The sequence below is a fragment of the Anomalospiza imberbis genome, chromosome 14, assembly GCF_031753505.1.
Source record: "Anomalospiza imberbis isolate Cuckoo-Finch-1a 21T00152 chromosome 14, ASM3175350v1, whole genome shotgun sequence".
Lineage (NCBI taxonomy): Eukaryota > Metazoa > Chordata > Aves > Passeriformes > Viduidae > Anomalospiza > Anomalospiza imberbis.
The window spans coordinates 783,353-1,020,227 of NC_089694.1; the positions used below are offsets into that span (position 1 = coordinate 783,353).

General features: G+C 54.4%; 12 protein-coding genes and 1 long non-coding RNA gene across 18 annotated transcripts; 6 read left to right on the forward strand and 7 right to left on the reverse strand.

Moving 5' to 3' along the window:
- Positions 1 to 295: 295 nt before the first annotated feature.
- Positions 296 to 12,131, forward strand: F9 (coagulation factor IX). The gene is made up of 8 exons (XM_068204539.1): positions 296 to 367; positions 2,747 to 2,910; positions 3,215 to 3,239; positions 5,113 to 5,226; positions 6,853 to 6,981; positions 8,988 to 9,226; positions 9,726 to 9,849; positions 11,576 to 12,131. Exons 1-8 carry the CDS (start codon positions 301 to 303, stop codon positions 12,121 to 12,123), a joined length of 1,410 nt encoding a protein of 469 aa, XP_068060640.1. The 5' UTR covers positions 296 to 300; the 3' UTR covers positions 12,124 to 12,131.
- A 2,096-nt stretch (positions 12,132 to 14,227) lies between these two features.
- MCF2 (MCF.2 cell line derived transforming sequence) lies at positions 14,228 to 70,426 on the reverse strand. Its single transcript, XM_068204538.1, has 30 exons — positions 70,255 to 70,426; positions 60,589 to 60,657; positions 59,928 to 60,042; positions 53,888 to 53,978; positions 46,116 to 46,235; positions 44,667 to 44,783; positions 43,840 to 43,989; positions 40,476 to 40,600; positions 39,890 to 40,004; positions 39,410 to 39,529; positions 38,112 to 38,303; positions 36,668 to 36,859; positions 36,364 to 36,535; positions 33,629 to 33,717; positions 32,978 to 33,066; positions 32,674 to 32,740; positions 30,837 to 30,952; positions 30,661 to 30,730; positions 30,227 to 30,319; positions 29,785 to 29,877; positions 28,704 to 28,829; positions 27,721 to 27,942; positions 24,429 to 24,521; positions 24,064 to 24,142; positions 23,084 to 23,147; positions 22,547 to 22,653; positions 22,363 to 22,472; positions 21,983 to 22,095; positions 20,422 to 20,522; positions 14,228 to 16,092 (listed from the first exon to the last, which is right to left on the reverse strand). Exons 1-30 carry the CDS (start codon positions 70,364 to 70,366, stop codon positions 16,052 to 16,054), a joined length of 3,363 nt encoding a protein of 1,120 aa, XP_068060639.1. The 5' UTR covers positions 70,367 to 70,426; the 3' UTR covers positions 14,228 to 16,051.
- Positions 70,427 to 75,711: 5,285 nt separating this feature from the next.
- On the reverse strand, positions 75,712 to 130,901 carry ATP11C (ATPase phospholipid transporting 11C). Of its 4 annotated transcripts, none has more exons than XM_068204515.1 (30): positions 130,716 to 130,901; positions 111,717 to 111,836; positions 109,931 to 110,020; positions 106,412 to 106,492; positions 105,349 to 105,456; positions 104,659 to 104,787; positions 102,143 to 102,246; positions 101,517 to 101,567; positions 100,616 to 100,680; positions 99,973 to 100,054; positions 99,453 to 99,603; positions 98,463 to 98,660; positions 97,416 to 97,577; positions 97,155 to 97,312; positions 96,219 to 96,290; positions 95,294 to 95,367; positions 94,538 to 94,641; positions 93,822 to 94,003; positions 93,010 to 93,273; positions 92,497 to 92,671; positions 91,752 to 91,854; positions 90,362 to 90,507; positions 89,935 to 89,994; positions 88,777 to 88,904; positions 86,327 to 86,462; positions 84,446 to 84,511; positions 83,575 to 83,678; positions 81,972 to 82,125; positions 78,949 to 79,044; positions 75,712 to 77,797 (listed from the first exon to the last, which is right to left on the reverse strand). In XM_068204515.1, exons 1-29 carry the CDS (start codon positions 130,740 to 130,742, stop codon positions 78,952 to 78,954), a joined length of 3,387 nt encoding a protein of 1,128 aa, XP_068060616.1. In that variant the 5' UTR covers positions 130,743 to 130,901; the 3' UTR covers positions 75,712 to 77,797; positions 78,949 to 78,951. The 4 variants fall into 4 exon arrangements, with proteins under 4 accessions (XP_068060616.1, XP_068060617.1, XP_068060615.1 ...); XM_068204516.1 differs by lacking the exon at positions 78,949 to 79,044 and adding an exon at positions 79,910 to 80,000; XM_068204517.1 differs by lacking the exon at positions 75,712 to 77,797 and adding an exon at positions 79,910 to 80,000 and having other exon boundaries at positions 78,970 to 79,044.
- Positions 130,902 to 133,798: 2,897 nt separating this feature from the next.
- On the reverse strand, positions 133,799 to 139,380 carry LOC137482293 (uncharacterized). Its single transcript, XR_011003985.1, has 3 exons — positions 139,015 to 139,380; positions 134,225 to 134,279; positions 133,799 to 133,867 (listed from the first exon to the last, which is right to left on the reverse strand). It is a non-coding gene; the product is annotated as an uncharacterized lncRNA (long non-coding RNA).
- A 2,858-nt stretch (positions 139,381 to 142,238) lies between these two features.
- ARL13A (ADP ribosylation factor like GTPase 13A) lies at positions 142,239 to 145,824 on the reverse strand. Its single transcript, XM_068204497.1, has 6 exons — positions 145,766 to 145,824; positions 144,693 to 144,763; positions 144,211 to 144,460; positions 143,802 to 143,907; positions 142,643 to 142,744; positions 142,239 to 142,321 (listed from the first exon to the last, which is right to left on the reverse strand). The coding sequence occupies exons 1-5, from the start codon at positions 145,822 to 145,824 to the stop codon at positions 142,733 to 142,735; spliced, it is 498 nt and encodes a 165-aa protein (XP_068060598.1). The 3' UTR covers positions 142,239 to 142,321; positions 142,643 to 142,732.
- Positions 145,825 to 153,743: 7,919 nt separating this feature from the next.
- On the forward strand, positions 153,744 to 159,429 carry XKRX (XK related X-linked). Its single transcript, XM_068204529.1, has 3 exons — positions 153,744 to 154,098; positions 156,371 to 156,630; positions 158,107 to 159,429. Exons 1-3 carry the CDS (start codon positions 153,806 to 153,808, stop codon positions 158,850 to 158,852), a joined length of 1,299 nt encoding a protein of 432 aa, XP_068060630.1. The 5' UTR covers positions 153,744 to 153,805; the 3' UTR covers positions 158,853 to 159,429.
- A 1,029-nt stretch (positions 159,430 to 160,458) lies between these two features.
- Positions 160,459 to 165,258, forward strand: NOX1 (NADPH oxidase 1). 2 transcript variants are annotated; one of them, XM_068204526.1, is made up of 13 exons: positions 160,459 to 160,559; positions 161,572 to 161,667; positions 162,055 to 162,165; positions 162,245 to 162,329; positions 162,406 to 162,548; positions 162,626 to 162,807; positions 162,994 to 163,132; positions 163,228 to 163,320; positions 163,486 to 163,712; positions 163,792 to 163,954; positions 164,041 to 164,187; positions 164,397 to 164,521; positions 164,701 to 165,258. In XM_068204526.1, exons 1-13 carry the CDS (start codon positions 160,515 to 160,517, stop codon positions 164,825 to 164,827), a joined length of 1,683 nt encoding a protein of 560 aa, XP_068060627.1. In that variant the 5' UTR covers positions 160,459 to 160,514; the 3' UTR covers positions 164,828 to 165,258. The 2 variants fall into 2 exon arrangements, with proteins under 2 accessions (XP_068060627.1, XP_068060628.1); XM_068204527.1 differs by lacking the exon at positions 162,055 to 162,165.
- Positions 165,259 to 165,770: 512 nt separating this feature from the next.
- On the reverse strand, positions 165,771 to 173,051 carry CSTF2 (cleavage stimulation factor subunit 2). The gene is given in 16 exon segments (XM_068204525.1): positions 165,771 to 165,984; positions 166,110 to 166,235; positions 166,379 to 166,447; positions 166,450 to 166,503; positions 166,894 to 167,171; positions 167,468 to 167,619; positions 167,985 to 168,126; positions 168,737 to 168,796; positions 169,895 to 169,957; positions 170,267 to 170,390; positions 170,508 to 170,663; positions 170,764 to 170,883; positions 170,991 to 171,127; positions 171,621 to 171,790; positions 172,670 to 172,748; positions 172,893 to 173,051. Coding segments are annotated over 15 exon segments (1,785 nt in total). The 5' UTR covers positions 172,951 to 173,051; the 3' UTR covers positions 165,771 to 165,984; positions 166,110 to 166,112.
- Positions 173,052 to 173,107: 56 nt separating this feature from the next.
- On the forward strand, positions 173,108 to 177,321 carry TRMT12 (tRNA methyltransferase 12 homolog). Its single transcript, XM_068204530.1, has 7 exons — positions 173,108 to 173,311; positions 173,454 to 173,601; positions 173,678 to 173,867; positions 175,226 to 175,376; positions 175,448 to 175,557; positions 176,180 to 176,337; positions 176,405 to 177,321. The coding sequence occupies exons 1-7, from the start codon at positions 173,253 to 173,255 to the stop codon at positions 176,849 to 176,851; spliced, it is 1,263 nt and encodes a 420-aa protein (XP_068060631.1). The 5' UTR covers positions 173,108 to 173,252; the 3' UTR covers positions 176,852 to 177,321.
- Positions 177,322 to 178,955: 1,634 nt separating this feature from the next.
- SYTL4 (synaptotagmin like 4) lies at positions 178,956 to 185,358 on the forward strand. Its single transcript, XM_068204540.1, has 16 exons — positions 178,956 to 179,133; positions 179,273 to 179,488; positions 180,012 to 180,121; positions 180,279 to 180,393; positions 180,555 to 180,662; positions 180,914 to 181,028; positions 181,136 to 181,226; positions 181,394 to 181,497; positions 181,607 to 181,693; positions 182,037 to 182,215; positions 182,404 to 182,506; positions 183,335 to 183,496; positions 183,915 to 184,020; positions 184,433 to 184,532; positions 184,776 to 184,984; positions 185,094 to 185,358. Exons 1-16 carry the CDS (start codon positions 179,024 to 179,026, stop codon positions 185,234 to 185,236), a joined length of 2,058 nt encoding a protein of 685 aa, XP_068060641.1. The 5' UTR covers positions 178,956 to 179,023; the 3' UTR covers positions 185,237 to 185,358.
- A 145-nt stretch (positions 185,359 to 185,503) lies between these two features.
- On the reverse strand, positions 185,504 to 191,160 carry SRPX2 (sushi repeat containing protein X-linked 2). Its single transcript, XM_068204542.1, has 10 exons — positions 191,056 to 191,160; positions 189,236 to 189,319; positions 188,958 to 189,149; positions 188,657 to 188,833; positions 188,221 to 188,347; positions 187,999 to 188,120; positions 187,280 to 187,459; positions 187,018 to 187,151; positions 186,823 to 186,944; positions 185,504 to 186,505 (listed from the first exon to the last, which is right to left on the reverse strand). Exons 1-10 carry the CDS (start codon positions 191,123 to 191,125, stop codon positions 186,325 to 186,327), a joined length of 1,389 nt encoding a protein of 462 aa, XP_068060643.1. The 5' UTR covers positions 191,126 to 191,160; the 3' UTR covers positions 185,504 to 186,324.
- Positions 191,161 to 194,246: 3,086 nt separating this feature from the next.
- TSPAN6 (tetraspanin 6) lies at positions 194,247 to 200,142 on the forward strand. 2 transcript variants are annotated; one of them, XM_068204543.1, is made up of 8 exons: positions 194,247 to 194,361; positions 194,455 to 194,643; positions 194,879 to 194,953; positions 195,509 to 195,607; positions 196,499 to 196,654; positions 197,318 to 197,401; positions 199,136 to 199,235; positions 199,435 to 200,142. In XM_068204543.1, exons 1-7 carry the CDS (start codon positions 194,275 to 194,277, stop codon positions 199,202 to 199,204), a joined length of 759 nt encoding a protein of 252 aa, XP_068060644.1. In that variant the 5' UTR covers positions 194,247 to 194,274; the 3' UTR covers positions 199,205 to 199,235; positions 199,435 to 200,142. The 2 variants fall into 2 exon arrangements, with proteins under 2 accessions (XP_068060644.1, XP_068060645.1); XM_068204544.1 differs by lacking the exon at positions 194,879 to 194,953.
- A 2,562-nt stretch (positions 200,143 to 202,704) lies between these two features.
- TNMD (tenomodulin) lies at positions 202,705 to 210,967 on the reverse strand. Its single transcript, XM_068205380.1, has 7 exons — positions 210,920 to 210,967; positions 210,659 to 210,793; positions 207,357 to 207,497; positions 206,477 to 206,578; positions 204,547 to 204,700; positions 203,166 to 203,338; positions 202,705 to 202,915 (listed from the first exon to the last, which is right to left on the reverse strand). The coding sequence occupies exons 1-7, from the start codon at positions 210,965 to 210,967 to the stop codon at positions 202,706 to 202,708; spliced, it is 963 nt and encodes a 320-aa protein (XP_068061481.1). The 3' UTR covers position 202,705.
- Between the last annotated feature and the right edge of the window lie 25,908 nt (positions 210,968 to 236,875).

Here is a 236,875-nt window from a genome sequence, read left to right on the forward strand (position 1 = left end):
TGCTGTGGCCTCAGAGCAGCGAGTGGAGCTGCAGCCTGGGAGACACCAGCACGTCCAGCAGGGCACAGCCCTGCCAGCCCCTGCCAGCCTGTGGGCACCCCCAGTGCCACGGAACACACTGGGATCCCCTGCCCCATGGTGGCACAGCACCCAGCTGGCTCTGCTGGGCTCTGGGACATCGGGGACCTTAAATTCAAGGGCTGCCCAGAGGCAGTAAACAAGCACCTGCACTTTGAACTCTCGACTGAGCTCGGCCACCCGGACAAGCTGTCAGCGAGAGGTTTGGCCAGGGGAGAGAAGATGGCAAATGTCCCCCTCATACTCTCCATATGTCTTCTGGGAGCTTGTCTTGCTGCTGAAAATACAGGTGAGTTCATTTAAAAGCGAGCAAGCCCTTCACTTTTGGTACAGGGTGTTACAGATGCCAGTCTGTAGTGCGGCAGCTTGTGCAGTGCTGTGAGACAGCAGCTCAGAGGCACTGCTGCATTTCACAGCTCCTCTTTAAAGCCCTGGCTCTTTGCTGGGGGAATGAAATAACAGCTTCTATGCTGATTTCATACAGCATGTGGCACAGGGATTAATTTTCAGAATGGATTTTTTCTTAGGTTTTTTGCACCTTTAAGCTTTCAGAGCTGGATTCAGCCATTTTAGGAGGCACACACAGCAGGGGAAAAGGGGAGAGCGCTGCCAGTGGAGTGACAGTCACACCTCTTTGTGTGCCATCACTTTGTCCTGGAGAACAAACAAGTGCTCACATCCCTAAAACACTCACTGGATTTGCCACTGCGAGGATTGTTTAAATGCAAAGCCAGTGTGGTTTTAACAAAGACTGTAGGATGCAGCCAAAGCTGGAGACAAGACAGAGCACTTGATGGATGTGGGCAATCACACACAGTAATGCAGGCTCTTGCTTGATTTATCTGTAGCAGCAACAGTTCCAGCAGAGGCTGGTTCACGTCCAGTGTGAGCTCCTGTTTCCTGCAAGGCTGCCCTTCCTTCTTTCATTAAAACGTTGCTGGAAACGGGTTTAAAAAAAGCTCTTTCCAAAATACTTGCTCAGCAATGAAAAGTGAGCAGAACGTCGTATTTTTGCCACCACACCCCCAGGTGTACCCCCTATAAAATACAGTGGACAGGACAGGTGTGCCCTGCCAGCACCTGCCTGGAGACCTGTGTCACTGTCTCAACCTGTGGTTCAGAAGCTGGTAAATGAGTGTATTCTCAGGGTGAGGATGGTTTCCAGCCCTGTGAGTGCCACTCCTGTCACCCCACAGGGCCTGCAGCCTTCAGTCCCAATCGAGTTTTGTTTGTAAAAGCAGCAGGTGGGACCCATAAGGAATGGAGAAAGCCTAGAGGGACGTGAAGGGAGGTGAAGCTGCCCTCATTAAATGAGTTCTCTCCATTAAACGGGTTCGTTGTGGCAGGTGCCGCACATCCTGCCGGGAGGAGCTCAGGGAGACTTTTCAGCCTCCTGTAGAGGCACTGCCAGTGGAGGGGCTCCTTACCCGTGAGTAAGGAGCCAACCTGGTGCCAACCAGACCAACCTGCCTGGGGCTCCTGAGAGCTCCACCAGCCCATCTCCTGCATGCTCCGCAGGGCTGGGCTCTGCTCTGGATCGGGAGCATGAGAAGGGACGAGTGGCTGGTGCTTGTCCCTCGGTCTCCTCTCTCCCTGCCTGGCCAAGCTCGTGGTGTCCCTGAGCCTCAGTGGGGCCCGACCCCTTCCTGCACAGAGCCCCAGAGGAGGGTCCGTGTCCCGGGTGGCCACCACGCTCCGAGAGCTGCTCTGCCATCCGGTGACAAAAAGGGACACGCTGAGCGTGCTGCGGGAGGGTGGAGAGGGAGGAGAGGCTGGGCAAGCAAAGCAGGGACATCCCCTGGGTGAGCAAAGTGGTTTAGGGAGGTGAAGAAGAACCCTCAGCAGAGCTGGGTCAGGAGCAAACCCTGCCACAGGACAGCCACTGCTGCTGTCCCTGCTGCTGGGACACACAGCCCTGCCAGGCAACACCCATGGTAGCCCATGATGGGGCTGCCCCCGACCAGGCAGCCACCACGGCGAGGCTGCTGGCCACTGTGGCCATCCCACCTGGCCCGGGGTCCCTGCAGTGCCAGCAGCTCTTGCTGGTGACCCTGCCCAGGAGCGTGGCCACTGTGGAAGGTAGATACAAAGAGCCCACTGAGGAGGTGGCCCAGGGGGTGAGGAAGGCTCGTGTCACCCCTCCTGCCTGCAGGAGATGCTGGACCCAGGGCTGTGGATGAGGATGAGGAGCAGGGAGAGGAGGACCCTTGCTCCCATGGGCCATAGCTCTGCAGGGGCAAGTGGCCCTTCGGAGCCAGCACAGGCAGACAGAACAAGAGCACTTCTGGGGCTAAACAAGACCTCACCAAGCAGCAGCATGAAAAAACCTATTATTTTCCCCTCTCAAACAGCTTATTCCAGTCTGTGCATCTGTGATGGAGATTCTCACACCAGCTGCTTTAGGGTATTTTAAGCATCAAACTCCAGCTCTCCCAGGCACCCTCCTGCCATCAGTCATTTCTGCCTTTTGACTCTTTTGACATCTGGCTCTGCAGATTTGATCCTTTGGATTGGGCTGAAGTGGGGCAAGAAAGAAAGCTCAGGTCCACAGTGACAGTCCTGAACTGTCTCTGGCCGTGGGGCAATGGGACACCTGGAAAGGGCTTGTTTTCCTGGGGGGACAGAGTCCTGCCAGGCTGGCCCAGCCCTGTTCCTGTCCCCGTTTCAGTGTTCATTGGGAGCAAAGAGGCGAGCTCGGTGCTGCAGAGGCAAAGGCGAGCCAACTCCAACAGGCTGGAGGAGGTCATTCCTGGGAACCTCGAGAGGGAGTGCATAGAAGAAAAGTGCAGCTACGAGGAAGCCCGAGAAGTGTTTGAAAATGAAGAGAAAACGGTGAGTGTCACGCTGGCACAGTGGCAGCACCGTGCTCCCTCCAGCCGGGGCACGGAGGGGCAGCAGGGGGGAACAGCAGGAGAAACCTACAGGGCCATCTGCCGTGGCTGGTTCTCCTTGGTGCTCCATCAGCTGGGCTGGGGAGCTGCTTTAAAAGCTTTGTCAGTCCCCACCGGTGTTATGGAGGTGGTGGTTTCCCTGCAAGTCTTTTCCTTCAGCTTTGGAGCCATCCAGGTACTGCTTCAGTCAGACAACACCCAGAAATGAGAAAACAAAGGAAACTTTTTCTTTTTTCCCTTTGCAGATGCAGTTTTGGCAAACATACGTTGGTAAGAGTGGCTTTCTTCATGTTCTAATGCTTCATATTCCTCTCTCAGTGCATAAAGACCCGATGTTACTGTAACAAATGTGTTTCAGCATCCAGAAACTGAAAGGGCAGAGCCAGTCAGAGCCTTGCCCCCCAAATCCTGCAGCGCCCAGCCTGGGTCTGTCCCATCGGTATAGAAATGGCAAGCCAAAAAAAAAAAAAAAAAAAAAAAAAAAAAGGGATGTCTTAGCATTTTATTTGTTCAAGCAGGGTTTTTCTGAACAAATTTCAAAAACCTCATGGAACAAAACTAGTTCAGGCAGACTGCTGGATCTCATTGAGCCCAGGTCACGCTCTGCGCTTCAGTTTCAGCTGTGCCACAGAGTAAAATACCACAGCAATAATTAACACCCCTTCAGCAAACAGCAAATGCTCTGTTCTCAAGCAGAGATCTCCAGATAAGGCACAGCCTTGTGAAGGCACAGCGTGAATCCCTAGAAATGCTGTATTAAAGTGGAGACTCAACACGATCATAGCAAACAGCTGTTTGCAATTCACACCCTTACTTCACTGTTTTCTTTCCACATCTACTTCTTCCTTTTCAGCCTCCATCCCCAACGACTCCTTGGTCCCTTAACAGGAAGATTTCAATGCCCACTACACCATCCGAAACTAATTTTAAGGACATTTCAATAAATGAACTCTTTGGTAGATTGGCCAAGTGCCCAGAACATCTCACTAAAAAGCTTTAAATAATTCAGATTACTCAGTCCAGACTATAAAATAAAAACATTACATTTGCATTGTAGGACTGTCCTCTGAAAAAACAACCAACGAAACTCAACGCTGCATTTGTTTCCCTGCCACTGTAACAAATTAGCTCATCAAAAATAAGGAATGCCATCTATTCCTCTGTCACCCGGGTGCCTGGTTTGCTGCTCAGAGTGTGAGCTGCTGTTCCCAGCGTGCAGCCCACAGGAGCTCAGCCTTGCACAGCCCCGAGCCCCAGCTGCCCTCGCAGGCAGCAGCAGCTGCAGTCCTCACCCTGCCTGCAGGCCTGCCACCAGGACTCAGACAAGCCCAAACCGTTTTGCTGCCGTTTGCATTTTGCATTCCAGCCCTTTCCTGAAAGCCCTGTGCACTGCCAGCCTGTCCTGCCACTTCACAAAGCCAGCAAGGCTTGCCTTTCTCCAAGCCTGGCACAAGCACTTCAAAGGGCATCCCCACCATTTAACATCACTGATCTGCTTCTCCAGAGCTGTAGATCACCAGTTTTGCAATAGTGAGTATTTTATTAAAGCCTCAGGTTCTCACAGGAGACAGCTGTGAAAATAAAAGCCCTGGCACATGAGGAAACACCTAGAGCAGGTAAGAGCAGTGCAGAGCTGAGGAAGAAAGAGCAACATGAAGGTTCTCAATCCTAACACACAGGCAGGTCTCCACACCCCAGTGGACAGACACAAACTTTCCCAGAACGGCTTTAGTGTTAAAACAGCCCAGATTAGGAAACTCAAAGCACCCTTGAAGTAGCAAACCTTCTAAATTTGTCTAATTTGGCCAAGCCATGAGGTCCTGCTGAGATGTTGCAGGAGGGCGACTGCAGAGGGGCTCTGCTGAGCTGGGCAGAGCTAACCCCAGGGGACAGGGGGACGCGGGACAGGGGGACAGGGGACACAGCTCCAGTGGAGCCCGGCTGCATGACCTCGGTGCTGCCCCGGTGAGTGGCACGCCGGGCTGCCAGGAACTGGCCCGTGCCCCGTGCCAGGGCAGGAGCTGCCAGGAGCTGGCCCGTGCCCCGTGCCAGGGCAGGAGCTGTGCTGTCTCACAGCTGCACTCCAGGCTGTGCTGTGTGTGGGGGAGCCCCGTGATTTTAACTCTGCTGTCTTCTCTCCAAGATGGGGATCAGTGCAACCCCAACCCATGCAAGAATGGAGCCGTTTGCAAGGATGAAATCAATTCCTACGTGTGCTGGTGCCCGGCTGGCTACGAAGGCAAGAACTGTGAGATAGGTACGTGCCAGGGCTGCTCCAGGGGCAGTGCTGCTCTGCTGGAAAGCCCTGGGATCAGTGGGGTCAGTGGCATCCTCTGGGGCTGTGTGGGGCACAGCTTGCTTTGCTGTAAGGCAGGAAGGTGTAAATTCAGCCTGCTGGCACTGGGGATGGCAGGGGGACGTGCCTGGGGACGCTGCAGTGGCTCTCTCTGGTCCTGCCCAGCCCCAGCTCCAGCTCTCTGAGCACCTGCTCTTGGGGAGGGCTCAGTGGAGACTCAGGCTCAAGGTCTTCTGTTCAGCTGTGGCTGCCAGGGCAAATGTTGACACAGAGCCCTTCCTGTATGTCCCAGCAGAAGCCTCTGGGACTGCTCAATCAGGGACAGCCGGCTCGCCTGCCGAAAGCTGAGTTTCCCACAGACCCCCCGTGCAACCCCCATTCTCCCACTCCACTTTCTCATGCCAGGCTGAGCAGCAGGTGCTGGGCAGGGCAGGACTATCCTGACCTCCTCTCAATGGCACTCTGCTTAATTCATAATTATAATTATCAGCAGCAACCTTGATTCTGGAGGCAAATTAAAGGCAAATATTTTCCTGATGGGCTGAGGAGTTCATGAAAACCAAACAGCTGATAATTTAAGCAAGAGGGATATTCAGCTCTTATAATGTAATCAGGGGCTGTGCAACTCGCAAAATGTGCTAGACTCACTGCACTAATAAAAGATTCTCTTTCTAGTTGTATTTCTGCTCTGGCAAGAGAAGAGTGTACGTTAAAAAGAGCATTTCAAAGTTGCATCAAATTTAAATAGTCTCATTGCAGATTTCTTGGGGAAGTGAGAAGCAAAAATAGAGCTGGAAGTGAGGCGTGAAGAAGAGCTCTGTAAAAATAGTAAATGATGGCATTAAAATGGCTACAGGAAGGGAGGTGTCCTTGAGGAAGTAGGAGTGGAGTTAATCTGCCGTGAAGTTATTTGAAAACTCACTGAGAGTTGCAAGGGGCCCTGCAGATTTGTGGTTCCCCACCTGCAAGGTGTTGCCCCCGCAGAGGAGTGAGGGCTGGGGAGGAGAAGGCAGGTGCAGGGCCTGGGAACCTCGCTCTGCCTCAGGCTGGGTCCCATCACACCTCCTGCAGAAAGGGCTGCCCCAGGCCAGCCCGGGACAGGACGGGCACGGCAGGAGGAGCACAAGGCTCGCCTTGAAGTGTGGAGCCCAGCAACAACCCCAGCGCAAAGCCCAGCCTGGGTGCAGGGCTTGCTCCAGTCTGATACAGGCTGCTCTCCCCAGTGCCAAAAGCACGGAAGTGGGGAAATCACATGGCTGGTATTTGTTACCAAATATTTGTTACCAAATATTTGCAGGAGTCCTTTAGGGTCAGGCTGCCGCATTTCAGCCAGCAGGCAGCTGTGCCGGGGCTCTGGGGGGCTCTATAAGCTCCTCCACCTGCCTGCTCAAAGAAGTGCCCACTGCTCCTGCACTATGAGCAGGGATGGGATTGCCCCGCTTCCCCATCTCCTTGCAAACCCCCATCTGTTTCCCAGAGCCTGGATCAGCCACGGGGGTCACTGAGCCCAAACCCCCGTGTCCCCACAAATCTCTGACCAGCTGTGTTTCAAAAGAGCTCTCACAGTTCCATTTTAATTTCTTTCAGACTTCACGTGTGCTATTAAAAATGGAGGCTGCAAGCACTTTTGCAGTCATCAGCCCCCACAGAAGGTTGTGTGCTCCTGTGCTGCTGGCTATAAACTGCATGAAGATGGAAAGTCCTGTGAACCTACAGGTTAATTTTTAAATTATTTTTAAGAGATTTGGGTTAAAGTTTTCAAGGCCTTGTCCTGGATTTAGTTGCGTGAATTTCATAGATGCAAAATCCTGTTGGAAACCTTGTTACTTGTTTTCCTACTTAGCAAAGGTAGAGCCCGACCCTGCACTTTCCCCAGGGGAGATGTGGGGTCTGGCTGGAAGGGTTCAATCATTCTTTAAAACATCAATATTTTAGCCTGGGTGAGTGGAGATGGAGGGTACTTGTCCAGGAATTTGTTCAAAGGCAAATGCTGTTTCAGATGGCTGCTCAGACAGGCTCCAGCCATCTCGCAGTTCTAGCTAAAGATCAGAAATTTTCTGAAGGCAGAGGGTGATGTCCAGCTACTCCAGCACCCAGCCAGGGCTCACTCCCGTGTTCTCCCAGTACGAGCTAATACTTACTGGTTCTGCACTGAGGATGCTCTGAACTTCTCAGAACTAAAGAAGAATTTGCTTACTGTAAATTCTCCTGCTGGTCTATTTCATGGCTGGTCATGACCCAGTGTTTTATAATCCGAGTTGGGTGGGTACAGGTGAAGCTTTGTGCTGGTGCTGTCCTCCCAGCAGTGTAGATCTGCAGAGACCCTCAATGAGAACTGGACTCTGGCTTAGCTGTTGTGTTGGGTGGGGTGGAAGGAAAATGCAGTTCTTGAGGCTGCAGCTTCACAAAGCACTAAAGAATAGCTGGTTCTCCTTGTGCTCCCCAGCTTTATCCTGCTCCTAGACCACTACAATACCTGTAACTACACTGACCCATGCAGACCCAGCCCACCACAACACAAATTAACTGGGTGTGAACATCTCAGAAGCACATCTGGCAGAGAAGAGAGTGAGCAGATAAATATTTTGTCATCTGAAGTCAGTTTAACATTTGCTGCTATCACATTTCCAACACCTGACTGCAGCGGGGTTGCACACCCACCTACACCTGCAGGTACCTGCACAGGGGAGCTGTGTCAGCTGCAGCAGGGAACACTGATCTCCTGACTGTGCTGGCTGTCAGCAGGCAGCTTGGGAAGTATCCTAGGTCAGGAATCCTGTCAACAGAGGATCTCATCAAGAGCTCAGGCCTGTGTTTCCCAACTTGCTGCATCACTTTCACTGGGCCAGAACTTGCTGTTGGCAAGAAGAATGTCCTTCAGGTTAGGTGATTGTCCTTCCTGTAAAAGCTTACTTTTGTTGGCTCTGAAAACTTCATTTCATAGGCTAAGCTTGCAGGTACCACTTTCCATCACTCAACACTCATTTGAGTCCTGTCCCTAAAGTGACCTGTTTAAAAATAAAGGATGAAGTCTCAGTAGGCCACACTCACATCTGATTTTACACTAGTGTTTGTTTGCTCAGTGCTTCTGAGAGCTTTTCAGATGAAAGACAATGCCTGGTGCTATTTACTATTTTGACTGCCACTACCAGCAGGAATTCTGCACACACTGCGTGGGAGAGGATTGGGAAGAGCTCGTCTGAAACGAGTCTACAGATGAGTTCTTCATTAACAGAGAAAATACACAACTCTAGGAAGAGCTTATTAATGTTTTCCTCACCTTGGTGCCAAGCAGGATTATCTGTACAATTGGCAGCTGTTATTTCCTGCCCTCTCCCAGCTGGCTGTTTATTGTTCTGGAGTCACTGCTGTGGAAATGCCCAGCACAGGACTCCCAGGTATGCAGCACACATCCTGCCAAGAGCAGGCTCAGCTGCCCCAGCCCATCAGGCACAGGTGCTCAACACAAGCTTTTTTCACTTTTAAAGCTGTTCGATGACATTTCCAAAGCCCAGAAACAATCTCTGCTTTCGCTACTTTTCCATACCGTTCGCACTGCGGCTCCAGGGCACAGGCATGTGTGCACAGGGTACACGTGGCCAGCCCTCAGCCCTGAGCTGGTCCCAAACTGTGCTGAGGTGAGGCAGCATCTCCCTCCTCGCCTCCCCTTAGGTCGCTGTAAGTGACACAGCCAGTCACAGCTGTGACTGTTCCTCTCCCAGTGCCATATCCCTGCGGGAGGATCACGGCTCCTGAGGCCAAGAGGAAGCTCACCCGGTCCATGAACACCTTTGAGCACTGGAACATCACGGGTGATGACTCTGACGATGGCCCTGGGGAGGTGCAGGACAACGCCACGGAAAGCAGCACTGCTGCCAGCACCAGGATCACACCTGTGCTCAGGACAGGCACGCGCGTTGTCGGCGGCTCCGACAGCATGAAGGGAGAGGTGCCCTGGCAGGTACCAGCTCTTTCTGCAAACCTTCTGTAACCCCACCAGTCCCTTTCTGAGTACACATCATCTTACTTTTGAGCACCCAAAGCCTGTCTCTGAGGTCAGACTGGCAATAGTCTCAAGCCTAGCAGGAGCTTCTTTCCATTCACAGTTTTATGCCACACAACAAAACCTGCCTGCATGGGGCTGTCCTCTGGCAAAGAGAGCCAGAAGTCAGAATCACAGCAGCTTTACCTGGTAGGGCACAACGGGTTGCGCCACAGCAGCAGATTGCCCAGTAGTCCATGAATGTACCAAAAGTAAGCTGAAGGGAGTTTTGTGAGGAGCAATGCAACTCATTTTTTTGGCTCCAGCAGTTTCAGCAGATCATAGAATCATCTAACAGTTTGTGTTGGAAGGAACCTTAAAGATCACCTAGTTCCAACCACGTGCTGTGACCAGGGCCACCTTCCACTGGTCCAGGCTTACACAAGCCCCAGAGTGTGATTTGCCCCTGCTCCCACAGGTTCTGCTGGTGAACAGCGAAGGCTTGGGCTTCTGCGGCGCATCCATCATCAACGAGAAGTGGGTGGTGACAGCAGCACACTGCCTGAAGCCGGGCTACACCCACAACCTCACTGCTGTGGCAGGTGAGCACCTGGGCAGGAGGGGAGGGACGCGGCACTGGGCTTGCGGTGGCTGGACAAGGCGTGGCACAGGACAGCGACCGCGGTGACGGGCAGCGGCAGACACGAGCTGCTGCGGGGCACGGAGGCTCCAGCTGAAGCTGTGACACTCCATCAGCCTGGTCCCTGCAGGTCCCACCACCTCTGGCAGGAGCAGTGAGCCGGCTCTGCCTTGGTCCCAAAGGCACAGAGCTGCCGGACCGCAGTGTAAACACACATCAGCCTGGCCATGGGTGAGCTCGCCTGAGCCAGAGGCTCATCCAGGCAGCTTTAAAGCCCGGTGGAAGAAGCATTCCCCTCCCCTGAGCTTCTTTGATTCTCCACTTTCATCCCTGAATCACATTTTCGGGTCCCCAGCCATAGCAAGCATCTCTAACGTAAGAAAAGCAAGCCACCTGAAAGTCTCCCCCACATTTGTCTTGCGTTCACACTGTACAAACAGCCTGGGAGGGAGCTGTCATTCCCTCTCTGCCCGCAAAAGGCCTCGCCGAGCCCGCAGGACCCGCTCACCTGAGGCTGGCTCCGCAGCAGCGCGGGCACGGCGGGGCCGGTGCCACAGGAGCCGCTCAGCGCCGATGGTGCCTCCTGGAGAGCCCGGCAGGGCGAGCAGGAGCCCTGCAGCACGGCCCGAACGCGCCGGGGGCTGCGGGACAGCGCTGGGGAAAAGCTGGTCTGGTCCTGCTCGGGAAAAGCCGGCCTGGACCTGCTCAGCCCGCGCCCCGGGGGCTGTGGCCAGGGCGGCCCCAGCTGCTGCCCCTTCACCCACCTGGGCGCACGGAGCGCCCGCCCTTCCCCCTCCCCAGCTGTCCACAAGGCGGGGAGGTCACAGGTCAGAGGTCACAGGTCACAGGTCAGAGGTAACAGGTAACAGGTCACGGGTCACAGGTCACAGGTCACAGGTAAGAGGTCACAGGTAACAGGTCAGAGGTCACAGGTAACAGGTCAGAGGTCACAGGTAACAGGTAAGAGGTCACAGGTCAGAGGTCACAGGTCAGAGGTCACAGGTAACAGGTCAGAGGTCACGGGTCACAGGTCACAGGTCACAGGTCACGGGTCACAGGTCACAGGTAACAGGTAACAGGTCACAGGTCAGAGGTCACAGGTCAGAGGTCACGGGTCACGTGTCACAGGTCACAGGCTGCGGCTCCTCGATCGCAGCAGCTGCAGCTGCTGAGCCTCGGGCGGGCACAGGGGCACCTGTGAGCATCGGAGGGCATCGTGCCTTCCCGCGCCACATCCTGCCCCGTGGCTCTGTGGGTTCACAAAGGGCAGATTGAGGTTCATTTTCGCTGATACATTATTCATTTTAGACCAGTATTTTTCATCAGCGAGTTCTGCCCCTTTTGCTGCAAGGGTGACATCCCCTTACCTCTCTCTGAGGGTGCCAAACCCCCAGAACAGCCACTTTGCTTCTAACTCTGGCAAAAGCATCTGCATCTTTGGTGCCTGACTGGACGGCGTGTGCCCGGTGTCACACCTGGGCTGTGCCGGGGGGCTGAGACGTGAGGGAACGCGCAGCTGCCTCTGGCAAGGAGCCAGCCGCCTGGCCAGAACGGTCTGGGAGCCACCTGAGGGCTCAGCCCTTTGCGGCCTCCAGGCTGGGCTGGGCCGGCGCCGGGCTGGCAGCACCAGGGCGCGGTCGCCGGGGCTGCCGCGGGGGGACCCAGCCCGGTGCCGCCGGTGTCCGCAGGTGAACACGACGTCAGGAGCGACGACCACACGGAGCAGCTGCGCAAGGTGGTGACGCTGCTGCCCCACCCCACGTACAACGCCTCCATCAACGAGTACCACAACGACATCGCCCTCCTGGAGCTGGACCGGCCGCTCACCTTCAACAGCTACGTCACCCCCATCTGCCTGGGCAGCCGCGAGTTCACCAACGCGCTGCTGAGGCAGGGCGTGGGCACGGTCAGCGGCTGGGGCAAGGTGCTGTTCCGCGGCCGCAAGGCCACCACCCTGCAGGTCCTCAAGGTGCCCTTTGTGGACCGGCCCACCTGCCTCAAGAGCACCTCCACCACCATCCTGCAGAACATGTTCTGTGCAGGCTTCCCGTCCGGGGGCAGGGACACCTGCGAGGGGGACAGCGGGGGGCCCTACACCACGGAGATCGAGGGCACCTGGTTTCTCACGGGGATCACCAGCTGGGGAGAGGAGTGTGCCCTGCCAGGCAAATACGGCATCTACACCAGGGTCTCCAAGTACGTGAAGTGGATCAAGCAAACCACGAGGCTCCCCTGACCCCAGGGAGCACCGTGCCACGCTGGGGAGGCTGCACCAGGCTGGAGGACGGACTGGGGACATGGAGAGGGACCACGGCAATCTCCGTGGTTCTGAGAGATTGTTGCATTTCAATAAACATTTCTAAATTAAATAACCTTTGCTCTTGGAAGGCAGAAGTTGAGAGAATGCAATGCAAATGTGGTAATAAGGAAATAAAAAGCCCTTTTAATGACCCACGGCTACATTTCTGAATGCACTGGCACTGCTGTGGTGGTGTAAGTCCCCAAATCCCAAATGCAGAGGTTGGTGATCAGCAGGGGAATGGTTCACACATGTCCCAGGACCAGCGTGCCACCAGCATTGCCCACAGCTGGCACACAGCAGTGTGGGCAAGGGAAGCCCAGCAGGCACTGGTGCCCCAGCAGCATCCCAGGAGCAGGAGCCCGCGAGGGAGGTGAACATGCACAGCAGTGCACCCACAGTGCCCCCAAACAGATGTTTTCACGTGGAGGGGAGGCTGGGGATGGCCTGACCCTGCTGGGATGGGTGCAGGGCACACTGGGGACATTCTGACCCTACTGGGATGGAGGCAGGGGACACTGGGGACACCCTGACCCTGCTGGGATGGGTGCAGGGCACACTGGGGACATTCTGACCCTACTGGGATGGAGGCAGGGGACACTGGGGACACTCTGACCCTGCTGGGATGGGTGCAGGGCACACTGGGGACATTCTGACCCTGCTGGGATGGGTGCAGGGCACACTGGGGACACCCTGACCCTGCTGGGATGGATGTAGGACACACTGAGGACACTCTGACTCTGCTGGGATGGATGTGGGACACACTGAGGACACTCTGACCCTGCTGGGATGGATGTAGGACACACTGAGACACCCTGACCCTGCTGGGATGGATGTAGGGCACACTGGGACACTGACCCTGCTGGGATGGATGTAGGGTACACTGAGGACACTCTGACTCTGCTGGGATGGATGTAGGGCACACTGAGGACATTCTGACCCTGCTGGGATGGATGTAGGGCACACTGAGGACACCCTGAGCCTACTGGGATGGATGTAGGGCACACTGAGGACACTCTGACCCTGCTGGGATGGATGTAGGACACACTGAGGACACTCTGACCCTGCTGGGATGGATGTAGGGTACACTGAGGACACTCTGACCCTGCTGGGATGGATGTAGGACACACTGAGGACATTCTGACCCTGCTGGGATGGATGTAGGGTACACTGAGGACACTGACCCTGCTGGGATGGATGTAGGGCACACTGAGGACACCCTGACCCTGCTGGGATGGATGTAGGGCACACTGAGGACACCCTGACCCTGCTGGGATGGATGTAGGGCACACTGAGGACACTCTGACCCTGCTGGGATGGATGTAGGACACACTGAGGACATTCTGACCCTGCTGGGATGGATGTAGGGTACACTGAGGACACTCTGACCCTGCTGGGATGGATGTAGGACACACTGAGGACACTCTGACCCTGCTGGGATGGATGTAGGGCACACTGGGACACTCTGACCCTGCTGGGATGGATGTAGGGTACACTGGGACACTGACCCTGCTGGGATGGATGTAGGGCACACGGAGGACACCCTGACCCTGCTGGGATGGATGTAGGGCACACTGAGGACACCCTGACCCTGCTGGGATGGATGTAGGGTACACTGGGACACTGACCCTGCTGGGATGGATGTAGGGCACACTGAGGACACCATGACCCTGCTGGGATGGATGTAGGGCACACTGAGGACACCCTGACCCTGCTGGGATGGATGTAGGGCACACTGAGGACACCCTGACCCTGCTGGGATGGATGTAGGGCACACTGAGACACCCTGAGCCAGGGCAGAGTGTCAGCAGCTGCTCATTCAGACTTCAGTGTAAGTGCCAAGGTGCCCATCGCTTTCATTGCCACTGCATCCAGCAAGAAACTAATTGGATCATCTGCCACTGCTTACCTTGAAATCAAAATGCATCTAAGAAGGTTTTAAGTTGTTCCAAGGAAATGAAATAAAACCAACTCTGTGAGCACTTTTTTTTCTCTAGAATTATAGCAGATGTGTCTTTGAACAGAATTGCATATTCTCAGATGGATTTATTTAACAATTTTTTAATCTTTAAATATAGATTTAACACATTTTTACAGGTACATATACAATATAGTTCATTTAAACTTGCAGTCAGAGAAAATTCTCTACAGTAATTTATACATATACATGAAGAGCCTAGTTCAACAGTATACTCAGGGGAACATACCATGAGTGCAAAGTTTCAAACGTTAAAAACCTCAGACTGTACATTCAGATTTGCAGAACTTATCAACCTCATAAATTAATAAAAGCTTAGATTTAAAACTATGGAGGACAAAAAAGATTAAAATCATTCAATATGCAATGTGTGCTATGTTTCAGACAAATATTTACAGTAGTACCTCAAAATGTGTATTGTTACCACAAGACTTGTTACCACTATAAAGAGCCCCAGCAGTAACTTTAGCCTTTCCCACCTAATTAGTGCATTGTGATTGATTTGAAAGTAGAGGAAAAGAACCTTCAGGGGTTTAACAGCTGTGCACTGTGATTCCAGTGGCCCGAGGACACCGGGGCTGCTGGCTCTTGGTGCTGCTCAGGTCAGGCTCAGCTGCTCCCGGCTCTGAGGGTGCACAGGGGTCACCCCAGTCCTGGAGAGCCAGGGTGGAGAAACGGCCTCTGGGGCTGGGGAACCCCGGCCAGCAGCCCAGCAATTCCCCTCCACAACAAACCCAGCGTGTCTGAACTCGGGACTGTGTCCAAGGACCGGCTCTCAAATAAAAGTCAGATCATAGAGGTCCCCCTTTAGTCCATGGTATGAACATTTCACTGGGCTGGGGCAGAGCAAACTCACTACTGCATGCACACCATTAACCCTGCTCTCCACACACCCAGGTGCTCTTTGCACACATCTGCTTAAAAGTTCAAACCACCTGTACCTACCTATGCTCTACAAAAGCAAAACTAGACAAAGAAACACAAAATTAAACTATGAGTCTTCAACGTTCTTTTTCCCTTCTCAAAAATTCAATAGATACATTATTGTTAAAGATGCTGAAAAAGTCTTATCACAAGAACATCCTTAGTGCAAACATGGACATTTAGCTTGGATTTATGGCACGAGTTCCAAAAGTACATACATTAATGTAAACTTCAACACTTGCTAGATACAGGTCTCAGCCCTGGGACGCTTTGGGACCCTAAGTGATTGGTGACAACCCTGAGGTGTCAGTTTGACCTGATCCAGACCTCACTGAAATCAGGGAGGCTGACTGCAATGGGCTGGAGTCAGACCCTAAGTGCAAAAAGAGGATCTTTAGTGTTATTGCTTCCTCACATGTGAGTCAGCCAGATGATGCTCTTACAGAACATTACATTCACGTAGCTGAAGCAGATATTTAAGAAAAACCCACCCATGAAATCAATTAAGCAGGACATACAGCTTCTTTGTTTGTTTTTTTTTTTCTTTTTGGTTTACCAAAACTCAACTCTTGTTTGCAACTTCAACAGTTGTCAGCTAATAAGTAGGCAAAACCTACTTCAACCTGTAGAGGAAATTTCAAGCATCTAAACGAAGTGTCAGGAAACTGTGGTGTACTTCTCTGATGAAACATAATGTATGTCATGGAAAAACAGCAGGAAAAATCAACAAAATACCAGAATTTCCACAGGCGAAAAGAAACAAAGGGCAGAGAATGGCTTCCTTTATGAGCATGAGAAGCTGCTTAGGACCCCGGTCCCACTCAGCGCGGATGAAGCTGTGGAGGTCTGTGAATGTGATGAATAGTACAGGACAACTCCAACTACTGTGCTAGTTCTCTGTAACACTTAGTTGAAAGCTTCCAAAGAGCATCGAAATTAGGATGCTGCTAGTTCACCCTTAATTCAAGGGGAACTAAACTTTCTCGTGTTACACAGGGCAGCATCTATAAAGTAATGGAGAATGATGTTAATATTAAAGCATTTCATTCCAAGAAATACATTGTTCCCTGTAATCATGTAACATGTGTATAGCAGAAAAAAAATAAATGCACTCCTGCATTTCTCCCTAAAAGCTGGACTCCCACAGGCTTCAGTGAGAGCCTGGACTAAGGCAGGGCCACAGGGTTTGACTCGTTTCCATCATCTATCACTTCATTACCACAGCAAGGCCAGCTGATAGCTTCTCTAGGCTCCTTTTGTCAGGCTGGAGATGGTTTTCTGGCATCACTAAAGAGCTGTTCTGTGAAGCTGGATGGCACCACGGGGCATAGGAGAGACCCTGTTTTGTGTTTCAACGGCCAAAAAGAAATCAGCATTGCCTCTAAGGGACCCTGTATGGACACACAAGCCTGTGCTGCAGCCATTAAAGTGCATGAGGGGCAGGGCAGAGAGCTGTGCTGCAGTGCCAGCTGCAGGGCACGGGGACCAGGGCCTGGGCAAAGCCTGCACCTTTCAGCCAACATGCCCACAGCAGCCTGCCAAAGCTCGAGCCACGCAAACACCCTGGCCAGGCAGACCCAGGGATGGTCCAGCAGGGCACAGGACAACGCCAGTGACTGTCCAAGGGGCACAGGACAATCCCAGTGACTGTCCAAGGGGCACAGGACAATCCCAGTGCCCTGTCCAGGGGGCACAGGACAACGCCAGTGACTGTCCAAGGGGCACAGGACAACACCAGTGACTGTCCAAGGGGCACAGGACAATCCCAGTGCCCTGTCCAGGGGGCACAGGACAATCCCAGTGACTGTCCAAGGGGCACAGGACAATCCCAGTGCCCTGTCCAGGGGGCACAGGACAATCCCAGTGACTGTCCAAGGGGCACAGGACAACACCAGTGACTGTCCAAGGGGCACAGGACAACACCAGTGACTGTCCAAGGGGCACAGGACAATCCCAGTGCCCTGTCCAGGGGGCACAGGACAACGCCAGTGACTGTCCAAGGGGCACAGGACAATCCCAGTGACTGTCCAGGGGGCACAGGACAATCCCAGTGCCCTGTCCAGGGGGCACAGGACAATGCCAGTGCCCTGTCCAGGGGGCACAGGACAATGCCAGTGCCCTGTCCAGGGGGCACAGGACAATCCCAGTGACTGTCCAGGGGGCACAGGACATGCAAGCTCAGTCCTTCAGGGACTGCCGGGGGGGAAACCTCTGCTCACCTTTATGGCGCAGAGAGGGGGCACAGGGGATCCCCCTAAGGCTTGGAAGAGAGGATTTGGCAAGCAGGATGTTAAATAAACTAGGAGAAGGTCTGGCATGTAGAACAGGAGCCTGTGCCCACCTTAAATCACCAGAATGGCTTGGGTAGGAAGAGACCTCAAAGAAATCTGGTTGCAAGCCCTGCCATGGGTGATGCAGTGCACCTGAGAGGTGGGATCCCTTCTCCTCACTGGCACAGACCTGCCAGCGCTGCACAGTGCAATCCCTGGCACACTGGCCACCAAGGAACATGCAGAAATGTTTTGTCTCCTGCTCCAGTGCAGAAGAGGAGCTGGGATTGTAATTCTGGAGCCCCAGCCTTCCCTGGAATGAAGAGATAATCTTGCATCTCCATGTTAATTCATGGAAAAGCCAAGTCAGTTAATCAGGCAATGCCTGACCACTTGCAAGGCAGCTGAAACTACCAACGCATGGGTGAGCCTCAGCAGTAGTTACATTCTGAGTATTGCCCTTTCTGAGCAGTTCTCACCAAATATTTTTCATTTTGAGCTCTGCATGTTACAAAACTGCTCCTTCATCATGCACATTAAAAAAATCCACCGTGGGTTTCCACAGCAGAGAGAATAAATCTGTCTGGAAGAAAGCAGCAAGGACTAATCTCAGAACTTACAGCTAGAGGCACACCAGAAGGAAAATTAATTTTCAAAATGATCTCCCAGCCAGCCACCTTCCTCCCAGAGAACTTCATGGCTTATATCCAGGCCAAGATTTACAAGAGGACCGTGGATTTGCAAAGCTGGAATGGCTGGGAAGTGAAGCATTCACCAAATACCCCTCTGCTAACTTAAAAAGGAGAGCAAAAAGTTTCCTGTAACTTCATTATGATCTGTATTGGCTCAACACTGGAATAATTAGCAGGAGGGGAGAGGAACAGCTTGTAGCCATGCAGGTAGCAGCCATCCTGTGGTGGGCCACAGGATAAATCTGAGGAGAAATGTGAAAGTAAGGGAACCATTTATTCTATCCAGCTAAAGGCTTTGCCCTGAAAAAAATCCCAAAGCCCAGATTTGTATGAATTCTGCTACGAAATTTTGTGACTGGACATAGAGTTTTAATTAGGGCAACCTGGAGCTGAGCAGTAAGACGGGCACTGCCCCCACAAAATGCCAGAACTGCCTCTCCCCCAGCACTGAAGTGACTCCAACACTCTCCGAGCTCTCGGGGATCCCACAAACAACATGTTAGTCAAGTTTACACTGCTAACATGCAAACCAGCACTTCAGCACAAGCAGCTCACAGTCCGTGAGGGATCCGAGGCTCCCTCCTGCCCCTGCTTGGCTCCACCAGCTTGGCTGCCTCATTCTCCCTCTGCTATGCTGGAGCAAGAGCTCCATCTTCTGAAGAAGCAGGAGAGAGCCCAGTCCAGGCCACTGCCAAGGAGTCAGTGGTCACCTGCAGGGTGAAGTGACCAGCCCCAGGGTAAAGGCAATTGCTGAGTGCAGAAGTACTGTGTGAAAATCAATTTTTTCAGACTGCAAGTTGCTTATGGCTGTAAGGATACACTGCTGAAAAGCTCTAGGAATAGCTCTAGGAAACAGCAAGAGAACATCCTACATCATCCCCCAGTGTTTCCTGGAGTGTGTGTAAGATTAGAATCATGCCTTGGGACTGCAGGCAGCATCAGAAACAGCAAAGAGAACAGTTACCTTCGCAGGGAAAACAGAGCCCCAGTGCTCTCAGAGCCTGGCACATGGCTCTGGAGTACCTGGGCAGTGGTGTGGGACTCACAGGAGGCATTTTCTGTGGCTTCACCCCGTGCAATTCCCCTCAGTTTGTACTCAGCAACTTTGTAAGCCAGTCCAGAGCTGACAGTCTCTAGGGTTTTGGGGATATGACCACTGACAATGCAACCCAGGCTTCAAAGTTTCCCAGCACCTTTTTTTGAGATGCAGTCAGAGCTGTAAAACCCTTCTGCCCAGGACCTGGTGAGATGGGGTCGCTATACATGGAGAGAAGGTCAAGGGAGCCGTAACTGCATCTTGAGAACAGGGTGCCAGTAAACTCTGAACATTGCTCAGCAAACTATCCCTCACAGAAAATCAGCAAACCTTCAACCTGTGAGATTTGACTGCCCTGCAACAAAGGGGATAAAAAAACACCTTCCTGTATAGGAAGGACTTCACTGAAATATGCCAAAAACCACCACGAGCTGACTGGAATTTTAAGCCTTTCAGATGGCTTCCTTCACATTCATTAAAAAAAAATAGATTCTGACAGAAAGAAGTACTTTAAGAGAAATCTCCTTGCAAGATTTGCTTCATACAGTCATAGCTAGTATTTTTTTTTTTTTAATGGACTAAGTCAGTGTGGGCTTCCTGAGCTGTTCCATCTCCAACCCTGGTCTCCCATTTGCAGAGGACAGCATGGTGATGAGGCAACATATGGAGCAGTGACACTGTGGACACAGCAAGGGCAACAGGCTGCTCTTAAGGCATTTTCTTGTGTCATGTCTTATGCTTCCCTATCTATTTCTATGTACAGTTACAGCTAGAAAATGAGAACTCTGGGTTTGGAGACTCCAAGCCTTTGGCTGAAACCTGGTCACCTGTTTATAATAAACTTTATCTAAGGATGGATTAACCAGCAGGCAGCAGTGAGGGCAGGAGTGAGGCAGCAGGGAGGAAGTATTGCCTTTAGAGTGCTGGGGTCAGGCCACGATGTCTTTTGCAGCAGGAGGAGGTTCTGAACCTCCTCTTCACACGGGGTTTGAGCTACAGCATGGAGGAGGCAAAACAGTCTCGGGAATCCCTGGTCAGACTCCGTCTCTTCTCCCCGGTCTTCTACCCAGTGCTCTTGCAATGAAATCTACGTTTTTAAATGCTTGGTTTTAATTTACTAGTGCCTAAAGTCTCAGAAACGTCTTAACGTGTTAAACAAACAAACAAAAAAAGCTTAATTTGCTACTTTTGCAGGCTTTTTGGAATAGCTGCTTGCTTTCCTATTTTTCCAGCAGAGGCATATGCAGCCAGGTTTAGTACATCAAGTGTAATGCCAATGGCTTAAAAGACCTGATTGAGATATGAAATATTGCTGCTAGGTGTGCTATCAAATACCTGCGACTTTGGCATTCCGAAATCTGCAGTCACCGACTACAATCTGCAGACTGTGGACAGGAATCCAGCCTTCTTTTCTTCTGTTTAGGTTTTTCACCAACCTTTGAATGACAACAGCATTAGGAACAGAAGCCAACCAACCCAGAAGCAGTTTGGTGAGGGCACGCTCTACACAGCTGGGGGTTCAAGCAACAATTTGTTCCAACCAGGGAAGCATTTTAACAGGACCTGGCTGTGCATTTAAAGCATCATTCCCACCTACATTTAGGAGCCTAATTTAAAAGCCCACACCTCTGTAGACACTGGAGAAGAACGGGACTCCCTCTCAAGTCATGCTGCCCGAGACCTCCAGAGATGCCAGCTGAGGAAGACTGGCTACTGAAGGAGTCAAGGGCAATTATTTTTCTCACTCCTCTGCCATTTAGACTGGGAGGATGATTTTAGTCAGGGTACTATAAGTAAATTCAAGCCAAGATTTAGGTAGCTGGAAATGCTCATGCTCCTAAGTGACAACCCTCTGTCTCACTCATGCAGTGGAATTTGTGCTAACAAAAAGCTTGGTGTGAGAAATCTTTGACTGGCACTGGCAGAAGCCCCCAGGAGTGGTGAACTTTCAGCAAACCTGAGATGCTTTGCATCTGCTTTTGCTAACAACAAACTGAATTTTTCAAAATGCAGTGGGACTAGATGATCCCTGCAGATCCTTTGCAATTGAAATATTCTATTTTATCCTGTTCTGATTTCCCCTGAAGCGCAAGGGCTGTGGCTGTCAGACAGGAATCCTGCACGGGGCATTGACATCTGTGCATTTACAGGCTGGTGCCTGCACAAATCTGACCCAGGTTCCTGCCAACATCACCCTTCCCACACCCCAAACAAGGCTTTGGCACACTGGGCTCCCTCCTACTGAGACCCTGGGCTGGCTGGTGAGCGCTGCTCAGGATCATCCTGGAAAGGGAAGAGCCAGAAACCTCGGCCAACTTGCTGTGAGTCTCAGGAGGGGCACGCTGCCCCTCCAGACAAGGACACCAGTGGTCCAGCAGGCCAGGGGTGTTCCCAGGGGATGCTCCCAGCCCCCAGGAGAGGAGCAGCTGTGAGGTGTTCTCTTGTGAGCCACAGCTTTACACACAACAGGAACAGAGCCTGCAGCCATCCCCCAGTGCAGGGAACACTCCTACAGCTGTCTGAGGGAGGAAAGCACCTTACGCTTACTCACTGTGGCTGGTAATAATCCCAGAGGAGCAAAGCCTGCAGCTGAGCTGGGATGGACAAAGGGAAGCACCATCTGAAGTGGGGAGAGCTTGGCAAGAGGGGCTGTGAAGGCGTTGGTAAAACCCAGCTCAGGCAGAGACCCATGGCAAGGGAAGTCCTGGCTTGTTTCCCCAGGCCAAGCTAGTGTGGATGGCATCTAGTCTTGGCAAGAGAATGAATTCTCCAGCTTTCTGGAATGGTCTGAAGCTCAGTCAGGAGCTGCAAGGAGTGTATCACCAGGCAAGCGACATTTCAAGGGACTGCCCTGCAGGCTCTTAGAGATAAGGCAAAGTAATCCTAAAATACCTACCACTGTCCCTCACCATCTTCATGCAAGAGCTGAATTTCATCCCCATTTTTCACCAGCAGGTCCTCTGATCCTCTCCTCTTGCAGTCTGCAAGGGCTCTGTATTTTCCTGGAGACTGTGGTAGAGAGAAAAACTCATCTTATTTAGCTGCATTTTGCATCATGCAGCTGTGATGTCTGACTGCTGCAGGGTATGCGACAGAGCCCTACCAGCTACCTGAATTAAAATTATTTCAAGAAACTGTGGCTGAGACATCTCCTCATTCCCCAGACTGAGACATGGAAGCTCAGAGGCATGGACAAGACACATCCACGATGCAGTGAGGAGCACAAGGCAGGCTGGGCGAGCATCCCAGCCCTGAGGCTATCACATCCCCACCTACCAGCTGGTTCTCCTCCTCCTCGGTGTCCGAGCAGTTGGAGAGGTACTGCTGCCCCGACCACTCCTCCAGCCCCTCGCAGATCTCCAGGGACTGTGACATTCCTGGCCAGCCTGCAAGACAGCGAGGGGCTCAGGCTGGGGCCCTGCAGCCAGAGAGGCCCCAGAGGGAGGGGAAGGGGCCATACTTCTGTGGGGCTGTTTCTGGGGGGACACCAGCCCACCGTCCAGCATCACCGGGCTGGTGCGCTCCGAGTCGTTCTCTTCCGAGCTGATGGAGGCTCTCTGCTGCTTCCTGAGGGGTTCAAAAGTAACAGAATCAGTCTTAGCTTCACTTCACACATGAGCACCTACTCCATGAGGTTTTGTTAAACAGGGTCAGGAAACAGCACTGCTACCTCTTAGTGTATGTCTCTGTGAAGATTAAGGACTTAGTGCCCAGTTCTCAATCTTTTTGGGAGGGGAAAGGAGGTTGCTGCTCTGCCCTGAATTAGAGCCCTGTCTTTGCTCTGCTCCATCTGCAGAGGAGCTGCAGCTCAGGCTCAGCTGCCAGGCTCAAGGGTGTCCCTGCAGACCCCGTCCCCAGGCCACGGCCACCAAAGGGTGAGAGCAGCACACCCCAGCTGTCCCCTGCCCAGAGCCAGGGACGGGGCCGGCCAGAGCCAGCAGCACCCAGCCCTGGGTGCCCACTGATGGGAATGACCCAGCCCCAGGCTGGCACTCACCTGTCCCCCAGCTGGGAGGAGAGCGGGAGCTGCTCCGAGCACGAGCCAGGCTGCTGCTTCTCCCCTGCTGCGAGGGCAAACACAGCTTAACATCCACTTCTGTACTAGCAACTGCCACACTTGAAGCATTACTTTAAAAATTAGGCCTTTTGTACGACCCTACTGTATCGTAAATGCAGGTGAACCCCGTGGGAAGAATGCTGATGTGTGACTCCAGCTCAGGAGGCTGAATGATTTCTTTATTAGAACTATGCTATAATGCCTTAATATACTATTTATAAGAGATACTAAAACTACAAACCTACTTTCTCTAACTGCCATATCTAACTCCTCACAACTCGTGCCCCTCTCTGAGAGTGCAGCCACAGGTGGGTTGGATTGGCCATCGGCTCCAACAATCCTCACCAGAACCCAACCAAGAAATCACCCCAGGTGAACAATTCTCCAAGCACATTCCACATGGGAAAAACAAGGAGCAGGAATAGAAATTGTTTTCTCTTTCTTCTCTCTGTGCTCTTCTATGAAAAATCCTGAGAGAGAGAAGAATGTGCCTGCCACACTACTGGTTTCTGTCCAGAGAAAACCAGACCTATGGGCTCCTGCAAAGCACAGACTTAATTCTGATTAAGGTGGTGTGTTAGCACAAATGCAACACTGAGTGTGCTCCTGATATGCTTCAAATTATGCATCTGTTTTGTATCTCACTGAATTAAACCTATGAAAACAAATGTGAAATAATGCCCAAGGTAATGACAAACAAAAAAACATACTGCTGTGATTCATTTTCACATGAGCACCCAGTTTTTACTGCTCCAAGGTATGCTATTTCTCTGCAATGTAAGGCCTCACTCCAGCATTTTGCCACCAGGCTTCTAAAAATTAATTCTCCCGTGAGAATTAGTGGACTTGAAAATCAGCAATGTGCCAATAGAAAGCTTCTGCTGCAGAGTGAAAGCCACAGAGAAATTGATCAAATGTACCTTTTATAAGCTCTTGCTGCTTGAACAAAATTTTTCTTATTTCATTCAACCATGCCATCTTCAGATCTACTGTTTGGGCCTGGAAGAAGAGAAAATTGTCTGAATTTTGAATTAAGAGTCATCCATTATAATGTAGGAATAAAATCTTACTTTTCTATGCTGTAATTATCGGAAATCCCCCTTTTTCCCAAAGCTACTACTAAATTTTAAACACTCTTGATCTTTTGAAATTGAGGATTCCCATTACACCCAGGCAAGGCACAGTGGAAATTGTAGAGCTATCACTACAAGCATGAAAATCAATGAGACATTTTCTTCTCACAGCTCCCAGGACATGCAAATACCCAGATTTCTGAGGTACAAACCTGCACCACATACACCTCTTCTCTCCCACTGTACCAGATCTCAAATTTCCGATGATCTCCCTTCACATTCTCAGTTATCCCAACTGCATTCATCTGCAAATCCACACGAAAAAACAATTACACACAGTACAAGCTCCCCCTTCCCTAGGAATGCAGACTTCTGACAGCAAGTTAAACCTGTCTGCCCTGAATTTAACATGTTTCATCAATTTCAATTTATGTAGCAACTGAAAGTCATTATCTGTCTGCTTCCTCCTGACTCTCTATCAGCTGCATTTTGGATTCACCTTCCAAAACGAGTCAATGGACCTTTGGGAACTTTTCATTTGGGAACCAGTGGAACCAACTGAAGCATCATGTCAGCTGCCTCTTTCAGCACAGAATTTCTCAGATTTGGCATATGAAGGTTTATAAATACGTGACATGTTATAACGCATGTTATTTATCCACATGCATTATTTCTTTCCAAAAGAAGGTTAATTTTTGGGATGCAGCCTGAGCTGCCCCAAGCCTGGCTTCCAGGACACGTGCAGGCTTGCAGCTGAGTGCTGCTTTACTCATAATCCCCAACCACTTCTGATGGTTTGGATGAAAACACCAAAGGCCCAAATCCTTCAGGACCTGAACAATGTGGCCCACCTGAACCAAGCTCAAACCATGACTGGAAACTCTTCAGCAACAGGAGACCTCTGACCTCCCTCCTGAGCAGGCCTGGAAGCTGAAAACTGCTCTAACACCTGATACCACATGAACCATCCTCCCCCTTAAAGCAGGGTTTGCTGGCAGTTATTCACTGATTAAAGGATGGTCAAAAATAGCTCAAGCTCCACTTGCATGTTTTGGAACAGATGTAATAATAAAGGTATCATCTATCATAAATTATTCACGCAGACTGGATCAGACAAATCCACTATAAACACAAACAAAACCTTAGAAATAACATCTGTTCAACACTGCTGTTCCTCCTTGACAATATGTGTGTGCCCAGAGCTTTTGGTCTGGAAGACTTGGATGATTTACAGCATAGGTGCCATGGACAAATGTTCTGTTCCAGCAGTTTCACATGGTGGTGCCCCTCTCCAGGGACATGAACAGCCCCAGGGAGCGGGAACCAAGTTGCTCCTGACATCACAGAAACATTTAGGCTGGAAAAGACCCCTGAGGCCATCGAGTCCAACCACTGACCCCTGTCCCCAAGTGCCACATCCACAGGGCTTTAAATCCCTCCAGGGATGGAGGGGCACTGCCTGGGGCAGCTGTGCCACTGCCTGCCCACTCCTCATATCCAAGCTGAATGCTCCTGGCAAAGCTTGAGGCCATTTCCCCTTCAGAAAGCAGGATGAGGCTCCATTCTGGTTTCAGAAAAACTTGACAATTATGAAAGCTGTTGGAAGGGCAGCCTAGAGAGCACCTCATCCACCACTGCAGTTCCCAGTTCTGTGCACCTTGTTTGCCTTGGCAATTTACAGAGGCTCCTACAAAACTGCCCAGGCATCAAGCTATTAGAAATTTTGGATGATCTGCTATGATGATGCAAAGAACAAGTGCCAGGAAGAGACAGATTTAAGGTCTGTTCATTCAGGTTAGTGGATTCTAAAATTCCATTTCCTCCCCCTGCCCAGGATTTACTGTCAGCTGCTGGATCACTGCAGTGCAGACCAAGCTGGGTTAGTGCAAAGCTCTGGGCTGGTGCTCATCTGCATCAGCTTCCCCCTGGCACCAGGCACATTCACCTGGCATTGCAGTAACCTGCATCCTCTGGGTCACTGAAGCTCAGCTGAAGAGCTATTTACCACTGCTCATTTCACAGGATGCAGAATGTGATCCTGAGGCTTTCTCTGGTTTGTTTCATGGATGATCTGTCACACAGCATCTACCCAACAGCTCGTTTCAACCCTGAATCCCCAAAGAACGCTGCTGCAAAGAAAAACCATCTCCTGACACGTAGGGACATGGTTTACTGGTGGATTTGGCAGTGCTGGTTTAACACTTGGACTCGGTGATCTCAGAGGTCTTTTCCAGTATCACCGTCTGTGATTACAAATCAAATGAATGTCAAGCTCCAGAAACAGGATTTTGCCCTCAGCACAGCAGTTCTCAAAACATGTACAGGTGTAATCCTGTCACATCCATGGATTCTCTAACTCCAGCCTCTGCATGCCAACACAAACAGCAATCCTCTGGAGGCAAAGGAACACTGGACACATTGCCTGGACTCCTGAGCACAGCATTTTCTCCTCTGAGCTGCATTTCCCCTGCCACCTCTTCAGTCCCTTCAGAAGCATGTGTGGTAAAACAAGCCCTGCAGGGGAAACGAGCTCTCCAGAAAGAAAATTGATGCTGTGTGGGGAAAACTCTGGGTAGCAAACATTCAGCCTGAGCCTTGCTTCCATGACATCCTCTGTGACGTGCACCAGCTGAACAGACTCCTCTGCTGTTACCTGCTTTTCTGGCCGCTTGTGGCAAACCCCTCCCCAGACCCCACTGGGACCAGGGACCTGCTCTGCCCCCAGTTCTGTTTTTTCCAATCTAATATATATATACATATATATACACACCCCTATGGATTTTAATTTCTCAAGAAAAACAAGGCAGAGCCCTGAGAAAGAAATGCTGATATTAGAACTGCTCATCACACCCAGTATGCCAGGAGGTCTCTTTCAGAGCAGCACTTTGGGAATTTTATTGATAATGGTTAGCATTTATAGTTGTTTACACCACTCATATTTTGCTGTGGGCTGCCCTCGTCATCTGATAATTTTCCTTTCAGCTGCAGCTGGAGCCTGCCAAAGGAGAAGGGAATGGGGAGGAAGAGCAGTTAACCCTGCATCCTCCTGTGGATGGAAAACAGGGCTCAGGAGCAGCCAGGCAGAGGCTGCCCAGGGCCCCCTGGGGCAGGAGGAGCCCCCCTCTCTACCAGGTGGGCTGGGAAGACACAAACACCCTCCCATGGCCTCACCAGCCCTGAACACGGACTGGAGCAGGGGCCAGGCACATCTGTACCCCTGGCACTGGCACAGCTCCATCTCCCTGGCAGAGTCACAGCCCTGACTCCAGGCCAGGGGCTCTCCCAGCTGCTGCCTCCGCTCTGGGGGTCCTCAGAGTTCCTTCAGCCATGAGCCTTCCATGGATATGGCACATCTCTGTGAGACAGCACAGCCCTCAGCAGCAGCAAACAAGCCCCCATGTCAGAGAAGAAACTCCCCTCTGGCTCTGCAGAGTTACTGCTCTGCGATGCACATGGCTGTGTAGAACACCCTAATGCTCACAAACAAAACTAAAAACTCCTTACTTTCAGAAAGTGCTTAAAGCTGTACGATGAGGTTTTGTCGTATCCATCCCCGTGCTCCTCTCGCTTCTTGCAGAAGACCAAGGCTTTCTCATAGAGAAACAGGTGCCTCTGCATGGGCTTGAACCTGGCCAGGTCCTTCATTTTTGTTGGCCCTTTTCGGTGTCCTGCCCAAACACTGAAAGATCCCTGCATCAACACCTTCCCCAGCTCGCTCAGGTCACCCTGGGGAGAGCATGACAAACGAAAAAGAACAAGAAAGAGCTCAATTAAAGTGTGAGGGGACTCTCCAAACAATGCCAGGACACAAGGCCAGCTCTGCTCCAAGGCACGTCCCTCTAAGAATAGGTCTTCCTGGAAGGATCAGAGGATCTTTTGGGAGTGGTGACCTGGTGCCAGGGGGGAGCACAGGCCTCATGCAGGGCTGCAGCTAGTCTAGGAGGTCAGAAACTGGAAGAACTAAAAGGAACAGAAAACCATCCAGCTCCTATGGAAGAGCATGTCAAGGGCTCTCTCTGGCTACTTCAGTGGGACAGGGAAGTGAGATTTGAGCCTGAACTGAGGTATTCTGATGGAATTCTCCAGGAGGCCAGGCCTGGGATCAGCAGCTTCCCTGAAACCCTAGGAAAGACAACCACTCCAATGGAAAAGGTTCAAATTCAGCCTGAGAGTCGTTTGTTAAATGCTGAATGGGAAATGCTACAGAAACAGCCCAGGAGAGTTGTTAGGTCAGCCAAGAGAACACAGAGGGGTACACACTGGAAAAATGCTCTAGAAAACCACAAGGTGGCAAGTGTGGGCACTGTGCAGCTCAGGATAGTCCCAAAGCCCTGAAATCAGATGGAAGGGTGTCCCCTGTGAGGGCTCCCTGATCCCACCCATTGCACATGTTCTGTTCTGGGCCAGCTCTCACACTCTGGACACCACCCCTGCCCAGGGCATCACCCAGCCCTGAGCAAGGGCTCTCCTTGCCCAGAGCTACTCACATCATATCCTGTGATTGAAATCTGATGCATGGAGTCGTTGACTGACTTCAGCAAATCCAACATTGCAACCAGAGCTTCTTGAAGTTCCTGAACTCCATCACAGCTCGTGCTGTACTTTAGCAGCTCCTGAAAATAGAAATAGGAGGGCACGTGTTTGCACTTGAACAAAGCAGATTTTTCCACCTTGCCCGAAGTTTCCAATGCCCAGAAGTGACCTACACTGAGTTTCTTTTTTCATGTCACTGGAAAAAAGGCTCCCTCTAAAGCACAGTCAGTGTGAGGTGTGGAACAGCTCAATGAGGGATGGTCTATTTTTAATGTGCTTCCTTTAGGATGGTGTCAGCATAGAGCAGCATGACATTCTTCTGATTCCTTTGTGTTGTGTTTTCCTGCTTGGTCAGATGTGGCAAATAAGGCTGGGGTTTTTCATTAGTGCCAATATGCCCTCAAATGAGCTTGCAGCTGGTGACTGTCTTCAGACTGGCAGGCACAAGGAACAGAATTTATCAAATCCACAGCCTTCAGGTCAGTAAATGGAGGACAAAATTTTACCACTGAGACAAAATTAGTTTCATTTCAGATCTCCTGTGCCCACCTACAGCTGCCTGTATGCTCATTCAAGAGGCTGGAAGGTGCTTCAGAAGCTACTACCCAAGTGTTACTCCTGCCTTACAAAGTGAGAATAACTGCACTGCCCTGCCTCAGATGAGGGGCACAAGAATAAATGCAATAAAGATTACAGGTGCTATCAACACCCGAGGAGAAGAAGAGATGCAACAATTTATTTCATTCATCAGATCCTCATGATCATCTCTGGTTCGGTTTTCTTACAAGTGCTTCTGTAATTTTGCATCTCTGAACAGATACAAACATTCTTTCCTTAAAAAATGGCCTCTTAAAAGCACCTGCTCCTTTTTCAGCTATGTGAACATTCATCTTCACTGAAAGCCACTTCAGGAGAGGCCAAGACAAGCAATATGTCATCCAAAGCTTGGTGCTGATTTACAGGTAACCTTTAATTGAGAAACAAAACAAATCTCATCTCTCTGCTGATGCCCTTTGGAAGCAGAACATGAAATACCTTCAGGAGTAACTGGTACTTTGTCAGGCGCTGCACTGGTTTGAGCAGATAGGAGTCCAGCCCCAGCTTGTGCTCTAATTTTCTTTGGCATTCCTGGAACACAGAAGACAGACTAAGTCAGTTCTTCACCATCTGTAAGTAGATATTCCAACAGCACAGCCGTGGGGTTTGATGACTGCAAGGGTTTCATGTCAAAGTGTTGAATGGTACCCACAACTAAAGAAATATTATAAAGAAACATTATAACAGCATGCAGGTTAGCAGTGAGTGGATCTGCCTTGTACTCCTGGGGTGTGAGAAACGCCAACACCTCTTTCTGTGAGCATTTTGCATGCACGTTGCACGCAGCACCAAGCAAAAGGCAGAACTGTGGGCTGCTGAGGAGGGTGTTAGGACAAGGCAGTGTCCCGGGGGTCCTGCCTGGGGGGAAGCAGCAGCTCACCTGGAAGAAGGAGCTTTCGGAGCACTGCCTCCACAGGGACTCGGAGCGGGGCTTGTTCTGGCAGTACTTCTCATACATCTGGAAATCCTCCCGCTGCAAGGCAAGCCCAGGGCAAGTCACCCTCAGGGACCCAGTCCTGCCAGGCAGCAACTCGGGCCAGCACCCAGACTGTGGGTGCTTCCACCTCTGCTGCCAGCTTTAATGTCTACAATGACAGTTTGGGTGAAAAAAGCACAGCAGGGATCACAGCTGCGGCCACAACAGCTGCTCTGCCATCTCTGCTGGCCACACACGGCCACTGCTGGCCTGGCTGCTGGTCCTGAGGGCCAGGAGCCTCTCACCCAACCAGCGTAACTGAGGTGTTGCAGAGTGTGACAAGCCAGGAGAAACACTGGCCTTCGAGTCTGCTTGATACGTGAAAATGATTCACCCACCCTGTCTAGGAAACAACATCCCACTCTCTCGGGGGCTCCCAGGCAGTTTTCCAGGCTGTGCAGGAAAATTCTGCAAGAGATGGGAGAAGGGACAAGAAGACAGCAGTGAGCAGGGGGAGGTCTGGGTGTGCCAGCACTCCAAGGGACGATGGCAGGGGGAGAGAGCAGCACCGTACTTGTTGTGGAAGTCATAGATCTCGGGCATGTTTCCAAAGAGAACGTCCTTCCTGTTCCTCAGCACGGGGGGCAGGAGGATGAGCATGGCAGGATTGTCCATCTCAGCTCTGTAGCCCTGCCAGATGAAAAAGGGCTCACACTCAGCTGCCATCTCCTCACAGGCAGGTCAAAAGGGGACATGAACAGACTTTCAACCTGATCTCTCTGTTTCTAAGTGCAGTATCTCTTCTGTTCCCTGGTTTTTGGTCTCTAAAACCCTGTCTCCAGTCCCTGGGCACACAGGGCTGTGGTCCAGAGGGGAATGGCATGGGACAGGGGCTGGCAGCACTGCAGAGATGCTCTCAGTTCTCCAAAGGCAAGTCAGCCTGGCTGCAGGAGAGGAGCCACAGGAGTGTGTGTGTGTGGGGAGAACACCTCTCGTCCCTGCCCAGGGGACACGGGGGACACAGGGTGTGTGTGCAGGGAGTGCAGCTCCACACAGCCTCACCAGAGCCCCTGCAGGAGAGCTCCAAACCAGAGACAGCTTGAGAGCAGATCAAAAACACGTGGGCTTTTTGCTCTTGCACAGGACATGCTGAGCACTAGCGTCTTGCTCTCCTCAATGCTCCAGGAATTCTGGGCTCTGTGGCTCCACCTGCCCCTTGACATCAGGGGCTCCCAAACTGGGGAGGAGCTGTAAGGGACATCACTGAAATACTAACTGTTGGGGGGAACCAGGAAATAAAGTAAAGCTCCCCAAAGTAACAGGCCATCCCTGCACCAGATATGGCAAATTTCCTAACTGCAGTGCAGGGAGCAGAGCTCAGCACCAGCAGAGCAAAGAGGTCCCCAAGAATGCCACTAGCCACAGCCCAGGCTGGCCCTGCTGGCCACCAAGGACTGCACAGAACAGAGGCCCTTCTAACATGGGCAGCACAAATGTGTTCAGGATGCACAGCACATCTCCTTTGGCTTTCCAAACTAATCTCTCACGCTCACTGCGCTTGGAGTCAATATTCCTTACACTAAGCAGGCATTTTGGAGTTGATTAAGGATGCAGTAGATGATAAGCATCTGCAAAATTAGTCACTTTTCTCTAAGGCCAGCAAGCAGGCTTCCCTCTTTAAAGGAAATACTATTTTCAGAAAACTGAAGTCTATCTGTCCATTTTTCTCCATCTAGACTGGATGTGCACAGCAATAAATCTGTGTACCTGCCAACTGCTTCATCACAGAGAGCGTGGTTCAACAAAAAACCCAACCAGTGCAGGGAAGCCACGTGTAAGTACCTGCAGTCCAACAGATTTGTACCCTGCTTGCTCCTGGGAGAGCAATGTGTGTGGGGGGAGCTATTCAACAGCCAGCTTGTTTTGGCCATCAGCAAGTTATTTTGGACTAAGGCAGTAATGTCTAAAACAGTGTGAGAAATCATTATCAGCTTTCTAAAGTAATGTGCTTCATACAGTCATGAACTTCACAGTATTGAGGCAGAATTCTCCCAAGGATAAAACACAAGCTGCTTCCTTTTGTCTCCTAAAGGTAAAGGAAATTAAGGAACAGTCAAAAGAAACAGCTTTTTGTATATTTTACAGGCACTGCTAAGGCTGATTACCAGTGCTTTTGTGTACAAATAGAAGCATTCTCCTTCCCTGCAGGTGAAAAGCTCATCCTGACACCAACTGTTCCTGCAGATGCCTCCAACAAAGACAACCTAAGTAGCAAACTTGAGCATTTATGACTAGATTGGGATCTGACAGTCTGGTGGAAGCCTGCCCTGTCCCATCTTTGCTCAGTCTCACAGAGTGGCAGGTGTCCTTTTGTACAAGTCACCAGGGAACAACCTGGAGAAGTCACTCACCGTCAGGACAGTGAAGAGCTCCTCCACATACACTCTTTCTGTTTCTATAAGCTCATTTATGACATGGCTAAAATGAAAAAAAAAATAAAAAAAAAAGAAGTGTATTATTTTCATGTCTACAAAAAGCCCCACGAGTGATCAGTGCAGTTCAAGGAGCCCAAAACATTTTGTGATCTCATTAATAACCAAGAGGTAAAAGCACAAGAGAGCACACCTGGGTCAGGCTGGAGGAACTCAGGGATGGGGCAAGGACTGGCCAGGAATAAACACCATTTTAGGTGATGTGCATGGGGCGAGTGCTTACCCCTTCAGAATATCCAAGCTGTCATCACTGTCTGATATAAAGTACTGCAGGGAACTCCGCTTCTCCTGGTAGTCGTGCATGACTTCGATCTGGAAGGGAAATGGGATGCACTGGGAGGAGCTGCAGGGGCAGGAGGAGCCCAGCCCCTGGTGCCAGCCAGGAAACTCCCTGGGGAAGGATGAATTGTGCTTCCTTGTAAGAACCCTCGGGCAGTAAACCTTGGAAGGGAATAACATGTAATGGGTAGCCAAATATCCCCAGAAATCCCTCTGCTACATAAAATCTGAAAATACTGGTAACATAACTCATGAGAGGAGAGGCCAGAGAACAGTTTCCACAGGGGAAATCTTCCCCCCGTGGATGGGGATATTTCCTAATACACACCTCTGTTATGTAAGAAATAACTTCAGGGAACAACAAGCAGGAAATAGGTATCTGGATATTGTAAAAATCAATCAACACAGAGCTCAGGTGTTGGACTAATCCAACTAAACCACATGCATACATGAGGGTTTGCTTGAGTTTTTTAAAAAGGGAAAGAAAAAAAGAAAATAAAGAGAGCCTCTCCAAATCCAAAGTACGCTCAATCTTCAGAGGAGTTTCAGTTTTTCCCTGTAAAAAACTAACTCAGCTTTCATGAATAATTTTTACCTTGCGAGAACTTGGAGTTTTTCTGGAAGTTTTCTTCCCAGGGAGAGAGAGATCAAATGAAAATTTCAAACTGGAATTAAAATCTACACCTTGGATAGAAAAAAGCAGAATTACATAATGTACATCTATGGTCAAGGGGATTCTTCAGACAGAAACAAATAAGTCAGGAAGAAAAATGGGAGACAATTTAAGAATAAATAATTAGTTAGCTAGTACTGATAGCAAACTGCAAAATAAAGGGTATTTATCTCAAACAATACTGATTCCACAGAGCACACCCCATGGTCATAAAGGCCATAAAGTACAAATATTTAGAAAAAACAAAATGCTCCCTAAGGGAACACAGTAATCAAAACCTAACAAAGTCTGTGAAGCCTGGGCATATGATAAGACAAAACCAATAATAGTAAATAAACTACAAAAAAGAACATCCCCTGCTAGGACACTGTAAGAAAGTCCTTTTATGAACGTAGGGCAAGATGCTCAGCTGCAATAAACTGTTTCTCCATCTTGCACAGATTCATTGATATAGTCAGTAAATAATTACAAGTCGCAATTTTGCTGCAGAGGTAAACTGGGAGCTTAAACACAAAGCACCAATCTCTCCGGTGAGCTGTATGGCATCATTCAAACAGCTTGTAAGAAGAATGTGGACATGCTGGAGAGAGCACAGAGGGGACCACGGAGAGGCTCGAGGGCAAACCGGTGTGGAGAGCCCGTGTTCAGCTGGGGCGGCGGGGATGCAGCTGCTGCAGTTATCACAGCCAGGCCTTGCAGGTGGAACCAGGGGGCTCGGGATGCTGCAGACAGGCCAGAGGGGTGCATGGCTGGGCCCCATCACACACAGAGAGCCCAAAAGAGGTGAGGTCTTGGCAGCGGTCCCGCTCAGAGACTGCCCTGGCAGGAAGGGCACACGGATTTGGAGCTGGATGGGACACGGGCACCAGCCTCTCCTGCAAGAGGGACTCTGCTCCAGCACTCGGGCCCTGCCACAGCCTGCAGTGCCACTTCTGCACATCCCACGACACCGGAGGGCTCAGGGTGGGACACGTTTACTCTTCCCCCCTCCCCACCCCCAAAAAAATGGTTTAAATTAGAACCACATTTCTCAGACAGGCTTCAAATCCTGGGCAAAGATAAAAGAGGAAGCATCTGTCCTCAGACAGAAACAGAAGGGGGGAGAGGGGCATGGAAGCATAAGGAAGAAAGGAACAGAGGACGAAAGCGATGTGCTCAGCATTGGTTTGGTTTCAAGCCACACCATAAAACCCATCCATCTCAAAGCACTGCCAGCAGAGCTCAGCGTGTGCCTTTGACACTGCCCATCACGCCAGCAGGCCTGCAGCAGTTTGATGTTTGGTATCAAACAGACTTTACTAAAAAGCTCTCTTGTCGTGATCCCTCCAAAGAGGAGCCTTTTGTCTTTCCCACACTTGATCACTGCTTTCAGGAAGACGATTAATGGAGCACACCTGTGCTTTGCAGGTGACCGAGGGCCTCTGCTAGAAAAACTTGTGTCCCATAAAGGCATGAAAAAAGTCCAGCTGAGTGACAGTGATCTCACAACATCCCACAGAGGTGGCCACCCATTTGCCCCACTCTTTAGCTCAATATTTGTCTTTAACCCTTTCCTCTTTCTAGAAAGCTGGAAAAGCTGTGCTAGGTAAAATGGGCAATGCTCTAGTTTGAAGAATCAGAGCTTTTACTGATTGAGGAAAGGGCTTCAGAAGGTAATGTGCTTTGGAGAGGGTGGCATCAGCCTGGGAAGAGGAAATCTGGGATTTATTCGCTGCACTGGCCTGCATCTTGAGCTTCATTTCATTGCATCCAGCTTCATTCCCACCCCTCCACTTGGCTATTTACATTTCTCATTCGCTGAGCTGAAGCTGCTTTTGCTGCTGTATGACACCTGCTATAACTCGCCATAACCAATATTTGCTAATTCATAATAAAAACCCTGTGTTAAAACACAAATGTTTAATTGCTTTTATGCTGCCAGATCACTGAATTGAATATTCTGACATAACTGAGCAAGTCCCTGGTTGAAAATACATGGATGTTACTTTGGAATCTCTTTTAATTCTGCCTGATTCATCCTTGGCAGCCCTGAGTGTAAGTTTTAAAGTTATCATTTAAAGCTAACATGGTGCCACATCCCATTACCAAAACTAAGGCAGAACATTCAGTGACCTCAGTTCAATGAGAATTTGTAACTTTATGGGCATTAATTATTCCACAATTGGGATTTAGGAAATACACCCTGAAGGAATCAAAAGGAGTTAAGCATCCAGCTCATTTCTGTTGATGAGATTTGAGCTCCTCATTTCTCCAAGCTCCTTTGCAAACATCAGTCTAACTTTATGTCAGTTCCAGCTCAAGACAGCCACAGAGAATAGGCAAGCTAATAAATGTATAAACCTCGCCCTTTTATCCCTGTAGTATTAATTCACCAGTTTCCAGCCCAGCAGGATGCCACTAAAGCAGAACTGGAGGTGTGCACTACTTAGAGCTCTTCTTTCACTGAGTGGGAAGGGGAGATAAATAACAAACTACCAACTTCACACAGGTATGGGAGCACAAGCACTGGAGAGTTAATAAATCACCTGATACATATTTAACACTATCCAGTAACTTTCTATCTGCCAGCAAGGCTTCTCAAAACCATCCTAACCTTACTCTTCCTGCCTCGGAGCAAAGCTACCAGCTGAAAACACCATAATTCCACAAAACGTTACCATGCTTAGGAGAGAATAAGGGTGACTTTGCCCGGGGAGGGTTTTCTGGCCGAGGAGCCACCAGCTGGACGGGCCGCACGTGTTTGTCCAGCAGCTTCTTGAAGCAGGACTGCCTGTTCTCAAACATGCTGCGCACGTTCTCCAGCTTCACCTGCACCGACTGGATCTGGCACTGCAGAGAGGGAAGGAAGACTTACGTGACCACCGCTGATCTGCACTGCGACCCAGAGCAGAGGTGACGGCACTGCCACGCGGTCCGACCCTGCTCTTCACTCGTGGGACGAGGAACTGGGGCCTTGCTTACCTTCAACTCGGACGTTAGGACTGACTCAAAATCGTAGTGCAGGGCTTGGGGATCATAGTTTAAGTAGGATGAAGAGCTTTCAAGAAATCTTTCTATGTCCTGGAGAGCTTTCTGAGCGCCTTCTTTAGACTGGCACTTGTCCATCTGCTGGTTGGCGAGCAGGTAGGCACCTTCATCACAGCACTGCAGAGCCTGGGGACAGCACAGCCTGTGAGACCCTCCGGGCACTGACACGAGCTTCTCGCGAGGAGTATCGCTGCTTGGATCTGGATGCAGCCACACAGCACCCCCAGCACTCACTGTGGTTTGGTTAGAAAGCACAAAGGCCACGTTTTTTCTGTAAGGTGACTGCAGTCCTCAGCAGACCCAGCCAAGCTGCTCCTGCTTGTAGCTGGCTAAAATCAGTGGTGTACCTGCCATGGAGGAACTGGTGCACAGCTGACCCCACTGAGAAGCAGGTGTTTATTTCTCCAGCTGGGAAAGCTGAAGTGAGCACTTCGGAGCCTACAGGGAGGGTGACACGTTTCTTGAGGCTCAGTGCAGGCCTGAGCTGGGGCTCACTGGCACTCACACACTGAGGTGTGCACAGGAGTGAGAGGATGCTCCAGCCACAAACAGAGAATTTCCACTTCTGTGAACAGGATGGGAGACATGGAGAGCAGGACCACGCTGTGCTCCAGCACAGCCCCAAGCTAGACCCTTGGCACCAACCAGGCCTGCAAGGAGCCCAGGAGAGGCACCTGTCCTGCAGCTGAGAGGCTGCCAAGGAACTGTCTGTCCCCACAGATCAGCACAATGCTGAAGTGGAGCACACATATAAAAAGGAGCTCCCCAAAACAGGGAAATGGAACAGGGTCAAAATTCACTGTTTCTCTTAATTGGCCTCAAGCACATTGCAACCATGTGCCTTCTGGCCTAATCAGCGTGAATGTTCCTAAATGAATACTTGATGCTGATTAAGATATCAAAGAGTGTTGGAGCCACATGACTCCACTTCCATGGTAGCACACAGCAGCTGTGCCTATCTACCAGTCTGTCACCTTATTTCACACTCAGCTATGTTCATTCTTAACAAATCAATCAGAAAAAAGGGCTGGAGTTTATGTGAGAGCATCACCTCTGTCGCACTGGGCACGGAAACCTCCAAAGTCAATCCATTCATAGCTGTAGCATGAAAGCACCACCAAGAGCAGCAGCTGAGCTCGGTGTTCTGTGGAGATGCCCACCTCTTTCTGCTGCCCTCACAGCACCAGCAGATACCTGTCTGCTGACTTCCCAGCTAAGGGAGGGGTGTGGCACTCCTCCAGCCTCTGGGGAACACCTCCCTACCATTAACTGTGAAGAAAAGCTGCACATTTCAGATGCTTCCAGCGAAGAAGAGAGGCTAACCCCACGGAGAAGCTAACCAACCATCTCCTCAGAGCACTGTGTCCCTGAACTCTACCTGCTGAAGGCGGGTGTGGAGGTCCAAGGTCTTCTGCAGGCGCACCTGCTTCCTCTTGATGTCCTCAGCCAGGAGGTCGGAGTGGTGCCGCAGCTCGTTGCACTGCTGGCAGATCAGGTTGAGGGCGTAGTGATGGTTGGCTGCCAGCTGGTGCCCGTGCAGTATCACCACCTGGGCCTTCCCTATCAGGTCCTGCAGGCAAAGGGAGAGCCCAGGCTGCACACCCACAGAAATGGTGCCAGGGTGCCCACACCCACCAAGGTGCACTCCCACCTCACCAGAGCTCAGGCACTCTTGGACATGGCTGCCATTAGGAGCAGCCAGCACACAGGGCAAAATGGCACCCAGCACCTGGGAAGAAAAACCTTTCTATCCATAAAGAGGATGAAGAAGAAAACAGCATTTCACCAAAGCAGCAACGCTGTGAGTGCCTGCTGGCAGTGCATCACTGCCCCCCTCCAGGAACCACACCCTGAATAAACTGCAGCTGATGTCCAGTTCAGGCCCACTGTGCTCCCAAGCATCAAAGGGAATTGGAGTAGTTAAAGTTCATCTTGATGCCAAGAACACAGGATCTTTTCTGCACACCTTATCAGTGTAATGGTTCTGGTTTCTCCAGGGCTGGCTTTCCTGCTGCACCCTGCCTGGCTTTTTGATCCTCCTCCCTTCTCTCCATAAACATTCCTTCCAAATGGCCAGCAAGCCTCAGACCTTTCTCTAGAACTCTTCTGTGGCCAGACCCCTCAGGATTTCTCTGCTGATCCTGGCCCAGGTGCCCAAGCACATCCCTTTGCAAAGGTCACATCCCTTTGCAAAGGTCACATCCTTAGCTGGGCTCCAGTGAATCATTTCACTCTTTTTTCCCCTACATCTCTTAGTCTTCGCCCATATGTTACGTTCAAGCCACAGAGACATCAGGATACAACTTTTTTCGCAACTCCGTGTGCCTGGTAACAAGTTTCTGCCTATTAGCATAGCTAAAGCACTTGAAATATAAATAATTCTTCTTCCAGCTCATTAAATCCCACGCCTCCCCCATGTTCAGACATTTATCTGTTCCGGATTTTCACGGTGGCTCAGCAATTTATTTTAACTCTGATAATTAAATACCCTGTTTCTGGCTTTCAGAGTGATCACAGCCTTGCTGCTCAGAGCAGAGACATGAAATCGATCCTTTCATGCAGCACTTACCAACAAATTACACCAGAACCAGGTGATTTCAGCAAACACCCCTGCCACAAATACAGAGTGTGGCTCTTGTGTTTCATTAGTGCTTCTTCTGTGCAGGATTATCTCACCTGAGCCATGCCATCGAAATGATCCAAGTCCTTGAGCCTCTGTGTCACCTGGGGGATGCTGTCGCCAGTGTCGGGCAGCTCCGCTTGCTGACCCATTAAAAATTCAATGGCATTCTTGACCTGGACACAAAGAAGAAGACTGCTGCAAAAGGATACAAAGCACAGGCAGGAAATCCTTCTGAGCCCAGAATTAATCACACTTGGGCTAAGATTGCTAAATCCAATAATACAACTAGTGTCCAAGAACTAATTTCCAAATTCAAAGATGCTTCCATCAGCAAAATCCACACGACTGCAGGGCAGAGATTCCTAAATTAGCTCTCAGAGAGGAAGCACAGCCGTCTCCCCAGGCTAGCTAGCCCTGCCACAGTCAAGGAACAGCAGCATAAATTAAACACTCTCAAAATAAAAAGCATAAAATCTTCTCTCCACCAGATCTCCAACTCTCCCTTCTGCCAATGGAAGCACATCTGATCCTACCTCTTGAAAACTTTGCTCAAACTTCCACAGTTGTAAATATTGTTCCATTTTTAACTGGTGCTTTTCCCAGAAGCCATCAAAAGCAGTCTCCATCTCACGCAGCTGACCAAGCAACCTTGGGTACAGAAAAAGGACAAGATTGGAACAATCTGCAAACGAGGGACAAGCAGAGATGGACAAGACCTAGGGATCACTTACACAGGTTCTTCTGGACACAAGGTCTCAGAAGAAGTCAACAGACAGCTACATGTGACTTGAGATAATCTCAGAGAGAGATCTAATGAAATCAGCACTGCAGAGGAGAGCATCTGTGTGAAGCAGCTGCTGCTCTCTCCATTTATCTGGGTAAAACCTGGGAGCCTGGCATGGGAGAACCCTGCATCTGCTGCACAGCCTCCTCATAGCAGTGGGGATAAAGATCAGAGCAAGTCAAAATCATGAGAGAAGTCACCCAGCAATCTGATGGACTAGAGCACAATTCTGGTATCTTTGTCTTTGATAAGTGACCTAAACAACACCTATATAATCCACACCTAAATAATTTGAGTGTTTCCACTAAAGAATCAGGGGAATGAGGTGCACTCACCGATTCACCGTCTCCCAGTCCCCAGGCCTCTCTTGCTGCTGGTCCTGACTGCATTCCCCTGAGTCTGGCTCTTCAAAACTGCTCAAAAGCAGGTTTCCCTCTTTTGTGACTGCTGTAATATCTTCCTGTATAACACAAAACATTTCTCATTCAGGCTACTTACTGGGAGGTAAGGATGAGTAATTTTGTGTTTCTCCTGCCTTAGTTTCCCTGTGAGAAAGAAAGCAGCAATCCCCAACAGACCAAAGGACTCCCAGCAGATGTTTTTGTCCTCTTAACATGGAATTAACCCCTGGAACTGCACGAGGCTGAGCCATGGACGGGTCACCAGGCTGGGTGGAAACTACCAGACATGAACACACCAGGCCACAAAATGATTCAGGAGGCCAGCACTGGCCCAGCTCTCTCCTGATGAGCAGCTGGTGGTGGTGTGAGACATCTGTCCACAAGTTCATGTCTTCAGGCAAGGCTGTCCACAGCTTGAAGGCTGTGCCTCTCCATCAAGGTCAGGAGAGGAGGCTGTAAGAGGAGCATCCCACAGGTGAACAAAGCCAGGACTGAGCTCACACAGCACCACTCACTACAGCCTGCACACACGCAGTCACACCCCCAGTACAACCTCTCTTAGGGAAAATTTAAACCCTTGGGTCCTCATCAGCATCAGCTGAGGTGCTTTGTGCTGGCTGGGCTCAGCCCCAAAGCAAACATGTGCACTGAGTCAACTATTTCCAGGAAAAAGAGGCCACACACAGAAATGAGGAGGGAGAAAACACACGCAGCTGATGAACTGAGGTGGAAGAGGCCCTGAAGGAGTGACCTGTGTATGGTTCCATTGGAGAGCCATGACCTGGAGGAGTAAGAGCCCATCCTAGGAGATGGCCAGGCTTTTATTCCAAGAGAAACAATGGCAAAATCTCTTCAGGGAGAAGATTCAGAAAGCCCAGACTTGCTTCAGTGTCTGCCTGCCCCAGATAGCTCACAGCAACCCAAACACATCATCAGCCTCAGGGCAGCAGCCCAGGAGCAGGACACAGCTGCAGAACTTCCCTCTCCCACACAGGGTCCACTGCCAGTCTGCAGTCTGTCACTAAAACACCCTGAACATGACCACAAGGCAAAACCCCAACTCCTGACACTGCCCCAGGCAGGAGACTCAGCAGAGAAATGATGCAGCATGTTTTACACTGCAGGGGGCTGGTATTGCATCCTCCTACACCTCACTCTCCACAGACCCATGTTCCTTCTTTGATTCAAAGCCATTCATTATCCAGAAAGCAAAGTGGCCTGACTGTCAAGCAGGTGGTAACTTGACTTTTTCTGTCCAGTATATCAGTGGGGTTCATTTCTTAGTTACTCTGTTTAAGTAATTTCTGTCTTTTTTTGTTCATTCACTGGGGTTGTCATGAGAGAGACAAGGATCCCACGTCATGCTGTCACCACAACCTGTGCACAGTTTCTCATCTGCTTTTGTGTCTCATGGTCTTAGAAGGAACAAAATAAAAAAGCCAACAGACCTCATTTCAGACAAAAGCCACTGAATGGTTTTGATATTTGAAATTAATAGATGAGGAGTTAAAAGCAACAGATGGCTTGTACCGAGTACTGCTGTGCTTTCTACACAAATGAAAACACCTGATATGTTTTATTTCTCCACAGAGAGAAGTGGGCACTGCTGGCTGCTTTATCCACTGCTGACCTACACTGTGGAGCTTCTAGCTGCCCCCTACACTGTGGCCACAGTCCTGAGCCCAAAGCTGAAGTCACTGAGTCATGTTGCAATAGATGGAGCTGCTATTTTGTACTACTCTCTTCATTTTCAAAGAAGAGATGGAGGCCCATTGACAGTATCTATAATGATACTTTCCAAACATGCACACACGTATTTATGCCTACACACAGCACAACTTGGATGACATTTTCAGTATTTCTTAGAGGCAGCTTTCTGGGAGCTCGCTGTCACATGAATGACAAATGATTATAAATTAAAATAGATACAATTCTTTGACTTAGGTAAATGAAACCTGTCACAAAGCAAAGCAGCTCGTTCTTCAGCCACACAGAACAGCTATTAACACAGTGATTGCTTCTGAAGGAAGGGTTTGGGGCCTGTGCTGCTCCCTGAGAGGTGCAGGAGCATCAAAGACAACAGGCTGATAAAGCAGCAGCTGCCTGCACTACACCTTCCACTGACTCCTATGATAATATTAATCACAATAGCAAAGAGTTGGAAAAGAAATTTTAAACATTCAAGAAACAAATGTTGTTTAAGACAAAAGCTGAAGGCTCTCATGAAGACAGGGATCACATGGTGGATGCTCTGTAGCATGTGCTCACACAGAACTCTTCACCTTGGATGCTCTCCAGCACAGTTCCTTTAAGTGCCCCCAGGTATGATCCACCAGGCAGAGGCACCCGGGGACAAACCACCCCTCCAGACCTGCTGATGGACTCTGCGTGCAGCTTTCTGCAGCCAAGGGGGCGAGGCAGAGGAGATCCCAGCTGGGGACACGAGCAGGCAGTGACAGAGCCTCCCACGGCCCTGCTGGCAGGCAGACGTGCAACCCACGGGAGGAGCAGGCTGCAGGCAGCGGCTGCGGCAGGCAGGAGGGCACTGGCAGCTCAGACAGGTTGCTGGAGCTGGCAGGGTGACCTGCCCACTGCAAGGCACAGGCAAGGGACACAGGAACAGCCAGGCAAGGGACACAGGAACAGCCAGGCTGGGCTCTGCCTTGTCTGACAGCACACAGGAGGGAGGGAGGGAGGGAGGGAGCAGCGGGCACCAACCAAACTGGGCACCAACCAAACTGGGCACCAACCAAACTGAGCACCAACCAAACTGGGCACCAACCCAACACTGGGCACCAACCAAACTGAGCACCAACCAAACTGGGCACCAACCCAACACTGGGCACCAACCCAACACTGGGCACCAACCAAACTGAGCACCAACCAAACTGGGCACCAACCAAACTGGGCACCAACCAAACTGAGCACCAACCAAACTGAGCACCAACCAAACTGGGCACCAACCAAGCAATGCACACTAACCAAACTGAACACCAACCAAACTGAGCACCAACCCAGCACTGAGCACCAAGCCAGCACTGAACACCAACCAAACTGAGCACCAACCCAGCACTGAGCACCAACCAAACTGAGCACCAACCCAACACTGGGCACCAACCAAACTGGGCACCAATCAAACTGAGCACCAACCCAGCACTGGGCACCAACCAAACTGAGCACCAACCAAACTGAGCACCAACCAAACTGGGCACCGACCAAACTGGGCAGCGACCCAGCAGGCAGTGGAGCCCCGGCAGCCCAGCTGGCGGGCAGGCAGCAGGGCTGTGCTGAGCCATACCTTGAGCTGGCAGTACCTCTCGGTGCGCAGCGCCAGGATGCGCTCGATGGAGTACATGTCCTCCGGCAGCTCCGCCTCCGCCAGCTCCGTGCCAAAGCACTGCAACATCTGGGCAATCTCCTTCACAGTCAGGGCAAAGCTCTCTATGGCCTGCAGGGACACAGGGACTGCAATCAGCCGGGCATTCACCACAGTCCTACGGCTCGTCAGGGGCGCTGGAAGAGCCAGGGCTGAGCTGTGCCAGGGGAGCCCAACAGCTCTGAGAGAGCTGGGGGGGATGTCCAGGCAGACAGAACATCCCACTGGGAATCCAACCTGCCACTCGTCTGGGAGACAACATCCCAGGGAAAACTGAGAGTGTACAGGAAGCACAAAAGCATACAGCAAGGCACAACTGACTCCTGGCAATATGAAAGTTCTTGCAAAAGGAAAGAAACAAACCGAATTGGAAATTTTCTGAAATCTCTGCATTTGGTCAGTATGCAGTAGGCAGTCTCATTACCCCACTTCCCAAACACAGTTCTGATATTAATCACATTAAGCGACCATTATTTAAAAGAAGCCTATTTGGTATCTCCCATTAAGGGAATGCTAATAAAGATTTAAAAAGACAAATCTTTCAGGAGCAGTTTCAAAAGGAGCCTGAGGGAGTCAATCATCCTGCAAACCCATCAAAGCCTAACACCCCTTGGCTCCTTTGCACGTCTGATCTAGGAGGTGCAGCGGCTTTGGGGACCGCTTTCAGCCCCCCAGTGCTCACTGCCTGACAGAAACCATTCCCCAGCGAGCCCCGGCTGGCCGAGAGCCCGAGGCCAGCCCGCACTCACCGTCCTGAAGATGACCCACTCGCTGTGGCAGTACTCCAGGGTGCCCCCGAGCTCCGGGGTCAGCTGCTGCTCATCGATGTAGGTCAGCAGGTCACTGACCGAGCTCAGCATCACCACCTGCACACACACACACACACACAGGGCCCCTGTCAGCTGGGATCACCGCTCCTGCCCCACCCTCATCTCTGGTGCACCTCGAACTTGAGTTTGCTCTGCATCTTGTTCTGGAGCAGGGCTGCCTTCTTACACTTATGGCTTAACACAGCTTTTATCTGGTGTCTCTGACCACTGCTGTAAGCCACCCCTCATCTCCAGGTGCTTTCTTTCCTAAACACAAAGCACGGTGAGATGCTGCAGAACAGGGCTCAAAGCAAAGCGATGTAGGCTTAAGCAAGGCATGACCAGTAAACTGGAAAGAACACAAACATTTTAATAAGTTATGAATTATAACTTACAAATTTCACATAAATATGTACTCATGATTTTTTTTGTGTGTCTTGATCTGCCATGGGATATGTCAGGAATGTTCAAAATTTTGCAAAGAACAGACATTTTAGAGTGAAAAATGTAAAGTTTCTGAAAATCACTCTATTTCAGTGTATAATTAATGCTTCTATAAAAGCATTAATTTGTTCTCTGTGTTTGTAACAGCATCAACCTTAGATTCTATAAATGTACTTTTCTTCTCTTAATTATTCTCATTATGTCCTGTAAGCAAGGTGGTTTAGAAGTCTGGAAATTTTGAGTTGAGAAAATAAACTCATTTCAGTTGCTATTTTAGGAACAACTACCAGCATGATGCTGGTACGGAGTCTACACTTAGATGAATACGGAAAATTCATAGCAAAAGCTCCACTGGATATGTCTTCTGACTTTTCAGACACTAAACAAATTCCTGGCTACTCTTCACATAGAATGGTTTGGGTTGGAAGGATCATGGAGTTTCCAGCCCCACTCCTATGGGCAGGGCCACCTTCCACTGTCCCAGGGTGCTCCACTCCCTGTCCAGCCTGACCTTGGACACTCCAGGGATGGAGCAGCCACAGCTGCTCTGGGCACCCTGTGCCAAGGCCTGCCCACCGTCCCAGGGAAGAATTTCTTCCTAATATCTAATCTATATCTACCCTTTTCTAGTGGGAAGCCATTCCCTGTGTCCTGTCCCTCCAGGCCTTGTCCCCAGTCCCTCTCCAGCTCTCCTGGAGCCCCTTCAGGCCGTGGCAGGGCTCTGAGCTCTCCCTGGAGCCCTCTCCTGTCCAGGTGAGCATTCCCAGCTCTCCCAGCCTGGCTCCAGAGCAGAGGGGCTGAGCCCTGCCAGCCTCCTCCGGTGCTGCGGTGGGCCCTTGCCCTTCTCCTCGTGGGGACAGCAGCAGCGTGGGGCAGTGCCAGCCCCGTCCTGCCACGCTGGGGCAGGCTCTGAGCACAGCCTGAATTCAGGAATCAGGTCCGTACCGGTAACTTGAGCAGGAAATCCTCCTGGCTGAAGCGAAAGCCAATGTCAGTGAAGGTGCGCTGGAAAAACCCCGTGGGACGCAGAACCATCACCAAGTGCAGATTCCCTGGGAAGGACGCCTGCAGGGAAACACACACAGCACTCACCCTGGGCACGGCCAGGTCCTCCAGCAGCTTTCAGTGCACTGAAAAGAGGGGGAATCATTCTGGTTTAGGGTTTATTGCTTCTTTTCAAAACAGGAGGGAGATGCTGGGAGTGGTCTGGAGCGATGGGATGTAACTGCAGCAGGGCTCTCCAGCCCCACTTGCCTTTGGAGCAGGCAGGAGGTCAGCCGTGCTCCTTGGAGGCACACTTATTATAAACTTTAATAACATAGATACTGTTCATCATTATAACTTGGGGAGTGAAATTACAACTTAGCAGGGAACAGAGGGCTGGAACATTGAGAGGAATGACAGATTGTGGAAGCAAAATTTATTGCCAAACTTGCTAATCATCCCATAACTGCATGAAGCACACTCGTCTTGTCCTTGGTAATTACCAGGCAACATTTAATTTGTGGCAAGAATTTGGAATTTCCAGTCTACACTGCTGGAGCCTTTTTTCAAGCATATGGTTGGCAGGTGCATTTTTAAGTACATCTGTGAAAAGGGTTCTTGAGAATGAAAAAGAATTTCTAAGAAAGTAGAAGTTGCATCATTAAATTATGGATAAGCGCATGATGCAAATACTTGAGTTAATTAAGACATGATTTGATCTGAGATCTTGCCAGGCCAGGTCACATTTCTCTCTTCCTTATATCATCCTCCTCCATGAAACGTGATAGTAACCTCTCTGCCAAGGGTGACAATAATGAACATGTTTGGGTACTTTGCACTGCAGGGCACCACATCCGTGCCTTCAAAACAAAAATTACTCCCACAAACATGCATTAGTGTTGTTTAAAACAGGCCTGATTTACACGTGAGGTCTGACATCCCTGAGCTGCACTGTCACTCATTTGCTCTGCTTTCTTGGGCAGGAAGGGGCAGGTGTGGCTTCCACTGCCCACAACTTCCCTTAGAAAGGGACAGTGACTTTTAGGATCACATAAGCCACATAAATCCAATACATCGATCTGCTGTTATTTTAAGTACGAGCAGACAAAAAAAGATTGTGAATGAAATGACAAACTCATACCCTTTGGAAGTCAACAAGAGTGGTGCCAGGACAAAGACTTGGCATTGGAAACAACAGCAAACCATTCAACAACAGACACTGGTGCTGGCTCCAGGCCCTGGGTGCTGTGCTCCTGCTCCAGCACCTGGGCAGTGCATAACACATCCTCTGTGAACTTTAGGCTCCTACCTTGACCCTCTTCCTCTCAAAGGAAGCTCTTGGTATTAGCACCTGTTCAAACACTGGCAGCAGGGCTGAATTTTGATGATCACTTTAAAGAACTACTTTCTAAATGCTGCTTCTTCTCCAGTGGTATGGTAACCACACTTGCAGGTTCAGTTTCTAACATTCAGAAAAATCAGAACCAAAAATCCTCTTAGTGGGATCTCATTCACACTGCAGGAAGGGAACCCTCTCTGCCTCCTAAGGGATGCTGACCAGCAAAATGCCAGCAGACAGGTATTTTTAACACCAAGTTCAGCTGCAGCAGTATTAACAACTCAAAATACCGTAAATCTAACTTTAGCAGAACCAGGCAAGCATTTTCTGCCTCAGTACACAGCCTTTACCTCATCCTTTCTCAGATGGACTCATGTCTTCCACCATTCAATGACTGAACAGAAACAAACACAACAATAATACAGCCAGAATACTTCCACTGACCTACCCACGTGGCATGGTGTGTTTGGGAAAGGATTTCTCTGCTAGCTCCTACCTCCCCCTGCACCCACAAACATGACTTTTACACAGCTGCATGCTCTGCTGTACATCTCCCGAAAAATGCTGCAGGAATGTCTTTGAGAACAACCATCAGAAATTCATCCTCCCTTGGTCTGGCATCATTATTCCCCTCATCCCCTGTCCCCTTTAGCCCTGTTGGCACTCGGAGCTTTGGCCTCTCTTTCTCCTTCGAGTACTTTTCAACAGGCACCCTCTGGGCGCAGAGCAATCTCCCTGGAGGAAGAGCCTGGGCCTCCAAACCCAATTCCCCATGGGAAAACCTGCAGGCTTTGAACGTCTGCCCCTAGGAGCCCCCGGGTAGGAAGGTGCAGGGTAAGGGAGCAGCAGGCAGGAGACAAGCACAGCTGCCTGCCCACAGCCCTGTGCGCAGCAGGGACCCAGTGGGAGGCGCCTGGCTGAGAGCAGGGGTGCCCCTGGACACCTCTGGCTGCAGGATGCCAGCTGTTCCTCAGCAGACACCAGGAGACCACAGCGCTCCCCTCCTTCACCACAGGGACAGCCACACGCCCACCACAGTGTCCCTCCTGCTCCACACACCCACCACTGCATCCCTTCTGCTCCACACACCCACCACTGTGTCCCTCCTGCTCCACACACCCACCACTGTGTCCCTCCTGCTCCATACACCCACCACTGTGTCCCTTCTGCTCCATACACCCACCACTGCGTCCCTTCTGCTCTATAAACCCACCACTGTGTCCCTTCTGCTCCATACACCCACCACTGTGTCCCTTCTGCTCCACACACCCACCACTGTGTCCCTCCTGCTCCATACACCCACCACTGTGTCCCTTCTGCTCCACACACCCACCACTGTGTCCCTTCTGCTCCACACACCCACCACTGTGTCCCTTCTGCTCCATACACCCACCACTGTGTCCCTTCTGCTCTATAAACCCACCACTGTGTCACTTCTGCTCCATACACCCACCACTGCGTCCCTCCTGCTCCACACACCCACCACTGTGTCCCTACTGCTCCTTGGTGTTTCACCTTAAAACAGATGAGTTTCCAGGGCAGATGATTTGATTTCCATTCAGTTTAGAAAGAATTTGGGGGTTTTTCAGCTGATCTTACACATATAGGATCAAGGTCAGCACTTACGAGTAGCTACAAAACAAGAAACACAGCTTTGCAAATGACACCTAATGTATTCCAAGCATGGAAAAAAATGAACCAGACAAGAAATAAGCTTGTAGAAAGACAGACACCAACAAGCCATGTCCTGTGCCCTCTTAGAGACTTAAGGGAAAGGATGAATTATTAGAAAAACTTACATAGACCAGTAATTCCTCATAGCATTCCTGTAGGGATTGTACCTTTTTAATTTTTTGTAGTAGTTTTTCTCAGGGCTGAAGAGTAGATAAGTTTTCTGAAAACTGAACTCTAATGATAATGAATGTACCTGCTGCAAAAAACCCTTTCCCACAATATATTAAAGAAAGCAAAGACAAAAGGATACTTCATCTTGCTTTATGCTTTATCTTATCCGTTTTTAGACTAAAAAGAATCCTGTGCTCCTTATAAACCTGGAGTTATGTAACAAAACACCTGAAGAACCCTCTAAAGCCTCTGCCCTCTGCAGCACACCAGGAAAGGCAGAAAACTACCAGCACAATTCCACTAAATCAGGCAGCTGGCAACACTTCACTACTGTTCACTGTCCCACTGACCACAGTCCTGCTCACAACATCCCTCCCCTTCCCAGGACAGACATGGATGTCTTCATGCCAGTTCAGCAACTTTTTAAATGCACATTTAACTATAACCACACCCAGAGCTCTGATTTAATCAATACAGACAAACTGGGCTAATAAAGCACAAGAAAGGACATGCACTGAAAGCATCACAGTTACTGCCTCGTTACTGAATATCTCATTCTGACACATTTAGTGTTATTTTAACGTTTCTGCCAATTTTAGAAACTCCGTTTTCAGATACTATTCTTCCCTGCAGTTCACTGGGGCATCCATGAGGTTGGTAATCAACAAATGAATTTTTTTTTTTTAATGAAAAAAATAAAAAAGTAGCATCTGCCAGTAAGTTTCTTTCTGAGCACAGCAGACTGAGGCCAGGAGTCCTTATACAGGTGCTGAACTTAATGACTTTCTGCTGCCCCTTAAAAAAGTCAAGAAACGAAATGCCAGGCACTGCTAATCTGAGCCTGTAACTTCCCCCAGAGCCAGAACGAGCCTCCCAAGTGCTCTGCTACCTTTACTTCAGCCGGCTGCACAAAGAAGGCCCCAGAGGTGCTGTCAGCATCACCGGGGCGCAGATGTGTCCAGGGCCCCCTCCCTCCGCGGCTTTGCTTCCCTGCAGGAGCAATGACGGAGCCGCTCCTGCGGGTGGAGCGCGCCGGGAGCAGCGCTGCGGGCAGCGGAGCCGGCCGTGCCCGGCGGTGCCAGCGGAACCGAGTGAGACCCGGCGGTACCGAGTGACACCCAGAGGAACCAGCGGTACCGAGTGAGACCCGGCGGTGCCAGCGGAACCGAGTGAGACCCGGCGGTGCCAGCGGTACCGAGTGAGACCCGGCGGTGCCAGCGGAACCGAGTGAGACCCGGCGGTACCGAGTGACACCCAGAGGAACCAGCGGTACCGAGTGAGACCCGGCGGTGCCAGCGGAACCGAGTGAGACCCGGCGGTGCCAGCGGAACCGAGTGACACCCAGAGGAACCAGCGGTACCGAGTGAGACCCGGCGGTGCCAGCGGTACCGAGACCCAGCGGTGCCAGCGGTACCGAGTGACACCCAGAGGAACCAGCGGTACCGAGTGACACCCAGAGGAACCAGCGGTACCGAGTGAGACCCGGCGGTGCCAGCGGTACCGAGACCCAGCGGTGCCAGCGGTACCGAGTGACACCCAGAGGAACCAGCGGTACCCAGTGACACCCAGTGACACCCAGCGGTACCCAGTGACACCCAGCGGTACCAGCGGTACCCAGTGACACCCAGTGACACCCAGCGGTACCCAGTGACACCCAGCGGTACCAGCGGTACCCAGTGACACCCAGTGACACCCAGCGGTACCCAGTGACACCCAGCGGTACCAGCGGTACCCAGTGACACCCAGTGACACCCAGCGGTACCAGCGGTACCCAGTGACACCCAGTGACACCCAGCGGTACCCAGTGACACCCAGCGGTACCCAGTGACACCCAGCGGTACCAGCGGTACCCAGTGACACCCAGTGACACCCAGCGGTACCCAGTGACACCCAGCGGTACCAGCGGTACCCAGTGACACCCAGCGATACCCAGTGACACCCAGCGGTACCAGCGGTACCCAGTGACACCCGGCGGCACCGGCGGTGCCCAGCCCCCGGCCGCTCCCGCACGGAGGATGCCGCTGAATTGCCCCCGCGCCGCCGCAGCCCGAGCGCTGCGGGCCCTGCTGCCGCTGTCCCCGGCCTCCCCCGGGCCGCAGCGGTGCCGCTGGTCCCGTCGGCCCCGTCCCCGTGCGCCGCAGCACGGCGGGCCCGGAGCCTTACCGCATGCCGGGCGGGCCGCCCGCCCCGCCGCGGGCCCGCCTCCGCCATGGCCCCGGCCCCGGGGCTGCGGGAAGGAACGGGATGGGGGAAGGAAGGGGATGGGGGAAGGAAGGGGATGGGGGAAGAAGGGGTGCGGGGAAGGAAGGGGATGCGGGGAAGGAAGGGGATTTGGGGAAGGAAGGGGATGCGGGGCAGGAAGGGGATGCGGGGCAGGAAGGGGATTTGGGGAAGGAGGGGGATGGGGGAAGGAAGGGGGCGCGGGCCAGGAAGGGGATGCGGGGAAGGAAAAGGATGCGGGGCAGGAAGGGGACGCCGGCGATGCTGCGGACCGCGCCGCTCCGGCTCGCCCCGCTGCCGGGGGCCGGCACGCAGCGGTGCGGTGCGGTGCGGTGCGGTTCGGTTCGGGCAGGCAGCAGCTCCCGGCTGGCAGCCCCGCTCTCCTCCCCAGCGCCGGCTTTGCTTTTAAGGTGGAATGCCAAAAATCATCCTGCAGACGCTCTTTCCTGCGAGGATTGGGCTCCCAGCTCAGAGCTTTCACCCTTCCCTTTCCCCCCCGCCGTTATCTCCAAGGTGCCTTCCCAAGCTGTTCGGGGTTCCGGGGCAAACCAAGGAGAGATGCTCCGGCCAAAACCCGAGGCTTGCCCCGACATCGCTTCCCACAGCACTGCTAGCCTGGTTTACCCAGGCAATTAGAGACATACATAAAGAGTTAAAACAAAAATCTGTACAGTGCGATAGAAAAATTTTCAAGATCAGATGCACAACCGCAGAGCTGCAAATGCATATACATATGCTGGAAAAAATAGGACACACTCTGTGATTGAAATTCAGCTTCATGGCACTCCTTTACTCCAAAATGGTACGAAGATCAGAAAAAGATTTTTTTTTTTTTTTAATTGCACCAGGGTTTATGATCTGTGATTGGGAAAAAATCAAGATTTAAATTTTTGTCCTTACACCTTCTGGACACATAGACAGCCATTTAGGACCTGACTGTTTTTAAGACAATATTCCCAAGTCATAAGATTTAGTGGACACAGGTTTCCTGCATCCCTCTCTGCACAGAGCACCTCCCTTTCCTTGCATGGACAGCCCTGATACTGCAGGCAAAGTCACCTCTCCACATGGACACATGGCACAAACAGGGTGTATGCTCAAATAATTACATTTTCTTATTAAACACAAAATGAATGACACTTTTGTAGAAGCTACAAATTAGGACAGGATTTTTTCCCATTTGACACTTCCAGACTATGCAAAGCAAGTACATCATCCTTAAAGGAAGCTCTTGGTATTAGCACCTGTTCAAACGCTGGCAGCAGGGCTGAATTTTGATGATCACTTTAAAGAACTACTTTCTAAATGCTGCTTCTTCTCCAGTGGTATGGTAACCACACTTGCAGGTTCAGTTTCTAACATTCAGAAAAATCAGAACCAAAAATCCTCTTAGTGGGATCTCATTCACACTGCAGGAAGGGAACCCTCTCTGCCTCCTAAGGGATGCTGACCAGCAAAATGCCAGCAGACAGGTATTTTTAACACCAAGTTCAGCTGCAGCAGTATTAACAACTCAAAATACCGTAAATCTAACTTTAGCAGAACCAGGCAAGCATTTTCTGCCTCAGTACACAGCCTTTACCTCATCCTTTCTCAGATGGACTCATGTCTTCCACCATTCAATGACTGAACAGAAACAAACACAACAGTAATACAGCCAGAATACTTCCACTGACCTACCCACGTGGCATGGTGTGTTTGGGAAAGGATTTCTCTGCTAGCTCCTACCTCCTCCTGCACCCACAAACATGACTTTTACACAGCTGCACGCTCTGCTGTGAATCCAAGCTCTGGTTCCAAGACAATGCAATGCAGAATTGCAAAACCCCTCTTGTGAGCTATGTTCAGACCAGATAGCTGCTATTGCTCTAATGCATGTGTGTACTAGATCATTTAAAACCCTTTAATGCATCCATACACTTTTAAGTTAGATTTTTCCATCCATGCCCACATACAAATCCTTGTGAAGCCTGTTTAAAGAACCTAAACTTTCAGTCGCCAACAATTAGGTAAAATAAACTAATAACCAGTGTCAAAAAAACATACATGGAGCAAAATTTTCCACCCATCAAAAGCATAGAACATGGCACAAAACACATTTGAACCTCTGCAAAAGTGTATAAAACCCAGGAAATTGATCAAACAAGCAAATTAGCACCACAAACAGCTCATTTATGCACTCAAATTAATTACAGGGCCATAAAGCAAACTACTGCCTAGAGAGGAAGCAGGAGCATCACTGCTCTGGTTCCCAGTGTTTTCTGAAGGAGATACACAAAGGCAGGGTGACTTAGTACACTAAAAGCAATCAACACTAAAGAGGACTTACTGCTATTTTTTGGAGAGTCGTTTTGACTGATGTCCATGTGTCCAGTCTTCTATCCAGGATTAGGATAAATTTAGTGTCAGACTCATGCTGACTGCAAGATAAGAAAATACGAATAACCAGATAATGTTCCAAGAAAACTGACTCTGTTCCCCCAAAAAAACCCCAAATCCAAGAACTCAGAATGCAAACCACATTTTAGTATTTCTACAGTTCCTGAAATTCCCTTTGAAAAAAATTCCTGAACACCCAAGCTCTTTCCAGTGGTGCTTAGCAACAGGACAGGGGGCAACAGGCACAAACTGAACCACAGGGAATTCCATCTGCATATGAGGAAAAATGTCTTTCTCCTGAGGGTGACAACACACTGGAACAGGCTGCCAAGACAGATTGTGAAATCTCCTTCTCTGGACATTTAAAAACCCACCTGGGGCTTTTCATATCTCCAGATATTCCAGCACAACCTGCTGCAGGTGAAGCTGCTGTGGCTCAGGGCTTGGACTGGCTGATCTTTAAGATCCCTTCCGACTCAAGCCATTCTCTGTGATGTCCACAGCTCCCTTCCCAGCCTAACCTTCCTGTGAGTCTCACTGTGGCAGCCCAGGCTCAAGCATCACCTATGAATTGTGTGCGAGGTGCTGACAGCAGATTGCTGGAGAGCAGACTGCTCTAGAAACCCAAAGTGGCCTCGAGAAGGAGGCTGCAGAGGAGCTGTGCCCCTGGCCAGCAGGCTCCCCCAGCTGATGCCCCAACACCCCCCTGCCTTCACTGCTCGGGTTAGAGCAGCCCAGCAGTGACTCCTGGCTTGTTTTGGCAGGAGACAGCAGAGGTGGCACAAGGCAGGGCAGAGACAGCAGAGGTGGCACAAGGCAGGGCAGAGACAGCAGAGGTGGCACAAGGCAGGGCAGAGACAGCAGAGGTGGCACAAGGCAGGGCAGAGACAGCAGAGGTGGCACAAGGCAGGACAGAGACAGCAGAGGTGGTGGCACAAGGCAGGACAGAGACAGCAGAGGTGGCACCAAAGCAGGGCAGAGACAGCAGAGGTGGCACAAGGCAGGACAGAGACAGCAGAGGTGGCACCAAAGCAGGGCAGAGACAGCAGAGGTGGCACAAGGCAGGACAGAGACAGCAGAGGTGGCACAAGGCAGGACAGAGACAGCAGAGGTGGTGGCACAAGGCAGGACAGAGACAGCAGAGGTGGTGGCACAAGGCAGGACAGAGACAGCAGAGGTGGTGGCACCAAGGCAGGGCAGGCAGGGCAGTGGCAGCCTGGCAGAGGGGCAGGGGCAGCTGTGGTGGCTCCCCCAGCCCGTCCTGCCGGGGAGGCAGCGACTGCTCCAAGGCGTTTTCCAGCACAGCCCGGCTGACTCGGCAAGCACAGGCTCCCGACGTCCCTTTCCACACCCAAACCGTGGAGCTGCTTTGAAATGCCCAGTCTGACCAAGGCTGCCCTGTCTGTAATTGAAATACTCCTTCCCAGGCTGGCGGGGAGCAGCCCAGCTGGGACAGCACATGCTGCAGCAGCTGAGCTACAGCTGCACTTGTGTTTGCACCCAGCCAGGGGCACGCCAGCGTGTACCCACCTCCTCCTCCGTGAGCGTACTTACAGGATACTCAGGTAAGAGCTGCAATATTTGTTTTGTGGATGCTGCCACAGGATAGCCGTGTCCCACACCACCCTCCCCTCGGTGCTGGGAGAGGCTCCCAGTACACGTGCTGCCTCCCCAGAGGGCTCAGGTGTCTGCCCTGGGCACAGCCCTGTGCAAGCAGCCTCCTGCCAGCATCATCTCTGCTAATTCCTGTGTTTGGCAAGGCAAACACACGGTGGATTACTCAGAAGTATCACACGGCAGACAATACTTGGCAACTCACTACAGAAAAGAAAAAAAAAGACACTTGAAGGCAGTGCAGGAGCTTTCATTCAGTGCACATCTTGCTGCTCTGGTCTGTGGCAGCTACAACTCTGACAAATGCATTTAAGAGGAATTAGCAGTGGTGTTCAGAGGGATAAAATCTAAAATTCCCTCTGACTCATAGCAATAGCTGACTGAAGACATGGAGAGGCACCCAGCTCCCAAGCTATCCTGTGGCACATCTTATGGATCTGTAACTTCACACGCAAAGTGCCCAGGTTTCAGTTGAATTTATTCAGTGGCTTTGAAGCACAGAAGAAAAGAGCAGAGAAAATGAACATCAAATTTTACATATGGGTCATCCACAGAACACATGTAATAAAGTCTGAGGTTGTGAGCATGGTGAGCGTGACTTCTCAGCCAAAACCTTTATTTGCTTAGAATAGTTTAGGCAACATGAGACAATTCTGCAGGCTTCTGTTAGCTCTGTTCACCCCCACCACAAGCTAAGTGACCCAGGAGGGTGGGAGCAGGCCAAAGGATCCTTTGGTATGGGGCAAAATAAAACCCTTTGGTTTTTCAGCACACTCTAAAATTTTAAAAGGTATGTCTCTGGACTGTAAAGAACAATTCCCAACTCCCCTGGTGTTTCCTAAGAGGCTGCAATTGAAAAAAATAAACCATGTTTCCACAGAACTGCTATAATCATAATAAAACCTGAAGAAAACCCCCAGAATCCAAGTAATTTAGAAAAGGCAGCCAGACTGTAGTGCAGAGCCAGTGAAGAAAAGCTGAAGTCATTAACTCAGGACAAGGTTATGCTCACAAAGCAGCCTCTGAGCATGCTAATGTACTTTTATCAGCTCCCTTACAGAAACAAAGAGGAAAGTTCCCAACAGTCTGACAGCCTTGACATCTACTGTGAGAAATTTGTCATTTATTCTAGGCCCGTGGAGAAAGTCTGTGACTATTTGCAACCCAGGCCTTGCAGGTTTATCAGATTTCCAGGCCCGTGATGTACCTTTCAGACTGACAATAAAAATAAATCAGTGCTTTCTACCAAGGCTCTGAGGGCTCTTTGTTTGCATCCAAAGCAGAAAGATGGAGACAGATAACCAGGGCAAGGATTATTTCTCTCTGGGTGTTTCTTGTCGCTTTTTGATGCACCAGACTAAAAATAAAGACCTGGGATGTTTTGCAGGACTTGAAATTGGACCCTGGAGCCTGCAGCTGTGAGATTTAGCACAGGACTGAGAGACTCCTTGCCGCTGGTGGGATCAGAGCACGCCGTCACGACCTGCCCAATACTGAAATCCAGAGATATTTATAGCCACCAGCACCCTCCAGTGTGCCACTACTCTGTGTTATCACCCCAGCTCTGAGCCACTCTGCACCTCACCTCCCAGCCTAAAGGAAACAGGCACAGCTTGTCTAAATACCAAAAAGCTGGAGAGTCAAAGAAAGGACAGAACAGGGCAGAATGGGATGTGATATTTCAGTAGGAAGGGACCCACAGTGATAATCTGTCCAAATGTCTGACCGTTTCAGGCTGACCAAAAGCTAGGAGATGCTGGTAAAGGGCATTGTCCAAATGCCCCCTGAGCACTGACAGCTTGGAGAATCAATGACACCTCCAGGGAAACTGTTCTGGTGTTTTACACCCCCTCAGCAAATGAATGCTTCCCAATGTCTGTTCTAAACCTGCCCTGACAGCTCTGAATCATTCCCGCGTGTCCTCCCCCCGGATCCCAGGGAGAGGAGCTCAGCCCCTTCCTCTGCACGTGCCAGCCTCAGGAAGCTCAGGGGGCACTGGGATCCCCCCTCAGCCTCCTTCTCTCCACACAGGACAAGCCCAGAGGCCTCAGCTGCTCCTCACACACATTCCTTCACGCCCTCTCACTAGACTTGCTCCCTCTGGACAATTCAAGGACCTTCACATCCTTTTTAAATGTGGTACCCAGACCTCCACACAGTATTGAAGGGAATACCACACCAATGCTACACACAGAGGGATTTCTTCAGTTTTCAATTTTTACTTTAATAGCAATTAAGTCAGTTTTTTGTAATAACAATCTTACAGATATCATAACTGACTTCAGTTGATTTTTTTTAAGCTTCTGCTGGAATTGTGGCTTAACTTGGAAGAGATAAATTCTTCAGGCTAGAGAAAAGATCTGTATTTGCTGTAAAGACCACACTGTCACGGCCCTCAATCCAAGCCTGGATAAAGTGCTGCTTTCTCACTCCTCAGGTCTCTTTTCTGCAAATTCCAGGACCTGTCACATTTCCCTGCTCCCAGCACAGCACTGCAGGTGCTGCTCAGCACAGCCAGCCTGAAGGCAGGCAGGCAGGCAGCATTTTGAGTTGGATGTGCACAGAATAGAAAGTGGGCACCTATTACTTATTTTCCCTTCCAGCTGATCCACACAAGTACTTTCTGCAGCTGCCTCCTGCCTGCAGCAGTTCCCAGGAATACTAAAAATGCTCTTGCCTGCAGACTCACCTTCCTCCTGGCTCTGCTATTAATGCACTCACCTGGAGGGCTCAGGAGCAGCTTTCAGCATCCATCTCCTTTATCTAACTATTATTTCCAGCAGAAGAATGCCTCATGAAATTCAGCTTCCCAAAATACTACAAACCATTCAACTTGCCCAAATACTACAAACTGACACCCACGAGGTTTGCTCAGACTGGCACAGGTAGGACACCTGCAGTTCCTTTGCACGGGGTGTGTGGTTCTGATCTGCCCCTGCACATCCACAGGTAAGCAGGTGTTGGTGCACCCTCCCCTAACCCTGGTATTTGAGGAAATGAAATACCTCTGGCAGGCAAATATTTACCTCTTTTAGGGACTTGCTGGGCCAAAGTCTGAGCTCTAATCCCACGATGTGGTGCTGCTGAGGGATGTGTACACAGGGGCACCAGAGCTGGCACAGGTCTGCCACCCTCACCTAGGTGATGCTTTCCTGGTCACCCGAGCCTTTCAGCTCCAAAGTGTTAGGAGCACATGTTTCTAAGGTGATCAGACATTGGGGCAGGCTGTTATGGTGGGAGGAGGAGCAGAGCAGGATGATTAAAGCAGTTTTACTGAAAACATGCTGAACGTGTTTGAATCACCAGCAAGCTTGCAGCTGTCATTAGTTTCTTGATTGAGTTTGACCTATTACAGGGACATCAGGACTGCTCATCATGCTAATGCCAGGGTGTTTACAGTCAGATGGAATAAGAAGCCTTGGAGAAACCAGGCGGAGCTGGGAAGTGCAGATGCACAGACCAGGGCTGCCTGCACGGGATGAACAACACTTGGCAGGGTCCTGTTCCTGCTGGGCCAGTGCTCTGTGGGCCAGGAGCCCTTGAAACCTCAGAATCCATCAAAAAGAGGACAGAGGAACCAGAAGCTCCTTTTTTTCCTTTTTTTTTTTTTTTTTTTTTTTTTTTTTTTTTTTTTTTTTTGAATAGAGGTGCCTAAACACTCCATACTTCTTCCAAAACAGCTGCTAATGGAAAGCTCCCATCTAGCTGCTGTCAGCCTGCTCTCCCTGCAGGAAGAAATTTGCCAAAACAGGCATTATTCAAGAAAATTAAGGATTCCAGGTAACTGAGTCACCAGGCTCAGCAGCAAGAATTAGGAGGGCCATTAATCTAAGTATACAGCCCTGTGTGAGGCACAGGCAGACTGTCAGCAGCTTTACCCTGACACACAGGCAGGTAATGGGAGCTGCTGCTCTCTGCTGAGCCATCAGCTGTCACGGGGACCCCAAAGGCTTTGTTCTGTAATTAGTCTCTTCCTCTGGTTTCATTTCTCTTTTTCCACAGTAATGACTCTCTATTTGTACACGTCAAAATATTATTTTGCAGTGGCATGGTATATTTAAGTGGTGACACATGCCAAAGCTTGAGGAAAGCTTGTTGTTAATTAGAAACTTCATCAGCTAAACGTGTGATACATTCCAGCTGACAGGTCACAGGGATGATGTCCACTCCTTCCTCTGCAGTTCCTGGCACATAAACCACCTCACCTGGACACATCAGGTGTGCACCACAGGCCTTGCGTCCCTGTGGTGCTCTGAGAGCTGAAGAAGCCCCTCAGCCCCACACGTGGCTGTGCCCTGCAGAGCCCTGCCCAACCCAGCCCAGGCAGGACCCCTAGCTCTGCCCACCCCAGAGCAGAGCTAGCAGGAGCCTCCTACCTCGGGACTGACGTCAGGTATGTCAAGACTTTGGACACGCTGTCCTCGGGCACCTCGTTGAAGCCAGCGTTGTCAGGGAGGGTGATAATCCAAGCTTTGTCCTTCCCCCTGCCACCTGCAAAACACACAGGGATGCTCCCTGGCCACGCTTCTGAGGAGGGCCACGGCAAACCCAGGGCCACCAGCCAGGTCAGAGCATTGGCAGAGGGGCTTTCATCCCCAGAACAGCAAAACAAAGCCAAGGCTGCCTCTGAGTCCAAGCACAACACACAGGTGCAGGTGCTAGAAACAAATGTACTGAGTACCAGGCATGTCCTGTGTTTACTGAGTGTACTTTACACGGGACAGCAAAAGAAATCAGAAATACAGGGGCAAACAAACACAGGTCTGGAACCTACAGAAATACATTTCACAGCAAAGTGCTTGTTAAGGCACTGAGTGCTGGGAAGTCAGACCATTTTACAGTGTGGCACGAGACAGAAACCTAATCTGCTCGTTCAAACTGCCTCCATGTTTTATTAACAACATTTCTAGTGGCACTGGATACTACCTGATGGGTAATGGCCTGTGTGAAGTATCACTCTGACAAATAGCAAAGAAGTTTGTCTGGAGTATTTAATTACCACGCGGAGAGAGACCCTGGAGATGTTCTCGTACTCACCAGACAGAAAAGCAAACTCCTTCATCAGATCACCACTGATGTCCTTTGCACAGATGGGTATTGCAGTTTCTGGAGAAAGGGAAAAGCAATCAAAATAAAGCACAAATCCAAAGCAAACACATTTATCAATGTGTTAATCCAAAGGTGGAACCTGAGCTTCCCTAAACTATACATGAAATTGTGTAATAAAGGATATGTGGATCTTAGAGATGTTATTTCTAATGTTTTTAGAGACTATAATAGGGTGAAAGCCACGAGTCAGCAACAAATGTGTTCCACTAAATGCACCAAGGGAGCACTGCCCCTTAGCTTGAGTGCCTGCCCCTCACCAGGCCATATCCAATGTAAATTTTTGTATTTTGGAGTTAGCAATCCTACTCCCTGCTTTACAAAGTCTCCCAGTGCTTCCAGCCTTGGCAGTGCAATGGGCTGAGGTTTCTGCTGGGAACTGCAGCATCCAAGGCTGCTGCACTGGGAGCAAGGCTGGGCTTTCAGACTGTTACAGGCGTTAATTCTGAACAAATAAGCTTCTGAAATCATGCTTTCACCTGGCATGGGGCCACAGACATTGGAGAGGCTGCTGTTCTTATGTTCAGTTATTAGATTTCTTCCTAATTAAATCATGGCAGAGGCTGTTTCAATACCATATTTAGCACCGTGATCATTTCAGAGGCAACGAAGCACATCAGAACAACACACACAGCTTTACCTTGCCCTGGGAGAAGGAAACAAAGACCACACTGACTAAACACAAGAGGAGCTTAAAGCTGGTAGACATTTCTCTGGATTATCTATAAATGGAATGACAGCTAAAAATCAAACATCCGTGTTCCTGCAAATAAATGTTTTGAAGCACATCTATACGGATTAAAGTCCTTGGGCCTTCTGATAATCAAATTTTAAACACTGATTATTTCACAGAGTTGGTCCTAGGGAATAATCTTCTGGCTGTTTTAGATCAGACAGGCTGCATACTTCAGCACACTCCAACATAATCAATATTTATTCTATTTCCCTTTTTTCCAAAAGCTTTCTGGTCACTTCTACTTTATCTGCAGATTTTTCAGGTCCCTGCTGGCTGTTGGGTGCTGCAGCCCAGCAGCCGAGATGTGTGTGGGGGGGTACTCTGCCTCCCACAGCCCCACCAGCCACGGGCTCTCTCTGCCCTTCTAGGCACACACACACTGCTGGTTTTCCCTCCTGTAGATAAAAATGTGGTTTTTGCTTGTTGAGGATTGAGCCTCAGTCCCGCTGGCATCTACAGAAACATTCTTGATTTTAACAGGCCCTAGAATTGGTCGTGGTGAGAAAGAAGTTTGTCTTGCAAAGATATTTCAAATATTTGTCTCTCATTCAACTGCTTCACCCAAGTTGAGGACAAGCAGCAGCAAGAGACTTCTTTATTTGTTGATTTTTTTTTCCACCAGGTCAAGCATTTCATACTGATAAAATTCACATTTAATAACTCAATGAGCTCCAACACATGAACTGGATGACATCAAACACGTGTGTCATTGAAAACACAAGACAAAAGCCCATGCTGCGCACACGTGCTGGCCACAAATCAGCGTGGGGCTGCTGTGTCCACAGCCAGGGTGAAGCCTGGCCCCAAAGCCCACCCTGCCCAGCCCTGGCTTCCCCCAAAATGCAGCAGCAAAGCCAGGCACGGCCTGGCCACGTGCTGGAACACCGCCGTGCCAAGAGCTCAAGAGCAGCCACAGCCACAGGCTGACAGCAAATGTGGGTTTTGTTTGGGTTCTGCAGTGATAGCAGAGGGATGTGCCAGTCCATTGAGGCTGATCAGGAAACGGGCTGCAGAAAGGAAGTTAACCTTTCCATGGTCAAAAAAAAAATCACTTAATTTAAAAGTTTCACGAGACATTTTCTCACTGAGAACCAGCTAACAAGGTGCAGGGAGGTAGGGGGAGTTGGTGCCCATCCTCTGGGATAATCCAACAGGACAGAGGAGCAGGATGCTGCCCCTTGGCAAGGTCAGGGCAACAACAACAGCCTGATTGTGGTGAGATTAGAGCCACTCCTCAGCCAGCTCATCCCTGGCACTCACTCTGTGTTGGCCACTGAACTCAACCTCCTGGGCAAATATTAGGGAAAACCAAGTGCTGGCATCAAACCCACGAGTGTGTTGCTGTGCCTGGGGCACTTGAGTTGGATGCTGCAATAAATCCTGAAGAGAAGCATGACCTTTGTCCTCAAATATTAATCTCTGCAGAAAGAGCAGAGAAAGGCAGTGAGGCACCAAAGACTCTCAAACAAGGCTTCAGCTGATGTTCTGCGGCAAACTGGGGATTTTTTATTTCAGGCTGCTCTTGGGACAGTACAGAAAAGACCCCAGGGCACTGCCCGAGCTGGCTATGAACAGCAAAGCCAGCCTGCACCTCCTTGGCACAGGGAGCAGCAAGTCAGGCTTTCAGGAAACGCCACTCGTTTCTTTCAAAGCCAAAAAGGGGCTTTGTGACCATCAGCTGTTACAAAACCAAGCTTGAACTCCCCACACAGCATCTCAGAGCACCCTACAAACTGCTGTCCTCACACAGCTGGCATGACCCCCAGCTTTAGGGTCTTACTGAAAACCAGCAGCATCTGGATGGTAAATTGTCATGACAGTGTAGTGTCATTTTTATAGAGGTTCTAAAATGGGCATTCCTAAAACGCTGCTGCAGTTATTACATTCCGAGGCCCCTCTGCAGGGGGAGAGTGTTGCCATGACACAGTTTTGGAAGCAAAGCAGGGAAAAGACAAAGGGGGAATTCAGAGCTCTCTGCCCCCTGAGGAAAGCCAGTGTGGCTCAGCAAGGAGCCCTGCTGAACTGGCCTGTCCCCATCTCTGTTTGCACAGAGCAGGACATTCCACAGCCCCCTCCAGAGGGAGGGATGCACCTCGGGATCACTGCACAGGCTGAGGAGTGAGAGCGATGCTCACTGCCCCTGACCAGCCCTTCGGAGGAGACACGGGCAAGGAGGGACTGTCATGCAGGGTGGAGGTGTGCAGTGACACCCAGAGAGGGGACAGCTCCTGTCCCAGCCCAAATCCCTCTTCTGACATTCAGTTAAACCCTGAAGTGCTCTTAGCAACTCTTCTTTTCTTCCCCAAACTTCAGCAGCTGTGTACCACACCTGCCAAGCTGCTCACACTCACCACACTGACCAAACGCTGTCTGCTGCTATGAAATCCACCTGGAGACAGCTCTGCTGTCAGTGAATAGCAGCAGCTTTTCATCTGGGGGCTGCTGCCGTAGTCCAGGAAACAAAACTGAAGAAAATGAAATGAAAAGTGTAACAGATCACATTGAGCTTCTCCATGCACTGCCTGCTCTCAGCTGCTCGTCCCTCTGGACACCCAGCAAAGCAGCATTTATCTGGCACTGAGGGAGCCTTCAAACCAGCACAGCTGTAACCTGTTTCCATGTCTCCTGTGCCCTTCTGGGCTAACTGGGGTCAGCAGCCAGCGTCTCTCTTGGGCTGCCCAGCACAGGACGGCCCAGCAGGGCCTTTGGGGCTGCCGCCAGCTGTGACACACCCTACACGCAGCAGCGCTGGCAGGACACTGCTGCCTGGAGACTTCAGTGGGCTTCTCCCAGCTGCCACAGGGTCCATGCAAGCCTCCCAGACAGCCCATGGAGCACAGGCTGGGGGTGTGCAAGGACTGAGTCATTCCCATCTCTGCTTTGTGCAGGAATGGGAACCGAACTCCCTGGGAGCAGAGTGCCCCAACCATGAACCAGCACAGTGGGGACAGCGGCCCTCCCAGCTTCTCCCTCTGCAAAATTAAATATTCCCTGGGGCAAAGAACAGCAATACAGCCCTGTGTGTGAGGAGAAAGAGCAGTGCAGCACCGCCGTGTCGCCAGCCCAGCCCCGAGTGCCATACCCACTGCACACACCCCAGAGGAGCGGCCCTGCAGCCCAGCCCTCCCCACACGCCCCGTCCACGAAGAGGGACAGAGGGAGTTAACAGCGGGGAAATGCTACCTTACACTGTCTGCAAACTGCCCTGCTGTGAACAGCACGCCTGCCCACCTTCGACACAAAGGCTGTGCCAAGTGACAAAGTGCCTGCCCCTGGCTGCAGAGAACGGGGCAGGAGGATGGAGGCAGCCAGGCACTGCCCCTGCTGCCCACACCCTGCTCCAGGCAGATCCTCGTGGGGCATCTGTCCCACCCGTGTGCTTCCCCAGCAAGCTTACACCTGGAGCAGGATCCTGGTAATAAAGTAAAAGTCTGTGTAAAAATCTCTATGAAATATACAGACTTTTATACAGATTTTTAGCCCTGAAAAAGTTACCCAGCGTAAAGCCCAGAAACCCGCAGGTATCCACGTGCCCAGAGCCAGCTGCTGTGGGTCTGTCCTGCCCAGAACAGGACACACTCACTGCTGGGCACAGGCAGGGCAGGTGTTCACACAGCTTTTGTAGGATCCAGAGCCAGGAGGGGCTGGCAGCCGGACAGGTGGCACGAGGCTGATGGAGACGCCCCACGCCCGGCACGTGTGGCACAGAACAGCACACCGTGCTCCTCGACAAGGCCTGCTCTGTTCACCAAAAGGTGACTTACAGGGCCTGCTCCGGGCAGAGGACACGCAGCCAAGGTCCTGAGGCTGCTTCCTGGACGTGAGAGGAAATTCTGTGGTAGCCGAGAGCAAATCGTGCCCCCAGTGGCTTCAGTGCCCATCTGGGGACAGAACAGGCACCAGTGCCAGCAGGATTTGGTGCTGGCAAAGGGCCATGAGCACGCTTGGTGCCAAGAGCAGGAACGAGCCCTGCAGCCCCCAGCCATCGGGCTGCAGGTGTCCGTGGCTGTGTGAGAGCTGGCACAAAGGGCACTGCTAAAACCCTGCTGCTGCAGGCTGTTGGACTAACCTGGACACCTGGGCAAAGCACGGAATTCCTTGTTTGGAATTCCAGCTTGGCATGGGTGGGCCATTCCCCATGCCAAGTGAGTGACACAAAGGACACATTAAAATGTTTATGGCAGAACGCTTGGACACCTGTGACTGCTGCAAGTCCCTTTGTCCCCGCAGCCCATGGGGACAGCTCGCACCTCTCTGTGGCCAGGGGCTCACGGGAGCTCCTGCACACCCCGAGCCCTGCAGGCACCTGCTGCCTGTCTACAGCCAGCCAAAACCAGGCTTTCATCTCAGGGGAAAGGTTAGCAATTAGGTTTATAAATGCCTCTTTTTCTGGGAGATATGAGGTATTGGTCCTGAGGGAGACGGCCCCTGCAAGGCCTGAAGTCCTGCACACGGCATGAAAGTCCCACCAGCATTAGTCCACCCCTAGGAGTGATAGCTTGGTCACCTCACCAGGTTCAAGGACTCCTTAAATTATCATTTCTCAGACTGGGGGGCATTTTTAAGGAACGGCTCACTCTATTTTCAAGCTCCTTCTTTTCCTTCTCCCCAAGCACCTGCTCCAACACAGCGTAGGAAGCAGCACAGATGGTTCTGTCGTCTGACCCAGGGCTGTGCTTCTCCTGAGAGGCTTTCTGGGGCTTGTGTGCAGCCAGTGCTTCAGTGCAGACACATCCCCACCACCCAGACCCGGGGGTGTGCTCAGTGAGAAACCACACAGCAAAAAAAAGGAAAGCTTCTGAAAAACTAGAATGACCTTTAGAAAGGCTTAGATTTAGACACACTGAGGATAAGAGGAAAAAGGCAAAAAAAGGTGCTGTGAAAGGAAAAGAAGACAAGACACAGAAAACGTTAACTCGGTGTAACTGAGGTTTGAGGACCATCATCCAGGCAGTGTGACTGACCTGGGGTCACTCCTGGGAGCAGCCCAGTCCCCACCTTCCAGCAGGAGCTGAGCCCCGTGCTCGCACAGGGCTGGGACCAGCCCATCCAGGCGGGCACAGAGCCACCGGGTCTGGCTCCACAGCCAAGCTGGCAGCCCCGGGGAGCAGCAGCCCACTGCCAGGCATCCCTCCAGCAGCTGCAGTGGGGAAACCCTGGCTGCGGCAGCAGGAGCACCCAGGGCACAGCTGCAGCCACTGCTGACACTCCAAAGCAGCACAGCTTCATTGCTGCTGACCAGCCACTGCTGCCAGCAGGACAAGGTGCAGCCAGCCAAGGACCCCAGACAAGGTGCAGCATGGAAATGCCATCCCTGGACACAGTTCTGGGAGCTGGAGTGAGCAGAGGGTCTGCAGGAGCCGGGGCTGAGCCATGCTGCCAGCCAGGAGGAGGAGGAGGATGTTCAGGGGAGGTTAAAAGATCCCCTCTGCTGGAGACCATGGAATTCTGGGGAGGGAATCTCTTCCAATTTATATTTAGCAGCTGAGAAACTGGGGAAGCTTTGCTAAGAAAAGGTGAAGCAAAAGCAAATTAAGCAGCAACAAGGCTTAGTTGTTACCTCCTGCTATGCTGTGATGTTTTCATGTCCAATCAGAAAAACCCCATTCTCATATCACACCAAACTAAGCAAAAATTGGGAATGATAAAAGCCAGCTCCACCATACATGAATTCACGTCAATCGCAAGAAATGTAATAGAAGATTCTCAACACCCACTCTTTTGGATTCAACCACAATGTGGGAGTTGAGAAAATCTAGTTTCTTGCATTTCTAACATATAGGAGCTTCAATGTACTTTAGTTTTCTCCTTTTTCCAGTTTCAGTCACTCTTCCCTTACCAAAGAGAGCAGTGCATGTGTTTGCACATCAGCACTAGGGCACATTTGCCAGCTGTGCAGGCAAAGCACATTTAGCATCTGCCACCAGTACACATCTTCCCAGTCCAAACAATCAGCCCCTAAACCAGAGCCCATTCAACACAAAGACTTCCAAAACCCAATAGTGTGACTTTCCCATCATCATTCAGCACCATGCAAACACTGATTTTTTCAAAGAGAAATTCCAGCACAAAGTAACTCCTGGGAGATATTTCAGCAGTAAATCCTGGGGCCCCACTAGCTGCCTGGAGAAGCTGGAATGAAGTTCACTGAGGACACTGGAACATTTTCTTTCACAGCTGATATAGCCAGGAAACTAAACTATGCAGCCAGGTTCCCCCAATGGCATCACCCGGAAACTCTACTGTAAAGCAAGGGAAAATAAACACAATTTCTCCCAAACTGAAAGTGGAAATGCCCGATTCTGGCATTCCCCCACTGAGCAAAAGCACATTTCCAGATCCAGCTAAGCTGTTCCTGCAGCAGGAGCAGGCCTGTGCAATGGAAAGTGAGAGGGGAGGACTGGGCTGGTGCTTGCCGGCTGCGTCACCACCCAGCCCCTGGACAAACACCCCTGGAGCAGCAGGATAACTGTGCTGTGCTGGGCCCCAGGGAGCAGCTCTGCCCAGGACATCCTGACTCACCTCTGCCCTAGAACCAAGTCCAGCATCGCCTGGGAGGAAAAGGGGATTCAGAAAACAAGGCAGCCCCACCCAGCCACTGCCATCAGCACTCCAGCTCCTCTGCCCTGCAAGTCCCACCTGCCAAAACCAAGGCTAACAAAGGCTCCCACAGCAGCACAGCCAGGGGCAAGCCCCAGCTCTGGACCCCACCCCATGCCCTCTGTGTCTCCAAGCACCCTCTGGTTCAGTGACAAAGAGAGCGCTTTGGAGAACTCTCTTTCCCTCACCATGTTTCACACTTCAGGGCTCCCTCCCACACAGCCCTGCTGTCACTTCTGTCCTGGTACATGAATGATAAGCCATTAAACCGGTTGTAGCAAATGTGATGTAGGGAGAGGAAGCACATCCCACCTACTACTGACTGCTCCCAGACTACTACTGCTCTGAGCCACACCGAGGGCCTGTGCCATGCAGGCACAGAGCTCTGGGAGGCTGCTGTGGTTCTGCCATGCTCTGAGGGAGCCCAAGCCATTTTAGAGATGGGAATGGCCATAAAAGGCTTGGGGTTTTTACAGGCTTTTATCTCAGACTAAGGCAAGTACGGGTGGATCACCTCCTACTAGAAACCACCAAGTTTCCAGTACTGCTGCATGTAGAGAAATGGTTAAAACATGGTCCCAGATCTGGCTGAATGCTCAGAAATCAGCAATAAGGGAAAAGAACTTCTGATTTACTTTTAATCTCATGATCTGAAGAACCTTACTCAACTTTGTCTTTGTCAACATTTTATTTTAAGAACCTGTGTGGATGCCAAATCATGGGTCTGGATCCTACAGCTATAATCACACAAGTGTGCCTTTGTGGGGAAATTTTGGCTCTGTATGACCATTACACAAAGGTCATCTGCCAAAAGCTGATGGAGAGAGGGCTCGTGCCCAGAAGAAACCCACTGCCTGCTTTCACCTGGTTCCCAGCACACAGCTCACAGCAAACGTGCACCATCTGTGTCCCCATGCCCGTGTCACCAGCCCCTGCTCCAGCAGCGTGGGTGTTCCATGCTGACAGCAGCACAAGGAGCATTTAATCACAACCACTCAAGCAGCATCCTTTGCTAACTGACCATGACCACCCCTGCTGGCATTTATCTGCTCCATTCTAGGGTGTAGGGAAAGGAACAGGGTCAGGTGGGCAGGGCAGCCAGAGCAGAAGGTGCTGCTGGCACCAGCTCAGAAGGGCATGGACACACACAGCTGCTGGGAAGCAGGTGACACTTTGGTAGAGTCCTCACCTGTGACCCACCCCTGACAAATTCCTCCTGCACCCCCAGCTGTGCCTTGCAGAGATGTCAAGAAAGCTGGCATTACACAGGAAGCTTTTCTGGGTCAGTGTGTCTTTTTGGTGCCCGGCACAGCTGCAAGCACTCCGCCAGCTGCAAACAGCCGAGGAGTGATGGCTTTGCCTGCTTCCAGCTCCTGACAAGGTGGGCAAGCTCTAGTGAGGCTGGAGTCACCCGAGGGGCCACCTCCCTTCCTGGCTGAGGAAAGACCTCACTGCAAAAATACCTGTAACTCCCCTCAGCAAAACAGGAAAACAATGAAAAAGTGAGGGCTCCACACAACTTCTGAGCAGATCACTGTTCATCAAAGGAAACATGGCTGGGGTAGCTATGGCCTGACAAGGGATCAGATTGCATCTGCTTCTCACGTTCAGGGTGTGCAGCCATAGAAGCACAGCCGCTTCAGGACAATGCTACATTCCCGGCACAACCTGCCGTTCAGAGGTGTTAGAGGACCAAGGGACACGGGAGGGGGGACGAGGTGTCTAACAGAGAAGCACGCCTGACACACATCTCCTGCTTGCCTACTTCCGAGCCGGCAACGGGCAGCCAGGGCCAGCAGGATGAGGTACAGCTTCCCAGGGAAGAGGTCTTGAGTTCTGGCCACGGGAACCCGCGCAGGGGCTCGCACAGCCAGCATCCTCCTGCCACCGGCAGCACCCGGGGTGTTCGCCTGGCGCTGCGAGCCGCGCTCTCGGTGACACGTCGGGGAACGCCAGCAGCGGGGAACGCGGCACCCACCGTGCCGTCCGCAGGATAAATAACAGCACAGCAGCTCGGATCCTCAGCAGCTCGATCCGCGAGCGACGGACCCTGCCGAGGCTCCGCGGGCGGCGGGACCCGAGCGCGCAGAACGCGCAGAACGCGCCCGGCACCGGCAGCGGCACCGGCCCCGGCCCCGGGGAGGGACGGGGCACCTGCGGGCACACCTGCCTGCGGTGCCGCTGCCCCCACGGGTGTCCAGGAAAGCCGCTGTCCCCCCCGCCGCCCGGACACCTGCGAGCCCCGCCGGCCCCGCACTCACCGGCGGCGGCCTCCAGCAGCGCGGCGGCGCGGAGCAGGCGGTAGTAGCGCTCCATGTCCCCCGCCGAGGTGCCCCCCGGCGGGGGCCCGCCCGGGGCCGGGGCCAGGGCCATGCCGCGGGCAGCGCTCCCCGCCGGCAGCGCCCGCTCCGCGCCCCGGGCCCGCCGGGCGGGGCCGCCGCCTCCGCCCGCCCCCGGCCCCGCCCCGGTACCGGCCCCGCCCCCGGCCCCGCCCCGGTACCGGCCCCGCCCCGGTCCGGTACCGGCACCGGCACCGGCACCGCCACCGCCGCCGCCGCCCGCCGGCATTGCTTTCCCCTTTTCTCTTGAGCCCCTTCCCCCGCTTTTTCCTTCCCGGTCTTGTTTGTCTCTTTTTCTCTGCCTTTTTTCCCCTCTTCCCCCGTGATTCTTACCCCCCCCCCCTTCCTCTTTTCCCCTTTTTTCCGATTTCTTTAGTTTATTCCCTTCCCCCCCTTTCTCCTCCATTTTCCCCTCTTTTTTCCTTTTTTCTTTACTCCTTTCCCCCTTTTTTCCATTCTCCTTTTTCCTCTTTTGCCCCTTCTTTTTAGTCTTTTTTCCAGTATTTCTTCCTGTTCCCTCTTCTGCTTTTTTCTTCCTTCTCCCCCTTTCCCCCTTTCTTTCCTTTTCCTCCCCTTTTATTTCTTTTTTTGTTCTTTAATTTACCACTATACCCAGTGCCCCCACAGCAAACCACCCTGCAGCTGGATTTACTCCCTGCCTTAGTGCCTATAGCACTTCCGTAGGGGAAAAAAAAAAAGGCATTTCCATCCTCTGCAAGCAGCATTCTAGCAAATTCCTTGAACAATTTATGAGAACTACATTAAACCTTACTACAGCCAGTGGTGGCCAGAGCTCCAGGCACAGCACGGGGCTGACCCATCATTCCCAGTTTTCCTGATGCTGAGGTTCAAATGATGCCAGCTCGGTCTCGACAGGAGCCTGAGCTGCCCAGGAAGGCAGCATGGAGAAGTAGATGTTCCTGTTTTGCCAAAACAACCTTTTAATTATGCTCTTTACTATAATAGCAGCCTTTTTCCAACACTTCAGCAGTCAGGGCCATTAATTAGAGAGCCATGGTCCAACAGCGGTAATATAAAACCCAGCATCTTTCGGTAGGCTTTTCTTACACTGATACAGAATTTTTCAAGGAAAAACAACCCATTCAGTCAGCGCTCCTTGGTCGTGACACAGCAGGTTCTCACTACCGAACAGTTTGGATAGATGATTTTCTGTCTGGTCATAAAGCACTTCTTGTGTGACAGGGAGAGTTCATGTGCAGTTACTCATGAAAAAATCAGTCTGATACACAAGGCCACAAGTCAGGAAAGAGCCTTGCCGCATTCCTGCTGTATTCTTATCACAGGAATGCTGTTTGTCCTAAACTGCCACGGCTCTGGGAGAAATGGACCCATCCAAGCGCTGAAAGTCCCTGTTTTGCTCCACCAGTGCGCAGGGGATGCTCTGCTGGAGCTGGGACTCATCCCCACTGCATGTCACACACCACCTCTGACACGGGATTTTGGGAAAACGAAGCTACCCAGGAGAAGATGCAGCTGTCGCCCCCAAGGTTTTGCAATCAATCCATTTCCTGCTCTCTGAGCGGAGGCTCAGTCACTGAGACAGGATCTGGATCAGGTCTCTGCAGCCAACGCCCCCTGCTCCAGCCCCAGGCGCGCTGGGCTGGCCCCAGGCGCTGGCAGGATCCTGCAGCCCAAAGCTGCAGCTGCTGCAGACAGCTCAGCTGGCACAAGGCAGCCTGGAAAAGCTGGCTTCACTCACACTGCAGGGCAACTGCTCATGGCTCTTCTTGTGGCCACGGAGATTCAGGGTTTGGAACCCTGGCTGCTCCAGAGCCTCCTCTGGGGCATCTCACTACAAATGCCCAGCAAGGCATTCCGCATCGTCCAGCTGCCCACATTTTACACTGCCAGCAGCTCCTTGGCTCCCCCAGAGCCAGCTGTTAGCTCTGCCTGCCCAGGAGGTGATAAACTGAGAGAGAAGCAGCAAGGAGACAGATTAAAAAGGAAACCATGACAGCCAGAAACGTGGCTGGTTTTTTTCAGGGATCTCCTGTCCAGGCCCCATAGCAACGTTCAGCACTCTGAGGGTGGCACATACAAGCTGGTGTGTGAGGGGCAAGAGCCCTTTAAAGCTGTGGAAAATCTTGACAGCACCTGTTTGCAGAGATTTATTTCGTGTGGGTGCAATGCCTCATCTTTTAATCTAATCTTAGGGAGGTGTAGGAAGAATTCCGACTAATTTCATTAATTCCAGATCGTGGCTGAAAAAACCCACTCAAACAAGATTCTAAACCTCTTGAATTTGAAAAAAAAAAAACCATTTTCCGTTTCCCAGATTAAGGCCAGAAGGTTGAGTTGAGATTAGAGCCATTATTTGGATTTGAGAAATCACCCTTTAAAAATACCTGTTCAGTCAAGTGCTGAGAACTGGAAAAACAGAGTGGCTAAACACAGGTTAGAGTCAAAGTGATGTCCAAGGAAACTGCGCACCTCTGGAGTAAGCACAGCCACAGCAACTACTTGTGCAGAACAGTAATTAACCTCAGGCTGGTTTTCATGAACAGGGATTTCAGGAGGATTTCTTGCGCAGACAGCAGCATCGCCCTCACTCCAGGGGTACTGCCCAGTGTGGCTCCTCCCAAGCTGGTCCACGTGGAGCAGAGCCTCCAGAGCCTGGCAGAAATCCTGGCCCCACTGAAGGCAGCCATACCTGCACAGATTTAAGCAGGAGGAGGATTTTATGCCTCCTACTTGAATGTGAAAGTAAGAAAGGGTTCCACTCTGTTCTCCTGCTCTCGCTTCCCCCCTTCGTCAGTCAGACCTGCCTTATTTGTGGGTACAGCTCCTGCTTTTGGAAAGGAACACTCACAGGTGCACACACACACCCTTTCTCCAGGCCACCGTGTGTTTTCCAGCTTAGCAGGTTATCCCCAGACGTGTGAAAATTTAAGCAGCAAAGCCCAATCCCAGCAGCGAGACGGCTGTGGCTGCATGTCCTGCAACAGCTGCAGGGGGACAGGGACACCACGACCCCTCCATGTGCCAAGAGCCCTCACACGCCAACAGCCTGACCTTAAAAATTGCTGTCCTTGTTAAAAATCACCTTACAACATGACATTGCTTCTCCTTTCTGACAAGAAGGGCTACGTGGGTGCTTTAAATGCTAATTTTGGTGCTTTCTGAAACACTCGGAGACCTGCGGTCATCTCCCATCGCTCACATTTACAGCTTTTGTCCTGGGCAGCCAGCTCAGAGTGAAATCCTCTCCAGCCCTTCAGCCATTTCCACTATCACTCACTGCTATGAAGATTCTCAATGCGTGTATCTGGTTTCCAATAGTACGAGCTGCTGGGGAAAGGTTAGAGTTTGTTTTAAATAGCTCAGCCATCTGTCCTGCGGTGCCTGACAGGAGCTCAGGGCATCGAAGCAGCCCAAATAGAATTTTTCAAAGTGTCAGTTTCTCATTACAAACATTTCAGTTTGAAACAGACCCGTGTCCTTAAAAAGAAAGTCAAGTCTATATATTTCTTGTGCATTATACAAACACTGCCAGTCGTGCTTCAGCAGTTTCCGAGTGTTGCAATTTCATCAATGCAAATACTGGGCCTGAACCTCAGCAGCACCAGGCACTTTGCAAACCTCATTTGTGTACTTCGAGGCTTTGAACTAAAAAATACTTATTACAGGCAGCCACCACACAGAACCAAGAACCAAAACAGAGCAGTAAGGAAAACACTTCGTGAATGGACATCAGGCACGGGGACCTACATTTTTATCAGCCAGTTCCTAAATGTCAGCTGAAGCCCTGGGTTCACCTATTCTAGAAAGTTAAATCAATTTATTCACTTAATTCACAGGATTCACTTTCATAATTAAACATTCATTTTGAGGGAAATGAGTTGAGAACACACAGGCCAGCTATGTGCAGCAGCTGATACCCACAACTGCTAATACACTGCAGGAAAAATAAAAATGTATGAGAAGTAAGCAGTATTTCCTTAGGCAAATGCTGCTCCACATCAGACAACCAAGCTGGCACCTACCCCACTGAAAATGCTGATTGTCCCCCTAGTACTGCCCTGGAAAAGCCCACATAATCAATCAATCCTAGGAGTATCCAAGGAGATGAGAGAGACAACAAATATTTATTAATCAGAACAACATACCAAAGTTTATTGATTACTTCAAACAAAAGTTTCTGTAATGAAAAAAGAGCAAGTTGCATTCATAAAAGGTAACATTCACATTCAATTTCCTTGATATAAAGCAACATAAATGTATAAAATTGCATTTAAGTGAAAAAAAGTAAGGTTGCAGTCCTTTTTCTTTGCAAGAAGCTGAAAATGTATCTGCTCATTGCCTGTATATAATTTACATTTTCTATACACTACATGGTTTTTTAAAAAAAAATCATAGCTGGGAAATTGGATAAATGGTGTAGTATTAGGAAAGTTTTTCAACTGTGTGTATACAAATTCAATTTGAAGCTTTTATGCAATTCCAAATCATTTATAATATTCTCATAACGATTAGGATTAGTTTTTGAAAAGTCGCTATGACTACACCAAGCTCCACTGTTATCACATAAGAGTTTTAGAGGAAATCTTAATTACTTTCCTTATCTTTCAGTGTCACTAGTCAGTGATAGAACTTCAACAAATTATGATGAGAAAACCCCAGCCTTTTTTCCTTCAAGTTTCTCCACCGAAAAGCCTGTACTGACCTTTTACTGTACCTGGAGAGCACCGTGAGCCGTCAGGGAACACGAGCACCCACCACAGCATCCCAGTCCTGCTGCCTCACACCTTACAGCCCCTACCAGCACTTCTTCTGCCCCTCTCTAACCTCAAAAGGGGTCTCTTGTTTCCCCTGATTTCACAAGCCACCCACAGCAACCAGAACTCTGGCTTTGCCACCGCTGAGTGACGAGGATCAGCTCTTCTGCAGGACCAGGGCAGCCTGGCTGTCCTGGCACCCAGCACTGCACCAGTGCACTAGCTGAAGATCCAAGCCCAAGAAAAACTGCATTTTTCCCAGAAGAGCTGCTATTCAAGACATTCCACATGAATTCCCCCCCTCCTGTCAGCACACACACCTTGGCTTTGAACACACAGCTATTGCAATGGTTCATTCCAGCTGGAGACAGGACATTTGGAAATGCCAAGAGAAAGATTTGGTTCTCAGTAGTCTCTGTCTCGGGACAGGCAGCAGAAATTATCCTGGTTACGTGACTATTTGAACAGTTCACACACACGTCAGGCTCCACTGTTCCCACTGACACCACCAATGGAGTTCCAGGGGAACAGACCTTGACCCTTGGAGTAGAGCGCGACACAAAACAAACTGAGAAGCAAGGTGTCATGCTTGGGACCATTTGGGCTTGGAATGGTTTTGAATCACAGGAATTAGGCATTTTAGTGCCCATTTTTTAGAGGTTATGTAAACACAAGTCAGCAACCGTGTATTTAAGGAGAATGGTCAGATTTGGCATATAGAGCATATCTTCACTGTATTCATCGTATACTTGATCTGTAGGCACCACATTTCTGCAAGAAAGTTGAGCACGGGACAAGGTCTGCAAGCTGAATTCTAGGTCTGTGAAATGAGCTAGGAAAACAGGGAAAAAACAAAAAAAAAAAAAAGAAAAAGAAGAAAATGAAAGCTTTGCCCATGGGACACATGCTGGCAGTGCAGCTCCTGCCCCGCATGCAGCAAGGAGCTGAGCCGCGCCCGCTGGCACCACTCGTGCTGAGGCCAGTGCAGAGTGTGCAGTACAGTGGTCCTGTCCATCCGTCCCCTCCCATGCTGGGTGATGGCAGAGCAGCCACAGGGGCTGTGCACTCCCCTCTCCCACTCAGGTAAGGCCCATCCAACGTCCTCATGATGCACGAGCGAATTTGCCAGCAGCTGAGCCGCACCAGTTGCAGACGAACCGCAGGGATGGCAGCCAGAGAGCAAGACTTGGTTCTTCCAAAAATTAAAAGTCTGCAGTTCAACAAAATTTGGTGAGGGGAATGTTCTGTGCAGTCCCAAATTGTTCTGTTGTACGTACATGACACAAAACTGAGCGAGCAGGAGCCAAACCCAGCGGCAGTGCAGAGCTTGCAGCTTCTGAAACCAGCCCCGAAGCTTCTCACAGGAGCTCCGCTGGGGGACATCAGCACGAGGGAGGGACTGTCACACCAACCAGCAGGGGCACACAGGCTGCTCTGTCACTGCTCATGACTTAACACAACAAAAGAAGCTGCTCTTTCCACATGTGAAGTATCAGAGAAAAAAAAAATATTGAGTCAGGCATCTCATCTTTGCTGTGCAGAACCTAAAGAGGAAAGTTCCTACCACCATGGTACAGGTAAGATTTAAAAAGAACGTGCCAATTTAAAAAACAAAATGCAAAATGAAATCAGGTTCATGTATTCAATTTTAAACTGTCTTCTTTTTTCTTAGTGCAAATAACTCAAGATGCAGTTTTATACACCTGCAGGTTGACAGGCACAGCCTGGTTCAGCCAAGGACTATGCTGTCCCTCAGGCCTTTGAAGTGTTGGAGCAACTGCACAGTGCAGTAATGTAAGCACAGCCACAGGAGCCTGGGCACTGGGGCTCAGAGTCTGGCATAGCCCAACTTCTGGGATTCCTTTTTCCCCCCACGAAAACTCCCCTCCATCACCAACAGCCACAGAACAACCTTTTCTTCACTCTCCAGCAGGAACAAACCCATCAGCAAACTGTCGTGGGAGGATGCTCTGGCACTTCCCAGCACTGCAGGTCTTCACATGGACACCACTGCTGTGGGCAGACTGCAGCTCCACCTGGAGGAGAGAGTGGCAAAGATTTCTCCCAAATTTCCAGCTGATCCTGCCGTGTGCATCTGGGAACCCATGGCTGGGAGGGGGCAGCATGGCCCCAGCACCAGGAGAGGGGCTCCAGGGCTGCATCCACCTTCTGTGTGAGGGGAGCAGCCTCTTCCCAGTGCCTTCAGTGCGCTGGAGGGGAATGTCACTGGGTTGAAGTCTGTGCTACTTCTTTGGTCAGGCAGAGCAGGAGCTTTGAGCAGCCCTGCTGCTCTCAGGCAGATCTGCAGCGGGCACAGGAAGCCTCGTGTGAAACGGGGCTGGCACTGCACTCTTGCACTTCAATCCATGCTGTTTTGGGTGAACTCCTAAAGATGTTTCTCAGCCTCCAGTGATGTAGGATTTGGCAGAATTGGTTTTTCTGGGAGGGCAGGGAAGCCTCAAGACCAAAGACTAACAGGTACCGTGGGGCCAGTGCCCTGGCTGCTCTCCCAGCACGGCTGCTTACAGTCCTTAGTACTATCACAGGTCACTGCCAGGCTAAACCATGGGTTTCCTACAGCATGGCAACGTGCAGTGTTTGTGTGGAGCACTTTAAGGTATCCTGAGAGGATATCTTTCTGCCAAATTAGTAACAGCATCTTCAGCCTTCACATAACCATTCTCTATACGTTTGTATGACACTAACACAGGCAGATCAAAGGGGCCAGCCTAAAAAAATCAGAAGGAAAACAAATATGTATTGCAACTGTTACATTCCCAAAGCCATAAGCCTTTTCCTGGGTTATTAAAAAAAAATAGGAGAAGAAGAATGATTAGGCCATGATAAAAGTGCCAAATATCATTCACAACTAAGTAATCAGGTGATAAATCAATTTTCACAATTTGCAAAGTGCTGCATGAAGTCTAAAACGGGCATCTGCCCCACTGTCCCCTGCAGCTCCAGTTCTGTGCTAGTCCAGCCACCTCCCACACCAGTCTGCACCAGTATGTGGTGGTGGAGAGCTCCACCTAATGCCAGTGGGGAAGGACTGGCTGCACAGGCTGGGTGCCAGCTGCACTGAGGCCTGGCAAGGCTGGCTGCTGGTCCTGCCATGCCCATAAATCAGATTTCTTTAGCAGCAGGTGTGGGCACAAAGGTGTGAGAGGTCCGTAGATAGTCTGCAGGTTTATGTTTGCAGCAGCCGCCACACATAACATCTCCCCTAAATGCAGAATTGTGAATTCAATTAGGCACTTTTACTTTTTTACTCTGCTATTGGCTTACTACAACGTTTAAAATCAACTCATACAGGGATGCTCTGGGTGTGTGCGCAGACACACAGACACCGAGACATGCCTCTGTCCCATGTGCTGACACACAGATAAGTACATGTTTAGTTTCCATCTGTGCAGATGAATTAAAACATACTTATTTCTATCTGACAGAACAGCATGCACCCTAGAGAAAGGGATTTTGGTACAATTCAGATGCAATACTGGAATCATTTTAACAACTGAGATTTCCATCCTTCACTATATCAGCGTTAGCTCTTATAACCAGTGTTAGCACAATTCAGGCTGCACTCTCAAATTAAATGTTGTGCTAATATTAGACTGAAGTAGCAGTCAGACAAAGATTTGTTTACATTTTGCCAAATATTTGAAAGGATCTGCACAGATATGGGATTCTGAAGAAGCTGGATAGTACAACATCCCCAAATTAAAATGCATCCCAAGCATTGCATCTCCATTCCACAAGGACAGGTGCCCCACACCGATAGCCAAGAGGATTACAAGAACCATGGTTTAATTGATTTGGAGGGGTTACATTTGGTTAATCGATGCCTTCACAACCATCCCAACTCCTCCGGACAGGGTACCTGTTACAACACATTAGACTCATCTGAGAACGTTCTTAAAAGAAGTGGTGTGACAGAAGGTCTGGCCGACAATGAATCAGGTGCTTTCCTGCTGCTCTGCAACAGCGAGGCAAAGAGACTTATAGCACACGAGAGCTCAGCCTGCCTGGGTCACACAGTGCAAGACACACAACCCTTTTACAGCTACACCATTTCATAAAGGATGGGGCAGCACGCTGTGACGAGCACTGGCTGGGGTTTGCAGTGCAAGAGGCATGGGAGGAATTAGAAACCGGCCCTACTCCCCAAAATGTTTGGGGATTTATGCTGCAGGGGCTTTTGAGGGAGGGGGACGACATCCCTGATCTCCACACAACTGGTATTCTTGGAACAGCAAGTAATGGTGGAGATCTGCAGTGAATCCAAACGCTAGGGACATGCAATCAAGGTGCTTTGCTGTGGGTGACCCCACCAGTCCCATGGTCAGCAAGTCCAAGACTACCCCTCGATGCGAGGGCTGTGGCTTAGTCACTCGCACAAAGAACAACAGCAGCACTGACAAACGGGATGGCCTGGGCAGGGTGGGCACTGGGGAAGCTCCTCCTAGGTCAGACTAGCCTGAGCCATTTGACAAGTCATCCAGAGGACTAACAATGTCAATTCCACCGTGTCCCACTCCTATCTGGTCCACTAACACAAAACTACAGCAAGGAAGGAGAGTGTAACCAGCTTTGTCTGTGTCCACCTCACTTGGACATCCTGAGCACGACCAGCTCACCCACCTGAGGTGCAGCAAGAGACCCAAGGGGAAGAGACAGACGAAATATTTAAGCAAAAGATAGAAATTAAGGCAGGAGGTGGGGAAAAGCAAGATTCTGCTGTGTGAGCAAATCTAAAGGTGGGTTTTCAGGAGTTAGGCATTAGAAGGAAGAAAAAAAAGCAGTCGAGCAAGCAACACATTGCGACTCAGAAAGGAAATCACCTTATTCACTCCAAGAAAAGCTGTGATTGCTGGAAGTTTGAGAAAGCATGAAGATAGTGGATGTTCCTGAGGAAGGAAGGCGCTTCGTTACCTAGTTCACAACAGCACAAAAGACAGAAAATTGCAGTACGAGAAAGAGAAAGGCAGAAACCAAGGAAAACACAAATGCGCCTTGCAGTTAAAAAAACAAACAGAACCAAAACAAAGTAAAAACAACCACCACATTACCACACAGAAAATTTAATAAAGGCTGAGCAGAGCTGATGCACTGTGTTATAGGAAACTGGGGGTGAAACCCTGTCCCACAGGGATCAAGGGCAAATGCCCAATAACCTGGCCTAAGTCTGTCCTCCCCTTCCAGAAGGGACCTTTGGCCACCAAGTTGTGGTTCAGGCCCCCATACAAGGTCCCTAATTTTGTTTTTCACTGTATGCTTCCCTTGGGACACTGATCTTTATTTTATTTCAATATTAAAGTCAGGATTCTCAACAAGGGTTCTGATTTGAAATCATCTACCTGGTCCTATATGCCTTTACAAAACAGGCAGCTGACTTTGGTGTCTGATGGCTGACACAGATATCCAGAGCTGGTATCTCCTTCAGGCACTTACAATAAAGCTCTTACTCAAAATGTACATTTAAATATGGCTCAGCCTGTGTTTAGTTTGGGATGCACATCTGAAGAGACTTTTCTAGTTGACACTTTGCTTTGCTAAGTGATTTCACAAGAGCCTTTGTTAAATGAATAAAAAGCACTCTTGAAAGTAAGTATTGCAAGAGGGGATGGATCTTTGGTCAGCAGCTGAAGGCAAAAACAGGTCACCTCCCAGGTGAGTTGAGCTGGGGCTCAGAAACCCCCAGGCCACCCTTCCAGGGCACTGTCCCCAAGGTGTCCTATGTCTGCAGCTGAGAGCAACTCTCTCTCTCCCAGCCTATTCAACAGGGGTGTCTAGTGAGAAACTATTAAATCATACTCAAGTGGAAGAGGTTACATGGATCCTCACAAAACAACCACAGCTCTCTTACCATCACTACTGTTTTCAACTTTAATGATGCCCCATCCCTGGACGTGTCCAAGGCCAGGCAGGATGGGGCCCTGAGCAACCTGATCTAGGGCATGGCATCCCTGCCCATGGCAGGGGCTGGGACTGGGTGATCTTCAGGGAGCCTTCCAACCCAAACCATTCTGGGACTCCTTCAGTGACCAGGGCTGGGGGTTATCTGACTGCACTCCATGAGGGGGGTGACCCCACCCCACGTCCCTTCAGCTGTGCCCTACTGCAGCCCCGGCACACGCAGAGCCCAGGGCAAGAGGCCAGGGCCGGCTGGCAATCCCCACATGCTGGCCCAGGGTAGGACTTGCTGCAGGGCAAGAGAGCTGCTGCAGCGGGGGGAGCATGGCCAGGGGAGCAGGGGCTGCCCTGGGGGCCAGCAGAGACAAGGGGCAGGGGCTCAGCACAGCAAGTCCTGAGCCTGGCAGTGCTGGCCTTCACCACTTGCAGGAGCAATGGAGAACACTTTTAAGAGGTTTCCACTTCTAAAGGGAGTCCTGCTCCCCTGCAGTGAAGGAGAGCTGTTAAGAAACCAGACGCTTCCAGGGAGAGTGACCATCGTGGTCTGAGCCTTTGGTCAGTTATGCAGGATGGGCAAATGTGACAAGACCTGACCCTGCTCCCACTGCACCAGCACCTGAGGACATTCCCCGGGAGCATCCTGCTTTTTTGACACAAAAACAAGCAGGTTTTTTCAGGACAAGATAAAGTGTGTTTGGTGATCAGCTCAGGCTGGACAAGGCTTATGCACTTCTCTAGGAGACACCACATTCCCACCCAGGGAAGGCACCTAAGGAAAGGCACGGGTTGACTCTCTCCCTGCTACAGATCTAGGCAGTATTTTTAGAATAGCTTCTTGATATTTTTGGCATGTGAAAGAGCAAGACAAGACTCTAGAAAGCCTTCCTTGAGATGTGAGTGGTACGTGGTATTGTTAGAGGTTCATCTGGTGCCTAAGGGTAAGAACAGTCTTCCTAAAAATACAGTGTGATACATCATCTTGTTCCTTACCTGATGATTTTTCTCTTTTATATTTTTTAAAACTATTAGAAGGATTTCTGGGGAAAGGCTGATAAAGATCAGGAGAATTATTGCCAGCCATGTGGAAACAGAAGTCAGCATATGAGCAAATACAAAATACATTCTTTGCTGCTTCAAGAAAGGCCTGAAAAAGAAAGGATAGAGATAAATTCCAGTTAATATGGGTTTTCCAAGAAGATCAGAATCAAAGGAGACTTCAGGTAAAGCTATTAGCAGTTATGCCTCTCTTTCAGACACAGATGGATACAGCACAGAAACACACTGTCCACCTTTTTCCTAATCCATCTCCTGCCTCTAGCTGCGGTTTCTGGAAGATTGTCATGATCCATTTTGCATCTTCCACATCTGTTTCTTTTCAGGGTGGGAAGGGGTTTGAATTTAGCCACCATCACTGAAAGATAAATTATTCACCTCATCAAAAACCAGGTCATTTATTTCAACATCAGGCTTTGCTATAGCTTCTGGTTTGGTTTTGGTAGTGGAAATCCATAGTCTCTCAGTCACAACAGGTTATTTGCCCCTTCTTCCTTTCCTTGGTGAGGGAGAGCAACCAACAGCTGCTTGTGAAAAACACCTCATCAATAACTGATGACAAGGATCCCAAAACAGTTTTTGCTTAGTGTTAGATCAAAACTATTGAGCTATGCAAGTTAAACAGCAGAAAGTTTTCAGTAGAAAACTCACACATTTAGCACAGAGACGTGCCTAGATTGCAGATCTGGATCTGTTGGTCAGAAAAGTTAACTGAAGAGCTATAGCTTGTGACCCCCACACAGAATATTTAAATCTGTCCCACATCCTTATTAGCAGGTTGCTGGATCAGGGATCCAGGCAATAGCCCATGGCAAAGCAGAGGTGTAGAACAGAGATGCTGTGCTGTGAATGCCAACTGAACATTTACTGCAGCACAGGATACAAAACTGGGCATGTTTGTAGTGTACTAATGCTCATCTGCTTTTGCAACACACTAAACCTAAAATCCTGGGTGCACTCAAGTCAAGGAGAATTTCTTCTACTAAGATCCACGATTTCAGCACCAGGACCTGGCTTTCTCCTGCTTATTTTCCCTCTCTCCCAGAGGGCCAGGTCCTCGTGCTCTGCATCTGCCTCACCTGCTCCTTCTGTTTCACTGGGCTTCTTCCCACCACAAACTCTTTCTGTCTCTCTCCTCCACATGCACAAACCCTAAAAGGTTTACTCTAGAACCTCCCAATAAAGACAAGAGCCTCAGCAGCAGAAATGACCCTGTGGGTAGAAAAGCAAACACCCCCTGCCAAAGCTGAGCAGCTGCATGATGCCCAGGGTGTTCTCTCTTTCAGGCTCTTCCCTCTGGTGGGCTGAGACCTCCTCAAACACATCTCATCGTGCACCAGCCCTCTTCCAGCACTGGCTTTCGGTGGGTGTTGGATGGAGGCAGCCCTTCCCCACCCAGCAGAGAAAGGAGCAGGGCTGCACACACCTTGCCCCCTGCAAATCTCAGGAGGTGAGATCCCCTAAGGAGGGGATGCTGCCCTGCCAAAGCCTGCACTGGGCATCCCCCAAGAAAGGGCAGGGGAAAGAAAAAGATACTTGCCAAATGACTCCTCCCCAAAAGAATGAGAAAAACACATAGAAAGCTAGGGAGCCCCAAATCACAAAGTGGTTCATCCACGTCCAGAACCGCGTATCTAGCGCTAGCTGTGGGAATAAAGAGAGACAAAAGCAGGCTTTAGATGCAGAGTGCATTGGATGGTGTTTATATGACATTTCAGACTGGTGTCACATTAAGGTTGGAGGTTCTCCAAACAGTCACCTCTGTGCATATGGGCACCATGAAAAACATTTTCAATGTCCACAGTCCGGCACAATGTTAGCAGGGAAGCAGTGACATTCTAGTTGTAACTGACACTTTTAAATTGAATACATTTGATGCAACCCCTGATGCTACAGGAAAGAAACATCTAAAGGTTACAGGGACTGTAATTGCCTCTTGTCACCACCTGCTGTCCTGAACCAAACACAAAAGACCTTTTGTAAGGTCTTATGCAAACAGTTTGTTCTGGAAAGCTCCATGAAACAAAATAGATTTGCTATTGTTATTTGACACGTGCTTTTGTGACCACTTTGGCACTCAGCCATGTCTGAAACAAGGTGGACAAACCCAAATTCTCTATTGCTCCTCTGGTCTTGCTGGAACTGAACATCAAGAGGTGAAAGCATGGGGAAAAGTCAACCATAACCAACTGGAGTCCTCAAAAGAGGGGAAAAATTAGAAAAATAATTTAAATAGAACAAACACTTAAAGGCCACAGACTACACAAAGGAAAGTAAGCAGGTTCTGCCTCTATGGGAGAAGATTTAAGCATGGTGGAAAACACTTAGACACTTCAGCACAGTCACCACATGATTTTACAGTGCCTACACGAGCCTCGGGAAAGGCCTGAACAGGGAAGGGAGATGCTGACCTTGAGAGTGACGGTGAACACCAGCACGGTGAAGACAATCGTCCCAAAGGTCCAGTTTCCAAACACCTGCAAAACACACGGCACTGCCACAGGCGCCCCAGCCCTTCCCGGGGAGGCACAGAACTCTGACAGGGACGGGGGCAAGCAGGGAGCAGAGGGAGGGCTGGGACAGAGCCACGGCTACGGGATACGGACGCTCGGACAGCTCCCGGCACACCACGCCTCGCCACGCCACCCTGAGCCATGCAGTGCCACACAGACGGGTGACCAGAGCTGGGACGGTGACAGGGACAACCTCCTACTAACAGCAACGTCGATGGAGGACACAAGTCATTGCACCACCTGCAGCTCGGGATTTCTTGGCAATTTACTCAGTTTCTGCTTTCTCGCCACACTCATCATCATCATCATCACCTCTGTGCAGTCCCCTCAGCAGAATGCACCAGTGGGTACTGATCCATCTGGTTTGGTTTGTGGGTACTAGTGACTACGCACACAAAGAAAAGCAGATATTGTATATAAATCCAATGATGGCAATGAATGGGAGAGATGCTTACCAAAGGCTGTCAAGTTCTGAATGCATACATTAAAACAGAAAGTGAAATGTAAAAATTGCCAAAAATGCAGAAAAATTAAAAAGTCAATAGGCGTGAAAAACGAGTCAATTAAACATAATGGATACTATGAACAATTGCTGGTAGCAGTTCTTACAGCAGAAGTGTTTACAGAACAGGACATAACCACAGATCTCATTGTAGCACCACACAGACTTGACCTCTGAAGGCATTTGCAGAACACATCAGTGCTTCACGTTTCATTCCAATCCAACCAGAATGGCTACAGATACAGAAGAGCACTGATCTGACAGTACAGGGGCTTGACTGCATAGAGCTGGGGCCATAAATGCTGGCATTGATGCAATGTACGAACATACGTACATAAATTTATCAGCTTTTCTCCAAGTGTTAGCCGCTAAAAAGAGTTTGGTATTTTCAAGGGCCACAAGTGATGGTGTAAAGAAGTTTCCCATCAGCCAAGATCTAATAACATGCTGCACATTCCCTTGGGGAAAGGGTCCTGAAACAGCTCAGGCCACCACCCTGGCAGCTGCCCTGCACTAATGCTTTGCTCTGTACTCAGTTAACCAGCAAAATAAGAAAAAATGAGAAAAAAAGGAAAAATAAAAAACCCTCCATCTTTTTTCCTCCTCTTCCTGTGCAAGTTAACCCCAGCAGCTCCCACAGCAATGCAAGCACTCCTCCCCACAGCAGAGGCATGAGCAAGCAGGCAGCTGGGACAACATCCTGCTGCCCCCAGCAGCTGGGGACTTCTGCTGGCTCCAAAACAGGAGCAAAAGGCTTTGGCTGGAGCAAAAGGCCAGCCCAGCCTTCCCTGGGGCAGAGGGAGACCAGAGGCCGAAATCACACCCCCAAGCAGGCACAGCACACAAGCAGCCCCGCACCACGTCTGCCCTAACAAGCACCATCTCATCAAGGTGGGCTAGTTCAGCTGCTCACCAGCAGCCAAGCACACGCCGAGTTCCAGGCTGTCACTGCTGGGGAGGACGGACACTGCTCCTGCCCTGGGATCACACGAGGAGGGGACGAGCACTGTGCAAAGCTCGCTGCGGTGGAACAGAGCTGTGTGTAAGACTAGTCATTTTACCTAGTGAGTGTAACCAGCTCTGCCCCGTTTCCATGGCGATCTGGAGAATGTTTTATTTCAAGCATTTGCTGCAGGATCACACCATAAGCCAGGCTACAGTGCTGGACAAGACTCGAGACACAGTGCACAGGTTAAGCGCGCAGATATTCCCTGCCAGGCGCATCAGAGGCAGCACACAACACAAACACTCATCTTCCTTTCTTCTGGGGGCGTTACCTTTCCGTTGTCTTCCAACGAAGAGTTTTGAAAAAGAAAATAAACCCCAAAGAAAAACACAAGTCCTTCAAAGGCGCCCAGAAAGGTCCAGTACAGGAAGGGCCTCCACTGCAGCATTGCGTTGTCCGACACCTTCCTGCCGAGAGATGGAGTAACAAGACCATCACCACCACCTTCAGGACGTGCTGCAAAACCCCTCACAGGCACGGGACTGGGGGGGCTTTGGAGCAAGCCCTTGCAGTAGGAGGCAAGGGGGGAAACCACAAAAATACCTTCCAGGACACAAAGAACACTTCTAATATGCAACTGCTGATCATGAGAAATCTCAAGAGGTTCAGCATATGAATTGTTCTGAACCTCTCCTGCAGCCCCCGAGCTGCCCATGGTATCTGACATCATCTGCTAAATTTTAAAAGCAGGGTAAGGCTAAAGAGCAGCTGTATGGCATGCATGAAATCTGTGGTGTGCATGCAACAAAAAGAGGGAAGCACAAAGTCCTTTTAGAGAAGAGCTCTGCAAGTCCTGTTCCCTGGTGTTTTTCTGCACAGGCTGAAAATAACCTCCTGAATTGTATGGTGGGTGTTTTTATCACAGGGGTTGTAGCAGGAGGCTCTTGGCTGAACACAGGCTGAGATCTGGCATGGAGGCAGCAGCAGTAAATGGATGGGCTATGAGCAAAGCTCACACACAGGGCCTGGGGAGCAGAGGGTGGCTCTCAGGGCAGGAGGGAGTTAAAAACAGTTCCCTGCATCATTGTTTTCTCAGATTGCTTTCTGTACAGTCCCCACCTTTTTTGCATTATTCTCCTTAACTCCTAAAGCATTTTCAGCACGATGCACTTTGCAAACCTGTGTAGTGCTGGGCTCCTATGACTGCAGTTTCTGAAATGAGATCCTACCGAAACCTACGCACGACGATGCTGTGGCCACGTTCTAACATGGCACAACCTGGGTCTGAGAAGCAAGGATAAAGCAGACTGGAAGCGTGGGGTATTGCAAGGAGAGAAAACACAAGCAGCTTCCTCCCTGCGAGCTCCGTTTTGCACTCCCATTTCTGCCCTGCAGTGCTGGTGGTAAACAGGCTTTTTCCAGGCTCAGGATCTGCACTGCAGCAGCTCAGCACTTCCTCCAGCAGCAGCGCAGCGGGCGCTCTGCATCCAGCAGCACATGCACAGCCATGAATATTCAAACTAAGGCTGTTTTCCCTCAACACACAGACCCAGAGATCAGAGAGCCCACCAGGGGAAGGCACAGGGGCCTGCTGTTATTGCTCTGTCATACAATATTCAATTACCAAGCTATTTAAAATCCAGATGGTGGCATTTTGCCATAGAGTGAAGGAATATAGAGCCCTAATCAATCATGGCTCTGAGTGTTCACTTCAAAACCACCCAAGCCCCTTCCCAGCCTTACAGCTCTTGTTGCATTCACTGCTTTTTCTATACCTAAGGCAACGTTCACACAGTATTTTAGGCACCTGATAATTCCCTTTGCTGTCTCTGCACAGACATCCCTCTTGGCTCGAGCGCAGCGTGCCACACACGGCTCCTCCACTGCTGAGGAACATCACACCCCAGTGACAGGGCTGGCACGGGCCACTGGCCAAAGCAGCCCTGACCTGGCTTCTTCCACAGGGCTGAGCTGACTGCCAGGCTGGGGAAATAGCAACAGGGATGCACGGAGAGGGGTTTCCTCCAAAAAACATCTTCCTTAGTCTTTGCTGAAGGGCTGCCCCAAGCACATGTGTGGGCAGGGCTGGGAGGAAAAGCATCTCTGTTTCTGTGCAAGATTGGAGCCTCTCCCTGCTGCAACAACCAAGGAGCAAAAACAACAAGCAAAGCAGAGGGAGGCAGTCTAAGCTGTCCTTTCCCTGGGCAACGTGGCAGAAGACTGTGTGGATCGATGAGCAGAGCTCCCTGGGCTCTGATAAGGGGACCTGGCCTGTGGAGGGGAAGCCTGGGGGAACACGTCCATTTATACAAGCTGAGAAACCACCTGCCTGAGCTGGGCTTCAGAAACATTTATCTTTCTGAAAATGAATGGATCTCTTTTCCTCCTGAAAGCTACACCTCCCCTCCCTGCATTACACGCTCCATCACGTGCCTGGCTCAAAGGTAATGTGAACGAATGGTCTGGCCACACTCACAGCTCCTTTCTTCTTCTGGAAGGATTCCACCTACAGTTTACCTTTCACAGAGATACAGCAGTACAGTTTGCTAGACAAGATACTGTCAGAGAGCATAAACAAGCAGCAACAGGCAGTAAAAACAATGCTGCTCAGCTTGAATGCAGGGCCCGCTGAGCCAGGAGGGACAGAAATGGCTTTTTCTGCACTTCGTGGTGATCCCATCCCTGACCCAGGACAGGAACACCTGCTTACACTCCTCCAAGAGAACTGAAGCCATGGCTGAGAGAGCTGCGCAGAGGTGTACCCAGCCCAGCACTACTCACATGTAGAGCTGAGGGTCCGAGGTCAGCGTGTCGATGCTGATGTGCTGCTCCAGGAGGCTGTAAGCCAGGATAGGCAGCGATGTGAAGCAGATGTTGTACATGGTCAGGTAAGCAGCATCATACAGTGGCTTAGAAGAGGAAGAAAGGGTTAAATGAGAGACAGGAAAAGGCCTTTCCACAAATAAATGAAACCATAAATTTCCAGCTCCTGCATACCCAATGGATGCATCCCTTTGTCACCCAGCACAGCTTCCCTGCATGGGAGCTGTGCTCTGTGCAGTGCAAGGGGAACAAGTCACCTGCAGGCTGCATGCCCAGGAACCTGCCCCCACTGACAGGAAGTTCTGTAACTGGCTGGTCCCATCTCCAGCTTATCCTCCAGAAAAACATGACTAAACCGCCCTTATCACAGCTTTCCTCTTGCTGCTCTTGTGCTGCCGTTTCTATTAATACATCTGATGCCTCCTGTGGCTCTCTGAAGACTAGACTGTTTTAGAAGAACTATAGCTTTCTTTTTTTAAAAAAAGGAACTGTTTCTGCCAAAACAAGCAGAGAATTCTCTCTCACCATTTACTCTTCCTGTTACTTTTGAGTCCAAATAGACACAAAAGCCCCTCAAGTTGACACAAAAGCCAAAGCTCTTGTCTCCAAGCACATGAACCCACTCACTACATGGATCTGCCCCTCTGATGCTTACTTGGATTAAACAAAGCTCTGGAAACACTCATTGTGTGCCTTTTTTTAAAAGACAAAAGAATGAACCGTTCTTCCTTCTGAGTGACATTTTTAATGCAGTGAAATGCAGCGGAGGAGACAAGATCAGGAAACCATTCAAAATTTGTTCTTGTAAGAAAAGCAGAAGTAGCAAAATCAGGTGCTGACAAACCAGCTAAACCCTTCTCTCAGTACTTCAGGAAGGTGTCCACCTGTGTTTACAGCTGGTGGATGGAAAGGAAAGAAAGCAGATTGCTTTCTTTTCAGTTATGGTCTCAAAATACTATGTTCCAGATATGGTGCTGAGCCACAAGGTCAGCTCCTACTGTCCTCTAGAGCAAGGTGGTGAAGAGACAGGATGCCAAAAGCCAAATCTCTGCCAGGAGGCCTCATTCTGCCACTTGCTTTTTATCTTGCCTTTATAGACAAATTACTGGGAGTTACCTGCTGTGAGAATCCACAAAAGAACTGGTATAAAAACTGTGGTAAAATGAAGCAGAGGTTCTAGGAAAACAAAAGACAAATGGTCAGCAGGGAGGCACTTGACTTCTCAGTCTAAACCCAAGCAGTTTTTCCTTTTATCAGACATCAGTGTCTGACATTACAACATCAGACAAGGTAGGGCACTTGTTCAATCAAGCACAAAACCAATCCAGTGAGCAGTCAGTATCTGCAGGAGACACTAGAAGAATGCTCACATTCCCCTGGAAGCACTGTTTTCAATGGACAGGCACATGGCAGACACAGCCTGTCCCAGGGAAGGAAAACAGAGCTACAGAATATCCCCCACGTTTTCTTTCCTGTTTATTATTTTATTCTATTGCCAAAGAAATGCACAGGATAAAGAAATCAGCTGCACACTGCCCCTTACCTTATAGAAGAAATACTGTACAAGGTGTGCTATTCTCACATAATATAAATGCCCGTGTGCTAGTAGCAGTTTTCTTAAATGTTTAAACTTTGGCACAGCATAGTCGCTGTTCCTGGAGGCCTGGCGTCCTTCTTTGCCTTTTATTCCTGGAGACAGAAGCATGGCAAGGGGTTAATCCCAAAGGGGCTGGAATCTGGATGCTGCCCACTGGGTTTGCTCACATCACTCAGTGGCTCAAGGCACGACAAAGGCTGAGTTTCCCTCCTGAGTGCCCCAGGAGACCAAACATGAATGCCTTCTGGGTGGTTTTGGCTCCATAAGACTCAGACCTGCCTCTGGAGTTTTTAAGTTATATTTAGGCTGCTCTGTGATTTCCTGTGTAAGAGTGTGGGGAAGGCAAACCTGATGAAAGATAAGGAATTGGTTCCCCGTGGGCTGGCCTGCATCTCACACAGCTCAGTTATTCCCCTGCAGCTGCTCAGCCTCCTGAGACATCCCCACAGAGCTGTTTGTTCACAAAAGCCACATCCAGATGGACTGCACTGGATTCCCTTCATCAGAGGGCACCGGAGCATTTCCAACAGCCCCAAATGAAGAACGTGCCCTTTCTCTTCCACTGACTCTCCCCCAGTGCTATTACCGGAGGCTCCCGTATTTCAGACACCAGTGTGCAGACAGGAGGAGTCTCCAGCCTGCTGCCAGTCGTGTGGACAGTGCAGTTGCAGTGCAGGTGTGCTGCTGCAGGCACAACACACCTGGGCATCAGCCCCAGCACACACGTGTGGGTCCCTGTGCTGAGCAGCTGCCACCAGCTGGCACTGAAGCCTGACACTGTCACTGCACTGCCCCTAATTACCCATCTGTTTGCTGCTCGTGCCCCGTTTCTTCCTGAGCCCCAAGCAATCCTTACCAGCACTACTTTGGGCACAGAGTTTTGGAACATAACCTGCAGTGTATTTCTGACAGAGAATGGTGCTAGCACAGGTGAGCAGTCAGTGATGACCTCATCTCTCTCTTCCACAGTGGGGATGGTAAAACATTGGCACAGGCTGCCCAGAGAGGCTGTGGATGCCCCATTCCTGGGAACATTCAAGGTCAGGCTGCACACAGCTCTGAGGAACTTGATGGAGCTGAAGAGCTCCCTGCCCACTGCAGGGGCTGGAGCCTTTAAAGGCCCCTTCCGACCCACACTATTCCATGACTCTATGATCTCAAGCAGGAATCTGGAGTTAATCTCTGCCTCCAAAGAAAACAAGAACAGACTTCCAACATTTTTCAGTGGGATTGGTTTAGCCACGTGCAATCAGAAGCACCAACTGCACCTCAGCAGTGAGCCCCAGCCAGAGCAGACAGGTCTGGGCTGTGAGATGGGTGTTTCAGGGACTCTTACCTATTCCAACATGTGCTTCCAAAATCATACTGACATCATTTGCACCATCCCCTATCGAGAGGGTTATCGGGCTTCCTTTTGTGTTCTTCACCATTCGCACAATCTAGAAGATTTTTAAAAAAGACAACAGCAGAACCCAAAATTCAGTTAAAAAGTCTCCAGAGACCTTCCCACTGCTCCCCCCAGGACAAGCAATCAGGCTTTTACAGCAGCCTATAACACCTGGAGAGCTGAGGTTAATAAAAGCCCTCTTTACTTGCTTTGCAACCAGAGCAAAAGCCCAGTCCAGCTGTGCAGGGCTGAAGGAAAGTATTTAAAAACAAACCCCAGCAGCAACATCCTGCTCTTCCCTTCTGCCAGACCCTGTTCTCCCAAAGGTGGGTTCTCTCACGCATCTCAGGGTGCAGAAACACAGCTCTTATCAGGCTGGGACATCATCTGCTGGAGTGAGGAAGTCACAGACTCCACTTGACAAATTTGGAAAGGAAAACCAAAAAAAGAGCAAACTGGGAGGTTTTGTTTATTTCTAATTGGCCTGGGTTTATGGGCTCCTGCCAGCATATTAAACCAAGGGTTTGCATTCAGATTTGAAAGAATGGTGTGCTTTCATCATGCCCTGAAGCTCAGATGAGGCTTACACATAGCCTGGAGAATCCTGCTTGATTAGGATGCTGAGGTGAAGCCCCAGCTGACGAGCTCAGCGTGTGTCACACCAGGCAGTGCTCAGGCAGGGAGAGGTAAATACCTGTGCTTTCTGCAGAGGAGCCATCCGGCAGCAGAGGACTGCAGTGCACTTCAAGCAGATCTGCAGGAAGATGCTTTTGTAATTGCTAGAGCCAGAGTCCTGAGAGGGGTTGAGTATCAGCGACAGCGTCGAGCCGTCTATGATCAGTCCATACTCTTGACTCAACGTCCAGCTTCTGGGCACAACAAGAAACACGTTTCAAACTTAACCAGACTACATCAGCCTAGCTGCTTGTATCATCTTAGTGAAAAAAAAAAAGGCTTTGGGTTAATCTTCTTCCCATCCATTTCTCGGGGCTTTGCAATTTTAAAAAGCTTAGACTTAGCACGTGCCTTTCACTAAAGGAACAGTGCAATAAAGTTCAAAGCCAACTAATACCAGAGATGATGAGCAAAGCAAAGGAACCACTCGCAGTGCCTGCAAGTATCCGGTCCCCAGGGCCACAGCACGGTCCTGCTTCTCCCCCAAACCTGCATCTGAAATGTGCAGGGCTGGGTCCTCTGGCTCACTCACCTCTTCAGGCCTCCCCGGTTTTTGGGAATGTCCTGGATCAGCTTTTTGTGGTACTCCAGCAGCAGCTCATGGAGCCGATCCTCCTTCCTTTCGCTCTCGCCCACCGTCCTCGCCGTCAGCTCCAGCAGCTCCGTGCTGGTCTGGAAGAGCCTGCAGGCGTAGCAGGTGGATTTGGCAGTTTCCATCTTGTCTCCTGTCAGCACCCAAACCTTCATGCCAGCTGTGTGCAGGGCTTCGATGGTCTCTGCCAGCTGCTCCTGCAGCCTGCGAGCAGAAGCAAAGCATCACTCCACCTCATCCACACAGCCCTGAGTCTGATTCTGCAGGTAGAAACACCAGCTCAAGGGAAGCTAACTGACTTTTCCCATGCTGGGGAGACCACTGCCACAGGAATAAGGATTACAAGTCAGCAATACCAAAGTTTTATTTGCAGACAAAAAGAGAAATCACTGCTTTATCTCTTGACTCTCAGAGGCGTCACAGTTAGAGTTTAATTCACACTTGCAGTTACTATAACTGAATGTGGAATTGAATTTGTTTTGATGTGCAAATTAATGCTGTGTGCTTAATTCACTCTCCAGAAGTGCAAGTATTTCTGTAGTTTCATTAATAAATCCCAATTCCTACTACACCAGCCTATTTAAGCAACTAGGGCACTGTGAAATGGGTTGTGCCATGGTGTAATTAATTGCCCTGGACACTGCCAGCATCTGCCTAGCTGTTCAGATCTACCACAGCGAGTCCAGGCCACAAGTTCACATCACAGAGAAACCACAGGCACCACAGAGCTGGTGGTGGTGTCACCTCCTTACCTGTCTTCTACAGCAGTAGCCCCAATCAGGTGCATGTCTGCTTCTGTGTCATCAAAAACCTTGGCCATCTTCTCCTCCCTATCCTGCAGAGCCATCTTGGCTTCATTGAGCTGTCTGTCAATTTTGTCATACTCCTTCTCAGTCAGCTCTTTGAAGGCCACACAGAGTGTTCGGTAGCCATCCTGGCAGCAGGAGGGAAAGAAGACAAAGAGGACAAATGCCCTAAATCCAGATTTTTTACAGCTGCTCACTTTATGGTTGGTGCTTTTGTCTACCAGTGCTTCTGGCAGTACTGACCCTGAGGGCAAGGATAACTTGTTGGCTTGTGTCAAAAGAGCAATTTTCTGTGTTTATACAGAGTAATTGTGGTTCTGCTCATTATGGGCAGAAAGAAACCAAGGGAGGGACCAGGGCTGGGAGCATGCAGCCAGCAGGGAGAGCAGGACTGGATGCCACCACAACTGGGACCAGGCTGCTGATGTTGCTTCTATTTTTAACTTGCCTGGGAGATGCGTGGACACAACTGTGATGGAGACCATATAAGTATATCAAATAAAGGTGGAAGCCAACCAAACAGAAAAGGAAAGAAGCCTGGCATCAAAACAATGTGACACTCAAATTTTCAACACTTCTCTCCAAAGCAAGGTCACATCCCTATTTTTGGAATAAGGCTTTCCTGACCCCAGGAGCCAGCCAAACTCCATCCGTGTGCTCACCATAGCATTGCGGTCCACGTGGACTTTTGTTTGTTGGATTTCTTCTTGCTGCACCCTTGGAAAAATAGAGGAGTCTGCTCCCTTACAGAAGAGAAACAACTTTCCTAAAAGCAAATTATAAATAACTTATAGCACTCACAAGCTGCAGAAAGAGTTAACAATGCCAACAGCAAGCAAGTGATGCAGAGGGAGAAGTCTGGGAGGGCTAAAGAGGGAACTGCTAGAAATCCAAGTGCCTACCAAAAATGGCCTTTGACCAGCCTGTAAAACACCTCAGGTTGAGCCTTTGGGTGTCCTTACCGCCCTCTGAGCAACTTTTCTGCAACAGGCTGGGCATTGTATCTGTAAGCCTTGGCAACCTTTCCAGGGAGGGCAAAACCAGCATCCCAAACCTTACAGGACTGACACTTGAGAAGGATGGTGACCTCTGAATTGTTGTCTTTTATTCCCAAGAAACCCCATCCCACCCAGGGGACATTCTCCCATGTCTTCCCTGTACTTGTTCCAGCCTGCAACAAGACAGGCAGGGAGCTCTCCCTCCGTGGGTCACTGTTCTCATTCTCTGATCTGCTCTTGGTCCCAAAGAGCTGCCATGCAGGAATATTAACTCTACAGCAACCAGTCCCAGTACAGAATTTAGTTAGACCAGCCTAGAAAACCTAACAGCTCAGCTTGTCTGGGTGACAGGAGCAAGGAGGATGTGTTTGACAGCTGTGCACACAGGTATGAGAGCCCACAGAAGCACTCTGCCTGTACCTGTGCTGGTTCTCACAATGACACTCATACGGCGCCGGACAGGGTCGAAGTTCAACACGTGGAGAAGCTGGTACCTTCAGAGAAAGAGAAAAAAGCTTTGACTCAGTAAAGGAAAAGTAGAAAAATAACTATTTGAGACAGAAAATCACTAACAATGAGCTGCAGAAATCAATACACCCTGCAAGTGGCATCAGCCACCTGGGAATGAATTTTACAGCTACTGCACAAGAAAATGGAGGGGAAAACCCAGATTCCCGTAGTCCTGTGGTGCTCTGAGCATGGGACTGAGGGTGTGGGTACCCACCAGTGCACTGAGCCCCCAGGCTGGGCAGGGGCTCAGCAGGGAATGGGGCACCACGTGCCACAAGCAGTAACACTGAGTATCCCAGGTAAATAAGAAGTGAAACTGTCTTGTGAAGGCAAGTTTTCAGGGAGTGCTGGGATTGGGTCAGTGACTCACAGATGTTCACCAAGCTGTGAGCACAAGGTAAAATCTAACTATTTTCAGCTCGGGAGGGGAAGGAAAGGTTACAGGGAATGGAGCCGTGTCACGAGTTTAGGCTCACAGTGTCCTGCTGTGAGCCCCAGCCACGGCCCACAAGGTCAGCAGCCACCTCGTGCATCCCAGGAGCCACCTGCACAACCTGGTGCAGATGAAGGATACATACAAAGGACTGCAGGCTCTTGAGGGACCTGAATTTAGACATCAGAAAACCACCCAAGGATTTTTGCAAGCAACTCTTTTCGCCCACACCTTGATGTGCTGTGCTTTGTAAATGGGACAGGAGTTTTAGGGCAGGTCAGCACGGTCTGACTGCCCTCAAGGAACAGCTCTGACCTTGCCAGGCTGACCAAACCCCATTAGGCTGGGTGGGAGTGGTGCAGAAGAGCAGCCCTGTTCCTCAGCAGCCCCAGCAGCACTTACATCTCAGTTTCATTCTTTTGGTTTCGTATTTTCATGAAATTGTTTTCAAGTCCTAGAAAAGTGAAACCATACCTGTCAATAAACAAAAGGACAGAACAGCATTGAAAACACCCATTGGCACATATTACATATAACAATGCTCTCGTTTCACCTTCTGCACTGCAGAGCAGAGCTCGGTGAGCCCGAGCTAAGGAGCATGGCTGGATGTTTGTTTGCTCCATGCAGAGCCTGCTGTGATGTCCTGGCACTGCTCCCATCCCCTGGAGAGCCTGGGCACTGGAGCACACAGACACAGAGAGCCTCTGGACATGGTCCACTGGCTCTCTGGCAGCTTTACAAGCCATGAGCAAGTGTACACAGCTGCAGCAGCCTCCATCTAAACCTAGGGGCTGGCAAGAGCATAGAATCACCGAATGGATTGGGCTGGAGAGATCACTTAGTCCCAAATCCATGGGCAGGGACACCTTTCACTAGACTAGGCTGCTCAAAGCCCCACCCAGCCTGCTCTCGAGCATCTCTGGCAGGATTCCAATGTGGGGTTGACAGAAGTAACCATCCTATTATTTTGCCACTGCATGGCAAGGAATACACATAAAATGTGCATAATGCACGTGGTGACTGGTCTCTGTTTCTAGGAGATTAAAGCACAAGGCCACACGGGCTGCAGCAAAGAAGCCTCTGCCACACCTGGGCACTGCAGCACCTTGGGGCTGCTCTCAGTGCATGCAAGCCATGGCCTCCCAGGGAGCTGCTCAGGGAAGACCCTTTACAGAGCATCCCTTTAACAGAGTTCATTTAAACCCACAGGCTCACAGCACTGCAGCTCAGGTTCAGCTGAAAGACCATGGAAAGGGATCTATCACCTTCAGATCACCTCACCTCCCTCCTCCCCGCCAGAGAGAGGGGATTACAAAGCCAACATCTTCACATTCTTACTTTTCTGCGCCTTTCACCAAAGCGATTTCATCTGGGGAAGAGGAGATATAGGTGTATTTGCGTTCTGGGTGTGCCACCAGCCCATCCACCTGGTCTGCTTCCTTGATCTGAACCGTGTGGCACAGGCACAGGGCTCTCAGGAACAGCTCCTCACGGCTCTGGGCAGGAGGGAGGGAGGGAGGGCTCGTTACCAGCTGCGTGCACACGCAGCCAGGAGCTGGCCACAAAACCCTCACAGCCATCAGCACGCACATCTCCTACCTTTTCAGCTTTGCCGTAGTACTTGAGGGGCCCATCAGTCTGGGAGAAGCCATCCAGCTCTGCAGAGCAGTCCTTGTACTTGTGCCCGTCGATGCAGCACTCGATGAACTCCATGCTGTTCTCGGTCAGCGTGCCCGTTTTGTCCGTGAACACGTACTCCACCTGCAAGCACAGGCAGCTGCCACGGGGGCTGGGCAAGGGGCCCCCAAAAACGGAGCCCGGGGCGTTTCAGTGCCAGTGCTGGAGGGTGCTTGGCTACGCTAACCCGACTGCAAAACAGACGCAGGCGCCCCGCTACATCACCCTGCAGTCCTGCTACTTTGCTCCTTTGTTTTTCAGCCTGTTGCATAGGTGGCAGGAGGCAGCTTCTGAAGACTTAAAATGTGTCTCCAGGCTCTTCACTTCCCCCTCATTCACTTTCTTGGGTCCTTGGCTATAGCCCTAGTGCTTACAGAACTGCTGCTGCAGGTCTGCTGCCTCCTTTGGGGATTTTCATCTTGAAGCTGTATTTCAATCAGCTAATTGCTACTCCAAGTGTATTTTTCCTATTGTTTTTAAAGCAAAATCAAAAGCAGGAGGCACTACGCATGCCCTGCACTCCTCTCTCCTGCTGCAGACCAGAAAGGGAAGCCTGAGCTGTCTGGGTGCCCCAGCGAGGCAGCAGCAGCACAGCTGCACGTGCTCTGAATGCCCAGGGAGACGACTGGGCAGACATTTTTCACTAATCCTCAAAGAGACAGAGGATTTTTAATTTTTAATTGAAGCAGTGAAAGCAAAGCACCCTGACACGCAGAGCACTGCGCCTGATATTCCCCAAAATGGAAACAATTGGCGTGACCCAATTCCTGCTCTTTCATGCACTATTTATAACCTTATCTGGCTGGCGGAGCGAGTGGAATCACATCAAATGGAAAGTGCCACCACAGCTCTGGGTGAAGCTCTGGCCCCAGGGGACCGCCAGGGATTGCCACGGCAAGGGCTCCTTGCAGGGAGGGCATTCTCAGCCACGTTTTCACCCTGACAGATGCACACCCAGCACGTTCTGACCTGCCCGAGCTCTTCGTTCAGGTCCGAGGTGTTCACCAGTGCTCCCTCTTGTATTTCCTCATCATACATCTCCTTGTCCCAGGAGATGAAGAAGGAGCCCAAGAACTTCTGCATCTCCACTGTAACGTACATGGAGACAGGGATAATGAAATTGAAGAGGACCATGAACGACAGGAAGTCTGTGAACATCCGCAGCACCTGCAAAGGAAAGAGAAGGTGCAGCCTGTGGCTGTCAGGACACAGGGGCAGTTTGCAGAAACATCTCAGGTATTCCAGACAGCATCTCAGAAAAGGTTAAATAGGAAAAAACAACATGAAAACGAATACAGCTGAGATACAGGGCTAAATCCCATTTTCCTTTGGCACAGAAAATCCCTGTCTTCTGCAGAGCTACCAGGTACACACCTCACTGCTCCGCAGGGACCAAAACAATGTTTCCTGAGCATATTCCTCTCAAGAATATACTGCTACAGGCTCATGCTGACCCCAGGTAACCAGAAGAAAGGAGCAGGTGGCTTGAGACCAGTCAAGCTGTGGCAAGGGTACAAGTGGTGCAGTGACATCCCTGTGCATAACCCATCAACTCCATAACCCATCCAGTGAAGATCTGTACACACTTACACTCACTCTCTCAGGCTTGACTGCCCACGTCTGGGCAAGTTTAACAAGCTGGTTGACATGGCCTCAATTTAAGTTTACCTATTCAAAGCTGAAAGACATCTTGAGTTCAGGTAAGGACCCAGGTTACATCAGCTGCATTTCTAGATTATATAGTATTTACTTATGCTTTGCTCCTGTTCCACACAAATATCACTGTGCACAAGCATGAGAGAGGCACAAAAACACAAACAGCAGGAGAGACCAAAGGAGACACCAGCACTTTCTGTGTGCAAACAGGACTCCCAGGGCTGGCAGCAGGCACTACCAGATTAAACTAAACAGCCAGAGTGAGTAAAGCTGGAGGAGGTGCTGAAATACAAATCCACTTACCTTGAACGTGTCTCGCTCTTTTTTAGTCTTTTCGTTGTACCAAGGCTCATCATTAAATGGATTACTCTGCCAGACGTATTTCAGAGTCGTGCACACTGTGGCCTTGCCCAATAAGATGCACAAATACACTATCAAGAAAGCGTTGATGGATCTGAAAAACAGGTTTCTTTTTTAAGTTCTTGCAGCTATTTCTACAGAGAAAAATATGTAAATAGGCAGGAACAAGACCTCCTTATTTTAAGAAGGGAATTACAGAACAAGTGCTTCTGACACTGCTGATATTCAGTGTCAGGTTCATATATTTAAACATTTCTTAATTTTGTTTTTAAATAAAAAGCTCCTAAATGATGCTGCTTCTAGCAAGATATGCTTTATCAAATACCCAGATTTTTCTGTGCAATCAGAGAGCATCTGAAACAAAAGGCAGCAGATTAGGGGATTACTTCTGTACGAGCCATCCATTAAAAACAAACCCAAACCCAACAGGTTTTACCGGTTTTTTCTGAACATAAATACTCACTTTTCTACTGCAGACCGTTTCTGAGATTTCCCCTGGTAGTTCAGAGCCATTTTTGTTTCCATGCCAGTATAGACTGCAACTCCTGCAGGGTATCAAAGCAGGGCTCATGAGGGACGGGCAGCCCCGCAGGGAGCCAGCTGGCACTGGGCCATCAGGGGCATCGGTGTTTACATCCCACTCCAGTCCCAGCTGAGGAGGAGGCATTACCCAAGGACTGCTCAACTCCACAAGCCCCTGAGGCTGCCAAGTAGTGTCACTGCTGTGTCCCAGAGCAGGAGCCCATGGATCACGCAGCGTCAGGAGAAGCGCCAGTCTCCCATCAGAGCCCCCACCCTCCACCAGCAGGGCCTGAGACTGTGCTCCCAGCAGAGGATCTGGGGACAACTCCTGCTCATTGTGTCTCAGGCAGAAGGAAAAGCTTGCTCTGGTGTACTGACACACCTGGGCAGCCCTGCAGATAGAACCAGTGCCCCCTCATTTCACCCTGGCCACTTCGCAAGCAGCTTGCATGAAAACTGCAGCTGTGCAGCCCAGGTAGACAGGCTGTAGAGAAGTATGTTCCCTCTCCAGATTTAGCAGTGAGCATCTACATTTGTCATTACTTATCAGAACTATTTAAATAAACAAACAAAAATAACTTCACCATAAATCTTCTTGGTATTTTTGAGGGTAGCACCTTTCAACAACAGGTTTTCAGGACCCAAAGACCTAAACATAAAATAAATTATAACACAACATCACTCAAAGAACATTCAAACTACTTTATAAATTAGAATTAGAAATAGAATAGAAAGATAAACAAAGTTTCCTTACATCTGCTTACATAATCTGTATGTTAAACTGGGGCCCTCCTTGAGTTTCTCTTTATATAACCACATTTCCATTTCATCTTACAAATACTATCCCCAATGCAAGATTCCACTCTTACTGGGGGATTTTCAGTAAGGCTTTTGAGGAATAATTGCAAAATGTTCAGATCCAGTATGTTCCAGTACTCATATAAAAGTGCAGTGTTAAAATCATCAGAAGCCTGTCCATTCCAGCCCAGTCAATCAATCAATGGCACCACCAAAGCTGACAGCCCCACTTGTGTTGTTATTTCTCTCTGAGACCCCCAGTGAGCCTCTGCTGCTCCCAGGGTATGAACAGACCCACCAGAGCACAAAACCCATCCAACACGCTCTGGTGACAGCCAGCTGTTGTGGATGGCTTATGAACATCACCTGCTCATTTTTCCCGTGGAGCACTCTGACTGATGTCTGAGTTTTTGCTTCCCTTCCAATGACAACATTTTGTCACTGCCCGGTAAGTTTGTGCCCCATCAGCAGGGCAGGGCATCACCAGGTGGTCCTGCACTGCCTCCCCAAAAGGGGCTCAAACAAATCACAGGATGGCAGAAGGGACGCCTTCTTTTAGAATGAAGTCTTTGGAATGGTTAAAGAAAAAACAAATTCCCAAATGATGGCAGGACAAGCTCAGATCTGAAATTCTCTGTATCTGCCCAACCCCTCTGAGGAGGGCCAACAGGCAGCTGCAGGACCAACCTGGCTACAGGCTCTTGGTTACTTCCATAGATGATAATTCTTCCAACAAATCTGTGATAAAAATATGAGAAACTTGTGTTACAAACACATTATACTACAAACATAACAAAGAAAAGTCATTGACAGGAAATGGAAGCAAATCCAGAAACGAGTGAATTTGAGAGTTTAATGTTTCAGAGGGGTGGCTGTGCTCAGGACAGGGAGAAGCCACACACTCCCCATGCTCATTACAGACTGCAACACACCCCAGAAAACCTCCCTCAAGGGATCTAACCACAGACCACTTACTCCTGGAAGTCATTCAGCCCAATGCATCTTACTGGGAAGGTAAGAGTGGCCTAAAAATGGGTACATGGACGATTACTGCTGCTGGGCTGACAAAAACCAGCTCATTGTACCACAAAACCTGTTGCACAGGGGAGGCTTTTCTGCAAAGACTGAGCTTTGAAGACTCTGCTATGCTCATACAGAGGAGGCCCAGTAGCTTATCAGTGCCTTGAGACACCTTTTGGCCTCTGCTTTGCTGAGCTGCAGATCCCCCAGGTGACGGTGCTGAGGTGTCTGCAGGGGGACGACACCAGGCAGCTGCAGGACAGGCAGGGGGGAGGCAGGAGGGCCAGACTCACTTGTAGAGGTCAGGCTGCGGCTGCTCGCACTCGATTGTGGCCGTGAGGGTGTCGATGGCTTCATCAGTGCAGAGCACGGTGGTGTCCCGCACGGCGTAGTGGGTCTGCCACAGGAGCACAGGCAGCGTCAGCACACGCCCCAGCAACAGCCCCATCCCCAGGCTTTATACCCCAGCACTCAAAGTGCCACCGTGCACAAGCCTGCCAGCACCAGCAGCTCTCCCAAGCCCTCGCCACGCTCCCACAGAGCAGCCGAAGCATCTCTCAGAGAAAGAGTGAAGTCACTAATGCTCCAGAGAAACCGCAGCAGCAAGCAGCTGCTGGGTGTCTCGCAGTAAGGCATCCACCAAAAGCAGAGCATCCTCGGTTTTTCCCTGGGGACTTGCCCTGGTTGGGTGGAGGGGAGGCTGCAGGTGGCCCCGTGAAGAAGGGGCTCATCACCTGTCCTGGCTCCTGAAGGTAACTAGACACCAGCTCCAGCACCAGGGACCAGGCAGAGCACTGGCAGACTCCGAGCTATTTTTAGCAGCTGCTGCTGCAAAGGCTCATCTCTCATAATTAACTGAAAAGCCCACAAAGGATCTGCTCGCTGCCTTTCAGGCTCTATTTATAGGAGCTACTCAGAGCTCCAAGTCACGGCGGGCTGCACGGCAGGCTGCTTCAATCCATCTTCATAAACAAATTCATTAAAACGCTTCCTCCGCTCCTGACGTGCGCAGCCCTTCCCTGCGCATCCCGCAGTTACACACGCCGCAGCCATGGCATCAGAAATCCCCTCCTCCCTGCTGCTTTGCTGACCTGCCTGGCTCTCCCAGCTGAAAACGCCCGAGCACACTCGTGGATCTCCAGTACAGATCTCAGATTTTGTGAGGCACAAGTCAAGAGTGTTCCTGCACTGCCCAGCCCCAAACCCAGCCCTGGCGTGGGGTTTTGCACTGCTGCCATCAGCAGAGACACCGTGCAATTACTGAGTGATACTTCAAAGCCACCTCCCAGTCCATTCCAGGATCTTTACATCCTTTAGTGCATTTAGAAAACACATGTTCTGTTAGCTAACGTACGGCCAAAGATTTGTGCTTCAAAGACAGAGCCCTGACAAAAATCTCTTTTGTATTTCTATTCCAGTTTCACTCAGGCACCCTTCCCATACCCCAAGCTGACATGCTCCAAATACCAGAAAAATCCCCACCAGGAAGGCAGCAGATAACCCTGCAAGATGAGGGCTGGTGATTACCCAAATGTGCTTCCCTCACCCCCCTTTTGCAGCAAACTCTGGTTCCTAATGCTAGATCTACTGCCTCAAACAGAGCTGGCTTTTCTATTTCCTCTCCCCCTTCAAACTCATCTTCACCTCCTCATGAAACAGGAGACAGCTCCCAGTCACCTACAGGAATCCACAGACCAAGAAAAACCACCACAGTGCTTGAAATAGGAACTCAGCATCATATCTCCAGGCTCACAAGTTAGTAAGAGCCAAGACTCTGCAAAAGCAATGTGAACTCATGCATATAACACACCTGACACAAATAAGCAATAGCCTTTTAACATGGTTAGCTATTTTTAGCCTCAAGCCACTTCAAAGCCCCAACTCCTCCTCACTAGTGGAACCAGCACTGTGCCACCAGCTCCCACACAGGTTATCCAGCACCAGCTAACAACCACCCATCGAGAAGAGCCACAAATCCCAGACAAACACATCAGATCCACAGTGGCATTCCCACTGGCTTCAGAGTGTGCTGGAAAGAATCACGTCATTTTAAAGTATCTTCCAGTCCCACTACTGCAGCTGCTATTATCTGGATATTTACCAAATATACTTACTATATTGTTATAATATTATTGTTATTCTATTATGATATTATGTATTATACAAATATTTATCGATCTCAAGTGCAACCAAACGTCCATGTCTCCTGACGTATATAAGTTCTTTGTTGCTTTCCCTAGTTTAGAGAAAGAAAATAAACTGAAGATATTCATCCTGAGCAAGACTAGTATCAAGTTGCACTGCTTGCTTCAGGGAAAGGGAGAGAAAATCCCAGAAGCGATGCTTTTCTCACGCTGGTGAAAAACTCGCCCAGTGAATCCAGACATGCTGCCTCAAAGAAGTCCCCGATCTCACTGGAAACGCTTGGTTAAGCACCAGGGGTGCCGGCAGGGCCGGGAAAGGAGCCGCAGAGCTGCAGGCACTGCTCCCCTGCCGCAGCAGAGCTCCCGGCGTGGCGGGAGCAGGGAGCACTGACACGCTGCCCGCGATGGCAGAGGCTGCATTGAAAAATGGCAATCCAGCCTGGGGCAGCGCCAGCAGAAACGGCCCTTGGGGACAGAGCAGAGCACACACGATCCCCCAGGGCCCACTGCTGACACTGGAAGCGGGCAGGAGGCAGGAGCTGCTCGAGAGCCACGCAGCCACAGGGAGGGGCTCCCCAGCAGCACCCTCCGGCTCAGCACGGCCCCACCGTGCAGGCGGTGCCATGCCCAGGCGCCCCAGCAGCAGCTCCCACCCAGCCCCTGACCTTGAAATTGGACTCGCCGTCAAGGCTCGCCGTGGTGACGTAACAGGTCCCATCACTGCTGCTGGAGGCCAGAAATATCAAGTCACAGGGGAAGGTCTCATCTGCTTTCACTTCTACTATGTCTCCAACCTAGGAGAAAGGAAACGTCCACATGAAAAGTCCTCAGTTGTTATTAGATGAGGATGATTCAGCTTCTCTCAAAGCCTAAGAGGTAAACTGGGGTCCAAGAGGTGCACACATCCCTGAACATCACTCCACAGCCTGATGGGGCAATCCAGCCCTGCACTGACTCAGAGCACCCACATGGCACATTTAGTGTTTATTTCTCTGCTAAATCTTGATGGAGCAAGAGGCTGTACTTGCCTGAGGTGCGGTGTGATAAATTAACATCAAAGCTAAGTGTACTTTCCTGGTGTCCTTGGGAGAGTAGGAAATAGAAGAGGACTGCCTGTCCTGGAGAAGTGCAAAATGCTGACAGATCTGTCACCTGTCAGCCCTGGTACAGCTTTTGTGAGACAGCTTTTTCAAAAGAAATCAAAGGCAGTTTCACTCCTTAACTGGGAACAGCTCATCTGAAAGTGAGCAAGCTGGGGCAGCTCTAAGCCAGGACACCCCTCCTCCCCTGCCCTTGTCCCCTCAGCACACAGCTGTCTTCCCGAGAACCACGCGCAGGTTCTCGTTAACAGTTACCTTGATTTTTTCACTCTCTTTCCGCACTTGCTTTGCATTTTCAACAACAAAGACGTTGCTTTTGTTCACTTCGTTGTCAGCTCTGTGCCTCAACCAGTCCTCGTACCCCTAAGGCACAGACACAGGCAACACAAACTTGTAACAAAGGGGGTAAACTAATGAAAAAGGAGGAGTGAGGATCAGAGGGACACATTAAAACCATGAATAAGGCACCCTCCTCCATGCCTGACAAAACATCAACCAGAGTAGCTCAGACTGAATCAATTCATTTTAAAAAGCTTCATATGCATATTTGACAGATTCAGAACAGATTGAAATAACACAAAAAAAATCTACATGCGGGGCATGCAACGAGCAGCTAAACTACTGTAACACATTTCTATTATTCTCAGCTCTGGTAAGAACAGACTGATAATATGAATAATACACTCAGCAGCCTGCAACTCTTTCCTATGGTAACGCAGGATGAGACTCTTCCTCTTCAGTCCTTACTGCAAGAACAAGCATTGAGATTTGAAGTAGTCAGATTTTATTCTAGCTCTCCCTTTCCAGCCCCCGTAGATCAAACTTTTTTGTATTGTTCCATCAGGAAATTTAAAATGGCATGTGTGCCTGTGATGGGAGGCAAAAGGTCTCTTAACACTGCAAGAAGATGAGGACCACATGCTTTCAGGACTAGCTGAGTGGCTGAACAGAACCTGTCCTTTCCACCTACCAACACGGAGCAGAGCGTGGGCTGTATTTGGAGCACGTCTCTGCAAGGACTCAGGGAGTGTTTCCAAGAAGAGGAAAAACATTCACGTAACACCAGACCTAGAGCAGAAAGCTTTGCTGACCCTCATGGCCTGCTGTCAGCAGCACAGGGATGCTTTAGTGCCAGAACAGGAGACACCAGCACCCACGCTCAACCTGCAGCCTCTGTGAAAGGCACCTGTGCCCCTCTCACCCTCTAAGAAGGGTGCACCAAACCCACCAGCGCACGTTGGTGGCTTCTGAGCATATTTAAATACATGTTTCTCTGGCTGTCTCAAAGAGCATCTCCTCCCCACGCTGACACCTGTACCTGTTTGATAGCTGTGACAGTGATGACAAAGAAGAGCGGGAGGCCACTGGTCACCGGGCTGGTGGGGGTGTCCACTATCACCTGCAGGGAGAAAAACATTGCTGAGCCCTAGCTTTTAGGCAGCAGGAGAAACCAAAACTTTGGTTCTGGGGGAAAAAGGGGGCCTATCCCACTGAGGGCAGGTCAGAGCCTAGCAGAGGAGGAAGGGAAGGAAGGGCTGGTTATGAAAGGGAGGGCAGTACCAGTCATCTTGAACCACTGACACTGGGAGGCTAAAAATAACACCCACCAGCCCAAATTACCTAGGAAATAGACTGCAGAACAGAACATGAATATTAAAGTAAAACAGAAATCCAGGCTTTGTCTTTAAGCTCTCAAATTTGGAGCTCAGAGCATGATGCAGGCACCATGGCTGCAGAGGGGCCCGGGGGCAGAGAGCCGGATCCTTCTGAGCTCACTGCAGTGCTCGAGCCAGCAGCAAGTAAAGACCAAGCCCCTTGATCACCAGTGAAACCTCCAGGCTGTGGGAAACTGCTGCTCCTTCTGACTGTGCCAGGACGTGGCCCAAAGGGTAAGAATGGCAGGACAGGTTCCTAAGTGGCAGGGAGCACTTTCCACCTTCCAAACCAATACACCACAAACTGGTCGTTTTTCCTGCTGCTCCCGGAGAGATCGGGAGCACGAGCAGCAGATGAGGGCTCTGATGAAAGGGAGAGGGGAGCTCAAGCTCAGCAGAAAGGCTTTGTGTCCCCACAAAGGGACTTTGTCTCTTGTTTGTGCTTCCCCAGCACGCTCACATAACAGCGGCATTTGGATATTGTTTCAGGCTGCCTGTAAAATGCTGTGTTAAGGACAGGACTCCTCTTATCAGCTACATGGACATTTCTGACTATGAAATGCTGCAATATTACCCTGCACTACTGAACCCAGAGAGAAAAGCCAGAAGATTCTGAAGTGGAAGAGACACACCGCAAGAAGCAGCCAGATAAATGGCAGATGAGTTAAGCAGCAGGAGGGTAAGCCAAGGTAAACACCAAAAATATTTCCAGGTAGACAAAGCCCTGGCTCACTGAAGTGGGTGTAAAGTGTTTCCAAGCAGAAAGCCTGGTGGAAACCACACTTTGGAGGAACAGCTCTGAGCCAGGATAGTGCCAAGTGTCACACAGACACTGCACACGTGATGGCCACTCACCAGGGCAGTATCATCAAGCTTAGGCCAGTAAGCCAGAAGTTATCTTGTAAAAACTGGACAGGTTTTGGGAATCCAAGAAGAACTTTGGCTTTCTGCTGAGAAGGCCAAAGTGGAGGACCTCATGCTGCCCAACAGGAGAGTTCCCTGCACTGGACAAGTATGTATTTATATTAAAAAAAGCACAACTTCTGTCCTCACTGATATAGGATAACAGCTACAGGAACATAATATCATATGAAGTGCCTGGAATAATTCAGATATGTATTTAGAGTTTGAAGTCTCTGCAAAAACCCTGTGGCTGGACAAAAGCTGAGGAACACACAAGCAACAAGCCAGGAGAAAGGCAGACTCCTCTGAAACTATTTTTGGACTGGTTTAGGACTTCAACAGCTTAATTTGAATCCACTTAAAAGTGACAAAGTCCTCCTGTTACTTAATACTTTCTTCTTATGAGATTCCTTAGGACCACACTCCAAAAGTTATCTCCACTTTCCTCCTCAAAGAGACTCTTTGCAGATTCCTAAAATAGCTTATTGCCACCAGCTTGGTCTGTCTACAAACACACTTGGGCTGTGCTCACTCCAGGCCAGCCCCTTCTGCCCGGAGATTCCCTGCAGATTCCCATGAGAGCTGCAACAGATGAACCAAAGAAATTTGTATCTGTTTGTGCGCAGCGTGTTTTATGTTTAATGCACATACTTCGTCCTACAAAGAGCTGGATCTGCAGTCAGAGAAGCAGAAGTTTTGATGAAGTGTTTCACAACAGGCAGGGCAGATGCAGCAGGCAATTCCTCGAGCACTGTGACACTTCACTCCTCATGCAGCAGTCAGGGGGACAACCCCATTAACTTACAGAAATGCAAATATAAGCATGAACACTCAAGTTACAGGTGGCATTTCTCAAGGTATAACCCTGGGTATTCAAAATGAATGGAGTGGCCCTGAGTGCTGTTTTAAGGCAAGTGATGTCTCAGAAATGACAAGCACCTGGGGACAGGGGCTGCTCTGTACAGCAGCCAGGGGATCAGTGCTGCCAGGCTCTGCTCACTTGGGTTTGTTTGTTCTCTAATTGACCACAAGGGCTGCTTCCTGATTTCAGAGGTGCTCACAGAATAAAGACAAGAAAGAACAGCCAGGCTCTCCTCTCACCTGCACAGACCCGTGCCTAAAATAGGCAAGCAGCTAGACAAACCCAGTTTTTAGCTATAATCAGGAATATTCCATGTTCTCCACAGCCAGAGGGTCAATAGATAAAATGTAATAGCACGTCACTAAGTGGCCAGCTACACAAAAAGGACATCCTGACTCCAGGGTATCGCTTCAGTTCAAGGCAAATTACAAATTGGGTCTGACAAAATGGAGCAACGCCAGCGAAATGAAGAGATGGAGGCAAGCCAGCTGACGCCAGAGGAAATTGGCCTTTCATGTCACACTGCCAGGAGGAGCCACACGGCTGTGGCTCGGGATCCCTGCTCCTGCAGCAGCCAGAGGGACAGCAAATCAGAACCCCTCACTGCACAGGCACTCATGGTTTAAACAGGAGCCAGGAGACAGCCAGGGCCCCGCGCCACCAAAACCCTGCAGCAGCCACACGACGCCTTGTCCTCTGCTGGGATGGAGCTCTGGTGCCCATTTCCAGCCCCAGAGCTGGCTGTGTGCCGAGCCCCAGGATTTGAAAGTGAGCAAAGGCACTGCAGTGGTTCTCCCAAGCTCCCTTTGCCCCAGCACATTCTGACAGCTTGCTTTTTTCTTGGATGACAGAACAGAAAATGAGTATTCCTCAGGATTTGCCCCTTCACTCAAGACACAAAGCAGATCAGGAAAAGTTTGTGCCTGTAATAAATTCGCTGTTTTGCCCATGCAGAGCAACTTCCTGAAGCTTCAGGTTTCCAAAAATCATCCCATGCATTTTTAAATCTTACTGAGTACATCCTACCTCTCCTGCTTGCTTTGAAACTCATATCTGAGACAAAAATATCATATCACTTGGGATATATAGAGTCATTAAACAGAAGTAGTAATGGTGACAAAAAATTGATCTTAATTGTGTAGCAACAGGTGTATTTTCAGTGGTTGAATGACCTTAACAGTTAGAATTAAGATGGTTTTTCAGTGTTTCAGAAGTCATTCAAACCCCATCTCAGACAGGCCCAGATATTTTAATTATTTTTATGCCTTGGATGGCGTGGCAGAATTATAACACAGCTTCCAACTTCAGAATTTCCAAACTTCTGTAAGCACAAACAGTTTTAAAGCTCGATTCTTGTTCAAGCCGTGTTTAACATCAGTGCCTAAATAAAACTCCCTCCTAGCCACAAAGCTCTTACCTGCACGAGGAAGATGATGAGGAAGTAGAAGTTGGCAATTCTTCGAAACTGCTCGAAAAGGTTCTTCGGGAGGAAGTTCCAGAGCGTGTACTGTGGGGAGAGAGGGGGTCAAACGGACCGAGGCTCGCGGCCGGCAGGGACCAGCGCGACCACGGGAACGAGCTGCACAGGAGGGGAGAGGAGCTCTCCTCCGACGTGGCAGGGGAAGCACAGCGAGGCGCCTGAGCAGCCTGGAGGGCTCCAGGTGCCAGAGCCAAGCCCAGGAGCACAGTGCAGCTGGTGCTGAGATGCCCAATTCCTGCTCCAGCTTCCAGCGCCAGCTCTCTCTGCTGGAGCACTGAGCAGCCGCAAGTGGCACACAGTGAAACAACTCCTAAAAAGGCATTTGTACACAGGTGACTTCATTACCACGTAACCCACAGTGGATACATTTTTTCCAAATTCCCCAAACCATCTTATAGCAACTTTTGTTAAAAAAAAAAGAAAAAAAAAAAAAAAAAAAAAAGAAAGAAAAAAAAAAGTGCCACGGTTGCCTATACAAATTCAGTATTAGGTTGTGCTTCGTTATAATTTTGAGAAGGCTGCTGAATCATTTACTTTGGAAAGCATGTGGAATTTAAGAACAACATGGGAAATAATGGGTCTAATATCTACCTTTCAGTCTGTCTAGAATAAATTAAAAAAAAGCAGTCAAGTCTCAAGACCAACGTCCACTTAGTTATAAAAAAAGACTGGTCAGGTCCCAGGCCTAGCAAATATAAAAGGAAAAAAGAGCAAGGACATAACATTCAAAAATAAATCAAGGAAGCACTAAAATTAGTGCTAAAGCAAATCATTTGTCAGGGAGGGAACTGGGCTGGGGGAAGGTGTCCTCACTGAAGGCCCCTCCTGCGAGCCAGGGAAACATCAGTGGGAATGCTACACAAGTTAAACACGGACAGACTGAAAGCTTTTCCCAAAAATAAACCCAGACACACAAAAACAGATAAGATCCGAGATGCACAAAGAAAGAAAGGAGAGGAAAAACCCCTTTGCAGCTCAAGTACAGCAAAACTGAAGCGTAAGTGTATGCTGAGCATCACAAATCTTGAGCACTGGGATACGTATCCAGCTGTGTTGACAATATGGAATGCCACTTGTTTGATATTTTACACGAATTGCCTTCAAATCTTTTGAAATAGCTTCATGAATGTCATGGAAAAAAGCTAAGCAGAAGGCAGATGGGTGTCATCACAGTTTTCCACCATAAACAAAAGCTGCATTAATACCATATGAATGTTTCCCCCCCTTTCCTCCAAAGGGATAAACAGAGCATGGTTATTTTTGTCCTATCTCAAGAAAGAAAAATCCCATAGAATAAAAAAAAAAAAGAGGGACTCATATTTTTACATCCCTTTACAAAATTAAGCCACTCCCTTTTGCAAATTTGAGTTGCTGCTATCTCATGCTGTATTATACACCTAACCTGTCTTTTCTTCCCCAAGGGGATGCCAGGAAACTTTAAAAAACACACCAAAAAAAAACCCAACCCCACAAAACCAACGTGCCCATGTGCTTTGCTCTCATCCAGCCTACAAGAAAGGAACTTGCCCACACCCCCACTGGCACCGATAGGATGGGAAAAAAATAGGAAGAGAGGCTGGAGCTGTGCGTAAGGGCTGTGCCAGGCTGCAGAGGCACCTTGGCACCCACCCTTGAGGAACTGGGACTCCCCCAGTTCCCAGATCCACAGGCCACCAGGGGAGCAGCAGTGACCAGGCAAGGCCCGGGCGGGCAGGGAGCTCACCTTGGAGGAGACGATCCTGTTGTCGCAGAACTTCTGTGCCACGCACGCCTCGGTGTCCGACACGGGCCGGTGCCCGACCACCACGGTGCGCGTGCCCACCCGCTTCTCCTCGCCAGCACACTGCCAGAGCGGGAGAAACAGCTGTTAGCTTCAAGTGCCTGCATTAACAGATCCCAGATCCCATACTGCCAGAACGGGAGAAACAGCTGTTAGCTCCAAGTGCCTGCATTAACAGATCCCAGATCCCATACTGCCAGAAAGGGAGAAACAGCTGTTAGCTCAAAGTGCCTGCATTAACAGATCCCAGATCCCATACTGCCAGAAAGGGAGAAACAGCTGTTAGCTCAAAGTGCCTGCATTAACAGATCCCAGATCCCATACTGCCAGAGAGGGAGAAACAGCTGTTAGCTCAAAGTGCCTGCATTAACAGATCCCAGCTCCCATACTGCCAGAGCGGGAGAAACAGCTGTTAGCTCAAAGTGCCTGCATTAACAGATCCCATACTGCCAGAGCGGGAGAAACAGCTGTTAGCTCAAAGTGCCTGCATTAACAGATCCCAGATCCCATACTGCCAGAGAGGGAGAAACAGCTGTTAGCTCAAAGTGCCTGCATTAACAGATCCCAGCTCCCATACTGCCAGAGCGGGAGAAACAGCTGTTAGCTCAAAGTGCCTGCATTAACAGATCCCATACTGCCAGAGCGGGAGAAACAGCTGTTAGCTCAAAGTGCCTGCATTAACAGATCCCATACTGCCAGAGCGGGAGAAACAGCTGTTAGCTCAAAGTGCCTGCATTAACAGATCCCATACTGCCAGAGCGGGAGAAACAGCTGTTAGCTCCAAGTGCCTGCATTAACAGATCCCAGCTCCCCAGTGCTGCTCGCTGGAAGGCCAACATTCACCTCTCTGCCCCAGCCAAAGCACAGACAACCACGAGCACACAAGGCCACCGAGCAAAACCAAGGACGTGCTGAGCCTGAAGCACACCTTTGGTCAGCCATCAGCTCAGGACCACAGCCCGCCCCATTGCTGTAAAATGCAGGTAACCCCGTGGGAAGGAATGCTGATGGCCGACTCCAGCTCAGAGGCTGAATGATTCCTTTATTATAACTATGCTATAATACATCAATGTACTATATAAAGGAAGATACTAAAACTACAAACCTACTTTCTCTAACTGCCATATCTAACTCACAACTCATGACCCTGTTCTGGTGAGTGCACAGCCACAGGTGGGTTGGATTGGCCGTCGGCTCAAACAATCCTCACCAGAACCCAACCAAGCAATCACCCCAGGTAAACAATTATCCAAACACATTCCACATGGGAAAAACAAGGAGCAGAAGTAGAAATTGTTTTCTCTTTCTTCTCTCTGTGCTCCTCTATGAAAAATCCTGAGACAGAGAGAAATGTGCTGCCACAGCCCTACACCCCACCAGGACAGGTCACTGCGCTGCTGCCCTGTGCAGGACAGCTGCTGCCTGCATCTGCAGCCTGTGCCAGGTTATTTTTCCTTCTTGGAGGAGAATGTGTCTTTATCAAGCACTTCAAGCCATTAGCAATATAATTTAGCATCTATACATCTCTTCCTAGTCCTGACCTGGAAAATCCTTCAGGTCTGGGTTTATTCATTGCATGGAGGATGACGGAAACTGCACCCCCCTTACACTCACTCTTCTGTCCAACCCTCAAACCCTTGCAAAATGTCTCACCACCACACTGGTACACACAGATTTAGTACTCAGCTCAAAAAACCAAAAGGGTCTGCTTCTGCTATTTAAAAATCTCAGCTAAAATCACGAATGATGAAGCAGACAGTTTCACAGCACAAACTCCAAGATGACACACATGGTGCTGGGAAGCCAGCTGGGCTTGCTGGGGGTTTAATTTAAAGCAGAATGAGATGTCACAAGTGAATGTCAGCCTCACATCATGGGGGCCCGATGACAGCCCCACTGCTCAGCAGCAGGATGAGGGAACTGCAGCGGAATAAGCTCAGCAGGGCTGCTCTGCAGGACAGCACAGCCCCTGCACAAAGCCAAAGACACCTGTGATCAGCAGCACAGGGCTCCAGCAGAGACCCAGCCACCCACGGGAGGTGACAGCCCCTGCAAACCACAGACAGATCCTCCCCATCCAAAGGAGATGATGTTAACACCTACTAAACAGAGTATCTGAATGCACCAAAACTACCCAAACGCCACTATTTCAATGTAACTCTTTAACATTTCCAACTTCTTGTAACTTCTTTTACAACCTTTCCCAACTTGTGACAAAGCCGATGCTTTGTCTTTCTGTGACAACTGTTCTAATATTAAAAGAATATGAAGAATAATGAAGATGATCTTGCTCAATGACACCTTTGAGAGAAAGGAATGACTAGACACATGAAGAAAATTGTTATTTCCCTTCTGTATACCTCTTCCTCCTTGCCTTGGTCTGGTTCATAGCTGGACTGTGACCACTGCAGGTCCCCGCAGCTCTCAGTGCTTGAGGCAGCACTGTGAGCTGTCTCCACCAGCCTCCAGCTCTGGCCTGCCCCCCACACTCAAGTTTCTCAATGGACCAGAAGAATTTATTTTCAAAAACAACAGAACTGTGCAACAATTTAAAAATCAGCTTTTCATTCTGTCCATGTCTGTCCTTTCATATAACAAAGTGTCCTTGCCACAGATGCTCACAGCCAAGGGAGAATACCTGGCTGGCACCAGGAAGCATTTTGTGATGCTGAACTTAAAATCACACAGTGAATTTAAAAAGCCCACTAAGAGCAAGCAAGGGAAGAGGGGTGAGGGGGAAAGAGTAGTGTTAGACCAGGGTAAGATTTCCTTAGAGGTCAGTTTTCGAGTTTTAAAACATGAACAGGGAAGACATTTGCCAGTCTGTGGTTCGAGGGCATTATCAGGCAGCAGAGCTGCCAAAACACCAGCAATATTCTTCATACTCCACTTAGTCATACTAATCCTCAACCCTACAGCTTGCTTGCTTTGAAATGCCATCAGAGCAGGTGTCAAAACTGCCAAATGCCTGTCCCAAGTCAGCTGCCCAGCATGGGCTCAGCCTCTGCAGATGGATGCTCCAGGAGTGCCCAGGATCCAGCTCAGCATCCCTCATCCAAAGGGCTCTTTGCAGGCAGCTTGTCGAGGTGCAAACAAAACCCAGCTAGAGAAAAGGTGCTCTGAAGAAAGACATGCTAAGACAGAAGGCCTGGGACTAACTACTGCTTGGGGAAAGTGTCAAAACCAAAAACTTAAACAGTTAAACCTGGTGGATTGGAGCAGCAACAACTGAATGGATCCTGTTGCACCAGGAGCAGGAGCTGCCCAAAGGAAGCAGCAGCTCTTCCCTTCCTCTGTTTCCCACCCATGTCTGCACACCTTTGATGGAAGAAGTGTTTTCACACCATGCCTATACCTGGGGAGCTGTGCTGAGCGCTCTCACTGCAGCCATCCTCACACCTCCAGTGGCTGATGCTTAGAGCAGGAGGATCCTCACGCCCTACACCATGTCCCTGCACCTCCCAACAGAGCCAGCAGCACCCCCAGCAGCGACCACCTCCACCAGCTCCCAGAGTGGGCAGAGCTGGCACACACTCCCAGGGAATGCCACCATCCTCCCAGCCACACCACCACCACGGTAGCAGCAAACAGCACCTCTTCCAAACTACAAGCTAGAGCCAAGAAAGGTTCCCTGATGCATCGGCTGCATTATGGAGGTGCCAGCCACGGCCCGACCAACCTGTGCCCCAGGAGCAAGAGGCAGAGCCATCCATCCACGCCACAGCAGGACCAGGCAGCCGAGACAGACGTCCCCACGTCTGGTCCCCGTCGTGCCCCTGTCCAGGCTCTGGAGCCAGGCGTGCCTGGTGAGCATCCCTCAGCTCAGGGAGGAAGCGACAGCTTCCCCTGCCCGCTGGCACGGTGCTGGGAAGGAGCAGGGTGAGGGTTTGCCACTCACACGCACTGGCACGGAAACCACAAAGCTCTGCTTAAAGCACTTCTGGAAAAACATTCTCACGGATTTCCTGACTATCCACAGAAAGCATGGAAGCCTCAGAGCAGAGGAGAGCCCAAATCCAGGTGTGGCGTGCTGGCTGACCAAGCCACGCTGAGTTATCAGCACCAGCTCCCAGGAGGGCTTTCACCCTGCAATCCCCTGCTGCTTACCTGCAGCATCAGCCACACAATGAGAGCAATGCCACAGTAACCCCACGGAGCCTCCCAGCCCTCCCTCCACGGTCTCACCAGGCTCCCACCACTCACAGCATTTCACTTCCCGTTCCCTCAACACCCCACGGTGTCACACCTGCCCACAGCCACACCAGAAGCTGGAAGGCTTCACACCACATCTCTCTCCCCCAGCCCCCAGAAGGTGAGCACAAGCCCAGTCTGAGCAGGAGGTGCTGGCTGAGCTCAGCAATTAAAAGCTCTCCCTTTGAGGAGCCCAGCCCAGCCCTGGCTGGGTCGTTAATAGATTGCGACGTCTTAATAACAGCTCTCGACAGAGACTTAGAGGCAGATTTAGGGAATAACTGCCAGGCTTTTGGGAAAACTATAAAATATGCAGATTAGCAAGGAGAGGATTTAGACGACTTTTTCTGACTGCCTTTCACAAAAAATTTTAATTCTGATGGCAAAAAAAAATAGAAAATATTACTTGGATGCAATTCAAGCAGCTGCCTTGTTTCCTGGTGGGGTTCCACACAGCCCTCAGCTCACAGCGCTGGAGCGAGCTGGTGCAGGCAAAAGCCACAGTTTCTCCTGCTGTTTAGAGCCAAGCCTGCCAAAAGGATTATCCAAGAAAATAAACAATGGCATTCCCTTCCTAGGCACTTTCTCACCTCCCTGGGCCCGAGGCATGGTGTTTGTGTGAGCACTGGGAGAAGCAGAGCTGTCCGTAGGGATCAGCAGTGCCAGACTGGGCACGCTGTGGGGACAGTGCCAGGGAAGCCACACCGCCTTGTCCCACCAAGGCTGGAGGATGTGGGGATGCTGGTAGATGACCACAGACCCACCTGCTGTCCCGTGTCCCTGCCAGCCAGAGCTCCCAGCAGCTGGCAGACGTACCAGAGCAGCACCAGGGGGACACTGCACACACCAGGAACCGAGAGGAGGGAGGGAAGGAGGCATTTCTGAGCACAGCCACTATCCTGTCTGCACCACCCCCAAAGATGTAGGTCTCTCCTGCAATGTCTCAAGCTTCAGTTCCAAGCTCCTGTTCCACTCCCGCGGCGCCTAACCGAGCCTACCAGCGAGTCAATCTCAGCAGGGCATCCAAACCAGATTTCTCCTGAAGGAGCTCAGCTGGAAGGCAACAGCCAGAGAGTCAGGCACAAACCGCAGGAGATAAAGAGGTGAGCAAGGCTGTTCTGCCAGGAGATCCCTCCAGCTGGCAGCTGGCTGCCCGTCCTGGCTTTGCCCCGGGGCATGTCCAGGTGCCCAGCTGCACCAGCATGGGACACAGGGCTGCTGCAGCAGCACCGCCTTCCTCTGCCAGGGAGAAACTCGCATCAGTGTGTTCTGGAAAATGCTTTGATGTAACCCAACCTTCCCACACTTGCACCTTTTATAAAGGCCACGTTCTGCCAGAAGCAGCAGTTCTGAAATCAAGGCATTAGGGGGGTTAATGGCTATTTTCTTACATTGCCCAAACTTACAAAGCCCACCTAGGTGCCCACAGAAGGTCACCTGAGGCTTGGCATTCCACTATAAATTTTTCTTTGAGGAGGCAAGAACAGGTATGATTTGAAGGTATCAGGCCAGGAGTAAAAATGCCCATGGATGCAATTGATAACCCAACACATTGATGACTTGAAGCTGCTGGAGCGTTACATAGAGATGGCAGAATTACATTTGCAGCCCACAGCAGTCCCCAAATTCTCTGCCTGAGTTTGGGCAACTGTCCCTTGGTGCCCCTTTCCCCTTCTCCATCCGTGCCCTCCTCCCACAGAAATGTCCCTCCCCAGCACAACCTCCTGCCCGCCGCGGGGACAGGCTCCTCCTCACCTCCTGGGAGTCCATCACAGCACCCAGGTGGCACCGGGTAAAAGTTGCAAACCTGGGTAAAAATTAGCAAGCCTGGGTAAAAATTAATGGAGTTAGACCCAGATCAACAGGAGAGGTGAACCTGTGCTCTGCAGCCACCGCTGACAAGGAGCCACTTCAAGAGGACTATTTCTAGGGCAGCTGCAAACAGAGTGTTTAATTATATCCCCCATATGGAAAGCAAGTGTCTGTGCTACCTTCTGGCCCTGTTTCCAGAAAAAAAAACCCAGCAGCAGAAGTAAAACTAAAAAACCACCAGCATTTGATTTACTACAGTTCCAGAAAGCACCAAAACCAGAACTAACTAGCAAAAAAAACTTCTCCTTTCATGTTTGCTGATAACTTTAAGCCACAACGTAAACACAAATAACTCATAGAAAACAGATCTAAGAAAAACCACAGGCATTTAAAAAAATCATCTGCTAAGCCCAGAGATTATACAGTACAAGTACAAAGCTCAAACATTTGAATGAAATCACAGCTTATATTAAATATATGCAAAAGAAAGATAAAATCACATTACTTGGCTTCAATCTCATGAATAGTTTAAAGTCTAATTGCTCCTGCATTGTTCCATTTATCATAAAAGTTGTAGAGAAGGCGACCTGATTTACAAAAAAAGCTTGCAGAAATAACAGCACCTCCCAAAACAGCCTGTTCTAGCTCCTGTTTCATTTAGCCTCAGAAGAACAAAGGAAAACACAGCCAGTTTTTGAAAGCCTCCATAAATTTACCGTAACCTCCCCAAAACATCCATCAGCCTCGGGAAGCTGCTCAGCACATCAACCTCACTGCCCAACCCATGTACTTTTAATTGAGATTTCTTCTTGCCAATTTTCCTATGACTCCTTGTCCTTAGTGATTTCCATGAGGGTACAAGGGATGCTTTGAGAATACCTCCATAATTCAGCAGCTCAGACTGTTCTTACCCAAACCGACCACATATTTAGGCAGATCTCCTGATTTAGAGAGAGAGCTCCAGCGATCAGGACCAACCCCACCACTCCCCCTGTGCCTGCATGAAAGGGTCAATAACATGCACAGACCTTGGGAAGAACAACCAACAAACAGGGTATCTGAAATACTGAGAGCTCATAGGTCCACGGGAAGGGCTGAAGGCACACACTGCCCGACCTCATTTCCCACTGGATGGGACTTTGCTGCTCGCTCCTAAGCAGGATGGGAAGGCTGGTACCTCAGGAAAACAGCGGGTTGAAATTTAAACCAGTGCCCCTTCTCCTGTGCTGAGGCTGAAGCTCCCTCTGGTATTGCAGCCAGGGACAGAACACGACCACCAAGGAGTGGCCACTGGGCTCAGCCAGCTCCAGCCAAGGTGGGGACCAGCAGGGGCAACCACGAGAGCCCCCAGACCTAAAGAAAGGCAAGAGCAAAAGAGGAGCCTTGGAAAAGGGTCACTACGTGGGGGTTTTCCCTTGGAAAAGGGTCAGCACAGCCAGCACGTGATGGGGCCGACACGCAGACCTCGTCCCTGGGGATGGCACAGCAGACGTGACGAGCTCCAGCACAGCACCACAACCAGAGCACACCATCCTCAGAGCAAAGGCAAGTGCAGCCAAGTGAGGGGCACCAGCCAGAGCCCATCCCCATGTCCCCTCTGTCCCCAGGACCTGCTGCCTCACCACATGGTCTGACAGGGAGATCACCTTCACCAAGGACAGCGGGCTGGGGAACAGCACAGCCCAGCCAGGCTGCACTTCCTGGAAAAGCTGACTTAGCCAACAAAGCCACTGATAAAAACAGGCAGACATGGCTGGGTGGAGAGAACAGGGGAAAAGGCTACTTGAAAGACTCCATAAGGGTGGAGAGAGGAAATGCAGAAGTTTTTTCCCCGTGGTAATAAATTTAAAGGAGAGCCCAGCCCTATCCTGGACTTGAGGAGTGCCATGGACAGGGGTGACAGCTGAAAAGACCTTTTTTGGCACGGGTTTTGTTTTTCCTTCTGGAGGCAGTCTACCCTCAAACCAGGCATCTTCCCAGCAAGCATGCCCCAACGGCTGCAATCACAGGTTCTGCTCAGCAGCACTTTGCACAAAGTCAGGTTCACGAGTGATGCAGAACGCCAAACTCAGACAGGACCAACTGGGGCAGCATTACTTCAGTGCTGCTGTTTGGTGCAAAGTCTGTTGCTCCTGCTCAAGCACAACCACCGACCTTCAGAAGCATCTCAATTCTTCTTTTCCCTGCCCTGCTGGCAGCCAGGGTTATGAAACCATTGCTCATCTTGAAATACAGGCAGCAGATCTTTATTTTTGGCAGTCCAAAAGAAAAGTTCGACCAGCATGCCGCCAGCATATAAAAATCAGGCTCATAGGAACACTTCAGGCTCGAGAACAGTAAAAGGACTTTGAATAAGAGCCAAATGTTTTGCAGAGGTCACAAAGCAAATACAACGAGGTCTTCCTGTCTTCAAAACTCTTCCTCCCTCCTCTCCCCAGCTCAAGCTGTGCACATATGTCTGTTCATCAGCAGCTATTTTAGCAGGGCAGCAAGCTCTCCAGAGCAGTGATTTGGCCTGGCAAAAACTGAAATAAGAGTAAAATGGAAAAATCCTCCCAGTTTGCAACTGTCAGTGCTTGCACCACCCAGCAGAGCTGTAATTTGTCGGTTTTTCTGTTGTTTCCTGGTCCCCTGAAAGCCTAAGCTCTTCAGTTATGGAAACAAAAAACCCCTAAATGCTATGTTATGCATCCCAGCTCGGCCAGACGTTACTCTAACCTCTGCCATCTACAAACATTTTGCCCCTTTTTAAGTTTTCCCAGCGTTTCAGAGCCAGGCTGCCAGCTGACTGGCGAGCAGCCCATTTCCCAGAGCAGTTTCTTCCCTTTCCCCTGGGAAGCAAGCCCGCCTGGCTGAGCACGCTCCAGGGCAGAGGCTGCAGGCTGACCTGCCTGGACCTCACCACAGCACCCCAGAAGCCAGGGCTGGCACCCAGGGCTGCCCAGAGCCGCCCCCAGACCAAGCTTGCCCCCAGGGAAGCTGTCCTATGTCCCAAACAGCCCCCAGGAGGGAGGGGAGGGCAGGTCCAGCCTGCAGGGACCCCCCGAGTCCTGCACCAGCATCCCGGGGTGCCTCAATGCCCACAACGGGTACCCGAGGTGCCAGCACCTCCCATGCTCCTCACTCACACGGGCTCAGGTCAAGTTTTTCAACTCCCAAACCATAAAAACTGTGGTTTTCTAACTCTGCCCCTTGCTGTACTACAGACAAATGTTTCCACAGCAGCAGCAGGAGATGAGAGGGAAAAGAGGTAGAAATCACCTACTTCACCCCTTGCTCCACAGCCAAAATCAGCTCCACGTGACCCAGACCACACTGGGAATATTTTCATCTCTGTGTACTACAGTGACCAACAGATTCATCCTTGGGGCTCGCAGGCACAGTCATACCAGGATACTGGACAGTGAAATCCACCCAGCCAGCACAGAAATCCTCACCATGTGGCCTAGAACTGCTTATCTTCAGGAAATCCTTTGGCTCCTGCTGTGGCCGGGCTGGGGAAGGCAGCAGGGCAGAGGCTGAGAGAGCCTCACACCCAGCACTGCCCAGCACAGCAGCCAGGAGAGCTGCACAGACACAGGGACATGGAGCTGGGCTGTCACTGGACCTCAGCCTCGGAGCTTGGGGGTTCCACCTGAGAGAAACTAAAAATTTAACAAGGTAAAAATCTATTTAGATTTAATTAAAGTGTACCGCTTTAAGCTTATTAGCATAAGTAAAATATGTTATTTAGTCTAGCAACTTTACAACACTAATAAAACTACTGTAGCTAAAGAAAAAAAGAGCCAATTTCTAAGCTAAAAAGATAAGAAATACAAAAGACTTTTCAAACCTTAAAACAGACAGGGTAAAGCGACTTAAAAGTTCTTTTTGTGCTTTTGTTTCGTAAAAAAACCCAGCACTGCAATAAACATACCATCCCTACAAATCTTAGTTGAAATTAATTTTAATTTTTCACCGCAATTCACACCATAGTGCAGCCCAGCACCACCAGCTGGGCTGGTGAGCCCATTCCGTGCTGGAGAGCATCCCTGGCCATGACTTGGCCACCTCCAGCCCATCAGTCTCTTTCCCTAGCCAGGCACCAAGACGAGGGCGTTCCTGCTCGCCCAGTTAGCAGCACCAGCTCCTTCACCCAAGGCCTGCTCTGTCTGCCCGAGTGCTTCCCACCCTGCACTTACTGCACTGGCACTTGTCAGGTGGAAAGTCCCACTTCCACCCAGTCAACTGCCCCAGGAGAAAGCACCCCACGGAAATGATGTGCTCCACAACATTAGCTTGGCTGATAGAGGACAACAGCCCTCTGGGCACCGCAGCTAATTTTACTGCACTCCCTCCCTGAGCAAACAATGCACGAGAAGGTGAGCTGTAAGGAAGGAGGAAAACACAAAAAGAATAAAAACCTTCCCCAACTCAGGCCGAACAAAAGTGGCATGCAAAACACCACCCAAAGCAAACAAAAAAAATTCACTGATACTGCATTTCAAGGCTGGCTTTGCAGCCCCCCGAGTGCAGTCTGAGTCCCTACAGATAGCAGCTGCTCGGCTTTGTATGAGTGCTGGGGAGGAATTACAAAGAAATCCTAATAAAAGATGGAAGGGCTGCTCACAAAAGTGGATTTTTTCGTCCCTGCATTTAATTTCCCAGCAGTGAGATTTATTTTTTTCCCCTCTTAAGCCAATTGAGACTCCAGCAACAGAGCACAGCGTCACTGCAGTCAAGCAGTATTTAATTTGTATTACTGCTGAAGAGATCTTGGATGGCAGTACCAAAGAAGCGTTTCAAACTGTCTGGTCTTGCCTGTTGCACATCTTACTCAGCTTTTCTAGGTCCTCTAGAGCACAAGAAACAGAGGATCCCTCTGGTTTGCAAATCAGTGCATTTGCCACAATACTGCAAACAAATTACATCGAGCAAGTGAGCAATGCCTCTGTTTCCCACTTCAATCATCTCACAGAATCTTGTTAAGGTACACAGCACGCTTTAAGACATGCCAGATGAAGAGATTCTTTGAAAACGCATAGCAAAAAATTACCAAGCCCTCCATAAGCAAGGCTGGGGTCCTTTCACCAACAGATCCTGAAAAATCAGCTGAAAACAAGAGCAAAAAGCCTGCAGCAAAGCATTACTCAGCAAAGGCCACAATGGAGTTTAGCAGGAATCTGGTTCAAGATGGGAAGCAGAAAAGAAAAGCCTGATTTGAGAGCAAAATACCCAGCTAGAACAGCCTTGCAGGGGCTTAACCCTCCTTCTGCTGCAGGAGGAAAACAAAAAGCTCTTTACCAACAACTGGATCATGCAGTAAGCTTTCATTAAGGAGGGCAGGACAAAGCTATCAGGCTGGGTGGCCAGAGGAGATATGCTTTTAGACTCAATGGGCTTCAGCTGGAATTCCATCCCCAACAACACCTCTGAGGTTTGGGGGGAAAAAAACACCTCTGGAGTCAGCAGGAGGCAACAGGTGCCCACAGGATGGGCAGAAGGGGGTGCATAAAGAGCTAAACATTTTAGAGAACATTGGTTCTGATCAGCATCTGTGGCAGCAAGCATCTCTGTGAGAGCACAAAAAACGATGGAGGGCAGGAGAAGCCAAGCCCAGGACAGCTTTCCTCCCACCAGGGAGCCTCAGCTCCTCTCCCCACCCCACTGTCCCCGGCGGGGCTCAGCATCCCAATGCACTTTGCAACCATCAGAATGGTGCCCTGTGCCAGTCACTGCCCAGCAGCTCCCTGGGTTTTGGCCCAGCCTGAGAAAGAGCCCATAAGCAAAAATAAATATATATATTTAATGCATCTCCATATATTGCTTACATGCATATTTAATGTGCATATATTGCATGCATGTATATTTAATGCATATGTATCTACTGAAGTCACTGCAGCCTCTGGGCAGAACAGGCTTTTCCTGACCCAGCAGCTGGGTGAGGGCAGGAAAGAGGAGACCTTTTAAAAGGGGGAACTTTCAGCTTCCCCAGGCTACAAGTTAGTAAATCAAGCTTTAAAGCACTTTGCCACTCGCTGCCATCCCCTGCAGCAGCAGCATGGCCCTCCTCCCACAGCAGGGATAAGGCACACCACGGAACAGCTCCATGCTCAAGTCCTGGAGTCGAGTTTACTGCAAAAAAGCAAAATACCGACTGTCCAAATCAAATGTCAGCCAGCTCAGGCAAGCCTAGTGAGCAAGTCACTGGTGGCACGTTGGATAACTGAAGGCAGCTGAGCAAACTGCAGCGTGCAGGTTACACCAGAGCAGCAGGGGCTGCAGCTGCCCATGGAGCCAGCCTGTGGAAAGGGTGCAGGGAGCCTCAGGGGAGCGGAACCACACAGGATTACTGCACAATCATTTCCGTAAAAATGACAGAAATGGCTTACCATCACCAGCAAGGTGAGCAGCAGCGTCCTTGTTCCCTACTTGCAATGAGCAGGACCCGTGACTGGCACAGTGTCCCCAAGGGCAGGACAGCTCTGGGCAGAGCCCATTTCCCCGTGACCCTCCTGCCATGCCCGCTGCTAACAGCAGCCCGGCAGTGAGCTCCCAGGGCGGCAGTGAGCTCCCAGGGCGGCAGTGAGCACCCAGCAGTGAGCACCCAGGGCGGCAGTGAGCACCCAGGGCGGCAGTGAGCACCCAGGGCGGCAGTGAGCACCCAGGGCGGCAGTGAGCACCCAGGGCGGCAGTGAGCTCCCAGGGCGGCAGTGAGCTCCCAGGGCGGCAGTGAGCTCCCAGGGCGGCAGTGAGCTCCCAGGGCGGCAGTGAGCTCCCAGGGCGGCAGTGAGCACCCAGGGCGGCAGTGAGCTCCCAGGGCGGCAGTGAGCTCCCAGGGCGGCAGTGAGCACCCGGCAGTGAGCTCCCAGGGCGGCAGTGAGCTCCCAGCAGTGAGCACCCAGCAGTGAGCTCCCAGGGCGGCAGTGAGCTCCCAGGGCGGCAGTGAGCTCCCAGGGCGGCAGTGAGCTCCCAGGGCGGCAGTGAGCTCCCAGGGCGGCAGTGAGCTCCCAGGGCGGCAGTGAGCTCCCAGGGCGGCAGTGAGCTCCCAGGGCGGCAGTGAGCTCCCAGGGCGGCAGTGAGCACCCAGGGCGGCAGTGAGCACCCAGGGCGGCAGTGAGCACCCAGCAGCCACAGCCCACCTGCCCCAGCTGCTGGGGCCAGCCCTGCCTGCAGCCCAGCGTCTGCACGGCCCCCGCGAGGCACAGAAAGCTGCAAGCCTCCAGGCAAACAAGGGACAACACTAAAAAACCCCACCACTGAACCTCAATACTGCTTGCTAATTGAGGTAAAAAAAAAAAAAAAAAAAAAAAATCTTGTCTGCTTGCTAGAGGTGAGGGAGCTGGCAGGGGCAGGGCTGCAGTGTGTGCCAGGCTCTCCGGGCTCCCACAGCATCACCTGTGGGGCTCCAAGCCCAGGCCCGGACACAGGTGTGCTGGCTGGGGAGAGCACAGGCAGGGCAAGTCCACAACACCCTGTGTACAGCACGAAACCTGCTTGGGGAAAACCAGCCCATCCCTCCCAGGCCTCAGAAAGCACTGAAATATTTCCAGCAGGAGCAGCGAGAAGCAGATTTCAGTCTAGATGCAGAGGTAAGGCATTTTCCAAGATAACCTCAGGATAGGCTGTCCTGGCACAGGGCACAAGCTGCTGCCCCCTCCCCTGAGCAGGGGACACTTTTGGGCAGAAAGCCACCGAGTGACCACCCAAGCCACACAGGAAAACCTCCCCACTGCCCTCCAGCCTCAGCACCCGCTCCCACACACCACAAACACGGGAAACTCCCCCGAAAAATCCCCCAGCAAACATTTTCAGGGAAAGGCAAATGGGGTAACAGCACACTCGGTCACCCTGTGTGCAAGCTGCTTGGAAAATTCCCCCTTCCCAGGCAGCCTGCTCGGTGACTCCCTTGGCCCTGCAGTGCCAGCTCCTCTGGCAGGCACACCTTGGCACAGAGATGTTCCCCCACATGGCCAGCCCGGCATTTTCTCAGCAAACATAGCGGGTTTCAATCTCCCAAGGGAACACAGTCCCACAATGCAAGGAACTACAATCTGGGATAAGAGATGCAAGCAGGGTGCCATGGGAGGAAGATGCTCATAGGGACCAAACCTACATTGCTAAAAACATGATCACTGGCAGACAACAACTAATTTGGGTGTGAAGGTTTAGGGTGTCTGACTTAGAGACACTGTGAATGCTCTCCATCAGCTTTGCTTTTAACTCACACTTTAAAAAAATAAATCTCTCCACTAGAGACAGCTACAGCCAGAACACAGCAGTTTTAATCAGAAAGGAAACACATAAACCAAAGGCAACAGGATGAAATTAAAGGCAAGGCTGAAAAGCTTGTTATTAATAGATGTCCTGTTTGCTTTTACAAATTTTATTATTAAAAGCAAATTGCCATGTCTTCAGCTGCAGCTCTGAACCTTTCCTGCACAGCCCAGACAATCATCATTACTCTTCGCAAAATACCAGCTGGGGACAAAAGTGGCATGGAGGGAAGAAGAAAATACAGCCAAGACTCATTCTCCACAGAAAAGTTCCAGCATGCCACAGGTTTAATTAGAAGCATCACTTGTCATTAATGTTTGACTGGTGCTTTCCAGCCCTCCCTACAGCAACTCCCAACTTCCCAAACTCTAACTGAACACATGCAGCTTTTTATCCCAGGCCAAGTTTCTTGTTTGGTTTTTATTTGTTTTTAGCCAAATGGCTGAGCTATTTCTGGGAATAAGGCTACAGTTAGGAGACATTAAAGAGGAAATGGTTACAGGAATTTCATAAACCCCTGTGTCCCCATTTTCCAGGCAAGGAGCAGCACTAAGGGATTGCAGCCCTAAGCTTTTTGCAGTCCCAGCTTCCCTATTTGAGCCTCCCTTGACTTCCCTGTGGTCAAGCATGGGCTGCCCTGTGGCTGCTACAGGGGAACTGCCTGAGCACGTGGAATGCTGCTATCATGCTAAACACATCTTACAAAACAGAACTCCAGCAACTTTCATGAAAATTTCAAGTGGCTTCATTAAAACCCATACTCCTTTGAAGTGTGGGATTTCTCCAAGCAGAACTGCCACCTGGTGTCACAGAGATACCCCAGCCCCAAGCTTTGCTGCTTGCAGGTTTTTGTCACATCAACGAAAGCCAAACACTTCCTGCAGAAGCTGGCATCAGGTACCAGGTACCTGACATGCAGCCTCACTCTCCAGGTGTTAACATGGCTGGACTGGGAGGAAAAGACAACTCCTACAGCTTCCAACTCCTAACTGCAATCATCTTTATTATTAGAGTAGGAACTGCAATCACACACTAATGTTTGGTTCACACTCTACAGGGAAAAAAAAAAAAAAAAAAAAAAAACAAGTGTGAAAGAAAATCACAGATGTGCTCTGTGTGCAAATATAGATTTTATTACACACTTGCTGCACATCCTAAAGATGGGAGTGTAAATCAGCATCCTCCACCACAGCCCTGGACACCTCCCACACCTCCAGCACCCCCTGAGCTGGGCAGGGACAGCCCCACACTGTCCAGTGCACCCCGGGGGCTCTCCCCACCCACCCCTGCCCCTTCTCACCTATTCCCAGTGCCAGTGGAGAATTCAGTTCCCATCTAAAGAGTGACTTTGGTCCATTTCCCTTTTCCAGCCATATGAATAGGTCTCAGTGAGGTATCTTCCTGCAGAGCCCCAGGTAGGACCTGCCCCACAGGGCCCCATAACCAAGCTGGGGGAGCCCCCACTGCTGGCACAGGAGAGAGGGCTGCAGACCCCAGGAGAGGAGCAGCAAGAGAACATCACTGCAGCCTGTGACAGGGCACAGGCACACGGGTCCAGCCCACGGACAGCCACCGCACACCCACCGGAGAGGCCCCTTCTGCCCCCAACAGCAGACAAGCAGTGTTGAGAGCCAGCAGCTCACAACAAGCCCAGCACCTGCCAAACACCAGGGACTTACCAGGACACGGGCTGCCAAGAGGATCAGGCCCCAAGGTACCTCGTTAAACTGGAGTAACACAACCGGGGTCCTATCGTTACACACTGCACAAACACGCAAACGGAAGAATTTTGCTCCCAGTTACAGACTGTTGTTTTCTTACTTATCCTAGGTTTTGACCCGAACAGGAGAGTACCAGAGCAAGGAGCTGCACTGACTGCAGAGGCAGGAGACCCAGGACAGAGCACCAGCCCAGGGACTCAGCCAGCAGCAGGCACCCCAAGAGGAGGGAGAGCACCCTGGGGTGCTTCACCCACCACCCCAGCCTTCCTGCATCGTGAGCAGGGTCACAGCCCCCAGGGCTCGCTTCCAGACTGGCCTTAAATAAAAGCAATTGGGAGGAAAAGTGAAAACAATGAGGGCATCAGCAACTTCTCTTTCTGCATTCCTCACTTATCTCTCACACCAGCCCCAGCGAGCGGGCACTGCCCTGCAGCCTGGGCAGAGCTGTGGTCAGAGCTGTGGCCCCGGGGTACAGCTGCCTGGGAGAACGTGGAGAGCAATCCGTGAGAAACAGCACACTGCCTCTGATGCACACACAGACACCACCGCCCGGCCAGTCGGACGTGGCCAGTGCTCAGCCCAGCTGAGTGAGCCCAGCCCTGCCCTGGACACCCCCGCACCTCCCCACTCCGCTCCAGCACCCTCCCACGACAGCCGTACAAGCAGCAGGAGACTAAAAATAAGACTCCAGTGCTAGAATCTGTTTCCAAAAAAGAATTAAAGTTATATTTCAAGTTGACAGTATCTCCGAAAAGTGGATTAATCATGGCAATTCAATCCCACCTCCCCGCAGTGATCCCAGCCCCACTCTCCCTTTGACAGGGATTACTTCAGTGGTGCAAATCAAAGTTCAGAATCCAAATTGTTTCTGCAGACATCAGTCTGTAGCCCCAGGTAGCTATGCAAACCCACATGCCCCACTCTACCCTTCCTGCTCTTCTTACCATCTCATTTCATACCCTATCCAGGATAAGAGTTTATAGGAGGGAAAACAGAGCCACAGTCATGCTGATATGGCAAGTCACATCCATTGTGCCTAAGCTGTGAGTTACAATTGAAAACAGGATTTTTAGTATCTGCTGGTATTTATGAGCCTCAGGCAGAGACCACACAGTGGAGAGGTTACAGTGTTTGTCTGAGTAGCCCTATGGGATCCTAAGTGTCAGAAAATCTGCAGCCTTTAATAACTGCAGTGAATTTCTGCAATGCCACGGCCCCAAGATGAGCATCCCTTGAAGCCCAGCACTGCCCACCCAGGACTGAGGGCCAGACAGCACCTCGGGAATAGCTCCACAGAGACTGGCACAGGTTGCCCTCTCCCCCCATGGAGCAGGAGGGAGAGGACTGACCCAAGCCTGCTGTGGCACCCGGCAGGGCTGGGGACAGGGCAGAGCTGCAGCAGCACGGCAGGAGCTGCTCTATCAGCCCAAGGCTGATATGGGGGGACCCACACCACTTGCACCAGCCTGATAAACTGCTCGCTGCTACTAAAATGCTGCTCACAAAGCCAGGAGGTGGACACAGCGTCTAAACCCCCGCACCAACACTGCAGCTGACCTGGCACTCTGCCCTGGTCCCTGAACAGAGCTGTTCCTCCAGCCAGAAAACAACCTCCACCCTTCCAGAGGTGCTGCAACAGCTCAGCCCTGCACAGAGCCTTTGGAAATACCTGGGCTCTGCTCAGGGTGTTTCTCCTCCACCTCAAAGGACATCACACCCCAGCAGCACCGAATGTCCCCTGCCCATGCCGAGGGACGCAGAGAGGTGACACAGACTGTGCGGACCCCCGGGCAGGACAGGGACTGCTCCTCACGAGTGAGGAGGGTGCTGGATCCAAAACCCAGGCAGGCAGCTCCAGTTACCCGCTTACAGGAAGCGGCCACCTGAAAAAGCTTTAACTGAACTCCACGGAGATGCCTCAAACCACAAACGCCTCTCGACATGACTGGGACAAAAACTCCTGCTAGGGTGGGTGGGGTAGCACTTAGGGCAGAGCTGAACTCAAAAGGCATCAAAGCCAGAACGTCAGGGCACCGAGTTTCATCTGATCCATCTGTCCCCGAGGCTGCAAAACAATGCTTGTGGTAGGTGTGTTCTCCACAGGGCTAACCCAGAGCCCGCAACAGAAACACAGCCTACACATGGAAAAAATCAACCCAAAACCAACCCCTTCCCTCCCGAGCTCCGCAGAGCTGCCTCCAGACTTAAAAAGGCGATTTAGAGTCCGCCGTGCTGCAAGCCTGGGAAACCTGGCACAAATACCTCGCTCCAAACCAGAAGCGAGCAGGAGAGCGCGTCTCCCGGCGGCTCCGGCCTGGCGGGCAGAGCCCGCGATGCCGGCAGGTAACCCGGGAAGCGGCTCCGGAGCCTCGCGGGGGGCTCGGGCTGCGCTGACACCGCACACCGCCGCCCCAACTCCAGGAACTTTGCTCACTACGCACTGCGCAATCAGTGACACTGCTGAACAAACAGCAGCGCCGGAACGATGTCAAAACACCGATTTTCCCACATTTGCCGTGGAAAAGGAAAACATGAGTAATTACAGAGCTCAGGCCAAGCAGTGAGGTCACGGTGAAATCTCCGGGTAGCTTATGTGGCAGCGGGAAGGGCTCGGGATGGATCCGGCGGAGCGGCGGCGGGGGCAGAGCCCGCATCCCCGCCCAGGGCAGGAAGAGCCACGCGGTTTGGGGAGCGCGCTGCGGGGCCGGGGAAGTCCCCTCGGGCAGGTTTTGGGAGGGAAAAAATAAAAAAAAAACAGCGTTTGGGCTCTGGCAGCAAAGGCAACTTCTGGAGGGCTCGCAGGCTCGGACGGAGCCGCCGCTGCGGGGCCGGGGCCGCGGGCGGACCCCGCGGGGAGGGTGATGCGCCCCGCGCCGAGCGCCCGCGGCAGAACGGCCCCGGCACACGGCGGAGAGGGAATAACCGCGAACTTTTCCCCGCCCGCCCCCGGCCCCGCACTCACCAGGCGGCTGAGGCTGCGGCGGAGCATCGCGGTGGCGCCCGGCCCCGCCGCGCTCACCGCCGCATCGCCCGGCCCGGCCCGGCCCGGCTCGGCTCCTAGTGGGGCTGCGGGCCGCGCCGCCGGCTCCGTTCCGCCCCGCGCTCCATGCCGCCCGCCCGGCCCGGCCCCGCTTTGTCCCGCCGCGCTGGAGGCGGCGCCGCCCCGGAGCAGCCTGGGAGCGCAGCAGGGCCCCGCTGCCGCCGCCGGGGGGAGCCACTGCGCCGGGCGGCGACACGCGGGGACAGGGACACGCGGGGACAGGCACAGGGGAGCCCGGCTGGAGCGCGGGGACAGGGACACGCGGGGACAGGGACACGCGGGGACAGGGACACGCGGGGACAGGGACACGCGGGGACAGGGACAGGGGAGCCCGGCTGGAGCGCGGGGACAGGGACACGCGGGGACAGGGACACGCGGGGACAGGGACACGCGGGGACAGGGACAGGGGAGCCCGGCTGGAGCGCGGGGACAGGGACAGGAGGGGACAGGGACACGCGGGGACAGGGACACGCGGGGACAGGGACAGGGGAGCCCGGCGGGACACGCGGGGACAGGGACAGGCACAGGGGACAGGGACACGCGGGGACAGGCACAGGGGAGCCCGGCTGGACCGCGGGGACAGGGACAGGCACAGGGGACAGGGACACGCGGGGACAGGGACACGCGGGGACAGGGACACGCGGGGACAGGGACACGCGGGGACAGGGACAGGGGAGCCCGGCTGGACCGCGGGGACAGGGACAGGCACAGGGGACAGGGACAGGGGAGCCCGGCTGGAGCGCGGGGACAGGGACACGCGGGGACAGGGACAGGGGAGCCCGGCTGGACCGCGGGGACAGGGACACGCGGGGACAGGGACAGGGGAGCCCGGCTGGACCGCGGGGACAGGGACACGCGGGGACAGGGACAGGGGAGCCCGGCTGGACCGCGGGGACAGGGACACGCGGGGACAGGGACACGCGGGGACAGGGACAGGGGAGCCCGGCTGGACCGCGGGGACAGGGACACGCGGGGACAGGGACACGCGGGGACAGGGACAGGGGAGCCCGGCTGGACCGCGGGGACAGGACCAGGCACAGGGGACAGGGACACGCGGGGACAGGGACACGCGGGGACAGGGAAGCCCGGCTGGAGCGTGGGGACAGGGACACGCGGGGACAGGGACACGCGGGGACAGGGGAGCCCGGCTGGACCGCGGGGACAGGGACAGGCACAGGGGACAGGGGAGCCTGGCTGGACCGCGGGGACAGGGACACGCGGGGACAGGCACAGGGGAGCCCGGCTGGAGCACGGGGACAGGGACAGGCACAGAGGACAGGGACACGCGGGGACAGGGACACGCGGGGACAGGGACAGGGGAGCCCGGCTGGACCGCGGGGACAGGGACAGGCACAGGGGACAGGGACAGGGGAGCCCGGCTGGAGCGCGGGGACAGGGACAGGGGAGCCCGGCTGGACCGCGGGGACAGGGACAGGAGGGGACAGGGACACGCGGGGACAGGGACAGGGGAGCCCGGCTGGACACACGTGGGGACCGGGACAGGGGAGCCCGGCTGGACACGCGGGGACAGAGGACACGCGGGGACAGGGGAGCCCCGATCCCGGCCAGACCCACGGGGACAAGCGGGGATGGGGGACACACGGGGACAGCCTCACCCCGCCAGACCCGCTGCCATCCCCTCCCCATGTGCGGTTTGTCCCGGCTGCAGGGCCCCTCTCCTGCGCCACTGGCACAGAACGGGTTGCAGTGGAACAGACCCTAAAGACCATCGCCATCCAGCCCCTGTCCTGGTAGGGACACCTTCTGCAAGCCCCGTCCAACCTGGCCTTGAGCATCCACACCTTTTCTGGACAACCTGTGCCAGAACACTCTCAGAGGAAAAATTTCTTCCTAATATTTAATCGAAACCTGCCCCCTTTCAGTTTAAAGAGGGCTACCCCTTGTGTGACCTGCCCAAAGCGTCATTCCCCCTGGCCCTATGACTACATGCCCCATTAAAAGTGCCTGTCCCACTTCAGGCACTGGAAAGGACTCCAAAGTCTCCTCAGAGCCTTCTCCTCCACAACCTGAACATCCCAGCTCTCTCAGCCTGTCACCACAGCAGAGATGCTCCAGCCCTCAGAGCATCTTCGTGGCCTCCTGTGAACTTGCTCCAACAGGTTCACGCGGCACTGCAGGCAGGGATCTCAAGGGTGGAATAGGGGCAGAACCCCCTCCCTCACCTGCTGGTGCAGCCCAGGACAGGGTTGGCTTTCTGGGCTGCAAGCACAGTCCTGCCCCCTCTGCTGCAGAGGCCCAGTCACAGTCACCATGCTCAAGCAGCCAACATAAACACACCTTGGAGCATTTTCCCAAGTCATGACTGACCACAGAAGCTGTTTGGAGTCTCTGGGTACTTTTCCCCACCAGAAACTCTTCCTGCCATGTGTGGCTCAGCCAGGCCAGCCTATTCCCAGGGCAGCTTTGCAGCCTCTTAGCCCAGAGCTGCCCAGCTCTCCCTGGTGCCTCCAGCCTTCCCACAGCACTCAGGCTGAACACACAACACACCCGCTTTCCCTGGGCTGGGGGAAAGCAAAACTCACCCGAAATGCTTCCTCCAGGGAGCTTCTCCCTAGTCGAGCAGGCACAGAGCATGAGAATATTAATGTAAACCACCAAAATGAAAAAGACGAGATGTAACCTAACGAAATCAACATGTTTTTGTTATGTTTTCAACATCAAATTGAAAAAGACGAGATGTAACCTAAAACATGTAATCTACACATTTTTGTTATGTTTTCAACATCAAGTTGAAAAAGACAACACAGACCCTAACAAAATCTACATGTTTTCATTATGTTTTCAACATCATTATTGCCTAACAATAAAACAGCCTTTTCTGGAGGAATATCTTCTGCAACAGGGCAGGGAGTTTTCCTGGCGCTGTCCCTTGCTGACAGCTCCAAGCACCTCCAGGAGCAGGCAGGCTCCTCGACCCAGCACCCAGGTGCCACTGCCATTCCAGCAGCTTGCATTGCTCCCAGTTTAAAGCCAGCTTCTTACTGGAAACTGAGCAAAACTCACCTTGTGGCACCACAACTGGGCCTGGAGAGCAACCGGCAGCTTCCAGAGGCCTGGAAAACACACAGATTTTTTCCCTTTGCATTTTTCAAGTGAAAATAGCATCATACTGATTTCACTGAGGCTGAACCCAGTCACATTTACTCTGCATAAGCACCCACTGTCTGGCAGCTTTACACCGTGTGATACAGCTAAGCCAGCCCCAGCACCAAAACAGAAGTCAGGTGTCATCAGGCAGGAGCCTGTGGGGTTTTTTTAACCCCACTCCTCCCAAGGAAGCGAGCAGATGGATCGGTGAAGGCTCCACATCCCTGCAGAGCAGGGCAGCATTCCCGAGGCACAGCCAGCACTCATCTGCATCCCAAGTGCAGCCTTCCCACTACTGCCTGTGCAGCTGTGCTGTTACTCACCTTTCCACACAAAGGCCTAACCACAACAGAGGAAACCAGAAAACAATGCCAGGCACTTTAAAATAATGAATGGCAATTGTTAAACATCTTTATATAATGCCTAACCAGTCTGGCTGTAAAGTTCCCTCCCCCACAAAGCAACAGAGCACTGAATTTAGACCAACGCTACCCTGCAGCTTTTGCCTTGCTTCTTGGGTGCTTTCCTGATGTTTTTCTAGCCTCTTTGTGTTGGCTAGAAGAGGGAGCTGGTGTTCTTAGACATTTTCCTGTTGCAGGGCTCTGTGGTAGGTGCTGAACAGACCAGCCATGCCCAGTGAACCAGCAGCCTTTGGGCGTTGGCCCCTGCATGTTCCCAAAGGCCAAGGCAATCCGGCTTGCCTGGCCCACAGAAAAATAGCTCTATTCTTCTCCTTAGTATATTGTTACAGGTCCAGCTGCTCCTCACCTTTCACCTGAATTAATTGATCAGGAGAGTTGGCATCACCAGCAGAAGAACCCATGCAGCTGCACTTTCCTTTCAGTTCCTGTGCCATACAAATTGCAGCCCCTACCCAATTTAGTTTGAAGTGATGATGTCTTAACTTTTTTAAGGTTTGCTGGGATTAGAAGCAAAATAACAAGCAAGACTTGGACTGTGATACAGAATTAAACATTAGGTAACTAGCTTTAATGCAGTGCCACAGGGACAGAGACCCTTTTCCAGGGAGCTCCCCGATGAAATAAGTCCAAGCACAGCTGGGAAAAGCCACAGGTGAGTGTCTGGTCTCCCAGAGTCAGCCAGAGCAGAGCCACAGTATCCTGCTGTGAACCAGAATGTTTGAACCCATCCACCGCCTGACTTAACCCCGAAGAGCCAAAGGCAGGGTTTCACTGGAGAAATCAAGGCCGCTGTCATCCCCCGTTGCTGCTGACACAGTGGCTTCGGGGCAGCAAAACCCGATCTCAGCAGAAACCAGCCCCGCAGAGAGGAAGCAAACAACCCTGACTGGGCTTTTTCACAGCCTGGAACAGCCTGCGCGGTTCCACTGCTGATTCGGTGGCAGTTCTATCGGCTGGCAGGTCTTTAGAAGGGAAATCCGTTTGAATGCGCCTTTTAAAGCACGCTCGGGCGGTGCCCGGGGCTGGCAGGGACTCCTGCCACGTCCAGGCATGCCCTGCCCACGGAAGTGTTCTGGGTGCTTTGAATAATTCGTGCATATGAGAAACGGACGTATGAAATATGTTATATGAGAAATATTCCTGTAAGGTCTCTTAAGCACTCACGCCGGGGACGGGAAGCTCGCCGCACGGTATTTCGAAACCGCAGCTGGCAGAAAGGACCTGATGTGCGAACGAATAAACGAGGCTCGCAAGGAGATGGGTGCTTCTCCAGGGTGATCCGAGGAACACCCAGGTGATGAATGCTCGATAAATATCTCAGACTGAGATAGCCAGAGCCATCAGGGAGACGCATCTCAGTGCCGAATTCCAGTAACTCCCTGATCGAAATACATCGCTTCCCGGACGCGTTTTGTTCAGCTGGACGCGGAGAAAAGGAACTATGAAAATGTGAACTGTTGAAAAGAAAAGAACCCCTGCCTCAGGCAGAATAGGCGGTATAAGAACTGCTCGGACCGAACAGTCGGGGTGAACATAGGAGACCCTGTGCTGCAGAGGTCTCACCCAGCGCCGATCCCGGGCTCGGCACTGACCTTTCCATTGTGGCTATCTCGGGCCGAATCTTGGTCGCGAAATAAAAATCTATTTTAATTAATTACTAAATCCGGCTTGATCATTTTTACCTAAAACAGAAGGGACCACAAGGGGCAGCTCCCCCTCCGAGGGAGAATTTCGCACCATACAGCTTGGTTGGAGTCCATCGCCACTTCAACGAGCGCAAGAAATCCAGTCCATCAGCCGAGCGCTCGGCAGGCTGCCACCAGCGAACGGAGCGACCGAGCGAGTGCCTTGAACACCTCACAGCTTGGGTAAATCCGTTAAATCCCCTCACAAAATCGTTTTCCTGTCCTTGTTTTGGCTGTTCACGGCGGTGGGGGTTTTCTGAGTCCAGTGCCTGGCAGGACGGGGGCCCGGCTCCCCTCCGGCCTCGGGACACACACTAACCCACCCCGCGTTTGGACTTTTTTTTTTTTTTTCCCTTTAAGCACTTATTTTTGCAGTGTTCTTTGCTTCTTCTGCCATCGTGTGGCCAGTTGGAGGATAAAGCGCTGTCTGCAAAACAAGCAATCGGCTTTCTACGTCTTCCAAATACTGTACGAGTTTTTGTGACATCCGATGTCCTATGGATAAGTCAGTGGAGATACATTGCTCCTCACCAAGGTCCTTCCCGCCGCCGGACGGGTTCTACAGGTTTGCCTTTAGAATCGCTACAGCTTGAAGTGGGTCTCGTTAATCCAAGTATGTAGGTTGACAGCTAATTAATTGCTGGGGCATGACCTGCCCATTGACTCGCTGCTCCTCACGCCGGGCAAGAGCACCCGGGACAAGGCACTCGCTGCTGAGTGCCACCCGCTTCCGAGGCACCCTGTCCCCCTGACAACCACTCCAGGGCCATCTCCATCTGGGGAAGTGAGCTCATGCTCAGGGCTGCTCGGTGCCAGCACTCTGGAGGGACAGGCAGGGTCTGTCGTGATCCACAGGTACACCACAGCGTGCCAGGATCGTCATGGGAGCACCAAGGAGAAGCTGACCCCATTTCTTTTCCTTCACTTCTCCTGAATGGGACAAACCCTTCACTGATTCGGTGAAACAGGTTTTATAAGAAATGAGAGCATTTTTGCCAGCAGATTCCAGCAGAGAATTCTTGCCTGCGCACACCTGAGACTCTCAAACCCACCCTGCCAGCACGGGGCGACCAGCAGGCACAGGACCAGCAGCTCACTGTCTGAAAGCAGCCAAAGCCACCCAAATTCTGTGTCTGCTGGAGTCCTACCGATGGCCTGTAGCTGCTGACACCTCTGGCAGTGCTCACTGCCCCTCAGCAGGGCAGGGGGCAAATTTCATGCTCCCCTCGTGCGCCTCTGCCTGGAGAAAACAGGTTTCCGTGGCTGTGCTCCGGGAGGGATTGCATCACTCTTGTGAAACGCCCTCGAGGGAAGGCAGCAGGAGCTGCCTGCAGAGGGGTGTGCATGCAGCCCTGCCTCCAGACCTCCCTGGAGCCCCTGCAGCCCATCCCATGCCCCCGGAGCAGCAGGGCCTGGCCAGCACAGCTGGGCACATCACTCAGCTCCCCAAGCCCAAAACAGCGCCTGTGCCCAAAACAGCGCCTTCAGGTGTAGGGCTTCCTCTGTGACATCCCAGCCTGCAGCAGGGACTTCTCCTGGGCCTTCCCCAGCCCTGCAGGGAAAAGGAAGGAAGAGGCAAGTCCAGAGGCAGCACTGGGCGCTGTGGAGTTGACTCAGCAGTGGCACCCACGCTGAGTCCATCACACAAGGGACCTGCACACGCTTTACTCCATCCCTCAAGTGCATTTTCAGTTCCTCCCTCCACCTGCAGCTTTCTTTGCTGGAGCAGGGCACAGAGCTCAGATGCTGGTTGCTGCAGGCCTCTGCAGCAATTGTACCTGTGATCTATGAACACAAACCTTGCCAAAAAAAAAAAAAAACAACAGAAAAACCCTACAAAATCACCCCCAATCCTCTCCTACAGCTGCACTGTGCATGGAAGGTGGGGGGTAAGGTCTATAAGATGAGAGCGTGGGCAGCAAGCAAGATTTATATGCCAGCAAGTCAGGTATTTGGGCTACAGTCTTGCTAAACTCAGCCACACTGAAATATAAGTGCAGTTTAAGGAGGTGAAAGATCTCTCACAGACAAGGCCTAAGCTCTGATTGCTGCAGCTGACTTTCGAATGAAAAATTTTGGTTAATAAATTATCCCTTGGTCTGACATCCAGAAATGGTCTGTAGCAAAAGCCCTTCTAATTAATACACTGATAGTCTTTCTCTAGAGGCACTTTGTCCTTATAGTGTGAAATAACCTATTCAAATATGCAGCAACTTACAGAGTGATAATCTATGAAAGAGAATACCAATTTTAGTTAACAAAATTTCCCTTTTTGAAAATAATGCTTTTTCTTTTTCAAAGGGGGAAAACCCAGCAAATATATTAGGTACATGATGTGACAAATTTACGTACTCAGACTCCAGCATATTTCCTGGTGCCCCAAGACACATATCTGCTAAGTAAATTTGATTACATCCTTTTTCCTTCTGCCAGCAACTGTCTCCAACAGGGCTCATTTAACCTAGAAAGGGAAAGTTTTCATAGTTTCTCATTTTCCAATCCTTTGTCTTCTCCTTCCTTACAAAGTCATAATAACCTCTTTCGTGACCATCAAAAGAAGCTTAGGGAGTTACTTTCCATAATCCCAGCCTTGTTTTTTCAGCATACATGACAGCAAACACTCCAGATCTCGTTTTTAGTGTAACACAACAGAGGGCCTACAACAAAACAGCCAAAAGAAACTCTGTGCATGGCTGCTCATTATTCAACCTATTGAGAGCTGCCTGTTACCACACATATTGCAATATTTCAAATGATCTCTGGAAAATCACCTGGGCCCTGGTGTGCTCATCTAAAAAAAGCTGAGCCACTTCCCAGCACTCACTTTTTCAGCTGGGAAACTTCCACAAGAGCATGCTGGCACCCAGCCCACCCAAGTTAGTCAGAGGGTAGAACCTGCAAGCAGGAGAAAGTGTACATAGCAACCAGGTTCTCAAGTACAAAAACCCACCCACCCCAGCCTTTTATCAACCCTAACACCCATTCCAAGGTTTAAAATCCACTTACCTTCTTTATGCATGTTTACTTAGGTCTGTACATACTAAAAGCAGCTTTCAGACAGCAGTGCAACACGGGTCAGAGCCCACACCTCAGCAGTGCCTCCCACGGCACAGCAAAGCCAAGGAACAGGGGCTGCTCACCTTTCCCCCACAGACACTGCTCTGGTGGGCAAGAGATTTACTTTAATTAATTTTTATACCTTTTTCACAAAGCAGGGAGGGGAGGGCTCCATGTGAAAGCCCCTCACCAGCCCAAACCTCAGGCTCTGTACCCCAGGAATCTCCTCCCCTTTCTCTGGCTGTTTATATGCCCCAGGGCAGCTGATGGCATTTACAGACGGGTTGGTGGGGAATGAGAGTCAGCTGCAGGCACCCCACAGGATGTGACCCATTCAGTCTGCCTTTCCAAACAGCCATTAACCCGATCATTTACAATTAATTCCCTTTACTGCCCTAAATCAGTGTTCAAATTCCAGTGTCTGAGATGCTCTCAAAAACCACTTGCTGGTTCCTTCTTCTATAAATTTGGGTCAGTGAAGAACAAAGAACTGCCATGTTTTTCTCACATCACAAATCTCTGTCTCTCATTTAAGTTATTTTCCTTTGCCAGGCCTGGTTGCTGATGGGTTTGCCACCCCACAGCTCCCTGATGCATGGAGCAGGCTCACCTTCCCTGTCCTGCCCTGGAGCATGGGGCATCCTCACTGCAGCTGCTGGGAAAGCTGATTCCCAAAGGGTGTCTCCATCAGAATCCTGGAAATGGTTATGAAATCCACAATGGTTCCCACTCCTCTGGAAACACTAATGTAAATGGGAAAAGCCACAGAGTTTAGTCTTTATTGAGAAAATACAGCAGTGGATGTAGAGCAGCAGAGGTGCCTGTACTCAACCAGAGCTTGCCATGGGGAACCTCCTGCCCTGCCCATGTGTGTGGGGCAAATCAAGGGCTCTCAGAGGAGATTTTGGAGTCGACATCACCCCCCCCGTCCTCTTCTGGGGGTAGAGTGGAGCCAGCAGGGGCTATAACATTAAGTGTAGCTGCTGGCTAAGGCCAGCCAGTGTGCAGAAAGTGAAATTTAATGACTTTGGAGAAAGCACAGCAGGGCCATGGGTGGAACTAGAGGGGGTGACAGCCTCAGCACATGGACCCATCTTCCAGGCTGTCCTGCAGGCCTTGTGCTGCCTGGAAGGATTGGTGGTGTCCTGTACACAGGAGCACCTGGCAGTGTTTTGAACACTGACCAAGCTGCGCTCTTCACAAAAGAGCAGCAGTCTCACTACTCAACATCCAGTTCACACATTTAAATCCCGACAGTGATAACCAGCATGAGAAAACAATCCAATTGTGCAAAGCAGCCTTGGTGTGAGGAGGTGGGAGGTGTATTCCCACAGACACTTGCTGAAACATCTCTTCATCTTCTCCAGGCAGCACACAAAGAGTCACCAACTTTGGCAGAGCTCAGCCAAGTGCAGACTCCCTCCCTCCATCTCTGGCTCTCTCCATCCTTCAGGCTCAGAGGGACCCAGGCTGTGGAGAGAGCTGCTGGTGACCCTGCTGGCAGATGTGGGTCTCTGAGTGAGCAACATCCAGAGCTGCAGAAATGCAGAACTCACACGCCACTTTACAGCAGTGTAGCCACAGCCCAGGCTGAGGCACCACGACAGTGCTGGTGGGACCAGGCACAATATTTTTCCTACCCTGACGCTCCTGATTCAGCTTCTCTGGAAACTGGGAAAGAAGGATATGCTAGATAATATCCAAGTGCTGAAATGCAAAGCAGGGCTGTGTCACCCAGCTGGCTCCCTGTAGGAAAGGCTGTTGATACCATGCACAAGAGATGGAAAATGTGTCTCTCCAGAGCAGCTGCTGAGGCACTGCTTCCTGCTTCCAGCACGTTTGGAGCTCCAGCATTTTCCAGCAAACACGAAATTCATGGCAGGGTACCACTCACCACCTTCTCGTTTTTGGTCTCCACTTTACCCTGTACCCCACAGCACGCACATCCCAGGGAGCTCCACCAGACTGAGACAAGGGGTTACTGAAAGTGCTGTATTTACAGGGCAATGTTCACTTCTGCGGTTGTTATTTACAGTTTATTTACAAATAATCCCTGTAGTCACCAACAGTTGAATACAGCAGAGTTAGACAGAACTTTACGGCAGGCTGGCAAGGCAGAGTAACCAGTTTCTCTTCTTTTCCCTTTTCAGCCCTGCCGAGGGAAGGGCTTCTGTAATTTGCCTTCCCCCGGACCAGAGGCAGCGCCTGTTAATCGGTGACACGGGAACAGAGGTGACTAACGCACAGCCCAGCTTCTGGCACTGCTTGCTGCAGGTGTCACGAGAAAACCGCCCAACCCCGGGCTTCAGGTGAAGTGTTTGCAGGGCTGAGGGCAGCGCTCCCGGCCGTGCACCCCGCAGAGCCCGCTGGCACGGCTCGGTGCCGGGAAGCACGGCTCTGGCACACGCGGTGTGCCACAGGCGGCTGGGCTGGCACGGCTGTGCTGCTGCACACCCCAGGGACCACCCCAGCCAGAGGGCCAGGCTGCCAGCGACAGTGACCGTCCTGGAAGGATGGCAGGGTCCGGAGGAGCGCTCCTGGGGATGGAGCCTCCGCCAGCAGCTGCCTTTGAACTTAAATTTTCACCAACGGGCTGCAGGATGCACAAACACGGGCATCACCTTCCTCCAGTGTGTGAAGCGGGTCCTGACAGCCCTGCCAGATGTGGCTGAGAGCTGTGCAGAGCTCCTCTGCAGACCACCTGGGGCTGCCCTCCCTCCACCAGCAGGGAACGAGACTGTTCCAGGCAGTGGGCAGGGAGTGACTGCCGGGCCAGGGCAGCCCTGACCTGCGAAGACAGCTTTCCCAGGGCACAGGTCCATTCAAGAGACAAGCTCTCCCCCTGGGCGTTTGCTCGGACCTTCCTCTCCTCCACAGACTAATTCGGGTTTACACGGAGTCTTCCACGGAATGCTAACAGGGGGCGGCAAGGGGCCGGCTGTTCCCTTTTCACATGGATTTGCAGCCCGGCTGCCAGAGAGGCATCTTACAAAGGGACTTTTGGCTCGCCCCTGTGGATCCCTGGTTTTCAAGCCAGGCAGGGGACAAAGATGCTGTTTGTGCCCCAGGACCCATTTCCCAGCTCTGCCAGCCCTGGCCAAGCACCCCGGCAGCTGTGCACGAGCGTGGGTGCCACTGCCACTGCAGGGACCACACCACCGTGCTCTGTGCCTCCCTGCTCAGGGGGTGACTGCCGATGGCTGCTTCCTCTGCTCCTGCCTCATCTTCAGAGCCAGCATGGCCCGGCGGTACAAATCTGGGAACAAGGGCAGCAGTCAGGCACTGACCTGGGACCAGCTCCATGGCCCCGCTGGCAACCTGTGCTGAGCGAGGGCTGCAAGGACAGCCCAGGCCCCAGCACAGTCACTCATGTGGCCTCCCTGCATCCCGCCCCACAGCAGAGGCAGCAGCATCTGCCTCCAGAGCACCCCCACGCAGCCCTGCAGCAGCACCTGCCTGTGCCCGTGTCCCCACACCAAGCACCTCGTGGCCAAGTGTCCCTGCACAGCTCACAGCCCGCTGCCAGCAGGCCAGACCCCTGATTCTTTCAGCAAAATCTGTCCTGAGAAATACCAACCAAAGGTGCTCGAGATCTCCTCATGCTGCTGCTCCAGAGAAGGTTCCCGTGACTTGATTTTATTCTTGATTTTCTTCTTTTTTTTCTTTTTCATACCCTGTGCTGAATGGAGAAATACAAAATTGCAGGCACCACACACCTGAGCAAGGGTGCCTTTGTCACCAAACCAGCAGAGAGGACTGCTGGTGGCAGGTTTGCAGTCCTCCATTGTTTCTGTGCATCATCCCCTGTGGAGATGCTCAGATGTCTCTCCTCTTCCCCTCTGGATTCCTGTGGCCTGGCTCTGCACTCAGCTGATCTGCAAGCAAAGCTGATGGAGGTGGCAGGCGCCAGTGGTCCAATGTTTTTTCATGGTACCAGGCCTGGCCACCTCCCTGTAGGGTGGCTCTGGGAGCCCTGCAGAGCTGGCAGCTGCCCACAGTCCCCTCTCACCTGGGTGGGGGGTGGCCATCCCGATGGCTATGGGCTCCTCCTGCCCGACCCTGTTGGGGAGCAGCAGCCCCCCGGCAGCCCCTACTCCTGGTCCCTCTGGCTCTTCAGCTGGGCTTGGCTGCCCCAAGCCCTTCTTCTTCACCTTCACCTTCCTCTTCCTCCTCCTGGGGCCCTTAGTGCTCTGCTCCTGGGCAGGGAAAGGGGGATGAGGAGAGGGTGGCAGAGCCCCTCTTCCACCCCGTCCCATCCCGGGTCCCATTCACTCACTCACTCACTCACTCACTCACCAGGGGCAGGAGGCGGCACACGGGGCGCACCGGCCGGGGCTCCCCGCTCTTCCCCGCGCCCTCTCGAGCATCTTCCCCGGGGGGCGGCCGGTCCCTGCGGGAGGGAGCACAGCGGTCTGCGGCCGAGCGCTGCGGGGGGAGCAAGGGGACGGGGACGCGCTCACGGAGCCCCGCACCCACCTGCGGGCGGCCCTCGGGGCAGGGGGCACCGGGGCGGCGTCCGGCGGGGCCGGGGCGGCGGCGGCGGCGCGGAGGAGCCAGCGCAGCCCCTGCAGGGTGGCGCGGGCCGGGCGGGCCGGGGGGACCCGCTTGGCGACACAGGGTTCCTGCGGGAGGGCGGGCGGGGGTCAGCGCGGGGAGCGCCGGGCGGCGGCGGAGCCCCGCGGCGGTGGGAGCGGGAGCGGGAGCGGGAGCGGGAGCGGGGCCAGCCCCGCACTCACGATGCGACAGGGCGAGCGGTTCTCGTTGACCAGCCGCTCCAGGCACAGCCGCTCGATCAGCTCGCAGGGCAGCAGCGCGGCCGCCGCGTCTTGCTTGTTGGCCAGCCTGGGGCACGGGAGGAGCGGCCGTCACCGCCGGCTCGGCCTCTGGTGCCTCGCCAGGGAGGCTGTGTGCTTTCTCCCGGCTTGGCTTAGGTGAAGCATTGCCCCAGCCCTCCCCTGGCACCGGAGCCCCCTCCTCACCTCCTCCCCACGGATGCTCCGATCTCCCAAGCACTGCTGGGGTCCTCATGTCCCCGCGCTCCCCGACAGCTCCCGGGCACCACATCCCCGCAGCAGCCCTCAACCCTCGCCACAGGGTCCCACTCCGCCCCCACCCCCAACCTCACAGCTTGCATCCCAATCTTACAGCAAAAGCGGCTTCCCGGACACATCGGGATGGCTCAGGACGCGGCTCAGGACCTTGCGGGCCTCGTCCATCCGTGCCAGGTCACCGGAGTCCAGGACGAAGAGGAGCCCGTGCGCCTCGCTGTAGTGGCTGCGCCAGGCGCTGCGGGAGCGCTGTCCCCCGGGCAGGTCCAGCAGCGTCACCTCGAACCTATCCAGGCGCAGGCGGGTCCGGCCCGGCTGCGCGTCGGGCAGCACCTCCCCGGCCAGCGCTGCGTGTGCGGAGAGCGCAGAGAGCTGGCACAGCGGCCCCGGAGCGTCCCTGCGCCGTGTGCCCCTCCCGGCCCAGCCACATCCCCGCGCCCACTGCCCGGGACACGGCCGTGCCCCGCAGACTCCCCCGGAACAGCGGCTGGAGCTCAGAAGCCTTGGTCCTTTGGTTTAAGAGGACCATAAAGCTGGGGCCGGCGTCTGGGGCTGCCTCTGGGTTGTGCTGCTCCTCACCTGTCTCTATGTCCGCAATGACGGAGGTTTTCCCTGCGTTGTCCAGCCCCATGACGAGGAGGGTCACCTTCCTGGGGAGCGACAGCAGCAGGTGAGCACCCCAGAAAAAGGCTGTGCTCCTGGGGAGTGGTGACCACTGCTGGCCCCCAGGCAAAGGACCCTGCCCATGGCAGATACATTACGGCCAGGAGAGAGGCAGGACAGTGACACGGGCTCTGTCCCAGCTGGGGACAAGTGCAGGGACAATCCCTGTGCATGGGAGAGGGTGAGGACAGGCACAAGTTCCTGGAGCCACCCCAACACCATGGGACACCCACACTGCAGAGCCTTCCGTGTACTTCCTATGGCAAGGACTTATTGTCAAATCATACAGGATTAAGCAATTATATGCACAGGCCAGTATGATTCCTCCTGAAATGCAGTCAATGATTACACCTTCCTTGCAGTAAGTTCTGAGTATACACAGGTAGGGAAATGTTGCACGGATGATTTTATGAGCTTCTGCCTGGACTCAGGTGTTTTTCCTGTTGCTAACAAGTCCTGTCCACTCTCCAGCAACGTGATCCACCAGAACCACACAGACAACATTTTCTCTGCCACGGACAAGCCACTACAGTTATTTGCAATGCCATTTTCTTCCTTAAACATATAGACCAGGCTGCATGGCAGTGGAGGTGGCACAGCTCCACCTCCAGAATTACAGCAGGTAAGGTGTCCTTTCTGGAGGGAGAAGACCATAAAGCTCCTTGCAGTGCTGTCCCAGGGAATTAACCTGGATGTTCTGGCATATGCAAACAAGGCAGGTGTTTCAGTGCATCCTCCCCAGCTTTCCTGGGGAGCTGCTGACTCTGCAGAGCCAGAATCCCCGTGGAGCTGCATCCCTGCCCAGCCTGCTTCCCTGCCTGCTGTGGGGGCAGCGAGGACACACGTGTGCCTTGCTCAGCAGTCTGGGGACAGTTCCTGCAGCGGGCACCTCTCTTTCCCTGTCACCACACTGGCACCCTCACCACTCATAAACACACGGGTAAATATTGTCACCCCTGGGAGCCCCGGGAGAGGGCACAGGGACCTACCTGATGGGCTCCTGTATGGCCTGCAGCCACGACCAGCAGTGGGAGAAGAGGTGGAACATGGTCTGCAGCCCTGTGCAGAGGGGTGGCCTCTCTCCAGCACTTACGAAGTGAGCAGCCCAGCATGTCCCTGTGCTTCATCCTCCTGCCTGGGCTCTCTCTTCACGGCAGGGAACATCTCATCCCGGGGTGCCCTGTCCCACGGCACAGCACTGCTGCCTTCTGTCTGGTGCACACAAGCCAAGCCTGAAGAAAAAATCTGTCCTTCTGGGCAAGACCCCATGGACACAGACCCTGCTCCCACTGCCCCTCACATCAGGGGTGCCAGCCAGTCTCTCACCTGCTCATCCCCACTGCACAGCCTCTGCTCACTTGCCCTTTGCGTAGCAGCTGCTTAAATCTAATCTGGATTTAAATTACTTACTCCTGCAGGCTCCTTAATCCTGGTGGGTCGGCCCAGGCCAGTGGCTGCTGGGACACGGCTGTGCTGGGACTGCCTGCCCCGCTGGGTGACACGGCACTGACTCATCCACCCCACTGCAGCCTCGTGTCCCCATCACTGGTGGACGTGGCTTGTGGTGGGGACACTGCCTGGTGGCCATGTGGGCTGAATTTGGGGCTCCTCTAAGGAACAGCTCCTCTGGCTTCTCCCCTGCCTGATCCCTGAGGGGCTGTTCCCCTGCAGCCCCTGCAAGGAGCATCCCCTTCACGGTGTGCACAGCTCTGCTGCTCACCCAGGGCCCCCTCTGAGCCAGGCTGGGGGACATCACTGCTCACTGCTTGTGTTTTGTGCCCTGGCAAGGCACCGCCTGCGAGGCAGCAGGTCCTGTGCTCCCTGAGACGGACACACAACCAGCCCCAGCAGGAGTCTGGCTGGGAGCAGGGAACTGGTGGAGACCCTCAGACCACAGGGCAGAGAGTGGAGGAAAAAAAAAGCGCCAGCTCCCCTATCTTCAGCTCTGAAGCTCTTATCTTGCTTCTCAGGTTTCCTGCTTCTTTTCCCAGGCAGAGCTGCCCTCCCTGGCTTGCTGCCACTGATGTGTGTGGAGAAGTCACACAGGGATGTCTGAGCTGCAGGAGCTCTGGGTGGGGGAAGTGGAGTCAAGAGGGACAAAGACATGAGGTCCTTCAAAAGCCATACCCAGGAGCAAACAGGGAGCCTGCTGGCTCACATCAGTCCGTGCTAAACCACCCAGCACCAGCAACCCTACCTCATCCAGCTGAGCACCAGCCACGAGCCAGAGATGCTGAGACACTGCCCTGGTCCCAGGGGAGCAAGCCCAGGATGGGCACGGCCCCATGCCCTTCCCTCCAGCCCTCCAGCCCCACGCCCTTCTGCCCAGCCCCACATGCTGTTGGGAACTCAGCACCTGTCCTGGGCAAGGGAGGTGCCCCAGTTCCATGCCATGGGCAGGCAGCCATGCATGGTTAATGGGGTTAATGGTTGATGAAGTTGCTGTTTGATATCACTGCCAGGTGCCATATTTGGGGTGACTGGCCACCCCTGTGCCGCTGATGGTGGGGCAGTGGCAGCAGCTCCCTGTCCCCATCCTGGTGGCCTTTCCCGGTTTGTCCATGCCTGTGCCAGCAGCCTGGGGGGAGCAGCAGCCAGGGCAGGTCCACACACAGCAAGGGCTGTGATGCTTTTACAGAATTAGCCGTATGAGGGCTGAAGTGATTTGCTCCGAGTGTCAGCTCTTGCCTCTGTGTTTAGGGGTGGCACTGTCAGGGCACAGCCCAGCAGGGACAGGAATGTGCTATAACATGACCACAGGTGCTATAAATAGGGAAGTGCCATGTGTCAGGCAGCCCTGGAGGAGTGGCTCAGCTTCCTGAGGGGCAGCAGGATCTGATCTCCTCTGGCACCAATGGCTTTGCAGACATCTCTGAACACTTGGGGTGCCACTGCTTTTAAAACAAGTGTCCAAAATCCCTGGTCAGACTGGAGCTGAGGACAGGAAAACCCCCCAGGAGCCTGAGGTAGCTCCAGGTCATGCGTCCCAGTGCACACACAGCAGGATCAAGAGCCAGAAAAACCTCAAAATCCACCCCAAACCTGGTGAAACCCACACTGGGCTCCAGAGAGGCGGCACAAGGGCCAAGCCCACATCGATGTGAGTTCTGCTGGGCCTGCACTCAGGTTATGAGTGGGCAGCTGACCCTCTTGCCCACGCAGCCAGCCGGCCGGAGTGCAGCCACACACCCTCTGCCAGGGCCACTGGGCCTCCCCAGGCAGTGCCAGCGGGGACCCGCAGCAGCCATTCTCGTTTCCTTGGTGACTGTTGCCAGGTGAGAAACTCTAAGGCAGAATTTATTATCTTGGCAGATAAATGAAGATGTTCCTCACCAGAGCTGTAACCAGACTGTGCCCCGGCATGGTGCTGGGCTGGACCCTCTAGTGCTGCCAGCGCCAGCAGGAGCCCCAAGGGAGGGCAGTGCCCGGGGCGCCGGGGCTGCCTGGCCCCTGGCATCGCTCCCCGGAAGGCAGCACGTGCTTTGGGGCTATTTCTGCCCGCTGGAGTGCCGCCGGAGAGGGAATGAGGCGAAACCACAGGGACCACGCAGAGGCGCAGATGGCCGCGGGCTGGCGGGCTGCCCTGCCTTGGCTTCACTAGACCCCGTGAGTACGTGCCCCATCGGGCACATGGGAACCCCACCTGGCACCCCCGGGGCAGGCAGCAGAGCTGGGGGGACGGCTGGGGAGCTTGGACGTGGGGAATGATGGTTTGCAAGGGAACACACAGTGGGCAGAGCAATAGGGGCTGCCTGCAGCCTGGAGAGCCTTGAGCTGAGGTGACACCAAAGCCAAGGTGATGGCAAAGACCAAAAAGTCCTGGCAGAAATATTAGCAAGCTGTTCTGCTTTGCTTGGAACCACATCAACTCTGCCTGAAAAGGGACCTGTGGTGGGCAAGGACACACACAGGCTTTGAGGAGAGACTCGTCTCTCTATTCAATGTGTCATATGACAGCACTCTGAGCGGGTAGGGATGCAAACAGCCACATTGTCCCTTTAAATCCCAGCACAGCGCTGGTGGCTAATGATAACCCCGGATCACACCAACTCCCAAATCCCAAGAGCTAATTACAGGCAAACGCCCCGCAGTCAGGCTGGGAACACAGGATATTTACAGCCTGTGACACCGAGACCTGTTGGTGAGGAACTGGGGCACCGTGGAGGTTTTCTGGCATGCTGCTGGCGACAGTGGATGGTTTGTGCCCCACTGCCATGCAGCCATTGTGGGCAACCATTCCCTGAGCTCTTTTGGGTAAGGGAGATGGTTTTTCCAGAGTGTTCTTTGCTCCCCCACACCGGCACCATCACCCTGTGTTGGAGGCAGAAGCAGGCAGGAAGCATGCAGGGAGTTGTTTGCTTTTCACCCAGTTCCTGGCAGGGAGCTTTCCAGCCAAAGCATACACAAATTTCTAGGAGAGGCTTGGATCCGAGCGCTCTGTTTGCTCTGCTCCCTGCGGCAGGACAAGCTGTCTCCTTGTTCCTTGCCCCATGCCCACAGCTCTGGGGAGCCCTGTGATGGCCACAAGCCCTTCCCAGGCTCCTGCAGTGCCTGAGAGAGCACTGTTTTGTTGAGAGCATCATGGTGCTCCTGCTGCTTTCCTGCGTGGGAAAAGCACGCATAAACTGCTCCTCCTGCCTGCCGGGATGCCCGGGGCACACGCAGGCACAGCCTGGCTGGGTTAGCGCTCTGCCAGGGCTGTATACTCTTACAGCAGGGACCAGGGGAATCAGTTAATTAAAGGTAATTTTAACCCTTCCTGCCTGGTTTAGTGTTACGGCATCACCCACTGCCTGTGCTGGGACTGCAGCCAAGGAGGCATGACTTCAAAATGTGTAATTATCGCAAAGACCTATAAATGCACCCAAAGGTAACTCTGCTTTCTTGTTAAAGAGTTGAAGCGTGAGGCAGCTGACATGGCCTGTGCTGTGCCTGCAAGCATCCTCTGGCAGCACTGAGCCCCGTGCCCAGATCCAGTGGGCTCAGCACAGCCTCCAGTGAGATTTAGAGGGATGAGGTCCTCAGCACAGATACCAGATTCTCTCCCAGCAGGGTCAGAGTGAGGCTGGATGAGGAACTGGAGTGGTGAAAGCAGTTGCATGATGAAGCAAATGGAATAAACATTTCCCCAACCAGAAACTATTCCACCGACTGCTGGGGCAGGGAAAAATACAGCTGAGTTACTGTGAAAGCAATACAAAATCCAAACAGTTTGGGCTGTGGAAACCAGTCATTTGCAAAGCTATTTCCAAACTAAGTCAAAAATTCCCAGCTCACAGATTCCTGGGAGCCTCCCAGCCCTGCCGGTAGGGCAGGGGACAAAACTGTGTCCCCTTCTCACATACCCGTCAAGCAGGGGGACACTTTGTGACTGCCACTTCTCCCGGCACATGGGGCGTTTTGCCGATCCACACGTCCCCTCTGCCGCTGAGTGTTTAATCCCCAGCACAGACTGTGCTCTGAGGAGCTTTCAGCTCTGAAGTCAGGCAGCTCGGCCATCCCCACACCCCGAGCAGCTGCCTCCACCTCTGTGGCAGGGCTATATTTGGGAAGGCAGCAGAGCGCTCGGCATGTTCCAACCAGCACCCTGGGAGTGGTGCCTGCTCCGGGTCCTACAGAGAGCTGGGGTGCACGCTGGCAGCTCTCCCCACCTGGGCTCTTTAAGAGTCTGGCTCGGAGCTCCCTGTCTTTTCCAAACAATTTTCTCTTCTCCTTTTTCAGGAGCTGAGCTGCCAGGCAGGCATGTGTAATGCAGACAGGGTTATTTTGAGACTGAGAGCCGGTGAGGAAGCTTGCTCCCACCCCACGGACAGCCCAGGCTCCCACACACAAATGCCCTGGCACATCCAAGGGGCTGGGAAAGCTGCACAGCAAACCCTGTGGTTTCACACAGTGGGGGCCACCACCACCACTGCCCTTTGTGCAAAGTGTGCTGTGTGAACACTGGGATTAAAAAAAAAAAAATGGAGGCTGGGATTAAGAAATGAATGAAGCTGGGATGCTGTCCAGAGCAGGGCAGGCACTTGCAGAGACCGGAAAATTGACATTTGCACGTGGTAGTGAGACTCAGGTGCCTTGGTTATCCCCAGTGATCCTCGTGGTTCCCTTCTGGCTCAGGAGTCTGTGATTCTTTGATTCTGTGATTCTGTGATTCCGTGGTTCTGTGATTCTGTGGTTCCATGTCACTTCACATCCAGCAGCCCAGGGGTTCTGCTTCTGGGAGGTTCCAGAGTGAGGGCCAGTCAGCAGCCACCAGCTGTGCTGGTCCAGAATGCAGCCACTGTAGGGTGGGGACACCTGGGGAGGATGTCCCCAGCGCCTGGCCCAGCGCTGCTGGCAGCTCTGGTTCAGGCAGTTTCTCTGGGGCAGCGGTGTCCCAGCGTGTCTGTGCAGCCCCAGCTGTGCTGGGCTCGCAGGCAGAGGTGTGGGCGTGGGGTTGGCAGGGACAGGGAGTGGCAGGGCAGCAGGACAGGAGCTCTGGCTGATGCTATCTGTGACCCACATCACTTTTATGGCCTGTCTGCTGTTTACAGCACAGCGGGCAGGTGGGGTCAGGCAGTAGAGGTGACTCACAGCGTGAACAGCTCCTGCTGCTCCGTGCTTGGGACAGAAATTGGGATAATAACTGGTGTGGAAAGTGCTGTGAGGCTTTGTTTCTCCATTCCTCTTGATGGCTGCTGGGGCTTACGGATACAGGACTGGAATTCTTGCTTGCTTAAACAGTTGCTCTTAAGTATTTCATCACGAAGCAGGGGAAGCTGAAATTAAAAATATGATGAGTCGAAGCCCAGGCATTGCTCAGCTGAGGGCTTGGTGACCTGCCAGACTCCTGGGGAATGCTTTTTAATTTGGATAAGTGGAGTTGCATAAATGGTACAAACGGCAGGCTGCTCTTGCTGCTCATACAGAGCCGTGGGTGCAGTTGGCAGTGCCACAGGATGTGTTGTCACTGGCTCAGCACCCAGCCAGGCACAGCTGCTCCCATGCACAGCTCCCACCCGGCTGGCCACCATCACCAGTCGGCCTGGACACTGCTGCCTTCACCCTCTGCCCTGCCAGGGATTTTTTTGGACAGGCTGTTTTCCAAAAACATCTTGAAAATATGTAACTGTCATACCAGAGCTGAGTGGTCACACATAGATCTCCTGTCCCCACCAGTCAGGCCAGTCCCCATGAGCTCATGGGGTTTGTGGTTTCCCAAAGCAGCTGTTCAGCTTGGAAGTAAAAGCTCTGAGCAGCTGCAGGGACAGGGATTGCTTCTGTGTGGGAGCTGTTGCTGGGGGAGGTATGGCCTCCAAAGTCTCAGGCAGTTTTATTCTCAGCTCTCCTGCTGATAAGCCCGATAGCCCTGGTAATGCTGCCAGCCTGGTGAAATGGGGAAAACTCCCGTGCGTGTGGTTTGGGAGGTTTTGTGCTTTTGGCTGGCGTGGGGCAGGTGCGTGGACAGTGTCTCTAACATGGACACCTCCCTGTGAGCTGGCCTAGCTGCCAAAGGCTGAGCACTGAGAGCCCTTCACAAGCGACCCAAAAATTCCCGGCCTGCCTAAAGTGGGGAAGATTGACCAGTGTCAGACACTCTTTTCCTTGTCCCACGTGTCCCAGCCAGGCAGCGTGTGCCCAGGCGGGACTGAGGGATCTGGCAGGCAGTGGGTGCTCAGGCAAGACAGCGTGTGTTCATGCCCCCTGTGCCCTCACCACCACTCCTGGGGAAAGGTGGGCAGGACTGCTGCTGGAGGCAGCGTGAGCTGGGCACGGCAGGGACCCCCATGGCCACGGAGGTGGGGAGCAGCCCAGCCAGCCTCGTGTTCCCACCACTGGGCGGGTGAACAAGCTGGGACAGACAGGAGGGAGGGGGCTGAGCGCTGGGAGGTTTGGCTCTGTCAGAGAGTCCACACATCCCATCATCTCCAGGGCGGGTCCGTGAAGGTGATGGGAAAAGCCCTCTTGCTCAGCTGTAGCACAAAGTCACAGCTGGAGGCAGGAACAGGCAAGACACGGGAGACACATCTCCCGTGTAAACGCGTTCCCAAATCTCGATACACACACCAGGCACTCACGGGACCTGAAGGGTGTCCCTGACACTGCTTGTCTTGCAAGATAACAAAATGCTCCCTGCCTTGACAACACTCTCCCTCCCACACGCTGCCCCATCGAACGCAGGACCATGTGGTGCCATTCTGGGTCTGGAGCTGGGGTCAGGCCCCGGCTCCGAGGTGCTGGTGGGTGCAGGCAGCTCTCTGGCAGCTGTCTGATTCAGGTAAGGCTGGCACCCACACTGGCATCCTTCCTGCCCCGCACTGGGACTCCAGTGTCCCTGGGGCTACCTAACAATTCTGCCCTGGAGGGACCCTCCATGTGCTGCTGCACCTTGGGGTGTTGGAAACTGCCAGGAATTGATTGGGCCTGGACTGGACAGGGGGTTCCGGGGAGGGCTCCACACACACGAGGGGTACACACACAAGGGCACACGCGACGGGTAGCACGGGGATTGTCAGCACTGTGACTGGGGAGGGGAAGACCCAAGGTGGATGCTGAGCGGGTTCTGGGCTGTGGGTCCTGGCCGTGCCCGGGAGGCGCTTCCCTGCAGAGATGGGGAGTCCTCGGTAGAAGGTCCCGGTCCGAGACAGGGCAGTCGGGGCAGAGGTGCAGGTGGGGCTGTCCTGGGGCAGGGACCTCCACCCCTGGAGGGACCAGGGCACAGTAGCGAGGGGGGTCCCGGAGCAGGAGGGTGGTGGCCAGGGCAGGGATGCGGCACCGGGAGCCGGGGGCCCGGGCTGGGGGATAAGGACGTGGTGGGGACGGCTGGCCGGCGGAGCCCGGGCCGAGGGGTCGGGGCGGTGCCGGAGCGGGGCCGCGGGGCTCGGCGGGGCTCGGCGGGGCTCGGCGGGGCTCGGCGGGGCCGGTGCGGCGGGGGAGCCCCGCCCCGCCCCGTCCCGCCCCGCAGCGCGGCTCCTCTCTCCGCTGCAGCCCGGGATGGCGCCGCGGCGGGGCTGAGCGCCCGGGCCGGGCCGGGCCGGGCCGGGGCCGCCATGGACGGTCCGAGCGGGGGCTGCCCGCCCGCCGCCGCCCCGTCGCGGGCGAAGCTGCCGCTGGGCATCGTCTTCTCGACGGCGCTGTTCTGCGGGGAGGGGGCGGCGGCCGCCGTGCTCTGCCTCTCCTACGGCCACTCCGACGACCGCTTCTGGCTGGCGCTCACCGTCTTCTTCGTGCTCTGCCCCTCCGTCCTGGTGCAGCTCACCCTCATCTTCGTGCACCGCGACCTCAGCCGCGACCGCCCGCTCGTCCTGCTCATGCACCTGCTGCAGCTCGGGCCCATCATCAGGTGAGCGCGGCGGGGACCCCGGGCACCCCCGGCACCCCCGGCACCCGCGGCACCCCCAGGCACCCCCGGGCACCCGCGGCACCCCCGGGCACCCCCGGCACCCCCGGCACCCGCGGCACCCCCGGGCACCCCCGGCACCCGCGGCACCCCCGGCACCAGTGCGCGGAGCCCGGCAGGGGCGCGGGCACCGGGTGAAAGCAGGGAGCGGCGCCGGGCAGGACGGCGCCCCGGGACCATGTGTCAGCGGCCGTCTGCCCCGAGCTGCTCCTGCCGGCTCCCCGTCCCTCCTCCCCGCCTCTGCTGCTCCCGGCCCGCGGGGAGCAGCCCTCGCCGGTGGTGCCGCCGGTGCTCCTGCTGCTGGACCCCGCTCCGGGCAGGACGCGGCTCTGCCAGCCTGTTGTGTCCCAGCTGCTGGGAAAGCTCTGCTCGAGGTCTGGGAGGCAGCCAGCGATTCACTCAGCCTCTTGGTGTTGCCATCATTTGGTTGTGCCTGTGCTGGGAGCACAGTGGGAATCCCCGGTGGGTGTTCCAGGGTGAATACTGACACGGTATGGAGCTGAGTCGGGGGGGGTTTACATTAGATATCAGGAAAAGGTTTTACACCCAGAGAGAGGGTGGTGGAGCTCTGAAACAGGCTCCCCAGGGAAGTGGTGACAGCACCTGGCCTGTCTGAGTTCAGCAAACGCTTGGACAATGCTCTTGGGCACATAGTGGGATTCTTGGGGTGTTGCATAGGGCCAGGAGTGGGACTCAGTGGGGGTTGTGGGACATGTGGGACATGCAGAAGAACTAGGTGCAGGAGTGGGGCTGGCATGGGAACTGTGGGGCCACTGGGCTGTGCTGGGAAGAGGACAGTGAGGGGGTGGATGGATGTTGCACAAGCTGATCCCTCATTCCTTGGGAATGCTGCGGTGCCTCCCGGGCTGTCATCACCCTGGGCAGCCTGCTCCAAGAGAACGCACTGCAGGAGGCATGGCACGGCACCATCTCCGTGGGGCTCCTTCCCAAGGGCAGGCCAGCAGCCACGCTTTGGGCTCGCTGTACCCACAGGGCTCCAAAACCACCGTGGCTGCTCCGCACTTCCTCTGTCACCGGAAACAAGCAGTGTGCCAGATGTGTCCCCGTCACCGTGTCTTAACTTCAGAGCCACCTGGGGGCCTTGCCTCGGTGCTGCCAGGCTGTGCTGGCCCACAGGAGTGCTGTGACTCTCACCACACCAACCGAGGCTGGCAGAGATGGGTGGGTGCTGCCCAGCTGCTGTAAGAGCCAGCCAGGGCTGCCCGGGGAAGGCTGCTTCAGCCGGCTGCTGGGGCTGGAGCTGCAGCCCAGCCTGCTGAGAAAGGTCTGGCAGGGCACTGGGAGCCAGCAGGGACTACCCTTCAAGCTGGGCCTTTGGGATGAAATTGTTTTCCCATTAGAGTTTGCAATGAGCCATGAGTACTGGCTTGATCTGTCCACAGAATTTATCCTAAACCCTCCCTCCTTTTGGGTTTGATACACAGCAATTTGTGCTGTCCTGATAAGCACTCATAAATAATGATGTCCTGTTGGTTGCAGAGCCAGCTGGTCCCCAGGCAGGAGCCAAGCTGATCCCCCCTGGCCACGCACACCCAGCCCATGGCTGTGTGGTAGGGCCGGGGGTCCCCCAGTCCTTGCAGGCATGGCAGAAAGGCACAGCCCAGCCCACACGTGAGGCCTGCAGAGAAGGGGCTGCGGAAGCGCTGCCTTATCTGCCCATGCCCACACGGCTTCACCCTGCGCCCTCCTTCCTGCTGTCCCCACCCGGGAGGAAGCGTGGAAGCCTTCTTCTGCTCAAGATGAGAGATCAAAGAAGACTCTGATATTCAACTCTGATATTTGAGTTTCTTCTGCCTCTGCTTAGAGGAAGAGGTTTTTGCCAGTTGGGAAAACAAAACCCAAGTGTGATTAACGCCTTCCTGTAGCTGCAGCTCCCAGCAGAGTCGCTGCTTTGTACCCTGGGTGCTGCACCTCTTCCAGCAGCTGTTTTACCCCTCGCTGGAGCAGTTGTTGCCCCCCTGCTCCCCGTGATTCACCCTGAGTGCTGGAGCAGAGGAGCAGCCACGGGACATCCCCATGGTGCTGGTGTGACCAGTCAGGCACTGCCCACAGCACTGCTGGGCAGTTGCCCCAAGCAGTCGGGCTGCACTCAGCAGGAGTGGGCTGTGGCCAGCACCGGGCAAGGTGGGGCTGGAGGTGCTGGCAGGGGGACAGCAGGAAGGCTGGCAGGGTGACAGCTGCTGTGTCCCCACAGGTGTGTGGAGGCCCTGGTGGTGTACTGCTGGTCAGGGCGGGAGGAGGAGCCCTACGTCACCATCACCCGCAAGCGGCGGCTGCGGAAAGGCTACGAGGTGGAGATGGAGCAGGAGGTGGGCCACTCGGAGCGCCGCCTGGCCACGCACCGCAACGCTTTCAAGCGCATGGCGGTCATCCAGGCCTTCCTGGGCTCCACCCCGCAGCTCACCCTCCAGCTCTACATCAGCGTCTTGGAGAAGTATGTCCCTGTTGCCCGAGGTAAGGGGCACGTGGGCTCCCCAGGAACCCCACCAGGGCACCGTGGCAGCTCCTCAGCTGCTTGTGCTGATGTGACGTCCAGGCAATCCAAAAAGTCCTTCCCGGGGACACAGCTTCCACTGGACTCCCCTAAATGCGGAGCACAACCCACAGAAGTTGGGTACTCAGCAGCTCTCTGCTTTCTGCTTGCGGTGATGCAAAGTGGGAAAGAGCAGGCATGGCTGAGGTGCCAGGCTCTGCCCCCAGCCCCGTGCTCGTGAGTATCTGCCCTCCAGAACCAAGCCATCCACCCAGTGCCATGTCTCATAAGAGGGTCAGGTCCCTGCCCTAGCCTGCTCCAGTCTCCATTCATTTTTTCCATCTAGCCACAGGCTCTGGCTTCCCTCAAGTCCCCCCACTGTATCTATTTCTGCACATTTTCCAACAGCAGAGCTCCCAGCCCAGCACTCCCACTCCGAGGCTCCCTTGCCTGCTCCCAGGATGTTTATGTGCTTGGGGGTGGATATGCCAGAGCAAACTTTTAACTCCCATTTTGGCACCGAGCAGGGCACGCAGGTGTGCTCCTGCACCATTCCAATTACAGTGCTGGGTGAAGGAGCTGCCCTCACCCACCCGCTCTCCCAGCAGTGCTGGGAGCCCAGACCTTGTCATCTGTGCCCACAGCAGGGGCATGAAAAGGGAAGCACAGGGGACGCCCCATAGAAAGCCCCTAATTTGCCACAGCCCTCTGCAAAGGCATTTTGGGGAGCTGCAGACGCACAGGAAGAATGAGTGCCAGTGCTGCTCTAGCAGTATATGCAGGAAGTAAATACCAAATGATGTGTTTTGGGTGATTCCCTCACAACTGGAGTGCCAGCTCAGCCCTGCAGCTGGCAGCCACCATGGATGGGACCAGCTGCACTCTTCTGCTTTTCTCCATGGCATTCCTGGCTGTGCTGAATGCGAACAGCTGCTGGCATTCCCTACAAATGACCTTGGCTTTGCAGCCCTCGGATGGGGCTGGCTCTTGGGATGCGTCTGGGGCTACGATGGTGCGGCTCTTGGCTGGGATGAAGGCAGAGGGGCCCTCACAGCACAGACTGTGCCCTGCTTACCCTTGAGCAGCATTTCCTGCACAGGGAAGGGGGGCTGGGGCATAGTCCTACCACAGGAAAGGCTCCGGTTTGGCCAAGGCTTGTGTTTTATTGGTATAGGGAGAATCTTTGGGTTCTGAGCCTCCTGCTGCCAGCAACTTCTCCCACCGCCACCTCATCATGGGGACTGTCACCACCATCCATGAGCTGTTCTGGCAGTGCTCATGCTGAGCCTTCTGCTGTGAGCCCAGGTGTTTGGCACCCTGTACTTCTCACCCAAGACTGGCACCCCAGGTTTCCCACCTGGAGCTGTCACCCCACACTTTGCACCCCAGGCAGTGGAGAGGCTGGACACAGCCTGGTGTCCTACGCTGCCTGACTGCCCTGTTCTCTCCCTCTGCAGCCGTCCTCATGGCCATCTGCCTGGTGTCAGTCACCTACGGAGCACTGGTCTGCAACATCCTGGCCATCCAGGTCAAGTACGATGACTACAAGGTGCAGCTGCGGCCGCTGGCCTTCCTCTGCATTGTGCTGTGGCGCAGCCTGGAGATCTCCACCCGCATCGCCGTCCTCGTGCTCTTCAGCACCGTCTTCAAGCACTGGATCATCCCCATCGCCCTGGCCAACCTCCTGGTGGTCTTCTTCTTGCCCTGGGTGCAGTTCTGGCGCAGCGGCAACCGCCTGCCTGACAACATCGAGAAGAACTTCAGCCGCCTGGGCACGGTGGTGGTGCTCTGTGCCTTCACCCTCCTCTACTCCAGCATCAACATGTTCTGCTGGTCGGCCGTGCAGCTCAAGCTGGCTGACCGGGATCTCATCGACAAGTCGCAGAACTGGGGCCGCCTGGCCGTGTACTACGTGGCCCGGCTGGCGGAGAACACGGCCCTCGTCATCCTCTGGTACTTCTTCAAGACGGATGTCTATGAGAACGTCTGCACCGCGCTGCTGGTGCTGCAGCTGCTCCTCGGCTACTGCCTGGGCATCTACTTCATGCTCCTCTTCTTCCAGTACCTGCACCCCTGCCGCCAGCTCTTCCGGCACAACGTCGCTGACTTCCTGCACTGCGTGTGCTGCCGCCGGCACCCGGCAGGGACCCCGCTGTGCCTCGAGGCACCCTTGGAGCCCGGCGTGAGGCACAGCATTGTCTGAGCACCTGGCTCCTCCAGCCAGCTGTGGACATGGGGATGGGCAGCACGGGGCTGCGCCACAGCCAGAGGATGCTCGTGGCACAGGCCGAGTGCTGCCTGGTCCTGCAGTGGCAGCAGGTCCCAGTGCATCCCCACGGGGGCTGGGGGACAGGAGTGTGCTGGCCCGCTCAGGACCACTCACATGAACATGAAGGAGGGTTGATTTGGATTGGACATAAGGAAGTTTTTTGCAATGAGAGCGGTGAGGGACTGGCACATGTTGCCCAAAGAGATGGTCAATGTCCCGTCCCTGAAAACATTCAAGGCCAGGTTGGATGGGCTCTGAGCAACCTGGCCTAGTTGAAAATGTCCTCTGGAGTGTAACTAGATGGCCTTTAGAGGTCCCTTCCAACCCAAACTATTCTACAATTCTACAACTTATGGGGTGCCCTAACCATTTGCCCCTGCAAGCTGGCTGCCACATGGTGCACAGCCCCTGGGGTGCCCCGACACCCCCACCTGCTGCTGTGGTGCATACGGTGACCTCGGGCCACGGGTGCCACCGGGACTGTTTTAAGCAGTAAAGAAACTTTGCTGTGGCTGCGCGTCTGGGTGCTGGCAGTGACTCACGCGAGGGTGGGGACCTGCCACCGGGGCTGGCACGGGTGCCCACACCTGCTGTCCACGTAAAACTCTCCTTTACAGGCACCGAAATGGGGCTGTGCCAGCGGGAAGTGGGGATGGGGGGAGCCCCTCCGTGGAGCTGATAAGGTTCAGGAGCATGGCGGGATCGGGGCTGGCCTCATCCTGTGCTTCCGTCAGCATGGCCATGGCTGCAGGCCAGGAGAGAGCAGCATGCCAGCAAGGAGCAAGCCTGTCTGACCTGTTCCTCCAGGCTCAGGGGCCCAGAACAGGCTGCTGTTCCCAGCTGGAGCACTGGACACCCCAGGGCCCTGCAGTGGAGGGCAGGCAGGAAGGGAAGCATGCCTGGCACAGCAGTGGCAGTGGGTGCTGATGGGACCCAGACATCCTGGCCCCAAACCAGGAGTGTGACACCCCCACTCCAGCACCCATTTTTGGGGTCGGCTCAGTTTGGGTGCTGGACTGAGGATGCTTATCAGCCCTGGGTGCAGCACTACTAGTGCTCAGTCTTAAATCACCCGCCGTGTAATGGATGCCCGGGCTGGATCCTGGCACCAGCACAGCGCCACGACCCCAGGATGCTTCTGTTCCTTTGGCGCTTTCCCTGCAAAACGGGCAGTGGAGGCTGGTGAGGGAGGCCAGGGAAAACAGAGCTGTTGAGCCAGGCAGAGGATGGATCCTCTGCAACTTCTTCCCAGGAAATTCCTGCCTTACAAAAAAAGCCCGTTCTTGTCCTCGGAGGTTGCAAAACCCCAGGAGGAGCAGCCAGACACCCTGTGTGACCCAGCCGTGGGGCCACGGGGGATCTCTCAGCGGGTGCCATCCCCGGCCAGCACAAGGGGCTCGTTTCGGTGTTGGCCGATTGGGTCAGCCCTGCCTTCCTGGAAGGTGGCCTTTGAAAGCACCGGCATTTCCTTAAAGTCTTGTCAGGGGAAAGTCCCCGCGGCGCCGCTGCCGCGGCCGGGAGGGGCGCACGGCCGGCTGCCTCCATAAAGCGTGCGGCGGGCAGGGCCGGCAGCGGCGGCCGCGGCGACGGCGCACCATGGGCAGCCGGCTGGTCAACCACTGGTTCTCGGCCGCCGTCCTCGTGAGTGCGCGGGGCCCGGCGGGGTGGCACCGTGCCGGGGGGCTCTGGGGGCTAAGGGCCCTGGGGGGCTCCGGGCGGAGATGGGGACTGGTGAGCTGCCCTGGGGCTGGGCTGTGGGGAGAGGTAAGCATCCCCTCTGCTCGCCGACCCGCGTACCCCGGCAGCCAGGGGAGGGATGGGCTCTGGAAAACTGAAGTCTCGGGGAAAACACAGCTCACGGGAATGGGGGGGGGCTGGAAAATTTTAAAATATTGCTGCTTTGCCCGGCCACTTTGGCTGGGAGCCTCCCACGTGCCTCTTCTCCCCTTGTGAGAGAAGGAGGATCCTGTGAGAAGTCGTGGCAGGGTGAGGAGCTGGCACCATAGGGACCATCTGCCAGAGCCATGCTGCAGCATCTCTGGTGTAACAGCGTGCCTGGCCAGCACCCATCAGCTGCTCAGCACTGTGTGAGGAGCTGTGAATGCATGGGAACATGGGGGCTTGCTGACAGTTGGGCTATTTTAATTTTTTAACTTACTTAAAAAAGAAAAAGAAAACAGCCAAAAACCAAATACACAGCAGGGTGTTTTTTTTTGGGACCTCTGCAAAAATTCAGTGGCTGTGAGAGGCGGCAGTGTGGGGCGCAGTGGGGTTAGGCAGGGGACAGCAGCACAGTGGGGCCCCTGTGAAACTTCCTTGTCCCAGAATCTTTCCCACACAGTCCTGACCACCCTCCAGATCTGCCTTCCCTCCCGTTACACGGGTGTTGCCTGCTCCTGCCTTTCCTCCTTCCTCATGCATGGGTGATGCACAGGGCAGTGTGTGACAAGACAGCAATTCTGCAAGACTTCCACACCTCTCCCCACCTTTGACCCTGTGTCCCAGCCCTGTGCGTGACAGGGCAGCTCACAAGGAAACAGGACAGGATACGCTGTCTGTCCTGACACCCTCTGGCTGCACCCAGCTCTGACTGCTGCAGTGTGAGAGGCTCCCGGGACAGGGTCCCTCACAAGGCTGTGACTTTCCCCCGCAGGCAGCCTGGCTGGGCATCAACATCTTCCTCTTCACCTACTACTTTCTGTTCTTTGACCGGGACGAGCGGTATTTCTACACCAGGGCCATCCTTGGGGTAAGGTGCTCCCCACGGCACCCTGCCTGCCCAGGCAGACGAGCCCCTCGGGGCCCTGCTGCAGTGGGGTGGGGGCTGCAACATCCCACGTCCCTTTCATCTTCTGTTCTCTTCCAGCCCACCATCATTCCGTCCCACTCTGTGGTCTGGCATTGCACCATGCTAGTCCCTGTCTTGATCCCTGTCTGGTCTCAGCCCAGCAGCATCCCAGCCCAGCCTAGCATCTCCCCCTCCTAGTCCTCTCCTAGCATCCCTCCCAGTCCCCATGCCAGCCCAGCATCTCTCCATCCCAGTTCCCAGCCTAGCTCAGCACTGATTGGCCCCATCCTGTCCCAGTCCTGGCTCAGCACGACAGGACAGTGGTGCTCACCCCTCTCTTCTCCCCAGTCTGCGCTGGCATGGGCTCGAGCATCAGCCAAGTGCCTCAACTTCAACAGCATGCTGATCCTGCTGCCCGTGTGCCGCAACCTGCTCTCCTTCCTCCGTGGGACCTGCTCGGTGAGTGTCCCCTGGCGGCACAGCCAGTGTGGCCATCCCCATCCCTGTCCCATCCTGACACCGCTGCCTCTCCCTGCAGTGCTGCAGGCGGACGTTGCGGAAGCAGCTGGACCACAACCTCACCTTCCACAAGCTGGTGGCCTACGCCCTGGCCCTGCTCACAGGTACCCCCTGCACTGGGATGGGGCAACAGCGGGGACTGGGAGCTGTCCGGTGGGTGACTGCCTGTCCCCTGTCCAGCTGTGCACACCGTCGCCCACCTCTTCAACCTGGAGCGCTACAACCAGAGCCAACAAGCCACCGACGGCAGCCTCCCCGCTGTCCTCTCCAAGGTGCACCTGCAGGGCAGCAAGTGGCTGAACCCCATCCACTCCAACCAGACGGTGAGTGTGGCCTTGGCATCCAGCAACCCACCATGACCTGTCCCCTGCTCCCCTAACCCACCCTGCTGCCCCTGCAGACCGTTGAGTACGTGGCTTTCACGACCATCCCGGGGCTCACGGGGGTGATCATCACGCTGGCACTCATCCTCATGGTCACGTCCTCCACCGAGTTCATCCGCAGGAACTACTTTGAGCTCTTCTGGTACACACACCACCTCTTCCTCGTCTACTTCGCTGGCCTCGTCATCCACGGCATCGCGTAAGGCTCCTCACACTGCCCAGGGCAGGACAGCGAGGGGCAGTGCACACAGACCCCTGTGGGGCAGCGGCGGGCTGTGAACTGCCATTCCCAGGGCAGGCTAGCCCAGCTGGCCTCATGCAGTGGGGCTCAGCCCTGGCTGGGAGCAGAAGCTGGCCCCTGGGCTCATCCCTCACCTCCCTGCAGCGGGCTGGTGCGCGGGCAGACGGAGCAGAGCATGGCAGAGGTGCACCCCTATCGCTGCGCCGAGCACCTCACACAGCGGGAGCAGAACTGCACCCACAGCTGCTGCAAAGACCCCGAGTTCGGGAGCATCCCTGCCGAGGTAGGGCAGTGGTGGGATGGCTCTGGGGGAGAAGGATGCTCTGGGTTGCTCTGGCCCTGGCCCTGCCCAATCCTTGCTCTCCTCCATCTTCACAGTCCTGGAAGTGGGTTCTTGCCCCCATCATCCTCTACGTCTTTGAGCGGATCCTGCGGGTCTGGCGTGCGCAGCAGAAGGTGGTTGTCACCAAGGTGGGTGGTGCAGAGCCTGTTCCTCTGCCAGCTCCTACCCTTGGAGTCACCAGTGCCACAGCCCCTCGCCGTGGTGGTCATGGGGAGGCAGGCAGGGGCCACAGGCACAGCCCCTTCCTAGGGACAGGGGCCAGGCTGGGCGCTGAGCCCTGCCCGTGCCCCCAGGTGGTCATGCACCCTGCCCGCGTGCTGGAGCTGCAGATGCAGAAGAAGGGCTTCTGCATGGAGGTGGGGCAGTACATCTTCGTCAACTGCCCCGCCATCTCCCCGCTGGAGTGGCACCCCTTCACCCTCACCTCTGCACCCGAGGAGGACTTCTTCTCCATCCACGTCCGGGCAGCTGGCGACTGGACAGAGCGTCTCATTGACACCTTCCAACTGGAAATACCCAGGTAGGCTGGGGAGTGCCCAACAGGTCACGCCAGGGGTGTGGGGAGGCCGTACCTCTCACCCGGGCCCTGCTTTGGCCAGGGTCGAGGTGGATGGTCCCTTTGGCACAGCCAGCGAAGACGTGTTCCAGTACGAGGTGGCCATGCTGGTTGGAGCGGGCATCGGCGTCACCCCCTTTGCCTCCATCCTCAAGTCCATCTGGTACAAGTTCCAGCAGGCTGACCAGACCCTCAAGACCAAGAAGGTACGGAGCGTCCCATGGGATCAGCTGTGGGTTTCTTCCTCTGGCTCTGCTCCGCCTTGAGCAATCCCTCTCCCCCTGCATCCCAGATCTACTTCTACTGGCTCTGCCGGGACACAAGAGCCTTTGCCTGGTTCAACGACCTGCTTGCCTCACTGGAGAAGAAGATGGCTGAGTCGGGCAAGGCAGACTTCCTCACCTACCGTCTCTTCCTCACTGGCTGGGACACCAGCATTGTGAGTCAACCACAGGCTGGCATGGCTGCAGAGGGGGACACGGGGTGGCCAGGCTGGGCAGCAAGGGCAGGGCAAGCATGACAATGGCTTTTAGGCACGAAGTCCAGGCACAGTGTTTGGTGAGATCAACAATGGATGCTCCTCTGTGGTGAGGGACTGGAGGGGGGCTCATGGGTGGTGCCTGGTTCTCACCATCCCTGCCTGCCCAGGCCAACAACGTGGCGCTCCGCTTCGACACCGCTACGGACACGGTGACGGGCCTGAGGCACAAAACCATCTTTGGGCGGCCCATGTGGAACACGGAGTTTGCAGCGGTGGCTGCAGCCCACCCCAGGTGAGAGCTGAGCATGGAATTCAGGATGTTGGAGTCAGAGGCATGCCCTCTACCCTGGCACTCAGCACTGGGCTGGCTTTGGGAGAGGTGTGCTGTCCTGGGCTGGGAGCCCAAAAAGCTTTTAAATCCCTTTTCCCTGAGTTGCCCGCCTGGCATTGACATGCCCGTGCTGTTTGCAGGTCAGTGGTCGGTGTGTTCCTCTGTGGGCCGGAGGCCCTGGCAAAGAGCCTGCAGAAGTCTTGTCACCAACACTCCAGCCTGGACCCCAGGAAGGTCAAATTCTACTTCAACAAGGAAAACTTTTAAGTGGCAGCAAGGCTGGCACCCCAATGGGCAGGGACCCTGACTGTACTGCCTCAAGCCTTTCCAAAGCAAGGCCAGGGATAAGCATCTGTGCATGCACTGAAGCCAAGCAGGACACAGCAAGGTACTCCATCTCCATGAGCAATTCCAGGTTCAAAGACTGCTGCCTGCCTGTCCTGGTGTACAAGGATCCTCATGGAACAAGTGGGCCTGTAGCTCCACCAGCCCCCTCACTGGGAAACCAGAGCCACGTTCTGTGATGCTGCTGGAGCAGCGGGAAGCAGTGGGAGCCCAGGGGGTTGGGCAGAACCACTGGATGGGGATGGGACATGGGCATCCATGCAGGTGTCAGGGGCCAAATGCGCCCCTCAGGGTTTAAACATTCTTTTGTATAAGAATAAATTAAACTTCCTTTTCTTTGTAATGAAAGCCTCTGTGGTGACCCAGCTGTGCAGGTACAAAGGAGCCCATGCTCTGCCCCTTGCAGGGCTGCAATAGAAGAGCTGGTCGAGAGCAAACCCTCGGGGGTGCAGGATCAGACACCCCTCTGCATGGGCTCGCTGCCAGCCTGGCACCCCAGAGCCAGCCTGCACCAGCACACAGCTCAGCTCCCACTGCAGCTCCCACCAGGTTCTGCTCCAGAGTATGAGGAGAGGGAAACCCCGCTCCCTGGGCAGGCTGGCGTGGTAAGTGATACTGCAATTGGATCCAGAGCCCTTCCTGCCTGGCCAGCAGGGATAGAAAGCCAAACTCTCTGTCCTGTCCTTCCCCTGGACCCCTGTAACCAGCACGGCACAAGAAATTCCATGATTAGTTCTTGCCCTGTGTGGGGAGGAGGGAGGATGGCAAGTGGTTTGGACAAGACTGGAGCCAGGCCACACTGCTCCCAGAACACAACACTCCCACTCTGGCCCTCCATGAGAGACCAAACAAGGCAGCCAGGGACATGGATTTACTCAAACTCTCCTCCCACTTTATTTCAAACACCATAAAATATACACAGAAAAAAAAAAAAAAAGGATGAACTGGAGGGAAAAACCTCTTGAGAGTGACAAGTGACATAACCTCTCCTAAAATGCACCATCAGATCAGGGTAGCAATGGAAGCAGCTGCCATGGAACATCACCTCTATCCAGGCACAAGGCATCTCCATCTTGTGCCTGCCAGAAAGAAGGAGAGGAGGGTGAGCCTGGCACGGAGGGAAGCAGGACAGAGTCCCATCCTAGGCAGCTCTGTTTCGCTGGAGGGCAACAGGCAGAGGGCGAGACCAGGTTAAGGACATCAACTGTCAGGGTGCCCCCGTGGATTTCTGGATTTGCTCCTTCAGAATGAGGATGCTCTGCCGCTGTTCTGGGGGCAGCATGGCGATCTGGTCTGCTGTCAGCTGCAGGACCTGCATGATCAGTGCTGCCTGTGGGGAAAGAGGGGTCAGAGATGTGCCCTGCCAGAGCAGCCACAGCATACCAGAGCCAGGGAGGGGCTGACCCTGCCGCAGAAAGGCACACATGGAAGTGCTGCTCCTACTGGCTCACCCCTTCTCTTTTGTTCTCTCACCTTCTCGTGATCCTGGGGGGTGACCTGGCTCTGTCCAGGGCTAAAGCCTCCAGGCTGACCAGCTCCTTGACTCCTGCCCCAGGTATGCCTCCTCCCTGCATGCCTGCCCCAGCCATGTTAGGAACCTGGGGGAGTAAGAGAGGGGTTAGGGACTGGGGGCTTTCTGGACTGAGCAATACAAATTCAGGAAGGTAAAACAGATGATCAGATGGATGCCCTCACGGACTGCTTGAAGATGCCTGAGCATGAAGAGAGAGTGCATTTTATGTGCTCTCCCCTCCCAACTCCTGTGCTCCTTTCTGTGTCTCAGGAAGAGATGGAGAGAGGCCTGAGCCTTGTCCTGTCCCCAGCTGATGGGCAGTGCCTGGGGAAATGGGACAGATGCCCTGACCCCTCAGAGCCAGTGTCCAAAGCCTGGTGCTTCCCAGAGCTGCTGCTCTGTGGGACACCCCCCACCCAGTCCCAGCCTAGAGGATGCCGTCGGTGCCCAACCGGCTGAGCAGAGCCGTGTGTACCTGGCGGGGCCCCTGCGGGCCACTGGCTCCCATGTTAAGCGGCCCAGGACCCTGTATCCCACCAGGCATTGGGCCACGCGGGTTGGGACCAGGCCCTCGAGGCTCCAGGCCCCGGGGCTCCAGGACCCTGGCCTCCATGGCCCTGGCTTCCAGCACTCGTGGCTCCAGCACCCGCGGCTCCAGGCCTCGCGCCTCCAGCGCTCGCGCCTCCATCACCCGGGGCTCCAGCCCGCGTGGCTCCAGCCCTCGTGGCTCCAGCCCTCGGGGATCTCTTCCGACTGCGGAGGAAACACAAGGTAAGCTCCTGAAGGAAGCAGTGCCGCAAGGAGTGTGGGAGTGAGCCTGCTGCCTCCTTTGTCTGGGGGCCAGCAAGCAACCAAGAAGTGCAGGACTGGGGGCAGAGGGGACATGCCTGGAGAAAGTCCCTTGCACCCTGGGACTGTCCCTCCTCGCCTGAGTCAGTCATTTCACTGCCCAAACCCCCTTCCTATGCCTTGGGTCGGGGCAGCCGCTCCACTCTGACTTCCTGCCTGCACAATCCAAGCCACCCAGTGTTTCATGCCCCCTCTCTCACCTCGAGCATCCATCAAGGGCCCCCGCGGCTCTCCCATCAGTGGTCGGGGTTCTCCCATGGGTCCCCCCCTCATCTCATGGGGGGGGCCACGGCTGTCATGACCAGGCATATGGTGCATAGGGGCTCCCTGGTGGGGCGGCCCAAGGTAACCTCTGACGCAGAGAGACGAGGAGAGCAAAGCAGGAGGAGGAGAAAAAGCGAGAGAGTGTGAATCAGACACTGGCTTGGCACGGTCTGGGCAGAGCGCTGGGATTGCCCCCGAAGCCGGCCGCAGGGGAGGAGGGTGAGGCTGGCACAGGGATGGGTGCTGGTGGCCCCATGCCACAGGGCAGCTGCCATCACCCCGGGGATAACCCTTCCCCGGGGAAACGGGCCGGCCCCCACGGTTGGCAGCACACAGGCCTCCGACCAGGCAGCAGTGACTCCCGGAAGGCTGGTGCCATCCCTGTCCTCAGCGAGAGGTTACCCTTGGGCAGGGGACAGTGCCAAGGGCTCCTCTCCTTCCCTCTCCCCTCACCTGGGCTCCACTTCTCCAGTGACTGAGAGCAGGGTCCCTCCGCGAGGGTCATTCGGGGCATCTCCCAAAAGGCCTCGGGGCGGCGGGCCACTAGCAGGTAGAGGTCCACGCTGCATAGGGGCCCTCGGGTCTGGCATGGGCACTGCCAGGGAGACACACAAGAACTCGTGAGGATCTGCATGACCAGTGCCGTGCCAAGACTGTCCCCGGCGCTCTCAGGCCGGGCGTGGGGCAGCCACGCTGCTCCCCTGAGCTGTGCTGTCTGCTGGGGACGCAGCCCCACACATGAGGCTGGAGCACACCAAAGCCCCTTCCCTGGCTGCCAATTTTACTCCTCTCTTTTTCTTCTCGGGTTTTATTTCAGGTTTCTTATGGCACCAGGGGCCAAACCAAGCATGGGTGCCCCCATGGCAATCCCTACACGTGTGGGCATCAATACCCTGCTGATGTGGGGCCAAGAGCAAAGCAAGACCTGGAAGGCTCCTGGAAGCACAGTATCAAAGGGGGCTGGATCTTAGGCAAAAGTCCTTTCCAAACAGGCTCTCCTTTTCCACTGGAGGCTCCATGCATGGTTCTAGCCTGTCCTCTCCTGTAGTCCTAGAAGAAATCCTGCCTCCTTCATCTCCTCTTATTGCTGTCAGGCTACAAAGAGTGACGTGGCCGTCCCTGACTCTGAGAACAGCAGGGTGAGAGCTGCTCTCTGCACACTCCACAACGAGCTCCATGGGAAGAGGGAGCTGGTGCCGGGGTACCTTGAACGCGTTCGATAGACGCAGGCCTGGCAGGTCCCACGGGCGAGAGCTGCAGGTTCCCTGGGCAAGCAGCAGGAAAAGAGGGAAAGAGCAGACACGTAAATAGTGTATGCACACATGCACCGGCTTTGGGGACAGTGCTGTCTGCAGGATCACGCACCCTGAAGTCCCCAGGAAAACCTACAGAGAAAGTGTTGCAAGTCTGGCTTTATCAACCTCTTCCGCTCACACCCTCTTTGTCACCACAGGCAGGACAGCCAGCGTGGCACGGTCCTTCCCTCACTCAGGGACAGAGGCAGGCAGAGAAGACATCCTGCCAAGAGACGCGGCATTCTGTGGGGCCACGCTGGCCCCGTAACGCACACCCAGCTTCTGCTCTCCAAAACCTTTTGGGTGCCAAGAACTATCAGACAGCTTTCAGGAAGACAGTGCCCACCCCAAAGAAAATGAGAGTCAGCTGACCCTAAGGCCAAAGGATCTCAGACTAGATTTGCATGTTGCTGAAACAAGGCCTAGGACAGAAGTCAAGGCAACAGAGGTGACAGGTGTCAGCAAGTGTTGCTCCTGGGAGAACAGGAACACCGGGGCCATACTAACCTACGTATGGCAACGTGTGAACCGTAAGGAATCGGGCCCCAGGGCCGGGCCGTACAGACCGTGCCTGAGGAGGGAAAGCCGAGCCGTGACCCTCTGCCAAGCCCCTGCCAAGCCTCGAGGCAAACGGAGCCCCGGCTCCCTCTGCTGGGCGCGGCGCGGGAGGACGCGGTGGCCGCACCAGCTGCTTCCCAGCACCCGGGCAGCGAAGGAGCAGCACAAGGACCAGAGAAGAGCAAGCTCTGCCTGCCCACACAAGCACAGGGACAGACACGGGCTCACAGAGGTGGAAAACACAGACACATCCCGCTCGGTGGGGACAGGCAGCTCTCCTGGCTTCCAGGGCACGGCTGCACAACAGGGTGCAGAATGAGCTGGGAGCCAAGTGGGGCAGGGGCTGAGCCCTGGGAGCCAGGGAGCTGCTACCACAGCCTTGTGCCTCAGTGAACAAACCCGGGCACAGTCCCGGGGCTGGGCACAGCCAGGCTGCAGACAGCTGGGGCACAGCACTGCTCACTGGAGTGAGGCTCACACCACACACAGCACTACACACGTCTGTTTTACCTTGTCCACGCTCCAAGGGGACGGGCCCTGCACCCGGCATCCCAACCTGTGGCTGCATCCCACCTGAGAGGGGACAGGCAGAGATCAGACCCCGCCTCAGCCATTCCTGATGACTAACCTTTCCTTTGGTCCCAAATACCTTCTCGCTCCCAGCTCCTGGGGGAGCATCTGGAGGTTTATTCCCTTGGTGTTGGTTTCCCCCCCAGGGATAATCCAACTTTGCAGCCCACCTCTGGCAGCAGCACAACCACAGTGTACAGTACAGGACTACATGTGCTCTCACAGGGCCGAGCTCTGTGACCAGGGGAAGGCAGAGGGGGGTGTCTGCAGGACCTGTGTGCTCACAGGTGGGGCAGCTCGGCCCAAACTCACCTCCTGGAGCCATGGGGCCAGGGCCTGGGCCCTGCACAGGGGCTGCCATCTGTCCTGGGGCTGGCACTCCCCCCTGCATGGGTGGTTGCATCAGAGGAGGAGCGCCGTTGACGTGCATCCCGCCCTGCCCGGAGAGACACTGGATCTCAGGGACACCCCGACACCTGGGCACGCGCCCCAGCTGGGACAGCTGGCACTGCCCATTTCTCCTGCACAGCTCATGTGTTGTGCAGGCTCTTACTATGGGCTGTGGCTGGGACGACGGGGTGTTCTGCGGGTTCAGCTGCGCGTTGGGCCCTGGCCCAGGCCCCGGGCCTGGCCCAGGCCCCGGCCCTGGCACTGCCTGCTGGTTGCCTGGGATCAGAGGAGGAACACTGGTCTGGCGATGCAGGATTTTCTAGGGGAGGAAGAAGGAGAAACGAGTTCTTTTCCACTGCCACTGCAGAAAGCCTACCATCGATATCCTCCCAGCCCCGGATGAGCAGCAAGGCACAAACCAGCGCGATCTCCGGGTCAACGATCCTCATGACCACCTGGGCCTGCAGCAGTGCGTAAGCCAGCTGGGGGTTCTGGAGCAGCATGTTCCTGGCTTCCTGGGGGCTGTTCTGGACACACAGCTGAGAAGACAGGCACCGATCAGAGCTCTGGCAAGGAGTGACACGGCTGGGAGGGTGCAGGCAGTGGCAGGAGGAGCTGCGCTCACACAGGGAGCCCCTGCACTCACCTTCATCTGCTTCATCAGCTCGAACATCTGCTCGGGCGGCAGGCTGGCCACTGCCCGGCTGATGGACTCGGGGGCATCCTCGGGGTTGACAGGGTCCCCGTAGGGTGACTCTATGATGGGTGCACCTGTGCCCAAGCCTGCAATACAGTTGGTGACTTTGTACTGCAACACGAACGGCGCGCGGAACAGGCTCAGCAGGAGGGGAGCACCAGCCCACCGGGGGAAAATGAGGCAGCAAAACCAGGGAGACCTTAGGAGGAATTTCTTCCCAGAAGGGGTGATTAGGCATCGGAACAGGGCACTCAGGGAGGTTGTGGAGTCGCTGTTCCTGGAAGCGTTTAAGTAAAGACTGGATGTAGCATTTAGTGCTCCAGTCTAGCTGATGCAGTGTGTTTGGTCAAAGGTTGGAACGTGATTTTACAAACCTTTTCCAACCTAAGTAATTCTGTGATTCTGCGATCATCTGGGAGTGAAAACCCAGAGCTGAGCCCGTGCATCCCTCTGGGGAACTGCTCACAACACCTCTCAGAGCAGGTCAGCCCCGCCAGCCTGGCAGAAGAGACACAGCCCGCCCCGCAGCGCTGCCAAGGCCGGGCCCGGCGTGAGGGAGACCCCAGAAGCCCGACTCACTCTTGAGCTCCTCCTTGTTCTTCTCGCTGGCGGCGTTGTCGACGCGCAGGGCCCTGCCGCTGAACTCGCGCCCGTTGAGGTTGCGCATGGCGCTGAGCGCCGTCTCCTGGTCCTGGTACTCGCAGAAGCCATAGCCCTTGGGCTTGCCCGTCTCCCTGTCGTACACCAGCCTGGCAGTGAGGAGAGCACGCCGCTGCTGAGGGCGCCGGGGGCAGCCCGCGGTGCCCGCGGCTCCGGGGGCACACGGGGATAGAGCCCCGGCAGCGCCGGGAGCACGGTGAGGCCAGCCCAAGGCGCGCGGCAGTCGGGCCCGTGCCAAGGCCAAAGGGCCTGCTGGCTCCTGGCACGGCTGTTCCCACGGCTCTGGGGGGCAGGACGCCCACCAGTGCCAGCTCTGTGCCTCCCATGACCCCACAAGGCGCAGGACAGGACTGGATGTTCCCAGAGCGCCCAAACCTGAACTGAGAGCTCCCCAGAGCCTGGTGCCCGGCCTGGAAAACACCCGTGGGAGGCACAGGGATGGCAGTGCGGGGCACAGAGCCTGACCGGCACCTGAGCACTTATCAGCCACAGCAGGGCGGCTCCTCCAGCCCGGAGCTGCGTGCCCACATCCACCTGCTGTGCCCGGGCCACTGTGCTCCATCTCCAGGGGACCCCGGCACAGCCACGGGCTCCCTCTGCCCCGAGCACGGTTAGCACAGCCTCACAACCCCCGCAGCTGCTGCTCTGCGTGAGGAAACAGCCCGGAGGGGGCCCGGGGAGGTTCCGACGGGATATCAGGCACAGTTCCCTCGCCAAAGCGGTTCTCAAGCACCAGAACGGGCAGCGGCCGAGTCACCGTCCCTGCAAGGGGCCAACCGCGGTGTGCATGTGGCACCTGGGGACACGGTGGGCTTGGCAGTGCTGAGGGAGCGGTTTTAGATGCCTTTCGAGGCCTTTCCCAGCGTTAGGGATTTCCCATTCCGCGGTTCCAAGGCCGGCTCCGCGGAGCCCGCGGGGCTCGGTCTGCGCCGAGCAGGGGACCGGGGGAGGCCTGCGGCCGCTCTCACCTAAAGCTGACCACGGGCCCAACCTCCGAGAAAATGTCCTTCAGCTGTTCCTCCGTGGCCTCATACGGGATGTTCCCCACTGCGGAGACAGACGGTGCCGCCAGTCAGCGCGGCGGGTACCGGCCCCGACGGCGAGGGGCGGAAACCCGCCGGCCCCCCGCCTGCCCCTGCCCGTCCGTGCCCCTTTCCCTTTGCAGGTCGCGGTCCCGCCCCGCGGCCTCACCGAACACGGAGCGCAGGGAGCGATCCACGGCGGGGTCCCGCACCGACAGCCCCGCCATCGCGCCGCCCGCGCCGCTTCCGGTCCGCGCGCCAACCGTCCCCCCCGCTTCCGCTTCCACCCGCAGCAAGCCTGGCAGCGGCGCTTTCAAAAAGCGCTCCGGCGGGAAACGCGGCACCGGTGGCAGCGGGGTGCGGGTGCCGGGACTCCCCGGGACCCCCGGACGGGGCTGCCGCGGCCCCGGGGATCCCCCGGCACCGAGAGCGGCCTCCGGGCAGCCCCGCGGCCTCAGGGATGCCGCTTCGGGCACCGGCGCCGAGGCACAGCCCCTGGTGAGCCTGACACCGCCTGGGGCTCGGCAGGATGGAAGCCACGGACGTCCCCGCGCTGGCCACAGAGCGGAGGTTCGCCCAGCGGCTCAGGTGAGGGGCCGTGGGAACGGGGGAGAACGGGGGGGAACGGGGGGGAACGGGGGCTGTGCTGCTCCGGCAGGACGGTGCCAGGCCCCGCCGGGCAGCAGAGGCTCTGCGGGGCTGGGGAGGGCCTGAGCGCCTCGCCCTGCAGGGAACGTCTGGAAGAGGAGCGGCTCCTGGACGCGCGGTTCCGGCTGCAGCGGCTGCCGGCGGGCCGCGTGGCCCTGCCCGTGCTGGACGAGAAGCTCTCCCAGCTCTGCCTGCCCCCGGAGATGCCCTGCGAGCTGGTCCGGATCCAGGTTGGGACAGCCGCCTCGCCCCGAGCCCTGCGGGCGGCGCTGGGCGCTGAGCCGCCGTGCCACGTCCCCGCTGCAGGAGCCCGTCCCCTCCAGGGCCGCCCGCCGCCGCACGCCGGCCCGGAGGCTGCGGGACGAGCTGCGGCGGCTGCTGGCTGCGGGCTGGTCGGCGGAGCTGGAGCGGGACGTGCCGCACGCCTGGCAGAGGCACGGCGACCTGGTGCTGCTGAGCGAGGACAGCTTCAGGGCTGAGCCCTGGGAGAGGCTGGGTACGCGGTGGGACTCGGGTAAAGCGGTGGGACTCGGGTAAAGAGATGGGACACGGGTAAAGGGATGGGACTCGGGTAAAGCGATGGGACACGGGTAAAGTGATGGGACTCGGGTAAAGCGGTGGGACTCGGGTAAAGAGGTGGGACACGGGTAAAGGGATGGGACACGGGTAAAGGGATGGACACGGGTAAAGCGGTGGGACTCGGGTAAAGAGATGGGACTCGGGTAAAGGGATGGGACTCGGGTAAAGTGATGGGACTCGGGTAAAGCGATGGGACTCGGGTAAAGGAATGGGACACGGGTAAAGCGGTGGGACTCGGGTAAAGAGGTGGGACACGGGTAAAGGGATGGACACGGGTAAAGCGGTGGGACTCGGGTAAAGCGGTGGGACTCGGGTAAAGCGGTGGGACTCGGGTAAAGGGATGGGACTCGGGTAAAGGGATGGGACACGGGTAAAGCGATGGGACTCGGGTAAAGGAATGGGACACGGGTAAAGCGGTGGGACTCGGGTAAAGAGGTGGGACACGGGTAAAGGGATGGACACGGGTAAAGCGGTGGGACTCGGGTAAAGCGGTGGGACACGGGTAAAGCGGTGGGACTCGGGTAAAGCGAATGGACACGGGTAAAGGGATGGACACGGGTAAAGCGGTGGGACTCGGGTAAAGAGGTGGGACACGGGTAAAGGGATGGACACGGGTAAAGCGGTGGGACTCGGGTAAAGCGGTGGGACACGGGTAAAGCGGTGGGACTCGGGTAAAGCGAATGGACACGGGTAAAGGGATGGACACGGGTAAAGTGGTGGGACTCGGGTAAAGCGGTGGGACACGGGTAAAGGGATGGGACACGGGTAAAGGAATGGGACACGGGTAAAGCGATGGGACTCGGGTAAAGCGATGGGACTCGGGTAAAGCGGTGGGACACAGGTAAAGAGGTGGGACACGGGTAAAGCAATGGGACACGGGTAAAGCAATGGGACACGGGTAAGTGGTGGGCACGGGTATGTGGTGGACACAGGTAAGCGGTGGGAGATGGGTAAGCAGTGGGACACGGGTACATGGTGGACACGGGGACGTGGTGGGAGATGGGTAAGCAGTGGGACACGGGTATGTGGTGGACACGGGTAAGCGGTGGGAGATGGGTTAGCAGTGGGACACGGGTACGTGGTGGGACACGGGTAAGCGATGGGAGATGGGTAAGCAGTGGGACACGGGTACGTGGTGGACGCGGGGACGTGGTGGGAGATGGGTAAGCCGTGGGACACGGGTACGTGGTGGACACGGGGACGTGGTGGGACACAGGTAAGGGCGAGCCCGGCCGGGCCCGCGCTGCCCGCATCTCCCGGCATGCTGTGTTGCAGGCTCAGAGCTCTGGCAGACGGTCGCCTCGGCTCTGGGGGCCCGGCGGGTGGCCCGGCGAGGACGGGTGATGCCGGATGGGATGCGGACCCCCAGCGTCACCCTGCTGCTGGGCCAGCACGGCTGGGTGGAGCACGTGGACAACGGGATCAGGTGGGCAGGAACTGCAGGGTGCGGCTGGCTGGGGAAGGGGCTGCCCTCACCATCTGGGCGGGGTCTTCCAGGTACACCTTCGATGTGACCAAGTGCATGTTCTCCCCGGGCAACATCACGGAGAAGCTGCGTGTGGCCTCACTGCCCTGCTCCGGGGAGGTCCTGGTGGATCTCTATGCAGGTAACAGGGACGGAGGAGGGGCAGGACAGGTGCTGATGGCATCCAGGTAGACAGGAAATTTCATTTCCAGCTTGGAATGAAAAATGCTCAGGCTCAGAGCTCCTGTCTTGTCTGTGAGCCCTTCAGCTCTCCTGGCACTGCTGTCCTGCCTGTGTCCCTGCAGCCTCTGGACACTTAGGATGTCCTGTTCTCAGGCTCTGTGCCTAGTGCTAGTTTGGGGAATCACTTGGATCCAGGGGAAAGATTTGCCACTGTTTGTGCTTAAGGAAGTTAGTGTGTCCAATTTGTGCCACACTGAAAGGACATGCCACCCACAAAACTGCTGTGGATTAATCTAAAGAAATGGTAATCTGGGCACTTCTGCAGAGCTGGGCAGGTCTCAACCTGGTGGCCAAAGACTGAAGGTAAAATAAGCTCCTGTAAACATTTTTCAAGGCAGAATTTGCTTTTGCAGAAGAGGGAGGGATAAATTTCCATTTTTCCGGTGTTTGGGCTTTTTCCAACCCAGAGCAAAGCAGACTTGGAGAGGCAGGGTGGCAATGTGCATCCTACCCTGCCCTCGGGGAGGAGCGTGGATCTCTGGAGGTCCCTGCCCCCAGCCGCTGCCACCTCCTGCCTGCAGGCATCGGCTATTTCACGCTGCCGTTCCTGGTGCACGCGGGAGCCGCCTTTGTCCACGCCTGTGAGTGGAACAGCCACGCCGTGGAGGCCCTGCACAGGAGCCTGGTGCTGAACGGGGTGCGGGATCGCTGCCACATCCACAGCGGGGACAGCCGGCAGGTGAGCGCTGCCGCCGGGCCGCGGGACCCCTCCCGCGGGCATCCCCTCACCTCCGCTCTCCTCCCAGCTGCAGCTGCGGGATGTGGCGGACAGGGTGAACCTGGGGCTGATTCCCAGCTCGGAGGAAGGCTGGCCGGTGGCCTGCCGCGTCCTGAAGAAGGACACGGGTGGGGTTCTCCACATCCACCACAACGTAGAGGCTCGCCCGGCACCGGCCCCGCCGCACGCCGCGGCGCTGCTGGCTGAGCGGGGCTCTGCAGAGGCAGCCAGCTCCCCGGGAGAGGCACGGCGCCCGACAGAGCACGGTGGGGAGGACACGCTGGGGGCCAGGCTCAGACCCGAGTGGCAGAGGTGGGCTGAAGCCACGGCCACACGGATCCAGGGGCTGCTGGCAGAGCTGCACGGGCGGCCGTGGCGCAGCAGCATCCTGCACATCGAGGCAGTGAAGTCCTATGCACCTCACGTGCATCACCTCGTGCTGGACCTCGAGTGCCGGCCCGTGCTGCCTGTTTAGCGGGGCATGGGCACCGCTGGGGCTCCAGCTCTCTTGGAAGGGTGGTATCAAGCACTAGGGGCAGGGAGATGCTACCAGCAGTGTCCTGCTGCCAGCCTGGATGTGCCTTATGTCCCCTAGTTCCCAGGTGGCAGCACTGCCCTGCAGTGCCTCCCCTGCCCAGGGCACACCGGGTTGTGCTCCCCACAGCAGATCCCTTCAGGATCTGACAAAGATTGGGCAGGATGGGGCAAGCTGGGGCGCAGAGTGCCAGTGTTCTGCCCTGGCTCTGCCAGTCACTGCCCAGGTCTTGGACATGTGGTAGCAGCTTGAGCCCCATTTTCACACAGGAGAGAGCCACAGTGCTGAGAAGCCTTGGGCTCCTGGTGGGTTCATTTCAACTGGTCAGGCACAAGCTTTGTGCTTGTATTTACTAGCATACTTTTTAATGTATTGGAAGCAAGTGTGTTCATCCCATTTCCTTCCTATCTTTTTTTTTCCAGAAATAAAGGTATTTCTCATCACCTCTTGTTGGTGTCCAGTTAAAATGTGAACACTGGTGCAAGCGTGGGGGTCTGGCCTGGGCACTTTGGGTCCTAGGGTGGTGTGTGGAGGGGCTCAGGGAGCAAAGCCTCTGTGGTATTGTCTGCCTGCAAAGCCAAAGCCCTCTGCACATTTATTGTGTACTCCCGATGGAGCAAACCCCTGCCCCACGAGGAAGCTCCTGCTGGCCCTTTGATGTCTCCGTGGTTTTTTCCACTGTCAATGTCCCATCACTTCCCACAGGGCTGGGAGCCTCTGGCTTTCCCGTCCCTGGGGTGCGGCCGAAAGTGTGGGCAGAGCCGCGTCCTCTCGTTTGCCTCGGGGCTGCACCCGGGTGCCATCCCCCGCTGTCCTGCGTGTCGAGAAACCGCCTCCCCGCGGGTAGAGCTCCACGCCTCGGCCAGCCGCGTGTGCTCGGGCTCCCCGGTGCCTGTGCTGCGGGGGGCAGGGACGGTCCCCTGCCGGGACGGTATCTCTGCCACGAAGGACAAGGGCAGCGGCTGGAGCCTTGCGGCGGGAGGACACCACGGCCGCGCCCCGGGCTCCTCCCTGGGGATGCCGGGGGGTCCCCCCCCGTTCGGGTGTCGGTGCGCCCTGTGCTCTTCGGGAGAGGGCTCCCACCCAGTCAGGGCCGTGGGGCACCGCGGAAAGCGGCCCGCGCGGCTGGAGCCGCAGCTCTGCCGGGGGCGACCGGGCGGGGGAAAGGGCTGGAGGCAGCGGGCACCGCCTCCCGCACGGGCCGCCCCGTCCGTGCTGCAGGTGCGGCCGGCGCGGCTCCTTTAAGGCACCGGCGCCGCCCTCCGCTGCCGGCTCCCCGCTCCCGCTGCCGGGAGGCGCCGGCCGGAGCCGCTGCAGGTACCGGGAGGATCGTGAGAGCGGGTGGCACTCCGCTGGCGGGGGTACCGAGGGTTCCTCCGCGGACGGGGGAGGACGGGGATCCCTCGGCTGGTGGGGAGTCGGGGGGAGCCAGGGGTCCCTCTGTGTTCCGGGGGTCCAGCCGCGGTGTCCCGGGCGGGGGCAGTTCCCAGCCCCGGTGGCCGCGCTGGGAACGCGGTGCTCCCGGCCCCGGACCCTCTTTTCCCGACAGAGAGGAGCCTGGGGTCCGCCCCGCCGCCCCCTCCTCCCTGAGGGACGCCGGAGCGCGGCTGCGGGGACGGGAAGGTCCCTCCCGCCGGTTCCGCCGAGCCGGGCGGGAGCCCGGAGCGGCTGCAGCCCCCGAGCAAGCGCTCCGGCTCCGTCCAGGCTGGAGCGGCCGCGGCCGCCCGGGTCCTGGTGCCGCCGCCTGCGAGCCGGATCCGGCCCCTGCCACCCTGGTGCGTGTCCGCTCCCGGCGGCTCCTCGGGCTCGGGCAGCTCCGAGCTCGGGTGCGTTCGTGGGAGGGGCGGCCCGGGGCGGCTCCTTCCTGCCGGGGCTGCCCGCGGTGCTGGGCGTCAGCCCGGTCCCACGGAGCCGGCTGAGGTCACCGGGGCGGCGGGGCTGGCAGGCGGCCCGAGCCCAGCACGGGGCAGGGCGGTGGAGACGGCGGGCGGGCCGGTGTCCTGGGTGCCGCCATCCCGTCCAGCCCCGAGAGCGGGCACGGGGCACCCGCGCTCAGCAGCTGGCATGTCCCTAGCTGGCGTCCGGTGAGGGCCAGCCATCCCGGGTGGAGCGATGTCGGAGGCTGTGGACCTGTCCTTCCTGTCGGACGTGGAGAGAGATCTGATCCTGCAGGTCCTGCAGCGCGACGAGGAGCTCCGCAAGGCGGAGGAGAGGAGGATCAGGTGCGAACGCGGCTGGAGCTGGGCAAGGGCTGCTTCCCCGCTTTGCTCTGGAGGCGGGCGGAGGAGCGAGAGTGTGGGTGACGGGTGTCGCCGGGGTCCCGGAGCGCCTCTGGCAGCTCCTGGTGTCGGCTCTGAGCAGGCGCCTGAAGAATGAGCTGCTGGAGATCCGGCGCAAGGGAGCCAAGCGGGGCAGCCAGCGCTACAGCGAGCGGACCTGCGCCCGCTGCCAGCAGAGCCTGGGCCGCGTCAGCCCCAAGGCCAACACTTGCCGAGGCTGCAACCACTTGGTGTGTCGGGACTGCCGTTCCTACAGCCCCAGCGGCTCCTGGCGCTGCAAAGTCTGCACCAAGGAGGCGTGAGTAGCCAGGACAAATGGCGGGCACATCCTGTACATGCCTCCTGTCCCCTTCCTCCTCTCATTTGCCTCAACTTGATGCCCCATAGCCAGCCTTTCCTAGCCTGGCTGGTCCTCCCCAGTGCAGGGCAGCTTGCTCTGCTGTCACTCCTGGTGAGGGTTCCTGTGTTTAGGTGATGGAGAAATGGGTCATACCCCACTCTTGTGTCTCCTTCATGTCCTGCTCCTTCACCCCCTGAACTGACTGCAGCATCCCCCTGTGCCCCTTGCACAGCCTGTGTTCCAAGCATCTCAGGTTTCCTCCCTTTTAGCCTCCCCTGTCCTAGAAAACTTGCCTTGCTCCCATGTTTGCTGAGGATGTAGCTGAGCCTGTCAACTGCCCGGCGAATGGTCCCTGCCCAGTCACCTGCTGATTTTGCCCATTGTGCCTGTGTTCTTGGGTTGTGGCAGCACTGAGGGTGGATTGGGGCACAGCTGACAGCCCCCACTGCCCCTGACTGCCCCCACCACCCGTGCCCTGCAGTGAGCTGAAGAAGGCAACGGGTGACTGGTTCTATGACCAGAGGGTGAACCGCTTTGCCAACCACCTGGGCAGCGACATGGTGCGGCTGTCCCTGCGGCACAGGCCGACAGGTAGGGGTGCCACAGCAAAGCCTTCTCCCACAGCCCAGCCACCTGGGATGCTCCAGCTTTCCCCAGTGCATCTCTGCCCAGTGTGGAGCTGGATGGGAGCAGCTCCTGCTCCAGGCAATGAGCTTGAGCAGTGTTCCTCCCGATGCCTCTCTTCCAGCCAACAAAAGAGAGACTGTGGGACAAACTCTCCTCCAGAAAGCCCAGCTCAGTGAGCCTAAAAGCTCCTCTGCAGTCCGGCAGCCGAGCCCCCCTGCACCCCGAGAGGGGTCCAGGTAAGAATCCCTGCTGTCCCCCATGCTCCAGGCTCCAGCTCTCATCTGCTGCAGGTTTGAGAGGAATCTGCTGCCCCACGCGGATCATCGGTGGTGCAGAAGCTCTCTCAGACCGACCTCCTCGCCAAACAGGACATACCTGTGGTTTTGCTTGTCTGCAGTTTGCTTCCAGATGCCTCAGACCCTCGGGATGGCAAAAGCGACACAGAGTCCATGGAAAATATGAGCCTGGACAGCTACAGACCTAGTCCTGCTGATTTGGGGGGCAGGTGAGAGGATCCCAGGGTGGGTTGTCCTTGGCAAGACTGGCTGGCAGAGGATGGGCCCTTGATCTGAAGTGTGTTTTTCTCAGTCTAGTGAGGGGAAGTTGGCTCCTCTGGCTGGACTGAAGCCTGTGCCTGCACAGGAAGGTCCTGTGCTCCCAGGCTGCTACAGGCAGCTCGAGTGGCACTTCCTGGCCAGCACTTGCTCTGCCAGCTGTGCTTGTGGCCTGGGACAGACCTTTCTGTGTCTACCACAGGAGGAACTCCCTGGAGAAAGCCATCCCTGGAAAACAGGTTGTTGGGCCAGCAGGACCTGCTTCCTCCAGCCTGACCCTCCCTCTCCGCTCCAAGAACGCGTTCTCTGACGGACGGGTGCGTGACGCTGCTCCAGCAGGCTCAGCCCTGTCCTGGGGCATGGGGCTGGGCACCCCACAGGGCTCCTAGCCCTGCCCTGCTCTCAAGGGACTCTTCCTCCCCAGGATGGCACCGCGGGGACCTGCAGCAGCACCTTGGTGGATGAGCATGAAATGATATTCAAGAAGAACCCTCGGCGGGTGGTGAGGCCTGCGGGTGAGAGATGCGCGGGTGCTGACACAGCCGGGGTGGGCAGCTCCTCCTCCCTGGGCTGGGAAGGGCTTTCAGTGCAGATGGGAGAGGCTGGGGCAGCCTCTTGGGTGAGGGAGCAGCAGCGCTCTGCTAGTCCTGCTCCGTGCCGCTGTTCACCACCTCTCGTGCAGACTACACCAAGTCCGTGATCGACCTGCGCCCCGAGGACCTTGTGGGGGAAGGTGGCTCTTTGGGGGACAGAAGCAAGTCAGTCCCCGGCCTCAACACGGAGCTGGTGAGACCCTCAGAGTGCCACGGAGATGGCTGCCAGCTGGAGGAGCCGGGTGGCTGGCTGGCTGTGCCTGACCGCCCCCCACACCGGCGGCTTGTCTCTGTCCTTGCAGGAGGAGGAGGAGGAGGACATCGATAACCTGGTGGAGATCCACCGGCAGCGGGTGGCCCGGGGCAGCATGCGCAGCGGCACCTCCTCGGTGAGCTCCCGTGGCGTGGCTGTGCTCTGCTCCGCTGCAGGGAGAAGTGGGGGAGAAAGGCAGTGCCAAAGGGCTGGCTGCGAGCGAGGCAGGGCAGGCAGCTCCTGGAGGGAAGGGGTAGGGGCTTTGTGTGTGGGGGCTTCTTCCCCTAGAAGGGAATCAAAATGCAGAGACCCAGCTCTCTTCCAGGCAGCTGTGTGTGGGAGGGAGGCACTTGTGGCCATCCCCAGCCACGGGGAGGTGAGAGGGGCTGTGCACAAAAGGCACAGGGAGTAACCTTGCTGAGGATGAGGAGGAACTGTCAGGTGTTCCTGTGCCAGCTCAGCCCTGCCTTGTCTTCCAGAGCACCCTGGGGAGCATGGTCAGCATTTACAGTGAGGCCGGCGACTTCGGCAGTGTGGCTGTCACCGGGGGCATCTCCTTCTCCCTGAGCTACGAGCAGAAGACACAGACCTTGTTCATCCACGTGAAGGAGTGTCGCCAGCTGGCCTATGGGGACGAGGGCAGGAAGCGCTCCAACCCGTGAGAGCCAGGGGGGCGATGGCTGCTGCCACCACTGGTGGTGCCCAGCTGGGTTGTGGGTGCCCACCAGAGATGGGAGCTGTAAGTGGGAGGGTCCTGGTGAGGCAGAAGGTCTGGGGTTGCCCTGGGGAGCTCGGAGGATTAATTGTGGGGGGACCTTGTTGAAGTGCTGCCTGTTCTCCCTTCAGGTACGTGAAGACCTACCTCCTGCCCGACAAATCCCGGCAAGGCAAACGCAAGACGACCATCAAACGTAATACCATCAACCCCCTGTACAACGAGCTGCTGAAGGTGAGTGGGGCTGGGCTGGCCTGCAGGTACCTAGGGGCTGCTGCTGGAACAAGCCAGGGGAGGGCTGAGCTCCTAACCCTGCAGCAAGGTCTCTGCAGAGGACCCATGTCCAGAGACTGCGCCCTGAAGCTGCAAAATCCCTGCACTCCCAGCTCTGCTCTGGCTGTGCTGCCAGGCCCCAGTGCCACGGTGGGGTGGAGGCACAGCTGCAGATGTGACTGTGTCACAGGACACGTCCCTGGTTCCTGTGGCATTCCCCAGAGCAGAGGCATCCTGCTTACCCTGGATATTTCTTTCCAAGGTGAAGGCTTCCTGGCCCCTGGAGGCATGTTACAGTGGCAGGAGGGAGGGCAGCACGCCACAGGGGCAGAGATAAGTCCCGGGTCCCAGGGCAGAACAACTTGGCACTGCCCTTTACCATCCCTGCTGGCTGAGTGTGTCCCTGAGTCTGGCAGTGCACCTCTGAGGCCAGGCACTCTTGCACAGGAGGAAGTGGGAGCTGCGGTTTGGTTTTCAGGCTCGCACAGCCAGGTTTGCTGAGGCCTTGTGCTCTGGTGGTCTGGCAGAGCTCTGCTGGTGGTAGGATGGCCAGATGCCATGAGTCCTGTCTCCAGGGGCCGCCTGCTGGGGCAGCACAGGCTCCTTCACCTCTGCCCTGGCACTCTGAGGTTTTGGCAGGCATGGAAGGCAAGAGGAACAGGCTCCTGTGCGCATCCAGTGCTTCTCAGACCTGTCTCCTCTCGTGCCCGTGAGCTGTAGCTGATGGAATTTGCCAGGCCTGCCCCTGTTCTTTGCTGCCTGCTCACCAGTGCTTTTCTCTGCCCCCAGTATGAGATTAACAAGTCCCTCCTGCTCGCGAGGACGCTGCAGTTCTCGGTGTGGCACCACGATCGCTTCGGCCGCAACACGTTCCTGGGGGAGGTGGAGGTCCCTCTGGCTGCCTGGAACTTCGAGAGCCACCTGGAGGAGTTCCTACCCCTGCATGGCAAGGTGTGCCCCTGCTGCCCACAGCCTCCCTTGCCTGGTCCTGTTGGGGGTATAGCCCTCAGTGGGCAGAGGGCTGTGGAGACCTCAGCTGAGCACTGCCAAAAGGCTTGTGCCAAATCAAATATTTGGAGGTATGAATACCCCAGGTGTAGACAGCAGTGCTGTTGTAGTAAAAAAGGGCAGATCTTCTGCCTTGAGCTTAGCTTCCCTCTCCTTGTCAGGTGATTGGGCCAAAGTAAGTTCCCAAAGGAGCTGGGCTGCACTGGTCATGCTGGGGAGAGTTTGCAGGCACGTGTGCCAGCTCAGCCACATCTAGGAGAAGCCAAGTCCTTTGTCCCAGCCTGGAGGTGCTGCACACCAGGCTGTCACTGTGTGTGCCATGGCTTCTCTGCAGTGGTTGGTAATTCTCACCTCTTTGCAGATTGGGGCAGATGCTGCTGCTCTCCACCAGTACAAGGGGGAGCTGGTGGTCTCCATGAAGTACATCCCATCTGCCAAGCATCCTGGGGCTGGGAACGGCAGGAAAGGTAAGTGCTGGAGCTCCAGGATCACTGTAGCCCTGCAGGGCCTGCTCATGGCCATGCAGGCTGCCTCTGGATGGGGTTCTTGAGTGGTGTCGCTGCAGCCTTCTCCTCTGCAGTGCCTGCAAAGCTGCTCTGGGTCAGGGCAGACCTGGCTGTCCTCAGGCTGCCCAAACCACCTTAGTACTTCCCTGGGGCTGGACCAGGCTTGATCTCTGTCCCTGCATGAAGCAATGAAGCAATTTTGTCTGCCTTTGCCCTCAGCAGGCAGGGCCAATACAGGAGAAGGCAAGAGGAGATGCCAGTCCAGGCTCTGCACCTACCTCTGGGATGAAGGGTGCTCAGCAGGAACTTTCCAGAAGTTTGCACTGGTAGAAATTAAATTTGATTAATTTCTACCGTGTTGGGTTTTTCCTAGGCAAAACAGGGGAAGGTGGTGAGCTCCAGGTCTGGATCAAAGAAGCCAAGAACCTCACAGCAGCCAAGTCTGGAGGGACCTCAGACAGCTTTGTCAAGGGGTGAGTGAGGGTCCTGGGGCAGGGGGCGAGGAGGGCACTGTCCTCCCTGGCTGTAGTCCCAAAGCTGCTGGGGGACCTGGAGGAGGGCCCCTTGCAGGGTGTCATGGTCCTTCTTCCTGAGCTGTGCCAGGAAAGGCAGGAAGGGGGGCTCCAGGCCAGGTCCTGGGGTGCTGAGGTGCCCCAGCCCCCAGAGCAGGAGGCAGTTGCCCATGTGCTGCTCACCCAAGGGGCTGCTTCCCCCAGCTACCTCCTACCACACAAAAACAAAGCCTCCAAGAGGAAGACGCCTGTGGTGAAGAAGACCCTGAACCCTCATTACAACCACACCTTTGTCTACAACGGCATCAAGCCCGAGGAGCTGCAGCACATCTGCCTGGAGCTGACGGTCTGGGACCGGGAGCCGCTGTCCAGCAACGACTTCCTCGGGGGTGTCCGCCTGGGGGTGGGCAATGGTGAGAGCCTGCGGGCCCCTCACGCTCTGGGCAGCAGCAGCCTCGCTGGGGCTGCTGCGCTGCGGGCGCCAGGCTGCCCCAGCAGAGACTTCTCCCATCCCTTTCCCAGGCATGAGCAACGGGCAGGCTGTGGACTGGATGGACTCCACGGGCGAGGAGCTGAACCTGTGGCAGAAGATGTGCCAGTACCCGGGCTCCTGGGCGGAGGGGACGCTCCAGCTCCGCTCCACCATGGCCAAGCTGAGGCCGTAGGCTGTGGCACCAGGACTGGCACTGCTGTCGGGAGCCATGCTTACTGCACAGCCTGGCAAAGCTGCCCAGTACGCGTTGGTTTCTTTTTTTCTTATACTTTAATAAACATGACCTTCTCTAAACAGGCTTGGGCAGAAAGTCTTCTTGGCCTAGCTTAGTTTAAAGGGTTTTCCTCTTGTCATAAGCCTTGTACCAGATTTCAGGCTGAACTGCAGTCCTCCTGGACCCTCCCTTCTTCTCCCCCAGGCAAAATGCTTTGAAATGTCATTGTGTTTTTATTTCTTCCCATTCTTTTTCCTACCACCCCGTTCCAGAGCCTGGTCTGTCCTTGTCCTCTCCACCCTGTTCCCCAGCCCAGCCCCAGCTGCAGCACTGGATGGATGGAACTGTGTGGGGTCAGCCTGGGGCGGTTGGGGATTGTGGTCTCCAGGAAACATTTGTTTCCCAGGCCTCTCGGGGACACATGTGCCAGCACTGACTTTTTATACAAATCTATTTATTTCAAGTGAATATTCTACTGCCAAAGCAGTTCCCAGAAAGGGTTCCCCGTGGGTGGTGGGAGAGGGAGTGACTGGCAGGGGAGATGGCAAGCCCTTTAGGGTGGACTGCACGCTGGCTGGCTGCTATGGGCTCTGCTGAGCGTGGGGCCAATTTGCTTTTGATCAGGGCTTTCAGAGTGGGAGGCTTCGGGTCCAGGTTGTGCACAGGGTGAGCCGTGGGGAGGCTGAAGCTGCTGTGCTAGAGATTGTCGCACTGCTGGCCGGCCTGCCCTCCCTGCCCTGCCCCTCTCCTCTGGCTCCCCGGCTCCCCCCTGCCCTGGGTTTTGAGCAGGGACACTCCAATGTCTCCCACCAGGGTCCTGGTTGGGCTGAACCATCCCCCAGCTGGAAACAGCTCCCGGCTCTGGGCAGCGGGACACTGCTGGGACACAGTCCCCGGGACACAGTCCCTGCTCACCTCTGTGTGCCAGAACAGCCAGAGAGGGGCTCCCCTTCCCCGGAGCTCCTTGGCACCCTGCTCCTCCTCTACAGTGGGCGACTAGAAAAGCAGAAAGGAAGGTGTCCATCCCCGGAGGGCAGGGGCGGGGGTCACTCGCAGGGGTCCCCGCTCTGTGCCCGCCGCGCCGCCTCGCGCTCGCTCAGCAGGTAGGTGTCGATGAAGACGAAGAGCTCGTCGGGGCTGACCGGGGAGATGTAGCGCTCGCGGTCGGTGCCCGCCTTGTCCAGCAGCACCGCGTTGAAGTGCGAACGTGTGAGGTGCAGGAAGCGCCTGCAGGTGCAAGGGGGATCGCTGCTCAGGGCTTGCACTGAGGGCTGAGCCTGCACGCCTCTTGCAACCACGCTCAGGTCCTCCTGGAGGGGGGGCTCCCACCTCTTCCTCGGGGCTGTGAGCTCTGGGAAGCTCTGGTGACACTGCATTCAGACTTGCAGGGGGTCCCCCCGCTGCACGAGCCCCTCTGGTGCAGCAGAAAGGGGCTGTTTGTGAGCCCAGCTGCAACCTCATGCTTTGCCACTGCTAGAGGCACTCCCATTCCCTGTCCCCTTGAATAGCCACCAGGCTCTGCAGGACAGCCCCACCTGCCCTACCTGAGCTCCTCGATGATGCCAAGGGACAGCCGGTGCTCCCGGATGCGTCCCACCTCGTGTGGGGGCTGCCCCACCAGCTCCACGGTGGTGACGTGGCGCAGGTCCAGCCCGCAGGCAGCTTGCTGTGGAGGAGGGGACAGTGAGGGGGTGCTGGCTGCAGAGGTGGGGAGGGGGGCGGCAGGAAGCTCTGCTCACCTGCAGCATGGAGATCTGCATCTTGTAGTAGCGGTTAGAGGGGTCGGGGGCCGAGATGACCAAGAGGCGGCGTTTCTCGTGGAACTGATCCAGCAGGCTGGCGGCCGAGTTCACATCCGTGTTGATCTGCATGGCTGGGGCATGACACAAGTGTGTGGGGAGGTGCCATCGTGCTCCCATCATCCCTTTGACCCATCGGGCAGCGTCCTCCAAAGCTCTGCGCATCGCCGTGGGCAAGTCCTGCCCTGCCCGCACCACTTACGTGCACAAAGGGGCTGCGAGCCCGTCCACTGCTGGGTGGACTGGCAGACCCGCAGGGAGGTGCCCTGGCGCTCGAAGCCCCCGTCGCACAGGTACTCGCAGGTGGCACCGTAGTTGTTGCCGTCGGAGGTGCAGGAGATGTACCCGTTCTGCGGAGGCTTCAGGACAGGGCAGCGCCTCACTGCAGAGAGAGAAGCGGGGGGTGGAGGCTGGGGGTGGTGGGTGCCCAGCAGCGGGCGTGGAGGCTGGGGGTGATGGGTGCCCAGCAGCGGGCGTGGAGGCTGGGGGTGGTGGGTGCCCAGCAGCGGAGGTGGAGGCTGGGGGTGGTGGGTGCCCAGCAGCGGAGGTGGAGGCTGGGGGTGATGGGTGCCCAGCAGCGGAGGTGGAGGTTGGGGGTGGTGGGTGCCCAGCAGCGGAGGTGGAGGCTGGGGTGGTGGGTGCCCAGCAGCGGAGGTGGAGGCTGGGGGTGATGGGTGCCCAGCAGCGGGGGTGGAGGCTGGGGGTGGTGGGTGTCCAGCAGCGGGGGTGGAGGCTGGGGGTGATGGGTGCCCAGCAGCGGGGGTGGAGGCTGGGGTGGTGGGTGCCCAGCAGCGGGGGTGGAGGCTGGGGGTGATGGGTGCCCAGCAGCGGGGGTGGAGGCTGGGAGTGATGGGTGCCCAGCAGCGGGGGTGGAGGCTGGAGCTGGGGGAGCAGCGAGCAGCCCCACGGGAGCGCTCTCACCGTGGACGCGGATGCTGAACTTGCAGCTGGCGCGGTTGTAAGCCTGGTCGTGGGCGGTGTAGCGGATCACATGCTCTCCTTCAGGGAATTCGGAGCCGGGCTCCGGGCCCCGCAGCATCACCCTGACCCAACAGATGGGTTTCTCCATCAGCAGCCCAGGCAGAGGCACCCGGCACGGCCTCCAGCCCTGGCTGGCAGTGCCCACAGCGTCTCTGCCCTCACCTCTTGATGACACCGTCAGCAGAGTCCCTCACGCGGGGAGGGTCCCAGTAGATGGTGGCAGTCAGCTTGCCTGGCTCTGCTATGCGCTCCCGGGAGTCTGGACAGCGGATTTTGGGAGGCTCCAGATCTGCCCAGAGGAAGGAGAGGGATTCATGGAACCTGTGGATGCCTTGGCTGAGCTATGAGAGCGGTGTTGAACCGCCCCAGGCACCTCGGAGCCACCCGGACCTGCTGTAAAGCCAGCGCTGAGTGCCCCGGCCCAGCTGGTGCCTGTGCTTCAGGGCTAATGGCACTGCGGGGAGCAGCAGGGACAGGGGTCCCAAGGGAGGGAGGTGCGGGGAAACGTCCGGGCTGGGTGTGGGGTGACACCTGCAGACACGCCAGGCACGGGTGATGATCCCCTGCATGCCCCCAGCAGCGTGGGGTGAGAATTTACCTACACAGATTGGCTCGCTCCCGCTCCAGCGCCCATCCTCCATGCAGATGCGGCTGCGGTCGCCCTCCAGCTGGTAGCCGGGCAGGCAGGTGTAGTCACAGCGGGAATCCATCTGCACGCCTGCTGAGCACACGTAGGAGCCTCGCAGCACCGCCGGCAGCACGTGGCACCGGATTTCTGGGATGGAGACAGCAAAGAGGGGAGGGAAGCGGCTGCCGGCCGCGTGGGTGGGCAGAGCACCCGGGAGTGGCCACTGTGGGTGCCTGTGGGATGCTGGCAAGGCGAGGGCCGGGACACTCACGTCGGCAGTACGCCATCCCCGACCAGTGGCGGTTGGGCAGGCACTGGACAGCACTGGGACCCACCAGGCGGTACCCGCGGGTGCAGCTCAGCTCGCAGCGTGTCCCCAGGCTGCTGCGGTAGGAGCTGCCTCGGGGTGAGTAGCAAGTGGCCTCTCCGCGGTGGATGTTGAGCGTGGCGCACCACTGGGGCACTGCGGGAGAGCAGGGAGGTGATGGAGGAATCTGCCATGCCTCGGTTTCCCCACGAGGACACAAAGGATGGGTTGGGTGCTGTTACCTCGACGGTAATCCAGGGCAGGCTCAGGGGGGGGTTCTTCTGCGTACACCTCGTTGGTGTGACTCTCCAGGTAGTAGCCAGACCCTGGGAGGAAGGAAGAGACGAGCAGGCTGCAGGGTAGCTCATGGCTGCAAAACGTCCCGCAGCTGCCAACGAGCAATCCCAGCCCTGGGCAGACCCTGTCCTTGGGGCTGCTGTCAAGGGTTAAACTGGGCAGACCGCGAGCCCAGTCCCCGGTGCCATGGAGTGCGCTGGCACCAGCCGCAGACTAAACAGCGGCAGCGGCAGCCCTGCTTGTGGCAGGAAACGGGCGCTGGCGCCGAGTGGGCTGGCACCGACCCCCAGCTTCGTGCTGCCGGAAAGTCCTTCCACGCACTCCCATGGCACCGTCACTGCCACGGGGCATCCCCAGGGAAGGAAGAAAGCTGCCCTTTCCTGCCCTTTCCTGCCCGTCCCCTCACCAAGGAAGGGATGACAAGCACGCTGCCCGGCCGGGGGCTGGTGGGCGTGCAGCCCCTTGCCCGTGCTCCAGGGAAGGATGGAGCTGCTGGAGGGGCTCGGCCGGAGATGCTGGCCCCTCGCCACCCGTGCTGCGCAGCGGGGCCCCGCGGATGGGGTGAGGACAGCCCTGCGCCATCCTTGCGGGCCGCCCTGTGACCGCACCGTGCCTTCATGGGCAAGGTACTCGCCGGTGAGGAGGGGGCCGTGCAGGGGGAGAGGCTGACGTCCTTCCCCGCGGCCCCTCGGCGCCTCGGCCGGCCGCGGCATTCCCCAGCACTGAGCTCACGTTTCCGCCGCGTTTCCGCTGGCCCCCGCCAGCGCTGCCCCCTCCCCGCCGCCCGGCCGGCCCACCGCCTCCCCTCCGGCGTGGCGGGGATGCTGGGCCTGGGGGGCACCCCAGGAAAGGCGGCAGCCCCGCCGCGCCTGCACCCCATGTCCCCTTGTCTCTGCTCCGCGTTCTGGGAAGGGGATATCCGCCGGAGCCAATCCCAACAGAAGCCCCGCCGTCACGGGGAGGAAACTCCATTACGAATCTTTCCAAAATGAGCTTTACTATGGAGCACTGCTCCCCACAAGTCGCCCGCCCGTTTTCACAGTGCGTTTATCCAGCTGCCCTTTCACGCTGCCATGGATCCTCGGGGAGCAGAGGAGCAGGGGCGGCACCATGGGGGCGGCGGTGGGGATGCGTCCGTGACCTGGGGAACGAAGCTGTTTCCCGGGGGGGCTGCCAAGACTCCCGCCGGGGCCCTGGGGACAGAGTGCACCGTGTCCCCGCAGGCAGATGTGCCATTTAACGGTAGTGTTTCCTCCTAGTGCAAGCGCTGCCTTTTCCTTCTCACCTGGGGCCAGCACAGCTCGGGCCGCGCTGGGCAGGAACATCCCCAGGCCTGCTGGCAGCATGGCCAGGGACGGGATGGAAGCAGGGAAGGGGGAAATCACCCCAAACAAGGCCTGTGACCTGGTCGTCCAGCCATGGGGCGGTCGGGACTGTGTGCTCCGTCCAGTCCAGCAAACATCTGCGGCCGATGGCCCCGTGGGAGCGGGGAGTCAGCGGGAAGCGGCGCTCCCGCAGGCGGGGGTGTGAAGGAAGACAGGCTGGTTTTCTGCTCCTCCCTGGATGCCTGCCAGCATCCCCTCCGTTCCTCCCTGTACCCACAGCTCACCCGCACAGGCACCCCACTCCTCAGACACTGATGCTCTCCCGGCATCGCTGCTCCCGGGCATCCTCCATCCCTTCCCACCACGAGCCCTCCACGGGAGCAGAACTGCTCAGGCTGCCACCCCAGGAGCCCGCTGTGCCCGCACACGCCGGCACTCACCTTCGTGCCACGTGGATGACACCAGCCTGGCAAGGACAAGCAGCAGGACGGGGGCTGCCTCCTGCGCCATCCTGGGGAGCCGGGGGGCTGCGCCGGGCCGCCCACCTGCCGTGCTGGGTCCGGGAGCAGCCGCCAGCCCTGGCGAGGATGGACAGGAGCTGGAGGCAGGATGACGGCCCCCTCTGTCGCCTTGTCACTGCACAGATGTCTGTCCCTCCTGCCTGGCCGTTCTGCTTGTGCTGAGCAAACTTACTTTCCCCCTTGGCTGCCCATCCCAAACATTCAAAAGCCGTGAGTCAGGCCCAAAATGATGAGATTGTAAAAAGTAATAAATCCCAGGATCGCCCGTTTTCCAACGCGCCTCCTGCTTCTCCGGGGCTTTAAAAGGTTGTAAGAGGTTTTCTTCTGCAAGCAGAAGAGCCAGGAGCCTGTTTGGACACAGGAGAGAGCCAAACCGAGCCTGTGCCAGCCCTGACGGGCTCCGGGAACGGGGGGCCTGCGAGGACGAACACAAAACTGCAGGAGTCGGGTCCCCTTCCCCACCTCTTGCCAGGAGGGAGGGAGGGAGAGACCCCGCTGCAGACGGAAGGCTCCGAAACCGCTGCCGAGGCAAGCGCTTCCAGCTGGGGTCTGTTCCCTGCTGCAGCCCGGCCCCCGCAGGCAGAGGCAGCGCAGCTCGGGGCAGGGTCGGGCGGAGGCAGGGCAGGAGCTGGGCCCGCCTGGGACGGGCTCCGCCGGGGCCGGGGGAACAGCGGCGAGGCTGGCACGGCCAGGTAGGAGCGCTCGCCGGGGGTGTGCGCTGGGGGGACGTGCTGCTGTCTCAATGGGCTAATTATGTGGCGGCCAGGCTAATTAACCACACGCTGTCCCGGGCAGGAGAGGCCAGCCGGGAGGGGCTGGTGCTGCCGGTGTGGGGGCCCCGCCGTCCCCCGCAGCCCGGGGACACCCCCGGGACACCCCCGGCAGGGCTCAGCCCACGGAGGGCAGGAAGCCCGGCGCTGCTGGCGTGCTGGTAGTGCCGTGTGCCGGTAGTGCCATGTATTGGTAGTGCCGTGTGCCGGTAGTGCCGTGTGCCGGTAGTGCCATGTGCCGGTAGTGCCATGTCCCGGTAGTGCCGTGTGTCGGTAGTGCCATGTGTCGGTAGTGCCATGAGTTGGTAGTGCCGTGTGTCGGTAGTGCCATGTTTTGGTAGTGCCGTGTGTCGGTAGTGCCGTGTGTCGGTAGTGCCGTGTGTCGGTAGTGCCATGAGCTGGTAGTGCCATGTGCCGGTAGTGCCATGTGCCGGTAGTGCCATGTGTCGGTAGTGCCGTGTGCCGGTAGTGCCATGTGCCGGTACTGCCATGTGTTGGTAGTGCCATGTGCCGGTAGTGCCGTGTGTCGGTAGTGCCGTGTGTCAGTAGTGCCGTGTGCCGGTAGTGCCATGTGCCGGTAGTGCCGTGTGCTGGTAGTGCCATGTTTTGGTAGTGCCATGTGCTGGTAGTGCCATGTGCCGGTAGTGCCATGTATCGGTAGTGCCGTGTGCCGGTAGTGCCATGTGCCGGTAGTGCCATGTGCCGCTAGTGCCATGAGTTGGTAGTGCCATGTGCCGGTAGTGCCATGTTTTGGTAGTGCCATGTGCTGGTAGTGCCATGTGCCGGTAGTGCCGTGTGTCGGTAGTGCCATGTGCCGGTAGTGCCATGTCCCGGTAGTGCCATGAGTTGGTAGTGCCGTGTGTCGGTAGTGCCGTGTGCCGGTAGTGCCGTGTGCCGGTAGTGCCGTGTGCCGGTAGTGCCATGTGCCGGTAGTGCCGTGTGCCGGTAGTGCCGTGTGTCGGTAGTGCCGTGTGCCGGTAGTGCCATGTGCCGGTACTGCCATGTGCCGGTACTGCCATGTGCCGGTAGTGCCGTGTGTCAGTAGTGCCGTGTGTCGGTAGTGCCGTGTGTCGGTAGTTCCATGTGCCGGTAGTGCCGTGTGCCGGCAGTGCCGTGTGTCGGTACTGCCATGTGCCGGTAGTGCCGTGTGTCGGTAGTGCCGTGTGTTGGTACTGCCATGGTAGTGCACTGTGTGTCGGTACTGCCATGTGCCGGTAGTACCATGTGCCGGTAGTGCCATGTGCCGGTAGTGCCATGTGCCGGTAGTGCCGTGTGCCGGTAGTGCCATGTGCCGGTACTGCCATGTGTCGGTAGTGCCGTGTGCCGGTACTGCCATGGTAGTGCACTGTGTGTCGGTAGTGCCGTGTGCCGGGGGCGGGGTGGCTGTCCTGCTGGACACCTGCGCAGGGAGTGGGGCAGGGCTGGGTGCGCCAGGGCTGGAGCAGGAGAGTAGGGACTGGCTGGCACCGCGCAGGAGGCGGCACGGGACAGGCAGGGGGTGGCACCGGGGAGGCAGGGAATGATGGCATGGGTCGGGAAAGGGGTGGCACAGGGTAGCACGGGGCAGGCGGGAGGTGGCAGCGGGTGGCACCAAGCAGGCAGGAGGTGGGATGAGGCAAGCAGAGGGTGACACCGGCAGGCAGTGACACGGGGGAGGCAGGGGGTGGCACTGGAGAGGGTGACACGGGCTAAGCAGGGAGTGGCACCAGACAGGAGGTCGCAGGGATAGGTACGGGGTGGCACGGGGTAGGCAGCAGATGACACAGGACAGGTCGTGACAGGGGACAGGCAGGAGGCGACACGGGACGAGGGGGTGTCCCAGGACAGGGGTGTCACAGGGGACAGGGGTGTCCCAGGGGACAGGGGTGACAGGGGACAGGGGTGTCCCAGGACAGGGGTGTCCCAGGGGACAGGGGTGTCCCAGGACAGGGGTGTCCCAGGGGACAGGGGGTGACAGGGGTGTCACAGGGGACAGGGGTGTCCCAGGACGGGGGTGTCCCAGGGGACAGGGGGTGACAGGGGACAGGGTTGTCACAGGACAGGGGTGTCACAGGACAGGGGGTGACAGGGGACAGGGGTGTCACAGGGGACAGGGGTGTCCCAGGACAGGGGTGTCCCAGGGGACAGGGGGTGACAGGGGTTGTCACAATTCAGGGGTGGCCGGGGCGCCCCCTGCGGGAGGAGGGGGGAAGAGCACGGCGCGGCGGGCGCGCTCGGCCATTTCCGTGAGCGCTCGGACACCTCCGGCGGGGCGGGCCCGGCCCCGCTCGGGGGCGTGTCCGGGGCGTGTCCCCGGGGCCCCGCCCTCCCGGCCCCGCCCCGGCCCCGCCCCGGCCCCGCCCGGCCCCGCGCTCGCCCCGTGTCGGCCATGGCGTCCCCGTCGCGGCGGCTGCAGACGAAGCCGGTGATCACCTGCCTCAAGAGCGTCCTGCTCACCTACACCTTCGTCTTCTGGGTGAGCGCCCGCCCTCTCCCCCGCGACGCGTCGCGGCTGCGCTGCCTGTCGCGATAGTTGCGAGCCACCGCGGCTTTCCCCTCTCCCCACCAGGTGTCGGGCATTGTGCTGCTGGCCGTGGGCATCTGGGGTAGGGTGAGCCTGGCCGTCTACTTCTCCCTGTTGGACGAGAAAGCCACCAATGTCCCGTTCGTCCTGGTGGGCGCTGGCACCGTCGTTGTCCTCCTGGGCACCTTCGGCTGCTTTGCCACCTGCCGTGGCAGCACCTGGATGCTCAAGCTGGTGGGTGGCCTGGGACAGGGCGGGATGGAGCCCCATCCTCTCCTGATCCATCCCGACCCGTCCTGATCCATCCTGAAACATCCCATCCTATTCCTGTCTGATCCCATCCCTACCCTACCCCGTCCCATCCTGTCCTACCCCATCCTCTCCTCCTCCACTGTCCCCTCCTGTCCCATCCCGTCCTGTCCTACGCCATGCCATCCATCCCCTCCCATCCCATCCTTTCTGCCCGCAGTATGCCATGCTCCTGTCCCTCATCTTCCTCATCGTCCTGGTGGCTGCCATCGTGGGGTTCGTCTTCAGGCACGAGGTGAGTCCGGGTGGCCACTGCCATCTCCCAGTTCTGCACAGTGAGTTTGGTGCTGCTTTTACCCCAGGGCAATCACAGGTGTCACCAAGGGACAGAGGGGCTGCTTGGGAGCGGTGCTTAGTTTAGCAAAAATAGGGTTAAACCAGCACAAAGAGCAGCTTGGTCTATGTCCGTGTAAGGACCCAGAAGGACCGGCCTGGGTGCAGGGTCAGTCCAGCACAGCACGTTGTCCCTCCATCAGAACAGGCAGAGTAGCCCTGGACTGTAATTTCTGGCTTTAGTCTACCTTCTGCAATAATTTCAGTAATTAAAGCTCCTGGGAGGGTTTCTATGCCTGCTTGGGCACGGTGCACGTCCTTGTTATTACAGGCAGCATCCCTGCTGCCACAGTGCATCCAGGCTGCCCTTTAATACAGCCTCTAATTGCCTGGTGGCTGGGGAATGTCTGCTGGCCACGGCCGGAGTCATTGCTGCCGTCCCCGCGCGGTGACTAAGGCGGGACGGGGTCCTGCAGGGCAGCAGGGACAGCACCGCCCTGAGACCTCTCTCTTGCAGATAAAGACAAGCTTTGAGAGTAACCTGGAGCTGGCCTTGAAGGACTACAACGTGACGGCAGATCGGCACAGCGAGGCCGTGGACACCATCCAGAGAACGGTGAGAGCCCGGGGTGTCAGAGCTGGGAGCGCTCCCCTGGCCCAGGGTGTCAGAGCTGGGAGTGCTCCCCTGGCCCGGGGTGTCACAGGGGAGTGCTCCCCTGGCCCAGGGTGTCAGAGCTGGGAGTGCTCCCCTGGCCCGGGGTGTCAGAGCTGGGGGTGCTCCCCTGGCCCAGGGTGTCAGAGCTGGGGGTGCTCTCCTGGCCCGGGGTGTCAGAGCTGGGGGTGCTCCCCTGGCCCAGGGTGTCACAGGGGGGAGTGCTCCCCTGGCCTGGGGTGTCAGAGCTGGGGGTGCTCCCCTGGCCCAGGGTGTCAGAGCTGGGAGTGCTCCCCTGGCCCAGGGTGTCAGAGCTGGGAGTGCTCCCCTGGCCCAGGGTGTCAGAGCTGGGAGTGCTCCCCTGGCCCAGGGTGTCAGAGCTGGGGGTGCTCCCCTGGCCTGGGGTGTCAGAGCTGGGGGTGCTCCCCTGGCCTGGGGTGTCAGAGCTGGGGGTGCTCCCCTGGCCCGGGGTGTCAGAGCTGGGAGTGCTCCCCTGGCCCAGGGTGTCAGAGCTGGGAGTGCTTTCCTGGCCCGGGGTGTCACAGGGGAGTGCTCCCCTGGCCCGGGGTGTCACAGGGGGAGTGCTCCCCTGGCCCAGGGTGTCACAGGGGAGTGCTCCCCTGGCCCGGGGTGTCAGAGCTGGGAGTGCTCCCCTGGCCCAGGGTGTCACAGGGGAGTGCTCCCCTGGCCCAGGGCATCCCCCCTGACCTCTGTGCCATTGGCATCCCTGCACAGGCTTTGGCCTTTGGCAGAGGCTGGGTGAGATGGGCGAGGCTGGGGCAGCCATGGCATGTTGCTGGCACTAGGGGTCAGTTCCCTGGTGTGACCAGATCCCAAATGTGCTTCCCACTCCAGCTGCACTGCTGCGGGGTGCAGAACTATTCTGACTGGGAGAGGACTGAGTACTTCAGCCAGAGGGGCATCCCCCACAGCTGTTGCAAGAACCAGAACGACTGCTCGGAGGAAGATCTGAAAGACCCAAACAAGGCCAAGCTGAAAGTGTTTGTGGATGTAAGTCAAGCTCAGAAAAATCTGCCTGCCGGTGCTGGAGGTGGGAAGGGCAGGGATGGGTGTGTGGAGGAGGGCTAGTCTGTCCCTGGCAGGCTTGGAAGGAGAACTGCCCTCTCCATGCTGATGTTCAGTGGTGCAGAGACTCCCCTGGAGGGGAGGTAGGGTAAGGGTATGGAATCCTGCCTTCTGTCTGAGGTTCCCCCACTGCTTCCTTTGAGATCAGGGCCCAGGCAGACCCAGCACTGGCCTTTGGGGATGTGTGTTTTGAAGAACAGGCGGGTAAGGAAGGAGCTTCCCAGTGGAGTTTGTTCGGCAGTGCTGACATCTCCCTGTGGTGCAAAGTCCTGAGCCGGTGGTGAGGGCGTGTGACCTCCTCCACGGGGAAGGCTGAGTGATGCAAGGGTTCCTCTGATGAGTCACCTGGCTCAGGCTGGGAGCAGACCAAGGGCAGTGCTCCCCTAGATAAGGCATCTGGGTGGGTGGGGGCAGCCCTGACAGGGAAATGGCTTTGCTGAGGTCTGGCAGGACGGGTCAGCCAGGACCCCCCTGCTGCCTGCACGGGAGCATCTACCCTGGAGCTGCCGCTGCTTTGGGGAGGAGCTGGTCTGTACTCCTGGGGGTGGCAAGCACTGGATCCACGTGCTTACATTGCTTCCTCTGCAGGGTTGTTTTTTCCTGGTAACGTCAACAATGGAGTCCAAAATGAGCGTTGTGGCTGGAATCTCCTTTGGCATCGCGTGTTTCCAGGTAAATCTCCCTTGTGTGGCTCGGGAGGAGTGCAGAGTGAAGCTAGCATGTCTCCAGAGGTATTTAATTTCAGTGCAAAGTCTGCTGTGTACAAAAGGCACAGTTGGTTTCAGTCAGGGAGGGGCAGCTGCTCTGTGGATTCCCCTTGGATTCAGTCTGACTGCTGTGCAGGCCCCAGTCTCTTACACCCAGGGCTGAAGCCCCAGCTCTGTTTCCTTGTGCCCAGGTTTATTTGGAAAGATCTCTCTGAAACAACAGACTCCAAGAAAAAACAAACGGAGATGGACAAACTCTCTGTGCCTGCTGTTGGCAGGGATCAAATCTGTGCCCTTCCTTCTCCTACCCACCCACAGTGTTATCAGGAGGGTTTTTGGCATCGCTGCTGTGTGGTGGGGTCGCCGTGAGTGCCGGTGTGGCACCGCTTGTGCTGGTGGCTGACCACCCTACCCTGCCCTAATGGCCTCTCCCCCAGTGTCTCCTTCACTTTATTGTGCAGGGCACTTCCTGCAGGAGCAGCAGCAGCAGTGTGCTGGCCAGCCCCAGCCCCAGCCCCAGCTCCAGCTCCAGCTCCAGCAGCTTTATCCCGGCAGGAAACGGGAGGCCCCTGCCCCCAGCGCGGCCAGCCGGGCGCTGACGCCACGCTGGGCTTTCCCGAGGTGCCGAGGGCTCTCGGATGGCTGCAGGATGCGCAGCTGGCCCTCCTCCAGCTGCACTCTGGAAGCCTGCTGGGCTCTGGTGCTGAGCAGCCAGCCTTGCCTTCGGAGGGGCTCAGATTCTGCCTCCCCCTGAGCCGGCACCCAGAGGCCGTGGTGTGAGCGTCGAGGTGCAGCTGACCGTGGGCTGGGGAGCAGGAGCCTGCCAAGATACTGCTCTATGAGCTTGTCACAGTGTGTTTTCTGTAACAGATGGACTGAACTGGGGAGAGGTGGGGGCCTGCAGCTCGTGGTACCGAGGACTTTGGGAGAGCCCGAGAGCTGGAGCTGCTCCTCTCTGCCCGCTGCTCCTCCCCGGCTGGGCTGGGCTGGGCTGGGCTGGCTCTGTGCTCGCTGAGATGCGGCTGATTATGAGTTGGTGAGCTGCACACACACTCCCAGCTGCAACATTATCTCAGCTGATGGCAGGCTTGGGAACTGTAACCAGTTCTTAGCTTTTATTGCCCCTTCAGCAAGCTTGGCTGGGTCGCACATCGGGCAGGGACCCCTTGTGCTGATGTGCCTCTAACTTGGCTTGTGGAGGTCAGAGTCATGCAGGATCTGGCCCTGGAGCCTGCACAGGTGCTGGGAGGCTGTGTTGTGATAACAGAGCATGTTGTGGTAACAGTACCTTCCTGACGTGAGAGCAGCAGCCTTGCTTCCCCCCTGTCCTTGCAGCAGGGAGAGGTGCTGCCATTCTCCAGTGGCTGTGTAATTGGCTGTGACACTCCTGATATCTGTGTAATCTCTGCAATTGCCATAAAACACTAGATGCTTCCTGAAGCAGCTTGTAACGGGATGGGACCTGGAGCATCTCTTGTGAGGAGCTTGTTTAGTTGGTGCCTGCCAGGATCCCGTGCTTCAGGCACTTTCGGTGATTCTGAAGCAGGGTGCAGCAGCCCTTGTTGTGGTTTGTAAACTCCACTGTCCATCCTTGGATTTCATAAAACCCTGGATCAATTTGTCAGGTTTTCTCCTGAAAACACCTCTCCCCGGTTTTGGCTACCTCTGACACGTGGGGTTTGTTTTTCATCTTTTTCAGCTGATTGGCATCATTCTCTCCTGCTGCCTGTCCCGGTACATCACGAACAATCAGTATGAGATGGTGTAGCTGGCCCCCAGCTCTCTGTGCCTGTGGCTGGGTATGTCTGCAAGCCTGGTGGGCTGCCTCTGCCCCCCTGGCTGCTGCTGGTCACCCATGGGGTGGGGGTACCACATGTGGGGGGTTTGGGGTTAGAGGGCACCTGCAAGGCCGTGTCTGCTGTGTCATTTCACCCTGTGTCATTTCACCCTGTGTATAAATCCATCCTGTCTGCTGACACTCTGCTGTGTGCATTGCAGGGAATGGCTGGGGAGGATGCCTCCACCTCCAGTTTTCCTCTGGATGCCACGTCGTGAAATCTTGCTTTGAACTGACTGATCTTCTTCTCAACTAGCTCATAGAAGGGAGTGCAGGAGCTGTCCCGGTGCACTCAGGGACTTGTCCTGACACTACTCTGCTGTGCCACCACCTGGGATAATAATTGATGTGGCTGTGGTGGCTCCTGCAGGCACTGCAGCCCCTGGCTCTTGCCCCGAGTGCCACACTGTGCTGAACTGGCTGTGCTGGTGGCCTCCCGGGTGTCCCAGTGCTCATCTTCAGTGCCTCCACTGGGAAAGAGATGCTTCCCTTCCCTTGGGCAGCCCCTGGACATCCCCTCACTCTCCAGACACAGTTGTTCTTGAGATAGGGCTGTTAAAACACAGTCCTGCCTGCCTGAAGCCTGGGCTCAGCAAGGTTGTTGCCAAGCTGTCTCCTCCCTCCCCTGGGTTTTATATACTTTTTTATAGTTGTACTTCTGTAAGTACGGGCTGTAGTGGTTCTTTGTAAGCTGTAGTGAGGTTTGGTGATGTAGCTCCTGGTGCCTTTACCTTGGTAGGTGTCCTTGCACCGATTCAGCTGTGACTTGATTGTCAGTATTATATGCTGCTTCAACTCATTTTATGTATTGAGTAGAATTCTTTTTGTCCTGAGACACAATAAATATTAAGATATTTTACTCTATGAAAGCTCCTTGACTTTTCTTTTCATGTCCTGGAAATTCCTCTCTGCTTGAAGAGCAGCAAGTCTCCCTGGGGCTGATCTGCTCCCTCTGGGCCAGCCAGGAACCTCTGGCCTTTGCAGTTTGCATTCCTCCAATGTGCACTGGTGCACTTCTGCTTGCAAATAACTCCTGTAATTGAATTTTCTTCATTACAGCGGTTGTGTAACAGTGCTGGAGCAGAGGGCCTGGAGCACCCCAGCCCAGGAGCGGGGTGGGTAACTTCAGCCCACAGTGAACATGTGCACCCTTGGCCTGCTGGCCACTGGCTTGGAGCAAAGGGCAGGGCAGTGCCAGGCCCCAGCTACTCCCCAGGGCAAGAAATGTGGATTTAAGCTTTTAAATTCATTTCTTAAATTTCATTTTTGGTCTGTTTTGTCAGCAAGCCCCTGCCTTTGTGAGCTTGGTGCTGCAGTGAAGCACCCCTCTGCCAAGCTCGGGGGATTTTTGGGTCTCAAGCACCGAACTCAAACGGTCTGTGTCTGGCTGGATGCGGGGCTGCCTGTGCTGTTCCTAGGGAGGAGGCAGGTGTAACCAGAGCAGTGAAGCCAGGGGTAGCAGTGGTGGCCCTGTCAGTGTCACCCCTCTGGCTAAAGCTGCCTGGGCGCTGGGTGAGCTGCCCCAGCCCAGCAATGACCTGGCAGGGGCCAGCCTGGCTGCTGACAGGGGAGCCTGGAGGGAAACACCCCAAATCCTCGTGCTGCATTTAGCCCAGGTGAGTAAATCAGGCTGCTGTCAGCTCCGGGCTGGCTGAAAGCCTCCTGGCTTGGGACGGCGAGGCAGAATGCGTCAGAGCACGGGAGCTGGGCTGGAGACTGGCTGAGGGCAGTGAACGGATGGATGGAGACAGGGCAGGACACGTGAGAAGCAGGATTTGCATAAACCCATGGTCATCTTAAAGCCTGCACGGAGGGAAGGGCCCTGCCCTGCTCTGTGCCCCTGCCTCTGCAGGCAGATTCCTTCCTGGGGCATCCATCCAGTGGAGGTGATGCCAGGTGGATGGGGATGGCTCTGGCAGAGGCTGGCACAGGGAGCCTGGAGGTTTCCAAGCAGCTGCAGGGAAACCAGCATGGGTTGTGGAGGCTTGTGCGAGCCTGCTCATCCCCACAGGCAGCAGAAGCACTGCAGCCATCAGAGGGTGTGGGTCTTGCCTGCTTAAACAGCACTCATGTAGACAACTCACTTTAATTTGGAGAGACGTTCTGGACGTACAGGCATGTGCTGGGGGACGTTCCAGGCAGACTTGGGACACCAGTGTCCTGGCAAAGGTGTTGGGTGCACCTTGGTCACCTGTCTGCACACCCTGAGCAGGGGCAGAAGCATTGCTGGCTGGCCCCAGGGCTCTGGTTTCTTGCAGCAGCTGTGGCTGGGTGGGTTTCACACATCCCCCTGCTGTGTTTGCACCTCCTCTCTCAGCAGGATAAATGTCTCAAGGGACTTGTCAGAAAGGCTTGGTGTCCTCAAGGCTGGTTGGTGTCCCTTGGGATGCCATGTGGGGAGCTCTGCTGCACTGTGCTCCCAGTGTTTTAGCCACTTTGCCAGTGCAGCTGTGTACAGGGAGCAAGGGAACTGCCCTTCGAAGGTGCTCACATCCTCATGGGAGCTGTGGGGACGTGAGGGGGGTCTGGCAGCCCTGGGGATGCCACCCTGGCAGCTGTCTGTGTTCCCTGCTCTGTCTGTGCACTCCGGCCATGGCAGTGTGCTCCCCTGGTGACACTGAGGGGTTTGCCTGGTGACACCTGCAGGATGTCAGAGCTCCTCAGCAGCAGCTGGCTCCCTGGGATGAAATTTGGGACCTGGCTTTGGCATGAGCCCCAAGGTCACGGGCAGAAGAAGAGTGCCCAGGGGTGCATGGGGATTTTGGTGTAAGCCTTCAGCCCTGTGGCCGGCAGCGTCCTGCTCAGGGCAGCTGCAGTGTTCAGGACTTATTTCTTCCCTCCTGCAGCTCAGGCTTCACCCATTTGTTGGTGACAGGGCTGGGGACACCTGGTGGCACTTGGGGTCCTCCACAGGAGTGGACTCCTCTGACTTTGGCTGCTCGGCTCCTCAGGGAGCTCCTTGTGCCAGCTTCTCCCTGTCCCTGTGCCCCAGAGAGGACTGGTGGCACGCTGAGCTGCCAGCGACAGCTGCTGAACACGTCAGAGCACGCTGGAGCAGGTCAGGACGAGCCGAACAGCCACCGGCACCACCGGGGAGCACACCGGGAAGCTCTGCGCGCCGCGGGCGAGGCCAGCGCTGGCAGTGCCCGCGCCTGAGTTCTGGATGCTGCTGACGAGGCAGCCGCGCAATTGGATCACTTCGCCGACCCAGTAAGCATCAGACTGAGACTGAACGACTTTCCATTCTCTTTGCAATCGCTCATACAAGACGTTTATTGTTTGCCTCCTGCTGCTCGGCGTGGCTGCCGCGCACTCTGCGGGAGCTCTGGGGGTGCGGGGTGGCACCGCGGGACGTGCCACGGCCGGCAGGTGTGCCCAGGCGCTGGCCGCTGTGCCAGCGGCACCTGCAGGGTGGCAGCGGGCACGGCCAGGCTACACCCTGCCCAGCATCCGCGCGATCCACCAGTTGCAGGGCATGATGATGCGGCAGATGACCCTCCCGCCCTGGTAGCAGTAGGGGTAGGGGTAGTAGCCCAGCAGGGGCTCGCAGACCCGCCGGCAGTAGCGGTTGGCACGGCGGCACTGGGCACAGCAGTAGCCTCGCTCATCCCACAGAGGGTGGAACTCCAGCCCGTTCTCCGACTGCCAGGGAGAGACAGAGTCAGGGCAGGGAGGGGGCTGTGGGGCTGGGGCACCCCGGGGGCGTGGGCAGGACAGCCTGGGAGGGCACTCTGGGCACCCCAGGAGAGGAGCACAGCTCCCCGGGGACATGGAGACGCCCCACGGGCACGCACAGGGCATCCCAAGGAGCACAGCCTGGGCACCCCGGACCATGGCCGAGCTAGCCCAGGACTGTGGCCAGGGCAGCCCAGCGTGGGATTCCCTCACTCACGTAGTCGTTGACGGGCAGGTCCTCCTCGGTGAGCTGCCGTGCCCGACGCTTGGGCCCCCCCTGCGTGTCCTCCTCCGGCTCGTGCTCGCTCCCCCCGTCCAACCAGCTCTGGCTGTCCATCAGCACCTCAGGCTCTTCTTCTTCTGCCCCTTCAAGGTTGGCCAGCTCAGGAGCTACAGGAAGAGTCCAAATGTCGCTGTCAATAACCACGGAACAGAGGGACAAATGCAGCAGCAAGAATTAATGTCTCTACCAGAATTTGGTGCCAAGGTACACAAAAAACCCACTGCAAACCAGTGCTCCCTTGCCTCCTGCTCTCGCCCAGTCTGGGGCAGAGCTGTAGGAGATAATGGCCCATTCCATCCCCATGCCCATGGGTGGGTGTTTTTGGCATGTCCTGTGTGGGGCTGTGGGTTTGCTGAAGCACATCCTCGTGGTGGGCTCTGCTGCTGGGGGGGTGGATTTGTAGGGCCCCATCAAAGCAACATGATTTGGGGCAGATCATACCCAGCTTCAGCTCTCTTAGCTTGGGAAAGAATCACAGCAGCAATAATTTCCTTTGCTAGGGAAGGTGCCAGACAGCCCGGGGACACTGCTGTCCTGGCAAAGGCTTTGGATGCACCTTGGTGACCCAGCTGGACTCACTGACCCAGGACACTGCTGCAGGTGGGTCTAACAGCAGGGACAAGGAAGCAAAAGGGGACAGCAGTCGGGGACGCCAGCCTCCCTCTGCACAGGGAGCTCTGGCGCCCAGCTGCCCTCTGGAGCACTGGTGAGCTGGCCAGCACCTCTGAGCGATGCCGTGTGCCTCTGTGGCTGCAGAGCAGAGGGAGTTTGCTCAGCAGGGATTTTTAAACTGGCTCATTCGGCTGGAAGTGGGTTAGAGAGAGCGGGTAATTACACCAGCACATCTCAGAGGCCACAACCTCTGCGAGGGCTGTGTAGTGAGCAGCTGGAGGTGGCAACCCCGCCGTGTGATTTCGATGCAGATGTCTGCTTGCACTCTGATGTTCATGTGGTGACGAGAATTTAGGCGTCCCAGTTTCCAGCAGTGCTGCTTTCTTTGCAGGTACAAGGGATTATTTTTTTTTCCCCCTTGTTATGAGGAGGGTGGCCACTCTGCAAAGTGCAGGGCAGCAGGGAGCTGGCAGAAACAAGTGCTTTGTAGAGAGAAACTTCAGCCCCTGCTATTACATTGGCCATGATCTCCTGTGGTCACGGGCAGCACTTTGTTCATCTCTGAGATGTACAGCGAGGCTGTGAAAGTGGGTTCCCACCATGTCACAGAGGGGGACATGGCAGGGGGGCCACAGGTGTGTGACAGCGCTGTTCCCAGTGAGAGGGCTCATGGGCCCTTTGGGGAGGAGATGGCTCCTTGTACCTGCTATTGGAGTGGGGTGGATCCAGAAGATGGTCACGTTTTTGCAGATGTCAAAAATTTTGGAGCTCTTCAGGAATTCCTTGTTCTGAATGGGCTTTTCCCCAGGCACCCAGACCACAGACTGCTCAAAGTAGGTGGTGGTGATTTCTTGTCCCTGGAAGAAGAGGAAGACATTACCCTGGTGTGGTGAGACACCCTGTTCCCACCACTGGCTGCTTCTCCTCCCCTTGGCTTAGAGGCACCTCTCTCCTCCCAGAGAGCAGCTGGACTTCACCTGCCTTGGCTCGTGGTGCTCACGGGATGCACAGGCAGTACCCCAACAGCCCTCGCCACCCTGCTCTCCTCTCTCTTAGTTCATCACCCAACACCCTTTTCCTGCACAGTCCCCACTATCTGGAATAGCCTTCTGGAGCCCCCCATGTCATTTAAAACACAAGATTAAAACACCTCTGCTCTACTTTGCTCCTAGGATTTAATTCCTCTCTCCTTCTGCTACTGATTTTTTGATCGAACACTTTAATTTGCTTCTCACAGAAATTCTTTGCACGCTGTATTCTGTAATTTATATCGCATGTCTCTGCCGTTGCATTAGTCCATGGTGTGTTTTGGCAGGCACTTAGGGAGGGAGATATATAAAGATTATGGGATGGGTCTGTGCTGAGCTCTCTGCCAAGGCAACGTTGTCTGTGTTGGTGGTGGTAGCCCATAGAGCAAGCTGGCAAAAAGTGTTTTTCTCTCCAGAAGGCATCTAGAGCTGCATATCTCTTTTATAGACTTTTTCCTCACGCCTTTGGGAAGTCATAGGAAGGAGTCAACACAACCTGACCCAGTCTGGGTCATTTTTGGAGTCTCTGGTGGAAGCTGCAGGGTTGGGGAGGTGCTGCCTGCAGGACCTGGCAGCGTGCAGGCTCCAAGAAGACATGACTGGAGCTTAAATCTACATTTATCTCACTGACTTTTACATTTCAGCTCTCTACCCGGGGCAATGTTCTGCTAAAGCCTGGGAAGTTATATCCCTTTTACGACGGTAGCTGAAAAGATCTATTAGCTTCTTAGGGCATAATCAAAGAATCGGTGTCTGGGAATTTGGGTCATGATTCAGGGGAATGTTTCTGCCCACGCTTCATTTCAAACACGTGTCCTGCTGGCGTTTTATCTGCAGCAGCTTCCCTGGGGGGGATTCAATCTGCTAACACCCGTCGTCTTGCAAATGGGGAGGCAGGAAGGCTGTGCCACCACTGGGGCCTGGGCGTGGGGACGGGGACAAAGGACCACTGCTGTCACGGGACTGAGCTGTCCCTCCAGGTCACACTGTCAGGGAGGGGTTAAATCATGGAGTCCACACTTTTTCCATGCAGCGTGCAAGGCATGAGGCTCCTGGCAGCAGGATGCAGGGCAGTTAAACGGGGGCAGGAAGCAATCAGGCCCATCAGTGGGACGGAGGTCCATGCAGGACAAGGAAGTGGCCCCAGCCTGGTGCTTCCCACCTCTCAGGTCTGCATGCCAAGAGTTTTCTCAATTTGCATTTCTTAAATGTGGCTGCTCTTTTAAATCCCTTACTTCTGCCTCATTCAGTTTGAAAACATGAGGCTCAAATCTTGGAGAAAACAATTTGATTGACTTTTTGGTGCCTGCTAATCCTGAGCTGCCTTACGACCTTTTGACTACAACAGGATTATTGTTCTTGATCTCTGGTATTGTGCTGAGAGGCTTTTGTCTGTTGCTTTCTAATCCAATCTCTTTTCACTTGTTTTTATAAGCAATCCTCTGAAATAAGATCAGTTTATGAAGCGATCACAACTCATTATTTCTTTAGTGCAGCATCTCTGGGAAGGCTGGAGCAGATGGGAAGGCGGCAGAATGGCAGCCCCTACGGCAGGGAGAGGAGTGGATTTCACAGGGCAGAGGGGAGCCCTGTTTATTCACCTACCTCAAGCTCAGGGATCTTGGCTTCTGTCGTCTCAGGTAGGACTTTGGTCTGAGTTTTGATGAAACATTTTTGAAGTCCCACAAAGAAGATACCAGTTATTCCCTACAGGATCAAAGCAAACACCCAAAAAGCAGTCAGGGCAAAGAGTAGGAGGTAGGGTACAGCTGGAGGAGGAAGGTTTAGTCATATTTTTCCTGTTGCTATTTTTGTGCCAGTTCCGTGCAGCAGCGGTGCTAAGATGTACTAACAGGTTCTCATAAGGGATATTGCATTTTATGGTTTGGGAGAACTGGGCTTTTTACAAATATTTTAAGGCGGGTAGTCATAAAATTTTACTCTGCTCCTCTTCTCCTGATAACTATCATGAGCTCTCATTATAATAAATAAAAATATGCAGAATAGCATCTGACCGTTATGGTTATATGAACATTCAGCCCCCAGTTCCTGCTAGGTTATTAGCTCAAAATTTTGCCATATGTCACTGCACGGGGTATTTCCCTACAAATTTTAATTAGGTTTCATAGAGAGCCTTCTTCAGTGTCATGAGGTTTTAATGCTCTCCAGACAGACAAATGCACTGGGCTCAGGTAGACTGATGATCATGGCGTTCCTTTGCAAGGGTAAATTCAATAACTAGCTCTGGCTTCTAAGATGTATTTCATTGGAACTGAACCACGCCACTATTAAATACAGGTGGAAGCTCATGTAGATAACACATCTCCTTTCCTTTGAGAGTATCCCCAGCGTGTCTGGGTCGCGCTCTCCCTGATGCAGGAATAAATAGTGCTGGGACTTGCTCCAGCGACTTCACAGTGTCCTGCAGGATCCCACCAGTCCTGCTGCAGGACTGCAGGGTCTCAGGGACAAGCTGCACACTCACGTTTTTGAAGTCATGGATCTCCAGGATCTCCTCACTGCCATTCCCGCTGCTGAAGGTCTCTGTCCTGGCCAGTGGGTCAATCTCCATCACAATCTTCTTCTTCTCGCCGTTGCTGAAGAACGTGTGTTCCATGTCATAAACCTGGGAGGCCAAAGTCACACAGGGCTCAGCTGAGCACCCTTCTGGTTTCACAGGCTGTCCAGTGGGCAGACAGGCTGTGCTGGCTGTGTGACCACCACTGCTGGGGACCCTGCCATGGGACTGGCTGCTCCCTCACAGCCCGGCTCTGCGCCAGAGCAATCACCAGCACAGCACGAGGGGAGGCAGCTCCCACCTAGGAGCCTGGGCTGGGTGAAAGGGCAGGCTGCAGCCAGGACGAGGGGTAATGTGTGTCAAACCTGCCAGGAGGTGCTCCACCCACACCTGCAGCAGGAGCTTTGCCCCAGCTCAGCCTTTGCTGGTGCTTTCTGTGGCATGAGCCTGGTTACATCCCAGGCTGGACTGAAGCCCTGAACCCACAGGTACTTCATTCTCCCTTCTCCCTGGCCTGCACACTGCATCCCTGGCTCGTTTGCTCCATCACGGTGTCCCCGGCTCACCTGCTCCATCGTGTCCTTCCCAGCTTACTCGCACCATCCCTGTGCCTTGTGTTTTTCCTGAAAGGCAGAGGTATGAGCCTCCCTCTGCCTGGAGGAGATCAAGGATTGCCTGCGGATCAAAGACCTGCTCGAGGGCTGCTGCGGAGCTTCGGGGCTGCGCAGCCGGCTTCCCGGCGGCGCTGGTCCCCGGGGAGCGGCGCCGGGAGCAGCAGCCCTCTCCCGCTGGCAGGTCTCGCCGCACGCCGCCAGCCCGGCAGCCCTCGGTCTCTGCGGATGCCTGACCCTTACAGGATGAGTAGTGGCAGATGCTATTTGAAGCACAAAAACGATCCTGCTGGCGCGGCGAGAGCTGGCGGGCCCTGGGGAGCCCCGTTTCCCAAATGGAACTGCGTGGAAGTGAAGGGCTTGCGCAAATCCCCTCAAGTTCACCGGGCAGGGAGCAGAGATGGAGGCACGGGGATGGGAGAGCCCTGCTCATCCCACGGCATGGCCATGGGACCAGGGCAGGAGCATGGTGGCCCCACTGGTGTGGGGCAGGAACTCCGCCCTTAGTGCCAGCCCAAACCCCCTTTCACAGCGCCCTGGTTCCTGCACATCCCTCCCCTTGGGGGTTCAAAGCCTCTTAGCAGTGTTTCAGCTTTGGTATCCCCTGTTTGGCACCCACGTGGGTGCAGAACTGCCTGTGCAGATGGGAGCTGATGGGAACATTCACACCCCTGCTCAAAGGTTAGAGGAGTGATGCGTGCCTTGGCAGCCACGGACACCTCCTGTTGGTCTGCAGGAAGACTTTGTAAGGATATATAGCTCTCCATGGATTTTATGATATGGTAAAACAGCCTGAAGCCTAAAATGGGTGGAAGGCGGCTGGTTTTGACTGACAAAATGCACACAGTGCCATAAATCATTTCAAGGAGGGCAGGATCCCGGGTGGCACCTTACCTTCAAGTGCCTCTCCATTTACAAAGAATTACTTTGGCCAGCACAGCGGCCAGCTAACCCACTTGAGCTTTGCCCCCTCTGTGCTGCTCAGAGAGCTATGAGATGTTTTATAGGGCTAAAAATGACACTTGCTGGTGAATGGTTGAAATATGTCCCTCTGCAAGGCTGTGATGATCCCCTCGTTAGCTGAATCATCAGCTGTGCTGGCTGGCGAGGAGGCTGCTGTGCAGAGGGCAGAGCCGTGTCCAAGGCCACCCCTCAGAGGAACAATCTTCTTTCAAGTTTTTTTTCCACTCTCCAGTTACATGAAGGAAGCTTGAAGGGTTTCATGTTCTTTAAAGAGTTTAATTCCCCTTGGCTGATATTTTTGAGCATTACCAACTTCCAGCCCCACCCCCAGCCTGAGGACTCCCGGGCCAGCTGGAGAAGCCCCATGGCCACAGGGACAGGGCAGTTCTGGGCTCTGGGAGTGTCTGTGTGCATCTCTGCTGCAGGAACAGCTCTGCTTTCTCGTGACCTCACACCCCGCTTGCCTGCCCATCAGGTGTTGGGGAGTGCTGCATGGACTCCATCCTCCACCAGTGAGGACACCAAGAGCCGGGGTTCTGGATGTCCTTTCTGAGCTGTGGCATTGTCTCTGGGCTGCCTGCTTGGAGAAAACCGTCCCTCCAGGGGTTAAGAGCCTCTTCCCCTCATGGCTGGCATGACCCCTGTTTTTCTAGGAACAGTAGAGACTCTATAATCGTCTTGGCAGGATTCTGGAGGAACATATGGCTTTTATTGTTTTTCCTTTTATTTCAGGGGGTATTTATTTCTATTTGCTGATAAGAAGACAAAGTTTCCTGTGAGCAGGGTGCTTCCTCTGCCTGGCAGGAGGGCGGTCTGGCCAGGCTGGAGCTGCTCCGGGATAGTGCAGGGAGCACATTGGAGATGCCAGCGTGGGAAAGAGGCTGTGCATAGGAATTTTGGAGATGTTCTCAAGAGCCAGCAAAACCCACTGGTAATGGGGTGCAGAGCGGGGCCTCCTGGATGAGCATGGAAATTCGAAGGAAAGGAGGATGAGGGGCACCAGGCAGGCTGTGGGTTTCAAGGGTAAACGATTTGCTTGGGGTGTGGAATAAAGAAGGGCTTTGGATGCTGGGCGGCAGCGGGCAGGGACGGCCGGAGATGCACAGCCCTGCTGCCGCCCCAACACGCTCGGCACTCACAGCAGCGTCCGTCTGCAGCTGGGAATAAAGGAGCCCAATCCAGTTAGCAGGAGCTCCTCCAGAAGCTAATCCGTCTCACCGTCCCTCACATTGCAGACACATTAAAGTAAGAAATATAATCCATGACAATCAATCACCACTGCGTCCTGGCTTTCTCTCCTCTTTATGTGGTGGCATAATGACTTTTCCACCGGTTTCTGGCAAGATAATTGAAATGAAATGGAAAATATTTTCTTACTTGTCATAAAATTTGCTGCCGGTGAAATAAGAGAAACTTTAACTCTTCATGGCGTAGCTCCCATCCCCTGTAATTGTCAACTGGGGAAAGAACGCGGTGACAGGGGAAAAAGCCAGCCTGCATAAAGTAAGAGCTAGTTATGAATAATACAAAGACTTTTAAAAGTCCCATGAATACCTGTGGTCTGAGAAAATGCATTTTGTGAAGTTGCCTCGGTTTTGGAGAGTTGTTAAAAGTTTCAGCGCGTCAAGGGGAGGGGGACAGCTCTGTCTGGGGAAGCAACACTCCGAAATGCCGGATCAAAGAGTTTTTACTTACTTTTCTGGGTGCTGGGTTCCAGAGGTATTTGACACCAAAAAATATCAGAATAAGGGAAAGGAGCAGCACGCTGAAGAGCAGTCCACAGAGCTGGTACCTGGGGCAGCTCTTCTTCCGCGGCTTGGCTGCTTCTGCCTATTGAATAACAAAGCAGCGATAGCCAGGCTGTGCCCGGGGCTCCCGGCGGGACGAGGACACGCACCTCCCAGACATTTCTGGCACTGCGGGGATGCAGGGTGGCAAGGCAAGCCCAGAACTCACGTCCAGAAAGCGGCAGTCCTCCGGGCTGCTCCGAGCCGTGCCTCCCATGGTCTCCTCCGTGTGCGAGGACCAGCCCGCTCCGAGGTGGAGTTAGAGAGGCTCTGGCTGCACACGCGGTGGGAAGGCTGGGCCACGGCCACCCCCAGGCAGGGACAGCCAGCTGTCCCGCAGCGCTGCTGGCCCCGCGGCCCCGCCGTTCCCACGCCGCTGGACGCGGAGCCCCGTGGGGTGGTGGCTGTCACACGCGGCCAGCGCCACGCTCCTCCTTCGACCTCTGCTTCTGCCCTGCGCTTGGGCCCAGGTGCCAATGGCTGGAGGCGCCCAGACTGCCGGTGGCCCATGAGCCTGGGGACAGGGACACTGCTGCAGTGTTCATGTGTGTGTGGGAACAGCCCGGGAGCTGCCAGTGGGGTCCCTGCATGGCAGGGGACACGGGCATGGCAGGGGACACGGCTATGGCAGGGGACACGGGCATGGCAGGGGACACGGGCATGGCAGGGGACACGGCTATGGCAGGGGACACGGGCACGGCAGGGGACACGGGCGTGGCAGGGGACAGAGGAGTGGCAGGGGACACGGCTATGGCAGGGGACACGAGCATGGCAGGGGACACGGGCGTGGCAGGGGACACGGCTATGGCAGGGGATACGGGCATGGCAGGGGACACGGGCATGGCAGGGGACACGGGCGTGGCAGGGGACACGGGCACGGCAGGGGACACGGCTATGGCAGGGGACACGGCTATGGCAGGGGATACGGGCATGGCAGGGGACACGGGCGTGGCAGGGGACACGGGCATGGCAGGGGACACGGGCACGACAGGGGACAGAGGAGTGGCAGGGGACACGGGCATGGCAGGGGACACGGGCACGGCAGGGGACACGGGCATGGCAGGGGACAGAGGAGTGGCAGGGGACACGGCTATGGCAGGGGACACGGGCGTGGCAGGGGACACGGGCGTGGCAGGGGACAGAGGAGTGGCAGGGGACACGGGCATGGCAGGGGACACGGGCATGGCAGGGGACACGGCTATGGCAGGGGACACGGGCGTGGCAGGGCACACGGGCGTGGCAGGGGACACGGCTATGGCAGGGGACACGGCTATGGCAGGGGACACGGGCGTGGCAGGGGACACGGACGTGGCAGGGGACACGGCTATGGCAGGGGACACGGCTATGGCAGGGGACACGGGCGTGGCAGGGCACACGGGCGTGGCAGGGGACACGGCTATGGCAGGGGACACGGCTATGGCAGGGGACACGGGCGTGGCAGGGCACACGGGCGTGGCAGGGGATGCGTGTGTGCACGCAGGTGTGTGTGTAAGGTGTGCGGACAGGTGAGCAGGGTGTGCGGGGCCATGCAGCGTGCACTCGTGTGCAGCCCGTGTGCGGGGGGAGGCCTCAGCTCTCCCTCTCGTGCACAGCCTTACCCCAAAGTCGGCCTAGCCAGGAATTTCCTGACTAATTTTTTTTTTCCTTTTTTTCTACGTCCAAAAATTTCCATTTGTTGAAGTCGTAGAGTTTCTTCATGGAAATGAATCCATCTTAAGAAAGGCTTTCAGAAATCCAGCGTGAGGTTTCTGGTCTGAACAGGATGAGGCTCCCTGGTGTAGAAGAGCTGGCATGGGCTTTTTTTCCAGGCTGTTTACTCTAATAAAAACCCAAAGTGCATCATGCACTAATTAAAATTGCACTGAAAAAAGAAAATCCACATCGAATTTTGCTCAGGATGAGAAATGGAGAAAGAAATTGCTTTTAGCAGGTCTGGCACTTGCTTTGTGAGCATTGGGATGTTGCTGCCTGCAACCAGGGGTAAATCCTGGAGGGACAGAAGTGGAGATTCGGAATAGCCAGGGGAGAGCAGTGTGCACATGTGTGTGCTGGGGGTGTGCCCTGGTGTGTCTCTGCTCCCTGCAAAGGGCTTTGGGCTCCCTGGCCCCAGAGCAGCAGGAGCTCCTCACCCCACAGCCCCTCAGCAGTGCAGGGGAGTAAAGCACAGTGGGGGGGGTTAATATTTGAGATAGCAATAACAGAAGGGAATCATACTGACAAGGTCATTTGGAGGAGAAAAAACCCGTTTTTAATGGAAAGCACTAGCAGGCAGCCTTTGAAAACATCTGAGGGGTTTTGGAAATCTAAATGCAGCAAATCTGTGCAGACACCAGGTTTGTCTGTCTCCGCTTCCCACCAGAAAGTTCCATCTCGGAAGCTTTTGTTATTCACTGGAAACTCAAGCATTTGAAAACATTTTCTTTTCTTGTCAAAATTAGAGTTTCAGAAGAAAACTTTGGAGCAGCTCTACTGAAAGATGGTTCTGATTACAGGAAAGAATTACAGCAGTGCTGCTAAGCAGACATAATTGATCAGCAGATCTTCACCATATCCCCCACTCAAGGCACAGGAAACACTGCAAATACCACTCATAAACCAAATTAGGCATTATTATTTTATTACTGTTGTAAGGTAAATGTCAAGCTTTTTAATGGCAATCACTGTAACTCCATCAGGAGTCGGGTGTCTGAAATAGCTGCAAGAGGTGAGAAGCTCCCAGGGCTGGGAGTTAATAAAACTCAATAAATATCACAGGCCCCTTCCAGCGCTGGCAGCGCTGGGGATGGAGAGGCCAGGGTGGGTGGCGGGGGTGTGGGGGATCCAGGGCTGGGCTGGAGCCCTGCTGATGCTGCAAAGCTGGGCACTGCTGCCTGGAGGAGCAGCGGGGGTGAGCACGGGCACTGCGGCGCACCCACGGGCACACCCAGCCCCAGGGCCAGCTCAGCAGAGTGGGCTGGCCCCACGCAGGGCAGGGAGCCGGATCAGAGCCCTCCACACTGCTGCTCTCCACAGAGAGTGCTGGGAATAGCCAGCCTTGGATCGTGGCTTTGAGAGCAGCAAACCCCTCTGCAAGCCCTGGTGTCCCCCCTCAGCACCTGTGGCCGTGTTACAGCCACTGGATCCTGACAGGAGACACATGGTTGGGATGCAGAGAGGGGCAGAAACTCCAGGGTGACACTCATAAAAAATGGTGGGTTTTTTTCACCCATTCCCCAATGCTCTGGCTCAGACTTGGGGGTTTCAGAGCGAAAAAAAAAAAAAAAAAGTATATTTTATGAAAAGACAATAATTTTGGGGGAAAACCTCTTAGTGCCCTTAAGATGACAAGCAGGTTCTCTGTATTAAAGCAGTTTGGATGAAAATCTCCCATCAATGCCAATGGAGAGGGAACAATTACTAATTTTCCATGAAGCTAATGAGACCGAGTGTATATGACAGGGGAGAATTTAATCTGATGTGAACTGAGGAAGAGAAGCAATACTGATATTAATGTGTGACTAATTGATACCCAGAAGAACATTTGAAATGATTAAAAGGCATTTGATTTTTATACAGGACAATAAGAGGCTCATTGGCTATGACTGGTGCATCCTTTCAGTTTTCTACTCCGTGTTCCAATTTGCCCAGAAAAATCTATCATATCTGCAGCGTAGCTTGACTGCTGCATAAAATCTCTGTGCCTGGAAATGTTATACCAAGAAATTCCTCCTGGACAGCACAAAGGATTGTACACGGTGTGAGCGGGGGTGAGCAGCCCGGCAGAAATTAAATAGGTCCCCAAACCACTAAAAAGCAGCTCCTCAAAGCAGTGGGGTTTGGGCAACAACCTCCAGCTGAAAGCCCCTCGTGATTAATATCGTGCTCTTTGTTATAATGAAAAACCCATTAAGGTCAGTGGCAGCATCTCTGAGCAGCACTAAATTGGAACGATGGAGACAGTAAAGTTAAAAATGAGCCATAATATTAATGTGGATAGTGAATTAATTGGGCAATTCCATAGGTAGTAAGTAAATCATATCATTTACTGCGGCATGTGGTGCCAGCCAGCTCTCACTGCTGGCAGGGGTGACACCTGCTCCTGGATGGGGCCAGAGGAGCGACACCGAGCCACAGCACCCGAGGCACCCCACTGTGACCACCTCCAGTGCAGCCCTTGTCCTTGTCTGCCGCTGGGAGATTTTCCGTAGGGAAAATGCCTCTTGCTTTGCTCTTTTTGGTGCTTCAGCCCCAAGCAGGTCCCGAACGCTGGCTGACAGCACGGCTGAAGTGCTGCAGCCCTGCTCCAAGGCGCTTTTCCCTCCACCCTCAGCTGTGCCATCTGTATCCCTTTGCAGTGCACCCACGAAGTGTTACCAGACTGCTGGTGGGCTTAGGGAATGGCTGCTCCTCTCCTTTGGGTGGGTCTCTCAGGAAAGGCTTCCTTAGCCCAGAAGATGTGCAGGACCACCAGACAGCCCTCGGCTGTCTCCTGCTGCTTTTGTTCCTTGTGCTGGGATTTAGGGGCCGAGGGCAGGGATTTGTACTATGGTGCAGCATTTGCAGCATGTGGCTCAGGCTCCTGAGCCATGCGTGCAAATGCGTGGCCATGCATGGCCCTCTCCACTTCCAGCATTACGGACAGCAAACAGAGAAAGCGAAAAATCACATATAAAAGAAGGGTGCTCATTAGCCAGCGCCTGATTACCCAGGACTATCTTTGCTTCAAACTGTCCAATTTGCGGTAACATTTGCCAGATGAGAGGACGTGTGCCTCCTCTTATCAGCCAGCCTCAGCCGAAGGTTTCTGTAAGGGAGGATTCAGTAATTGGCCTATTCATCATTCATTGTTTATCTTAAGTTCACATCATTGTAGGGAACTCCAGAGACATCCTTGATTCAAGTTAAGAAACTTAATCATTATGATAAAACTGCTCGGGGAGTTGGAGTTCACGTCGGAGGCGCACGTGGCCATGTGGCACTCCAGCAGCTGCTACTCACAGCAAATTACTCAAAACTGACAAAGCTTTGGGAGAGAACAGAAAAAGATAAATTCGTGGTGGCCGTTGTGATGGAGGCACCCAGGAAGTTATTACAGCAGACAGGCGCTGCCCCTGCTCACAGCCCATGGAAAATCCCCCTCCTGCGAGCTCCGGGGACAGCCGCCTCGGCGCTGCTCTCGCAGCTCCCTCGTCAACAGAAGTTATTAACAGCGCCCGAGAATTTTATCCAAACGCCAGTTTCATCTTGATAAATAACAATTTCATGTCTCTGTTCTACCAGACGACTGCACAGTTTTACTTCAAACACTTAACTTCTTCCGAAATGCTTCTCCGTGCACGAGGTTCAGCTCAGCAATACAATGTGTGCTGAGCAGTTTTTATTTTCACCGGGCTTTGAATACCTGTAATGCAAAGAGCAAGCCCATAATCCTGCACTGTCGTAAGTCACTTTTCCCAGTAAAGAGCTGCTTCCTACTGGGACAGCTAAAACGTAATTGAAAGCTCCGCGTGTGTTGGTGCTGCACCGAAAAGCCTTTTATTAAAAACAGTTTGAGGGTTGTTAAGGAATAGTCTGCAGCTCCTCTGGGATGTGCAGGAAAGGAGAGCAAGAAGAGCCTGACCTGAGGGATGGGTTGGTGTCTCCCCCAGCCCTTTGGGGATCTCCCATCACCCAGAACCACCACGGGCTGTTACTGGTTCCCTGCTCAGGGATGCTCGGAGCAATGCCAGCTCTCTGCTGGCAGCCGTTAATTGCCAGCATGCTTCATTAGCAGAGGGCAGTTTTGTGATGACTGTGTCTGGGGGAAGGAGGTGGATAAGGCCAGCCTGATTGCCTGGAGAGCTGCAGGTGTGGGGTTGCAGGTGTGGGGGTGCCGTGCAGGATGCAGGGCTGCTCTGGGGACCAGCATAGACTCGTCAGCACGTGGAGAGGCACCAGGCTCCCATCTGAGAACGGAGGAACTGCCAGGCCAGTCTCTTACCTCAGCTGAGAACTTGGCGGGGGGAAACCTACAGGGAGAAGAAAAGTTCTGGTAAAAGGGACTGCATTGCTCTGGGATTGTGAGAAGAGAATAACCAGCATTTTATGACTGCTTAGCAAACCTAAAGTGTTTAATGTTAACATACTGAATGTTTCCTACTGAATCAGTGCAGCACCACGATGTCTCCTGCCTTATTTTACTGTCACCTGATAGATGCATTAATGTTGTTTACTCTAAAGCAAGTAAAGAAAGAGTTGAGATTACTCCCACATGCTACTAATCAAGAGAGGATCCATTACACTGAAGAATTTCAACACAGTTATTTTTCTTTGATTGTCATTAAATCTCCCATTGATGGCTTTTACCATTACTTGCCCAGTGATGATGCAAACACCATTTCCCCTCCTCCTCTGAGACCACGGGCAGCTGCAGCCCAGGGCTGGGAGGGTGAATTCCCCAGGTCTCCTGGGTGCACCGAGGCTCCTGGGGAGATTCTGAGGCTCAGGAGAAGGGGGTTTGCCTGGTTCTTCTCCATGACGTCTCCATGCAGCCTCACCTGTTTCCCGGCGCCTCCAGCTCTGCTGCTGCCTCTTTCGCAGCTCTCACATGTACAGCCAAGCTGTTCGCAGCCCCAGGGCGCTTTTGGGAAAAGCAGCTATTTTAAAAATCAATAAAATAAATAAAACGAAACAAAGTCAGCATGATTGCCCACGTCTGCCTCCAACAGTCTGAAGTGCTGGAAGGCTCCGTAGCCCCATGAGCTTTGGGGTTCATCAGCTGATGCTGGCTCCCCTCTGGGTGTTTCCTGGCAGCTGGGGGGCCCTGGGAGTGCCCAGATGGGGGCCACTCTGACAGCCACGCGGCTTCCTGGGGCATCAGGCGTTCCTCATGAGCAAAGGCGGCTGGAGCCAACGCTGCCCAGCTGCCTGGGAGGGTATAAAGGGGATGGGGTGGCTGTAGGGAGACTTGGGGTGTGCCCTTGGCCGGCAGAGTGGGGCTGCAGCGCTCCCAGTAGCAATGTGTGCTGGCAGCTGAGGATCAGCAAGAGGAAACAGACAAAAAGGGTAGGAGAGAGAGGCGGGAGGAGGCTCTGGTGCAGGCAGGGGAGGTGGGAGCTGTGGGCCAGGGCAGTGAGGTGGGCACTCACCTGCCCTGCCGCTGGCGGGGCACCTGTGCCAGGCTGGGCTGCGTGCCCAGCGGGCAGTGATGGCAGGGGATGGTCTCCTCCTCTTCCTCCTCCCGCTGCTCTGCTTTCTCTCTGCCTCGGCCACGTGTGGTGGCAGATGGGCTGCCAAGAGGGTGCAGAGGGCACACGGAGAACATATTGGCGCTGCTGTGGCCTGGCACACGCTGCCAGGGCGGGCTGGCTGCGGGGCCGTGGGCTGTCCCTGCCCAGCTCTGGGGGCACCCGCCTCCCGAGGCCGCTGCGGGGGACGGGTGTCAGGCCAGAGGGCTGCCAGTGCTCGTGGCTGTGGGACAGGGCCACGCTGAGGCTGTTCCAGGAGCCGCTGTCCTGCTGGGACTGGGGGGTTATTGGATGTGGGGGACTCAGCGGTTGCCCTCTGGGGAGCTGCCAGAGTCCCAGGGCACTGGCCCCGGTGAGGGTCTCCTAGCACCCGTGCGGGGTCTGTAGGAGGGCTGGTTTGCCCCCCTGAGTGCTGGGCCCCATTCTGTGTCCCACGAGCTCCTTCCCCTGCAGCCGGGCTGGCTGCAGCTCTGCCCTTTCCTTGGCTCAGGGAGCCTTTGCCTGTGGGATCGCACTGGCACCCACTTCTGCCGCGTGTGGTGTGTCTGCCCTCGCCTTCCTCCCCCGGGGCCCTGCTCTGGAGGCCAGCTCGCTGTCCCAGCCTGGCTGTGCCTCAGAGAGCCCACGGAGACAGCCCCTGTGCCTTTGGAGCAGGCTGGCAGTGCAGAGAGCTTCTGCAGTGCCCTCCCTCAGCTAACACCTCCCTCTCTCATTTTTCCTTGACATTAAGCCTTGAGGCTCCATCTCACACTCCTTCTCTTCTACTGCTCTCTTCTCCCCTTCTTCTCCCCAGGTTCTTTTTTTTTCCTCCCTCCCTGCCAAGGTGTTTCCCTTCTGTTGGATTTTTCTCTCTGCCGTTGCTTTGTTCCCACTCTCCTTCCTGGTTCCTGCTGCCTCCTCCTTGCTCCTTCCCTCTCTGTGCCACCTGCTGTGATCTTCTCTTCCTGCTGCACCTCCAGCATCTCCCCTGCTCCCTGCTCCTGCCGCCCTTGGGAAGGGATCCGGGCACTGGGGTCTGCAGCCCGGGTCTGTCCCTGGTGATGTCTTGGCTGGGATGTGGAAATTCCCAGGAGAATCTGCTTTACTTTGTCACCAACAGTGATTGGTTCCTACCTTTCTACACTTTTTTTCATCCTGTGAGAAACTGCTCGCTAAAGAAAGCACATTTTTCTTGCTTACTGGGAGTTCCTGTTTGTCATTTTTATAAATCAGTGTTTATTGGCCTAATTATTGTAAATGCAGAGCCCAATAAAGGTGACTGTGATTGCAATATCTGATAATGAATTTTATAACAAACCTGCTGAGCCTGAAAGCTGCCAGCAGGAAAGCCATTATGTCAGGTTAATGGCAGTGAGGAGAAATCCTCCTCGCTAAGCTTTTTTTCCAAAGCATGAAGGATCTCTGCTGGAGGGTGCTGAGGGCCCTGGTGGGGTCTGACCCTCCAATGCTGCATCCTGAAGCTTTTGGGGCTCCTTTGCTGCTCCCCTGATGGGGGGATGCCTTAGGCATGCAGGATGGAGGGCTCTGAGGAGGTTCAGAGCTGCTCTGGCTGTGCAGATTTCAGGCACCCAGGGGTGCTGGTACCTCTGCTCCTGCTCCCCCATCTGATTTAATCCCACATGCAAATGCTGAACATGAGGCACAGGGAAAGCAGCTTAAACAGCACCTAAAGCTAGCTCAACTCCAACTCCATAAAGAGATTAATTCAAAAAAACCGACTTTGCCCTGCAGGGTGGGTTATCCATAGCGATGCGGCTGCCTGCTCTAACCTCGTGCCCTGATGGGTGCCCTCGGGGGGTCAGGCTGCCCTCCCTGCCAAGCAGGGGAAGCAGCCCCCCGCCTTTACTGGGCTGTGTAGGAGCTGCCCCTCTGTCACGCAGCCTCTTCCTGCCCCCGCTGGCTGCAGAGGACCTGCAGGAGGAGTTTTCTGGGAGATGTGCTGCTGCTCCTGCAAGGCCCTGGGTGGTGGAGGGGTGAGGGATCTGTGGGGTGTCTGCACAGCCCGGTGTGGTGGCACTGCAGGTGCTCCAGCCCAGCTGGAGTGAGGAGCTGGGGCTGTGCTGGGTGGTGCCTGCCTTGGGGACAGCTGGTGCTCTGTCTGGTGATGCTCCCAGGCATCAGTGACAGCTGCCCCTGTGTCTGCTCCCAGGCATGGCTCTGTCCCGGAGTTTGGAGCTGGACCTGCAGCTCAGAGCTGCAGGTGCTGGGCTTTGGGCTTTCAGTGCATGCACAGCAGCCGTTGGCTCCGGCCGATCCCAGAGCTGGGTCTGGCCTGCTGCAGGAACAGGGATGCCTTTCTAGACCTACAGTAGACCCAGAGTGTGATCAGAGAGGCTTCACGAAACCTGGGCTTGGAGCGTTTGATTTAATTCACTCGCCCACAGCAGGGATTGAGTGCAAAAGGGAAAGAATAAAGACTAGAAGAGAACATGTTTTCTCTTAAATAATGCAGAGAAACACGATGGAGGAGGCTGTACAAATGTGATTTAGTCCTTTGCCCCCGTGTTACTTGCTGCTGGTCACTGGTGCACCCCAGCTGTGTCTCGGGGGCCAAGGGAGTTTTTTGCCCTCTCCAAGGGTGATGCCCACATGGAGGCTCCTCTCCCAAACCACGAGCAAGGGGCTGGAGCTGCTTTTTTTGAATATTTGGTTGGCAGACGCTGTGTTTGATGCTACTCAATGCGAGAGCAGATTGGATTAACTGAAACATATTTTCTGGGATAAACAGGGGGAAAAGCCCTGCACAGGGGTTGTTTGCAGAAACTGGCGTCTGCAGATGCGGCTGAAGCCTCCAGGGACTCCCAGCACACGACAAAGCAAGACCCTGCTGTGGGAAGGGAAAATGGGGGCAGAGGGGGTTGAGAGGGCCACAAACGAGGTGGCAGCAGTGTGACCCGGTGATTTATTGGTGTCACCTGCCACACTTACAAAAATGCTTGTCTTTAGCAGGTGACACTTTCAATAGCACAGTCAGTGAGAGCAGGACAGAGACACCTCTGGAGGTGTTTGCTTGGGCAGATAAAAACCAAGCACTGGACTTGTGACACTGAACAAATCAAGCTGGGTTCAGTGCTCCCGATCAGAGTAACTTGTGTCTGCACCTGGAAATAACCCTCCCTTGCACAGGAGGGGACAAGGCAGAGGAAAGGTGCAGACAAAAGTTCTTGCTGCTGGAGGCAGAAGGTTGGGGCAGGTTTGAGCCTGCCTGGTGCTCAGCTTGCTGCCAGGAGCATTGCCAGGGCAATATCCTGCCCTGCTCCCCGTTCAGCCCACAGAGCACGATTATTTCATTAATCTCATGCCATCTCCTCCTCGGTTGATCCAGCTGCAATATTGCAGAAATAACTTCCCATCGCTCCCTGAGGACAAGCAGACTTCGGAGGCCAGGAGAGCTCTTCCCTCTCTTCCCTGCTTGCTGTGGGCTCCAGAGCTTCCAGAAGGTTTGAAAGTCTTTGAATCCTTCTAACTCCTACAGTCAGGGATGCATAAAAACAGCTGATGCAAAAAAAAAACCCAAAAAACCCAAAAAAAAACAAAAAAAAAACCAAAACAAAACAAAACAAAAAAAAACTCCCCAACCAGTTATTATAATCATCAAACCCTTCAAAATCTCAGGGAACTTAGCAAGGTCTGGATGAAATCTTGTCCCTTTCCCAGGCACCAAAACGTCACCTGGCATTGGCTGGTGCCAGCACAGGCTGTCAGGCTGTGGTGCTGTGGATCATTCCCCATTCTCTTTGTGTGCCTGGCTGCCTTCGCCCCAGGCTTCACGCTGCTCCTGTGCCACACTCTGGCTCTGGCCCGGGTGAGAGCACTCCAGGGCTGCTGGTTGGTGGAGATTCATTAGCTGCAGATAAATGAGGAGCCAGGTGAATCCTTACTCCAACTCTTAAAATACTGTTTTAATGCAAGCTATATGTCCCGGAGTAAAGCCCTGCTTCTGTTTCAACGTGGGGAAGAGTGCAGTGCTGAATTTTAAGCCCGTTGTCACAGAGAGCACTGCCATTGCTGAGTGACCTGTCTAACGAACACAGCAAGGGGAGCGGGGCTGGCATTGCCACCCCTTGTGCCAGGGCAGCTCTGTCACCTGCAGGGGGAATGTTTTCCCCAAGCACAGCACTGACAAATTACACAATCGATATGTAGGCTGATTGTGGTCTAATCTTGCTTAGCCCCACTAAGGCTGGGATTGATCCAGATCTAATCGTGCTTATCCTGGACAAACCCAGGAGCAGCTCCGGATCCTCGGGTAATGCATCCTATGCAAATGCAGAGGGGCTCTATTGATTTGCTGGCGTGGTGGCTCTGTTGTGGCCTCGCTGCAGAGGGGTTTATCACTGTTGTCTGCCCCTTGATGTGTAATGCAATCGAAGCAGTTGATGAATCTTGATTAAGTGCTGGCAGTGAGTGTCAGCAGCTCTGGCTGCAGGGCTGTGGTGCCTGCTCCAGCTGCGAGGCCATGGCGCTTCCTCCAGCAGTGCAGTACAATAGAGGGAGGAGGGTCAGTGCTGGCTGGGAACCAAGCCCCCCCTGCTCCCTGGCACCTGAGCTGAGGGAGGTTTTCTTTGCTGACACGTGGCCATGGAGCCATGGATGCCTGCAAAAGGTGCAGTCTGTATCAGTGAGGCTCCTGCTCCCACCTACAGTGCTCTTTGGCCCTGGAGGTTTCCACCTCCACATTTAGTGAGTAGAAGGGTTGTGACATCGGACAGTCCCCTTACTTTGCTGCATTGCCCTGCAGAGGCTGCTACCTGCAGCCCATGCAGCGAGCTCCAGCACTGCGATCCAAGGTGCTTCTGTTGCAAGGCCTTCCCGAGACTCTAATAACTTCAGGGAGGAAAAAAAAAAAAAAAAAAGAGAAAGTAATTACCTTCTGGGGTGGAATTTCTCCAGCCTTTACTCAGCCCACTGGGGAATTTGTCAGGAACGTGGACTGTGATTTTGTTCAGCGATTTCTGAGTTATACCAGCACAGGGAAAATGGCATGTCTTGCAGCTTGATGTTTTTGTGATGTCTTTCTTTGCTCTCAGGTTTGAAAGAAAAATACCAGACCAAAAAAAATCTCTCTTCAAAACGTAAAACTTGCCCTTAGCTTAATTCAGTGGAGACTTGAGCAGCTGCTCCTGCATCTCAGAGAAAAAAGGCCTCGTGCTATTAACATGTCTAAAGAAATTGGAGGTAGAAATATGAAGGTCCCTCATCTTTTAAGAGCTGCACTCCCTGCCTCGGGCTCCTGGCTTCTGCCTGAGCGGAGCAGCGCTCTGGGACTTAAACAGGTTCCAGGAGATGACCCTGCTGGGCTGAAAGGGGAAATGCTGAGCCCCAGTCCTTTGAGGAGCGGTGCCAGGAGGTGATGAGGGGCTCTCTTCCATCCTACAGCTTTTGAACCCCCCTGCCAGGTGTGTTGTCAGAGGCTGTGGTACTGAATCCTGGGGGCTTGGTGCCAGAGCTGAGCCACAGCTGTGTCTGCAGCCTGGACCCATATTTTTCAGCGTGCTTTGATCTGGAAAGTGCTTTAGCAGTGTAAATATAACCTAGAAGGTTCTCAAATGCCCCAGAAATGTTCTCCAAGAAAATATGTTGCCTTTCCCCTTCCTTTCCCTCGATCAGGAAATAATTCCAAATTCATCCAAATGTGCTTTTCTAATCAAAGGGGCCACTTTGTACGTCTGAATGCAAGGGGAGGGGATGGGAACAGGACTAAAACAAAACTCCTTCTCAGCGCTGCATTTGTGAGATTGATCTCCCGTGGCTAAATCCATCTGTGTTTCTCCTTTGGCAGGAGTGGGGGGATCTTCCCCCTGCAGCTGGGCTCTTCCCTTCAGAGGCCGAGCTGCTGCACGGGGAGGAGGAGGAAGTGCTGGAGTAGCCCAGGTTTCTATGGCACTGCGTGCAGCAGCCGCTCTCCTTATCTCCCTAACTTGATCGGGAGAAATTGCTTTTGTCAATTTTAATTTCAGCTGAGCTGAGCAGGATAAACAAAGGGAGGTGCAGGAGAAGCAGATGGTTTGTCACAGAGCAGTCAGGAAGGCTGTGCAGCTTTTTATAGCGTGTAATGGCCTTTCCTTACATCTAGCTATCCATCACCATGTAATTCCCAAAATAAACTGGGATTGTGCCATATAATACGTGAAGTAACCCGAATGCCACAGCAGGTCTGGAATGTTGCGCCTGCAGGAGTTTTGGCCGTGGTGGGGAGCATTCACACAAAACCCCTTTGCTGGTCGGTGTCGACTCCTGGTTTGGAAAGTCCCTGTGGTGGCTGCTCGTCCCACAGCTGGGGCAGGGCAGCTCTGCTGAGTCCAGTGGGACCTTCTGCAGTCTGGGAGGTGTGGCAGTGGCACCAACACTTCATGGTGTAACGGGATAATCGAGGGCTTTGTGTCTTACCCACAGCTCTCTCTTCTGGTCACCTCAGACCTCCTGGCCCGGGTAAGAGATGGCTCTGGCAGCAGGGGAAGGAGACACCTCATGGCCCTGCTCTGCCTCTCCTTGCCCATGTGGGAGCCTCATGGAGCTTCATTGTCCATGCAGGAATTGTTGTGGGGGTGGAGAATGTGGGCTTGGCCTTCTGCCTGGGCTTGGGTGCTCCCACCACAGGGAACATTTTTGTCATGGGGTGTCCCCTCTTGCCCTGTGGCGTGGGCAGGGCCGGCAGGCTGCCTGTGGCCAAGATGCTCCAAGGCTGCTGCCGTGACGCCGTGTCCAAGCCGGCTGGGGAGATGTGCTTGTTCCCAGAGCCGCTGCTCTCGGATCGTGACGCAGGCTGGTGGATATTTGTTTCAATAAGAACCACGCTGGTGTTTGCAAACCCTTTCAAATTGCTCTCAGCGAGCGCTGCTGCGTCTGGAGCAAAGTCTGCTCGCAGCAAAGCCTGCGGAAGGGGAGGTCTGGGGGCGGTGGAAGGAGCCTGAATCCCTGCCAGGTTTCCGTAGCAGGGACGTGCTGTGGCTGCTGCCTGCCTTGGAACAACGGGCAGGCTGTCCCCGCTCCGCAGCGTCCCCATTAAAGCATCCCTGTGCAATTTCCAATAATGAGCAAATATGAAGAAAATCAAAGGATGTTTGAACTTTGTTAATGAACAGAAAGAGGGCTAAATGTTTCCAATAAGTCTTTGCTGCAAATTTGCTGAATACCTAGCCCATATCTGTCCGTTCCAGCTCAGGTTCTGCAGAGCCCAAAGCCATGAAAACCTCAGCGCTGGAATGACGGGAGCAGCCAGAGCCCGCTGGGCAGAGCTGCTGGTGGTGGCTGTGATTTCTGGAGATAGGGGTCTTATTCCAAATCCCAGGGAGGCTGTTCCACTTCCAGGTGCGGGCAGGAACATCCCCTCGGGGAGGACGGCAGGGGACAGTGCCTGTGCTGCTGGCCTCGGCAGCAGCCAGGACAGGGGAGATACGGTCCTGGGCTTGGGAGAAAGCCGCTTAAAGGAGGCTCCCTGAGAGGTGGGCAACCGGCTGGCATTAAAGAGGATGGTCCCCGTGGCGTTTGTGCGCGCTGCAGAAGACCCAGTGAGTTTTTAATGTATTAGCTTTGCTGTTCACCGGAGGCTGGGCAGCGCTGCCGCCGGCTCTGTGCGGTCCGTGCCAGTGCCCGGTGTGCGGGCAGAGCCGGGACACCCAGCCCGCTTCGGTCGCAAAGGCAGGCGGAGTTTCAGCCCAGCTGCCTTTCCATTCTTCAGGGCTGGAAATCCGACCTGGGTCCCGGGCTGGCTGCTCAGGCCTTCCCCGATGGACAGACGGATGGGGAAGGACAGCTGAGCCCCACCTGCGCCCTCTGAGCCGAGCTTAGCGCCGGCTTAGGGGTGCCCTGCGAGGCTCTCCAGCTGGTGGCTGTCTCCTCTGGGACCCTCAGCTGTCACCCAGGGCCATCCCTGGCTGCACAGCGCCCACAGCTGATTAGCTGGCTAATTAACGTAAATGATGATGGCAGGTACGCGTTAGCCCTGCCACGAAGGGCGTGCTTTCACGCAGGGTAACTCGTAACTCTGACGCAGGATCCGGGCTGTAATTGCTGCTTTTCCCTTTGAACGTGGCGCCTGCCTTAACTTTAATGGCTCTTTGTTCCCTGGCTGCGGGAGAGCTCGGTGCCCCGGGTGACAGCCACGGCTCGGCTGCAGGAGGGTCCCGGGTGCTGTGAGGAGAGGCAGGGAATCACAGAAGGGCTCGGGCTGGAAAGGACCTTAAAGCTCCTGTCATTCCAACCCCCTGCCATGGGCAGGGACACCTTCACCTGGAGGATGCTGCCCACAGCCACTTCCATCCAGGTCTTGGACGCTGCCAGGGATGGGGCAGCCTCAGGGCAGCCTGTGCCTTCCCATCCTCTGAGTAAAGAAATTCCTCCTTACATCTAATCTGAGTCTTTCCCCTCAGTTTAAAACCATTTCCCCTTGTCTCATCACTATCTGCCCGGGGAAGAGAAGTGTCAGGAGGGTGTAGAGGGAGAGCCACAGGCAACAGCCTTCTCTGGGATCCTGCAGTGTTCCCCACTGGTGCCAGGCCTGGGTCTCTGGTCCCAGCTCTGCCCAGTGCCTGGCTGTCTGTCCCCAGAGCTGCCTCCTGCTGCTCCTTCCCCAGAGCTGGGGTGATGGCTGTGATGTCTCCTTGCTCCTCCTGGCTGGCTGGCTCCTGAGGGTGTCACATATTGGAGCAGGTCTTGCTCTAAAGGCAGCTCCTCCATCAGGTGGGTGCTGTCCCTCCCCATGTGCCACCCTCGCTTTCAGGGGTGACTCGTGTCTGCAGAAATACAAAATCTCCCTCAAACAGCAGACCAGTCTCTTGGTCTTGTTTACATCACCTGTAAACAGGATGAACCCAGGGAGCAGATGCACCTTTTACTGTTAATAGATCAAAATTATAGATGATCACAAAATAACAGCACACAGAATGCTTAGCTGATGTAAATTACTTTTTCCTCTATTTCCTTCCATTAGCCACCAACCATTTACCCCAGGCAGAGCTCTGTCCCAGGGAAACACCCAAGCTGGATGGGGAGCAGCAGGCTGGGTAAGTGCTGGATAAGATAGCCCTGCTGATGGACTGAGATGAGATGAAGTGTGAAAATCAGAGGGACTGGGAGATGGAAGATGCTACCTGTCATATTATCTCAATTTCTTATGAAAAAAGGCAGAAAGCTGTTTCTATCTGATTTGTGGTCTTCTGTCCAGGGTATTGCTTGCTCCAGGACAGAATTTGGCCTGCAGAGCACTGAGGAAAGTTCATGGCATTGGCAACAACACTGTGTGATTCAGGAGTGAGCCCTTAAACATGATTATTTCTCATTTTACCAGGCACAGCTATCCATTATGGTTAATAAAACACTGCATAAGTGATTCTCAGCCTGATCCAAACAATATATCTTGTGGCCCAGCTGGGCTCACTTTTGTCCTGAGCCTCACAATCGGGATATGTTGGCATCAGCAGATACCGAGAGATTGGTACCTGATGGCACAGACAGCCACGATCTGCCTCTTCCCTTCCAAAGGGATGAGTGATGTGAGATGCTGGATGGGCTCTGCTGCCACCTCCCCTGCACGTCCTTCTCTGAAGGATAGGGTCTGTGGTGGCACGTTGTCCCAGGGTTCTGGGGAGAAGGCAGGTCCTCCCCAGGCTGGGCACCCTGCACCCCTGCTCCAGGGCAGCTGGTGGCCTCTTGAGGGACAGTGCTTTGTGCTTTTACCCTGCTGGAGCAGCAGCTGCAGCTTTGGGTGCCCACATGGGGGTGTCTCATCATCCCAGGGCAAATGAGTGCTGCCTGCTGAGGAAAGGGAGGAGGAGCAGCCTGGGCTGCAGAAGAAAGGCTTGGTCATGGCACTCCTGGTGGAAACGAGGCCCAGGAACTTGTTGTGGAGGTGCAGCTGATGCAGGGATGGTGGCACGGCTGCCTCCACAGGCCTGTGCTGCAGGAGGATAGAGCCAGCAGCCCTGGCTGCATGCTGCCCTTTGCATTCAGCATTCCTCCTTCTGCCAGGCACTGGGAACAGCTCGAGGAGCGCTGGGACGGCAGCAGGAGCTGGTCCCTGCCAGGATGCTGTTACCCCACAAATAAGGAGCAAGGCCTTGCTCTGCAGCGTGCTGGTGGCAGGCTGGGGGGCTCTGCTCCAGGCCATCCATCTGGCATCTTTTTGAGACACTGTACTCATTTTTTCCACCATGCCAAAACAAATCCTCGCAGACTATTAATCACTGGCTTGGAACAGCATCCACCCAGGTTCAGTTGTGATAAGATATGCCAGCCCTTGTCTGACATCGTGTAGCCATTGCAAGAGGACATAATTACAGCAATTGTTAGGCATTTTTCTAGCTTTTTCTGCCTTCTCTCCCAGGTAATGCTATGTGATGAATCACTTTCCCTGACATCCTCAGCTCGAACACCACTGCTCACCCAGCTGTGCTGCAGTGCAGGAACATCAGGCTCACTGCAGACAGTGCAGGTGGGGAGCCACAACCTGTCAATCTCAGTTTGAGGGGTGACAATGACCCACATGGCAATGCTGGGGAGAGCTGGGGCTTTGATTGAGTGCATTCTGCAGTTTCCCTGTGTCTGCAGTTGCAGAAGTGGTAGGGGATGCCAGAGAGGAGGGAAGTGCTCCGGGACTGGTGCCTGGGCTCCCAGTTGCTGGGTGTGGGATGCGGGCAGGCAGCCTTGAAATGCCAAAGTCAAAACCAGCGAGGAGCCAGAGCCAGATTTCCTGATGTGGACACCTCGGTGGGATGGAGCTGGAGCCTGGTCTCAGCCCCACGGCTGCTTCTCAGCTGCTGCTGGATCTCCATCGGCAGCTCTGGAGCCAGGACAAATTGCACCAGCTGAGGAATGCTGCTGAAATCCCCCAGCTGGCACTCGGTGCTGCAGCAGGAGGCTGTATATCCCAGAAATGTATCCTGCCTGTTGGCGTGCTGGGAAGGAGCCTTGTGGCTCAGGGGTAAAGGCAGATGAATATTTGGGAGCTGTCAACGCTCTGCCAGTGCCAGGTATCTAGCTTGTGCTGGAAGATGGAAGGATTGCAGTGTCTCTGACACCTTGCATGGGGTCAGCAGCAGACTGAGTAGCATGCGGGAATAAAGGGGGAGAAAAGTAGAAAGGGAAATGCAGAGCAAGTGATTTAGCTCTGTTCATGAATGTTTTGAAAGATGGGAAGGGTGTTGCTGGAGCGGCTGTGCAGAGCTGGCTGAGCTCTCTGTGTTATCTGTGGAGCCGTTCAGACTCGAGACGCTGCACTGCTCTGTTCCACTAAATCACTGTCTTTCCCCAGGTGTCTTTATTCCCCGACCTTCACAATCTGTTTGTCCATGCGGGGACCTGGAGACTGAATTAAGATGTGCCGTTTGTAAGCAGGGCAGAAAGAGCAGAGATTGTCCCATCACCTGGGATAACCTTCACCAGCAGGCGGATCTCCTGCGGAGAGAGGCTTGGCTGCCTCTCAATCCATCCGTGGCGTGGCTGCCGTGGGAAGCCCGGCGCCGTCTGTCGCTCCCCTGTGCGGGGACAGGAGCGGCTCTGGCCCGCGGGCAGGCGGCCAAGGCTGTGCGGGGCAGGTCCTGCCCCCGGGTCCTGCACCCGGGGCTCCCGGCTCGCCTGCTGCCCGGGCCAGCGGCACCCAGCCCCACCTCCCCGGCCTTCATCTTCTGCCCTCCCTCCTCTCTCCTCCTCGCTGTTAATCTTTGCTTAACTCGTTGTGCAGGCGATTGCAGGGCAGTTAGCGCGCGGTGATGTGTGTTTGGGGCCTGAGCTGGAAATACGGCTCATTACCTGGAGTGGGGAATATTAAGCACTTTTCTCTGTTGGCCGTTTGATCACAAGGTTATCCTGTTTGATGGTTTTATACCCTGGAATTGATTGCAGGGGAAATATTTAGCCAGCGTGGCTGGAATGTGTGTCTCCCCACAGGCTGCCAGGTACAGGTGAGCTACTGCGCCGTGGGGAGCCGCTCAGGGGGTGATCAGCAGCCCCCTTCAGACCTTCAGGTCATCTTTTCTTGCGAGATATGGGATTGAATCAAGCAAGCTGCAGTGTTTTTGTGTGATTCTGCAGCAGCCAGTAGGGACACAGCGCAGTGAGGTGGGGGAAAAGGCTGTATCACTTATTGCAGCCCCCTGAATCATGCAGCATTTTTTGCTTTGTGTCTCAGGTCCAGGGAGACCTTAGAGCCCCCTGCAGTACCTAAAGGGGCTACAGGAGAGCTGGAGGGGGATTTGAACAAGGGCATGGAATGACAGAGCAAGGGGAAATGGCTTCACGCTGACAGAAGATAGATTTAGGTTAGATATTAGAAAGAAATTCTTCCCTGTGAGAGTGGGGAGGCCCTGGCACGGGTTGCCCAGAGAAGCCATGGATACCCCATCTCTGTGAGTGCTCAAGGACAGATTGGACAAGGCTTGGGGCAGCCTGGGATGGTGGAAGCTGTCCCTGGCTGTGGGCAGGTTTGGAACTAGAAGATCCTTCAGGTCCCTTCCAACCCACACCGTTCTGTGATGCTGGCTGCCCTTGCCTTGCTCTTGCCCCGTGCAGGTTCTGAGAGGCAGCTGCCTCCCAGCTCCTCGCTGTGCCCTGTGCTGCTTTTGTTCACACAGGATGTGCCTGCCTGGCTCCTCAGGTACCTTCAGAAAGCACCATCCGATCACTTCTCCCCTTTCCCCACGCTGTGCTGCCAGGCAGGCTGTGTAAATTGGGAGTGGGTCCAGCGGGCTTCCTCTGGACTGACACCAGTTTGGAGCAGAGAATTAGCCCTGCACCTGTCACTTTTGTAATATAGGCTTTAAATCTGATTATGACTGCCTGTCTGGCTCTGCATTATGTGCTTCATGATTATTCAGCATTATGTAATCTTCGATAAAAGATGCTGCATCAGTAAAAGTGAATTAAACTATTGAGTGATAGTTTATCGAATTCCTCAGAGTGATGTTGTCCTCTCTTTGGCACTTTAACCTCTTCAGTGCAAGGAGTGTGCCAGACTCTGCCCTTGCTAACAGCCAGGAAACCCTGCTGACTTGGGTGGAATTGCAGGAGTACAAATAAAGTTAGATTTCAGCTTAGAAAGACAGTTTTTTATAGTCGGAAGACTCAATATTTTACAGCAGCAGTCTCTTATCTGCATTATGTGCAAACTGCTAACAGAGTTACCCAGACAGATGTCTGCAAGTCCTGCAGATGCTCAATAATGTTTGGCTCTCAGAGGGGTGATGGGCAGAGCTGGCCAGGATCTCCTTACTCCAAACCCTCTTGACAATGGGCACTGAATTCCCATGAGATGAAAAGAAAAAAGTCTTTAAATCAAAGCTGAATATTTTGTCTCATTTTCCAAACACCCCCCTAAATATAAAAACTTGTATTTTTCTCCATTTAGGGCTTTCCTTTCTCATCACACAGTAGATGTTTCTTGGCTGAATGATCTGGGGATTTTGCTCTGAATTTTCCTATGTCTTCATTTCCTTTTTCTATGCTACAGGTTTTTTCTTTTTCTACTTCACTGTGATATTAGAAACATTTCAAGGAGAAGAAAAACCACAAACCTAAACTGTAACTCCTGACACTAGATACTTTGAAAAGCTTTCAAGTTGTGCAGAACTGGATAAGCAAAAAAAGGAAAAAAATAAACCTACATCATTTATTTTACTTCACCTAGTAGCTAAAAGAAAAGGTGCTGGAAAGGGGAAAAACAACACTTCAGAACTGAGAAACTAATAGAAAGGTTCTGAAAAATTAAAAAGATAAAGTTCTTCTTTGATGCTTAGGACAAATTTCAAATTTTCAAACTATGTTGTGCATGCTCTCCCCAGTTCTGCAGAGAGCTGGGGTGCTGGGGCGTGGCTTTGCTCCCCCTGGCTCCAGCAGAGGATGAGTGGGGGCTTGGGTCCCCCCAGCTGGTGCAGGGACCTGAGGGAGCCTGGCTTAGGAGGGATGCAGAGCAGGCATTGAATCCCCCAGGCCACCCTGCTCTGCAGTCCCAGGGCCCAGGAGAGGCAGGGCTGTGAGCAGGAGCTGGTCAGGGAGCAGATATCTGTGAGCAAGGGCCAATCCCCTGCTCGTCCTTTCGCTCATCCCTGCACAAGGAATGTTTAATAAAGCCCCCGATACCGTAGTTTTAAATATACATGCTTCAGATGCTGAGATTTACTTTTTGGGAGGGTTGAGGGCTGGAGAGGAGTCATCACATCACATTAGTGTTCAAACAAAGGGCTGCAAGCTGTACCTCCTGCTTATAATTCAAAGCTTGCCTTATTCTACAGCGTGGGCAGAGCAGGATCTCTGCTCCATGCTGCCCAGCCCCAGCAATGAGGTGGGTGAGTGACAGGTCCTGGTGCCATCCTGCTCCTCAGCCTCCTCCTGTGGCCCCCGGGCTCCAAGGGGGATGATGCAGCTCCCCAGCAGCAGAGGTGCTACAAAATGGGCTTGCAGGGCCAGCTCCTGCAGGGGATTTGTCCAAGGGCAACATGGGGACCACCGTGTCACCAGCCCCCTCCCTCCAGCCAGGCCAGCAGGCAGTGATGCTGAGGGCATCATCAGGTGCACCGCAACAGGAGTGCTGGGTTTGGGTAAGCTAATTGTGTTGCAAGGAGTGGAGCGAAGCTTTTAGATTTCAGAGCCAACGTGTGGCATCTTTATTAATGTGCCTACTTGAGTTCCCTGGGACGCGATGTTTTCTCCTTCCCCTGGCCATCCATCTGAGCTGATAATAGGACTATTAATCCATTTTGTTGACAGCACGCACAGACCTCCAGTGAGGCAGGAGATGGGGAAGAGGTGGGGCTGCCATCGATGCTTGTTTTGTTCCAAAGGGATCCCGTCACAGCCTCTGGCAGACTGAGCAGGAGCTGGAGGTGAGCAGATGGACTGTTAACCAAGGCCACAGGTGATGGGTGGCTGGCCAGCTGTGGCCTGGCTTCTCCTTGGTCAACTGGAGAGCATCCTGCAGAAAAGCATTGAGAGATGAGATGTTCTACAGAAGCCAAACCTGGAGACCAGACCTTGTGCTCCAGGGCACGCCACACTGCTCAGGTTCTACACTCAGAAACCTCGTATCAGTTATTGACCCACTTCTAATCCCTCTTCGTACCCACACAGAGGTGAAGTTTCTCTGATTTCAGGGACTTTTCAGCCCTGCCTGGCTATGAGGTGACTGGCACAGCATCCATTGTTTGTGATCTCCTTCATGGCAGCAGAAATACGTATATGCAATAAATAAAGAAAAGCAGGTCTTTTACAGGTGTGCTCCATAAAGAAATATTTCTGTGGAAAAAGAGCTGGGAAATGAGGTGCATCCCTGCCCAGCTCTTGCTCCTTTGCCCAGCCCCTGCCAGTAGCTGATCCCAGGCGCCTTTATATTCAGACTGATCCTGTCTGGTTTTAAATATCTCAAGCCACAGAACTTTCTCCCTCCAGGGAACCATGTCGCAGTCCCATAATTTTCGCTGTCAGCAGAGGGGATTTTTTTCCCCTGTGACATTCAACCTAAATGCTCCATTTCTTCAATTCCTGTCATCCCTTGTGGTGATGCCCCTTGTACTCTATTAAATAATTCCTTCCCTCCCTCTCTATTTACTCCAACCAGATCTGTAAGGCTCTTAGTTTGTCTCCCCATGGACAGCTCTTAACCAAGCAATATATATATTTAAGCCTTTTAATCTTCTTTCAGAAATCAGTCTCTCCGTGCCTTTGATCATTTGTGTGGCGTCCCTCTGAACTGCCGCCAACACGTCAGTGCCGAGGCAGCCGCTGCAGCCACACCTGAGCCTCGCAGCGCCTCCCGCCGCCCTCGGATGTGCGGGACCCAAACCCGCCGGGGCTGATCCGTCCCTGCTGCCCTTATGCACAGCAGCCTCCTGCGTCCCCCTTGCTGACCCCTGGCCCCAGGCCTTTCTCTGGGGCGTCGCTCTGGAGCTTGGCTTGGCTTGGCTCGGCTCGGCTCAGCCATCGCTGCCCGTCCTGCTGTCGCTCCGACTCGCCTTTGCGTCCCAGCCGCGCTCGCTCACATCTGTCCACGGCGCAGCTCCTCTCGCTGCTTCCTGCCCATATTGCTAATCTCACTAGGCCCTTTCTGTGTTAATTTTCTATGCTTGCTGGAGCTCACAGCACCTCCCAGTATAGCATCATCTGCCAAATTCATTAATGTGTAGTTTACTCCCTCTTTCCAGGTCATTAATGAGGGTATTAAATGAGAGCAGCCCTAACCTAGATCCCTGCAGTACCCCATAAACACCTCCCCCTGCTTCTAATTACCCTTTGTTTATGATCCCTCAGCCAGGTTTTCAATCCACATGGCACAGTTCAAGCCATCAGAATTAATTTTTCCATGGAAGACTTCGACAGGGCTTTGCCCCCTCGTGCCGTCCCCACCTGCCACCCCTCCATGCCCCCTGCCGCTCCGCCGTGGGTCACAGTGACCTGCGCTGCTGCTTTCCGGAGAGGAGAAGGAGCACCTGGCAAAGGCTCTTTCCTCTGCCGGCTTTTGGCCCGCTGCTCCAGGACACGGCAGCCGAAATGGAGGGGCCCTGCGGTGTCCTGCGGGAAGGAGGGGGCTCCCCTCGGCTGTCCCTGGGTACTGTGTCCCGCCCTGGGCGGGGGCGTCTCATGGCGTGGTGTCCCCGGAGGGATGCTGTCCCGGGGGATGGAGGCAAAGGGCGGGTGCTGTCCGGGACAGGCGCCGCCGGAGAGGTGGTGTCCCCGGACAGGTGTTGTCACGCGGGATGGGATCGCGGGGACGGTGTCTTTGAACGGATGCTGTCCCTGGCGGCAGGCGATATCCCGGTCACCCTCTACAGGCCCTCCCCGGCGGGAGGGGCCCGTGCCGCCCGACGAGCCCCGCCCAGGCCGGGGGTCCCGGTATCCCGGTGTTTCAGTGTCTCGGTGTCCCGGTGTTCCGCTGTCCCGGGATCTCGGTGTCCCGCTGTCCCAGTACCCCCGTGTCCCCGTATCCTGTTGTCCCGGTACCCCGCTGTCCCTGTACCCCGCTGTCCCAGTATCCCGGTACCTCGGTGTCCCGGTACCCCGGTGTCTCTGTGTCCTGCTGTCCCGGTACTCCGCTGTCCCGGTATCCCCGTACCTCAGTGTCCCGGTACCCCGCTGTCCCGGTATCCCCGTACCTCGGTGTCCTGGTGTCCCGCTGTTCCGGTGTCCCGCTGTTCCGGTGTCCCGGTACCCCCGTACCTCGGTGTCCCGGTATCCCGCTGTCCCGGTATCCCCGTACCCCGCTGTCCCGGTGTCCCGGTACCCCGGTGTCCCGGTGTGTCTGTGTCTCGGTATCCTGCTGTCCCGCTATTCCAGTACTCCGCTGTCCCGGTACCCCGCTGTCCCGGTGTCCCGGTACCTCGGTGTCCCGGTACCCCGCTGTCCCGGTATCCCCGTACCTCGGTGTCCCGGTATTCCCGTACCTCGGTGTCCCGGTACCCCGCTGTCCCGGTATCCCCGTACCTCGGTGTCCCGGTATTCCCGTACCTCAGTGTCCCGGTACCCCGCTGTCCCGGTATCCCCGTACCTCGGTGTCCCGGTATTCCCGTACCTCAGTGTCCCGGTACCCCGCTGTCCCGGTATCCCCGTACCTCGGTGTCCCGGTATTCCCGTACCTCAGTGTCCCGGTACCCCGCTGTCCCGGTATCCCCGTACCTCGGTGTCCCGGTATTCCCGTACCTCAGTGTCCCGGTACCCCGCTGTCCCGGTATCCCCGTACCTCGGTGTCCCGGTATTCCCGTACCTCAGTGTCCCGGTACCCCGCTGTCCCGGTATCCCCGTACCTCGGTGTCCCGGTGTCTCGGTATCGCCGTTTGCGGGCCGGGCGGGTGCCGCCCCCCGCGCGGCCGCGAGATGGCGCCCTTGTGCCTGGGAAGGCGCGGCGGGGCCCGACGGCGCGGCCGGGCCGAGCCGGGCCGGGCGGGGCGGGGCCGGGCCGGGCCGGGCCGGGCCGGGCTGCACCGGGCCGTGCCCGCGGGCGCGGCACCGCCCAGGCGTCGGTTCCCGATGCCAACCACCTAATGGGACCTGTGCCGCGGCAGATGGACCGGACCCCCCGCTACCCCCCGCCGCCTGACCGCTGCCGACCGGCGGGCTGCGGGGCGGTTTGCCGAGACCGGCACCGGCCCCTCTGTAACCCCGCGGACGGGAACGGCGCGTTGGGAGCTGTCCGAGCCGCGACCCGCCGGGGGTCCTCCCGGTGTCACCTTCCCCCGGCCCTGTAGAGAGCCCCCGGGACCCTGCGGACGGCGCGCGCGGAGGCGGCAGGTAAGGCACGGGTACACGCACCGGGAACGCTTTATTTCGTTGTTAGGAGACACGGTACCGCGGTGGTTTCTCCAGGGATCGGCACGGTGCAGCAAGCGCTGCGGGGCTGGAGCCTCCCGGGGGCGTTGTGCGGGCCCCGCGCCGGCTCCCGGGAACACTGCCCAGCGGGCGGGGTCCTCCTCCCCCAGAGGGTTCAGTCTCTATTAAACCGACTTGGGGCGCTCCGCGGGACCCGGTGGTCCCCGCGCTGCCCGCGGAGATCCGCCACCGCCCAGTGCGCACTCGCTAAAGAAGGAATAGCCGGTGACCGCCGCCGCGGAGCCAAAACACCACTGCGGCCGCAGCTCCCGGGCAGCGGGACGGTCGCAGCGGGACGGGGGAGCAGGGACAGCAGAGATAACGGGCTCCCGGCTTGGGCAGCGGCTCCGTCCCATCCCGCTCCGCTCCGCTCCGCGCGGCTCCGTGCCCGCTCCGCTCCCGTCCGCGCCGCCGGCTCCGCCCCGGCCCCGCCCCCGGCCAGCGCCGCGATCCCATTGGCGGCGGCGCGGCGCGCCGGTCCCGCCCCCGAGCGCCCATTGGCTGCGGCTGGGCGCCGCCCGCCCCCGCGCCGCCCGCCGGCGCTCCGGACTGCGGGCAGTGGCGTGCGGCCGCCGCAGCGAGCGCCGGCGGGAGCGGGCTCGGCGCCGCGCTGCTCGGCTCGGCTGCTCTCC

Bases quoted from the DNA above. Each gene is read 5' to 3' on its own strand.
- TRMT12 (XM_068204530.1), top strand. From the start codon at position 173,253: ATGGAAGCCACGGACGTCCCCGCGCTGGCCACAGAGCGGAGGTTCGCC. The intron at 175,558-176,179 runs GTAACAGGGACG...TCCTGCCTGCAG, and splicing joins CCTGGTGGATCTCTATGCAG to GCATCGGCTATTTCACGCTG. The intron at 176,338-176,404 runs GTGAGCGCTGCC...CTCTCCTCCCAG, and splicing joins ACAGCGGGGACAGCCGGCAG to CTGCAGCTGCGGGATGTGGC.
- F9 (XM_068204539.1), top strand. From the start codon at position 301: ATGGCAAATGTCCCCCTCATACTCTCCATATGTCTTCTGGGAGCTTGT. The intron at 368-2,746 runs GTGAGTTCATTT...TCCCCGTTTCAG, and splicing joins TCTTGCTGCTGAAAATACAG to TGTTCATTGGGAGCAAAGAG. The intron at 9,850-11,575 runs GTGAGCACCTGG...CGGTGTCCGCAG, and splicing joins CAACCTCACTGCTGTGGCAG to GTGAACACGACGTCAGGAGC.
- ATP11C (XM_068204514.1), bottom strand. From the start codon at position 130,742: ATGCTCCGCCGCAGCCTCAGCCGCCTG. The intron at 110,021-111,716 runs GTGAGCTCCCTG...CTCTCCCCACAG, and splicing joins ACAGGATCGTCTCCTCCAAG to TACACGCTCTGGAACTTCCT. The intron at 88,905-89,934 runs GTAACTCCCAGT...TCCTCTTCTAAG, and splicing joins TTTGTGGATTCTCACAGCAG to CCACTGTATGATGCTGCTTA.
- NOX1 (XM_068204526.1), top strand. From the start codon at position 160,515: ATGGGCAGCCGGCTGGTCAACCACTGGTTCTCGGCCGCCGTCCTC. The intron at 162,549-162,625 runs GTGAGTGTGGCC...CTGCCCCTGCAG, and splicing joins CCATCCACTCCAACCAGACG to ACCGTTGAGTACGTGGCTTT. The intron at 163,955-164,040 runs GTACGGAGCGTC...CCTGCATCCCAG, and splicing joins AGACCCTCAAGACCAAGAAG to ATCTACTTCTACTGGCTCTG.
- TNMD (XM_068205380.1), bottom strand. From the start codon at position 210,967: ATGGGAGGCACGGCTCGGAGCAGCCCGGAGGACTGCCGCTTTCTGGAC. The intron at 206,579-207,356 runs GTGAGTGTGCAG...TTGATCCTGTAG, and splicing joins AGATCCATGACTTCAAAAAC to GGAATAACTGGTATCTTCTT. The intron at 204,701-206,476 runs GTAGGTGAATAA...CTCTTCTTCCAG, and splicing joins CCAAGATCCCTGAGCTTGAG to GGACAAGAAATCACCACCAC.
- TSPAN6 (XM_068204543.1), top strand. From the start codon at position 194,275: ATGGCGTCCCCGTCGCGGCGGCTGCAGACGAAGCCGGTGATCACCTGC. The intron at 195,608-196,498 runs GTGAGAGCCCGG...TTCCCACTCCAG, and splicing joins TGGACACCATCCAGAGAACG to CTGCACTGCTGCGGGGTGCA. The intron at 196,655-197,317 runs GTAAGTCAAGCT...CTTCCTCTGCAG, and splicing joins AGCTGAAAGTGTTTGTGGAT to GGTTGTTTTTTCCTGGTAAC.
- MCF2 (XM_068204538.1), bottom strand. From the start codon at position 70,366: ATGGCCCTGGCCCCGGCCCCGGGCGGGCCCCCGCCGGGGGGCACCTCG. The intron at 22,654-23,083 runs GTGAGTGCCAGC...TGAACCCCTCAG, and splicing joins TCCTCCCAGCTGGGGGACAG to GAAGCAGCAGAGAGCCTCCA. The intron at 22,096-22,362 runs GTAGGTGGGGAT...TCTCTACCACAG, and splicing joins AGGAGGAGGAGAACCAGCTG to TCTCCAGGAAAATACAGAGC.
- SYTL4 (XM_068204540.1), top strand. From the start codon at position 179,024: ATGTCGGAGGCTGTGGACCTGTCCTTCCTGTCGGACGTGGAGAGAGAT. The intron at 181,498-181,606 runs GTGAGACCCTCA...CTGTCCTTGCAG, and splicing joins CCGGCCTCAACACGGAGCTG to GAGGAGGAGGAGGAGGACAT. The intron at 182,507-183,334 runs GTGAGTGGGGCT...CTCTGCCCCCAG, and splicing joins TGTACAACGAGCTGCTGAAG to TATGAGATTAACAAGTCCCT.
- SRPX2 (XM_068204542.1), bottom strand. From the start codon at position 191,125: ATGGCGCAGGAGGCAGCCCCCGTCCTGCTGCTTGTCCTTGCCAGGCTG. The intron at 188,834-188,957 runs GTGAGTGTCCCG...TCTCCATCCCAG, and splicing joins GGGGATGGCGTACTGCCGAC to AAATCCGGTGCCACGTGCTG. The intron at 187,152-187,279 runs GTAAGTGGTGCG...GTCATGCCCCAG, and splicing joins CTCGCAGCCCCTTTGTGCAC to CCATGCAGATCAACACGGAT.
- ARL13A (XM_068204497.1), bottom strand. From the start codon at position 145,824: ATGTTCCACCTCTTCTCCCACTGCTGGTCGTGGCTGCAGGCCATACAG. The intron at 144,764-145,765 runs GTAGGTCCCTGT...GTCGCTCCCCAG, and splicing joins GCCATACAGGAGCCCATCAG to GAAGGTGACCCTCCTCGTCA. The intron at 143,908-144,210 runs GTAAGATTGGGA...CCCGTGCCCCAG, and splicing joins TCCGGGAAGCCGCTTTTGCT to GCTGGCCAACAAGCAAGACG.
- XKRX (XM_068204529.1), top strand. From the start codon at position 153,806: ATGGACGGTCCGAGCGGGGGCTGCCCGCCCGCCGCCGCCCCGTCGCGG. The intron at 154,099-156,370 runs GTGAGCGCGGCG...GTGTCCCCACAG, and splicing joins CAGCTCGGGCCCATCATCAG to GTGTGTGGAGGCCCTGGTGG. The intron at 156,631-158,106 runs GTAAGGGGCACG...CTCCCTCTGCAG, and splicing joins GTATGTCCCTGTTGCCCGAG to CCGTCCTCATGGCCATCTGC.